The sequence below is a fragment of the Xiphophorus maculatus genome, chromosome 11, assembly GCF_002775205.1.
Source record: "Xiphophorus maculatus strain JP 163 A chromosome 11, X_maculatus-5.0-male, whole genome shotgun sequence".
In the NCBI taxonomy this organism is placed as follows: Eukaryota; Metazoa; Chordata; class Actinopteri; order Cyprinodontiformes; family Poeciliidae; genus Xiphophorus; species Xiphophorus maculatus.
The window spans coordinates 23560025-23848382 of NC_036453.1; the positions used below are offsets into that span (position 1 = coordinate 23560025).

The 288358-nt window shown below is 39.5% G+C and overlaps 9 protein-coding genes across 12 annotated transcripts; 4 read left to right on the top strand and 5 right to left on the bottom strand.

The window, feature by feature from the left end:
• The first annotated feature begins 16266 nt into the window (after window positions 1-16266).
• Window positions 16267-98691, top strand: LOC102237693 (neuroligin-2-like). Of its 3 annotated transcripts, none has more exons than XM_023342492.1 (9): window positions 16267-17277; window positions 43892-44634; window positions 58787-58840; window positions 68073-68222; window positions 82811-82996; window positions 87735-88000; window positions 88118-88271; window positions 89710-90070; window positions 92177-98691. In XM_023342492.1, the coding sequence occupies exons 2-9, from the start codon at window positions 44145-44147 to the stop codon at window positions 93105-93107; spliced, it is 2592 nt and encodes an 863-aa protein (XP_023198260.1). In that variant the 5' UTR covers window positions 16267-17277; window positions 43892-44144; the 3' UTR covers window positions 93108-98691. The 3 variants fall into 3 exon arrangements, with proteins under 3 accessions (XP_023198260.1, XP_005803655.1, XP_023198261.1); XM_005803598.2 differs by having other exon boundaries at window positions 16268-17277; window positions 89704-90070; XM_023342493.1 differs by lacking the exons at window positions 16267-17277; window positions 43892-44634 and adding an exon at window positions 54486-54489 and having other exon boundaries at window positions 89704-90070.
• A 1983-nt stretch (window positions 98692-100674) lies between these two features.
• LOC102220798 (endonuclease domain-containing 1 protein-like) lies at window positions 100675-102543 on the bottom strand. The gene is made up of 2 exons (XM_005803619.2): window positions 102223-102543; window positions 100675-102107 (listed from the first exon to the last, which is right to left on the bottom strand). Exons 1-2 carry the CDS (start codon window positions 102517-102519, stop codon window positions 101499-101501), a joined length of 906 nt encoding a protein of 301 aa, XP_005803676.1. The 5' UTR covers window positions 102520-102543; the 3' UTR covers window positions 100675-101498.
• Window positions 102544-106997: 4454 nt separating this feature from the next.
• Window positions 106998-134146, top strand: LOC102237438 (lysine-specific demethylase 6B-like). Of its 2 annotated transcripts, none has more exons than XM_023342705.1 (22): window positions 106998-107190; window positions 111369-111485; window positions 113980-114036; window positions 115576-115699; window positions 118369-118425; window positions 118650-118848; window positions 118928-119173; window positions 119304-119441; window positions 119530-119808; window positions 119906-122445; window positions 122538-122664; window positions 123033-123138; window positions 123329-123534; window positions 124588-124766; window positions 124866-124934; window positions 125033-125181; window positions 125936-126050; window positions 126130-126317; window positions 126439-126580; window positions 126658-126784; window positions 128326-128496; window positions 130718-134146. In XM_023342705.1, the coding sequence occupies exons 4-22, from the start codon at window positions 115581-115583 to the stop codon at window positions 130739-130741; spliced, it is 5181 nt and encodes a 1726-aa protein (XP_023198473.1). In that variant the 5' UTR covers window positions 106998-107190; window positions 111369-111485; window positions 113980-114036; window positions 115576-115580; the 3' UTR covers window positions 130742-134146. The 2 variants fall into 2 exon arrangements, with proteins under 2 accessions (XP_023198473.1, XP_023198474.1); XM_023342706.1 differs by lacking the exon at window positions 106998-107190 and adding an exon at window positions 107528-107838.
• Window positions 134147-136735: 2589 nt separating this feature from the next.
• On the top strand, window positions 136736-140695 carry LOC102220533 (transmembrane protein 88-like). The gene is made up of 3 exons (XM_005803618.2): window positions 136736-137103; window positions 138920-139230; window positions 139549-140695. The coding sequence occupies exons 2-3, from the start codon at window positions 138937-138939 to the stop codon at window positions 139825-139827; spliced, it is 573 nt and encodes a 190-aa protein (XP_005803675.1). The 5' UTR covers window positions 136736-137103; window positions 138920-138936; the 3' UTR covers window positions 139828-140695.
• A 1123-nt stretch (window positions 140696-141818) lies between these two features.
• LOC102220267 (procollagen C-endopeptidase enhancer 2-like) lies at window positions 141819-149436 on the bottom strand. Its single transcript, XM_005803617.3, has 9 exons — window positions 149081-149436; window positions 145234-145342; window positions 144901-145159; window positions 144344-144468; window positions 143091-143227; window positions 142709-143004; window positions 142543-142620; window positions 142237-142407; window positions 141819-142131 (listed from the first exon to the last, which is right to left on the bottom strand). The coding sequence occupies exons 1-9, from the start codon at window positions 149167-149169 to the stop codon at window positions 142001-142003; spliced, it is 1395 nt and encodes a 464-aa protein (XP_005803674.1). The 5' UTR covers window positions 149170-149436; the 3' UTR covers window positions 141819-142000.
• Window positions 149437-152570: 3134 nt separating this feature from the next.
• Window positions 152571-162970, bottom strand: LOC102237179 (vesicle-associated membrane protein 2). Its single transcript, XM_005803596.3, has 5 exons — window positions 162459-162970; window positions 158106-158211; window positions 157364-157522; window positions 157170-157221; window positions 152571-157084 (listed from the first exon to the last, which is right to left on the bottom strand). Coding segments are annotated over exons 1-5 (336 nt in total). The 5' UTR covers window positions 162461-162970; the 3' UTR covers window positions 152571-157067.
• A 2988-nt stretch (window positions 162971-165958) lies between these two features.
• mpp1 (membrane palmitoylated protein 1) lies at window positions 165959-176282 on the bottom strand. The gene is made up of 12 exons (XM_023342215.1): window positions 175933-176282; window positions 172328-172456; window positions 172165-172243; window positions 171886-171971; window positions 171741-171809; window positions 170183-170379; window positions 169958-170061; window positions 169799-169879; window positions 169537-169617; window positions 169216-169418; window positions 168637-168711; window positions 165959-166642 (listed from the first exon to the last, which is right to left on the bottom strand). The coding sequence occupies exons 1-12, from the start codon at window positions 176053-176055 to the stop codon at window positions 166466-166468; spliced, it is 1404 nt and encodes a 467-aa protein (XP_023197983.1). The 5' UTR covers window positions 176056-176282; the 3' UTR covers window positions 165959-166465.
• A 3970-nt stretch (window positions 176283-180252) lies between these two features.
• On the top strand, window positions 180253-184159 carry tmlhe (trimethyllysine hydroxylase, epsilon). Its single transcript, XM_005800752.3, has 7 exons — window positions 180253-180667; window positions 180751-180927; window positions 182489-182768; window positions 182894-183013; window positions 183176-183412; window positions 183497-183635; window positions 183728-184159. The coding sequence occupies exons 1-7, from the start codon at window positions 180529-180531 to the stop codon at window positions 183857-183859; spliced, it is 1224 nt and encodes a 407-aa protein (XP_005800809.2). The 5' UTR covers window positions 180253-180528; the 3' UTR covers window positions 183860-184159.
• A 15193-nt stretch (window positions 184160-199352) lies between these two features.
• On the bottom strand, window positions 199353-259977 carry LOC102235897 (gamma-aminobutyric acid receptor subunit beta-4-like). The gene is made up of 10 exons (XM_005800753.3): window positions 259183-259977; window positions 256641-256735; window positions 224710-224777; window positions 223264-223484; window positions 211441-211523; window positions 208229-208366; window positions 207446-207598; window positions 205849-206105; window positions 205075-205164; window positions 199353-204740 (listed from the first exon to the last, which is right to left on the bottom strand). The coding sequence occupies exons 1-10, from the start codon at window positions 259260-259262 to the stop codon at window positions 204387-204389; spliced, it is 1539 nt and encodes a 512-aa protein (XP_005800810.2). The 5' UTR covers window positions 259263-259977; the 3' UTR covers window positions 199353-204386.
• Between the last annotated feature and the right edge of the window lie 28381 nt (window positions 259978-288358).

Sequence of the window (288358 nt, forward strand, 5' to 3'; positions counted from 1 at the left end):
GACATACCCAAAATGACTTATAGGTGCAGCATTAAGTATTTCCCAGCCACATAAAATCACTTCGTAGTGCAACCAAGTGTCTATGTTACCTTCAGTTATAATACAAATGCTGTACATATCAAATATCACTTAAAAGAAATATGACTTTGTAATTTTATGTCTTGAAATTGGGCCTCTGTTTCTTTAAGAAAAATTTGCTCTTTCTGACACTTAAAACGTTGCTCCTCTGTTAACACTTTAACAACCTTGCACTGAGATGTAGCTTGTACAATGCGCACTTCCAGCAGGTGTTTGCTAATTGCTGCTGGCTAGTCTGAAGGAGCTGAGTGGGGGATTTACAGACGAGGGCTGCTCTGTAAAGCGGAAACTTTTCCTTGGAGGCGGTGCTCAGTCCCACCACGTGTTTTGCACAGTGGTGGGACTTATTTCTTTGATTACATCCAAGAAATAATCAAAGCAACACTGCAGGTATGGTTTTTGATGAGAGAAAAACATTAGCAAGAAGATGTAAAACTAAAAAAAAAAAATCAATTTTGCATAATACCCCTTTAACTCATTTCTCTACTTTGTCTATCATAAAATCCTTACAAAATTATTTAAACTTTGTGGTTGTAATGTGGCACAATGTGGGAAAAAAAAGTTATTTAGGAGTAGATATGTTTTTGTAAGTGGCTATATTTGCATTTTAAATAATCCCCCTTTTCTCTAGACTGTCTTTCTGGCTGACGCCATCGGTCTTGCGTCTCTGCTTTGAAAAGTGAAAATATGGAACTGACTCTGAATGAAAAAGCACAATTTTGCTGCCATATGACAATTAGCCTCCTGCTGAGATATAAACACAAGCCATCCGCTGACCCACACACACACACCCTCCTATCTACACACATACAAATCTCATCTCTTACAAAAACAGTTATTTATTTGCTGTGGAAGATGCACCCGCCTGGTGAAAACTCACTGTCCCATCTGTAGGGTCCATTGTGCAACGTTTCTAGTTTTGTTTCTAATGTGAAAATAACTGTCAGCTCCTAAAAGCCAGGCCTGGCTCTACCTGCTGTCTTGGGAGCCACAGTGCATTGAAGTGAGGTGTGCTGTGTTTAATCTAGCGGTCAAAAGCTGCTGTTTTTGTCATGTGAGCCAACTTTAAATCCGGCACGCCAGGTCCAAGCTTGTATTTTTACACACCGCACACATATCCAGTAAAAGCTTGTGCCAATCGCTTATACGTAATTTAATTCCAACTTAGAAATTGGAGGATTCTGTCCAGGGTCAGCAAAGATCAAAGCATGATAAAGATTATGTAACAGAGTAGTCTTTTTTTTTTTTTTTTTTTTTAGAGATGTGTGTCCTTGTTAAACGCATTGTGTGACTAAAATAAGACAATGACATGCTTTATACTTACCTCGCAGAGGGCAGGAGCTTATCCCAGCATGTACTTGGCAGGCTAGCAGTCAATTACAAGGCTGGAACCGGTTAACGCCATCACGGTCATAGTCTCACCTCTGAGGAAACAGCATCTTCACGCTGCGAGGCAACAGAGCGAATCAGTGACCCACTAGAGTCTGTCACCACAGCTTAATTAGCACCTGTATATTGCCTGAAGATGGCAAAAAGAAAAAACCTGTGAAGTGACAGGATTTCCCTTCACTTGTCCTGAAATCAGGACACATTATGTTCAGTTGTCGCCGTTTTATCAAGTAGGTTCCAATCAGTCTTTTAATATTTGCAGGCAAAGGTACCACAGAGCCAAAACTGTTTAAATCCACCAACTGTGTCCTCTCAATTCCTATGGAGGACAGCCAAATCCCTGTTTACCCCTAACCCTCATCTGTCACTGCAATAAGCTCGTCTCACACAGAAGCGCCAGAACAGTGGGTGATTAAAATATTAATATGATACCTTTTACTCCCACCATTAGACACGTCCCCACAGATGGGTCTCGCTGACATTGATATGAGCGGATTGTTTGATGGCAGCGTTCAATGTGCAGATGTTGCTGAATACCCACAGAAACTGATGCAGACCGAGTGGACGCTTGTTAGAGAGAAAGAGGAGGCTGATTTCTTTGTAAGAGGAGGAAAATTTCATATTTTTTTAATGGAATTCACAAATATATAGATTTATGACAGAGGGATATATTTCAGTCGTTTATTTTTCTTAATTTTGATAATTAGAGGTAACTAAAGCCAACAGCAGTCATTGGAACCATCAGCAAAAGAAGGGTAAGAGAAACGATCGTTGCTGAAGAGATAGTGGCCGCATGAGTTTTTGTTACATAAATACTGGAAACCAAATGGCTCGCTCATAATAAACTAAAAAATTCAATACACGTTGTCTCAACGCTATTTCAGTCAACTGACTAAATGCAATTTTACCATCATTTATTCAAGTTAAACTGTAATGACTGGGACATCATATGCAACGTTTAGTCTTCATAGTCCTTGGAAATCATACTGATTAGAACTGACAAAGGTGTAGTAACATTACTTCCTATTGCTCTCAGCAAAAAAAGTATACTGTAATTAGGTTTCACATTGCATTGCAAAAGTGGTGGAAACATGTTTGAGAATGGGGATGTGTTGTTTTGTTTTGGTTTTTTTTTCAGGGCCAGGTGCAGAGTTAGTTATCAATCATGTCTCATGTTGTATTTGACATCTGCTACAGGCACCTTCTCCTAGGATATAAATGTCTATATTCTTGGAAAAACGCATTTTAATAGCAAGGAGATTAAAACTGTCACAATCTTTATAAAGCAACAGAGTTGCCAATAGCCATGCTTATTATCCATGTGTCTGGCAAAATACAATATTTGTGGTCATATAAGAACGATTTCACATGTTTTCTGTGTTATAAGTGCTTCCATATCTTTTATTTAATTTTAAAAGGTAGGTTAGTAAAGGGTGAATCCACAGAAATTCTTCATCAAGTCATCCATCCATCCGTTTATCTTTGAGCTACTTTATTTTGACAAGTTTTCTAGGGTGATCCAGGCAGCGCTAGAGAAAGCATAGAAGCAGAACATACTGGTTTAGTATGACATACATAATCTGAGTTGATTCTTTACCTATCCAGTCTGATATTTTGTATATCATGCCGTCAGCTACTAATTCATATGTCTGTGATTTATGTCCAGCACATTCAGAAATTATTCACAAATATGGCAAAAACATCTGACAGTTGTTTGCATTCAAATAACTGTATTTTTTATTTTTTCAGTAAAATAATCTTACACAAGTTAAGAGACGTATAACATTTGGTAGGGAAAAATAATTCCACGATAAGAAATAATAAATTTAACAAATTCATGGCTCCCACACAGACTCCCAACTCTTATAAAATTAATGTAACTGAATCAGCTTTTAAATGTCATCCAAAATTTCTTGTAGTAAGAACATAGCGTTATCTTCCTAAAATAATGGTCTATGTCATTTTTTGCCAAAAGTGATATTTTTTGCCTATAACATCTTTTGAGAAGAAAGAGGTGGTGATTTTAGGCCAATTATTTTATTGTAGCAAAAATAAAATTTAACATTGTTTTTTTCCCCCCTCTTCTGAATAAATGTTATCAAAATAAAAGTTTATTTTATTTCAAATGTTTAGTGTTGTTAAGGAATCATGGCTATTTTTGATGGTTTAATATAGTTAAGCTAATGCCATGTGCGTTTAAGTAGACCAACATTCCTTTGGACAAAAGCAGATGCAAGCAGGAGTTCACAGATAAACATTTTTCTGGCAAGGCTGTAACTTAGATCAGCCATAAAACACAAAGCTCTTGAAAGGTTTTAAATTAGGAGGCCATAAAGAATATCTTCCCCGGCTCGCAGGTCAGAGGTCGGGGGTTTCTCAGGAGCTCAGAGTTGCATCTGGAGTTGATCACAACTTAGGAATCTTGGAAACACTGAGGTTTAATTTCTGATACACCTTCTTAATATTAATAGCAATAGTGTGTTAGATTAAAATATATTACCCAAGTTACAAGTACTAATCTAGTTAAATGGAATGTATTTGAAAATGTACTAACTATGACAATATCGGAAACCAAAAGGGAATGGTTTGAATGTTATGTTTTACAGGATGAAAAAGACTTCTATCTCATTATTGTTTGTGATAAGGTAAAGATTCAAATCTTTGGAGAAGCTGACTGCAGAGGAGCAAGATAGGTTTTGTGAAAATAACTTATAATTTTAATAACTAAAATGACTCTTGATATTTGTTATTAAAACTCAGGGGAAGGTCTAAGTTTTTTCCAAGGTAGCTCTTGGTTGGTCAAAACAGAGGTACGCCCTATTTGCATATATTAACAAAGAGAAACGCCTTCACTAGAAAAGGGAATGCTCAATAATAAGAATTCAGACAGCTGCCCTGTTTTGCTTTTAAGCATCAGCTGTCTCCAAAGGTGCCTTTGTTCTTTTTTCTTTTAATTCTTTTGTCTCAGGTAAAGAATGTACTTCTGTGTACTCTGAAGTTTTCTTGTTAAATTCATACGGTGTTTTCTATTGAATTAAACTCTGCATTTCTGTGACGTCATTGTGCCTCGCCGTCTCCTTGCCAGCCGTGACGACATCCGCTCGCGACCCGGCGAACAGGAGGGAAAGCAGAGCCATGCTGTTTCCAAAACTTAAGCTAACCAAATAACTTTCCTTCCTTAATAGTGTAAAGTTAGACTATTATAATAATACAAGATGAATTTATTTTAAGGCTTTTTTTTAACACATCTAATTCAATGCTGTCAATAAGTGATGCTGTGTCCCTTGGCAGGGATACGACATCATAATGTAAACTGTGACTGCCTATTGCCATAATATGGCTATTGAATATCTAAAATACAGAAAACAAAGCAGAGACTAAAGAGCACTGGTAAGACAGCTCTACAGAGTGAAATAGATGACGCAAACAGAGAGAAAGTAAGAAAGAAGTCGAAAAAGTCTGAGAGCAAAAGTTGATATAGAAAGAAAAACTGATTACTTATTACCCCCTTGACTCTTAATCCAGTTTACAATGGTCGACTTCACCCAAGTAATTTTACTTCAAAGGTTCTGAGCCATGGCCAATTATGTTGCATCCAAAACTTCCTTTTTGAACTGAAAAAAAAAAAAAAAATCACAGTCAAAGAGAATACTAATTAATCGAGCCAGAGCCAGAACACTATTTATTTCAGCTTGTTAGCAAACTTGAAAATATTCAACATTGGCCTTCAAAACAAGACTAGGAGATAAAGGCTGCCGGAGAGCTGCACACTTCATAGTATTGCTCTTTTAGAGGTTCATACTCTGGCTTTGTTCTACAGGGAGAAATGTATCACTACTGTCCTCTTTTGCTCCATTTACTATGGACTATGTTTACAACATTTTTTTTTTAAATTCTGCCTTATATTAGAAAAGTTGAATGTTTTCATCACCAATTTGTGTTTTGTCTGCCCCTTAATTGGCATCTTTGAGTCAATACAGCCTACCTTCTCGTCACGGTTTTAAGTGTCATTCAGTTAGAAGCAAAAAATAGTCTCCGTAAATGTCACAGTCTACTCTTGCCAGAGAATCTATCTAGCATACTCAAACCCTGTTTGTTAGGTAAATCCTTCTCAGTCATTTCTGATTAGTTGGCATTAGCAATTCCAGTTTGATATGCCTAATGTTAACTCATCAAGAATGACAGATAAGTTAAACATGGTGGCTTTTTTGCTTCAGTTATTGCTGTACTCAAAAATATGCATCAGGTTTTTTCTCATCCTATTTGATAAATACACAAAACTGTACTAATAAAACAAACATATGATAAACTATGAGTTTTATTCAACATCACTAGAAGGGAGGTTTGAAATGGCATGATTAGGCAAAAATCCAAATTCGTAAAGGAGTGATCTGAAACAAAGTCCGTTGATTTAGGTGGAATAAGTGCAACAAGATGTGGCTGAAAAGAAATGTGGGCAGGTGGAGTGAATGACAAATGTTCTTTCATCCATTTTCTCCATTCCTTAGTGTCCTTTGGGGAAGCTGATGCCTATCTCAATGGTCAAGGGTCACTGAGCAAGAGGAATGGTACATTTTGGAGAGGTTGCCAGTTCAACATAAAGGCAAAAAAGAAACACAACACAGACAGGAGAATCTAGTGACCAACTAACCTAACAAGGATGTTTTTGGACCCTGAAAAGAAGGCAGTGTATCTTGAGAAACACTTGCACAGAGGCACAATGGAAACTCTACACAGAAACGGCCTAGTTGGGTTTTGATCCCGAGACCTTTTTTGGGACAAGGAAGTGCTGCCAGTGAATATTCCCTATGAGCAAAATTCAAGTCATCACAAAATGTGAGCTTTTTGGATGACCTTGTCTCTGTGGAGGAGCTGAAATCCAGTCCAAGGCTAGTTGTGTGGGCTGGTTAAGCAAATGGGACTTTTTGAGACCATTTGTGGCTGCGTTTGAATAAAAAAGGGCCCGTAATCTTGTACTGAGTGGGCATCGTAGGGTACACACGAAAGGGTGGGGCCATGCTTATGTAAGTTATAGAAGATCAGAGCTTCCCTGCCTGATTCCAAGGACTGCAGAAGAGACACATAGAGAGACAGACAGTGTTTTGTGTAAGTGGGGGTGGATGGGTGGTGCCAGTGAGGGGGTACAGCAGAGAACGTTCCAGGAAACTCAGAAGCATAATCTTCTTATCCATGGCAGATTGGTTCAATGTGTGATGATGCACATTTATGTGTGTGCATCCATGTAGGGTTTATGTTTAAGAGCTTTGATTTCCCTCCTTTATGTCAATGCCACTCCTTTATTTCCCCATCTTTCTTGTTTGTGTCACTCTTTTATGCGGTCTTCCCACTTCTTTGCATCACACACATCACCTAGCATCTAAGCATTCGCTGGTTTGTCCTACTCCTGCAACTGCTTCTCTTTAAAGTGACCCCAAACAGAGAGGAGATTTCTCACTGAAACCGCTGGGTTTTCCTCTAGCCCAGGCCAGCCAGCGGGGGTTTGAGGAATCGCGTGAGCGGCGGGACACGGGAGGAGGTCATGGAGTTAAAGACCATATTCTGCTGATTGTGGGAAATTATACCCCTTCCCCCCCAAAATTTCACCTGCAACTCCAAGAGACAGAGGGCTGAGGGAGAGAAAGGGATAAGGAGGTATTTCACAGGGTGATGAGGGGAAAACAGAGAACAGAGAGAGGGGGGAAGGAGGGAGAGGACAGAGATGGAGGGAGGGATGTAACAGTAGAGCAAGGTTTGGTCTGTAGCCAGCGAGGGAAGACAAGAAAAGAGAACAGAAAGAAGAGAGGCTGCCACTGAGAAGAAAAGTGGCTCAACTAAAGCAAACCATGTCCTTCAGGATCATTCATCCAACTTGAGAACACATACTCACACTTAAACAGGCCTGCACACACATCTGTGCACCCCCACAACACTTTTACACTCCATCACCCCATTCCCTCCTTCATTTTAACACCTTGGTAAAGCACCATTTGCCTTGCCCGGTGCCCGTGTATCCTCCCATCTTCCTCGTCGATCCCGGTTTCCCTCTCCTCCTTGATAGTCTTACCCACAGACCGTGACTATCTCCTGCTTACAGAACTGCCATGGATTAGAGCGAGATGATGAGAGCGAAGCGCAGTCAGCCAGCACCGCCTGCTGCACAGGAAGTGCCAGTGACTCTCAGTGCCGCCTGCTGCACCCTTGAAGAGCGCAACAAGGGCATTCCTCCAATCAATAATTGGCTCGTTTGTTCATCAGTTTTTTGCAATTCACTACACGTGTCTCTCTGGCATCATGGCACAGAGAGGGTGAAACAAACGTGAGAAAATTGGAATATTATTTCAAGGATCTCATTGTTAATTGTTATTTACAATTTGCGAGTAGAAAGCTTAATTACCAAGTGTATGGAAGTATTTTGTGAAATTCAATGTGGAAAGATATGAAGGGTGTCTTAAAGTCACAAGCAGGTGGACGGAAGCAAGTAAATTCATCCAAAAATTAGCGTAGTTTGTAAAATACACATGAATGACCCACATTGATAGCCACTCAAATATAACCCAAAACCTCAGGAGGGGTTTTTTGCTTCCGCAGAACGGCACTTGTAACCCTTTTTATTGCCGTCTGACTGGATGCGAACTGATTCAAAAGGTCTTCTGCAAATGTGGACACAATGATGAAACTGGGACACGCCGGCACGCTTTGTTCCCTCTCTGTTTCACACTTCTGATTGCTCGGGATTGGCTTCTCAGAAGCAGGCAGTCGTTGCATTTTTTATTTCCTCCAAAGACCGATCCGTCAGAGTTTATGATTCTGTCTGAGACTGGTTAATTCGCTCGCTAGAGACCCTCATCATTGTATCTGTGGGTAAAAGACACACTGATACAAGGTTTGTAGTTGCTCTTTAGTTTAGCTGCAGTGTTTTTTTTGTTTTTTGTTTTTTTTAGTCTGGATCAGTGGATTTGAACAGAGCTAGCCAATGCTAAGTAGTTCAGGGAGGAGAGAGACTGTTTCAGAGGTGGAGGGGGTTTAACGGGGGAATCACGAAATGAATGAGAGACTGAACGACACAGAGACATCTTGGCAAAGCTGCAGCTTCTCACTGCAGAGGTTTTAAATCCTTTAACATGATTTTCCCTCATCCTGTTAAAGACATAGCTATGGATGAGGAGAGAGTAAAGTGTTCCTTCAGAGGAAGGAGGGGGTTGTATGAGGAGAGGAAGAAAAAGAAGAGGAAAAAAACAGGAGGGGGAGAAAAAAATAACCGAGTGTTAAATGTAAGGAAGCATATTATCATTCCACTCACACCGCTCTGCTATCTCAGTTCTAAATGTTATCATATCATAGCGACCGGGTGGAAGGAACTTCAATTATTTGACTTTTTATTGCACAGACATGAATACAGTCCCAAAGTTAATGTTTTAACAGACCAAAACATTCATAAACATCTAATTTATAACAACATTGGGAGCATTTTTTTTTCCAAAAGACTTGGCACATCTTGCTTAAATAGGTCAGGTCACTTCTGTTTTAAAGTAAATGATTTGATTTGTATGTCAGTGATCTGATACTTTTTGTGACAGAAAAGCAAAGGGACTGTGACTGCATGTTGACAGATTTAAGATTTCTCACATGGCAGCCCATTCTCTGTTTAATCTGATGCGACTGCTTGTCTGAGCCTTAGTCAGACAGATGGCCTCACAGTGGTCTCAAAACTTTGTTTGACCCATTGAATATAAAATGCCCACGTTCTGTCGCTACGAATGAAGCCCAAGCAGCAGCTCCCTCTGTCACTTTTACTCCACAGTTGCGCAGAGTTGTGCAGAACATGGCAAATAAAACCCAAACAGGTCTAATCAGCCTAAGTAATATTTTTCTTTTCGCCTTGTGATTTGTTCAACATAGATGTATGTTGTTTTTTTTTTTACAAGGAAATGAGACAGGAATCTCTCAAAAATAGTAAAACGAGTAAACAACAAATTAAGAATGAATGGAAAAATATACATTGCAGAAATCAAACCCTTATCGCTTACAGGATTTATGCATGTTTCCACTGGTGATGTGACGATTTATCCTTGATAATTACTGGTCACTGAGCTTTTTAATTATATTGCCTTTAATTTAGAATTTTATTTATTTATTTATTTTGAATAAATAATAAGAAAGCAGTCAAGACAAAACCAAATAACTTGCATTGAACAGCAGTCTGGAACTAAACATAATGCAATTAATTTTTACGTTGGATTGTACTATCCATATTTCACACAGTAATAAAATTGGGGTGTTTTGCTGTGCACCTACTATAGTACCAAAATATTCTTTCTGCACATTTACATTGTTTACATTAACATACACTGCTTATTTAAAGCACTAATGTTGGATCTTTTTGTGGGATGAGGCTGGAAATGAATCAATTCATATTTCCCATTACCACAGAGGGAAGCAGGAATCAATTTAAATCGCACCTACGGTGAGAAAAAAAGTCAATTTTGAACCATTATCTAGAACTGATAGTTTTGATCAAGTAACATTTGGGATCGTTTTATCTGAAGAGGCTGATTTTTAACAGCTTTTGTTTGTGGAAAACAAACAAAACTTGAGCAAATTCATAATTAAACAACCACAATGTTTGGAGGAAAAAATGATAATAATAATAACAACATAAGGCTATGCTGTGTGTTTGTCCCAAAGTGACGTTTCTTTGCTAAATGAGTGAGACTGTTTCTCCATGCAACAATTTTTTTGAAGCAGAGCCAAATTCAGGAAGCTTTGAGAGTGCTGTTGTCAAGGCAACAAATCTGCATTTCATATGAAGAAAGAGTCGTTCTGCCTCAGCTTGTATTATGACTGCCATTTGAGATTTTCTGATTTTCCTTTTTTTTCACTGTCAGATGTCACAGACTAGAAAGACAACAACCATCAAATGTATAATTTATCCAGTCTGGTTTGGATCGCGGTAACATCATCTTCCCCTGATTCATTTTCTCTTTCAGACATAAAAAAAACAAAACAAAAAAATTAATAATTTCACTGGGGTTTTTTTCTGCCTCGTGTACTTTGCATTGATTTGGCATGACTTTCCATGATTGTCACCTTGCCTTGGAATCCGTAGCAATGCAACATCAGCTTTGATCCACCAGAGTGAGCTATTCTCCAACACTTAGACCGTATTTCTCCCCTCAGCTCCGAGCTGGGAAATGTTGCCTCCTCTGTGTTTCCTTGATGCACGTAAAGACTATCGGTTACAATAGCAACCCTCTCTTTGAACCCTAAGTGGTCTAATGGAAATAGAGACTGTATAACTGCTTCAGCTTGGTATTTTTATTTCAGGTATGGCTTTATATACTGGAAAAATAATATGTTAACCAATGTAGGTCAAAGTATTAGTACCTGATAAGAACCATATGAAATTGTCATTGATTTAAAGTTAAATTTCACAATTTAAAGGCATGAATTCAAAGCAAAGGTCTAAACTATTTGATAAATGCGACAATATTTGGAGGGAAAGAATATGTCAAAGATTTAATTACGAATGTCTTTGAAATAAGATATTTACCTATAGAGGGAAATATAGGTAAATATAAACCTTTAAATATTTACCAGATATTTAGAGGTAAATATCTGATACTGATATTCAAATACCTATGTATGATTAATGTCTCTTTAAACAGTGAGGGAAAGCCCGGCTGATGATGTCATTGCTTTGGAAACTTCAGGTGCAAGGACAGACTTGATGGGAATCTCCAGCCATCATAACACACAGGAAAGGAGACAGGCTCTGTGTCCCAGAGATGAACGTGTTGTGGTCTGAAATCCAAATCCACCGCAGAGTAAAAGCCAGACGCCTCGTCAAAATGCTGCCAGAAGCCGGTATGAAGAACAGTATGCGAAAGTTTCGAAGAACTGTCTAAATAGATCAGCCAGGAAGTTAAAGGTAAGGCACAAATGAGTTTTCCAAATGGACAGTGACCAATAAAACAGATGAAGCCAGTGTTTTAGCCTGGCCATCACAAAGTCCTGATCTCAGTCTGAGAGATCCAAAACGCTGTGTGTGAGCAAACCTTATTCAGTTAACCCAGTCCTGTCAGGAGGAAAGAGCCAGAACTCCAGCAAACTATCATCAGAAGCAAACCAAAAAATATTTGACCCAAGTCGTATAGTTGAAGGGCAAAAACCAACCAAATACTACTCCTTTACCTACTTCTTTTCGAGCATGTTAAAATTATTGTGGGACATAAAATGTGTCTTTTGCATTCCTTGTTCATGTGTGTTTATTTTATACTGCCATCATGTTCGAAATAAATAAATAAAAATGAATTATTTTCTAGGTCACTCTTGTTTGTGGCATAACCTTGCTGACCCCTCTGATCCAAAAACACAACCTCAACCCAACGACCTACACTCCCCACAGGGAACATCAAGCTGATTTCCAGGTACTCCATCATAAATGTTTTTTTGGTTTTTTTTTCACTCTTCCTCCATTTAAAACATGCTCTTGTGACTTATAGAGGAGAAGAAAAAACACACACACACACACACACACTCTCCCATTCAGTGACGGTTTACCTCCAGGCTGCTCAGATTCTCCTGAGCTGTTGTGCTCCAAGCCGACTAAAAAGAAGACGCTTTTGAAATCCGGGGCTCCTTTTAACCTCTCCGTGACCTCTGCTAAGTGGTCAGTTGCTTGGTGACCTTGCCCTGGTTTCCTGTACAGCCTCTTCCATCCCACTCTAACAGGACACATGAGATCTGCCCTCTGCACAAGGACCATTGAGACAATGTTCATCTTCCAGCTGAACTACCACGAGTTACGTGTCATTGAACAAATTTTGTGGAACATGAAAGCTTTTTAGCAGCTACATGACGAGGGCCTTTTTACATTTAGTTAACATACGAGTAATAATTCAAAGCAAAATTAACAAGATTGACTTCCGAATAACTGACTGAACTTGTTGTAATCTGACTTTCTCTATAGGGAAGCAATTAAAAAGTTAAAGAGCTCATGATGAGTCAGCTTACAGACTCTTAAAGCTGCTCATCAGGGATGAGAAAACATTATTATTCATCTTAGCAGAGTTTTAAAATGGAATATAATAATTAAAAAAAGATTTAGATTTCTGCAATAAGAAACATTAAAGCAGTTGGGTTATAATTAATGGTATAATTTTTTTTGTAAAACGAGGCAGAATTAAAGTTTCATAAAAACAGTTTCTAGGGTCGCAGTTTGAAATGGAACTGGTTCATGTTCATAGATCACCAGCTAAACATTATGAGTTAAATTCACAACCCTAATATGATATTGTTTGGGGTTTTTTTTTTCTAATAATGGTAATGGCTTCCTGTGCCAGTTTGTACATTGCTTAAGTAATTACATAGGATGTGCAAACTGGGATTTCCAAGCTTATTTAAATCAGTTCAATTCTCTCCTGTCCTCTTTGCCCAAATGCTGCAATTTAGTTGTGCGCTTAGAAAACTGTTAAAATTAACAAATGCTTGACTCTCAGAAAGAACAAAAATTACTGTAATTTTGGCTGAAAATGGAACTTTGTAACACTTGCGCCGCTTTCAATGGACATTACCGATTTGCATCTTTATAAAAATCCTGACGGAGTCTCACGTCAGGTGATGAAATTCCATCTATCCATCCATTTTCTCACACCCTTGTCCCTGGTGGGGTCAGGAGGGGTTCTGGTGTCTATCTCCAGCTAAAGTTCCGGGCGAGAGGCGGGGTTCATCCTGGACAGGTCTCCAGTCTGTCGCACTGACAAAATGTCCACTTTGATAAAACATCAGGGCTATGATTTATGAGATTCTTCTTCTGCTTTTGCTTATTTGTCCCACCTACAAGCGTCAGATGAAACATAAAAATAACTTAAGTAAACACAAAAGGCAGTTTGCAAAGAAGCATTTAATTTGTAAAAGAAAACTGGTTACCCAAACCAACCTGGTCACATTCGAAGACATAATTGTCCAATAAATCATTTAATTAACTATTCCTATCCTCATGGCTGAATAAGCTGAATTCAATTTCAATTCCCAAACCCATGACTGTTTATTGCAAGACTGGTATTATTCTTAAATCACATTAATATGACCTGTTTGATAACAAGAAGAGGTCTCAAAAAGCAACACATCATGTCCTGACTTAAAAGGTCAGTGTTCAGCATTCAGTATGAGAAAGAGACTGAGTAAAAATGGCTTCCACGGATGAGTTCCTAGAATCTGGAGGACTTGCTGTTATTGATGAAGCCATGAATTCTTCTCTCTAGAAGAACAAGTCCCAAAAGAGAATGTTTGTGACCTTAAGCTCAAAGTACACGCTTGAGCTTAAGGTCACAAAAAACAGAAGAAAACCTGTATTTAATTTCAGATGGTTGGAGAGACAAGTTGGAAGTGACTGAATGCTGTCGTTTCTTTCCCTTGCTCATCTCTGCTGTGCTGTACCTGCAGCGGAAAAAAAAAACCCTAAAAAAAACTGCATAATATATCAATTTCATAATTTTATATTTCTGCGGTTTAATAAAAAGAATGCCTTTTATTTCTAAATTTATCCATCCATCCATCCATCCATCCATCCATCATGGTAAAAAGCCTTCAGTTTTTTTCTCCTCGGTCATATATATTTTTTTTATTGATTCAACCAGCACTGCTCTCAGATCAAATGGGAAATCTGATTTCCCTCTTGAGTGCTCTCTGTTTTTTTTGTTGTTGTTTTTTGGTCCAGTTCTCCTTCCTGCTAAAACCAGAGGAACACAGAGACTCCAGTGGCCAGCATCATTAGCTCGCTAATTTGGCTGCACAGACTTTATTAAAGTTTATTATCTATATTGTACGTCTCTAATGAGTCAGTCATTCTTGGAACGGAGATTTTTTTTATTTTTTTTTATCTATCTGCCCTGTTCATTTTCTAGTGGCCAAAAGAGCTCAGAAGTAGGTGTGTAACATTCAAAACAAAAGAAAAATACTACTTCTACGAAAAAGAAATATATACACCATCCAGTAGGTGTGCAAACAGGCATAGCAAGAATATTCATGCACTTTGAACCTTGTAATGTTTTGTCATATTAACCTCTATGTATTTTATTTGGATTTTAGATGCAAATAATAAGATGAAGGGAAAATGATCCAAACTTTTCATTTTTCTTTTTTTTTATACAAATGAAAATCTGAAAATGTATTGCTTAAAATCCACCTCTTTGTACTTGTATCTGCATACAAGTACATACACAAGTGTTTTGCCAGAGATTTGTCTTAGAAGAATATTGAACAGAGTTAAGTACCACACCAGAAAAGTCAGTGGTAGCGTTTTGAAGAAGCTTAAACCAGGGTCAAAGTGGAAGACAATATTAGAAAATGGACAAAAAATAAATAAATCTGCAAATCTGCGGAGACATGGCAAATTGTCAGGCCAGACATAGAGAACAGAAGCTGGTTACTCTGGATGAGCAGCAGAGATTCACGCCTGAAGAGGTAGAATCTGTTGACAATAATAAAAAAAACATGCCATTGATACATGTAGGTAACACTGCAGACATCTAGCCAAGTCAGATGAAGCCTCAGCTGAACTTTACATGCAGAACACAAAGTGTTGCTAAAACCCAACGGTGCATAGCACCCTGAACACACCACCGCTAAGAAAAAAAATTTTTTTTGGAAGTATTTTGCAACAGGGATTTGTTTTCTCTTTAGAAGGTTCAAGAATACTGAAGACAGTTGACGGAGCTACAAACAGAGCAATCCTTGAAGAAAACAGTTGCTGGAGTTTCACAGCAACCGAGAGCTCTGTCCACATTCAGATTAAACTACATACAGGCAGAGATCAAAAGCTTAACCGGATGATAAAATTGCCCAGTCAAAGTCCAGAACAAAGTCCAATTGAGAATCTATGGCCCATGAATGTTCACATGCTTTCCATTAGGCCTGACTGAGTCTGACCTCTTTTGTAAAAATAAGTAAATAAATAAATAGGTTAAAATTTCAGTGTGTGGCTACTCAAAGCAAACAGAGACCTCTACCCCCCCGCCCCAAAAAAGACTTGCAGCTGTACCTGTTGTGAAAGGTGGTTCTGAAGTACGGGTTCAGAGTTCAGAGTATCTGGATACAAATGGATACCTGATTTTTCCTGATTTCTAGCATAAAAAGATGGTTTAAAACGTTGTAAATTAGACGCCACCTTGAGCTGTCTCATCTGTATATTCCAAAATAAAACACACTGAAAGTTGTGGCTGTAACAGGACAAAAGGTTAGCCAACATAGCCGCTTTCTTCAAATCTACTGATAAAAAGAGCAGCAGCGTTTGGCAGCCCTAAAAGCACCGAGATTTCCCGCAGGAGCCCGCGGAGCACAAACGGAATGTAATCGAGAGCAATTATCGGCCTCGGGGGTCATCAAAGAATCAATTGATAAGATGGCTGATGGCTCGGCCGTCGACTTGATTTTGCTGCCCTCAAGCGGCCAAATAGTTGAAAGTGAGCATTAGATTTATCTCAGGAAATGTTTATAATTATGAATATAGCTACAGCTGATGCAGCAGAGACATGCTGTAATCATTTCTAATAATAACAATACAAATATTGTGCAGTTTGAGGTCGATAATAATAATAATAGTGAGCAGGTTGACACATGACGACCCAAAGCAACCAAATATAAATAAGAATAATGATTTATATATATATTCAAATATGGTAAAAGCAGCAGCGTCTATGGCGTTATGCGTCGCACCTCGTCGTCACGAAGCCCACAGTAAGCCGTGAGGCTGAGATATTACACGCGTGTGTCCTATAAGCGAAGGGAGTCGATGAGACCGCACTGACGGAAGGGGGAGAGGTGGGCTCTTCAGAACGACGAGCCGTGGAGATCTGCGCCGGTGCGGGCATCGACGGACTTCACATCACTTTCCTGCCCGATTCCCCCCGAAACGTTTGATCGCGCCTCCTCTCTCTCTCTCTCTCTCTCTCTCTCTCTCTCTCTCTCTCTCTCTCTCTCTCTCTCTCTCTCTCTCTCTCTCTCTCTCTCGCGTTTTCTCTCTCACACACCATGAGGTCCAAGCGGAGGATGCCCGCTCTGTTTGTTGTTCGAGCCGAGAGAGAGCATCACGCAAGCTCGTAAAAGAAGAAGAAGATCGAACACCTTTTGGAGCGCTCTTTCATATTTCAGGACAAAACCCTCCGGTGTTTCTTTTATTTTTCTTTCTCTTTCTGTCTCTCTCCAAGGGCCGCAGCGAGTGCGCGCATCCCACCTTGGATTATCATCAGCGTGGACATATGGGGGAAAAGAGGACACATCAGTGCGTTCACTTTTGAAGCAAAGCACAGGGTCTTGACGCTATTGCGTTACGCATCTGTTTCCCTGCGAGTCTCTTTTTTTTCTCTCTCTCTCTCTCTACCCCTCAAGAGATCCCCGTTGAAATTGGGTTCTCTGCAGCATTTCTTTTTAGCCACAGAAAAGTCAAATATCGGTGGTTAAATAGGGAGGTCGGGGGGGGGGGAAACAGACCGAGGTGTGTGTTTAGTCTGAGAGGACCGACAGGAGCAGGAGCAAGAGGAGGAGGCGGCGGTGGTGGTGGAGGAGGAGGACGGAGGGGGTGCAGAATGAGGTGTGTTTTCTCTCTTTTTTGGGAAAAGCCGGAGAAAGACGGGAGAAGGTGTATAAGCCAGTTGCTCTCTTGAGAAATAACGGCGATCTGAGGAGGAAATGGCCTAGCTAAAGCAACAAAAAATAATAAAGAGCAGAGGACAGAAGAATCGTGCTGTGGATGGACGGGCCAGCGTCATCGACATCATCCTAAATCCCCGGCGCTCGCATCGCCTCTTTAAGGTAAACCCATATGTTGACCAGCGCATCCTAAACCCTCTCCCCTCGCCCTCCCCCTCCTAGATCTTCCTCCTCCTCTTCCTCCTTCTTCTTCCCCTTCTGTCTGTCATCGTTCTAATATGTGCGCAATATTGGTGACTTTGCACATTGCGCACCTTACTCATCTTGACGCACTGAGATGATGAGGTTTCACTGGAAGTGGTTGCTACAGCACACATTTTCTTCCTTACAGGAGTGTAAAGGGGAGGTTGGGGTGGTGGTGGTGGTGGTGGTGGAGGGGTGCCTTGGATTGGCCTTGCCTGTTGATAAGTTGTCACATCCCAACATGATCAGCTTACTTTGTATAAGCAGCGTGCGGCCGCCAACAAGAAGACATCAGAGTGATTTAATTGGAATCAGCTCATCATCAGTCAGACCGGTTGCTCTTCTCAGCAGGACCCTCATTTCCCTCAGATGTGAGGGTATAGATCATTCTGATAGGGATTTTTATTGCGCCGAATGATGACAGCTTAATTAGACTCGCAATGCTCCTGAGCTGCAACATAACTAATCTTTAGCAGGGGTGTGTGTGTGTGTGTGTGTGTGTGTGTGTGTGTGTGTTTGTTGATTCAGAAGATACACCTCTGAAACCCACAGAAGCGTCCCCTTCCTTCTCCTCCACCTCCCCTAAGACTAGAAGATGCAGATCGGGGTTTGTGAATTAAATGCACACACTCCCATTAATATTCAGCTGTGGTTGGGCAGCGCTCGGTTAATGGCAGACAACAGGACCTCTGTTCTGACAGGTCACGGATGAGAAATGGTGTCTTAGATTTGGTGGAAGGGCACTTTTAAAATATATATCTATATATATATATATATTATTATCGTTATCATGGTTATTTTTCATAGCTTCACTAAAAAGTAGCAGTAGAAAGTGGATTTTTTTTTCTCTTTTTTTGTAGGACGGAATAAGACTGAGGGGTCTGGAATACAAACAGACAAACAAACAATACATTCCAGAATGATTGCTTTTCCTTTTCCGAAAAAACGGGGTGCCTTTAGCTTTACATGGAAGTGACATTTAAAATCCATCAAACAAAAAAAAGCTATAATAAAGTACCTTTGTAGACTTTGTGGAGGATTTCTCCTGGCGCTCTCGGTGAAGTGTTGAAAGAGCTGTGATTGCGCTCCGTAGGCCGTCATCATGTCAGGCTGGTGGATGGCGTTTGGCCTCTTACTCAGTTGCAAAGCGAGGATTGGTTTTTTATATGTTAGAAAGAAAGATGAAGTAGAGTTTTAGTTCTTAATTGGGGTCCAAACAATTGCCATTAATGTACTTTCATTGGTATTTTGTTGTGACAGACTGACACATATTTTCAGAACAAATCATAAATATCTTTTAGATGTTCTTTTATGGAAATGGAACAAGGGTGGCATGTGTTGGGATTCAGCCCCCTCTACTCAATTCAATTCAGTTTATTTATATGATACCAGTTCATAGCAAATGTCTCGAGGCACTTTACCAAAAAAAAAACTATTTCAATTCACACATACATTCTAAGTATCCCTTGATTTGCAGCATTCTTTTCTTTAGCATTAGCATTTAGAGACAGTAGACAATGGCTTGCATTGTGTAGTTGACTTTATATAGCAATCCTTCATACAACGCATGCATGTAGCGATAGTGGAGAGGAAAATTCACCTTTAAAAGAAACCAACAGCAGAACCTGGTTCAGTACAAGCGTCCATTCGCCACAATGCTCCCAAATGAAAGCCAGTGCAAACTACTGCATCTAATTGTCACCCAATTGATAAAAAGGATACTTTTTGTGTGAAATTTAATATAATTATAAATCAAGGCATGGAGGTTTGCAGGAGAACATTAGTGAACAAACAGGATCATGAGAACCAAGGAGCTCAGCAGATCAGGGATTAGGTTGTAGGGATGTTTTAATTAGGGCTATAAAGCCATTTCTAGAGCTGTGGATGATTGAGGGAAGTACTGTTCAATAAATCACCCAAAACAGGAAAGAATGTGGAAAGAAAAAAACCATTAAAAGTTTGCAATGAGCAGAATAGCAGACAGGACATTGTAGAAGAAGGTGCTCCGGTGAGGTCAAGAAACTGTAAGTATTTTTTTAATGTTAACTCCCAAACTAATGTTGATCATGACCCTGGACACAACATCTCTACATAGATTCATTCGGGTTGTTGTATTGTAGTTTTTGGGATGCTCATGTTTATGGGAAGATAAAAACATGGAGGAGTCTTCTTGGAAGAAAACCTGTTGACTGCAGAGGACTTTGAGAGCTGAGCAGAAAGTCAGATCAGAGCGTTATTCAAGTGTAAGAGGTACCTAATTTTTTTTTTTTTTACAAGTTTTTACCTCCTTCTAAAGAAGGAACTGGTAGCAAAAGAAAAAATCAACATCTGAGATTCTCTCCATCCAATCTGATGGAGTTTTTTTTTTGAGTTATTTTGCAAAGAATGGAAAAATGTAAGTCTCTAGGTGTTCAGAGATGGTAGAGACATAAAAAAATCAATAACTTTGAAGGACAGAATACAACTACAGGCCACACTTTAGCAGGTTTAGAATTATAAAACAATTTCAAAACCATGTATTGTTTCTTCTTTTTTGGTTTATTACATACAATCTCAACAAAATACTCTGTAGGTTTTTGGTTTTAATGTTCAATTCTTCAATTTCCTGAGGGAGTCTTCCCAAAGGATCAAAAAAGTACAAGTCTAAGTCTAAGTCTCAAAATGCAAGCAACTCCAAGGGGCACGGAAACTTGTGCAAAGGGGATGCAAACACATGACACCATATATATATATATATATATATATATATATATATATATATATATATATATATATATATATATATATATATATATATATATATATATATATATATATATATATATGTGTGTGAAAAACAGCAATATTCGGAAACCGGTGTCATCCACCGTGCCTCGGGGAACATGTGCAAGTCCAGTGTTAGAACATAAAACCCTGTTCTTAGCCATTTTCCACTCACCCAGAAGAGAACACGGCGATCAGCATCGTTCTCAGACCACAGCAAAAACCCGGCAGAGCCACTATTGTGGCACGCACAGTGTCAGCCGGTTTCCAGAGAGCATACGGAGGTTAAGTGAAGATAGATGGAGAGAAAAAGAAAGAATGACTGTTTAATGGATTGGATGACAACATTAGGGGGAGACTTACAACCCAGAACAAAATGTGTCAACTTAATGAGGTATGTTTGGCTGATATGGCTGTGAGTAAGGTGAAGTGTTCAAAAGGGTAGTTTGCTCGCAAATGCAAAAGGGAGTTGATGCTTATTTGTTGGGCTGTTTGTGTAGTTTCTTTTCTTTTAATAGTCAGTTCCTTTGTAATACCTTTAATTTGTAGACAGGAATTCTGTTGACTTTTTATAAATATAAATTGCACTGTGCTATTTCTAAGTTTAGTTGAAAAGAAATATTTTCCCCACATATACAGTATTTTATGCTTAGCTAAAGAGAGGAATATCGAGATAAATAGGTAGGTAAGATGTATAACAGATGTCAGGTTAGCTTCCTGAGCCTGTAGACCTGCACACTGTAATTGAGAGGCTGCCAGCAGTAAAGCACCACATCCACGAGTTGTAAATCCTAAAAGTTTATGTAACACGTGGTTGTAAATTTGACTGATTGACTGAAAATGTATCTGTTGGACACAAAACAAACTGAAAGAAAAAATCACATTTGAGCGAGTGTGTTCGAAAGTCATAAAATGTTTGGATAACTAACAGCACCACATTCTGCACCTATGCTGCTCAGGGTAGGATTGTTTCTTCGACAGTATTTTCGTAACTTGATTCTCAGGATGTTTTGGGTATTTTTCTATAACCTTCTCAAAGTAGTTTGTGAGAATTTTGGCCCATTCCTCCTCACAAAACTGCTGTAACTGAGTCCAGTTTGTAGGGGTTCTTGTTCACATCCAACTTTTCAGCTCATCCCACAAATTTTCTTTGGGGCTGAAATTTGAGGCTTTGTAATGGCCAAAACTTGGATTTTGTTGTCCTTAAAGCTGCAGTATGTAACTTTTATAAAAATGTTTTTTTTCAACACCAAAGTAATCTCCTTCCAGAAGAGTATGATGGCTGGTGTAAATATTCGAAGTGATGAACGTGGCCTTCAAACATCTAAGTAATTGCACCCCCGGATGAACAGTACTTGTAGAGGTTCACTATTCTTTTTTTCATTATTTCTCGGCTGGTTTGATTTAGGCTTCCCATGATGCCGCACAAGTACCGGGTGTGTTTGGGTTTCCCTCATCCTTTCTGTTTGTATTTTATGTCACAATACAGTGAAATGTGAGCCGGTCCCAGAAGGACCGTCAGCATGATTGTGTCAGGAGTTGCTTCCGTGGTTTTTATGTTTGCATTGTCCGGCCTCTGGTGTCATGTTTTGTTTTTTTTTCCATATATATATATATATATATATATATATATATATATATATATATATATATATATATATATATATATATATATATATATATATATATATATATATATAAGTTTACTTACGTCTGTCTTAGTGTTGTTGGTGGTGTTTGCAATTTACCACTCCTCTGCGGTAGTTCTATCCTATTTCCATGAAACCCAGTTACTTCCCTTTAAGTGCCAGTTTATGTGCTTCTTGTAAAACCTCACACCTTAGCACTGTTCTGTTGCCTATCGCCAGCTGTGTGCGGTATTCTTTGTTTTCTATCTTTTTGTTTCTGGACGTCTGTGTTTGCCTTTTGCCTCTGTTCCTCTTCTGTTTTTTTTTGTTTTTGTTTTTTTGGGGGTGGGGGATTTATGTTTGTTTTCTGGGTTCCCTGCCCTGCGGCGTCTTTAGTTATTAAAGTTTCTGTGGTTATTTAATTTGCCAGGCTCCTGCTCTGCTACTCTGTGTTTGGGTCCTTCACTTCAATAAGGCTGCTTGACAGATTTCGAACTCACATGTATACGTGTCAATCCCATGCCTCTGAAAACCCACGAGAAACCACTCGTGAATAGAAGAAGGCTGTTGTGCGTGTCTTGAGCTGTCACCAGATCATCTGAATAATTTTTGATTTGGATGTTGAATATTTGGATTGAACTTTAACTGTTTTTTTTTTTTTTTTTTGCTTTTTTTTAATTTTTTTTACCCAAAACAATGCATCTGAATGTTTTTAGGTAGCCATTTATATTTATACATTCTCTTACATGACTGGCCTGGTTTCCACACAGAGCTTCCAGATCTTTAAATGATTTATTTACTTCATACTGGGATGTAGTAGTCGTGCCAGCCAGGGCTCTGAGATTTTAATTTCAACGTGGAGATGTCAAAAGGCAAGTTAAAGTGACCCAGCTCTCAGTCACGTCGCCATGGAGGAAAGGCGCAGGAGAATAGCTTGACCTGACCCATTATCCTTGAGCAAAGCAGAACCACAGAAACGCCCATTCAGACGCCATGGTAACTGCCTCGTGTAACCTCCTCCGTGCAGCGTCACATTTACAGTCGTCCATAAGAGAAACCAGGATAAGTGCCGTCCTGTCCTCTTCATACTGGGAAGACTCACACCCAACCCCATTAAAGTATCACTAAATTTAATGTGCCTTTTGTTAGCACCGCAAGCGAAAGCTCATTAAACGTGGCACCAAGACAGAGTTCTCCTCTTCAGTTCTTTAAGCATGATCCATTAAGCGTGCCGTGCCATTTTATTCTGGGGATATTTTCGGCCAGTTATACAGGAGCTGGAGCCGGTGTTCAGTCCTGGCATGGGTTCTTGGAAAAAATATTTATTCCTTACAAGCTGTGGTGGTGTGTCATTGAACTACACTTCCAAGGCAGCTGGTCCTCTTGTGAAAGGTGTGGGACGTTCTGCTGCTTTTACACCTCTCATCTCTATGCAAACTGTGCTTTTGCTGAGAAAAGGAGAGAGTTTTAGAAATCCCCTTCAAAATGGAAGTTTTTTTTTTTTTTTAAAGTCTGTTGTTGGTTGACGTGTCCTTGGCACACAAAGGTTTAGAAGGAATCTAGGTCATCTTAGCCTAGTTACTGCATCGCTTGCTATGTTGCACAGGTACATCTTTAAAAAATCAGAGTATTAAGAAAAAGTTCAATATTTTTCATTACAAATAGAGTTACACATCTTGGAAACTCGTGGTGGCACAATAGACTGCGGAAAAACTCAAAACACCTGCAACGGATTTCCCCTGGGCTTTTATCATGGAAAATCATATTTGTTTAGCCCTTAAACATTTTTTGTATACAGTTAGTACTTTTGGGGTCATATTTTTTAGTCTGTTCATTTTTCTCTATCCCCTGCTATGTTTTCTTGTCTATTATGTCACCACATTTGCTGTGGAACTGCTAAACAAGCTCTTGGACTTCCGACTAATCAGTTTTGTGAATCCAAATTTGTTTTTTCCTCGCTGCAGTGTTGTAGTCCAAGTTGAGATATGCCGAAGTTGCAAGTAGACAGGTCAAAATGTTTGGTTCGTGGGTGTACTAACCCACACGATTCCTTACGTCATCAGAACTCCTTTGAAGTGTCTGGTTAAATTTTGTTTTCCTTGGGAATGTAACCAGATCAGAGGGGAAAGCCAGTTGACGCGGTGCACTTATGGATGAGTGCTTCAGCAACCTCCACCAGTCTCAGGAGGAATTTTCCAAAATGCTTCGTCCAATTGAGGGTCAGCTCCTTCACTCTACAGAAACGAGGGACACAGCAAAGCAGTGAGAAGCTAGTAATGCTAAAATGACCTCAAAGCTTATTTTAGGCATGGATTTTGTGTGTTGATAATGACGTCCCGACCATTGGTTTGATGGCATTGAGCCTTCTGCTTCTGTTAGCGTTGTGTGCTAGCTTTTAGTTGAATTCAGTTGAATTCAGACCAAAGCATTGCAGTTCTATTTTATATAGACACTAGTTGAATGATTTACATGTGAAAAGATAGGATTTAAATGCATGATACGTCCACTTTAAAGTGTTCTTCCAATCTCCGACAATAGACTTCACAATCATGGGGAAAACTGCTGAGTTTACAGATGTCCAGAAGACAGTTATTGACACCCTCCACAGAAGGGTAGGCCGCAAAGGTCATCGCTGAAGAAGCTGGTTGTTCACAGGGTAACACTTTAATGGAACGTTGAGTGGAAGGCAAAAGGACTTTACACCTGCCTGCACTGCCAAAGTTGCCAAAAGCTGATTCAGTGAACATGGCATTACTGTGCTTGACTGCACATCAAACTTACTTGAATTGTCAAGAGGAAGATAAGAGATACCAGACCTAACAATGCAAGATGAGCTGAAGCTATCGAAGCAATTTGAGCTTTTACTACATCTTAGCAAAACCACGAGCTGATCACCTCCCTGCCATGCCAGTAATTTATCTAAAAGCGCACCCAACCAAGTTTTGAATGCATAAAAATGAATATGATTCTCAGAAACGTTCATTTCCCCCTGACCTTATATAATCTGCAAATTTTTTGAGACACTGCATTTTTCATTTTAATCAGTCGTCTGTTGGCCATAGTCATGAAAATTACAAGAAATTGAAGCTTGAAAGATTTACTCTATGGATAATAAATTCATGGAATATATGAGTTTCACTTCCTGAAAGTGACATTTTTGTTTTAACTTTTTCACAATATTCTAATTCTTTTAAATGTAGCTGTGTGGAGGATATGCAGGAAAACAAATCTGCATTTGTTCTGTTATTGCTGTTTTATTGCAGACCTTCCTAGATTTATCTAGACCTTGTTGTGGTTAAACTTTGGCCATGTACCTACAGGCACAGTCCTGCTGTTTTATGATGTTCTCTTAACATCTGAAAGCAGCTGACTCTTGGTCAAGTTGTTGAAGTTGTTTGGATCTATCTTAACCTGAATGCCCACATTCGATAATATTTTTAGGTTTGCTTTAGTCCAGTGTTTCACTCAGAAGTATGACGACTTTTTTTCTGCAGCATCACAGAGGGCAAGAAGGAGAAGGTTTTTTGGCTGTCTTAGAGAAGAAAAAGAAAAAAAAAACATGCCAAAAATACCAAATTCCTCCGTTCTTAATGAAGTGGAGTCCAACCAAAAAGCCAAAACCTCTTATTAGTCGCAACCCGCATTGCTTAGCGTCCTCCAACCTCTTTGTTCATGACCTAAAGTGTCATTTAATGATCCAGCCAAAGAGTCACTCATCTAATTTATCAAGAACCTGGTCATGACCTCTTAAATTTGCGCATTTCCTAAAATATCTTTTATTGCACTCATGTTTTTCAGTCACATGTAACCTCCACATGGTCTCTTGAGCCATTTTTAAATGTCATTGAGAAAAGGTGCTTCCCTGTAGCTTTTCCCTCATTTTTGTGGTTAGTCTGTCTTCCTTCAACTCGTTTTTTTTTGTGTGTGTGTAAGTTTTCCAATATTGTTGATTTTGGTATGGTTAGGTATTTAACACTTTTCACATATTATGAAAATGAAATATTGAATGAATGAATAAAATTTATTAATCCCAGAGGGAAATTCACGGTAAGTGACTTGTTGGAAAAAAACTGTTAGTTTCTTTATTTAAATATAAAACAAAGATGGCATTAAATGGGATCAACATTAATATACTTCCCTCCTGGTAGCCCTGTAGTTCCACCTGGTATTACTTTTTTTTTTTGTATTTCTGTCTGCTGTTTTGTACTTACATCTGCTGTTGAAAACAGAGCAATGTAAGCCTAGGTAACAGTTATAAATACTGTGCGTTAACAAGCTGAGCGTCGCCAAAGTGTCAAATTTTGAAACAGCTATTTTAAAAGCAGATTAGAATTGATTGACCAGAACAACAACAGGATGGAGTGCATCTAATATCTCCCCTACACTTCATCACAGTGACAGCGCAAATATCTTATATATACTGGCAGCCACGTGGAAACCGTGATGTCCGGATGAGGGACACTACAAGTCAATAAGAGTTACGGGGTGCTTAGAGAAACAATCTATATAAAGATGTCATGTGAAGGCTGTGTGACCCTCAATTTCGTTTGGCTGGAAATTGATAGATTTTGATCCAGTTTTGAAGCATTTTATAATTTAAGGCACAGCAAGCAAAGAGATTAATCTCACCAAGACAGTGTGTGAAAAACACACAGAGAAAATATACAGTTTCATTATTCTGTTTTTTTATTATTATTATTATTATTGGATTGTGATGAAAAAAAAGAAAGCATATAAATAATGAAGAATGACATTAAGATGTACATCAGGAGAAAAAAACCCAACAACAATCCAACTGTGAGCGAACGAAGCAGGACTAATATCCATCCTGGTGAACTCTTACAATACAAAGAGGGCGCGCATGCTGTGTTAGGTTTAGCAAAGTCTTCTTGAAGTGAAAATGGCTGCCCAATATTATAAATGTCTGTGCCAAAAAATAGTATGCATGCTCTCCTGTATTTTCAAAATCATCCCTTCTTAGGATGTTGTCAAGGTTCGTATTCCCACATAAAAGTGTCAGCTCCTTCCTCACTCCAGCTGGGCTCTGACTTCAGCTATACTGTCGGAGATAAAAAGGGCTTTCTTTATTGCTGTGGGCCACAGCTATAATGTTGACTTGCTGTGTGTATTGACTGGTTTTCGTCAGAGTCGAACAGCTCTTCATCCGCAGTGCTGTATGTATTTCGTCTCCAGCAGTAAAGCCGATCCTATAGGCTGCTCGAGTTTATGAATTATAAATGTAAAAGCATATGACCGTGCGCTGTTGATGCGGGCAGAAGCATCGTCACTGTAAAACTCTGCTAAATCCTGAATCAGCTCCTGTTACTATGTGCTTCATAGTCCTGTGGGAAGGACTTCTGATGCTGCATTTAAACATGGAGACAGAGCTGTGCTAAGTAAAAGCATTATTGTTAACTTAGCAGGGATGGCACGTATTTTTAAAAACAGCATTTTTGAAAATAATAAACTGTCATATTGTTTTTTTTGTTTTACTTTCCATCACATCACTTTTAATTTTAGCAGAGAACACGGAGAGCCAGTTAGCCGTTAGATGAAGAGCTGATTATGACAGATTGCATATTTGTAACTCCTCGCTGAGGTAACCTCCCGCTGCTGTGTAAAGACCTACTTGCACCGTGTGCGCCATTAAATCAGATCATGATTTTGCATTATTTTAAAAGGCAGCTTATTGTCTGGCATTTTTGATTAAAACAGCAGGGGTCCATTGAGCCCGCTCTGTTAACACATTCGTCATTTTCTTTCCAGTTGCCTTAGGAAGTCTAAAACCACAAACGACGTTTATAAAGTAAGCACATTTGTTTGCTAATTAGGCGGTCCTGAATCTTAATAATTACAGCATTGATCTTAGACCGGGACTTTTGCTGCAGCATTCTGTTATACCACTGGAGAATGTTTGCTTCAGTGGCTCTGATCTGTCAAATCAAGTGCTAACAACACAGCTAACTTTCCAGCCTAAAGTTTTAGTGTTTCAAATGAAGCCAGTTGAAACACAAAAGCTGTAAGGAGCTTGTAGAATGCAAACTGTTTTCTACAGAGGCTGTTTATTGAGAATGCTACAACAGGGAGTTAACAGGAAGCTAACAGTTTAGCAAAGTTGCTCAGTTTTAGCCCTTTGTTGAATCCAATTCTATCTGTCATTGAAGACACTGGATTTGGAAATGTTGTCAGACCCTTTTGGACATGCCACAGTTAAAATAAGGGTCTGAGTAATATAAAAAGAATACACTGTGTAATGTTAACTGTATTAAACTGGCTAATCCTAATCCTTAATGAATGACAACCTAAGATCTCAAAAATGTAATCGTTTTGTTTCTCAAAATAACAGTAACATTTTATTTAACTGCAGAGCTGTGCAACATCGACAGTTCTCCCCCTCTCTCTCATAGATTACTATTTATAGTGACGTTGATAGAAAGCATTGACAGGGGATAAAATACATTTTTTAATCCAAATAGACCATGTCAGCACACCGTGAGTGATGATTATTTACAGATAAATTGAGGGGCTGTCATGGAAAATTATTAACTTGTGAATATGGTCAGCTGTTCTGCTAGTTCAGATCGTCCAAACGGTCCACCATCTTCAATGCTGGCAGATGGAGTTTTATCCAGAAAGATTGCTTCTGTTACTAAATAATTCATCGAAATTTCTTCTTCTGAAATATTAGATGTTCAAAATAAGAGAAGAATGAAGCTAGTAAACTACAATCTTTCTTGTAAAGGAGTCTTGTATTTGTAGATTTTAACAAACACTTCAAGGCGGGATTAATGCATCTTGTGAAAGGACATACTTGGAGGTCAGTTGTGTCTTTTACTCTCCTTACTCGGCGTGCAAGTTAGTCACCGACCCACATCGGCTGACTTGTACTGAGCCAAACCAGCTTTGCATGTCAAAAGAGTGATGCAGTGATGATGTATAGTCTGTGTGACCAGCCAGCTGTACGATCTAAATATGAGTTCGTCTACCATTATTGTCGTGGAGAGAAGGGACCGGAGCGACTTCCAAAGCAGATCCTCTGGATGGAGCCGACACCGAAAGAGCCGAAAACATCCAGTCATCCAACATTTCCGGCTTTATTTTGGAAATCTAACAGCTGTGTGGGATATTGTTGTATTCATTAGTGATTTCTGAATGGTAAGAGGCATCCTAGAGGTGGCTTGTTAGTGGAAAAAGGATAGCAATTCATGGGGAAATAGCTCTTGTCACTTCTGGTGGTTTTTGAGAAATCCATATTTTTTCAATTGTAGACATTTCATTGTTAATGTAGTTAAATGTTTTAATCGTATAAAAGATAAAAAGGGTATTTTCTTCATAGTTCATTAAAAAACTAGCTGAAATTGGAACTGGGAAGCCAGAGCTTCGCGCAATTGCAATTGGCCACAGAATCTCTGATTGGTTCATCCACATTTAACCACATTTTTTTTTCTCTATTGTGTTAAAGTCAATCAATATATGAAGAACAATTTTAGCCACAATTCAGTTCCATGTGTTTTTGCTCATGCAGTCTACAAAATGCAACAACTTTTAGTTAGATTAGTACAGATAATATCCCAACTCTTATATATAAACAGATGCATTGTATTTTTTTTTTCTTCTTTTTTACGAGACTGGTTTTGGAAGTGGGTCTCCCTTTATGAATAAGCAATGTTCGAAAAACAAACACACAAACAGCTTGTTTAGTTATTCTTAGGTTCCCCTGCCAATATTGCAAGGGTAACTGCATTTATACATGTAAAGCACTACTTCTACTTTTTATTTCCATCAGAAAATGGTTATGTGCTCCCAAGACAGACTACCAACTGTACGTGGGTTATTCCAGTCTTCTTGAACACTTGTGAATTATTAATTTGTTTGGATGCTCAGAACATAACTGGACCACAGTGCATTACCACAGTGGATGGAGAGCCCCGTTTCATCAGTAGCGAAGGACACAAGCCTAACCAACAAAATCTTGCACGCCAAATGGATCCTATAAAGAAAGAACATATTCTGTCACAAAATGGGAGGCAGTGGGAGACCATGTGGTCAAAAGCAACCATCACTATCTGGGAATATATAAAAAAAAAATCAAGTTCATTGTATTTCCTCTAAAACTTGACCTAATACACTTATGCAAGCAAAATATTTGATTCAAATTATTTTGGCTTGTGTGGTGCTTCCCAAAAAAAGATGCTGTAATGCTCTGCTTTTTGTTAAGACGCTAGTGTTCTCATGTATTTTTTTTAAACAATGCGAAGTAAGCACCATCAATAGGCATGTTATCTTCTTATTTCTTTTTGAGACAATGTTTGAGTTTTAATGAGGTAGTAGAAGCAAAGGTTATGTCTTTAATAGTCATTGTATTTGCAAAGATGTTTCCTCTCTAATATATAAAAGCTTGTTTGGATTGCTGGCTAAGTTTAGCTTTCGATCCAGTTTAACAAACCCTAATCATTGTGATTTCAAACAAATTGAAGATAGGCTAAAAAAAAAAGACTAAAACAGCCCCGTTTCTCAATTTAATGCCAGTTTAATCATTTGACAGGCCACTGTGAATGTAATGGGAAGTACTGCTCTGTGTTCTGTTAATTGGGTAAGCTCACAAAAAACACGGAAGCTCCGAAATTCGGTGAGATTTTAGCAGTCTGATGATGTGTGTTGTTGCGTGTGTTTGTTTGCGTGTCGCTCTGCACCCTCTCACCCGACCAGATGCAATGATCCAGCTGCAGTACAAGAGTCAGAGAGCCTGTTCTGTTACTAAGAAGGTTCCACCTTAACATAAATGAGTCGGTACATCTCTGCTGCTAATGTTTTCCAACCCTAAGTATGAGATTTAACCCACAATTTTCAACCTTAGATTTGAATTATGTAATTATTTATCTCTTCCTGTCTCCGGCTGAGGTGGAGAAGCGTGTTAAACATGCATTAGTATTTATACACTAGGCTACTACACCTTTCTGAGTTAGCAGCTATCATGCTAGTGCTAATAGCTCGCTCACCTAATGGTAGCTAAGTATCAGCAGAAGTAGCCGGTTCTTGCAGCATGTTACACCATTGACTGATAAAAATTAAGCAGTTTTGTGTTACTCATATTTGTGCTTATTTAGATAGAAGAAATATTTTGATAATTGTTTAGGAGCTGATATGTAATTTAGCCCCTAAAATACGCAAGGAAAATAGATTTGCTTTTAATTTGGTTACATCTGCTTTTTTTTTTAGGGGCTGCACAGTGGCGCAGTTGGTAGCACTGTTGCCTTGCAGCAAGAAGGTCCTGGGTTCGATTCCCGGCCAGGGTCTTTCTGCATGGAGTTTGCATGTTCTCCCTGTGCATGCGTGGGTTCTCTCCGGGTACTCCGGCTTCCTCCCACAGTCCAAAAACATGACTGTCAGGTTAATTGGTTTCTCTAAATTCTCCCTAGGTGTGAGTGTGTGTGTGCATGGTTGTTTGTCCTGTATGTCTCTGTGTTGCCCTGCGACAGACTGGCGACCTGTCCAGGGTGTACCCCGCCTCTCGCCTGGAACGTAGCTGGGGATGGGCACCAGCAACCCTCCCGACCCCATTAGGGACAAGGGTGAACAGAAAATGGATGGATGCTTTTTTTTTATTGCGATTAATGGGTTTAATTTACTTGCTGCAGCTTGTGGTACAGTTCTGCATGTGTTGATTAACTGGATGGGCATCACATATGAAACAAAAGAGAAACATGTTTATTTCGTCTGCAAGTAAATGACGTGGGAGCAAACTGTGTTTTTAGTGAGATTATTTCAGTTGTTTTTTTGACAGGAAGTCCAGAGATTTGATGATTATTTGATGCTTGTTATTGAAGGGGTTTTGCAGGAAGTCTCTGAGTTGTGGTAGCTTTCTGCTTTTTTAAATTAATGCCTCTAAACACTTTACCTAATTTACTTTTGCCTTTAAATGTTTTCTGTCTCACGCTGCACATATGCAAAGTTTACCTGTTGTTGGTGTGCCTCACATTGTCATAACTTTGTCTTGCTTAAGATTTTTTAAATAAAATAATTCATTCTGCATATTATGTCTGGGAAGCAGATGTGGGGCTGTTACATAGCAGTCTAGAATTTCTGTTGTGACTGAGCACAGACCTTTTTAATTGTTTACTAATTTTTGCCCAAAGTAAGTGGTTCTCTGTCTAACATATGTCATATTTGAGACACATTGGGCAAAATTAGCAGGATTAAGAGGGAGGATTTTACTCCTGAAAGAACTGTTTGCTAAATTTTAGGCTGTATACTACCAGAAACTAAATTGCTTAGTACTCTGGTGTCTAAAAATTAATCTACACATTTATATGTGTGTTGAAATGAGCTGCAGTTAATTCAATTAAAAGTAAAACATTACTTACTATCATCACATATATAAATAAATATATATTTTTCCTACTCTCTTCAGCAGGGGTGCTCGGTTAATTTTCCAAAGGGCCACATGTGTAACTATGATTGCTGCTGAGGCCTGGATCATTGACTTAACTAAATTGTTCCAATAAGATATTTAACAATAATCTTATTATGATTTTAGCATATTTAAAATTGCAACTGAACAATGAAGGCTATACTTTAAACTAATTTTTTTTGGTTTATTGGGTTTAGAAAAGGCTAATCACGCTTTTCCCTCCCAACTTACACCTGAAAGTTGAATAATTCTCTCTAAAAAACTTGTTACGTCTGGTTGATGTAGTACTTCACAATGCCACATTCCTGTCTGTGAAACCTCTGGATCCTTCATCTCCTCGACCTCCTGCATATATTTTCTGGCACATTTTGCAAGAAACCAAACTGATGGGGTTATATCATGCAGAGGACGTCTGTATTGTCTATCCACTGACAACTATAACGACAGGAACAGGGCTTTGTAACGCTTGTTCATGACAGTGCAGCCTTGGCTGCCTGCAGCGAGACCTCTGTCCCCCATTTCTTTTTTGTTTTATGTAGGGCTGCATGATATCAGGATGGTATTTATTTATAATGCTATTGCTGAAAATTGCGTTAACACAGGTTCATGACCCAATTCCCCTATAGCTTTTACTACAATGTTCCCACCACTCTCCATGAACTTCCGAATATCACCGTTATGATGGATCTTGAGGCTTTGTACGCTGATATAGTTCTTATTAACAGTACAGGCATCATGTTTTCAATTTAATTTTTCTACTTAACGAATATACTACATTTCAAAATGCGCATATATCATTTCATTAGGGCATCTCATTTGAATCCAATTTCACGTATTACACTCCACATGTGTTAAAAGAAACTTCTATAAAAGTTTTTGTGTTTGTTTCTCAGAGCTATAGTTATTTAGCGTAGATGTAAAAGTACATTTTATTATTGGAGTGAAATTTTATCAGATGGTAGCTAAGATGTATTTATAACGTGATATCAATCTTTTAAGAACATGCTTGTTACTGTGACAACAGAAACTGCTTTAAGTTCAGTTAACACATCAAATGAGGTTTTTTTTTTCAGTATTGGTACTCTTGATTAAAATGAAGGTTTTTGTAACATATAATAGTTTGTCACAAGAAAAAACTGCAATTTCTTTTGGATATTCAGTCTTTGGGTGAAGGTTTTTGCCACAACTCACTCCACCATCCGCCTTTAAAACTTAAGAAGTTCATTTAAATTTCTATTATAAGTCTTGGGTCGAAGTCCTAAAATTATAGCCTAATTAAGGCAGACAAAATATTAAGTTGACTTTTTACAGTCCCTAAAGTTCTGTGGTTGAAAATATCGCATTTTGAAAAGTCTCATTACTGACTGTCTCATAAATCAATATTACTGCCTCTTAGGGGCTTATAATCCTTTTTACTAAGCAATATAAGTCTTATTTGGTGCTGTCGCTTCTGAATCGGTCTGAAAAAAGACGAGAGTTTGCATTAGATTTGGGGAGTGCGTGGTATTAAATCATTTATACGATTTGGGATGTGGTCATTGATGATGAAATAATAACCAGCATAAAAAACATGATTTTGATGTTAATCTGTAACCTTGCTTTGGGGAACGCAAACAGGGAACATGAGTGCAGCTCGTATTCTGTACACTGAAAGGAAATGGAGTTGGAGACGAGCCACGTCTGCAGGCGGTGTAAAACTACAGTGTAGTACACGACTTCACCCGGAGGGGAACAAAAAAGAAAAAATGCTGTGGCAAGTATTTATTGAAGAGTGTAAATTTTTCCTAGTAGTACTAATATTTTTTGATGGTTCTAAATATCCTAAGTTTGTGATCAATTACCAGTCTCTGGACTTCCTACTGCGGACCTTTGATATTTTTTTAAATTAGGAGCTGAGGGGCCATCACACTGCATATGTCGGAGAAAAGAATATGTACACTGAAAGCAGCCCTTTAAACCATTCAGACTACAAACACAACAGACACAATCAAAACTGTCAGATGACTTATCCGCAATAATAACTCAGAAATAGTCCAAATAGTTTGGATGTATTTTTATTTCTTTCCTACTTATGGAAATTTCTGTTTATATCATAGGTTTGTGGTGCATTTCTATACTAAAGAAAAAGATATAAAATGTCAGATATTTCACAAGGAGATATTAGCATACATGGAAAAACCTTACATAACCTTGTATTAAGGCAGTATTATAGTATTCAATTATGCCTCAGTAGATTATTGCGAGGTAACGCAATAATTATTGAATTATTATTATTATGCTCTGTATTATTGAAATGTTTGTCACTGTCTGAAATGAGAAGCCTTTAGCTTGACGCCAGCTGACCTCATAAACACACAAGAAGGCTGGAGAAACATCGGTACAGACTCGCTGTATCTCCACTGTTGGGCCAACAAGTGTCACTGTGGTAGAACCTGTGACAGAAGCTTGAAATTTCAGTTCCACATGCCAAAGATTTGTAAACGTGACTCAAATGAGTGCTTTAAACGTGACACCTGCTTTAAACGTTTAACAAAACCGCTGGCTAGCAGTCGCACTGGCAAGCCGACAGCACGCTGCGCATTTACAAATCAAAATAAAAAATTTTTTGAAGGGCTTTCTCAAGCTATTACTTTCACATAATATTGGTGACCTAAATAACTGTCTATCCATTCCGCTTTGATGGCGTATTACTATGCAGACATTATTGAAATGAAGCGAGAGGCATTTGCTTGTCAGCTGGATGTGGTTGTCACAGACGGTAGTGAATCAGTCAGACAAAAATGTTCATAACCCACCCACATAGCCAACACGAGACGTGCATTGACAGCATGTTGCTGGGACTCCTCCATCATGGGGGGAAGGGGGTACTTTGAGAGATGCTACAGTAAAGAGGGCTGTCGTTAGCATTACTCCCACGGAGGAAACTAGGCGACAGTAGGTGCAAGGACTTCAATTTTCAGAACCGTGTTTTCCTCTTGTTTTTGCTCGATTTATTTGTTTAGGCAGAACGAAGACTTTAACGAGGCCGCGGTGCCCTCTTGATTTTAACTTTGTGGGCTATCTCCTTCCAAAATTAGCCTTCGGCACGAGGCAAATCGTGCTGTCAGACTGCTCCCTCAAACTGTGTACTTCACCCGCAGACACCTCTAAACACGCTAGAACAGCTAGCATTTCACCTAGATCACTGCTAATTAGTCTGTCACCAGACTGTGCACTCTATCTGGTGTCGTTATGACACATCCTTTTTGTGTATAATTACCAAACAGGGTGAAAAAAAAAGAAGAAGATGGAAAAAAAAAAAAAACCCACAGCAGATAAATAGCAGCGCCTAAAGGCAGAGACATTCAGCCATAGCTAATTTTTTAAGGGTCTAAGGCAGCAGCTGTCAAGATAACTTCATCTGTTTCTGTGTTGGTGTGGAGAGGGTCCAGATAAAGGGGAATTCCCCATTATCCACAAGTGCTACATAAATACATGTTTTTTATATATACAGTACAGACCAAAAGTTTGGACACACCTTTTAATTCAATGAGTTTCCTTTATTTTCATGACTATTGACATTGTGGATTCACACTGAAGGCATCAAAACTATGAATAACACATGTGGAAATATGCACTAAACAAAAAAGTGTAAAACAACTGAAAATACCCCTTATATTCTAGTTTCTTCAAAGTAGCAACCTTTTGCTGTGATTACTGCTTTGCACACACTCTGCATTTTCTTGATGAGCTTCAAGAGGTAGTCACCTGAAATGGTTTTCACTTCATAGGTCAACCTGCCCTGTCAGGTTAATAAGTGGGATTTCTTGCCTTATAAATAGTCATGAAAATAAAGAAAACCCATTGAATTAGACAGGTGTGTCCAAACTTTTGGTCTGTACTGTATATATACAGAGCAGCTCCAACCGGTAGCAACACTGATTTACTGGAAATACTGTGACTGAGGGTATTTTCTTTTAACATCTCCTATCTGCTACTATTGCCTGCTGCTTTATGATCCCTGCCGCCGTTTTAATAACCTCCACTGATGCTTCATTAAGATCCCCTTAATTAACCTCTGCTTTATCAATGGGGAACTTTTTTTTGTTTTTTGCCTTTCCTCACTCCTGGTATCTCGGGTGCCTATGCTCTTTTGTAGTGAGTGGGGAGGGGATGAAATAAGGACATTTAATTGGTTTTGACCTGATATTTAAATTGAGCTCAGCCTCTGCTGCGTGGTCACAATCTGTCCAGACGGATTTTATCCCCTTCGAACGAGGTGTGCACGGTCATTCGTTGCGTTAATTGCAAGTCTAATAACTTCTAAGAGACGCTTCCTCCTGAATATTGTTAGGGTCCTCCGGCTGCGGCGTGATGAAGGTGAAAACAGTGGCGTATTCAGTCCGACTGACTGAGCAACTCTTAAGAACTGGAGAGCTTCGAGTTTTATAGCTGTGCAGGTACCTCGTCAGCTAGAAAGAACATTAGCAGTGATAAATACTAGTTTAATATGTGGAAGAAATTATGGAGTAGCCTCTTTTAAAAGTACCTTGTCAAGAAAATATTCAGAGTCCATGAAGATCTATAATAATAATCCCAGGGGGAGAATAATGTGTTTTAAATGTCAAAGTCATTAGCCTCTGGCCTTAAGTATGTATGAGCAATATATCAATTTTCTGCATGGTGAGGAAATGTCTGTATCATGAAAACCAGCCAGAATATATAAAAAAGAATATTTTCAATTAAAAAAATTTCGAACTTTTCCAGTGAAAAGCAGGAGTACGCGTTCAAGCGGAAACTTCAGGAGTTCTGCTTGAGATCAAATACTGTCAAAAAGTATTCCACCCCTTACATTTCTGTTGTTTTTGAGCTCAGTTACACCAGGCACATACGGGCCTCATTTGTTTCTGTCATCTACAATCAGAAAGTATTTTAAGGAATTCCTGCCTGGTGATGCAAAGTAGGCTAAAAGGTCTCCGAAAGCAACCCATCAGGTCTTGATTTTAAGAAAATTGAAGAACAGATTAGAAAAATTATTATGTCATCTTTCAGTTTGGAATGGGTTGCGAAGCGCTGCAGGCCTCATTTGCTTTCAAAGCTCAGCATTCATTATTCAACCACACGAAAGAGACTGGGCAGAAATGGACCACAGAAGAGTGTTTCAACACCAAAACCACTGCTGACACAAAAAGTGCACAAAAGACCAGCTCAGTTCCCCCCAAAAAAACACATCTCAATGACCCCAAAGTCGTTTGGAAAAGCGTTCTGTCTTGAAGTAGGACATCCGTCTACCAGTATAAAACCTTACATTTAAACTCACTTGGGTTATGCAGCAGGATAATAATCCAAAACACCTCTCCAAGATCGTGTCTAAATGGCTAAAACAAGAGCTACAGGTTTTAGAGTGGCGCAGTAAAAGTCTGGATTTAAAGACAACGGAGATGCGGTGGCCTGACCTTCAAAAGGTCAAAATGTTAAAGCAGTGAGCAATATGAATACAATGTGCTATAAAACTGTCCCTTCCATTTATGGCAAACACAGTTGTCATAAATGGTGGAACAATTGGGCATTAGTTTTAGGTGACAAATGGTCAGATTGGTTTGGATTATATTCCAGAGGTAATGATAATTTTCTCTTACTAAATTAAATCATTATTTAAAAACTACATTTTGTTTTAGCTCAGTTTTTTTTTTTTTGATGATGTGAAACGTAAAGCAGAAAAATCAGAGGAAATCTGTAGGTGTAGGTTCATTGCTCGATAAAAAAACCCAACAACTCTTCCATTAAATACATTTCGAACTTTTTCAGTCATAGCCAGGGACGAGCAATTAAATGTCGGAAAAAATAAAATAAAAATCTTCAGCACTTCAGTCTTTATTTATGAGATAAATCACACAATCAAGCCCATTGTTCTGGCCAAGTTGTTTTATTTAATTACCCGTCTGATTCAAAATCAGTTTGGCAGTTATTGTTGTTATTCCTCAGAGCACATTCAGATTCTGTGAACTAAAATTACGTGTTGGCTGCAGAGAATTATTTTAATAAGACTTAGCGCTGGTCTCAAAGCAGATGAATCAGCCGTGATGGTAGCTGACAAGAACTGCCTCAGACGGCCTATTAGGACTGTATTTTAAAATGGACCAATGTGTTTGAGACATTTTTTACATCTCTCACCCACATCCCGGGGCCGACTGCACGCACTGTCAGTGCCTCATATGCCTGTTACAGGCCACAAAGCAGAGGGGCTCAGTTTTGTTGGTGGTAACTTTTGAGCAAATTAATTTTAATTCCCTGCTGTGCTTTCTAGGACTGGAATTTGTGTGTGCACTGTTCTTTTACTCTTAAATCAACCAGCGTACCTTAGCACTGGTTAGCAAGTCACATACACGCCCACACACACACACACACACGCACACGCACGCACACACACACACACACACACACACAGAGAAACTGAAGATTGTTTAGTGTGAAAAGATAAACTATGCCTTCAATCCAGGATAAATCATCTCTGTCCTCATATTAGAAGGAATTCAATCAGTTTTCTGCATTTTAAAAAGAATGCATTTGTAATTTTTCCACAAGACAACAAAACCTATTTGTTGTAGCGTTGTTGTAACCAGCTTGAATGACAAACGCATTATTGGCAGGATTACAACTTTAAAGATAACTAAGAACTTAATAATATTTAATAAAAAAAGCCACTAAAAAAAATGAAAGCAAAATCAGAACAGGCCTGTTATAAAATGCTCTGAGGCCGCCTTCATGCAAAATACCAGTGCAAATGCATTTAACTGATTGTTTAAAAAGCATGAAAATAAAGATTGATCTAACTTTGCAAGAGCAGTTGAAAACATTGCACCTTTTAATATTTTAGCTGAACTGATTTATTCACAAATGCTGACAAAGATTTTTTTTTTTAAAAACACAAACAAAAACAACAAGTTAGTTTTTTAAAAATGGCATCTTTACAAAAAAAGCACCAAGTGAACCTTTTAACGAACTACTCAGACCATGTTTTGTTTTTTTTTGGCGTCCCCCTGTCTTACCTTCCCCACACAGCCTCCTTTGATGTATGTATAATGCATTACATAAACCTGAAGAGGAACCAGCTTACATCAGACGGCTGATTTGTGTGCCAGTTTGTCCCGTTTTATGCGCATGGATGTGAGTTCAGTGCCGTTTCAGCTCATGGATGGTTGACAGGAACAGATGTTAGGGATGTTAAGGTACTACTATTCGCGAGGCACATGTTAGACGTTGAGAACAGACCCATTTGCGCTCACCGACGAGTCTCTACTGACGTGCAACATTTGATGCATCATTGGTCTTTGCGCATGTGCGTGTACATCATTGGATGTCCATGAGAGAAGGCGAGGCAAACGGAGAGCAATGTGACAGGCAGAAAACATTAAACCCAATATCAGCAGGAAGGACGTACCTCTGCAAAATGTCTCTCAGCTACTGCGCGTATTAAAGGTGCTCTGACCTTGGGCATGTGCCATATGTTCATTCAATTTTACCAGCAGAATACAAACACAGATGGCTCCTCTGAAATCCAAATGTGTACACAAATACACCCAATGCAGGCAATGAGCTGAAACAGCAGCTGTTGTGTGATTCAAGACTGACTATTTGATCTCCCAAACGCTACTGTATACAGTATGCTGCGTAAATGTTGCATTTCATTAGTATCTGAGGCTGTGTGTTCTTGTGCTTTGAGAATTTCTGCTCGTATTCACTAGGTCTACATTAATATCTCCAGCTTCACAACAAATTTGCGGGATTCTCTTTGAATTACATGCTTAACCAATTCTGCACCTGGTTGCCATGATCTGCTTTTTTCTGTCATTTGTTCAGTGTTCCTATTTAGGGAGTTTGTATCAAAGTCTAAAGCTTTAACAAAAAAGGACAAAACAAACAAAAATGTTTTAATAAGCTTAACCCCTAACAAGAGTTGGAATGGCTGTAGCTTTTATGCATTAAAGTCAGATTAGAAGCATACGTTAAGCATTTACTTAAGTCACTTAAGTAACTGGTTACTTCACTACAGCAGATGGAAGTCTTGGACCGGTTTGACATTTATTCACATAACCTTTATGTTGTTCTTAATGCAATTATTTCTCCACTATATATATATATTTTTACGTCAGCATCCACCCTTCTGGACAAACCCGAACTTCTTATCAAAGCATCTGGGTGGAAAAACACAAAAAATATAATGAGTTCATCAGGTCTACCGTGACGATTTTCTGCTCCTAACACACTCTGCAGTGCCTCCAGTAACTGCACAAACAACACTTCCCCCACCAAAAGAAAAATGAAATCAGTATTGCACTCTAACATCTGATTGTTCACAGTCGTCGTTGATCTCACTCTCCTCCTTCTTTGTTGGCTCTTCAACGACCTTAGCTCCATCATAACCACACAATGTAGGAACCATTGGACCTACAACTGAAGGTGTTCCAGGAATGGGGTGGTTGCTGCTTTTGCAATGAAAACTGACAGAATAATGTGTTGAACCATATCGACCCCTGAAATATTCATTTGAATCATTTTAAAGAGTTTATTAGTTGCTTTTAAGGTTTTGTTCGGGTTAGGCTCCTCCTACGTTTCTGATCTTTTGAATTGGTACTTTCCCTCTAGGTCATTGAAGTCTGTAAACTAAAAGTGAGTTGCTGACACTTTTAGTCTTTGACTTTTAACCAGATTGACTTCTGACTTTGTCACATCTGTCAAATCTCCATTGTTTGTATCTTATTGAATATTTAATTGTACATCACCTTGGAAAACAGCTGTTGTTCTTAAATGTGCTTCATAGATATTTGAGTTTGATCCATACTCCGTGAGGACGGTGTAGATATCTGTCTGCTGGTCAACTGTCTGCTCAGCAGTCTGCCTATGATTTTTCTAGGCCATAAAGTAAATAAACCAGAATTTTGGTATTTAAAAACACTTTTTATATAATCCTATGTAATGCTCTTTAACATCTGACAAACTGAAGTAAATTGAATTTACTTATAATCAAAATGGCCTGAAATGAGCGCCTATAATTTATCAGTGTTGCAGGAGTCTGTTTAATAAAATTAGCTGCACTCTACGTAAAGAGTGAGTAAAATAAATTAGCTTTCAAATAGCTTTTAATTTACTGAGATGTACCTGTACTAGCTAACTCCAATCACTGATCCATTATTGTGTTGTGGGCAAGGATCTCATTTCCTGCAAATTCTGTCGAGCCAAATAATGTGTCAGGATTCAGTCTTGTTTCACACATTTGTCAAAGAAAATGGAAAGTGCAACTAAAACTCATAATTTTTTTGATAGATTTCCTCAGAATGACTTATTAACTTCTAAGAAGAGGATTCAACATGTCTTGACACATATTTCATTCCCATGGAGTTACAGAGTCTCCTCTCTTGCTGGGTTCTTTCAAATGCCTTTCAATTAAACGCTTTTCGTAGAAAATCAGTCCTGGAGAAACCGAGAACCTCTGACATCACCAAACTTCACCGTTATCTGGCTGAAAATGGAGATGTTGGACACTACAGGGTCGAGGGACGATGGACCAACAGTTAGCACCACATAAAGCCTTTATCTCACCTAAACGGCTCCGACTCCCAAAGCCAGACTGCGATAAGCACAGTCCATTCATCTGTAATGACATGGAAGCAAGAGGCAGCTGAACTAACTTGAGCGAAAGGGTAACTCTGACAGTGTGGATGACTGGAAAAGATGCTGGGGCACTTGAAGGGGGTTTATTTATTCATTCTTTGGAGATTTATTATTTTGTTGTCAGTGTGCTGCTACAAATCTGATTTGACCTGATTGTGTTCTACTGCTAGAAAGAAAAAAAAGGAAATGCACTGGACAAAAACACAATACATTTTTTAAATTAGATATTTTATGGCTAGAAGCAGAAAAGATAAGCTGAAATTCCCAAACCAGCTGCACATTTAGAGCAAAAGTTGTTTGTTATTTTTTTGCTGGGTTTTTAAAAAAATTTTTTTAGGGTTTATGATTTTTGCTTTGCCACATGACTTTTAGCTTTTTATTTTTCAGGAAACCAATATTGTTTTAGATAGTAAAAATAAAATCCCTTTTGATTTCTTGGCCAATTTGTAGTCCCAAAACATATCCGTTGGGTATTACAAGCAGTATTTAAGTTGTTTAATTAATTATCTAAATAAAATAAGGTCTTGGTCATGTTACACTTTCACCATTATGCATGTTTGTAGATTTCATGCCAGAATTTGTTTGGTCTATTATGGAGACATCCACCCAGGAACATTCCTTTTCAACCATTCAATACTTCTGGATTGGGGATGTCCATTTTAACAACCAATGTACTTTTCTACACTCCTATACCTAAAAGGAAATACAATTAAATGACTCCAATAAATGTCTCTCAGCAGGAGGTTGCTTGAAGTAAACTTGGTTTGATCACAGGGTCCTATTTGTCATGTTTTATAAAAGTAAGCTGGTCCAAATATACCTAAGTATTGTGTAATTGAAAGTTTTCAGAAAGTAAGAATCAATAAACTAGCTACTAGTGAGATTTGAAAGTTTTTACGACCAACCTCCATAACATGTGTGGACCTCTATGTAGCTCCATAATTGATGAAAATATTTTTTCTAAGAAGAAATCCAATCTGATGCACAATGCTTAAGCACAGGTTATATGTGTTTGAATGCTGGTTCAAGTTGGAAGTATGAGGCAAAAAATTAAGAAATATTCAAATTAAATTTTGATACAGAAAGACAAAGAGATAGCCAGATGCAGATTTGTGAAAATAAAGATAAAAAATATTCAATATCTACTGAACTGCATGTTATTTTCTCCAGATTCTATGCTATTTTTTTTTTTTACTGATTATGGTTCTGATTGTTATTCCAACCCATTAGATCTTGTACATATAACTTTGATCAGCTCAAGCAGTTACATCTCTGAGTCACTACCTGCTTTTAGATATGATTTTAAGAAAAATGCAATGCACCATTTCCTTACACTAAATTTTGACAAGACTGTGGGAAATTACTTTTAATCACTCGCTGTTAAAGCAGGTAATAAAGATGTCAGAATTTGGTTGAGATTGATGTATGGACGTTTTTAAAAGATTCTTTTAAAAAGATTGTGGAAAGGACCAGTATTCCTTAAGACAGGGGTGTCCAAAGTCAGTCTTCAAGGGCCAGCCTCCTGCAGGTATTAGGTCTCCCTGGTGGTAGTTATTAGTTTCTCTGAATGTCAATGGTTTGCAGAGCTCTGCTGCTAATGAGCCATCGCTTCATCCAGGTGTGTTAAACTAAAGAGAGCGCTAAAACATGCAAGATACCGGCCCTGAAGGCCTGACATTGGACATCTCTGCCATAAGGTAGCATCTTATCAAAAAAAAGGGGCTTTTGTTGCATTTTCCGTTATTATGCACTAAACGTTTCCATCCAGTATTTCAGGCAGTGTCTGTTTGCCTGCATCAGTTGTTCCAAAAATCTGCAGAAATTATTACATCTCATGTATCTCATCATTTGGACTCAAAGTTGCACTGCCTCGTCTATTAGTTATAATAGCATATTTTACTATTAAACCATATGAAGATACAAATATCTTTGCGATGTTTAGACTGTGTCTCCATCTCTTTGGCCCTCTATGGTCTGGCTTATATAATCCTAACCGCAGCCTTTCAACATGATAAGATTTCTGAGAGCAGAATTTTTCAAGCCTGCTTACTGCAATCTGCAACTTGTCTGTGTCTTTCAGGTTTAATTGGTGTCCTTGACTGCAGCGCTGGACTTAGTCTGAAAGAGCAAGACGGATGAACCCTCAGAGTCTAACTGAGAATGTGTCCCGCCCCGTCACCTCACCATGTCTCCATAGAAACAGTATTAACTGCCCCCTTTCCACGATTCCTCCTTTTGCCTTTGTCATGTCCCGATAACCCCATGGGTCTCTGATCCTCCCTATGTCCTAACCACAGTCCCTGTGATCTGAGTCCAATAGTGTTACTTTGGAAATGTCCATTTTTCCGTTCAATGCTGCCAGCCACCACGGCTACGGTGGGAAGCGTCTGAATCCTTCTCAGCAGGCCCCCAAACCCTGTCTGATGTGGCTCCTGGGACTAGTGCTGCACCTGACTCTTTCTTCTTCTCAGCGTATTGACCTGAAACATCCCATAGTTTCTACTAGCTATGGAAAGGTGCGTGGTATCCGGAAGGAGCTGAACAATGAGATCTTAGGCCCAGTGGAACAGTTCCTAGGCGTGCCGTACGCCACCGCACCCATCGGCGAGCGCCGCTTCCAGCCCCCCGAAGCCCCGGGCTCCTGGCAGGAGATACGCAATGCCACCCAGTTTGCATCTGTGTGCCCCCAGAATGTGCACGGCGTTTTGCCCGAGATCATGCTGCCGGTGTGGTTCACCGACAACTTGGATGCAGCGGCGACCTATGTTCAGAACCAGAGCGAGGACTGCCTTTACCTCAACATTTACGTGCCCACTGAAGATGGTGAGTCTGACACGTAACACAAATCTCTCCAAGCAGGGGTGGGAAGGGTTGAATTGGATAAATCAGCCAGCTGAGAAAATAATCACCAAATTAATGAAAACAATAATGAGCCATGTTAGCTCCACCCATATTAATTAAAACTATAAAATCACTTTTTATTAGATTTGTATTGTCTTTTGCATAATTTAATGACATACGGGTTATTCTGTTATTAACAGGTGTTGTACAGAAACAATTATGTGCAAAAACTGTCTCTCTTTTTGCAAAATGCTCTTAGTTTTCTTACATTAAGATTAGTTCAGTCAGCAATCAAGTGGGTTTAAGGCGAAAGCTAGTTGTTGCTTCTGAAGTGGAACCTTATTAAAGCTTGTCCTGATATTTATTAAAGCGTTAGTTCAGAATTTCTGAAACAAGGTTAGCTTTCAATAGGGTTTTACACAGAAGCCAATGGTAAATATGTCAGTATATGTCCTGGTCAGAGTAACTAAAAGTAAAATATTGTAAAAATAAAAAAGATTCCAACTTTATATCAAGTAATTATGAACTACACTGAACATTTTAAATGCGTATACTCTATGAACAGACAATCACATACAAAAAAAGTTAAATAAAATGTGAGCTTCCCTTTCAAATTGTTATTCCAACATGTTTTAGGATGTTTAATTTTTTTTACCTTGTGGAGGAAACAAGGTAAAAATAAGTAATAAATCTTCAAGGGATTCAATAGTAAGTCGAAAACTGTGGTCCTGTCAGAAATCATGGTCCCTTTTGGCACACAGTTTTTAGCTGAGCTGTTGAAAAGTCCTCTAGATTTGGCCCTGTTAGCCTGAAACGTTTCTGGACCTTATGAGTAGCGTAAATCCCAGAGAACTAGCTCCCAGATCGAAAATGTGTAAAACACTGTTGTGTTTTTAAGTTCTGGTTGTTTTTTTTTTTACTTTTCTATCAAATAGTCAAAGGTGTTGGCCTAAATATGCTGTAATTTTTTCATCAACTAAAAATGTGATGTTTGTTATATGTAAAAACTTCTAATTACTCCAAAAATGTTATATCTTTCGTTATATGTGTCACCCATGGAAGTTGCCATTTTGTTCACCTGCGCAATATAGAATGTCTGCAAAAGTGTCCATCACCAAAACTCACAGCCAAAGCAAGTCAAACTCATCATGTTTAAAAAAGAAACAAAATATTTAATTTAATGTGTTTTTGTTCTAGATATTAAAAATTTGATTTTAATAATAGATAGAAATAATAAAAAATAAATGCAAAAAAAATAGAAATGAACAATTTGCCATTTTATTTTAGTAGATATGATTAGATCATATGGTACATTTTTATTTTAAATCTTTATCTAAAACTGAGATACTGTGAAACCGTTTTTTTTTTTTTTTATTCTGTGGGGAATCTTAACTGTGCATTACTGACTTATATTGGAGAAATAAACTTCTGATGGTGTAAATAAGAAACACTAATACTACTTCACCATAATTGCAAAACACTCAACAATTCATATGAATCTGTTCTTTTCTGCATTCATGATCCGCATTGAGACAAAGTCAGGTGTGCCGACTGAGTGGCAGCAAGTCCAACTTTTATTATTTTTGTGCTAGTTGGAGAAAATAACTTCCTTGTGGGGATCGATTAAGTAATCTTGAATCTTACTGAGAGCATTTGTGAAAGTAAATAGGCAGAAGAAAGGACAGAAGCATACGAAATGCAAATCGTAATGATGATTATAAGTAGCATCAGCGATAAAAATTTAATAAGCATGTGATTAATGGGCTCACCTGGGAGTTGCCCGGCGGTGTTCATGAAATCACATGTTTATGCATCACTTGCTGCTGGAAATGAAGAGCAACACAGAGAGGAGTCTGTAGCTGTGTACGGCACTGTGCTATTTCAACATAACATCTAAAATGATAAAACCTTGCAAAAGTAATCATGGCTTGTGAGCTCTTTTCCATCTTTTTACCACATTATAACCAAAAAAGTTAAATGTATTCTAGTTGGATTTTATTCGGTAGACCTACAAAAGAATATGTCACTTTGCAGTAGCAGAAACTGAGATATGTGGTTTAACTTTTTTGGAAAACAACAATTATGAAAGGGTGATATTATTTGTGTTCATGTCCTTCTATTTTGATACCCTTTAATCAGACTCAGGGCACTCAATTGGACCCAGTTAGTAAATTGAGTACACCTGTGTGTAATTTAACCAGAGGTTATACTATTTTTCATAATCTTCCCAAATAATAATAACTTGCTGTAAGTGGTTTATCAGAAATTATTCAACTTAATCCCCCACAAAATGAACATGAAACAAAACGTAGAAAAAATGTATATACTGCAAAAAAACCTGTTTGCTCACAACATGCACCAACGATATGCACTATTTCTCTTATAGCTGCCTCGGATGTTGTCAAACAGGGTCAATCATGAAATCCTAAGGGGCCTTTCCAAAGCGCCACATGTGGAACAACAGCTCGCGTGGATGTAATAAAAATCCCCTGAGATGGCACATACACCAACATCATATGTCAACACACACCAATGTACTAATAAAAAACAATATATTACGTTCAAGTGCAACGTGATTCGCACAATGAACAGCGTTTTGGCAAATAAATTAGAAATCCAGTCCAGTTTAACTGAACACATTTGGGGTGAAGGAGAAGGTTTATGCAATGAAAATGATTTGAGGGTGGAGTCAGACATCCAACCCCGCCCCATTCTGAGGTGTGCAGCTGGACCCTTCTCAGTTGTTTTAGATTACTTTGTGTCACAGATAAATGCTTAGATGTTTTCTGTTACCTCAATGAGATATTTTTAAATAGTTTTATTTTTAACCAATTAATTTTGGCACATTAAATGATAATACAATTTGTCACCTCTGGGAGTAGCTGGAATCTATTGTATGAGTCCATAAATTAGCACTGAGCAAAGGTTGCAAAACAAATCAGCTATGAATGTGCACCACACTTTTCAGATGTTCATTTGTGTAACAAAAGCGTAATCCTTAGATCACTAGAAAGACGAAAGCAGGATATGCATGGCCGCAAGTTCTTAAACGGCAATGCGCAAGAGTGGAGAGAGACAAACCCGACTTCCTGTAATCATATTAGAAAGTGAAGTTAATGAGCAGTTCTGGCTGTGCTGCGTGTAAACTGTGTGCTGCATATGTCCCACACCCAAGGACAAGATGATGTTTAGTCTCCGGGCTTATTCCCTTGGGAAAAGGTGTGCAAATGAGGGAGACAGATTTTACATGTAGCCCTGTCTGCTTGTCAGATACTGTCACTTATTGTCAGAGGTCACTGCTTACACAGGGCGGATGTTGTCTCCAGGGACATGTTTTACCTTGTGTGTGAGAGAATTTGAGAAGCAGGGTGAATAACTCCTGGAATAAAATAGATGTTGTACTTTGTATCGTAGTCACAGTCCCTGAAATTGTTTACAGTCGTTGGAGGTAGAGAGAGGTCAACAAGCTGTATTCCAAAGAAAGTCTGTGAAAACTCGGCTGAGTTAAGTTGTGATTCAGAATGAGTTATGTACTTTCTTTTTAGTGGGTTGAGAATTTGGAGAGTAAATCTCACATAAATGAGCAATTCGTGCTCATGAAACTATTTTAGACTCCGCTTAAACGGATTCCCTTTGTCATCCTCTCATCAGTCTACACATTGTAATTACAAAGGATGGGGACATTTCTTTCAGATTTCTAATGGAAAAACACTCAAATATTAACATTAAAAAAACCTTTTCAGAACAGCTTTTATGGCACTTGAAACAGAATGTCTGCACTTCCTGCCTCCCGCCCATCTCACATGTACGAAGGGCAAATTCTGCGTGTGAAAGTGAATATGCCTCTTTTTTTGTTGCTGTTGCTTTGAAAGCAGTGTCTTTAGTTTCTTATGTGAGATCCTTGCACCAGTAATTCAGCAGTGCAGCCTTTGATTGCAGGTTTGCCCTGGTTAAAAGAGAAATGTGAGCTAGAAATGTCAGATCAACCTAAAAAGATTTTTATTTATATTTCTTTGTGGAAATAAAAACTTTATTGGACTATAAAACATAAAAATAAATACTTTGGATCACTAAACAAGCATTTTTGGGATTACCAGTCCATTATAATTCATTACATTAACTAAAAATTAGCTGATGCAAAAAATAAAAGCTATAACTTCATAATGTCTAAAATACTTTTATTGTCAGCAATTTGGATTTGGATTATGAAATGAAGACTAGGCACATAACACTCTGTAAAACATTGCCTGGCTATATTGACCATTAGTGGAAAGTCCAGCTGTTTAACTTTCAGCTTGGTTTACTTGCAGTATCTACATAGCAGTGTGGGTACTATTACGGTAGTTGCAATAAGCATGTAGTCAAATATAACTACTAAACTAGATTGTTTTTGGAGTCTGTGTAAGTAAATCAAAAATATGTCAAATTAAATGTTTTAGAGCCGTGTATTATTAACAGTATAGAAGTGGCTCATGATGCACGATGCTGTTGTTTTTTAACCTTTATGTACATTTTTATGTGAAGCTCAACTTTACACAAAATAACTGTTCTCTACTCTTTGTAGTTCTTCTTCAGAGTACTAGGCAAGGTTAGACATTTAGAGTATTTCTTTAATATTACGTAATACAGAATGTTAGAAAAACACTGCAGCTTGGGTGACGCGCAATCATACATTGGTGCAATTGTATGAAATCCTCATGCAAGTGCAACCCCTTGGGACAACAAGTAAAATAGATTAGACAAAGGGGCCAAACCTCTTGATAATTTTGAAAGTTAACATTAGGGTTCTTGTGTTGTGTCTGTATGACATGCTTTCATGAGCCCCCAGTTGGTTCTGCAGAGAAAAGTTGCATTTCCAACAACATCAGTAATGAATTGGCAGAACACATTCGTACGTACCCTCCATAAGTGCTTTGGTGCCAGATCTGTTTGGCATTTCGTGACCTTCCTATTCTGGTTTGAGGCCTGCGTGTGTCTATTTCATGCCCAGAAAGATGCTTGCTGATCATGTTCTTGATGTTACTCTTTAGATGAAAAGAAATTCAAAGCCTCCTTTTCTTTCCGCATCTGTTCACCCCTCCTGTTCTGTCCTCGCTGGAAACGATTCCTGCCTCTTCTCCTTTCCACTCTCCTCGCTCCTCCATCTTTATGCGGATGGCAGTGGAAGGGGCCCCTGCTCTGAATGCAGATGAGCTCGGTGCCCTTCCCCAACCAGGCCAACACGAAGCCCACTTGACTAGAATGAAACTCAAACAAATTCTTCGCATAATGTAAATAACACAAATATTCTCTTGAACTGAAAAGTGAGCCCCCCCTCCTTCTCCCCTTTCCTTTCATCTCTCTTCCTCATTCCCTCATGTGTGGATGGGTTGTTAGGAGAGGGAAGCGTCTCACCGCTTTTCTATTTCCTCAAGACACTCCCCAGGCAAAGGCCTGAGATCCTTCATTTTTATTACCACTAGAGCAGCCATTTACCGTGCACTTTATTAAAAACCATATTTCAGGGGACATGACTGCAGGCGGAGTGTGCAAAGATGGAGGTGGGTGCACTAGAAGAGATGGAGAGCAAAAAGGATGGAGCCGCTAGTGCAGCATGTTCTGTGCATCTTATTGTATGTGTTTCTATATGTGCAGAAGAGGAGGAATATGAAGGGTGGCGGTGGGGGTGGGGGGTGGCGGGATTGTCGAAACCGCATCTGACACGTTGTCAAGAAGACAGGCCAACTACAGTCTTGACGTAGTGCAGCTTCATCCCATTTACTGGTCTGAAGAAATGGAGAGGGACGGGAGACAGCTTGCATTCCGGCCACTAGCTCAATGAAGCGAAAAGAAGTGCTGCTGACGGAGCGATGGAGCTGCGCTAGGTCAAACAGTACAGTCCTGGGACGGCCAGAGCTAAACGTCCCACCACAGGCCACTGACTTTTACTGACCGTTCACCCATTACATGATGCGGCAGTCAGCATAATAACAAGACTCTGTTCTGGGACTGATAGGAAAGACGCTTTTGACCCCAGATGAATATGTTTGTTTCTTAAACAACATAGAGAGGTTATAAAAACTGGCTGTGAGAGGATCTCGTGTGCACAGCCCTCTTGTGTAGCCCAGACATATTTTCAGTCTGGGTCTTCAGTCAGGCTGGCATTTTTTCTTCTTGATTTGGATTTATGCTTTGGGTCTTTATCATGCTTAAAGATAAAGTGTCTCTTTATCTTCACCCCTCTTGTAGAAGCCTGAAGAGTTTGTGCCAACAATGACTAGCGACTATCCATTACCTTGACAAAATACCCAGTTCCATCCGAAGAAAAGCAATACAATAACATAATACTGCCATCGCCATGCTTCGCTACTTTTGAAGTGTTCTATTCCGTTGCTATATGCAGTGTTGCTTTAGCACCATGTATTTCCCATAATAGCTACACCAGATAATAACTCAAATTTCCACACGTTTTAGAAGGACTTCAAATGTGTTTCACAAAATTCAGCTGGCCTTGTTCTTCTTTACAAAAGGCTTTCATCTTGCAGGCCTCCTTCATAGCCCAGACATATGAAGAACATTGGAGATTACTGTTAAATGTCCTACACAGAAATCCCTGCAAGTCATTTTCTAAATGCCACAGTAGGTCTCTTGGCAGCTGTAACAACTAGCTCTGATATCGGCTTTTACCCAGTTTCATAGGGAGCTCCAGTTCTTGGTACCGTCTTAGTTGTCATGCCTTCTTGCTGATAACCGTGTTCCATAGTCTATCAAATAAATTTTATTTTTTTATTTTTTTTTTGCATCTTCTTCATGAGTTCTCTCTACAGATGATGGCATTTGTGCAAGTTGTCCAAAACTTGAACATCTGACTTTATTTGGGATTAATTATGTATCATTCCAATGTAAGGATGTCAGTTGTCCACTTGTTATTTGGAAAATGTATATATCCGTATACTATTCAGCCATAAAACATCTACATCAACTCATATTTTGATTTTTCAAAGGTGGACTGGTACCTATCTCCAGTAATCATTCGGCAAAAGGGTATTCCCTGGATAAAGGACAAAACCACACACACACATGCATTCACACCCAGGGAAGTTTAGAATAACCAATTTATCATGTTTTTGGACCCTTAGAGGGAGCTGGAGTACCCAGAGGGAGCTCATGCATGCATGCGGAGACCATGCAAACTCCATACACAACAAGCACAGACTAAGATTTTTGCTTTTAGGCAACAGTTCCAACCACTGCTCCACTATGCAGTGATAATATGACGTGGCATTTTTTATTTTACTTTTGCTGTTACAGCATTTTTTTCATGGCAGTATTTAACAATGTATTTGAAAATATTAATAAATCAAATTATTGTGTGCTACTGTACAGTTGTGCTACTTAAAGTGATTGGTTTCCTCAGGCAGCCAATCTGATAATGGGCAATTTTATTGTTTATTGTTGTTGCAGTTTTTGTGGTCTCTGATTGTGTTCTGCTAACAACACTGCCGTTGCCACTTTTGTTGTTATACCAATTAATATTAATATTATCGGATTTTTTTCAATCAATATCAACCATCACTACTTTAAATGTAGTGAATACCTCTGCTAAGATACATGATCTTATCGGAGGTATTGGTTTTTTATGTGATCTCCAATGCACTGTAAATGTTATATATGGATAGTATATTGAGCCGATCCTTAAAGTCATAGTCAACAAATATATCTGAATTATAGCTTAACCTGAAAACAATTAGATGTTTTTTCCAGTTGCTTGAACAGTTTTTTTTAGAACATCTTTGAGCTTTTTGTGAAAGTTGTCAAGCTTCTGTTTGAAGCAAGAACGTGTTACCCTAGAAACCAAGGTAATGGAGGTGGAGGTTTACTTTCCACAGGAGAGCAAAGTAATTTCAACACATCATGTGGCTCCACCCGAATGATTAGAGATTGTGGTCAATTCATAAATTTCTGTGAGACCAGAGTGATATTGAAAAGGGTTATATACAACCTCGGGAACCTCAGTGGCAGCAAACCAGAGGAGAGAGAAAAGGAAAAAAAGCAAAAACTTGCTCAACCCTACCAGTCACATCTGGAAATAAATCCAAATTTTTTTTATATCTAAAAGTGAATAATGAATAGGAGTATCTAAAAGTGAATTCAAAAATGGTTTATTACCAATCTTTCATTGGCAATAAGTGTACATATTTGTTTTTGGAAAATATGTGCACGTATGTTTTATGTACCAGAAGACAGATCCACCTGATCTATTTTAGATAATCAGCTTCTGTTAATTATTACATTTCAACAGTTTAGATGACTTGTACAGGTCAAAGAAGTACTGATTAGTTTTTTCCCAGTTGGTCCAATTGGAGCAAAGATAATAGAGAATTTATATCATCTTAAAACTATACCAACCTCTAAAATTTATAGCTAATAATGCACATACTTTTTCACAACCCCTTATAGCAATACTATCTTTACATTATCATACCATTACTGATATAGTGATCTAGTTATTCACAATTTATTTACAGACCATGGTTCTCTATCCTTTATAATGATGCTAATGTGTTGAAGACAGACTAAAATTTAAAAAAAAATAAAATAACACATTCAGTGTTTTCAGTCAGAGTCACTTTCTGCCATCATAAAAAATATGATAAAGTGTTATCTGGTTGAGTTTTAGTTTTAGGTATTCACTCTGGGCACCAGGTCACAGATTTATGTGCATCTAACCACTCACCCAGAACAAATTTCCTGATGATGCTTACATGAAATGCTACTACATTTTTGTAAAACAGGAAGATCCTCCTCAGCGTAGTAGTTTGCTAAAGCCTTAGGGAAAATCTAGTCCTGTACTTGTTACAGAAAGAAGACCAAAAGAGAGTTATCGTTTGCAGTTAAAATATCAACTGCTTATACCCTCTGCAGACAGAACGTTATTTTAGAAAGTCCTAAACATGGCACGCGGGGTGGTAACCATTTCATCTGCTGTTTATATTCCAGGTTTACTCACTTGTAAAGGAAAAAAATATCAGATTTGTGTAGTAGTTTGATTTTATTGAGGATATACCCATTACATGGAAATTAAAAATTGATTTGCCTGTCATTTTGCAAAGAAATTAGTCATTGTCCTACAACCCAGTCAGTTTTGACTCCCACGGATTGGTTATCTTCACAAAAATCAATCACTCAATCTGTTACAGATACTTTTTACCTCAATCTGTTTTGTTTATTAAGCACAATTGTGCGGGAAATCAATGTCTTTCCTTACAACCTCTCCGATAACAGAGGCAAAACCCAAGAGCTGTCAAAGCTTGACAAGAGGGAGAAAGTGACAACTGTTGCTAATACTATTTAAAATTGGAGAAATGTTAAATGAAAACCAGGCAGTCTCACTCAGCCTGGAGCTTCACGTAAGATCCATCCTCGTGGGGTGAGGACGATGTGGAGGAAAGGAAGAGATCAGGCCACAACTAAGTAGGAGGAGCTTGTTAATGGTCTGAAGGCACCTTGGAGCGCATTAATCAAAGGCACAATTAGTAATACACTGAACTGTAGTGGATTGAAATAGAAGCTATTTCTACAGACTTGCCTTAGGTTTACCAGTGAACATTTAAATGATTCAAAGGATTGGGAGAATGTGATTGGCATCTAGTTAACCTGCTATTTCTGGAGGAATAGAAATGCTGATAGACTTGAAGGACACTATCCCAATACGCTCAGATGTGGGAACATTATGCTTTCCAACTGTTGTTTTCAGCTAAGTGTACGGGGTTAGGGTTAGCACAGCGATCATCCAATAGATGGGGGGGATTGAATATCTTGAGTGAGAATCTTCCCTCATCCAGAATACTGAAGATGGTCTGTGGATGGGTCTCGCAATGTGAATGTTACCTAAAACACCATGGCAACAAGGAAATGGGTAAAGAAGAGTCACATTAAGGTTGTGGAGTGGTTTAGGCATATGTTTTCAATATGGCGGCCAAGCAGCAGCTAAGAAACTTAAATTATTGAGAGAATTCTTGAAAAAGAGTTAGCCAAAAATCCATCATGAGATGTGTGACGAACTGCTCAATGGGTTTGCCAGTTTTAAGTCCCATTTCTCTTCAGTATCAAATGCTTATTTCACTCAGTAAATTGCTATTTTTGGTTTGGTTGCTATTTTGTCTCTTATAAAGAAGTGAACAGTATTAAGTTTAGTTTGATTTTTAATGTGGAGTGTGCAAACTTGCAAAACAGCAGGCAATCAAAAATTTTTGGGGGGAGCAAATCTGATATCATGTAATTACTTCAATTTAAGGGTGGTTTGCTACAAAAATATTCCCAAAACTCTGCGGAAAATCTTGGCTTGGGTCGCATCTCTACTTGCCCCATTCATGAAGTCCTACAATTTGATCTCATTCTCCGTTACAGGATGTGACTAGCTGAGTGGTGCTCCATCCTGAGATATAGTTTCCCTCCTTAAGAAGGAATGGGAACTGAACTGTAACCAGAGTCGTCTCCATTAAGCAGATAGGTGTGGTTTTAGAGTGGTGCTAAGTAGTGAGCGATCGCTGAGAATCCAGTGGACTAATGGGCCTTTCTATCCATTACCAGGCCGTCATAACAGTTTTTTCTTGCCCAGGACCTATGGCTGTACCATCTCCTGCTATGGCAGTAAGTGCTATCTGGTTCAGGCGCCTGCATGGTGGTGCTGAGAGGATGCAGCTAATCTGCTCAGCATTGATCCGTACCCATTATGAAGGAAGATAAACACTTTATATCAGGAAACCATATTCATACAGATGGATGAGTGAGAATCAGGGATACAGTGGCGGAAAGGGGTGAAGTCTCGCAACTCCCTTGTCAATAGATGCACAACACTGTGAAAAGGGTACATGCCAACGCCTCACTGTGAAGTTTCCTGCAATGGGGTAGAGGCAGAGATGTCAGAAGCTCATTGAAGGAATGATAAACCTCTTGGTAACCGAAATACAAAGTGTTATCTTTTTTAAGCAAAAGACTGCAAATCTCCCCCAGTGGAGAGAAGGTGACATGCTTTTTTTTGTGGGTTTGAGGATGGCATAAACACATGGTAGCACCTTGCAAAAGCTTTCATATCCCTTAAACTTTCCAAAATGAGACTTATTACAGTTACAAACCTAGATTGTGTGCTGGATATTTTACTTTCAGGTGACACTTCAGGAGTGACTGCACTACAATCTTGAAAGGCAAACTTAATGTAACCTTTTCAAAATTTTTGAATGTGCATGTCTAACTGTTCAATATTTCATCAGTACTTTTTGCACAACTTACTGCTTTCTAACAAGAAGCTTAAAGACAAAATTTACAAAAGAAAAAACAACCTTGAGTGGAACAAAGCAGAAATACAAAGAGCTTGGTGGAGCTTGTATTGTGCTCAGGTCAAAGTTGTAATTTGTTAAGCCTTTAACCGTGGTGCCCTGTGACGGATACTTGTTCAACCAATGGAGACAGGATATCTATCAAACTGCTCTAGAATAAGCCAAAGGCAGCTATTCAATGTGGAAGCAGAGCGCCTTGAAACATTTGATCTCATCAAAATTTCCACTCTGTTTTTTTTCCCGTTCCTCTCTGTCTCATATCAGACTTACTTCTGTTGTTGGTTTATAGTGCAAGAAAGAAATTGCAGGTTTGCAAATAAAACATAGCTGTCATCCACTTATTTAAAAAAAAAGAAAAACACTTTGTATTTCGGTTACCAAGAGGTTTATCATTTGCACTACTCAGCTGTGGATGATTAGAGTGTAGCGCCATCTGTATTGTTGTTTTTTTTGTTGTTGTTTTTTTTAGTTCATTTCCCCAGGGTGGTCAGCAAACTCCTACAGAAAGCTCAGTGAATGCTGTTTTTGGAGTGGAAGCCCTTTAAGTCTTTAGCCACACAGACCATTTCCATGTAGGTTTAAGAGCTCATCTGGCTTTTCTCTGTTCTCTTTGTGGCTCTTGGCAAATTGGAAACGGGACTTCATATGGTTTTCTTTCAACAATGGCTTTCTTCTTGCCACCCATCCATAAAAGTGAGATTTTAGACTTTATGGCGTTGTGGCGCCATACTCCCTGATCTGTCTGCCATGTTCCCTAGCATTCATGACGCTGCCTGTTCATGAATGTTCTCTAACACACCTCTTTATAGTTATGTACTACTTTGTGTTGATCTGTCGCATAAAATCCCAACAAAATACATTGAAGTTGTGCTTTCTTGAGTGATAAAAGTTCAAATGGTGTGAATACTTTTTGCCAGGTACTTTATTTATTCTGATCACATCCCCAGGTCCACCATATCGCGCATTCCCATTCGCTGTTGTGTCAACATTAGATGTGTATGAAGTATAGATGGGTTTAATGAGCTTTACATGTCATGTGGACAGTAGCTGAGCATGGCACAAAACACAGTGGCTTAATTGTTTGCTGATGGAAATCGCCTCTGACTGAAACCAACCAAAAAAACAAAAAAAAAAGAAACTAATAGGATCTTTATCACTTTGAGCTAACAGAGGTTGACACAGCAGGGCATTGGTTGGTCACTGCGATAAATGCTTGTTACTGGCTTTGCCCTATGGAGCAGTTAACTGTTGTTACCATTAAAGCTTAATTCGAGGCTCCTCTTTGACCTTGATGTGGGAAATCTTGTCAAAAGGCTTAGCCGGGTGTGTTCATATCAAAACCAGCCCACTGTTCAGCGGTTCCCTCGCAATTTCTCAAAGTTCCCTTCCAGGATAGCATTTGTCGCAGCACAAAATTAAGCTATCCAATATGTTCGGCATTTATTGACTTTAGTCAGAGGAGTGTTTTGGTTTAAGTCAGTGTGGAATGTGTAGCACCTTAGCAGGTGTTTGCTTCTTCCCAAGATGGCTTGCTTCTGCCAATTGTTTTGTTCCTTTTATTTGGAGGGGGTGGGTTATACAAAAAAGCAATGACTCTGGACTGATTGAGGAAAAAGGTTAACAAGAAGGAGCCTCATTTACTAAGCAGTTAAAGCAAATGAGAGCGAGTTCATGACAGGAATGGATGGTGTCATAAGTGAGACCCTTCTTATCCATCCCAATTCAGTCCACCACCCAACCAAGCAAAAATAAAGTAAAATAAAATGAAATAAAAATACTAACTAGACTAAAAACGACCATTCTGCAAAAATCAGAAACTACATACAGCAGAGTTTCATCAGAATAACCAAGCACAGGTTTGGTCAGCTTAACACTTAAAACAAGGGTATTTTGTAAAATTGACTCTTTTGAGCTTTCTGTCATGTTATTCCTGCATTAAAACATACCTGGAGTGTTTGAGTGCTTTCATTCTTTCCAGCATGTTTGAGAAAGTCTTGAATCTCCAGTGGCAGCCATATTGGGTTTGCTTTAACACTTGCTTTCACAAAGCGCTGCCTATTTCCACCAAGGCTTTTCTCTTTGGCGCTGCAGCCTCCAGCTGAACTTTCACGCACAATTCTTCCAGACTGGCAGAACAGCAATTAGCAAACACCTGATAGAACTGAGCATGTGTTGTAAGGAGAAGCATTGTGTAGTGAAAAAGAGTATGAGTTTCTTAAAGAGACAGAAGCCCAATTTCAATGCTTTAAATTACACATTCAAAGCATTGAAATTTAAAACACATGCCTTAAAGCTTTTTTTTAAGGGATATTTATATATACAGCATTTTTAATAACAGCTGAAGGCAACATAGTTACATGATTGTGCCATAAAAATATACTACTGGCCCTTTAAATTCTCAACTAGAACTCAAAACTAGTGATTTAGGTTCAGAGAAATGCTTATTAATTCTGCACCTGCAACAAATTTGTTAAGTTTATATTACCTAGCTGTAGTGAATGTGCAGAATCGTCTAAACGTACTTACAATATACACAACATAAAGGAGCATCCAATAAACTAAACATGAAATAAAAGAACTGAAAGCTGTTTTAGGGCAAATGATAATGTTTTTTTCCCTATTATTTGTGCCGCCCCTGAGGCAGTGCCACCCTGGCACAGTGTCGTACTGCCTATGTTAAGAAGCAACATTGGGTCTTGTTTTAGGGAAAAGTCATTCATGTTTGTACACAGCAACTGGGGTGAATTTAGATCACACTGCTTTTCCTGCTTGTCTTTTTGAAATTTTGTCTTTTGTCTCCTTTTTCCAAACCTCAGGTCCGCTCACAAAAAAAAATGATGAGTCCACCATGAACAGACCAAGGGATGAAGGTATTTTATTTGCATGTTTCCTTCTCCTTATGCTCTATTATTTATTTTTTTTAACAGGGCCATGGGAAATGTGGCGTTTGCATCTGTTTCATTAATCATCAGTCTATGTGCACATCACATTGTCCACCCTTAACTGCTTTGATTAGGACGCAAATCGGCCATTCTCTGTGACAAGCACGCATTCAGATAAATAAAAGCTACCCACAAAACACTTGTTCATCATTCCCTGCTCGTCACAACTGCTGCTTTTTGGGCACTTGCACAGGAAGCTAATTTACTCTCCTTTCTCGGTTGCTATGTGGCTGATCAGCCACACGCTGATGTTCTTGCTGCTGTGATGCATCTCTCAAAAATCTATATTCGCTCCTTTTTCACCTGCGCTTTTACTCTGCCACCAAAGTTTTCATGAAATGTTCGGCTCGATTATTGTCCTCTATGTTGTCTTCGTCCAAACCGACATTTACATGGGATAGTAAATCCATTTTTGTTTGCTGCTTTATGCTTTCAAGTCTAATGTTGTCTGCTTTTCATTGATGCAGCAAAAATCTCTCCATGTGTCACTGTTTCTATGCAACTGCATGGAAACAAAGGCCATCTACCTTTGTTGTTGTTTTCATTCCTCAGCAATAAAGTGCCTTGTTTTTTTTCTTAATCTTTTCCACTTTTTCCTTGTCGCAGTCATAAATTCCGGGATTTTGTTGGCAAAAACTAGCATAAATCAGTGGAAGTGTGAGCAAAGTTTACACCTAGATTTCAAAGTTTCTTAAAAAAAATACAAATCTTAAAATTCTGTGCATTCATATTCAACCAAACCAAATTCAATCTACGCTTTACTGATCCACCTTTCGGTGCAAAGACAGCTGCAAATCTTTTGGTGGTATGTCTGCATCAGGTCTGCATCTCAACACACTAAAATGTTCTCCATTACTTTTTGCTAAGTCGTTCAAGCCTGATCAGACTGAATGGAGCAAACAGTAATTTTATGGTCTTGCAACAGATTCAGGATGTGACTTGGACTTGGCCATTTTAGCACGTGGAAATGCTTTCAATTAAGTCGCGCCGCTTCAGCCACTGTCCAGCTTTAAGGTAAACCTCTGCCCCAATCTTAAAGCTTTTTTGGCATTTAATGTGTTTTCGTTCAGGATTTCTTCTTTATTTCTGTTTCATCTATCTTCCCATAAAGTGACTGGCTTCTCTGTAACTGCCGAAGAAAGGCGTCCCAACAGCACGATGCTGCCACCGCCATTTTTCATGTTGGGCATGGTGCTTGCACACATTTTTTTTCTGCACCTATGAAAACTTTATCACATTGCTTGTACTTCTCTAGACACGTTCTTTACTTTTCGTATCGTCGTCCGGTTTCATCTGTGCCGCGCTTCTTCTATTTGGGCGTCGAACTGTCTTTTTTCCAGGAATCGCTAACCGCCGTGCTTTGAAAAGAGACAAAAAGGAGCCAGCGCGAGCTAATCCAATTTTGCGATTCCGTAACGGCGAAAAAAAGAGAGGGAGGGATTCACGAAGAACTGTAGAGAAAAGGGATGGGATGATGAGAAAGAGGGGTTGGAAGAGAAAAAGGAAAAATCTGAACACTGGGGAGGGCAACAAAGAAGGGAGAGAGGTGAAAAAGCACTCATAATGAAGACAAGTGCATGATGAAATGACATTTATAGAGCTTTGAAAGTGAGAGGGATGTGGAGAAACAGAGAGTGAGAGGGTGGATGGAGAAGGACACCGGTGAAGCTTGACATTTATGCCCGCAGCTGACGGATCTTGACGGGATCACGAGGTGCCGGCCCGCAGTTGAGCTCTTACTTAATTGCCCGAGCTTTGGATGGCCCAAACATTGTTTTAAAGGCATCTTATTTGAAAGGGGTTTGTAGGAAGCCGCACTGCTTATGTGTGGGTTTGGGTGCTGAGAGAAAAGTGCTAATTCAGCCTTCAGTCTTTTACACCCGGATCAATGGAAATTACCATAAGGAAATGAATGAGAGAGGAGCCGCGGAATGGAAAAGAAGAAAGTGGGCACTTTGAGTAGGAAGGTAAGACATTACTATTAAGAATGGGAGTTAAGGAGGGTGGTGTCAGGCTAGGTGGTATGGACAGGAGGGAATAATCTGTCAGTGTTTTTTAAGCAGGCAGGAAAGACACTGAGCTCGTTGTTGGCTATAAAGGTCTCAGACTGTGCCCGCTTCTCCTTCCAGTTACCTCACATTTTCTGCCTTCAGTCATTCAACCACTTCCACGTCTGAAGCGCAAATAAAGATTAAAACTAACGAAGCCTTAAGCAAAGCATGTAATATCTTCTGTTTAGCATTATTGCCAGATGTTAATGGTTTGGGCTCGTCTGTGTGGCCTTGAATTAAAACCCCTCTACTGACAGATTTATGTAAATTTATAGGATAAAAAATACACTTTTGGTGAGAGTTAAAATTTCTCATTCTCAGCACCATTCAGCACCTTGATTGCTACCACCAAAGGAATAGTTCAAATATTTCTGTTGAGACTCCCTTGCAGATTTGTTTTTGTTTTTTAGGTAAGAGCACAGCTGGGACTCTTACTGCTCTTTCAAAAAAAAAAAAAGCCATAAATTTAATTCTGGTTTGTAGGCCTTTCTCCTGCTGCCATTTTGTTTCTGACTGTATGCTGTCGCGTTAGTTGGTGTAGCTAATAATGTGTTTTGCTGTGTAAATGGGAAGAAATTGAGCGCATTTTGTGAAACATCAAGCTAGACATTGCATTGCAAAAACATACAAGTAAGTCTAGTTTCTAGTTCAAATATCTTAGTACACTTGAAATAAGACCAAATTATCTCACAAGTAATATTTCAGCAAGACATAGGAGCTTGTTTTAAGTAAATAATTCCTTAATATTGATGAAAATTTTGTTTCTAGTTCTACTGGTTGATTATTTCACTTAAAGAAAAATATCTTGTTAAGTTTACTAAGATATTTTTTCATTAGAAACGAGACCCGTGTGTGTAGTACATGCAAGCACACATACAAGTACGTATAGACTTGGCAGAGAGATGGTGTTTTGCCTTTTAAACTATTATAACACAGTCACAAAACCGCCTGCAAAACTGAATAACTGCCAAATACTGAAAGTTTAAGCAGCCTATAACAAAGGCATTCACTCAATGCACATTTTGTTTGATCCTTTCTGGGCTGTCGACGTTAACGCACGCAATTAATCTGAAAAGTTTAAAGCGTTAATATTACATGATGCAGATTAATCACATTACCTATTTTGATCTTTAAGCCTCTCTCCCGTGAAGCGTTGCCTGGTTCACAGCAGTTACGGATTGACACACGGGGAACGGCGAAAGCGAAAGTTTTCCGCCACTCAGGATTAACCCAACAAATGGGACGTTAATAACTAATACCTTCCACTATGTGTTCTGTAATGTTTATTAAGGTTTGTGCAAAAAAAAAAAAAAAAAAACACTTATAGAAAGTCTTTATCTTTTCAAAACACATTTATGTCATGTACAAGAGAGTAGCATCAAAATGCAGACAAGAACTTAGAATAAGCATAGTAAAGTTTTATTCATGATAATAGAAACTTTACTGATCTGACATGAGGAGGCCAGAAAATGGTGCATGGGTAGAGTACCTAGTATGAGCAATGAAAACCAGTGGGCTTATAATGAAGAAAGACTGAAGATTTACATTGGATCCGGGTGAGCTGTATTAGGGGAATGTGGAACAGCTGTGCTGGAAAACAAACATGGAAACTGAGGGAAAGTGAATAATTAAGACAATAGAAACAACAAACCATTAAAAAAAGAGACTAATGCTAACATAAGAGAGCAAACCAAGAAATGGAAGAACACAAGAAATAAGTAAGCAAAAAAAAATTTATTAACCTATATGGCAAGATTTTTCTGAAAATAAACTGAGTACAGTAATACCATTAAAACATAAATAGACAACAAAGACATGATCAAAAACCAAAACCCAGACTTATTAAAATCCTTCCTCATTTAGAACATTTAAAAAATATGTCTTGAGAAAAACATTAAGACAAACTTTCATTTTCCAACAGCTTCTAAATGAGTCTCAGTACCGCTCAATAAAAGCGTGCTGTTACTCTTTAACTTGTCAACTGGCCTTAAGGGGAAAATTAGGAATATTTAACAGCAAAATGGATTTAAAACAATGAAAATACAACAAAAAATGTGGAAATAAGTTTGTTTCCAGAGTTTAAAGAGTTGAATAATGTCCTTTTTTTTATCATTTTGTGACGGTAGCGGCCTTTATTTGACCGTTTTTATACAGGAATTACGGCATAAGGAGAAAAGAAATGCATGCATGTACAGGACTGGGCGAGGAGAACTAGCACTTTCACAAAACCTCCTTAAATACCATTTAAATATGAAAATTTCAAGTTCAGAAATTCCTCCCCAGGTTTCTTTCAGAAGATGTGAGTTAATCAGACATTTCTAACCTGATCTTGTCCTTTGCTCGAGGCTTCTCAGGGCTGATGCAGTTTATGCATAACCAGCTCAGTTATTTAAGCTGACTGTGATCATTTTGATAGTCTTTTAGATCAAATGAAATGAATCATGTCCACCTTCAACTTTTCAACTGTTTCACTACTACACATTTCCCCTGCTTGATTACCTGCTTTTTGCCTCTGCACTGGAGCACCTTGATACTCTACAGGAGGAGCTCAAAAGCTGTAATATTTACAACAATGGAAGCTTTTCCTCCTCATGTCAGTGGAAATCTCAGGTCCAGCAGCACCTGACCCAACAAAGTTTTTTTTTGTTTGATTTTTTTCTAAAAGTTGCATTTTGCTTTTTAGGTGAAGCAGTGTTTTTTTTATTTTATAGATTTTGGCGCTTGCTTTGACTCACTGAATTGCTGAAAAAAATTTGACTTCCTCGTCAGATTTGAGTCAAAGCTGCCTGGTGTTCAGAACTCTTAATAGTTTCGTTAGCCGGGCACCAAAAAGCCCCACCAACACGTTTCTCAGTGGGCTCGGCGTTCTCTTTGCTGACACAAGGCGACTTTTCTGGGCCAAGCATAACTTTTTTGACTCAAGTTTGGTTTCGACACACGAGCACACATCCTTCCAGCAGCTTTTAGAATTTGCTAATCAGGGCTGGATGCTTGAGAAAAATTAAGAAATGGAAAGTGATTTAGGATATTTCAGCCAAGCAGTGGGGGAACAGCACCTGTTGTTCCCCCACTGGGTGCAGGGTGTCCTTACTTCTTCATTAGTTAATACACTGTAGAACTGTTTGGTTTAATGAGTAAAACAAGATGAGGACGGGTATGGCCACTTCTTGAAAAATGTTGTTCCCCTCCAGAGAATCAGGCATACAGAGGCATCTTCTTCAATGAGTGCATTAAATTAAAACCCAATACATAAATACTAAATAAATGGATGGATAAATAAAATCACATACTGCATGACAGCTACCACTTCTTAGCTAACAAAGAACATGAGTGAAGGAAGAAAACTGTATATGTGAGCTGCAACAGAAAGTTTCTGTTTCCTGTGGGAGAACAGTGGACACACGGCCTTGAAAGTTGGCATACCTTTGCGGAGACAAAAAAATAAATAAAAAAAATTATGCTCACTTGTCGGAAGCACAAACTGAATGGAAAAAGACAGCTGAAACATTCAGTGGAGTTACTTACAAAGATAGAAAAATAAAATAATTATTGCTAGTTTACAGTTTTGTCAAATCACATCTCCAAGCTTTATATAAGTTTCTTACTTCTTCCTTCTTTTCGAGCATGTTAAGATTACTGTGGCACAGATTACTGTCTTTTGCATTCCTTATTCTTGTGCATGATTTTATACTACTATCATGTTTGAAATAAAGTTTCATTTGATTTTATTATATATATATATATATATATATATATATATATATATATATATATATATATATATATATATATATATATATATATATATATATATATATATATATATATATTGTAAGCGTAAAGGGGTCTGTAAAAGCCTTCTTTTACAATTCTTATTGGACCGGAACGCGATTCGTTATTGAACCAGAAAGCTCAATGAATTATCCCTCATTTTTATTTATATATATATATATATATATATATATATATATATATATATATATATATATATATATATATATATATATATATATATATATATACATACAGTACAGACCAAACGTTTGGACACAACTGTGTGTCCAAACTTTTGGTCTGTACTCAGTTCAGACCAAAAGTTTGGACACACCTTCTCATTGAATTCAATGAGAAGAAATCCCACTTATTAACCTGACAGGGCACACCTATGAAGTGAAAACCATTTCAGGTGACTACCTCTTGAAGCTCACCAAGAAAATGCAGAGTGCGTGCAAAGCAGTAATCACAGCAAAATATTAATATAAGGGGTATTTTCAGTTGTTTTACACTTTTTTGTTTAGTGCATATTTCCACATGTGTTATTCATAGTTTTAATGCCTTCAGTGTGAATCTACAATGTCAATAGTCATGAAAATAAAGGAAACTCATTGAATTAGAAGGTGCGTCCAAACTTTTGGTCTGTACTGTACTGTATACCGGAAATATAGATACCGGAAAGCTCAATGAATTATTCCTCATTTTGAAATGAGGGATAATTCATTGAGCTTTCCGGTTCAATAACGAATTGCCAGAGAAGGCTTTTACAGACCCCTTTACGCTGACAAAAGCCTGACAGTCCAGCGGTCTTTAGGAGGCTGATCATTTGCTCTTTAAAGATGTAGAGGCACAGGCCACTGCTATGGTTCCCTTTCTCTCCGGGTTTGATTTACATTCTGAGCGTCTCTCTGAGTGAGGCTGATGACGGCCAGCTAATACGTCACTCCTCCATACTGTCTTAGTAACGTCAAGATAATTGAACTTGTTTACATATCCTCTGGGAAATCAGCCGACGCTCAGAATACACCAAAGAGAAGAAGAACACGAGCTGCACGCGCTGGGCTGTGTGACTTGAAATATTTTTGTGTGTGCGCAGGGGGCGGGGGGGGATGTGTGTGTGTATTTTATGTCCGGCCGGCTCGTGTCACACATATATGTTCTAACAGAAGACGCGCATTAATTTATGGGGGGAAAAAAAACTATGCATGTGCGTGTGTCCGTGCGTCGCCTCCCTCCACTTCCCTCAACACCGATACACACGCGCGTGCCCATCCGCCGCTGCGAGTGACGCGCCGCCGGTGCATGTGTAACCTGAGATTCAGGTGGTGATGCAGGCGGGTGTGCAAATACGTGAGTGGAATTTGTTACCACGGCAACAGTCGGTGCGATGGAATGGCTGGTGCAGTTCTATTAGCGAGAAGCAGTTTCCATAGCGACTCAACATCGCAGCTGCCTATGCAAGAGTGTGTGTGTGTGTGGCTTTGTATGAATACGGTGTGAACCCTGTGTGAATTTCGGCGTTCATTAGCGTACCTTGCCATGTGTGTCTTGATTTGTGCCTCTTTTTTTTTTTCATCCGTGATATCTTCAGGGTTTTTTTTTCCCCCCATGTTTGTGAATCTCCAATTCCATTTCTTTACCCATCACTTCTCTCATGCTGCCCTATTTTCATCTTTTCCTCTCTGTTTCTATCTTACGACCCTCCTCCCCCACCCCCTCTGTCTTCTTCCAACCCAGCTCTCTCTCTTTCTTTCTCTCCTGTTATCTTCCCGTCTCCCTCCCTTCTTTGAGCACTGAAGCTCATCAGGGTAAACAGATGCTGTGGCTGTTATTTATGTTTCCACTTGGTCTGCCTTTCATACAAATTATCCACAGGGCCTGCACAGTGCAGACGCTCAGCCTAACTGGGGTGCTCTGGCAGCTCTCTCAGCCTCGTCCACGCTCAGACGCTCTGAACATACCACAGACGCTCCGATGGGGTGGAGGTGGGGCTGGGATGGGGGGGCAGGAATGGAGGAGTAGTGGCAGGTGGGTTGGGGGAGGTGGAGGGGGTGCACACAGGCTGACTGAGTAAACCATAGCAACATACTGATGGCCGCAAAGACACCAATAACAGATAAGGCATCGGAACTGCCTGCACCATTCGCTCCACACGTGGAGGGGAATAAGAGTGCGGGAAGATACCATCGCTGCAGAGGACGGGATAAACAGGCAATCGCAGAAGGAGGCATAGTAGAATGGGACATACACTAAATAGTTTCATCCAGCCAATTAGAAAAGTGTTTACAACCCACTCACAGGTCAGACATTTGTAGTAAATTCAACCTTGTCCTGTAGCCGATTCCCTGTTTTTTTTTTTTCCTTTAAGACATAAAACATATCGGAACGATATTGAAAATAATGAATAATTTACACCAGGAGAGGAGGAGATGTCACGCCGCTGTCTGAAAAGGCAGACTGTGCTGTTATTTTAAAAGCAAAGCTAGATGGATTGCAGACTTTGCTTTCTGCACTGGGTTTAGCGTCTTTTATCAGCGATTAGCATTGGCAGGCAGCACAAAAACTGAAAAGACCCAAAAAGGATGAAGTGCAGCAATGTTGCTCTGCCTCATTCAGCCCTTATGTTTTCTGCACAGGGTCTGGTAAGGACTCCGGCAAAAATTATGAAAAAGCCGCCCAATTAGCAGACCAGTTCGTTTCGGCCTTGATGAAAGCCACAAGCTGAAACACGTTTGTCTACAAATAAAGTTGGTTTCTCGCTATTTCAAGTGTTTGCTGAAGTCTTCACCTCTTGTTACTTTCCTTTCGCCTTGGGAAGTGAGGTGAGGTTGTGCCAGAGCATTTTGGATATTGGTTTGAAAATCTAAATAAATCACAGTTTTGTCTCAACATAGCCTTGAATATTTTGGAAAAAGGAGAGAAAGAGCTTCTTATATGTCTGTTTTTCATCTGATTTCATTTTAAACACCTCAGGGATACAGATAATGACTAAACTTGACTCTTCTTCATTCTGTAACAAACATTAAAAAGTGTTGTAGACATTAACAAATAGCATTCGATCAATAAAAAAGGACAGATAATCGTCTGAATCTTGTCACCAATCAGTTTTTCCATATTGTTTTCTCCTTTCTTGATCTGATTGTGGCAGGAATGTTTTCGATTGTTTCTTTTTCCCTCATAAAGATCATAAAAATTCTTTACCACTCCTCTAGAGTTGGCTTAACTGTGTGGGGTAATTGCATACTTATGTGTCTGCATGTGAAAACTGTTGAATTTGAATCATGTTTCACAAGTAACGCATATCTTCTTATTTTGGAAAAATCCGTATTTTGCAGATATTCGGGATCGCCGAAAGAAGCCAGTCATGCTCTTTATCCACGGAGGCTCCTACATGGAGGGCTCAGGGAACATGTTTGATGGGAGCGTCCTTGCTGCCTACGGAAACGTCATCGTTGTAACCATGAACTATCGCCTTGGCGTGCTCGGTGAGTTTGAGGCATCACTTTATGGCATCACATCACATAACGCCGCTCTCTGATGTGAGCGGCGTTGAGTTAAAGTCGTTTAGAAACTGTGGTATATTTACGAAGGCGAAAATAAACATTTTAAAGGGTAATTTTCCCTTTAAATTATTGATTTCAAAGGAGAAAATATGAACTCATTTTTGTAGTCGAAAACTGCTCCAACAGTTTCTCTTTGAACTCTTACTGTAGGGTTTATGAACATATGTTTGTAGCCTTTGGTTTCACTTTTTAGAATATAGAAGCCGTCTTGTATTAATTTAAAAATTCTTTAATTATGCCAAAGAGAAACTACATATCATATCAGACAAGTATCTTCAGAGTTGCTGATGATAATGCAGTGAGCAGGAATGGGTCTGCAGCAGCAGTAGGTCTTGCAATGAATCTGAAGAGGCCTCTGACTGAAGACTATCGCTGTAATAAATGTAGTGTTATGACAGTCATATCATGCTTAAATCTCAATTTCCAGGCAGCAGATACAATGTTCCACTGCAACATGACCCGGAGGACAGCATCGGTCATTGGCAAGTGTTGCTAATCCACCTCACTTGCTTTTGCTGCTCCTCTTTAAATCTCTGTTTTAGTCGTCCATTATGTTATTTACTTGATAAACAATCTTTGTGCAATAACCTCCAGACATTTTACCGCATAAACAGAAGCAGAATAGGCTCAGAAAAGGGGCTTCTTTCTCGTCATCGGTGCCCATGTAAAATTTACGTGCCAACATATTACTGTGCATGTACAACTTGAGGCACTGTCACTCCTCATCATCATCATCATATCCACAAAGATCACTACTTAAGATATGACCTAAGTATTTCACTTTGCTAAATAGACGGAAGATTTAGTTTGTGGTCTTCCTTAGTCGTAGCCATCACACAAACTCTCTTTTGGGAGCAAACGACCTCTAACGCTGCAAACAAAAGCACTGTAAACAAGACGATCTCATTTCCAATTTCTACCGTGCCATGCAGCATGTATTTAATTTATTTAATTCTGAAGCTATCCAGGACTTTACAAACAGCACTGCCGACATGAGACATACGCTACTGCAATTGGAATTTATAAAGTCCACCTGAATTATGAAGCAGGATAAATGGCTTGTCAAGGTAACGTCTGGTTTAATGCGGGATTTTACGTCGCACAGAGTTGGTTGACTCCTTACCTGGGTCTATCGCCGTGGTAATTATCTGTGATGTGGAGGAGCGTCTCATTATGCGCATTCATCAGATTCTTTTATCTGTGTTCAGATTTCTTCCTGCCTTTTCAGGGGGATTGATCCACTTATTCCCACCTGTTATTTTTATTTATTTATTTTTTTTATGTGAGCTTGTGCATATCCTGAGTCGGTAACCTTGAATTGGAGATTTAGAAACCAAAATATTTCAGTTTGAATTCATGCGTGTGCTGAGTATTGAGTAGATATGCTGATTGGGCACCTTGGAACTACAGAGTGGCTCCAAAAATACCACTACGTCCCCCAACTTTTCACTTTTATTACTATGTGGAAAGCTAGGCGGACCTAAATACAGGACGATATGGGGGAAAAAAATAACTGCTTATGATTGTGTGATAGCTTGTGTTGGTATATAACACAAAACCCAGTAAGATAGATTAAAGTTTGCTGTTCTTATCTGATGAAATGATAAAAAAGGTGAATGGTCTTGCAAGGGAGTATTTCCTTCTAAAGAGAAAACCCAATAGGTTTGACAACAGAAAACTATTTCCTTTAATCGTTTCTAAACATTTTAAATACTTTTAGAATCTTTCATTCCACTGGATTTTTTTTTTTTTTTTTTTTGCTGTGTGAACACGGCCTGGGAGTGCGCGGCTGAGCGTGTGCACAGTCCTCCGTGCTGCTGGATATCAGGAAAGTCAAGTATTTACATTCGCCATCGTCTTCCGGAGGTGTTTGCACAAAGACTATTTGTGGTGGTCTTTGTTGTTGCCAGGTTGTGTAATCAGATCTTGTTTATTGCATCAGGCCTGTTTCAACATATCACAATAATGATAAACAGAGAAACCGGAGTAGTTTAGGAGAGAGTCCAAGAGATGCAGTGAGTATTAACAGAGGGCAACATAATCCACACTGTTATTGACAGTGCCGAAGGAGAGGCACGGGGACAAGGACAAACTGGGAGCCCTTGGAAAGGAGCTGCATATCAATGTGCTGATCGTTTTCAGTGGGTATTTGATTTTAAAGGAACATTTCAGGATTGTTAATTGTTTCAAATTAAACGTACACCAATACCATCTTGCCTTCGGAAATTCTTCACGACAATGCTGAGCTGCTGCAGATTTGTGTGTCAGAAGATGGGTAGACTATAGAAGGACATGGTCAGCAGAAATGTTCAGCTAAGATCAAGTTTATTTTTAATAACAATGTATATTAATGAACATTTACATGGAAATATATGACATTATAACCGGGTGGTTAATTTCTATCTCTCGTTCCATTGGCAGGTTGTTGTTACAGCAAAATAATACATTTAGGGATAAAACAATACCAAATAACACTAGGGAATAAACAAACTTAACGTCTGTATATCTTTATATATTCAATGTTGACATTTTTGGCTTTCCAAGAGCCAGTTGTTAGGATGCTTTTTCTTTTTCTTGTGAAAGGTTCCTCGTGTTTGTTGGAATTATGTTCAAGTGGGAGACACATTTCAGGAAAAAGCAGTTCCAAAGCAGTTTTCCTACTTGGAACTGAACAGTCACCCCAAGAACCTGCCCTTGTTGCCTCGCTGGTATTCCTTTGAATAAACTGTTGTAATAGCAATGGAGCATAATCATGAAACATTTTATAAACCAAGAAGGAATCTCGACATTTTACTATGTCGCCCCAACTTAGTCACTTGTATTTCTGGAGTATCTGGCAATAATGATACAATTTGCGTTTAACTATCCTCAGTCAGTACTAAGTGGCCAAGAAAATATCCCCCATACTACTACAACACTACCAGGCAATGTTTTTACAATCTGTAATTGTTCAATTTAGGTGAGTCAACATAAAGTAGACTCAGTTTCTTTGTTCTTAGCGACCTGGTGTAGTCTTCTGTAGCCCACCTTCATTAAGGTTCAACGTCTAAAAGAGTAAACATTTGAGACGCACTAGCCTTTTTAAGACATCACCTCTTCTGAATCCTGACGTCATCACGCTCACTTGCAACTTGCTGCATATTTCCGCTTTTTTTAGAGCAAACTTGAGAGCTCAGAGCTGGTCATCCACTTTCAAAGTCAACATTGCCTTTCTTAATCATTCCCAATCTTAGTTTGAACTTAGCAAGTCATCTCCAGATGCCTAAATGCATCGAGTTGCTGTCACGTGATTGAATTGGTTGATATTTCTTTCAACCAGCAATTGCCCAGGTGTACCTAATGAAGCACCTGGTAAGTGGAAAACTCTGAGGCGATCTCTTCGTTTGCTCCAGTCGCAAAGACCTTGACCTTGTGTCCAGGGTGTAAATGTGACAGACTTACTCTGACACCTGGGCTGTGATTCATTCCTGAGCTCTTTAAGGTGCACTCAGGCATTTTAAAGTTAGCAGCCCTGAAGTTCCTGGGAAGACCATCAAAATTGAGACAAGGCACAGGAATACAGAGGTGGATATAGATCCGGCTGAGTTATTATGAGGGATGATGCAGTGTCCTCAATTCTGTAAAGATTGTTAAAAATTTCGATATGTGGGCGACTGCGAGCTCTCCCCCTCTCACTCACACTCTCAGATATGCTTTAAATGGGTTACTGTACTAAGGCGATTATCCTAGTGAGTGTGTGTTGCATAGGCACGCATGTTGGCCTGTGTACATGTCAATTGCTAAATGTGCAACGCAGCAGCAGCATGTATGTGTGTGTGTGCATGTTCGTGCGCCGTAATTAGTTGCGTGCCGTGCGTAAAACACACACATGAATAATGCACCATCCATCTGAATTTTTAATATCCCTCCTCTCTGACACTGTGCATTTGAGTCAAAGTGAGAAACAGAGGTACACAAAATCTTAATGGTTTTATGTCCTAATCTTTAGTATTATCCTGTACTTACACTCGCAGGAGCTTACACATGCCAGCCTCGCTTCATGCGACGCCTGCGCCTTTAAGGGAGTGATAGAGAGTCAGGGGTAAAAGGGAAGAAGGGAGAGCGGGGAATAGAGACGGATGAGCGGGGGAGAATCATAGAGAGACAGTGAGGGAAGAGGAAACAGAAGGGGAGCGACGGGGGCAGGCTAAAAATAAACCTACAGAAATGCTTTTTAAATCTGCAGCAAAGCAAAGTATTCATTGGAATAAATGCTCCATGCGGTGGGACCGAGGCTCCCTACTATACAGCTTTAGTGCTTTGTGCTGTCACCCGCGACCCCCTCACACATATGTGTTTAACAAATGATCACCTCTAAAGGATTTTCTCATCAATTTATGATACACTGAGCGGTAAAGTGATGAAATGGGTGGAATGCAAAGAAAATGTCTGCTGCACACAGCCGAGGCCCCGGAGCTTTTGGAGACTGTTGTGGTTTAAGAAGCGCTTCTCGCCTCACCTTCTCCTACCTTCCTCCCGCTCCAGGCTCACGGAGAACCCTGATTTGTGCAGCACAGCCATCTGCTCAGACTAATTAACTAATTAACTAATTAATGAACTCTGGGGAAAGGCCCACCACCATCGTTTGGCTCCGGGAACATTTTCAACCTAGGGAAGAGAGATGAAAAGCATCTTCTGAAAACATTTCGCTTTACTTTTTTCTTTTTTTCAAAATTCTGCTTATTACTTGAAAGTAGACAAGTTCTCTATTTGAAGCTAATTTTCATGATGGTAAACAACAAAAACTTGCATGGCTCGCGTAATAACTAAAGCCATGGTTATTTGGTTATTGTTCTGACAACTGAATACTTTTCAGGAAATTTACTTTACGTTTAAAACCCCTAAACCTAACAAACCCACTGAAAAAAAATCTTTTAAAAGTCGGGACTTTTTAAAAGTCCCGAAAGTGTTTATAGTTATAGACTGTTAATTAGTCTCGGTTACAGAGATCTTAAACTTTCTGTTCAAAAGTCCAGATGTGATTTCCAGACATGCCCAAAAGTCTGGGACAATTTGCAAAGAAAAAAATCCCTTCTATTAAATGAGCTTAACCTTTTAAAAACAATTGTAGTATTATGCCTAAAACTGGTTGGTTGTGACCCTGAGTGCTCAAATTTTTTATTTTATGAAGAATGAGTATCAAAACTTTGCATTGAATTCTAACTTAAAGTTGATCAACGTTAGTGCTTTAACCAACAAAATCCATATTTCTTTGTACACAGGAATAGACAAAATACATAAAATGCACTGCAAAATGAAGAAAGGAGTTAAAACAGAGACAGGGATACTGTACATGATTTACTTCTTGGGAAAATTGTCACTGTTCACTTTCAAGGAGATTGGTAATTAGCTTCATTTGTTTGATTTTTATATTTTCCAAATTCATTTTTTTTCCTGAAATTTCATCTTTTTTATCCTCTTATTTTTCATTATTGTGTGCCATTAAAATAAACACATTCAATAATCAAAAACATATCTAAGTAAACGTCTCATTAGTAATTTAATGTTTTTGTAAAACTCTGTAAAAGAATCTACATGTTGGTTATGCATGTTTTCTTTTATTTTAGAAAAGCAAAACATTGCATTTATCATATGAAAATAAAAAACAACATTAAAAAAAAAATCTGCAATTTCACATTCTTTGCTCCAACTAACTCGCCAACCAGTTACCAGGATTCTTTGCTTTGTGTTGCATCATTCTTATATTATTGGACCCCCCCTGCTCCACCCTGTTAGCCTAATGAGCTTAGAAATATAAGCCAGTGAATAAAGTTGGATTTAAACAATTATAAAAATTTCATTTTTCATTTTTAATATTTTCTTTTAAATTGAGTTATATTTTAAACTGTTTATTAAGTACATAAATACTAACTAGTCTGACAATTCTAACTTGGATTCAGTTTGGGTCTTTCACTGATCAAAACTAGTGTTTGTAAAACAGTTGCCTTTTTTTCTCTGCTTTTGCTTACAGACAGACAGACAGACAGACAGACAGACAGACAGACAGACAGACAGACAGACATTACATCGAACAGCGTCTTTGCAAAGTTAAAGACTGATGCAATGATACAGACCTTCATTTGATTGACCTGGCTTTATATCCATTGTCTTTAATGATATCTTTATTGTATCCATGGGCACTTTTAGCCATCAGTCTATAAAGTTTAATGGTTGCCCACTCTGGCTCCAAGAATAGATTTGACTAAAATCCCTCTCGCTTCCTGTGTCCTGTTTCCGATGAGCCATAGTCTGTGAAACACCGTTGCAATAATGACTGCATCGGTGTTGCAGTCATTGACTTGATGCCAGTCAAGAAATTGACTGGCATCAAGAAATTAACATAATAATTATAAACAAAAAAACAAATTACTAGTATCTATTTGTTTTTATTTAAAGTAGACATATCTGACTATCAAATTCTTCGGAGGTTGTTGAAGCACTCCTCCCTGGATTGCTTTGCGCCAACTAAAGGGATTTTAGTCAAATCAATTCTTGGAGCCAGAGTGGGCAACCATTAAACTTTGTATGACTCAATGAAGTAAACTGGTTTTTACCTGATTTTCAGTCTAAAACTGACAATTATCAAAGTATCTTGCTGCAGTAGGAGTTTTGATAAGGCTGAAAAGTTGACTGCATTAGTTATCAGTGAATCAGAGACTTTTATGTTACCCTATAATGCCCATGAAATATCATTTAGCTGCTCTGACGCATAAATTCACAGGAACAGTTTGAGATCTTGCTTCCTGCTTTAGAAATGAAGCTAAATACAAGCTAGCTAACAGGATCAGAGTAGTTTATTTCCGTCAGTTCTATAACATGCCTACATTTGCTATAGATATGTGCGTATCTAAAAAAATAAATAAATATATGAAGTGGATAAAGTGTGAAACAATGTGTAAATCCATCGACTTTGCATAGAATAATTTAACAACACGTCTCCACGCACCCAAATATCACAAGAAAGAAAGTGGGTGATAAGAGTTAAAAAAAAAAAAAAGCATCGTTGTGGGTTGAAGGGTGAAATGTGCCACCAGGAGAAGGAATTTAATGGTATTCAATGAGCCAGTGAAGGCAAACGGTTTAATAGTGCATCAGCATGGCAGGAAGTTATATCTTTCTCCTTACCCACAGACGTCAGCCACAGTTAAGCATATTATTATATTATGATTCAAAGCTTTGAAAATGTGCAGCACATGTCCCTTAGGGGAGAAAAGGAGCTGTGAAGAGAGAAATATGTGGGTTAAATTAGAGAGAGAGAAGAAGAGAGAGAGGGAGAGAAAATCAAACCTAGTGGGATTCATAACAAAGGCAGGTCTTTACATGAAGACATGGAGCACTTGAGAATGATGTTGAGATTAAGAATGTTAGAATCATTTATTGTGGTTAGCATTTTCAGAAAAAAATATGGTTCTCATGAATATATTCAGTATTTAAAGCAAGTATGGAGCATAACATTAGAGATGTGTGGCAGGCATCAACCATAAGTACATCTTTACCTTGAAAGTTAACTAAATAGTGTATTATTAAAGCTAGATCCAAGGTTTGTAAAGCTGATTACAAACCTTGGATCTGCTTTTTTTTGTTGTTTGGTTGTTTTTCAAGTTTCTAGAATGCCACCAATCATTATTGAACTAGAGCTTTTGAAAGAACAGATAAAATTATGTGAAAACGTCTGAAAGTTTGACAAAAAAAATAAATAGAAAATCGGAATTTTATTGTGCCAGACAGACCGAGGCCTGAAGACATGTCGAGTTAAGAAATCACTTAAATGATTTGTCTGAAATCAAAAAGTAGGTTAAAAAAAATCTCAAAAAGCAGGAGCTCAATCTAAGGGAGCATAAGGTCAAGACTCACTGACTTCTGAGCCAGGTTTCTGCGCCATTTACACAGCTATTCTCCACAATAAATACGTAAGGGCCACAAAATTGTTCTCACTCCACTTAGTCATGTTCCCAATTTTCTACACATATGGCGTAGAGATACGTGGCAAAAGTAATCTTATTTCTCGGCATGCCTGGTCATAGTTTGTTATGCATAATTGAAATAAATCTGTCAGCTGGTCTTCTGACTGGACCTTAAGCTTCATTGAGACTTACAGTGGTAGATTTCCTCTATAACACTCCAACAATGCTACATGTAGATATCATGGATACTCCCTCAATTGTTTTTGCATGTGTTCTGGAGTCATGTATGTTTCTTCTTCTTTGACTTTTTACAAAATCTTCACCCGAGCTTGTGTTTAACTTCATGTGCACATTTTAATCACCTTTTCTCCCTGCATTAAAAAAAAAAAAGAAGAAGAAGAATTTTGAAGCCTCTGATCACACCTGTGATGTCATGGGGAAATTATATAACGTGTCCTTCATCATGTTCCTTTCACCTCTGTCAGTCAGTATCTGATAATAGCTCTAGGCAATATTCCCTTTAATACCTGTTTTATGTCCGTGGATTTTTTTTTTTTTTTTTAATCATTTCCCTGGAGTCCACACCAGCCCCTCCCCTCCACACTGTCCTGTGCAGACAGTTTTCAGTGACCAAAAGGCAGGTGCTCCGTTCAGATTACTCTGCAGATGTCTCTGAGAGCGGCTGAATGACAGTTCCGCATCTCCGAGGCTCACGATTAAGACTCCAGAATCACGGCGGCGCCACGAAAGAGAATAAATCTGTCACACAGAGAGAGAGAGAGAGAGAGAGAGGGGGGGGGCAGGAATAAATGTATGAATATGAAGAGGAATAAATGAAAGAATAAATAGTGCCGCCAAAGAGAATAAATATGTCAAAAGCCATCAAAATAAATGCGGGAAATATAAAAAAGATTATTCGTTTTTGAAAGAAGATAGAAGTCGGTGGGAAATGCGGCAGTGAAAACAGATCTTGGAATCATCGCAACTAAAAAATGTGCAGCAACGTAGGAATCATAAAAGAATAAGCATGTTTATTTCAGATAAATATACATTAAAGACAGAAGAAAAACTAAATAAACATATTATTGTACAGTGCTTGTCACTGTAATTTTTTTTAATTAATTTTCCCATTTAATTCCTCATTTCGTCTTTTTGTTTTATTCCTCAACAGATTTAATCCTCTCACTCCACTGCTCTACTCTGAGGATTTAGTGAATAAATCTGGTTATTATGGACCATTCAATGCGCCGAACCGTATCAAATATTGTAAGGAGTCATGTAAAGTAGAGCTGCATTGTTGAGACACGTCATATTTGGAGCAAAGATGACATTATGCCATGTTTTGGTAGTGAGCAGTCCATGTTACACAGCTCTGCAGTTTTTATATTAGCATTTAGCATGATAGGTTAGCATTGCTAACTGTAATTAGCCATCTCTGTTGCTTTCCCCAGTGAAATAAGAAAATCCATACCTTAACAAACGTCTGCCAAAGACATTTCCAAATCAAAAGTAGCCTGGAAAAGAATTGACCTGCTAACGTTGCTCTCCTGTTTAGGTTAAGTGTCTGAGAAAAAAAAAGAAAACTGATCATTTTTTCTGCTTTTGGAAATATTAGTTTGATTACGCTAGTTTTAATGGATCTGGGAGACGAGAACAACGAGCAACAGGTAGAAAATATCTCGTTTCTCAACACTATCCACAAGTTTATTTCCATCCACAGGTGAGTGCCAGTAAAACAGAAAATCATCTATGACTAGAATTTTAAAAAATCCAATTTAAATTTGGATTTAAATCCAGATTTAAATCCAATTTACCAAACTCAAAATAAGCATCTTCTAAACATTGTGTGTGTAATTATAAAGATTATGTCTTACACTACCCGCACTAGTAATAGTTGTTTTTACTACAAAAGAGTTTTAATGTCATAAAACTCTTTTGGCTCACAATTATCGCATCATTTTGGTAAACATCCCAGGTTTAAAACTCCCCCCTTCACATGCGCACTACTCCTGTGTTCCCTCGGAGATTCATCACTTTCCCCTCAACCTGTGTCTTTACTTAAAGGCTGATGACTCTTCTCACACGGTTCCTTTGCTCTTACCTAAAGCAAGAGTTGAATATGCATGAGCTCAGCCTCACAAACTGCTGCTCTCAGCGCTAAAGTCAGGAGGAAGACCAGCTCAGCAGAAGGGGGTGGTGTGGGTGCAGAAAGAAAACTTATTGTAACAGGAAAAAGGGAAGAAAACGGTGGTGGCGAGAGGAGTGTGTGTGTGTGTGTGTGTGTGTGTGGGTGTGTGTGTGTGTCCACTGAAGACAAACCAAACACGTAAAGCGAAGCAAGCGGCGTTAGCAACAGCTAACAAGCTAGCGTCCAGGCTCTGACATTACCCTCTGAGTTCATGCAGCTGCTGTGTACTTGATCGAGGAAGCGCTCGGATATGTGCATGCAAGTGCTTTTGTGAGTGTCTGTCCATATAATTTCGCCAGAAGCCCTGGACAGTTGCCAGGCAACTGTGGCATGCTGCGCAGCACTCGACTGGGCTGCAGACGCCCGTATGCTCGCGGTTTTGATAAGTAGCATGGGTCGGCGCTGATGCACGACCAGGTCAGAGTCGAGCCAGACAATCGCTGGGATCTGACAACGACTCGGTAAAGTAGGAGAGTGTAAACAATATCTTAATTGAGCGGATTGCTCCTTACGTTTCCGGCAGCAACAGTGATGTGATCGGAAGTAACGAGAGATTTCTATTTTTAACAGCCTATTCAACACTACAGTACGCAGGGCTTCGTGGAAGCTGGAAGCAGCTGTGGTTTTTCATGAATTAGGTAGTCCTATTATCTCCTCATCCCAATTTAATCATGCTTTGTTTGTTTTTGTTTTTTGTCCCCCCCCCCCCCCCCCCCCCCCCCCCCCGATCGCTGCCTCATTATCATTTTGGTTGAGGACATCGCTGAATCACTGCAGATTTTCTACTTAGCAAATTTGCAAGATATTAAAAGAACAGTCATTTTTTTCGTGAAAATGAAAACGTAAAGGACTTTGAAAAGAAAAAGGGATTTATTTGATTAATATGTGACCAAACTTGTTCAGGGTTAAAATGCAAAACTAAAATGGGGATATGGGAGAAAAAAAAGAAGAAATAAAATGTTTAGTCCACCAGGACTAAACATTATCATCACTTACAATAATCATTAATAATAAAACCCACTTCCTGCTGCTCTTCCTTTGTCATTCAAGCATGCTGATTGAACCATCTGTGCCTGTGTACTGTACTTTGCTGCTGTCCTACATTTTTTTTTCAACTGCCCTTTAGAACATACTGTTTAATTCAGTCACTTGAGCTATCTGTGTCATCCCTAATTCCCCAAACAAGAAAACTGCACTAGGAAAGAGGCATGTCATTTTTCTTTTTCTTTATGTTTTATTAAAGGTTTTAAACCGAGTCGTAACTGCCGTTACATTTAATAAAACACTCAGAGCGCAGATAGAAGTGTATATGCATCTTAGAAATGAGTTGTTTATTCTATTCTCTTTGCTAAATGCTAGAATAGTGAGGATATATATTTTGAAAAGCTTTCTTTGAAGTCAGAAGTTTGCATATGCTAAAAACGGTGTTCCATTAAACCAATTGGAAAACTCACCCGTCATCTTCGTCATCATCCACTTGTTGCCTGACATTCCACATCGTGAATGAGACTTGTGTTTGAGTAATTAGACATGAACGTTTTTCTTATTCCTATTGAGTTAGAGTTGAAGACGCCATCATACATATTTTTCAAAAACCAGCCATCCTCCGGACAAAGGAAGCATCATATTCTCTGATTTCTCCAGCGCGTTTAACACAAGTCAGCCTGATTTTCTTTGTCCGAAAATCCAGAACACATAGAGGGAGGCCTCAACAGTAATGTCCCCTAGATCGATTACCACCTAACAAACAAACCACAGTTTGTAAGACTGATGAGTTGCTTGTCTAACTAGGCGGCCAGCAGCACAAAAGCACCAACAGTTAGACTATTAAACATAAAGGAAATTTTAGGTGTAGTTTTGCCAGCGACAAATATTTCTGATTTGATTTAATTCATAAAATGGAACAAGCAAAAAAACTGACACCCCTAAGATGAGGCAGAGATCAAGCCAAAACCAGCTGGTCAGTGTCAAAGAAACACTGTATTTATATTTGTTGTCAGTTTTGCACACTCCCACACATGTGCATGCTCTTAGAGTTATATTTATACAGCTCTGACTCATGGGTCCTGTTTTTAGACTTTTTTTTACACATGTTAAGCAACTCTGTATTTTTGGCATCAGCACCAGAGTCTGCTGTTGGCTTATAAATCAATTATGTTTTCATCTCTTTAAAAATGGAAGCGATGATATCAGCCTTCTTCCTACAGCGTCAAGCGTCTGATAATCAATGTTCTTTCATTAAACTGCCTTAAATATACAGAAACAGTTTTTAAGACAATTATATGATTCATAAAAAGGAGCCTAAATTTACCCCTGAGTCCTGGAAACCATCAGAGGGCTTAGGTTAAATGCTGAGACCCCCAAAAATCAACTCAGGCAGGCTGTGAGAATAACATTTGTTCATATAATTGGAGTTTGCCAATAAATTTAAATGAGATTTTCATTTATTATATTTTTTAACTAAAGGAATCTTCCAAGACGATGAAATTCATCTGCAAATAAGTCATTGCGCTCCATGGATCACGGCATTTTCAGGTTTTAAACACTCTAAATGTTATGTAGCTGCCTTCAACAGGGATAAACACCTGACACACAGTATAATTCTGTTAGTAAAAATGCTAATGGTGCATAACTTGACTTTATTATGTCATTCTGATTTATAACAGGTTGTTGTTTTTGATTATTTCTTTCTTAATCAAGTGGAAAAAAATTGTCCAAACGGCCTAAGTAAGGTTTTGCCAGAGCATCTCAATCAGATTTAAGTCTGGGCTTTGACTAGACCTGTCCAAAACATGTTTTGGAGCCATTGAGAGGTGGAGTTGCTGTCATGCTTTTGGATCATTTTCCTGCTGCATATAACCCACTTCTTTTTAGGCGTGATCATCAAAAACTGATGACTGATGGGTATTCTGTTGTAGAGCATGTGATGAATTTGAACCTGTGGTAAGAGAGAAAAAAAATCCAGGTTCTGATGCTGATCTATCTGTTTTCTCTAAAATTCTGTTAAGTTTTTTTGCCAGACATAAAAGGATGGACACCTATGAAAAGATCCTCCAGATACAATTTTATACCAAATTTAGGATAGGCTGTTTGCTGTCAATTTCCTCATTTGTTTTTGAATTTCTTTTGATCATGTTCCTTTTTTTTATGTTTTGCCCCAATTTGTCTTGTTTGCCCATTCCTATTAGAGTGACTTCTTGACTCACAGTTGATCACGCTTTTATGAATAAGGAATGTTGATAAACTATATTTGTTATGTCCTCTGTGTTTTAACAATAACTAATGAATGCTAACAACAACAACAAAAAAAGACTTATATGTCTTCCGATTGATAATTCTGTTAACATTGTAGTGGAAGCGATGAGTAATGAGAGCTATCACAGTAAGCCGTTGGCAGGACGTAAACCGTTGGGACATCATTAGCCATTCACCCAAGGCCACTGACTGAATTGACATAAATTCATATTACCCCTTAAATTATGACCAGATTACTCTTGCCGCACATAATGAAGATCAGGACTCGCCGTGCTATTTGTGATGAGATATTAGATCCAAATCAAAGCTAAAATCTTGTGTCACTTCGCTTGCCCCTGGCATCAGTCATGGTCAATGCTGTGAGACCGAAGACCCTCACAGGAAGTGGCACAATTAATACAGCTCATCAGCAACTGCCAGGACAGGAAGCGGCCAAATCAAACATGGTATTTTCTCATTATTGCCGCTACCGCTCTGAGGAGAATTCCCATCCAGTTTGGAGAAATCATCTTCCATGTGTTATTGTCAGCGAATAGTAATAGGCTTTGGAAAAAAAACACACACAAAAAAAAAAACGGCACATTTGTCACTGCATGGGCAAAATAACTTTGAACCCATGCGAAGTACTGTAATGTACTCGGGAAAAGAACGAGGCATTCTGTTTGTGTGCTCGTCTCTCATTATGTTCGGTTTATTTTTCTCTTGTTGTGGGTGTGCACCTGCTGCGTAAATGTGTGCCCAGGAAGAAGGTGAAACACGCCTTCTGTTTCTCTCCTCCCCTCACTGCTAATATATATATATATATATATATATATATATATATATATATATATATATATATATATATATATATACTTTTTTTTTTTTTATTTCAAACTGTGTCGTGTTTTCAGAGAAATTTGGTAATTTTGCAAGGTTTTTCGTGTGAAGTCTCTTCAGAGAGGCAGGGGTGGTGTTGTCCGTGAAAATGACAGGCGCAGCCTCCTGTTTGTATGGGATCATTCAGAAAATGAATAAATAATAAAAAATTTGTCCAACTTGTGTGTGACTGAATTTCCAACACACTCCTCCATTCACACATAACCTGCGTCTTCTGTCTCTGTTTCTTCTTGTTTACCCTGCAGGATTTCTGAGCACGGGGGACCAATCTGCTAAGGGGAACTATGGTTTGTTGGACCAGATCCAAGCTCTGCGCTGGCTCAATGAAAACATTGAGCACTTTGGAGGAGACCCAGAGAGAATCACGATCTTTGGCTCCGGAGCCGGTGCTGCCTGTGTAAACCTTCTCATCCTGTCCCATCATTCTGAGGGTAAATTTCTTTTAGCATCACGGCCATGCTGCTTGTCAAAGGATGTTAGCGTTTTGGAAGAGGGTTTCGTTTCTGGGTGTCGTAATTGTTTTATTTAACGCCCGGCATACAACCGATCAACATATTTGTCAATGGTATAAAATGGATGTGATTTTGCCTGGATAGTGTTTTATTTTCCACTCCTGTATCAAATCTTTTTTTTTTTTCTTGCTGCAGTGACAGCTGGAGGTATTTTTGGGTGCATGTCTCTCCCAGCTTTGCACATTCACAAACTGAACGTTTCGTCAGCTCATCTTTTCGAGAAATAGCCCAAAGATCAGTCAGATTGCGCAGATGTCTGGTCAGTGTTCAAATCTCGCCACAGAATCTCAGATTAATTTAGGCCTAGACGTAGACCGGACCGCTTTGATGTGTTAATAATAACTCATTTTATTTTTAGACGCCTTTGTAGACACTCAAGGATGCCGAACAAGAACAAGAAGTTAAAGACAAGAAGTGCATAGAGAGAAAACAGGGAAGCTGAATAATGCAATAAAAATAAAATAAAACGCAGGGTGACGTGTAGCTAGTTTTCTGCCATGTACAGTTCTCTTTGGTCACATCCGAGAAGGGCACCTTTTAGCACATATTCGCCGTGTCCTTTTGACAGCCCGTGATAAACTGCAAATAGAACATTCTCTCACTCCTACTCTTCCATAAAAGCTAGCTTTGTGGAGTGTGTGTTGTGGAGTGTGTGATTGAAAGTTGTCCTTGCAACAGGCTTTCCCGCAGCTCTCCAAAGTTACCATGGGCCTCTTCGCTGCTTCCTCATCTACTTAGAGGAGCTAGTTAGCTTAGATCGATGACTACTGTATGTCTTTGTTGGTTTGCAGTTATGTGGCGCTCTTTAAATATTCCAGTGATTAAACAAAGCCCTGTGAGAAAGGCGGTGGCTCAGGAGGCAGCAATTTGTCCTGTAAGTTCAAACCTCGCTCGTTTCAGGTTTTGTTTTTTTTTATTTGCTCAACAATGTTGAAATTATGCATCATTCTGTATTGGTCTAGTCAGTGAAATCTGCACATGAAAAAGATCAACAGGTATAAACTTTAGTTGTTTTTTTTCTTATAAGCATCTAAGGTATCTAAAAATTATTTTCAAGTTTTGCTGGACAGCTAAGGTTCTCCCCTTTTTCAGATTCAACAGACTAATCTGCAGTTTAATCTCATCCGTTTGTTAGTGGGCGACATTTAGAAGGATGTGTTTTATTCCGTGGAGGGAAAGCTAGAGCTCTGCTCTCTTAGTGACGAAGTCACAAGCTCACACACAAACACACACACAGCTACCATATCTACATAGCATGAGAAGGAAACACAAGAGAGACGGATATCTAGTTGAGATTATCACTCTGATTACTTCCCGTAGAGCAAATAGGCAAAACAGCATTTACTTCCTTTAAATTCAATTTGCTGACACATATTCTGAATTAATCTATTCTTTGAAACACTTTGTTCATCCTGAACTCAAACAAGCTCTGAATGCAGTGACCCATGACATGACTCAGATGCCGTGCTTTAGCAGATTCTGCGCAGCCTGAAGATTCACTGGGAGTCGTTGTCATATATGCTGCCTGATAAATATTTATCTGAAAACATAATACAGCTGAATAAAGCGATTGCCATGTCGGCTCAACGTGACTAAGTTCGACTGTGGACCAAAACACCCTTAAGCCATCTCTGTTGCTCCCGAGTGCTTTGTGATGGGGCGTTTACACTCAGGAGTTCTGCTTTTATCTCTTCTACAACAAACAGACACACGAGGTTTTTGAAGCCAAAATCTGAAACTTTTATGAGTTTACTCAAAAGAATCAGTTAGTCCAAGTCGCATTCAGTTCATTTTTTTTGTTGTTGTTGCTTCAAAGTAGACAGGCTTTCCTATGATCATTTTAAAGGTAAGAAGTAATATCACATTTAATCTAAAACTCTTTGATTTTACATTTAAAGTTATGAGTTTGAGTAGGATGAACATTTTGTGGGTATTTTTATAAAGTACAACGTTTCCAATGGTTACTATAAACATGCAATTTTTAAGAAATTTTTGCAGTGGTCTTAATTTTAAATTTTTTTTTCAAAGCTGTTTATTACTCTGTACACTGAGAGTGCAGGACTCAAGTCAAATTCTTTAAAAGAGTGCACTTTATTGGCCAATAGAGCAGAAGTCTAGTAGATGTACAGTATATGATGGACTGAAATAAAGTTTCTCATTTCATAAACTGATGAAGCACAATCTTCCTTTGAGTTATTAGGTAATCAGATACCCAAGGAGGGGAGACGTGTCTGTAACAGCTGCAGGAAATTACTTGGTCAGCAATGTCTGTCCAACAAATTACGTTCAATCTTCTTGGTAACCCATAAAACATGTAACATCTAAACTTTTATTGTCAGATGAAAAGTCAGAGTATCCACTGGGTTTCAACCCATATTCAACACAGCATCCTTGTATCACTTAGGATGAAGGACGTTCAGCTTGGTTATTGGTAACTACTTCTCCTCCACAATATATTTTATTGTTATAGAAAGTTGTAGCTCAGACTGTCTAAAGCTATTTTTTTTTCCCAACCAAAAGTTGAAAAGTGAAAATAGCAACCCGTCATTTTTGCACTATGTGGTTCCCAGTTGAGGAATAAGTCCATTCAAAAAGACAAACTTTACGGAAAAAAAATAAGTAAAAAAAAATTACAAGGAATTTGAAGCAAAATATGAAGAAATCTTGTGTTATCAAGATGATAACACAAGATGTGTCATCGTCTTGTGTTAGGGATGACACAAGACAAACGTTCTTGCTAGCGCTCGGTCCACTTTGAGTTGTGTTATTCAGAAAAGTCCGCCACGTGAGCCGGCAATCGCAAATTAAACTCATCATTTTCTTCGCCATGCTATTACTTGTCTGTAAACTGACAATAAAATAAACTATAAAACTGGATTTTGTTGAGTAAATTTATACTCTTGAAGTGGATAAATGAAAATTATGGAATGAAACTGACAGCTTCTCGTCTCTAAAACACCCACCAGATGTTTGTCCACTAATCCTCTCATGTGACAGTGTTTGCTGGAGCTGAGAGGAGAGTCAGAGAGAGAGAGAGAATGATGCTCTAAACTTTCAGATTATTACTTTACTGTTAACCTTCACACTGACTCAGTGACCCAGGACAGATTAATAAAATTTATCTGCAAAAAGAAGCGAGTCCTCTGTGCGGTCAAGAGGGAAGAAATGCTCACAATAATAAACCTTAAAATAAAACCTTTTTTTTATGTTGCATTGGCTATCACACATGTAGTTAAAAAATGTTTTCACCCATGCTTTGATCTATACCATTCGATTGTAGCTCTGGTTCTTTAGGATTGCGAACATTGACTGCAATCTCAAGTCTTTAGCTGCTTCTGACTAGTTTTTTGGTTTGCCTTGTATTTAACTCCATTTATCTTCCCATCAACTTTGACCAGCCTCCTTTAAAAAAAGGCTTTCCTACAGCATGATGCTGCCACCATCTGGTCTTACAGTAAGAATGGCGTGTTCAAGACAGGGTTTGTTTTTTACCCCCCCCATAAAAGCCTTCCACATCTTTGCTGTCACATAAAATTTATAACTTTAGATCTGTGGTCTGTAACTTTACATCACCGTGCCTCTTAAAAACATTGATCAAAAGCAGTGAGTTTTTTTCCCTAATTTTATTGAGTGGAATCAGAGTAAAAGAGGGCTGAATATCAATGAATGTAGCATTTCTTTTAAAAAAGATTTTTAGTTTTGTCAAACTGACAGTTATATTTGCTTTTACTTTACAAGTATGGATTACTTTCTTCGCCTGTCACATAAAATCCTGATCAAATTCGGTAAAGATGAAAGCTGCTGCTTGAAAAACGTCTGTGAGCGTTCGCATAGACACACTTTTGCGAGCTCAAGTTTGTTTTTTCATGTCAAAATGCCAGTGATAATTTAACTTAAACCTGCGCAGCTTCGGAAAACGTCAGCGCTAGTTTTTACGGTTCTTGCTTTGCACCAACAAATGAAAGGAGTACCGCATGAATTTGCTCGTTTGAATGTCAGCCGTAACAGCGCAGAGTGCGGCAAAGAGTTTTTCTCTTCTTTATTTTTATTTTTTTTAAGAAGTACAGCATGTTACGTGTTTGCAGAGGAGAGACGAGATAAAGGAGCGGGGTTGGAGCTGCAGCTGAGAGGCTTTCTTAATTGATTTCACAGGGAGAGGAGCGGGGGTGGGGCACATGCAGAATATGAGGGTGGGGTGTGGGGGGCTTAATTATTAATGACAGAATCTGCAGATAAAACAGAGGGACAGCAAGTCTTTTTACATAACAGTGCATCGGTGCAACAGTGCGAGGAGTTCTCGCTTCCTTTCAGTCTTTCTCGCTTCATCCAACCAGCCCACAGCTGGGTTCGGAGTTTGTCACTGTTTTTGCCGCTGCCGACTCTCGCTGTATGTAATGGAAAACACTCCTTTTTTTTTTCCTCACTAATGTTCATAATGATCTTCTCCAGCTGTTAAAAGCAGCACGTTATGCGTCTCAGCCCGCTTTGTACATTATAGTCTTCGATTCCTTCTCCAGGATGTGCATTATTTAAAGCACTCACACTCAAAGGCCTTAAAGGCCTCCTTAGTTGCCGAACAAAAGGAAGGGGGAAAAAATGCTACTCAGAAGAGCATACATGTTGCATGTGTATTAATTTGTGGTTTTGCTTTGTGCAGGCCTGTTCCAGAGGGCCATCGCTCAGAGCGGCTCAGCCATTTCCAGCTGGTCAGTCAACTACCGACCTCTGACCTACACCAAGATTCTGGCCAAGAAGGTGGGCTGCACCCTGGGGGACATGGCAGAGCTAGTGGACTGTCTGCGGCGGAAGAGTTTCCGGGAGCTGGTGGACCAAGACATTCAGCCCGCCCGCTACCACATCGCTTTCGGGCCCGTGGTGGACGGGGACGTGGTGCCGGACGACCCGGAGATCCTCATGCAGCAGGTTGACGATGACTTGCGAATATCTGAAAAGATCCTGCAGAACTGTGGCAGATTCTTGTTGTTCCTTTAACAAGCGGTGTGTTTAGATTACTGTCCTCTCCTGACGTGTGTTCTTCAGGGCGAGTTCCTCAACTATGACATACTGCTGGGCGTCAACCAGGGAGAAGGCTTGAAGTTTGTGGATGACAGTGAAGGAGAAGATGGGATCTCTGCAGCTTCGTTCGACTACACGATTTCAAACTTCGTGGACAACCTGTATGGATACCCTGATGGTCAGATCACAATCTCTCTTACCTTATCATGACTAACTAGTTCCTCGCTGATATCTGTATCTTTTCCTCTTTTGCGGTTTTTTTGTAGTTTCCAGTTATAGCAACTATTGGAATCAAAATGCAGAGAAGGTCTATGAAAAACTTGTCATATTGTAGCAGAAATAATTTGAATGAATTTCCTTCGGCAGCATCTTATCAGTCTCTAGTAATCAGAGAAATGTTGACTCCAATAACAGTTCCTGAGTTCAGTTGTTTATGCTGACCTCCATATAGATCGCCATCATAGTATCCTGATCTCTGGTGTTGCTGTTCTTTTTCAGATATTCTGCAGGAGATTTGCTTTAGTCCTTGAGATAATTGTCTTTTTGTTAACCTTCTCCACCCCAGTGGTTCTAGGGCTGGTGCTTATTCTGCTGACTAAGTATCCAAGTGTTTTAATTCATCTCTACAATTTTTCTTCCTAAGAAGGCAGTTTCCTTGTTTAGTTTTGTCACAATGCACCTTTTTTTTTTATTTGTGCATACCACAATATTAACACGTCAACTTGAAGTGAAGGTTATGTATGTAAAATGCCAGCTCTTGCGAGACAAAATGAAATAAAACGATGGATGGATGGATGGATGGATGGATGGATGGATGGATGGATGGATGGATGGATGGATGGATGGATGGATGGATGGATGGATGGATCTGACTCTCAGTTACATGAGTCGTTTAACTGGCGCAGTGCCAATAAAAAATATTTTTGGGTTGAATTTGTTAGAGCAGCTTTAAACAACAACTGATGTTTGGAAACTTCAGAAAACTGATCAGATCAGCAACAGCAGCACCGTTAGACGGTTGTTACACACACTTGAAGCTGGACTTATTAACCCCATTGGACAATGTTAAAAGACTGATGCTGCTAAAGACCTGGGTCAATAATGGCATTTCTGAACTGAATCGCCCAATTTTGTTACTGAACGGACGGCCTGACATTTAATGTTAGGAAATACAGAGGAGTTATCTTTTGCAAAGTAAGCTCAAATCATCAACTATCCACCACCGTGTTTAATTTTTAATAGGCTGGATGGTTCCCAAATGTCTCGACTCTTTTCCTGTCACAGCAAAATACATTTTTTCATAAGTTTTGTGGTTTGTTTCAATCCAGCGCTGTACTGCCACCAACTTTTTAAAAAGAAAAGGCTTTCTCTTGCCTATTATTTCAACTTTCGAGAAACTTCACCATAATCTTTCAGTGTTTTGTTCACAATCCTTACCCTTTAACAAGCTAATTAAGATCAATACATTTACTGCATATTTGATACCTTTCCTTAGTATTATTTATTTGCCTCCATTTTACAATGAGGAACATGTTGTTACAGCTGTATTAAATTACCACACCCTCTGGTATTAAATGATTGCTTACATTGAATTTTGTTTTCTTTCCAAGGTAAAGATATTCTAAGGGAAACCATAAAGTTCATGTACACAGACTGGGCCGACAGGGACAACAGCGACATGCGCAGGAAGACCCTCCTGGCTTTGTTCACAGACCACCAGTGGGTGGCCCCGGCCGTCGCCACAGCCAAGCTTCACGCAGAGTTCCAGTCGCCCGTCTACTTCTACACGTTTCACCACCACTGTCAGACGGAGGCACGGCCGGACTGGGCGGACGCCGCTCATGGAGACGAGATCCCCTATGTGTTCGGGATTCCCATGGTGGGAGCCACTGATCTTTTCCCCTGTAACTTCTCCAAGAACGATGTAATGCTCAGCGCTGTGGTCATGACCTACTGGACCAACTTCGCAAAGACAGGGTAGGTAAAAGACCAAAATGTAGAAAGATTGAAGTACATAGTGCCACGTTTATAGCTTATTGACTCACCAGGTAAAGGTGTGTATAGAGTCAGGGCAATGAAATTACTGATTAGATGTTTAGGAATCATTTCTGTGACGATTTGGTCACATGTCACTGATTTTGGGGATTTTCTTTTTACCCGCAATATTAAACTCTTTGCAAGAGCAAGTTTTGGAGATGGTTTTATCATCGTCTTCATGAAGGCCCTTAACATGCTTAGTGATAGATTACACATCAACCTCCATTAGGCTTTTTGTTTGCAGTTCCACTTGTTTGAAACTTATTTGCTGCTCTCACTTTAAATATGGATATGTTTAGGTGCTAATATTAATGAATGGTGCTGCGTGTTACACCAGTGTGATGTTGGTGGAAGACGAGCTTAGCTGCAAAACTGATATTCTGTCTGATCTCATGAGGAAGAGAACCTCTTTATGATTAAACACTTTGCATTAACTCTGGCTTGCATGGATTTTATTAATGTTTCCCACTCACTTTTTTATAATCGACTTTTCCCATGGTGTTCGTTTCTTTCTAATCACTTTAGCAACACAAGCGAACATGAACAAGCATCAATGTACTTGATACCCTAAAAAGCGTGGAACAGCTGTTTCCTGGAATACTTCATAATTATGCAGATAACACTTTGCGGCACTTCCCTTTGAAGTCAAGTCTTGTTCAAATGCAGAGCATTTCATTTGTGTAACACTTTAATCAGTTAATCGTGTGGCAGGACTACAGCAGATGACATCATGAATGTACAGACACTTAATCAGGAGCTTCTGTTAAGATTCTTGTCAGAACGAGGCATGAATGATCAGATCTGCCACTGCTTACTGTGTTACTCAAAGATTTACAACATATTGATATCTAATTAGTTCTCAATCAGGTCTTAAACCCAAATAAAAAATATTAAAACAGATTTTTTTATATATTTAATCTAAAAGAGGACTTAATTAGCATACAACTTGCTGGATGTGCAGATCTGGCGAGACGTTTTCATCCAAAATCACTTTTGTGAACTTTTAAGAGGCTCGTTTTAACCATTCCTTTTCCACAGCAGAATAGCTACACCACTTGCATCCTTTTCTAAAATGATTTTCTAAATCAAAAATTGGTTGCCAACGTTTTAGTTCATTCTGACTGTTCTGGAAGTCACACTGGGTCAAAGCTATGCATACCACTCTGCAAGTTTTAACATTTGCTTAAATGTACCACAGCAACTTGTAAACCTCTGAAGCACATTTTGCCTCTTCATGAAATGTAAACGAAAATGGTGTGGCTTGAGATTTTAGCAGTTTGATTTCTCTTTTGTTCGTTCATCAAAGACTATGAACCATTTTATTGTTCATAGTCTATGAACTATGTGTGAGACTAGTGTGAGACTCGCACGTTTATCTTGGTTGCATTTAACCAGAAAACCCTTCACTACATTCAACCTGACGACCCATCTCGGGTCAATTAGCATTCACTTATGCATTTGAATTGCACCAGAGTTCACTTCAGCCTAACTGAGACCCATGTTTTTAGTTGGAACAGAGTTTGCATCAGAGTTCGATGGGTCATTCACACCTCCTGAATTCCTAGGCAAACAAACTAGAATGTGCTTAAACTGGACTAAACAGGGCTGGTGGGAATGTACCCTTATACATTTCTGTTTTAATCAGGCTAACATTGAGCTTATGGAAAAACCCAAATGTCAATGCTGTTAAAAATGTATTGACAAAGGTGAAAAGCCAGGCAAGTAGGTGAAGACCATGCAATTTGTATGAACTCTACCAATTCTGTCAAGGAGAGTTGTCAAATATCCAGCAAGAATAACACCAGAAGCTTGTTAACTGCTACAAAAGTGTGTGGTTTCTGCAGTCCGTCCATGTCTCAGGAAGCAACAAATTCCATAACAGCAAAACAAAATGTTCTCCAAAAAAAATCTGGCATGAATTTCAACTTCTTTGATAGAGCGCTGTGTTTTAACACCGGATGTTTATCTGTTTAGAAACAGTGAATGATAGCAACTGTCATCTAACAGAAAAAAACAACCCTTGAATCTCTCCTTTTTCTGTTCCAGGGATCCTAATCTGCCTGTTCCTCAGGACACAACATTCATTCACACTAAGCCTAACCGTTTCGAGGAGGTGATTTGGACCAAATTCAGCTCCAAAGATAAGCAGTACTTGCATATTGGCCTGAAGCCACGTGTCAGAGATAACTACCGTGCCAACAAGGTTGCTTTTTGGCTTGAGCTTGTGCCGCATCTCCACAGCCTGCACGAAGAACTCTTAAACGCAGTCACAACTCGACTGCCGACTGGAGGCACCGGCCGACGCAAGGTGCCTCCTCCCGTCAACTCTTCGCCCCAAAAACCACCGGTGTCCACCTACCCGTCGGAACCTGACCCCGACAGCTCAGAGAGACCCCGCCCCACTCCCTTCCCAAGTGAAACGAGGGACTACTCCACTGAGCTGAGCGTGACAGTGGCCGTGGGCGCGTCGCTTCTCTTCCTGAACGTGCTGGCTTTTGCCGCACTTTACTACAAACGGGATAAGCGCCACGAACTCATGCAGAGGCGTCACCGCCGGCTCTCCCCGCAACGTGGCACAACAATGGGCATGGGGGTCGGCATGGGAGTTGTGGGCGCCCCACCGCACAACGACCTAGCGCTCAGTCAGGAGGAGGAGCTGATGTCACTGCAGATGAAGCAGCAGAGGGTGGAGCTGGAGCACGGGACACCCCTCCCTTCCCGTGCCCTCCACGGTGACCTGGAACCTCTTCGTCCTCCCGTGTGTCCCCCTGACTACACGCTGGCGCTGAGGCGGGCACCGGAGGACGTGCCACTGATGACCGCCAACACCATCACCATGATCCCCAGTACCATCAGCAGCATCCAACCGCTCCACCCATTTAACACTTACCCTCCTGTCCCGGCCCCTTCGTCAACACCTGTTCCCAGCCACAGCAACAATGCCCTGCCTCACCAACACTCTACTACCCGCGTATAGGACCAGGCACAAGCTCCGCTACTCCTTTGGGCTCACCAAGATGCACCACACAAACTGCTCCATTCCAACTTCACCTGTTTTACCCCCAACCTTCTTTGCCGTCTTCACATCTTCGCCCTCATCAAGCCCTCAGATAAAGCTGCAGTTTGTAAGATTTGAAGCGGTGAAATACCTCTAAGCTATTATCACATCTTAACGGGGACCGGATGGAGAAAGCACCCTTGTCATCACGCTTATTCGTGTAATAGCTCAGTGAAAATTCGGTGCTTAGGAAAGGTTGCTCGGTCACGCCGCTTTAGACCCGTAGCTCCCTCGAAGAGGGGTCGTAATCAGTCAGACGTTTAACGTGGAGTTCGGTACACGCGTTTCCTTTCGTGTCAGTGTGGAGCAATGTTTAACAAAGAGTACAAACACACATTGTCATTCATTTAGGGAGAAGATCATACAGTAGCAAACAGCTTTGTGCGAGGCAGCATATGTCCCAGCAAGCTGTCTGTCATAAAGCGCTGGTTTCTTGAAGCTTACAAATTGCAGCTTTAAAAAGGCCCAATCTGGAAGGGGGATTTGGCACCCCATACAGAGCACAGTGCTCCAGCAGCTGTCTCTGCATTGTGATTTTAGAGATTACTGTATAGTGTGAAATATACTGCCGAGGCTTGGAATAGAACTGACGTTGGACAGCCACATATGACTAAATCTACTTTGGATTCATTTACAATATTCACCGTGGTTTGGAAAAGTGTCTTTACCCCTTGATCGTTTTCACGTTTTGTCACGACCACAAACTTTAACGGTTTCTATTAAGATTTCATTTGATAGACCAACATAAAGTAATACCTAATTGTGGGTGGAAGAAAAATAATGCACGGTTATAAAAATCTAAGAAGTGTGCTGAAAATTATTCTTTTTAAGTCTTGCCATGGATTGACAACTTGTGCCACATACCTTAATTTTGGAACAAGTACCACATTAGCATCATCATTTAGTATTATAATCTTATCAGATTTTTTTTACAGAACTTTAAAACAGTAGTACAATTGTATTTTTCATGTGTTTGTTGTGTTAGGTCATTGACATTGCATGATTTATAAATTTGTACGTTGAAATATTAACAAAAAGGAGTCAGTGAATTACAAGTGGAGTAGAGGAAAGTCCAGTCTTTCTCACCAGTCTTGATCTCAAAATCCGAAATGCCTGCGGTGCATAAAAAGATTATTCCTGTCAAAAAAATGTTTTGAAATAATAATAATTTGTACTTCTATATTGAATCTCTGCACTCAGTCACAGACACACAGCATGTTCCCTACAATCTCCTTTAGGGAACAAGTTGCTGCAGTGAAATATGACTTTAGCTTGTATTATTACTGCTATTATTAATAGCAGTTTTTGTGCTTAATTCCTGGGTTATTATTCGATTACCAAATAACTGGAAAAGCTGTAAAACGTTTTGACTTCAGCAGGTTAAACAGCACAAGTTGTGAGAAAGGTACCACCAGTGGTGGTTGTATTGTGCATTATTAGATATCCTCCACATGCAGCACTTTCAGACTTTTCTTCTTTTTTTAAAAAAAATAATGGAACACCATGTACAATTTGCCTTCCACTCTATAACAGAGGCTACTTTGTGTTGGTCCGTAAAACAAAAATCCCACAATGTGGAAATACTTCTGCCAAAAGTATATACGCTTTTTCTTGTTAGTTTTATTTTTTTTAAGATTTGGGGGTTTTATTGATAGTTAACAAAAGTAAAAGACTTACAGAGAGAAAAGGAGAAGATACATGTTCATGCCAGGTCTACCGCGGCGGCAGGCAAAGACCCACAATGCATTTTAAAATTCAGTTTAAAAACAGTGAAACCTTTCCATTTTGGGGGGGACAGGGGTGCACATGTCTACAGATTTCCAGATTGGGACTTGACCTGTCAGGCCTCGCAGAAAGTAGCTGAACCCCATTCAGCAGGACGCGGCCTGGAATCCAGGCTGCCCATAAGAACTCACCGCATCCACACCTCCCAGGCTCCACTCACGTCCATCACTTTCCTTGTTCCTCACTCATCATCTCTGTCTCTTTCCTCCACCTCAGATCAAGTGAGTCCTCCCCACGCTTTTGCCGCCGTTCCGTCCTCCTGCCCATGCATCCACTCTTGTAGCTCTTTTTTTTTTCTTTTTCGCGTCCTCCTTCTCTCAGTCACTTCTAGACTCTCTTTTCCTTTTAGAGTCTTTTATACAAAAAAAAATGAAAAACAGAAATGTAAATGATGTATTATTAATAAATTGTAAGGATATGAATGAAAAAAAAAAAAAAAGATATTCTGATATCTCGTTTTTACCAGCATTCTTGGTGCCAAGTACTGTGATGAAGTTCCTTTTTGGCCGGCGTCCGGTGGACCGCTTGCCGAGGTCCGTCCTGACTGTATCTCATGAAGAAAAAAAAACAAAAAACAAGGAGTCCCCATCAAAAGAAAGTGCCAACCCCTTTATCTTTCATTTCAAACCACACACACACACACACACACACCCACACACTTTGTGTTTTAATTTACACTCAATGTTGCACTGTGTGCTGGTCTCTTCTATAAAGGGAAATCAGATTCAATATATCCTCATTTAGAAGAAGAAAATATATGAAGTTTTATTAACTACTTTGCTGTGTGGGATAGTTGCATGATTTTTTTTTTTTGTGTGTGGGGCAGAGTTTTCATTTCAATAATTTCGATTGCCTTGTTTGGTTATTTTCCATTGAATTGTTTTGCTTTTGGAAATATTTCATTTTCTATTTTAATATCAGCTGCACTTTGTGGTACTTTGGAAAGTATTAAAGTATTAAAGAGATGAATATTGTGTAAAGCTATGATTATAACAAAGAGAGTAAATATTCCCTCTTTATTTTATTCTATTTCTTTTTTCCATTTACTAACACCGCGGCTGTGCCACAAGACTACCAGAGACTGATGAAAGCCTTGTTTTATTTTTATTCCCCCCATTTTTTTAATTTTTCTTTTAAAGCTGTCAAGTTTGCACAGTCACTGTCTCTCAGCCTCTTACGAGGAAAGCACTTTTTACGTTACAAAAAGAAAAACAGAGACATGACTTCTTCACATGAATAATCCAAGCAAGGGTCATGTATGTGACTGATATTAAGTTAATGCTTCAAGCATCTAAGGACGACTCAATTGTTCTTTTTGTTTTTTTTTTGCCGTCGTCTCATGGTTTTCGCTTCGGCACGGCGGGTGAAAAGAAAATATATATTTATGGTAAAACAAGAAACAAAACAAACAAAAACAAAACGATGAGAGCCTTGTATGATTGTGTCACTTGTTTCGCACAACTGATCACAAGGATGGGTCGTACCCCGGACAATATTTGGGGGGGATGGAGAAAAAAAAGGAGAAAAGACAAAAAGGAAAAACTGTGACATTAGAACAACACTGAAGCGGTGAGAAGCAGTGACTCACTGGCGACGACGACGAAACAGTCTGTGTGATCCGTCAAATGCGCAGAGGATGCGGTGGGGGCAGGGGGTTAGGTGGTGGGGAAAATCCTGATTAAACAAGACGTTACTCACACCTTGTACCAGAAAAAAGCGAGGCGACTGGGATTAGCATCTGTAACGTCCTGCGCCCCCCGCGTGCTTAGGATGCCGACGCTCCCGGATCCAGACTGCCATCCCTCACGCTGGGCTGGAGCGAGCTGGGAGGACGAAAAACCAACAAAGAGAACCAGACAAACTGAACTTTATTTTTTATTTTTAAGTGTACGAGAACAAACTGGAATTTGTAAATATTATGTTTTGTCGTTTGGTTTGGAGTGATTGGCCCGGAATTTTTTTCTTTGAGACAACAGGTGCAAGTTTAGATGTCTTAACATGATTTCAACGCTCACGCACACATAGCCGGTTTGATCAGCTGCTGTTTACAATGTCTTGCGAAACTATTTGTAGGGCTACCCCTCCTATCCCCCCCCCCCTGAACTTACTTGTCACATTGCAGCCACAAGTTTCCATGCAGGGATCTCGCTCAATACACCAACACAAACTAAAATTGTGAAGTGGAAAGAAAAATTATAAATGATTTACAATTTTTTTTTCACAATTGTGAATTTTGGCATGCGTTTGTATTCAGCCTCCATTGATTCAGGTTATTGTAGAACCAGGTTTTTTTTAGATATTCTCTACCAGTTTTACACAGATTTACAATAACATTCCGATCTGGGTTTTTTATTATTTTTTAATTCATTCTTTAAAACTAAGTAATGCCGACATAGTTCTTGGTTTTTATTGAACCTTCACCCCAGTTTCATGTCTTCTGCAGCCTCAAGCAGGTTCGACCAACTAACTATGTGCCTTCTGGGCACTGCTGGTTGGTCTGGATTTTATTTAGAGTAAGTTATTTAGAGCATCAGAGTAAAGGCTGGATACCACCATTTGGTCTATTTTTCGGATTCTTGTTGGTTAATACCATTAATCCTCTAGCTTGATGGTGTTCCATCGCAATAAATCCCAATCAGATGCATCGAAGTTTGTGACTGTAATGTAGCAAAAGGTGAGTATTTTTGCAAGGCGCTGTAACTGAGTTCATGATCAAATCTTATAAGGTGGGCACATGAGAATATCTATCAGCATACATGAATGATTTAAAAAAAAACAAAAAAAGCAAAAGCATGGTTGAGGTAAACAAACAGAAAAAGGAATGCTTTCTGGCTCCGAGCGGCCCAGGTCTCGTGATTATCTACGGTAGTCTAAAGCATTACACCGTGCACACTTGGCACCGTCCCATCAATCATACAAGGCAGCTTTTGAATGAAATGAGTTCTCTCATTGGTGAAGAAGCCAAAGAACAGCTGCAGAGAACAGATGAAGGAAGGGGAAACAGGAAGGATTTGAGTAATGAGACAGAAGAAAGAAAAAAAAAACAGATTTTGTTACAAATTGGCTCAAAGCAAGCCGTAAATCAAGAAATTCAATTTGTGACGCTGGTGTACTTGGTTGTTATTGTCTCACGTCGTCTTGAGCATACGGTATATACCCACGTAACTGGAAGGTTGTGAAATCCTTTGTGCTCTTTTGGTCTTATTTCGAACTATATTCATAGTGGTTGTTTTTGCTAACTTTTGCAGTTTCTGTCTGCACATCCTGTCAACGGGATTGTTGACCCAGCTGTTTGATGTGAGTTTCAGTTACCCTCGCTTCTGCAGTAATCATAGCGAAATGCTTTGTTTTTATCCCGTCCCCTTCTTTTGGAAACAAGGGTTGAAATCAGCCAACAGAAAACGGAAGCACACTCACCAAGTCTACATGTTTACACTACAGTTCTGACGTTGGCTGACAATTGGCATTACACAGACTCAAATATCCTATTCTTGAGACGTTTGATGCCAGATGGTACAGTGAAGGCTTGCACCTGTTTGTCTGTTTCATTTAGTCTGACTCAGTAACCTGCTTGAGGCGCAAAATACACAGAGGGAGCATATTTGACAACGAGGAGTTGAGAGAATTAAAGTTAATATTTCTATTTCAAATAGAGGCTATTACACACTGTCTGTTGTGTATCTGAACTGGAAAACATTAAAAGACATTCTTAAACAAATGCTTTGCCATCATTTTTATGGCCAAAGTCCTGTTGAAGCTGCAATGCTTCGTTTGGCCACTTGAGGGCAGAACGACAATTAAATAAAGAGTCTACAGCAGCTATTTTGCTTTCAGTCCCTGCATATTTAGACCTGTTATAAGTTCTTTGGTGCTTAATAAATCACTTGCTTTCAGGCTTTAATGTAGCACTAGCCCAGATGACCCAAAGTGATGTGAAAAAGTGTTTAACCCACCGACAGATTTATTTATGGTTTCAGACAAATTTAAAAAATATACAATTTAATAAGCAGCTATCACTAGACACCCCCAGGCAGGATTAATGTCAGACATTCAGAATCAAGACATCAACTCAACAGAGCCTGTTTGACAACATGAAGTGAACTAGAAATCATAGCAAAACATCATCCTGTGGTCTTCAGAAATTCAAAAACATGTGGAAATCGTCATCTGTAAGCATGTTATGAAACCATTCCTAAAACTTTTGTACTGCAGTAAAACGCAGAGAGACCTATCATTTGTCATAAACCAGGATTTTATTGCTAAAAAGGGTGGCACAACCAGTTATTAGATTTAAGAGGCAGTGATTTTTTTTCTCATAGTGCATTGAAAAATTGGTTCAATAGCTTTTTCCCTCATCATATGAAATCATCATATAAAATGTTTTTTTTTCTTTTACATAGGTTTGACATTGTTATCTATTGTTTATTGTTCCACCATGAAGCTCATGAGAAGCACATACATACAGTATGTATGTATGTATGCATGTATATACTGTATATACAGTATATATATATATATATATATATATATATATATATATATATATATATATATATATATATACTGTATATATGTACTGTATATATATGTGAGAGCTAGAAGTGGTGTTCAGTCCTAAAAGTGGAATTAAAAGTCTTCCTATTTTTGTTTAAAACATAGAAGGGCATCACATACTACCGTAACTAAATGCTAAATGTACAAAGTGGTTTGTGTTTTGCATAGAGTTGATCATTTTCACAAACACCAGTACTAATACTACAGAGAAAGTAAAATCACCCAGAAGTCCTCAAATCTGGGTCATCTGCCACTCTAAACATTTTAACACAAAATGCTAACATTAGAGCATTTATGATTTTACATTTGTAGATTTTTATTGGAGCATCCCAAACAATGAGTTAAATAAGATCCTTTCCTAATTTCATGTTTGAGGCGGTGTTTTTCCTCCACATTGCAGTGCACAAGCCAAGGATAAACCAATCTAACTCTCGTTTAGTATTGTGGAACATAATATGCTTTCAAGCTTCCACTGGTACATATACGACCGCGTATGAAAATTCCTCTTTTGGCCATAGATTACTTGGTAATTTACCATTTTAATAAATAACCACTCACGCAATTTCTGGGCCTACTGCCTCTTGTTCAGAGAAGGCTCTGCCATCCCACCAGTATCAGCCAGCACTGAGACATGCAAGACAAACAACTATGCACACTCACATCCTTTACTGTCTTTTCTATTTTGGAGTTGCTAATTAGCCTAATATGCCTGTGTTTTGGACTGTGGGAGGAAGGAGTACCTGGGGAAAACCCACACATGCACAGATGGAAGGAGAATTTTTACTGAATATTCATGAGACTATATATATATATATATATATATATATATATATGTGTGTGTGTGTCTGTGCATGTGTGTGTGTGTGTGTGAGATGATTTTTATTATTACTTTTGTTTTCCCCATCAAGAATCAGTAGCTTTATTGTACTATTTTCTTTTTCAAAACAATTCTTTGTAAGTCTGCCCTTTACTTTAAGAAGAAAAAATGTCCTCTCAGCTCCTTATGTGTCCACACAGACATTTACACAAACTGAAGTCTGACTTTAATTCCATTCATTCACGTTGAAATGACTTTCATTTCAAACTCCAAAATATCTTGGCAGCATCTGTTTCACAATGATGACCGTCCCATCCTCTGATCCATATTTATTCAACTATATATATTGGGCAAAATATATATTTTCAACATACACCACAATCACTACTGTTGCTCCCACACTAGATGGCAGTGTGACTAAACTAGCAGTGGAAAATTACTGCTGCAAACATAAAGGGGTTTTCTATTTGAGAGGTCTGACAGCTCACATTGTGTCTTGGAAAATAGAATATCTCTTTGTGTCTTTTTGACAATCAGGTTGAGAGATTGTATTTGTGAGTATATTTAATTTCCTCTGATAAGCTTGAATATTTATGACTTTCCTACCACATATAAAATCATTTTTTTGCTTGTAGTGGAAACAATGTGACAAACTCAAACTGAATATAGATCCATAGAAGTCTCCGGAAGAGTTTAATTAAGAAAAACTATTCCTATCCTTCCCAAAGTTTAACAGAAAGGGGTTGTGAATATTTTCTTCATGCTTTGTTAGAAGGTTGAAATTTTACCCCCAAACTCACTAATTCATATCTGTTGTCACTGCAAATACAACACCTCTGGATTTATTGAAAGTTTAATGTTCTAATTGGTCAAATATTTTGGTTTGAGAAACACAAACACCAAAAGGGTTTATTATTGTTGATTGTGATATTTTTATCAAATTAATTTCCGTCACCTCCCACACAACAGTGTAATCATGTCGATCTCAAGAAAGTACAGCAAAACAAATTCACCTTCAAATTTTGATACAATCAAAACATTATCTATTTTTTTACTGGAATATATTATTGACCTTTCTTATTAGGAGAAACTTTTGAAGCTAGCACGATCATACACATGTCTAACAGATCAACACGTGGTAAATGGGATATCCCTCAGATGGTATGCTGCAGGTACAGCGGGAGAGGTGAGGGAGAGACGCAGTTGTCATAGAAGATCTGAAGGTTCTGGTCAACATCCATGTGGTTTTTCAGAAATATCTCCAGCTCCTGCACCGTCATCTCATGAACACTGTTCCCCTCTTTGGCGTTCTTGGCCAAGGCCGCATGGGACGGGAAGAGGATGCGCACGTCGTGGGGAGAGTTGCGGTCGTAGTCGGTGCAACAGTACGCGGACCATATGTCTTCGGGGATGGCCACCCGGTCCTGGTTGTTGCGACGAATCATGTTCCCCCTGGTGGTCACTCCGGTGACGATGTAGGCAGTGCCACGGCAGAAGTTGTTGAGGCGCACTCGGATTCGCTCCTCATACTCACGCCACGGTCCGATGTTGAACTCCCGGATCTCTGGGACCACGTTAGTCAGTGTGTAGGTGGCAGCGCGGTCATGTGGAGTGGACTGGTGCTGGTCTGGGTTCAAGTGACCTCTTTCATAAAGCACAACGTCAGAGTAGTCGTTTAGTACTGCCTGGCTGTCCTCGAACTTCATGTGGAGGTAGCCATTGGGGAACGGCAACATGTTCCCATTTCCATCGATTTCTGCCAGCTGGGAGGACATGAAAAATAAATTATTCTCTTTCATGTCCTACCAAAGTATCATTTTTTTGTAAAAAAGAGAAACTTTTAATGAACATATGTATTTAAATCTAAAAGACTCTAACCTGTGGTTCGTACATCCAAGGGTAGTCCACACGCCTGTCTCCCTCTGTTTTCTTGAAGGTATAAGCCGAGTAAACCGGGATCCGTTTGTGAGGGTCGTACAGCGTCACATATCGAGGTTTGTCTGCGTAGCGTTGGCAGATCTTCTTCAGCCGGACATCGACAATCCCACGTGGCGGCGTCCCCATGTACAGCGAGTCCTTGCATCTCTCCACATGATTGAAGTCTTGCACAACAGTTGCTAAAGAAAGGTAAGGTAACGCTGTAAGAGCAAGAAACAAAGGAGTGAACATCCCCATGTTTGTGCCTGTCTCCTCAATGACTCGTTCCTTTGCCCTTGTGCAAAATGAGACTCTTGCCGTTATAATTTAAATGTCACACAGCTGATATGCAAAGTTGGACGTGTGCTTCCAGAGAGTAGGCCTTGAGTTAATGTAGGCGTTAAGGGCATGTCACTGCCCCGTGAATTCAACTGTTAAAAACTTCGAAGAAAAACCTGTAGTTTGCAACAAACTGACTTTTTTGGTAGCGTTATAGCTTCTTCATCTCTGAAGTGAATATTACCCTCTATCCCAGATACCAGTCTTATATGATTGATGTCATGAAACTTATGGCATTAAAATGCGTTGCTCAGAATATTTTTTATGCCCATCCACTGGTATTTGAAACCAGACGCAAGTTGTTCAGTTCTACTCGGTTTATAATTGCAGGGTCAGGGGGTGATATCTTTCTCTAGTGGTAATCGTGCAAAAAATAGGGTACGTCCTGGATTGGTCACCACAGTGACACAAGGCAAACAACCATGCATGTACTGTACATATCAAGGATAATTTAATTAGCCCATTTACCCTAACGTGCATGCTTTTGCACTCTGGGACAAAGTCCACACACTGGGAAAACAGGTAAACACCATGCAGAACAGCCCCAACTGGGATTAAAACCTTGGACCTTCTTGCTGCAGGGCAACAGTCCTATTCTGTGTCACTGTGCAGCCCAGTGTTTCTTGTGTAATTGTAAAATGCAAACCTGACTAATCTGACTCAGTGGTGAACAAAAGGCCCCAGGTTCCCAGCGTGACTCAAGATACTCTGCGTCTTGGTTTGAATGGTGGATAAGCCACTTGGTAAAGAGCGATAACGCATGAAAGTTTGAATACCAAGCGGCAAAGATTGTGAGCGAGTACAAGAGAGGTCTAGCAGTCCTTACACATTGCTAGGTCCAGTATCTAGTAGTTCAACTCAATAAACAATTAAATATTTTGACAAGTATTTATGATCATAGAGACTTTTCTTAGACTGGGAATAGAAATTGTCCAGTAGCAGAAGAAACATGACATTGAACTCTTAATGTTCACCTCTAAATGCATCTTCATGTATCCACTGCTTTTTGAAGTCTTTCATAACAACCTCCATATTGCAAATTTTAACAATCCCTGCTCATTAGCCTTGTCTTTGTGAGCAAAAGGCTGTTCCAAAGTGACCCGAACCAGACATTATTTTCATACTTTGAGGGGCTGGATAGCTAGAAGTCAATGGTAAAAATTGTGAAATATTTTTATATAACCACAACTGTATTTGAGTTTAGCTGATAAAAGTTGCAGAGGAACATTTGTCTTGATTGGTTTGACATGTTAAGCACACAAAAAGTAATGCAGTTCCAATGACTTGGAGTGTCTGCTGCTGCTGTGCTGCCCTCTGCTAAAGTCTGCTTTATGCAAATGTAAACTGTCAGATTAGCCCTGGATACAATCCTTCACTGCCCTAATAAGTCAATTTGAGTGACTGAGTGTTGTTAGGAGTAGCTTGCCTCTCTGATCTAATCTTGAGTTATGACAATCATAACTTATGCGACCGGGGCTGATGATGCAGTTATGTGGACAGACATTTTTCAACTGTCAGCATTTTTTACCAATTAGAATTATAAATTCGGACCAAGTATAGATCCGGCTCGGCTGCCCACTGCTGCTCCTCGGTGCAGGGAGGAAGACGGGCTGTGACGCAGCCACTGCTGCTATCGCTCAGTTCTTCATTAGCAAAAGGCAACAGCTGGTAGGTCTTAGTTGCCTCCATGTAGTAATTTTGAGTGTGAATGATGGAAGCAAGAGTCGATAATACAATTTTGAAATAGATGTTGAAATCACTTTAGCGATGACGTATCATGTGAACTTGATGATACATCAAGTTCAAAGCCTCGTCTGCTTTGAATGTGATCTGTAAGTAATCTAGTAGAGAAGTTGCTCCGACACATGGTCTGTCCATCTGCCTGACTACCGAGGAGCTTTACAAACCAAAAAGGTTACCTAAATGATAAGATGTTGAAACTGATTATTTTAAAGGCATATCAACAAAGCATTAATGCAGAAGCCCGAACTGTGCCAAGCCGTGGAATCATTTAAGGGAATATTTTCTTATGGTATTAGTAATAAAACAAATGCTTAACAAATGCTTAATGCTTAAATATTTAATTCTAGGATTAAATATTTCTTATTGTATCGCATTGTATTACTCTGTACCGCAGGTTTGAAAAACGTTTTCATAAAAATTGACATAGACGTAGTTACCAAGTAGTTTATCATGTTAAAGACAGAAAACAAAGAAAGCAACTGTTATCCAATTTTTTTTTTTTTAGCTCTGAGTTACAGTTCATTTCAGTGTGTGCCATCAAACACACACCTACTACCACCAGCTCCACAGTTTGAGAGCCACGGTGTTGAACATGTGCAACATTTCAATCATCTTCAGAGATCAATCTCCATCAATATGCAGTACCTGTCTTTGTCCACATAGAGGCAGTACATACTTTTAGCTGAACTAGATACTACTTCAAACTCATTAGTCTCCCCCTTCCAAATAACAAGGTTGATTCCTAATTATTATCGTTCTTGAATAAATAAAATTCATACATATATTATTATTAATGTGATTAATAAATAGAATAATCAAAAGCTTTACATCCGCCCCTAAATAATCATTTTTGGCAAAAGTTTTTCTTAGTTAATACAGCTATTTAGCTCTTGAGTAGACTATTTAGCAATTTGGCACATTTCCTTTTTAATTTAGGGCCAATAAGTGTATATTATTTTTAATTGTTCTTACTTTATTGCGATATTGTATCATATTTGATCAAATATCACATTTATCAGCATTAAAGAATATAAAAGTATAAAACCAACTAGGACATAATGGTTAGATGTAAACGTAGTGTTCGTTTAAATAGGAAAACTCAGTTTCTAATCATTCATTGCATTTGATTCCAAGGCGAACATGTATGGAGAGCCATTTCAGTGCCACTCACAATATGGCAGACAATTATGTGGGGCAGTGAAGGCAGCAAGGTTTTGTGTTTCTTTGCTTAAATACACATTGAAAGGAGTTTGTTCTAATTAGACTTTCTTGCTTTTTTTTCCAACCTTTCCTACTTCAGGTTGAAACAACGCATAAGATGCTGTTTTTTCTCAGTACCTTAAATTATTTATCAATTGAAATCAAATTTGTCTTTCTTTTCTTTTCATTTTTCATGATATTTGTTGCAGTATGAAAGTGAAGTGCTTTTTACTTAAACTTTGACTGTTAGAGTTGCCTAGAACAAATTTTGCAGATCCCAAAAAGTTGAAATAGTTGGACGAACGTTTCTGTTGAAAACTACCGTGTGCGGGTCATTCCAGGCTTCGTCTGAGTCCGCCAGGGGGGGTGATTTAGCAGCCTGTCTGACATATGAAGATGTAGGAGCCTGCTCATTGGTCTGAATACCCACATGGGGTTGAAGGCTAACCAATAAGAGTTCAGACTGAGCCGGGTGCTGTTGCTATGGCACTTCAGAGGTATAAAAATAAATAATAATAATAAAAGTCTAAGCTAACATAAAAATATATATATATATTCATATAAAAATCCAACACCGGTTTGCTTCTATCATTTCGCCAGCTCGTCTTCAGATCTCCATCTTTCTCGACCTCTCGCTGTGATTCCAGGGCTCCCTGAGAGCTCAACCTGCTTTTTATTGGCCAGTGAAGGGTGAAATGAGCAGAAGAGCGAGTGCTGGTCTCGTATTGTGTGCCATAAAGACTTTAGACCCTCCCTCACGAAGGGAGAACCGAGGCCCCTCCTCCGCCGGTTGTCCTGTCACTTGACATTTGAGCTGGCAGCCCATCTTGTCACCATTTTTACTCTGCAACACACACACACACACACACACACACACACACACACACACACACACACACACACACACACACGCACGCACACACACACACACACACACACACACACACACACACACACACAGATTTCACAAAGTTTGCATCATTTGGAATAAAATGCATGATGGATGATAATTTTAAAACACAATTGCTGCAACAAAAAAAAAGGAAAAGTCTCAGTTTTCAACAAACACAGAAAAAAAATGAGAAAACAACAGCGTATATTTCAAATCTAAGATAGTAGTATAATAATGACAGATGTAAAGATAAAAAGCATTTCAAATATCTCCTCTACTGTACTGGCTGGGTTCCAGCTCCCTCATATCCACATTCATACTGTACACAGACGCACGTAGGCACACAGGAAGAGAATTAAAGATCCCCCCTGCCTCCCCTTCCATCCACTCCAACCTCCCTCTTTATTGCTCTCTGTCTGCTCCTCTCCCCTCCTCCTGTGACAGATGAGAGGGGCCCCCGGCCTCCTGACTGGCTCCGGCCCTTCTGACTGGCAGCTCGTGGGCCCGCCCCACCATCCCTCTGTGCACGTGGATCAGTCTGTGCTGCTATGAGAGCCCCAGCATCAGAGAGTAGAGTGGAAACAGGAAGAGGAGGCGAGGGGGGAAAGAAAGGAGACAGAGAGGAGAGGATCGGGTGAGACAAGGTGGCGAGGAGTGAAAGAAAGGGAGGAAAAAGGGGAGAGAAGGGCTGCCTGGACCAAAGACCCTGAAGGAAAAAAAAAAAAAAAAACTACAGAAAAAAAAACCCAAGAGAGGTAAATGAGGAGGAGGAACTAGATGTGCTTATTTTATGGTGGTGAATGGAAATCTACTGCATGCATTGTGTGTTGGGGTAGAAGCGTGTGTGTGTGTGTGTGTGTGTGTCGGTCTGTCTGTGTGTGTTTTTCTATTGTTTCCATCTCAGTTCTCGGATCGTTCGGGGTGTTTTATGTTGTGCCCTGTCAATGATTTGTCTCTCGGTGACTGTACTGCAGTGTACGTCTGCAGACTGCTGCACATCCATGCATGAAGCTTAAACACACACACACACGCACGCACGCACACACACACACACACGCAAAAACACACCAATACGCTCACGTGCAGACCCACACTGAGAGGAGGAATGTGAAATGATGAATGTAGTGAAGGAAAACTGTTGCGGTTACACTTGTGGTTCGATTTTTTTTTCTCTTTTTTTTTTCTTCTTTTTTTGCAAACCGGAACATCGAGCTGTTGAATGCGAGTTTGTGTTTGTGTACAAACTGGAGTAGGAAGAGCAAGGATTAGATCCTAATTTAGAATAAGGAGGAAAGTGTCTCATGTTGCACAGGTCTACCAACAACGTTCTTCAAACGGATTTTGCTGCTTCCAGCAGAAATGTCACATTTAGATGGTTGCCATGCTCACCCAGGAGGTCAAAGGTAAGGCGACTGCCGCCAGGATCAACCTGTTTCATATATATTTATGCCTTCAGTTGATTACCGGCTTTGATAACCACCTGGACAGCCATTTCTAGGTTACCATTCACCACGCAGACCAGCTGTGCATCACACACACACACACACACACACACATACACACACACACACACACACACACACCATATCTCTCTCTCACGTGCACACACAGTCTTTCGTCACACCTGCCAGGATGCTTTACAGTCTTTGTTCCCCCCCAAAAAGCTGCACATTTTGTATTCTTTGCAACTACAACACAACACACGCACACACACACACACATGCAACAAACCCCTCTCTGGTGTTTCTGACCTTGCCTTGGTACATTCCAGCACCCCCTCGGAGGGGCTGAGCTTTATGGAGCGTATGCCGGCAGAAGCTGCTGTTAACTGGAAAAGGGAGAAGGGGAGGGGGATACAAGCAGGGGGCTGCAATGCAAGCAAGCAGAGATTTTATTTTTAGAAAAAAAAAAAAACAACTAAATGATTGATATTCGGCTCGTACTGTACGTTTGCTATGTGAGCATTTGAGCCTGGCTCATGTCTGCGTCTGGTTGGAACTGTGAATGTAGTCAGCGAGGCTATAGGGGAGGTGGCGCTGCTGGTGTTGGTGGAGGGGGTCCAGTCGGCGTCCAGTCTGTCTGTATACCTTGTTGCTTCCGCTCGGTCTGATCTCTGCCTGTCCTCTCCTTGCGTTGGCTAAGAAACCACCGGAGGCAAATATGGTGTGTTTGTGTTTGTGTGTGTGTGTGTGTGGCAGACCTTCCTTCCCTTTTATGGTATACGAGCATGATCCACTGCATAAAACACGCATGCACACGCTGCAAAAGATGCACATCTGCAGGGGTTTTGCTGCAGCTAGCTTAGATCATGCATGATTGTGGTGTTTCTAATGTCATACTGCTTAAAAATGACAGCTTAGCTCTCCACGTTCTTTGAATATTGCTGCTCACCTATCAGTCATCGCCTTGGGCAGGCTACAGGCATCAAAGCTAGACTCAGGGTTTTAAAAGTTATGATTTCATAAACACAAAGATTTCCCATCATATCTACTGTAAAGATCACAAAGAAACCCCTAGAGTGCCCTCGGTTTTCCCCAACTTCATGAAGAGTAGATGGCCTCCCCTCCCCCACGTCGTTGGATGCTGTTGGTCAGCTGGCTTCCATAAGAGTCCAGTACTTTTGATCGCTTGCAAGGAAACTTGGAAAAACTTGGCTCTGTCAGTAATAATGCAGTGCCAGTTAATAGTAAATAGTTCTAATTCAGTTGAAGTAGGTCGCATAGATAAATTCAAATTGACATTTAAATTCCAGCCTAGATATAATGCAGTACACTTAAATTCAGTTCATAATGTCAGCTGAGGAAACAGAACTAAGTCTATATGAGGGTACCCAGCACCGACTCAATGCTAACTGCATTGAGTTGGTGACTTTGCAGCAATCCCTCTTTCTGAACTTGCTGGTGAATGCTTCCAAACGCAGGCATCGTTGGGAAACGAAAGACGCTTAAAAACTAAAACATAACGCTTAAAAGCTACAGCTGTGCAACTAATGTGTATGTGTTTGCTGAAGTGTTTGTGTTTATATATTATAAAAATAACAATAAGCAAATCTGATTGATACAAGTATGGCAACAAGAGATGCAGAAATCAATCGACCAGACATCAGAATCGGCCAATTTTTCCTTGATCAGCTCTAATTGGCGATTCCATTGAATGGGTGCTTCGTAGCATTTTTACATCCTGCATGTGGTACATTACAGTACAGTACAGTGTAAATCAAAATATCATGCACGAGATGCAGGGCTGTAGATAGCTACATACTGAAAAATCAGGTTTTTCCTTTCCTGTCCATTAAATTGCTTATAAGAACTCCCTTTAGAACACCTTTAGAGGTCTGTCAATGAAGCAATGCAATGTCGTTGATTCAAGTCTACTCAAAGAACATGCGACACATTTTTCTCCTCTGCGTGGTAGAATCCTTATACTGATGTCACGCTGTCGTTCATCAGCCTTTCGTTTGAGTTGGAAGACATGATGCCCACATCACCTACCTTAAAATTTAACCCTGCAGCATATTCCAAGCAGTGCACTTCACTGCTCATGGACAGAATCAATGCAACTCCTGCACAGGTATCGCAGCAGTGAGCCGTAATATAATCCAAAATTACTTAATGTCATGCTATGTTATTTAGATAGTTTACTCACCTCCAGGCACCAGATGCTTGAAAATGAAAGTAAAACTTAATGCCTCCCAAACTTACTGTCTGATAGACTTGGGTAGTCAATACTTGGCCACTTGTCCCCAGGTGATCCGGAAATATGAAAAGTGAAATACTTATCAGAAAAGTAATGAACCGGGTCACGGTGTAGCAGAATACTGTGAATTCAACACCACTGATCTCCGCGTACATGCCCTGTTCAGAATGGGCATGACAGAACTTGCTGACCCATACAGTCCTATTAATTTCCTTCATTCGCCTCTTTGCAACCCATGTCATATGGGTTTGTTTTTAATGCAAGCACACATGGCAAGATAGGGAACAGTGTGACAGCTGCTTAGGAAGAAAAGGGAAATATGAGTCAGGTTAGACCGCAAAGAAAATCCAAATTGGTACTGATAAGGGAAAACTTGATCGGCACATCCGTTATTGTAACTACTTGAACTAACAGATTATTCTAGAAGCATTCTACAGATAAATGGGGGTTTCCTATTTAAAATAAAGCAATTGGATAATATTACATATCTTTCTTTGTGTTTTTGAGGGAATACTCTGAAACTGTGCTATGTTTATGCAAAGCACTTTCATATCAGCCTATCCCTTATAAGTACTGCTGTGCAAATGCGAGGAATAAAAAAAAAAAGCTGAAGCTGAAGTTTAAAAACCCCACAGACTGTCTCCTGCCCCCACCGCCGACACAACCTCTCCTTTCTCTGTCAAAAATCGCACACAAACGCAAACACTCCCCTCCTCGCTGGAGGCCTTCCTCCCAGCTCTGGACTAAATGATATCATCGGTTGCCAGGGATACAGGGGCATAGCGTGCCGAGAGAAGGGAGGGTGGAGACACAGGCAGAGCCGCTCGCGTTGCCAGAAAGAGAAAGCAGGAGGCTGGGGATATTGGGTATCAAGATAAAAAGAGGGAGCCTTGTTGAAACAAGTAGTAAAGCAGAAATGCGGTGCCATCAGGAGGAAAGGCAGGTAGTAAAAACAAAAAAAATTGCCTGGACGCCCTCCAAAGGTTGCTTATTTTTTTCTTTCTTTGCCCTGCAGGGTCACATATGTTAAAGTGTACATGTTGTTGGGATGACTTAGATAGGAATAAAACAGGAAGGGAGTTACAGGTGTACCCAAGGGACTCCCTTTGATTTGAAACAATAAAACCTTCCTGTAATGTACATCTGTGCACCAACTGTCTATAGTATTTCCTACAGCTTCTTACTATGTGTGTTTGTGTGCTTTTCTCTTTTTTTTCTCTTTCTCCCCCACTACCAGCTCGCAGCTATTTAAAGGGATCTGAAGCCGCACTGGTCTGGAGTCTTTCTAATCCTGTCCTGAAAGCAACATCAAAATTTGGACCTGAAAGTCTTGTCTCTCGGAGGTCACTGTAAGGTAGGACTGCCTCACGCAAGCACCCTGATGTTTAGAGTTCAAATAAATGCTTCCTATTTACACTCAGCAAACAGGAAGCGTGCGGCTAGCACGTGTTTGGTGACAACATGGGAGGGAGGAAGCCTAGGCCGAGTAGGCCTTTTGCGTGAAACAAAAGGTGTTTCTGCAGTGCACTCCTACGGGGTGAAACTGTTTGTCCTGCACATTCTTTCCTAAAGGTTGCCTCACCGTGAAGGAGAGCGTTTACCCAACAGCAACTTCACCCATTTTGCACATGAGATCATTTGGCCTGAAGGCTGGATTCCAGATGTCTTGAATTAACCCCGGCGCATATGGCTTTAATATTGGACGCACAGAGCCGCTGTTGTGCGGAGTCGAGCTTAAGCTGCCGACTGACGGCTCCACGGACGGCGCGGCAAATAAAAGTGTGTGTACCGGCGTGCGGCGACGGGGCGGGCTGGCGACAGATGGTCGGTCTGCTGCTGGTGCAGTTAAGCAGCTCCGAGTCCCAGGCTCGCAGTTGCTTGCGAGTCTTTGTCTCAAAGTGCCGCAAAACTGCGCACACAGTATTTGACTAGTTGGACGGGTGCCAAGTGTCCCTGAGCGCCACATTGTATGTACTGTATAGGTAAAGCAGCTCAAATGCTACAGGTTTGATAGGGTGAAGTGGGGATGTTATGTAAAGATAAAGAAAGAAAATTGTCCAGAGGATGTAGATTAATTGCAATCTAAATTGTAATTGCAGTTTTCAGCTCAGGAGAAGCTTCTGCACAGACATGACACTGTCACCACGCAAGGTCTGAACGTCTCACAGGACACTGTCCAGACCATTATTGTAAATATGCGGAAATCGTATGGTTCACCTGCAAACCTACAAAGACATGGCTGTCCGCCTTAACCAACATGCAAAAATGTTAATACTGCATGTCACTGTTCCCACTGCGGCGGCAGCATCATCCTCCATCGAACAAGAATGAACAATCTGATCAGTGTTGATGGGGAAAAATGTTATTGACCTAGTTACCAAGTTACCAACAAAGGTAACTGGACCCAAAACATCAAGCCAGGGAGACAATGGAATAATGTGTTAGAATGGTTCAATCAAAGTCCCGACCTAAATCCAATTGACCTCGAAGCGATTTAAAAACTTCATAATCCTATCTGAAGTCAGTTTGCGTTGCTAAGTGAAGAGGATTGGAAAAAGGGAGAGTCTCTTGATTTGCAAAGCCGGTGGAGACATACACCAGAAGTCTTGAGTGAGATTGGCTGAATGCAAGTGCATTTAACACTTATTAGAGTTTTCTGAATAAAAATGCTGAATATTGTACAATTTCCTTTCCACTTCTTAGTTGCGCGCTACTCGTGCATAAAAATGTGCAAAAGTTCTACAATTTGCTAACAGCCTTTTCGGAAGAGTATTTGTGGCCTCGTCTTCACAAAATAAGCTCTGCATGCAAATATTGACTCATTGTGTTTTCTCCTTCTTTCTGAACGTACATCTGAATCAAGCAATCGACCCCCAAAAAAGCCCGAAGCAACGGGCAAGAAGAAGCGTCTGGCTTTTGTTGCTCTGGCAACGGGTTGGGCTATTGCTTGCTTAATTTCATTCAGCGCTCACAGAAAGGTTAACACAGTGGAGCAGCTGCATCAGTCACACCACAAGCAAACCTGTGGAGCGAAAACATGTAGTACAACTGAACGCGCCGTGAGGGAAGTGGTGAAACGTTCTTCATGTGTGTTATAAATAGCCACGGGGGAGCATCTGCATACAGAGGTGCAGCCTTATCACAACATCAGCAGTGTGATTCTCAGCACAAGACTTCCTCATGGAAAAAAAACAAAAAACTGCCTGTCTCATTTAAACAACAATATTGAGTCCATTAAAGTGCAAAAAACGGGGTAAATTAAAATAAGGGACAGAAGCTGAAATAGCAGTCAGTCTTAACACCTGACGGCCTGTGTGTGTGTTAGTAGTTTCTAGGCAGCGAAAGAGCTCACTGTGTCACAGGAAATGGGTATACTTAAATCAGTTTGCGAGACAGGAAGTACAGATCCACAGAATTAGCAGCTGATTAAAAGTAGTGAAACTGAACGGCCTGGATGAACCCAAACATAGGTTGTCTCCCGCAGCATCTCCATTTTCCTCCTTTGCCCTTAAAGTGAGGTTGCCATGGAGCGTGTCTTGTTTTTTTTTTTTTTCTTTCTCTGAATGGCCACCGGCTGTGGTGACTGCCGGGCGCCGCTGATTAGAGAAAGCCCGAGTTCACAGCAGTGCTGCTGTTGCTCGCTGATGATATGACCGCTGCACAGATGCAGAGCAGCTGAAAATACAGCATGAGAGAGAGACGCAAGAACAAAAACCCCCGTTGGTGTGCATCGGTCACAGCAACACATGATGAGACTTGAAGCGTAAAGTTCTGTGTCTTTTAAATGACGGGCCCTGAGGAGATGTTTCCTGAGTGATTCTCTCTCGTGTGTGTGTTTTTGTTTGCAGACTGTCTCTTGCGCTCACGTGGGAAGTGGAGAGACCGCTACACACCGACCAAGACTGGTAACTGCGGAACATTTGCTCTTGTTTCAGCTGTCTCAAAAGTACATGCAGGGCAATATATATATATATATATATATATATATATATATATATATATATATATATATATATATATATATATATATATACACTGCTCAAAAAAATAAAAGGAACACTTAAACAGGTGTTTAACACTTAAAGTGTTCCCTTTACTTTTTTGAGCAGTATATATATATATATATATATATATATATATATATATATATATTTTCCTCACTGCAGCACCGTACATGTATTTCATGGTAATCCTGGTAAAAAAAAAAAAAAAGTGTCAAAAGTTATTAAATAAATGTTTCAATGCAGTTACATAATCTTGGATTAAAAAAGAAAACTTTATTATTATTTAGTGAGACAAAACTCCAGAATTAGAAACTAATTGTTTTTAGCAGAGTCACTGGTGATAAAATTCTTGACTCCCCAGCTGTTGATACTTTGTCCGTTCTCCTTCTGCCAATATGACAACATTTAGTTTTCCACTGTAAACACAAGGTCAGAGTTTACACAGAGAGACATAATTAACTATTCCTCTCTCAACAATGTGTCTAGATCATCCAGATAATGTTTGCAGCTTAACCCTCAGGGTTTTTTTTTAATAGGATAAAGGTCTGGAAACTGCCATAGAAGAAGGATATTTGCTATTTAAAATGCCCTCATATTTCAAAACATTTGTGACTATATGGTGCAATAAGGTTCCCATGACCTTTGGAAAAGAAACAAGGTAGTCAATAGGAAGAATAAGGTGCTTTCTCCTGAGTTTTTTTTTTTGTTTGTTTGTTTGTTTGATTGTTTTTTAACTTAGTATCATTGCCAAATAACAAGTTAGCACGGGTAAAATGGAGATTTGTCGACCTCCAAGATGCCACTCTTTGCTGCAGCTTTGAAGATTTTCTTTTACCACCCTGGCCACTGTGTGTTCTGCTGAGGTAAACTCGGTTCCTTGTTCAGCCTGGTGCACGGCAGTTAACAGAAATGTTATATTTACACCCCTGGGAAACAACAGAAATGTTACTGCAGTAGTATCTCACAGTGAAAATCTTGCTGCAGTTCTCTAGCAGCAAAGTTTAGAGGTTTTTTTTAAATCATCCTCTTATAGGAATAGATCAGTTTACCTTTTTTCACAGTCTCAGTTATTTAAAAATACTGTAAAGGCGAGTTTCCAGACGACTGAACACAATTTTGTGCAACTTGAATGGATCGTCCCGTTCATCACCAAGAAAAAATTAAGAAATTAGTTGCAATTAAATGTTTTTTGCACATCTTTAACAGTAGTGTTAGTATTTGTTCAGGCTGCTGTATCTCTCAACACTCAGTTCAATTCAAAAACACTTTGTTGATCCCAAAAGGAAATAAAATATTGTTGTAACTCTTATTAACTTAAGGCTCTTAAAAGACCTGTTGCAGATTGTGACCGCCGTGGGCAGGAAGAATCTCCTGTAGTGGTCGGTATTACAGTGAAGTTGAAGAAACCTCTGACTGAATTAGGCAACATCTGTCCTGCAGGCTGCATGTATCACCCGGCGGAGCTCTACTCTGGCCGCAACACATGGGACCCCTACCCAGCTGGAGGGCCTAACAGAGGACAATGGGCGCCTGTCAACGGTCGCCCCTGGAGCCACCCACAAAGGTCAGCTGCACAACACTTGCACAAAATGGTTATGTTTTAACATTTTATCCTTGAATCAATAAGTTTATAGATACAGTACGCAGAGTGCTAAAAGGTACCTAGCAAATGTGTGTATTTAAAGGTGTGACAGATCGGTCTCAGCAGACAAACCTACAGAAACTGATATCCACTCACGAGTGAAGAAGTGAGATTCTGTGCGTTGCATGTGAATTGCCATGCCAACAAGGTGTCCTTGTTGAGCTTATTCAGAATGTATTTACTATTGACACTTTGTCACTGCTGCATGAGCTGAATGATAGCGGTAGATTATTGTGGAAACATTTACTGTATTTAAAAAAGACTTCTGTCTCCAGTGTGTTTGAAATTGTCTTCTTCACACTTGATAAAGACCACACCATAACTTTCATATTCCTCCAAGATTAAGGGTTAAACAGGGCCTTCCTGTAGGGATAACACTCCTCATTATGTATAATAGTGCATGGCAATTTCCTGACTTTATTTGAGCATGCTTAACACTTCCAAAGCATCATTGTCTGTAATGTTTTTCACAATGTTAGTGGAGGTTACTCACCTGCTTAAACAAAGAGTCATGCAGCTGCAAAGAACAATCAATGATCTCCAAAAAAGAAAAACACACCTAAAAATACAGAAACCACCATGCTGTGTCCCTGGCACATAGAGATAAGTATATGCTTACTGTGGCTACTAGGGTGAAGAGACAGAGAGAAGTTCACTCATCTTCATCTTGTTGCTAGGAGTGGAGGAAATTATGAGGTGTTCAGGTGCAGTTGGAATGCAAAATATATTTAGCAAGCTATCAAAGGGAAGCCCTGCCATCATATTTAGCAATGAGAACGAGGACGATAGGGAATAAGCTCAAGGAGAAACTTGTGAAGTTGTCATGATTAAAAAAGGAGTCACAGCTATACTAATAAAAAAAAAAATGTTGAAGCTTGAAAGATTTTGTTGGACATCTAATTGGAAGAAAGCAGTAGGGGTTTCCAGTACTGAAAGCGCAGTAGCGTCATGCTTGCCTTCTCAATGAAGTTAGGTGTTCAGCATTCTCAACAATCCAGTGATCGCCTGAAGGTCTCGGAAATCCTGGAGGTCGTAGGTCAGTTTCGAGTGGGATCAAGCTCAAAATCAGAGAACACCTTTAATATTGGAGTCAAAATGAAACTAATTGAACCATAAATAAAATCAATATAATATAAGGAATATAAGTTCAGCGAAATCTTCAAGCTGGACCATCTGACAGAGGGACATTCAATGGAAATCAGTCTAGGGTGTACAAGGGTGCATTTATGTGTTGTTGTTCAAAATGTTCATTATTTCACAATGTTCCCTTTCAGTAAATACACAAAGAAAGGTAAAAGGTGAGGGAATTGTGAGAAAACCATTACTGTGCTGTACAACACCATGCTTTTAATGTGTTGTACTGCATGCTTATTTTGTATATTCGTATATAAATTATCTTCTTTTCTGTCTCACATGTCATCATGCAACATGAATCTTTAATTCAACACCTATCTGTTCTCCGTCTGTGTTTATGACTTTGTCTGCTACTTGCTCAGAAATATATCAACATGGAGACACCATTAAATGTTTGGATTTGCCTTTTGGATTGCATGGCAATACCCAGGCAAGGTTTGGATAGCTGTGCTGATTGAAAGAGAGCCAAGAGCAACCCTCATTGTCACAGTGTCACCGTTGCTTTAAAAAGTTCCAAAGTAAGAATTTAGAGTAAATGGAAGCTGATGATGGGATGCATTTTACCTGAACCAGCAGTCAAGGCCAATTTTAGATAAGTACCACTTCAACGTGGCTGACTCATTAACTGAAACTCTGATGAGCATATTCAGGGAAATCTCTTATTCCGGCAGCAGCTGTGATAATAAACTCGATGTCATGTTCAAAAGGCAGAATTGATGAAGGAGACGGTAGCATCGTCAACTGGCTGCTGCATCAGTAAAAAGAAGCTGAGGTGGAAACTGGCAAATATAGTGAGAGCTATGGAGTGTTTCTTTAAGATGTTCAGTGGGATCACTGTGTCAACGGAAGTATCCTTTGATGCATTCATTTAAGGTACTGTACCTTTAAAAACTGAACTTAAAGACTGTTGTTTTGATCTGACAAGCCAATTCAACAAACCAGAACTCTAATTTGTTGAATATGTCTATGTGCTTGTAAATTCATTGCAAAGCCACAAAAAATTACTACGTTTTTTTTGGTCTAGTTTCTAGTGCAAATGACTTGGTACATTTGCACAATAAAAAAAGAGAGTAAACAGAAGGCAGGAGTGGCCTGTGTAAAGATCTGTTTAAAAAGGAAGGTCTTCAGATGTTTTTTAAACTATATCCAGCGTCTAGACTCTAGACAGTAAGGACAGAGGAAGGGCATTTCACAGAAAGGGTCCTACACCGTAAAAGGGATCCCCCCCCCCCCCCCCCCCCACAAAACAAGTTTTTGGAACCACACAATACAACTGCAATGTATTTTGATTGACAGGGTGTAAAGCTGTAAAAGGTCATATTAGTCTTAAGAGGGGCATAACCATAAACGACTTTAATAGTCAATGTCAGAAATGCAAAAGAAGTTTTAAAATTCACCTTTTTTAAGTAAGCTATGTCGCTATATTATGATTGATTTTCTGTGTTTTCACTCCACAGATACCAAGAAGAACATAACCAGTCACATCATTCACTATCAAGTCATCTGTATAACAGGTGAGTGAAACAATGTATCAATAACACACTGATGAATATTGATGATAATGGAGTGGTGTGTATCTTACAAAAGCTTAATGATGAGGCAGCTTTTTCCTTTTTTGTAACCAACAGTTGAAAATGCAATGCCAACATCTGGTTTGAACTCACATTTATGTAGCAGAACTGTAAAATAACTATCTGCCACTTGTTGACTTCAGCTCTGTTTGGTTGTTTTTTCTTAGGGGGAACAGAACAGTCAACCATGTCCAGGATAAGGGCATCTCAAAGGGCCATAGACATCCGCAAAGAATTTGGGATGGTAAAGAGCAGCAATTTGAGGCCCAGAGCTGGCATCACAACTCTTCACGCTTATTCCCCAACCAAAGCGGTAACAGTTATCTAACTGGCCCTGGACAACGCTATGTCGACTGGCAGAACAATGTCAGCAACAATCTGGTGAGCACCGACGACTGGGGAAAGCCTTGTTTTGTATTTACGGTTCTTTTCCTGTTTCTGTTAGCAAGGGCATCCTCGCTTGAATCGCGGCAGCAGAGAGTTGCAGTCCCCGATTGATAGATGGGGTGCGTCAGACCACCACAGAGGCTTCACAGGCAGAATGGCCAACAACAGGCATGGACCTTGGAAACGTCCCACCCTTCACCAACGGAGAGAGCAGCTGCCTCATCACAGTCCACCCCCTCAGCACCATCTATCTTCGAGGAATGGATGTCCAGCTAAAAGGAAAAGGGACTCTGACCCAGATCAAGTAATTAGAACAAACTTTTTTTGTTGACTAATGTCTCCCATTCATGAGTTCCTTTATTTATGAGAAACATTACCCCCTGTTGGTGAAATCCAGTATTGTATGACAGGGGAAATTATATCTCTTTGTACAGTCATCTCATCTTGGATCGAGGCATTTATCTCCACCTCCTCATGCCCCATCATCGCCTAGCCACTACCGTTGCAACCAAGATGACAGAGCGGGTCCCTGCCATCGCTCTGAACACAGGACCTCAGCATCTCATCAACAGGTAAACCAGCTCAGTCAAGAAAAAAAAAAAACAACTAAACCTAGAACTAGTGCCACTAAAATCGAGTACCTTTTCTGAAACGCTCCAGGAAACCTCTGAACCACGAACGGGAGGCCATGGCGCTGGTGACTCGGAACCTCCCAACCAGAGTCTCATCAGCAGACCACCACATTATGGTAACAAAGGGAAGGTCGAAGGGAAAATCTCAGTTTCACCAGCAGACCACACCCGTGTGCCTTACAGCCAGCAAAATCATCACTACCATCATCAACGGCACACAAGCCACCAGAAAGTTCCACAGCACAACAAACCACCACGCCCCCTGGAGGAAAAGGACTTGCAGAGCCATCATCACAAGCAAAGCACAGTAAGAGATAAACATTTAAAATCCACCTTACAGTTCTGAGAATGTAGCGCATAATTTACTCAGTAATTAACATGGAATCTGAACTTTTACGTTTCAGGAACAGAAGCGGTCTCATTCAAGGTTCAATTCAAGGGATTCAACCCTGTGCAAAAATTCTGCTGCAGAGTTTTCCCCCAGTTCGACCCCTCTCTGCAGTCCTAAAGATGGTCGTTCCACTTCCAGCAGTCCTGGAGCTCCCTCCAGTCCCTCCTCATTCGCCGTGTCCAGTTGCAGGAGAGATTCAGCAGACATTCACCCACGCCTTCCGACTCTCAGTGAACAGCAGAAGTCTCTAGCAGGCCCCGGTCACGTCCAGAGACCTAGCCTGACATCCACATGCCATACGTCTGACTCTGGCTCAAAATCCAGGTTTTCAGACCCCAAACACAGGAAAACCTCAGTCTGTTCACGACAATCTCCTGTTGCCAGGCCGAGGATGAGCAAGCCCGAGAAGGGGCTGGAGGAGCTCAGAAAAACTGAGATCAAACGGAAGGATAAGCTTATTAAAAAACAGAAAATGAATGATTTTGCAAATGGAAATAACGAGGAAAGGAAAAGAAGGAAGAAAAAAGAAGAGAAAAGCGTAGATGAAAGGAATAGGAAGAGAGATAAAGCAATTAAGAAAGACAGAAAATTGCGCTTGAAATTAAAAAGAATGAAGAAGGAAAAGCTTTCTTCCGTCGATGCTTTCTCCTGTCCAGGAGAGGCCAAACTGGACGAAATGGAGACGCAATCTTTGTCAGGAATTAATCAAAGCCAGTCACTCCGAAAACACAAAACCTGGAAAAGAGGTGAACAAGTCAAAAGAACATTGGACAAGCCAACCACTTCCAATGCCAACGCTACTTCCCAGTCCCCAACTTCAAAGTCCAAGCAAATCCCTAAAGGGAGCAGCATTCCCACAGAGCTACCAGTAAATAAACACCCCATAGAATCCATAGCCGACCCTGAAAGTCTCCATCAGAGCAGCAGTGTTACATTGCATTCAGGAGATGGAACAAATATCAACTCTGGTAAAACATTCCTTTCAATCTTCCATAAAGCCTCAACACCTCTCAGTACCACGTGCTCGGCTGGGTCAGACCAGCTGGTCCATGGCAAAGACGAGAAGAAGGTGGGAGTTCTCAATGCGCCAGACCTTCAGCCTGAGGCTGTGCTGGGAAATCTCAGTGACACGGGAGAAAACAATGCAAACACTCCTCCTGTGCTCAGCTGGCAGGGCTCCCCCGTTTCGGATTTTGATGAAGATGAGGAAGAGCTGAAAAAGGGCGTAATCAGTAGACCGGTTCTCCAGCCCAGTCCCACTCAGTGCTTATCTCCTCTCCCTGCAGATAGTGAAAGCACTGGCGAACCGGATGGCTACTCTCTCAACAGCCCAACTGAGTTCTGCGAGCCACCTTGTGCAGTCGAAGAAGATATTGAGGAAGACAAAGAAGAGCAGGAGAATACAAGTAGGAAAGAAACGGGCTTGCTTCTTAATGACTTTGATCAACATAAAGCAGGTTTGGATGATGTCTTCAAGAGCCTGGCCACCTTCCTTGAAGGCCAGAGAGCATCATGTCGCGGGGGTCCTTTTGGTGGGGCCACTTCAAGAGGGGTAAAGCATTCATCATCTCTCACAGTGGCGCCCCAGATTCACTGTGATGAGAATCAGGATCTTTGCCATAAATCATCCCCCACAGCCTTCTTGGAGTCTAACAGTCAATCACCTCCTGATTCTACCTCAGACTCACTTTTGAAATCCCAAAGTCTGCCATTTCGAAAAGATTCAGCTCCTCATCCCAAGGCGCAGGAGAATCAGGAAGAAACTGAGAGTTGTTCAGATGATAACGGGGTGGGAAAGAATAAAGAGAACCTTCTGGAGCGAACGGATTCCTCACTTCTGGAGGGATCGTTGAGTGCGGAACTGAGAGTGACCACAACTCATACTGCCTCTTTCACTGGTGTCATTACCGTCTCCACCAAGGACAGGAGAGAAAACAGGAAAGAATCCAAGCGGACTGCTACAAAAAGGAAGAGAAAGCATAAAGATGGCGGGAGAGAGGACATCGTAAAGATAAAGGTCAATAAAAAAGATAGCAAGTGCAAAACTAAAGCTAATCCTTCAAAGGATGCGCACAAGAGGGGTATTTCATCCTCTGTATCCGTCATCTCCAAAAGCTCCACCAGACCTCTTGCAGACAGCATGAAGGGCCAGATTCCTCAGGAAAATCAAACGCCATATGGTAAAGACATCAAGAGAGTCAAACTGGACACTGGGGACGCTGATGTGAAGGTGGAGGTTGGTGTGTTAGGAAAGAAGATAACCCCAGATACCAACACCTCAAACACAGGAACCTCAGCTGCAAGAATCAAAACATCACGTCAGTCAGGTGCTATCACACCAGCAAGCAAATCTCCCTTCTCCAAAGGTCCAGTGGATCCCTTGAAACTGAAAGCATTGTCCATGGGCTTGTCCAAAGAGCTGAAGGTCGTGCTGATTAAAATGGACAGTGCCGGGAGACAAACGTTTAACATATCGGAGCTGGAGGAACCCAGGATCCCAATGTCGAAGCTCAGCATCGACAACACAGCAGCTGAAGTGGTCAGAGCATGCAGGTGAGTGGTTTCACAAAGATCTAAATGTGCTGTTGACAATTTCCCTTCGCTGTCGCTTGGGAATATCTGATGTTCTACTGTGCTTACTTTAGGGGAGATAGAGTGAAGGGGAAATTCAAGGAGTCATTCCTGCTTCCCTTGTTCTGTGTCAAACCCAAAATTGCCATTGACACCCCCATTCCACGGGAAAAGCTCAACCCACCCACACCAAGCATCTATGTGAGTGCTCAGTAATTATTATCCTTGTGGCATTGTCTTCTTACGACTCCAGAAATTGAAGGAAAAATGTAGGACCCACAAGCATGTTGTTTGAGTTAAACGCAGCCTTGGAATAGCTATGCTTTTTTGTTTCATGTTTTCTGTCACTCAGTGTTTGATTTTGAGTTGACTCATTCTTTGGTCAGGTTTAGGAATCACACAAATTGTTTTAGCGCTGCACTTTCTAGCTGTGATAAGGTACAAAAGTGTCCCGGTTAGGTCTAGAAAATAACTCTGTTGAAAACATGTCATGATGCACAAAAACACACTTTTAATTGTTTACATGTGTGGTTTCCAGCATTTATAGTTGTACTCTTTTGCTTCTGCAGTTGGAGAGCAAGAGGGATGCCTTCTCTCCAGTTCTGCTTCAGTTCTGTACAGATTCCAAAAATGCCGTAACGGTCATCCGGGGCTTGGCCGGCTCCCTCCGCCTTAGTAAGTTTCAGCTCATGCTCTGTTGCATTCCATTCTTTTTAAGTTGTAATTCAACAAGTACAGATTGATGGGAGATACTGCAGGCTTGAAACTCAGTAGTTTGAGGATTACTATTGCTTGAATATTTGTGTATCTTTGGTAATTAACCATGTTTCTCCCCCCCACCACCCCTTTATTTGTTTTCTGTAAGATCTCGGTCTGTTCTCCACCAAGTCGCTGGTGGAGGCCAATTCAGACCACGCCGTGGAAGTGAGAACTCAGGTTCAACAGCCTGCTGATGAGAACTGGAACCTAAACGGCTCTGCACAAACCTGGCCCTGTGAAAGCAGTCGATCGCACACCACCATTGCCAAATATGCCCAGTACCAGGCCTCCAGTTTCCAAGAGAGCCTGGAGGTAGATATTGTCTTCTGTAGTATTAAGCAGTTATTTCAATACAGTTAGAAAAACATGCTCAGCTACTGTGCTGAGCATGTAGGAGTTTAAAAAGTTACCAGTGAGTTTTCTTGATTTTAAAAGCCAGTCCTTGTCTTTCTGAGAGTGTGGCAACAGTTGCGACAAGTCTTCCTAAGCAAGCATATGCTGTTGCATATGATAAACAAGCCAGAAGGAGATTTCCCTCTTCTGTTATATATGTCATTTCTGTCCTTCCAAAGATATAACCCACACTGACACCAGAGGGCTTAATTTTGGTCTCTTCTGAACCAAAATTTCAGTCTTACGAAGTCTAAATTTTCACTCAAAAAGCCAAAATGGACATATGTCCTCTGTAGAAGAGGGGAGCAAGATTTAAATTGCTGTATGGTGTGGCCAATGGTTTCCTCGCGGACCGGTCCAGTTGCCTTCAGACCTTTAACAGGTAGTTGTGGGCTTGTTCCTTACCCTTGCATGAGCTCCAGGCTCAGGCTGATTGATGGTCATTTAACATTTTTCCATTGCAATTCTTGCCTTCACACCAAGATTCTTGGTGATGGTCTTTTAGCCCATTCCAACTTTGCTTACCTCTACAGAAAGACCAGGAGTTGTACTTTTAATAGCTCGTTGGTGTTATCCATGGTGAACGGACGTTTAGAGTGAAGGAAAGTTAACCGTAGCCCATAATATACAGAATGAGGAGAATGTAAGAGTGAATAAAATCTGTGTGTCACTTAAGCACATAAACAAACTGAGGAAGCCCCAGTTCTGCTGGGTTTTTAGTCGATCAAATAAGTTTTGGACTTTGTGACTGAATGTGAATCAATTGGTTGCTTTTCTGTTTTTTTTTTCAGGCTGATTTTCTGTTTCTACACGAAGCAACTATTAGATGTCGTTTGTTTAATTTAACATAGAAATAAGAAATGATGATCCTGATTTAGTTAGAAACGTTGTTCCTCTGCAAAACAAGCATTTTCAAGCTATTTGTGAAATCCTTTCCTACTCTCTAAGTCGTTTTTTGTTGATGTTATAAAGGAGGAGAAAGAAAGTGAGAATGAGGAGGAAGAAGAAGATAAGACATCAGACACATTAGCGACCACAAAAGCTGCCCTGACTTTACCCAATAGTAAAGTCAGTCCCACTTCAATGACAAATAAAGCCAACTCCACTTCTTCTAGTAAAGCCCAGTTGGCTAATTCCCCCAGCACTCCCAGGTAAGCAAACAGTTCTGGTCTGTCTGTATAAAGAAATCCCTGCTCAGCTGAGTAAACAGTCATCTCAGATTTCCCTATTCCTCCCCCCTCCACCCACAGCCCAGAGCAGAAAACAGTGGGAAAGATCATTAAATTCGGGACCAACATTGATCTCTCTGACCCTAAAAGGTGAGGAAGAGTTTTCAAATCTAGCCAATCTCCTGGTGGATTGGTGCTACATCAAACTATTAACCGTGATTACATATTTAAATCATTTCTAAACCAAGGTGGAAGCCCCAGCTGCAGGAGCTTCTGAAGCTCCCAGCGTTCATGCGAGTGGAATCCAGCAACAACATGCTCAGTCTCGTTGGTCACACCATCCTGGGGATGAACTCCGTGCAGCTGTACATGAAGGTTCCCGGCAGCCGAACTCCCGGTCAGTGTGTGTCAGACCTGAAAGTCAGTTCTGATTTGAACAGATGAATCAAGACATTCACTGATTGACTGGGACTTTTAATGCTTGACCTGCTCTAGCCGCTGTTTGGAAACTCAAAACAATGATCAGTGAATCCGATATACTGTATAACTCCACAAACAAACTGAAAGCAAAACTCCTCAGTGTGGAAGTTGTTGATGTGTGAAGAAGACTCAGCTGTTCAGTCTGTATCAACAGTACAGATCAATTTATAGAAAGAACAAACAATGAAGGAAGCTTCAAGAAAGGAAAACGACTTTGGCTTACAAATGAATAAATAATTTTACAACCTACATGGGAAATCTGTTTTTTTTTTAATATTAAAATGAACAGATCTCCTATTTATTTTGAGCAGAACTTGCAAAGAGACGGCAAGGAAACATTAATGAGCTGTAACCTGCCTTGTAAAGGAGAAAAATGTGTCATTTTTAGTTGGGTTTCATTGATGCAAAGATAGAGCTTGTCTGTTGTTTCACAAGTCTTTTACTTGTTTATTAAGACGGCTACGTTTTAATTTTGTTTGCAAACTAGACAAAAATTACCTGCGTCATGTTTGTATTCACAAACTTTAAAGAGAACTCATAATGTGCTTGAATCAAAATCACCAGGTCAGAACCTTACGAAGCTATTGATTGAAAATTGGCCTGATAAGTGCTGCATTTCCGGATTTTAGATATTATTACTGAGTCAATAAATGGCTTTTGCTTTTTGCCAGGGCATCAAGAGAACAACAACTTCTGCTCTGTCAACATTAATATCGGGCCTGGAGATTGTGAGTGGTTTGCAGTACACGAACACTACTGGGACGCCATAAACCAATTCTGCGACAAGTGAGTATAAAATTCAATCAGCAGATGCAGCAACACTATCAGAAGTCTAATTTTCTGTCTTGTTGACTTCTTCCCACAGGCACGGAGTAGACTATCTTACGGGGTCCTGGTGGCCAGTGCTGGAGGATCTCTACAGCTCCAACATCCCTGTGTACCGCTTCATCCAGAGACCAGGAGATCTGGTGTGGATCAACGCCGGGACCGTTCACTGGGTTCAAGCCGTTGGCTGGTGCAACAACATAGCCTGGAATGTGGGACCGCTCAATGGTAATTTTTATTTTTATTTTTTAAAGGAAGAATTTGCAAAACTTGAAGATGCGGTTCATTTTTACCATCTTCTGTCAGCTGCACAACGGTTAACTTTTTTTTTTTTTTTTGGTCTTTGCAGCATACCAATATCAGCTCGCTCTGGAGCGCTTTGAGTGGAACGAGGTGAAGAAAGTGAAGTCGATCGTGCCCATGATCCACGTTTCGTGGAACGTGGCTCGTACCCTCAAGATCACGGACAAGGACACCTACAAGATGATCAAGTAAAATGTTTGCCACTGTGGATCTATCTGGAGGTGGGTGAGCGTTTCTTCATCGTCCACTCCTTCTTTCTGCTCAGGCACTGCCTCATGCAGTCTATGAAGCACATCCAGATTCTAAGAGACCAGCTGGTGACTGCAGGAAAGAAAATCTTTTACCAGAGCCGCATGAAGGATGAGCCCGCCTACTACTGCAACGAGTGTGATGTGAGTCCCTGTTGTAGTTGTTTCTTGTAAAGGGAAATCTGAAGGTTTTTAAAGTAATGTTCTGCTAAAAAAATCATTTAAGTCTTACCTATGGTGTGGAACTTTCTTTGCATCTTTGGTTTGTATAAATTCATATTTTTTTAGTCTTTGAGGCTGACTGTCCATAACCAACAGTCCTAAAACAATGCTAATCTCAAAAATGTCATTGGATTGACGCAAATGCTTTTTAATGAGCGTTCAAACCGTCGTCATGTTTGCATTAGACAACTCAAACTACTCTGTAACTGCTGATTATGTGCATAGGAAAGGTTCCTGTGTGAAACTATCAACTTATGAGAATTAACAAAGCCCAAATTCAGAAAATCATGATATATGGAAGTACAATTAATGAAGCACTTACAGCAAACACAGGAGGAAAGTGATGTAAAGAAAGCAAGTCATGTAAGGGAATGGCAACAACCCGTGGCAATGAAATGAAGGATGGCAAGGGTTTAGCTGAACAGTGAAGCTTAAATTCGGGGGGAGGTTGATCACTGGAATGCAAAACAGGGGAGGATTTACTAACAGATTGCAGCTGTGGGAGAAAGTACGCAGTGAGGGGGGGTGAACTGAGGAGTTTGGCTCAGGAATGACACTAACTAAACATAAAACTCGAGACAGGCTGTAAGGAAACGCAAAAGCACTGGGAAAACAATGACCCAATACAAAAGAATAACACAAAAAAATAAAGGGACTGACTAGAGTCTATAAGGATCATGCCAGAAAGGTTGATCTGAAACCATAGCATGTCCCATGTTTCCGATCATCATATCTGTCTGATAAAAAAGTAGACTATGTAAAAAAAAAAATTAAATTATTATTATTAGTGAAAACTGTTTTACGAAATTTGACCACTTTTAGGTGGTGACCTTGAATAAAAAATATTTACAGTGTGTTCACAATGCATGTTCAACACATTGTTGACACGTTCCTTCCTAGCCCAGATTTCCAGATAGACAATCATTAGTTAGCATTAGCACAAACTGCAACGATGTTTTCAAGACTGGAGTTGTTTTAAGGTGGCACTGGTTTGGCGAGCTGATAGCTTTACAGAATACTGAACCACAAATATATCAACTGTTGTCTCCACTACCAACTAATTAGTCAGCTTATGCAAAAGAAAGTAGTCTTAAGCTGGTACAAGTCTGCTTTGGCTTTGAACTAGCAATTAGCTGAAGGAGCAACAAAACAACCAACCAATATTGGTTATTTAGTTGCTCCCAGCAGTAAACCTTCTGGTTTATTATTCACATAAACCACCAGGATATTTCAGAATAGCCTTTTTTATGGTAGAAGTCTGCATTTTACTTGGTTCTTCACTGACTAGCTTTTAGCTTTAGCATCTGGGACCACTAATCTGGATTCATACCTGAGATATTAATGCCTCACTTTAACTATTCCTTGAATATTGTGCACATATATATATATATATATATATATATATATATATATATATATATATATAAGAAACACACCTGAGTGCCACTCCCGTCCCTGTGTAGGTGGAGGTGTTTAATCTGCTGTTAGTAACCAGTGAGAACAGCACTAAGAAGACCTACGTGGTGCACTGTGAGGACTGCGCTCGAGCTAAGAGCTCCTCTCTGGCAGGGGTGGTGGTGCTGGAACAGTATCGGATGGAGGAGCTGATGAAGATCTACGACAGTTTCATGCTGGTCAGTATATAAGAAAAAAGGGAAATAACGGAATTCCTCGTGACATTGATACAATCGCAGATAAGTATCAGTGTCATGATATCAATACATTTCTGTGGTCATTTATAAATTTAATTACGACTGTCAAAAAAGTTGGCAAATGGAGATCGGACCACTTTGGAAGAATGTTGTTCTAAACATTTGGATATTATCAGAGTTTCTTTCATAAATGCAGCTACGGGTTATGGGTAAATTCTGACCCGCCTGCAAACTTCAAATATAAACACAACTCTCATTTACTCGTCTTCTGTTTTGGCAGCAGCGTTACGCAAAATCTCCAGTGTGATCTTTCAGATCAGTGTTTTCTTTGGCCAACTAACAATTTCAATGTCCAACTGGAGCCTTGTTCCTTGTCATTCTCCAATCTCTCTCCCATTGTTTCCTGTCATGTCTCAGGATGCATAATAAAAGCATTGAATACCAGCCTGAAACAGTCTCAGCTGACAGCGATGCCATGATTATCAAACTTTCATAAAGCGCCAGTTCACGCTAATTGTCCACAGTAGTGGAGTACTGACATTCTGGGGCAAATCTCAAGAGTCGGCACAATGATTTTCATTTTGCCACTTTGCAGTAAACTCCAGGGAAATTTACCAGCGGTTATGTAAAGATATTGTTGCAACTAGGCACACTGCCAAAAATGAGAAACAGGATTTTTAAAATCAAGATAAAAATATTCCTTAGAAGCTAGAAAAGGGAATTTGCATTATATTCTCTATCCATCCATTCACTGATTAGTTACAAATTCTCTCGATTTCTAGTCGTCTCCTACATTTTTAAATCCCACACAATTCTTCTCATCAAAGCTTTCCACCACCTCAGATAAGACCGAAGACCTTTGAAATCCAGTCTGAGACAAAACTGAGCTTGTTAATGACTTGAAGGCAGTTGGGACTGCAGACACCAAGATGACCACTGGTAACAGCCTATCCTGTAATGAAGTGAAATCTTGCAGAGCCTGCAAGCTCCCTCTGGTTAAAAAGGCACATGTACCAGCCTGTCTTATTATCTGTTGGTTTCTATAAAGGAATCAGAAAATACCTGGGAGTGAGGGCCGTGATTAGTGGAGATCAGATTGAGCTTTTTGCCATCAACTTGACCCGTTGTGCTTGTAAGAAGAGAAATGCACCATCTCTGTTGTTAAGGACAGAAGCTGAAACAAAATATTTCAGTTCTTTCCGTTTTCCTGATAAGAGTGAATACAGATTTGGATGCATTGAGGGCCCAGTGCGTGCATATTGTGATACGTTTGAGAATTTTCTTTCCTCAGCCAGATAAATAAGGACAGGTTAGGCCTCTGCACCAGGACGTTGACCCAAGACGTATCATCAATGCAAATGATCTATTCCTGAAGAAGACACAAGTTAAATTCATGAAGCGGCAATGTCTTCTTCTCAATACTTTGAGTAAATGTTAAGGATTGTGCCTCTTACCCAGTGGTCACTGGAGGTAGGCATCAACCCTTCAAGGATAAGCAGCTATCAACAGTGGCAGAGCTCATTAACAATCTGTAGGCAGCTGTGGCGACAGTAACTACAAACATAAACTGTAAATGGGTCTTCTAGCATCCCAAAACACACTGTCCAAGTAACAGAGGAGTGTGTAAAGAAGAGTCACATCAAAGTGCAGCGTTTTAGCTGGTCGTCAGAACTCGGTGATGGAGAAAAGTCAGTAGAAAAAGCTGAAATTTTACATCACCAAGAAGCAGCCAAGACAGCTAAAGGATTCACTAAGTTTCTGTAGAGAGAATTTGGTTAAAATTAGTTCTGAGATGTGTGCAAACCTGGTAATCAACTTTAAATACATGTTACTGATGTCCTGTCAACAAAGGTTTCTCCATCAAGTCATGTTTTACTTGGAAATCACAGGCTGACTTCGTTTGACGACATGCAAATCATTTTTGCAGCTTTAAAGCGACATCCTTTGTCTGAGTTGTTGCTTGATGTGGCATCTCTCTCCATATAAAGTGAGACAGAGACTCGTAATTTCACTGAAGTTAACCGACTTACGCAATTAGCAGTGGATCAAACTTCTTTTTTTTTTTCTTTTTTTTTTTTTACTCGCTAATGCTCAACAAACAAATGTGTACCATTGCAGTTTGAAACACAATTCATGCAGAACAGTCTCTCGTCTTGGTTCTTCCGTCTGACCTCTCGTCTTTCCTCTGTTCTCCCCCACTCAGACCCCTCCACCTCCGTCAAAGTGAGGCCTCCTCCGCGTCGCACGTCTCTCAGCCATAACCAAAACTCTAACAGCAGCACAAAAGTTGTCTCCAAGGTGGCCAGCTTCAGCGAACGCTCTCTCAATCAGCCAATCACGTTTACTCAGTATTGTTTACATTACACAATAAGGTATGGATATTCAGCCAATCCGTCTCGAGCTCACTGTCTTCCCCATACCAGCTGCAGATTGGACGTGTGTTTTGAAATAGAATGACTAGACTGGTTCTTCTCACAAAAAGCATTTAACATAAGTAAAAAAACTAACAAAAAAAAAAAAAGCAAACGGAAAAAAAAAAAACAATGTGAGCACTGATACCACTGAAAATCAGGTTATGTATGTTCAACGGACACTGCTGTGATTCAAAAGCGTCTAGTAGCCGGTTCTGTGTAATGATTCAGGTACTTTTATGCAAATTCAGTAGAACTTTTGTACACCAATCTAGTTATTCTATGTGTCCATGAATTTGCTGTGATTCTATTGTACCAGCAGGGGAAGTAGCTGATTGTCATGTTCGGCATGGTCTTGGTTTCTGTTTTTTTTTGTTTAATTGTTTTGTTCCGGTATTCAGGTAAACTGATATTTGTAATTCTTGTCTGTAAACTCTTTGAGGTGCTATACCAATCCTATTTATTCTCATTAGATACTTAACAAAGTGTTACCAGCCTAGAAGTACACCACATTGGCCTTGTGAACTGTATTTAGAGGTAATTAGCTTATAAAACACACACAAATTAGGTTTTTACGTAAGTACTAGCTCAAATTGAAATTTTTTTCTCAGTTTCTCTAAAATACGGGTTTACTGGAGGACTAATATGGTTTCATTCTTAGTTGGAAATCGACTGTGTTGAGGAGGGGAAAAAAATTACTTTTTATTGTGTCCACTTTTTAACAAGTCTAGCAAAGATGATGGTTAACGTGATTTGTACAAAACATGCAGAGAAAACCGACGTACAGTTGTCATTTTTACTTTTGGAATGGGGAATTTAAGAGTCCCGGTTTTATACCTCTTTTGTTGAAATCTTATTGTTTGTAGGTAACAGAGAAAATAAAGAATTGTAAATTGTGAATGAACTTATGGGAGACACAGTGGTGTGCATAGACAGAGACAAAGAGCGGGAGGAGGGATGGGTATTAAACACTGATGTTTACGTCAGCGAAATGCAACATAAAATAGCATGTGCAAAGATATAAATAATCATAGTCTTCTAATGCAAAAACCAGTGATGCCAAACAGATGAACAGATCCTGTGTCTCCGTCCTAGTGCAATTCAGCGCCACACACTGCCAAAGGCTAGAACTGCACCGATGTAATTATTTAATTAACAATAATTCACTGCTCTCTTTTGATCTAAAATTTCTGACCTCAAAATTATTGCCATGCCATCAGTATCGGTTCGGAAAAATAGATGCGGATTTTTCTCCTCGAGCATCAGCTAAATGAGATGCAGACGATGCCAAATTAGACCTGGTGGTCAACAAATTCAGGATTTTGACCAAAGGAAGATTCTCCACACTAAACGACATCTGTTGTTGGGAAATGTTAATCTTTTTCTAACTTTGACAACTATAGTGAATAGTAAAAACAATGTCGCATTTCTCTTACACAGAAACGTGACAATCTCCTATTGGTAATCTCTAGATTAAGATTTTTTTTTTGCTTAATAATATTAGGATTTTGCTGATACCATGAGTTCCAACTCAATATTGCAGTTTCTCTGGTCAGTTTGTCTTGGCAGTGACAGATTTTTTTGACCCAACTTGCGTTTCCACTGAGCGACTTCAATGCAAATCTCCAACATGGGTCAGCTAGCCAAAAGATACTACGGTGTTCTGAAAACATGTTCCCTAAAACTTGTATGGCTTCATCGTTTGTTTCTCAAGATATGACCTAACACGTTCACTTGCTGTCTTCAACAAACCTCCCCTGCTGACGATGTTCTTACGCGTCGCAGTTTGTTGACATGCTAAGCTAACGTTAGCATACTTGCTCTTGTGTTTTTAAATGGGCCATGCCCAGGACATCCCTGTCAAAACTAGCTTATAAATATCAAAATAGTGCAGCTCATTATGACTTCAAGATAAATCACTACTTGTTTTATGAAAATAAAATGTAAATGCAACATCAGCAATCCTTCAGAGATATTTAAGCAAAACAGTTTCCACAGGAAACTCAATTTGCTGGTGCTATCTGACAGTGTTTGTACATGCGCTCAAGTGGTCAGTATTTTTGCAAAGACCTAATTGTAGGATGATTGATTTACTCACGGAACTGGAACTATTCTATTGAAATGGAGGTGTGGTATCACTGGCGTAAAAACGATTATAATGACTTGCCCACAAATGGCAAGCTTCAGGGCTCGGCTCTGGTCTCACCGGTCTGTGCACACCATTTTCTGTACATACTGTATCCGCTTCAGGTTTATTAAAACGTGTAATTTTGTTCTCAATCAAAAAAAAAAAGGAGGCTTTTGTTGCTGTCATTTGTTTCAGTTTTCCTTTGTTGTCGTTGGTATATTCTAAATACACGCTGAAAGTATCCTGTTTCCTTCTAGTTTAAATTACTGCAATGGGAGAATTTGTCCCAACTTTTATACCTCTTTTTTGTTGTCAGTTATTCTGTTTATTTTTCTCTTTTTTTTCTTTTTTTTTTTGGATAATGGAGAAAATGATAAATTGTAAATGGTGACATTATTTATACTGTAAATGGTGGTTTGCTTATATATTTATTGCATATCAAAGGATACTTCACTTGATAAGGGGCTACAAGGTATTTTAAAAGCGTAGTATGGTCATAGTGTGTGGATAGGGGATGTGCAATCAGGGGGGCAGTTTAATATTCATGGTGCTAGACCCCTACTTGCCTCGGTGCCCCCTCATCAAACAACATATATTGATGTATGGACATAAGATTCAGCTCAATTCAACCATCTGGTGCTTAGAACCATTTCAACACAGTTTACTAGAAATGGAATGATGTCTTTGTACTGTAACTAAGAGAACAATACAAGATTTTTTTTTTCTTTTGTACCTTTCTTCCATTGTATGAAATGCATAATCTCGTGTGGCATTAGTGGTTTTATGATAAGCATTAACTGTAGTTGTTAACTCTTGACACTTTTGCAGAGACTCTTAGGGATGTGACTTTTTATTGGCGTCGAGGTTCCTGGTGTCTTGTCCTCATTAGTACTATTTGGAGGATGTAACGATGCTCTTCTTTTCCCCTAACCCCCTTCTATTTTCACTTGATTGATTTATGCTGCACTCACTGTTTCCAAAAGAAGTCACTTAGAAGAAAAGCTGAGCCAGACCTGTCTTAATTCCTCTGTGATTTTTCTGTGACATACTGTATTGTTGTTCAAGAAATTAAAATGTTTTGATAAACCATGCAGCAGCGACTCTATGCATTTTGTCGCCGGTTACGTTCTTCCACCGAGTCACTTCTTGCTTTTTTTAAAAAGTGATGATTATTTGAGGCCTTCCCTTTTGTTATCTTGGGATACAGTTTTCAGAAATTGTTATTGTTTTATTTGAATACCAACATTTAGTATGCATGTTTTTTTCTAATTTACATCACACAGGCAAAGGTTGAAGGTTCTCTCAGAAACCAAGTTTATATTCAAACCAACATATTCTTTCAAGTCTTGAACAAGCCTTTTTGTATTGTAACTCAAGACAAATGATTCTCATGGTTGGGTCATATTGTGGTTTTAGAAAAAACTTGAAATTGTACAATTTAAGGAACATGTAGTACCTCTGCGTACCTTAGACTTTATTTTTCTCTTTAGCTAAATCTGCATCTACATTGGCATAACATGGTAATAGCTGATGTGGCACCAGGTGGAGATAATGTCAACAACATCAAAATTCAGAAGAACTTTTTGAGCACTTGTGTATCTAGATCGGTGGTACTGCATGACACCCTAAAATAATGTATTGCCTCCCAAAGAAAATAAAAAAAGACATAGATTTATCTCACATTTTCAGGTTCACATTTCTTATGTCCCTCTGCACTGAATGCAACCCGACAATTTTGTCCCTCAACTTTAGTCAAGTCTCTCTGTATTTCAATATGCAAACCAGGCAAAGTGAAGAAACAGTCAGAACAGCTTAGAGTAGCCTGTTACTCTCAATAATTATGTGATGTGTAGTGAAGAGTATGGCAGCATTTTATTAGTATGAATGGCCCTATAAAGTTAATTAAAGCATGGACGTTTAGCGGAGCACATTTAGGTGGACAAATCAAACTAAAACATGTTCTTAGCTTCACATTTCTATGATCAAATTTCATCTCATAAGCAAATAATCTTAAACCATAAAATGCCAACCTAAAAAAATTCCCCACCCTCCCATCTCTCCCTCTTTCCATTGTTGTAGTTTCTAGTTCGGAAACTACAACACAGAATCATTTTGAAATTATCTCCTGACTCTGTGGTAGAATATTATCTAGAACCTGTTCTAAGGAGGTAAACTAATAAAGACATAAAAAACTAATGAATAGTTTTTCTTATCATTTATTCATTCATGTGCTTACAGTAATTATCTGCTACTGAAATCAAGCCAACTCATATTGCCACTGTTCAAAGGTTTAGAATCCAGGGATAATAGAAAACATCATCTTTGGATATTAAGTCTTATTTATTATTATTATATTCTAGATTAACATTTGAGCCGAATTTTCGCAAATAAATATTTTCATGTCTCTGTATTGTACTTCTGTCCTGTTCTGTTCTGTTCATCCAATGACCACTAGATGGCTCCACTGGAGCGGCCAGAAACTAACACAGTTCGAGAATTTTCCAATATTTTACAGTTCCAGATTATCCGTTTGGTTCAGGAATATTTTCCAAGTAAAACTGAGAATGTGATGAAAAATTCTAATCACTGACTCAAACGGTTTCCATATGCACAGCCTTAAAGTTGCTAATGAGTATAGGGCCGGCAACAAAAATAGCAACTGTTATGGGTTAGAAATCACCCATAATAACCTTTATAGGTGGGGGTCACTTCTTCCTGTCTCAAAATTCTACGTAAGAGGACGTGACTTTACCGAACCTGCAGACCCATCAGCATTGCAAAGTGGACATAACGTGAGGACAAAGCGGCGGATATCCCGACTCCAAGGACAGGAAGACTTCTCTTCCTCGACCAGCTCACTTAGAGACTGACATCCTCACACAAACAGCACACACTGTGGCATTGTTGACACCCAGTACACAGACAGTTGACTGCTCCCACATCCCGACCCTGGAGCCTTGGTCATGGTCACTTTTGATCATCGCTCTCTGTACCATTAAAGCACCTATACTCTTATTCTCTCCAGGGTCTTTACATAACTCTCCATGTGGTAAATAAATAAACTTAGATCTCTAAAATTAAGATGAAAAAAGAAACGTACCACTTTTACGCTTTGAATTGAGCCCATCTGATTTCTTATCAGTCACAAGACGGCTTTCTTCCCCCCTCCTGCCCCTCCGTAATTAGCCAGAGTACTCCCCCCATCCTCATTTCCTTATATTTGCTGAAAGCTGAGATCTGTTTTTCATCACAGGGTCAGGGGCCAAATCTCTGCCATGCCTGCCTGTGAAACACATCTGAAGCCAGTCTGGCATATAGCCTCTGCCCTCTTCTTTTTTTCCACAGAGCAGGATGTAGTTGCAAATCCTTTGATCATTGCATCTCTGCAATCAGAAATGTGCACTACTTAATGCCTTGACATGAAAGAGCAAAGTGAAAATCCTGCACAGTTGTTGCATTTCCACAGCAGCCTTATCAGTATCTGACAAGAGGAAAATGAGAAAGTGCTCAAGGAGAGTGTAAATGGTCATGTATTGGACAGCCTACTCTGGACTTCTCTAATCTATCCAAATAAACACTGTTACTCCCCAGGCCCCCTCCGGTACCAGGGGTTATCACAGACCCCCCCACTGCCAACCCACCCCACCTGAGCTCCTACTGCTGCCATTAGTTCAGCCCCAGCCTGGTCTCACGCTGCATTTGTACTGAAGGCAACACAGGATACAGGCTGCCCGACTCGTATCGTATCTTAAACTGGAGGCAGAGTGAGGAAACAGCATGTCAGGGAAGGAAGCGCTGAAGCTGCTGGGAAAGCACATTTTGCTCCGACTTTTCAGAGCTTGCTTCTGAGTCACTCTGTAGCAGGTCTGAGGCAGAATATAGACATTTTCTAACAACTGGTCAACATATGTGTAAGAAAAAAAACAAAAACAAAGAGTCAGGGATTAGAAACCCAACCTTTGTTTGTTGAACACCCTGGAGATCTGCAGAGAGAAGGTGTAGATCAGGAGGAAATTCTTGAAATTTCTCTTCGGCTGAGCTTCTCAAACGGTGAGTACAGAGGGGATGGGATACTTTCTGTGTTCTGAGTTTGTTATGGAGATGAACGATGGCACCAAAAGACAAGCGGGAAAGCTTCTCAGTGGAGAGAAATGTGGATGTTCAAGACAAACACTGGGATCTAATGCTTTTTAGGTTTGTGGATTGTCAGATTTGATGTCAGTACAAAGACTAAAACCCAAGTGTTCAATGACTGATTTAACTCTAAACCAAATGAAGAAAGCAGAGTTAGGCAGTTTATTAAACACAAGCTTGAAATTAATTATTAAACATAGTAAAATTATTAAAATTTGTTTCACTCTTATTTTATTATCTTTTTTGAGACATAAAATGTGTGCAAACTGTATCTGAACAGAGAAATACTAAAATATAAAGGTTGAATGTAACAGTTGTGGCCGTTAACACAGCTCTGGTCATGGGCGGCATGTTCCATTATTGTTGCTTGCGGCTCATTGTTCCTGGGTTGATGGTCATCCTGAAGTTTTGCGGTGGGTGGAGTCATCGAAGCCCATTTCCTTCCCACGAAGCGTCACGCGTTTATCTGTGTTAACGTTCCACGCGTTTCATCACGCTATTTAAGAAACCATTACTTAATGGCCCGGGCCCTTCATCAGCGCTTTGTACGTGTGTGCAGGAGATCAGCCAGAGAAGACTTTTTTTGATCAAAAGAAAATGGACACGATTATCTACTGAGACTTCATCGGGAAACACAAGAGGAAACCGTGCAGGGCCTAAAGTTTCCACTTTAACGGCAACAGCTTCAGTGTATTTCATTGGGATTTTTAAGTGGTAGACAAACACATGCTGGGACTCAATTATGATTGGAAGAAAAATAATACAGTGGAGGAATGTATTAGCTTAGGGACTCCCTGAATGGCTAAAATCAACAAAAAATTGAGAGCCCTTCTAAAAGGCCTTTTAACTGCCTATATTAATAGTTCAAACACCAAATATACCTTAATATGCATTAATGTGCATACTGGATACTGTTTTGGTACTCCAGCAGAAACTAACATCCACGGTCTTTCTTATTTCCCTCTTGGTGGTTCAGCCAATCAGACTCGAGGGTACAAAAAAAAAAAAAAGCAATCCTGGATTGGCTGCTTTGCTAAGCGCCTGCACATAGTGTTGTAAAGTAGATTTACATGTAATTGTTTCAGCTTAGCAAGATGTATTTTCTTTCTGGAGAGTGAAAAAAAATGCAACTAGCCAAATTTTCTGCCAATATTTGGAGTTACATTACACAGAAAAATCTGCAAATAGATGAATCTGCAAATAACTTAAGAGAAAAAGTAGAATCATTCCACATTTCTTACAATGACAATCTGAAAGGTGTGGTGTATATTTCCAGTCCCTTACTCTGATACCTCCAACTAACATCCAGTGCAACCAATTTCTTTTAGCAGTGACCTGTGTGTATATTAATCTCAAGATTAGCTCTCCTATGTGTCCTGCAATTTTTTATTTTATAGAGTCCAACTGATGATAATTTATACATCTAAAAGTCTGCAGTTTCAGACCCTCTGATCTGGAAGAAGGCACTTTGGTACGAAATGACATTGTTTGGGAAAACTAACACTGCACATCACCCTGAACACATCACCCCTGCTACAAAACATGGTACTTGCAGCATCATGCAATGGGCTTTTATTCAAATTTGATTGCAATTATTTGAAAAAAATCAAAGGGTGTAAATACTTTTTTGGCAGGGACTCACATTTTAAAAAAGGCTGATTTCCAACGGTGATACAATGTGGATCATTTTTTTACACTTCCGGGCTGATGTGGTGACACCGTTTCCCTGCAGGACACACAGCAGAGACGATGAGTCTGTCACGGAACGGGACGCTGGAAAAGACAATGTCTGAAGCCCGGCCCGCCTCCAGAGCGGGGTCGGCGCTCGTGGTGCCGCCCCCTTACTCCCTGGGTGGTGGCGAGGCCCCGGGTGGCCCCCTGGAGCTGAGGGGGTCTCTGGACTGTTGGGCCTGCTCTGTGCTGGTGACCGTGCAGAACCTCATCATCGCGCTCATCAACGGCGGACTGGCCAGCATCATTTTCGGCGTCATCCTGACCCCCGCTCTGGTCATGATCACATTCGGATTCCTCTGCCACTCCACAGTAAGGACTTGAACTTAAATCATGCAATGACTTGTTTTGATAGAAAAGAAGAAGATGTTTTCAGTTTTTCCAGGGATTTGATATTGTTTTCTCAGATCTCGCTGGAACTTTCTGGAGCTGAACTTTTACCGTCTTGCAGCTGTGACATGCAGCTCAAGCTTCTTTGCTCAGTGCATTATGGAGTGTCAAATTACACTAAAAACAAAGAAGAAATTCCAGCGGATTCCCTTGCATGTTGTATTGACAGAGTGGAAGATTTTTCATCTACTTTTCTTCTTGTACCTTCATCTACTCCTCATCTCTCCCCCCGTTCTCCAGGTGCAGCCCCATGGAACGTCCTTGTACTGCTCAGACCTGCTGGACGACACCAGCTGCGTGGCTCTCCTGGTGGTGGGCTTCCTGTTGCTGACCCCTCTGCTGGTGTTGGCGCTCGCCGCCTACTGCCGCCTGGCTCGGCACCTCCAGCTTGGCATGTGCTTCATTCCCTACAGCCGCGCCGTCTACAAGAACCTGCCCACCTCACGCCAACAAGCAGGAGGCTGCTGTGGCCAAAAGGAAGGAAAGGAAAGGGATAGAAAAGGCAGCGTTTGGGTTTAGGAGTAGAAGATGGATGGGCAGTGTAGTTGTGAGCAAAAGCCTAATTAAATACCCCCCAAATATCTCATCTTTTTTTGCTTTTGTATTGTATTTTTATTGTCATTGTTGCGTTAGTATACTGTTTATGGAAAGTGTTTTATACCTGTTTTACAATAAAATGAGCATTTATCTGCAGAGCTTAGAGTTTGTACAGAAGTGTGAGCAGATTGAATGAGAATGCTTAGTGGGGTCAGGAGGATTGCTGGTGCCTACCTCTAGCTAACGTTGCGGGCAAGAGGCAGGGTTCACCCTGGACAGGTCGCCTGTCTGTCGCAGGGCAAGACAGAGACAGACAGGACAAACAACCATGCACACACACACGCAATTTAGAGAGACCAATTAACCTGAAAGTCATGTTTTGGGACTGTGGGATGAAGCCGGAGCACACGGAGAAAACATGCAAACTCCATGCAGAAAGACCCCGGGCCGGGAATCGAACCCAGGACCTTCTTGTGCAAGGCAGCAGCTCTACCAACTGCTCCACTGCTCCTCGTGAATTTCAACCATTTTGGTGAAGTTAGTGCTGGGCAATAAAACGATTTCATCAATTAATTTAATTTTTGATTCATGAAGATTCAACTTTAGGAAGGTATGGATTTCTTTATACAGCTGTTGGGTCTCCATAGCCACTCAAAGTGGCGTCATCAAGCCCAAGATATATCATCTTTTTTGACAAGCACATTTTACAGCTTCTATTTATTTTTACTTTGAATTCTGGTCAACTTTATGACTGGACATTATGGAAAGGCTACAATTTTGAAAATATTTTCTGTCATTTATAATTTCTTCTTTAGAAGTAGGGGGGGATCAATTAAAAAATGGACTGAACTTAAATAGGTCTTTTCCAATTATTTTCACAACTCAAAGCACTTTCCACTACAGTCACATCCACAAACACACACTGAAATCAAACCTTTCACAGGGCGTGTCGTGGTGGCGTAGGGGTTAGCGCGACCCGTATTTGGAGGCCTTGAGTCCTCGACGCGGCCGTCGCGGGTTCGACTCCCGGACTCGACGACATTTGCTGCATGTCTTCCCCCCTCTCCTTCCCCGTTTCCTGTCAGCCTACTATCATATAAGGGACACTAGAGCCCACAAAAAGACCCCCTGGAGGGGTAAAAAAAAAAAACCTTTCACAAGACGACTACTCTACCAAAAGAGTCACGTTATGAAGAATTTTGAGTCGTATCGAGCAGCCCTAGGTGAAATACATATTCAGATTTCAGCAACATAATCAGGGTCATGAGTAAATTTCATATTTTGTCAAGACACAACCCCAAAATTTGAATGTAACACCAATACTGGTGGAAAGCTGAATTTGTCAATGTATTTCTGGTTTGCAGTAAAATATATGCATTACCTCCATTAAAAAAAAAAAAAAAATTGTCATAACCTTTCTGCTAATACCGCATAACTTTTTTATAGAAGTAGTGTGATAACATAGGAAAACAATCTGGGTTTCAACCCATATACTCAACTACTCATCACAAAAATGCATTTTTTCTGTAAAGGATTTTTGCCAGGAATTATTGTTACACCACAGAAAAAAATGACCAAACAAACATTTTCTCACTTTTGTTGCAATGTTAGCATCTGGTGGTGTCCAAGAAAGTTTAGTCCTGGGTTATTTAGGTCTCCATGGAATGTTTTCTTTTTCTTATGAATTTTCACCACATTATTACTATTTTTGATCTAAATTTAAACTTCTTGACATCATTAGCCAAGGCTGATCACAGACTACCATTAACAGGTTACATTAGCAATTATAGGATGCAACATAAGGACAAATTATTTTGAAGCAATACTGTTCCCTCCCACCCACTTGTTTCACGTTGAGTACGATGAAAAATATTCTAGTATGACTAAAACAATTATATTACACCGGATGTCCACAAGGTGGAGACAAAGTAAACACCTAAGCAAACACATTACGGACACGGAGCACTCAGAAGTGTTAAACGTGATTTAAAACCTTTATTTATAAATATATGCATATGCATTACAAATACAAGGTTCAGTAGGTGTTTTTACAAAATAATATATATATTTTAAGGTTGTATATAAAATAAAGTTCGACTGTTTTGTTATATTGTGTCTTTATAGTTCACTCTGAACTGTCGGAACATTTTTGGTCTTAACATGGCTGGTTGTTGATATTCATCAGTAGTTTGTGGTGAGCAACTTTGTATGGAGCAGTGAATGCACCAGGCGCCAAGGTGCCACGTCCCTCTTCATCCACCTGACCCATGAGGATGTAGTTGGCGCCTAACAGAACAGGTGAGACAAAATATCCAGATTCATGATTTCTCATCATTTTCAGGCAAAAAACGCAGAGGAATGTTCATGTAAATGAATTTGAGTGGTTCGTACCTCGGCGAACCAAAGGACACCTCTTGCACTGTGACACCAGCTTCACCGACATGGTCTCTCCAGCCTGCGTGATGGTCAGTCTCCCTGATTTGTAGGCCTTAATGAGGGAGATGTTCATTGAAACGCTCCCTCGGGGTCCAGGGCCCATAGAGGTGATGGTTCCAGTTATCACTGAAAAACAACAGCGTTCAATTAAAACACATCATCTTAGAAAAAAAATGAAACTTTTAATTCAAGTAAATGTATTCAATCATGAATATGTTTACCAGGAGTGGAAATAACTTATGACACCGACAGGAAACATACCAAATTCACTAGAGCAGAAACTGTTCTTGATGGTTCCAGCTCTCTTACAGACTCTGGGACACAGTGGCTTCTGAGGACCTAGAAATTCAAAAAATACACATGAAAAAAATTGAATTAGATCTAGTACTGGGAGCCTTCTGAAATGTGTGCACACATCTTCACCCACCTGGCCTATTCCGATTTGGCACTCGCCTTGTGGGTGAGACAGGGGGAGGTGGCACATATTTGGGGGCGGCGGTGGTGGTGGGGATGGGGACCCGTGCAGTGATGGCTGGTCGCTCAGGTCGGGCAGGTTTGACTGGACGCCTTGAGGGGGCAGAACCGACACGGGGCCTTGACTTGTCGATCGGGGGCTCAGAACCTCGGGGGATGCTTGTATAGTAGGCGAAGAATCCATCGGATGTCACGCTGAGGTCAGACACGAACTGGACCAGCAGCTCATTGCCATTGGTGATGATGGGTCTGAATAGGAGACGAAGCAAAGATTTTGAATAAAGGAGCAAAGTTTTACAGCGTCGTAGTCCAGGCTTTGAAGTACTTCGCCTTACTGAGGTGTCTGATCGCCACAGTATTTTCCAATCAGGCGAGAATCATCTCTCTCTCCACCGTTAAAAAAGGCCACATAGTCAAACCGGCAGTAGGTGTCAGCCTCCAGAACGAATTTGTCAAACTTCACCTGGATCACCTGTAGCCACAAAACAAACATAAACATGGAGGTGATCTGTGTATCTGGGGGTGAACATGTGTGTGTTTGTGAGAGGGAATGTGATTCTAGTATAAAGTGCTTTCATGGTTTAGTCCAGTGCTTCTCAATTCCGGTCCTCAGGCCCCCCTGCCCTGCATGTTTTAGGTGTTTCCCTGCTGCCACACACCTGGATTGAATCTATGAGTGATTAACAGGCTTCTGCAGTACTTGATGGCTGCAGAACAGGTAATGCAATCATTTGGATCAGCTGTTCTGAAATAGGGGTACAGCTAAAACATGCAGAGCAGGGGGGCCTGAGGACTGGAATTGAGAAGCACTGGTTTAGTCTAACAAGAAAAGCCCAAAAATAAATTCAGTCAATTTACCGTGAAACTTATAGCTTGAATTATCACACAATACGTGTATATGCTGGGTTCAATATACTACAGAACTAGGATCTATGCCTGAACTTGCATCCTCGACTCAACTGTGTCAGAAAAGTTGTGCGATGTGCCAGTTGTTGCCCTGGAACGCTAACCGGCAAGGCCAAATGAAGAGGATGCTAATAGCAATACCAGCTAATGCAATCATACAGTATTTCTCAATGTTTTAGCATTTCAACATGAAAGTCACATTTTCACAGATGTTCTACCATGTGTTGTGTTTTGCCAATTTCACTGCAGAAATACTTAATCTTACAAAGGACTTTTTCTCCAGTTTCTAGTGCAAAAAACTTGGTACACATGAAATAATGCAAAACTAACTTAGAAAGTAACTTTTCAGCAAGATAAGTTACTTATAAGGGTAAAACAAATTCCAGTTCCACTGGCAGACCTTTTCACTTCTAACATGGGTCATGTTGTACTACAAACTAGAAAACAAAACTAAAAAATTCGCAAGATTTTCTGTTTTTGCTGTGTTAATGATGCAGAAATATTCAGAATATACAAAATTAGACCAAATTAGAATTTTAGGTTGCAGTTGGTGGAAAACTGGCTAATATCACAAGTTGATAACATTTTCTTCTCCATCACCATGGGTAGCTGCCCCCAGCCTCTCTTATATGTATGCTCGCTCAAACAGTAATTACATGCGGTGAATGAGTGTGCCACTAACTCTGTCGGGTTCCACAGTGATGAGCCAGGAGCAGGTGGTTCCTGGTGGGTACTTCCCGTCTGGCCAGTTGGGTGTTTTGATCTCTCCCTGGGATTTTGTCATCTTCCCCCCACAGGACTGCTCCCCTGAGACGATGAGTTGCAGGTTAGGCCTGGAACCAGGCTGACTGCGTGTCATGTGCTAATTAAAATCATGTCTGCCTTAAAGATAAGTATCTGTTATGCAACTGGGTTAAAACACAACTTTTCTGGAGGAATTTTGGAGCTTTCTCCCAAACTAGCTTATTTCATGTGAGTAAAGTTTGCAGTCAGTTGTTGATGCATCTCCTTCCATCATCATGCTAAACCTTTAGCAGAAGGTGTTTAGTAAAATTCAGAAGTCTTTCAGTTTTCTCAAGAGCTACTCTTCATTTTTGCTTGGTGTGTCTTTGCTAAGGTCCTAAAAATTGTGTCTTTATCTTGACTTTCATTTTCCGCAATAACCCTATCCCTAAAGAAATATGTTTTTAAGTGGAAAAAAAAGAATCCTCATTCCTTCCAAAAAATGTGACTACATACCATTTACGTAAGGTTTAGTTCCAATGAAATGAGCCAAAAACCCTCTGGCCTGGTTCCCCTCATCAGTCACCATCTCCAGCATCATGGTGTTTGTGGTCGATACCTGAGTGCCGGGCCGGAAGGTTCCACAGAACCGACCTAGTTTTTGCACCAAGTTGGAGTGGCCGTTGTAAATATCCAGATAGTCGTAGCGACACTGAGAGTCAGCCTCCAGGTCAAAGATGCGGAAGGAGAGCGAGACCACGTTTCCCTCTGGGACCTGGAAACCAGATGAAGCATTTGTGAGTAAGAGGAGCTGGCTGTGAGAGAGCCAGTATTCAGAGACTGACTCACAGTGATGCGCCAGGTGCATTTGCTGTTGGGTTTGTAGAAGCTGGGGAAGCCCTCGCTGCCAACAAAGCCTGAATCAGCAACCAGGTCTCCTCCACAGTAGAACACAGGCCTGCAATAAGGGAGTCGGTGAGACTTTATTTTATTTAAGCTTTTTATTCCCCCCAATAAAATCTGAATTGGCTTGATAAGACAAAGAAGCATCCAAGTTTAAGAGAAGATAAGTTCTGTTAACACTGATTTACTCACACTTCTACATCTAGTTTTTGTTTTTAAAATTCTTTTAGAAACAGGTCAGCGCCTTCTGTCATTGAGGAATTGCTGATTCTGTAACTTATGATGTTTGGAGGGAATTTTCCCATAACTGACGTAGAACTAAAAGAGATTGATTTTGATTGATTTGCATGGATGAGGAAGCCCACAACACTTACATTCCTAAACACATACTAACATTTATTTTATTGGAGACTCAAAAACAATTTTAGCAGTCTGTCCAACATGTGTTACCTAAAAAGAATCCTTTATTCTTGTTGAGTTTTACTTTATTTTTCTGCAGCTGTCAAGGAATGTAAAGAAGTGACATGTGAAACAGTTGCAGATTTTATGTTTATTGCGTCTCTATACATACTTCTATATAAAGCGACTTTTGAATTTGTACACATTCTGTCACAATTTCCAATATATTCTATTGGGATTTTATATGGTAGACCAAGAAAAAGAAGCAAACAACTGTGAAGCAATAGGAAGTTTAAACATTTTTAATTAATCAAATTCTGAAAAGTGTGGTGTGCAAAAGGAGGGTCAGGATAGACGGACGTAAATATAAGACGATCTTGAAGAAAAACTCCTAGTAGAGGCAATGAAAGACTTGAGATTGGGGCAGTCCAGTCAATTTGAATAAACTTTAGGTATTTATCTCAATTAAATACCTAAAGTTGCAAAGTAACACTTTATAGTTAGTCTGCAAAGTGTCACTATAGTTACTCTACAAAGTGCTGAGTACAAAAGGAAGCCATACTTCTCAGATTAAACATTTTGGAAACCATGTATCTTTTCCTTTCATTTTACGATTAGAAGCTATTGTGTGTTACTTTGCTGATTCAGATTTTCCAGTATTATTTGTATATTATGTGCTAGCATATTTCCCTGTGTTCCAAAGTGTGTTTTCTGCTAATAATTGTTCGAAGTGACACTGTAAGAACATTTGTTGTTCTTTTATTCAGCAGCAAAAATAAAGTCACAGATATTGCATAAAAAAAACATTTTATTTAACAGCTGAACATTCTACCTTTGACAAATATAGCTTGAAAAAAACACAATAGGAAGATATCATTTAAAATTTTGTCCAAGTAAAAACAAAAACAGAATTAATACAGTGATCCAAGGCATTATTTCAGGATGATAACACATCTGTTACTACTGATCTTCAAGACTTTTCTTCTTGATACATATACATATATATATATATATATATATATATATATATATATATATATATATATATATATATATATATATATATATATATATATATATATATATATATATATATATATATATAGCAGTCTGTCTGTCTGTCTGTATATAATATATATATATATTATAATATATATATATATATATATATATTATATATATATATATATATATATAGATAGATAGATAGATATATATATATATATATATATATATATATATATATATATATATATATATATATATATATAGATAGATAGATAGATAGATAGATATATATGTGGTGGAAATTGCTACAGGATTCATTCTGGAAAATCTGATGAGTAGAATGTTGGAACCTGACTGGTGCAGAAATGTTTTCCTAAAAAGCAAGAGAATGTGGAACAAGGTAATGTTAATAAGTGTTTTTTTTTGTTTGTGTGTTTTGGCAGAGGGGTTAATGCATTTTTTCTTCTTCAGTAATAAGCAATTTGCATTTGAATTTTTCCCCACTATAAAACTATCAATTTTTGGCATTAATCAGGACTACGGAATAACATTTTTGAAGCCATTTTTCACCGAACCAGAAATTTCCATTGCTAAATAAAACTGTTTTATTTCGTCTATCTTCTTTATGCGATCAAAACAAACAACTGACTGATCATCCGCCAAGAGTCGGGATGGCTTATCTTTTGCCTCGGATTGTTGGGCGTCTCTGTTTAAAAAGCTAGCTGTGTGTGGGAAATGGGGCAGAGAGGAATCACACAGAGCAAACTAAACAAGTCTGGACTTGAATTCGGACTCACTGCAGCAGCAGGGCTTTCATCCTCTGTTGGGGGTGTTACTCACAACATCCTATTGAAAAACCTTGCATAGACATTGGTTAAATTAAGCACTCTGTGCATTAAACTGTAGAAAATCAAAAAGATTTACAAAAATGTTAATAAACTCTTGCTTACAATTTACGTCTGCAATAAATCTTTTATTAAATGGTAAATGGACTGAACTTATATAGCGCTTTTCCAGTCATTTTGACCACTCAAAGCGCTTTACACTAGAGTCACATTCACCCAGTCGCACTCACAAACACACACACATTTATACACCGATACGCAGATCGGTAGTCGTAAACTTTATTTGTCCCCTTCTGCATTGTTAAGGGATTTTATGGAATTGTGCAACACCAATGCATTATGCAAAATATTTACAAAGTTTTTAACAGCTTTGTGGAGTCTAAACATTTTGTCCATTCTTCTTAGCAAATTAGCTCCAGCTTCTTCAGATTGGATAGACAGCAGCATCAAGTCTTGACTGGGGCCATTCTAACATGTGCTCTGCTTTAGCTTTGTAACTTTGGCTGTATGTTTAGGGTCTCTGTCCTGCTTAGAGACGACCCTCTTTCAGCAGTTTCAAGTCTTTTGCAGCGTCCAGCAGGTTTTCTTCCAGGATTGCCCTGTTTTAAGAATCACCCATCTCACCATCAGCTCTGACCAGTTTCTCTGTTTCTCTGTTTCTCCTGAAAGAGATCCCCCATATCGTTTTACGTCCTAAACCAGCTTTTTCATGACTTTATCCCTGTCCCATCTGCTGTGTTCTTTAGTATTTGTGATGTTTTTGTTGGCCAGATTCCACTGAGAACCTCTGAGACTTGATTCAGTGATTTGATCTTCAGTTATGTGTATGGAGTCCTTAGTAAACTTTCTTGCAACTCTTAATTAGAAGCTCATCGGAATGATGCCATGGAAAATATGTGTTGCAATCAAAGCTAGACAGTGATTCATTAGTTTTTTGTTGTTTTTTTATGGCCAGCTGGCATGGTCTGGTGACACAGAAACAGCAGTCACTACATCTTGAGAAGCAGGAGTCTTTAGAGTGAGCACACAAGGAAGTAATTGGCATCTACTTTAAAACTGACGATCCACTTTTACAGCCGACTGACAATTCACAACATCTAGAGCTGATCTTGTTAATTAGCTGCATTCCACACAGACAGAGCTCCAAGGAGGTCAAGAGAATGTTTCTGCGTAGATGAAGTCATGTTGCATAGCAGCATGTCTCTGCTCAGTTCTGGCTCGAACTTTGGACCCCCAGTGAAGTACTCTGGCTGCTGAGTAAATCCCTATTTTCCAAAGCAAGTGCCAAGTTTATTTGATTTGACCCCCTCCGACAAAGGCATAAGCATTAGCATCCGAGCTAGTCCGAACTCTACTTATCTCCCGATGTGCCTCAAAATCCATCAATGAAACCCCTAAAAATACTTGAAAAAGCAAATCCGAGATCACTTATTTTATCTTTTCTCTCATATGATTCCTCAAATGAACACACAATCGTTCAAATAATTACACATGACTGCAGATCTTTTTCAGTGCCTTTCAGACCAGATGCCAAGCCTTACCTGGTGTAATTGGTCTCCTGAGCCTTTGTCCATCCCAAACTAAGAGACAGGAGCAAGAGGAGCCCCCAGATGCAGTGCACACGCATCATGATACACAGCTTGTACAGAAAGCAGAGCAGACTGTAGCAGCAACGAAAGAGGGGAACGGGACACGGGAGGTGAGGAAAGAGGGGAGGAGGTAGAAGGAAGCTGTTTGGTCGGAGTAGGCGGAGAGAATGAGCGGAGTGGACTCAGAAAAAGGTGGGTGGGGGATTCAAGAAAGGATAGAGATATAAGCAAAGATTCTGAAAGGAAACTTAATAGTAGAGGGGGGATGATGTTAGCAGCTTGTGGAGGAGGAGGTTTTAATGGGAGCCAGATGTGTCTCTTAGAAAAACCCTGGGCTCTGTGTCTGGAGTGGACATCTAAGAAAAGACTTTCTCTTCCCTGCAGATAATGTCTAGTTCTACTACTACTTTTAACGAAGGTTTATAACCAAATTGAAGAGTAGTGTAGCCACTCACTTAAGAAGGGTGGGACGTCATTAGAAGGGTGGAAAAAGTATAGATGGAGCCAGAGGCTGAGCGCGGGTTCTTAACAAGTAGGGCCGTAAATCTTTGCATTCCACAGCAGACCAGGGGTGGGATCTTCCATCTATGAACCAGGGTGCTACTTATCCATAAAATCAATCGCTGCAACCATTGGCAAAACATAACTCCCACACAAAATCTAAAGAAATGGTCTAAATGAGCAGTTAGCTGTGTTTCCTGAACTCCGTGGGGTCCTTTGGCTCCACAATCCACCAAGACAAAAAGTAACACCGAAGAGGGGTGGGATATTCTTTTTTTTTCTGTTTGGGAATGGGCCAAACCTCTGACCTAAATTACTGAGGCCAGTACAAGGGATATTATTTTTAAGGATTCTTAATAAAAGTCCCTTTTACAGACTGGATCAAGCACCACAGTGGATCAGATGGGATAAAATGGAAACACAAAGCAGCATCAAACCAAGCAAATTCTTTGCAAATTACTGCCAACTGGAAAAACTTGGAAGTCTTTTTCAGATTTTTTTTGGGGGGGGGGGTTTGCTGAAAATTAGAATTTCCTTATCCAGCTGTGTTTGTGTTGACCCCAAAATCTTGACAGGCATCAACAGGAGCAGGAATGCAGGAGGTTGCTCAGCTGCTGCTATGATATGGGGGAGCAGTGATGGCAGCCAATACTGTAGGTTTCCCACACAAACTCTGAATGAACCCTTCAAGTGGGACTAGCATTCCTTCAGGAGAATCCAAAGGGAATGGATGTGGGAGTGCAAGACCAGTGTGGGAGCAGATGATTGTGGTGAAGGCATGGGTAAGGGAGGAGAGGCAGGAGGGGACTGGTAATCAGACAAATGGAAAACAAGCCTAAAGCGATCTGACAGAAAGACAGATTAACGAGGAGAGGGGCTGCTTTCGACTGAACCCTGGGGTGAGGTCATGTTAAATGTCTCTGTGAAGTAACAAGCAACTGTTTTTACTTGACACATTTTCAAGTCAATGAAGCTTCTCTGTCATAACCCATCCTTGTTAGCAAAAACTACATTGGATAAAGGAAAATGGTTGAGTGGAACTCGTGGTATACGAGGGTTAAAAAAAAAATCCGAACAACTCATGGGGTTCTGCGAAACCATCAGAGACACCGACAGACTGGTGGTTTCACAGAGGTCATTTATTACAGTTGTTTTTGCTTCTGCTTTCTCCAGATGTGGTTTGTCTTACATCTACTGTCTACAGTTCCAGAAAGAGAAACTATCCAATTATGGTTTGTGGCAGAGCAGGACAAGTCTCACCAGTGAGAGCAAATAGAAGCATTGTTTGAAGAGAATCAATTAAAGGCTGAACTTTTATTTAGGCTTTGGTTGTGTTCTTCTCCCAGACTCGAAGGATGGTCTAGCCTACAACTTAACAACTTCAATCATTAGATGCATATTTGAATTTATTGAGGATTTTTACTAATCTTATTAATAGAGGTTCAGCTTTATGCATACACATTCGGTAATATTTTGGTTGGCAAGTTTCTGAGAAATCACACACTTCTTGCCGCTATTGATGAAGTTCTGGCATAATAAAGATTTACTTGCTCCAAATTCAACATTGTTGGTTTTGGAACAAACAAAGCGAGTTAACATGAAAACCTTCTCTTTGTGGCCTCAACCCACTTGAAAATGTGTAAAAATACAAGTAGAATATGTTGCCAGAAATTTACCGGGACCTTATCGAGGGCTACAAAATCTGTATGGCTTATGCAACCTCTTAAGATATCTTAAGTTAAATACATGTCTTTGGTGTTCCTCCGTACTGTCCGTCTCAACAATAGGTTGAAATGTAAAGCATGTTTATCCACATTAAACCCACCTACGGCCACATTATGTCAGCGGATCCACAATCCATGTCATGCTTAGTAGACAGGGTGACACCTGGTGGTGAAGATTTAAAACTGCACCTCACGAAGTGGTTACGTGCTTGCGTTCAAATCGGTCCGTTTGTATTAACAGGGACGTTATTGTAATAAGGGGCTCTTAACCTATGTAACGCTCTCCATTCGTCTTGTGCTTAAATCTGGCTCTGACTAGAAGAAGTCATAGCAGCTCAGCTTAAGAAAGAAAATAAACGCAAAAAAAAAAAACTAAGCTTGATAGTACTTATTCTGTATCTGAAGTGCCTATTGGCATCTCCACAGTCTCTTCGTACATATTTTCATCGAATGACTCAAGTACAAAATGTAGAGACGAGGAGACGCGGAAGTCTGAATGTCAGCGGCCTACGTCACGTGGGTTTCAAAATAAAAGCCTCACACTGCACTATTTAACAGTACACTGTACTACATACTGCATTACATTGGTGCGTACTGCTGTAGAGAGCAACTTATATTGTTTGCTCTCCATTATAAATCACGAACAAATAAAGTTTATCTGCCACCTGTTTGAGCAAATACAGCGTTTGGCTTTAACTAGACGACATATTTTAAACTCCTACGCACTAAAGCTACATGAGTGATATGACTCTCACGTGGAATAAAAAAGAAACAAGCTAATGAGAGTTGGTAATAAAAATAAGTGTTCAATAATCATAAAAATTGTATGTCTTCCTCATATGCCGTTCTGATGGCTCCAATCAAGGTATATCTAAATGATCTCTTTGCCATTTTACTCAGCCAGTTTTTAAGTGCACGGCTTCCAAAACAATTTAAGGCAGTTTTTTTTTGTTTTTTTTTTTTATATATATAACTAAGCTAATGAATGTGTTTTCCCTCAACATCTTTTCCAGTGACATCCAGTGTGAAAGAAACTGTCTCATTTGACCTGTTCTAAGTCAGTGTGTTAAAAAATTAATTATAGGAAATATTGTATGACAGTAGATAGTACAATATTTCTTTTTGTTTGTTATCATTTGCTTATCTGGTCCTAAGTCTTGTGTGTGCATGTGTGCTGTGTGATGGTAACACAAGGACTCTGGGCGAATGCAGAAACGTGCAGTTTATGGCTCCAGGTCTCCATGTATTTGTTTTGGCACACTTAACACATAATAGGAATCAATTAGAGAAAAGTTCCATCTCTGTATTGGTAGTAAATTTATGCTTATTCACACAGGTCCCAGAATGGCAGACCAAATGACATTATCCCCCTGCTGCACACCCACAAAAGCACATGAAACACACACAAAAGTACAATATGTCATAGATACTGTCTTTTTTCCAATATACATATATTTCATGATGTTCATCAATATAATAAGACATTGATAGATTTACACTACAATTATTTCATGTACTTTTTCCCAACTAAGCCTCCTCTCCTTTTGCGTTGAATCGACCTTGTTTAAACTCTAATCCCAAACCAAAGGACGGCACAATAAATCTAAACAAGAGCGTAAAGAGTAACGAAAAGAAAATCACACCGAGCACATTGCCCGTGATCCTCCGGTCCTGTCCCTCCAGTAAGGCCAGACGAGCAAGGGCAATGTGTGCTTTCATCCCTGTGGTCCTGCCTCTTAAGGAGGTAAAAGGAAAGAATCCATCCCTTACAAATGAACTGATTTAAACAGAAAAATCATATATCTCGTCGATACAAACAGCGATCTGATGTAAACTGTAGAATCCTTCACACAAAAATACTTCTTCTCTCATCTACTTGCCATTTTCTTTAGCTTGACCCATCAGTGCTGACAAACAAACAATTCAGTGACATCTGGAGTTGTTACTTAACAGACTCAAAACAAACAATCAGAAAAAAAAGAGCATTTGGTTCAGAAAAAAAAAAAACAACCCATATATATCTAAAGCCACCCAGGAAACATTCAGTGACTCAATAAGGTTCCCTCCTGTTGCTGCGTTCAGCTCGTTCTGGGATTCAGTTTTTTTTTTTCTTTCCTATGGCTTTCCGACAACATTCACCGAACGCTCCGCAAACGGCCTGTACGCAGCATTGAGATCACTGAACTTTCCCGGTGGCTGGCGAAAGATCGTGTTCTCCACTCCCGCCAAAACCAGGGAATTACACACACACACGCACACACACACACACAAAAAGAGAAAAAAGTGCCACGGATAAAAGCATTTGCACACATTGGTTTTCATATAGACAATAAAGCAATAAAAACAAACAGAAGAAAAGAGATAGAGAGAGAGAGCACTCACTTCATTTTCACCATTGTGACCAAACCGGTTGAGCACTGACTGGACGCAACTGGACAGTTTGATTTATGGAAAACACACAAATCCTACCCCAATCAGTAGTGTTATTTCACCTCGGAGCCCACTGTGTGTTTATGTCCTGTACAAATGGCTAAAAGGACAACATTGTAACCCTTAAATCACTTAATATTGCCAAAGGAATCCAATTTTACAGTTTGCTAGGTTGTTTTTTTTGTCCTCTTATGTATTTTGGTAAATTGCAAACAACTTAAACCTGAGGATATAGGACCCCCTACCCCCCATAACAACCCCCCAATATTACAACACTAAACAATGCAGGTTTTTCTTCTTTTGTTTTTTGGGAAAACATTTCTCAGTTTTCTGTTATCTATAGTTAGTTTACACATTTTCAAACCTGGCAGCACTATGCAGACAGAAAAAAAAGAAAGAAAAAAGAAGACTTGTGCTATAATTAGTTACAAGATTGTGTGTCTACTAACTTTGTACAGATTAAAAGAAGCTCCTCGGACCTGGATCCACACGGCAGAGGGCGGGGTCGGGTGGGAGTTTCTGTTCGACATTTAAGTTGCATATTATGTCAGGGTGGCACACTCACAAAGCCAAACTTGACTCCATAGATAGTGTATGATAAGCTAATATGTCCCTAAAACAGTAGGAATTTAAATCTGAGCCGGACAGCTCGGGTAGTAACCTGTTTGTGATGAGTATTGGCAGCGTTAGCTCGGAAATTTGGTCTTTGGTTTTTTAACTTTTGAAGGAGCATCGAGAAGTGGGACTTTCTTCTGCTGAGGCTGACAGATCTGCAGCCTCGTGTTGCTCGTGTACTTCAGAGGCGAAGGAAAACTGACATGTCCTCACTCTGAGAGTTAAGCGGCCTAAATCCGTCGGGATAAACGGAAGGAGAGATGGAGGTGGGAGGGATTGGGGGATATTCCAAAGGCGGAGCTATTCTAATACATACATGCACACACACACACACACACACACACACCAAATACACAGTAGGAGTTAGAGAAGGTGGCAGGTTTCTTTGTGTAGCTGGCTGGAGAGTAAAAGAGGCAGAGTCACAAAGGCTGTCTTTGGAATAAGCTCCGAATGCAGAACAGCACTTAAAAAACAAAAAATTTTAACAAATTTAACCAGCAACTGTTTCATCTTTGATTTCACTCCAAACCACATGGAAATTCTTGGAAGCGACATTCTACTGTGGTTGGATGTTTTTTGTTGTTTTTCTAAGCCCCCCACCCCCACAAATAGTTGGCTTCACGAAGTTCTGATGCATTGCCTCTGAGGAACATGTGCAACTCTTTATCTCGGAGAGTGCTTTGTACCCTGCTCGTTTACTGACCAAGTAGCAACAATCATGCACACATGAATAATAATAATAGTAATAATAATAATTTAAAAAAAAGGTGGTTTGAAAGTACTTCAAGACCAAACCAGTGAGTGCACAAATGAAAGAAATAACCGCAATAAGGAAAATAACTGTTTTCCTTTAATGCTTGGCAGTGTGTAACGCGGAGCTGAACTACAAAAACACACCAGACAGAAACAAAGAGGACGCTTAGCGTCCTCTTTGTTTCTTCTGCTTCACACAAAAATATACTATGATTAAAAAATAGAGTCTATTATATTTTAAAAAAAGAAAAAGAAAGGCATTAACTAGAAGAAGAAACACGAAGACAGAACCACGGAGCTAGCAAAACACTCGTCTTAGGAATGCTACGATTATATATATTTTTTGAGTTACTGCTTCTTTTCTTCTTAGGCGTTACTCGCTTCATTTGTCTGGCGATCCAGCTAATTTTACTTTTTTTTTTAAATGTGCTCTTAATGTGAAGAGGTTCTGCTGCACTGGCAGTCCGTTTAAACAGCCGGGCGGCACTGTCAAAAACACGGACGTCTGTGCAGGTTTTGAACAGATTCAAAATCTGCACAAACCATTGCAGCAGAAGCATTTACCCCCCCCCCCCCCCTCCTCACTCCCCCGATGCTAGAATCAATTTCTAACCCAAAATCACCCATTTTATCATAAGTGTAATGTTAAAGCAAAATTGTAGTAAAAAAAATCATCAGGTCAATCCAGTCTATGCAAAAAAAATAGGTAACTTTATACCTAGTCACTATTCCTCCTATCGTTATTCCTGACACAAGGTTCATCGCTTGTATTTTTTTTTAAGGTACTCACACTTACATGTGCTACAGTAAGAGCATCTGCACTAGACTGCAATGAAGGAATGTTTTCGAAATAAGACACTAAGTAATGTTTAAATAATAATAATAATAATAATAATAATAATAATAATAATAATAATAATAATAATAATAAAAAAACAAAGACACCTACAGACATTGGTCCGACCGTACTATGGCAGTTTAAAGTTGTCCGAGGGAAGCATGCTGCTAAGAAACAAGACGGTGCCAGAAGACACGTAAGACGGTTGTTGTTTAAGAATCCCTCTCAGAAAACAGGAAGGAGAGTTGGATAGGGTCGGAGGTGATGAACGCTAAGGATTTGTTGCACAATTCATGCATTATTTCACTAACATCAGTGGGTGAGCATTAGCTGTAGAAAAAAAAAAAAAAAGAGAAGCAAAAACTTTTTTTGGGGGCGAAAAAGGAAAAAGTGTCAGTAAGATGGTGAATTTCAGTCTGCCTTCAAGAGAAACACGGGTGGATTTTTTTTACGGAGGCTAATTGGACAACAAAATAATCAGAGGGGGATGTAGAGCACATGCAAGATGCACACTCTCATTAATAGGCAGTAGTCAACGCTAAAGCATACATCAAATTAATACAAAAAATAAAAAGTACAAAATGCACACACGCACGCACGCGCCTGCACACACACCTACAAAACAGTATATTAGATATATATCAGAATAAAACTCTACAAAGAACTCTATATATCAGCTGTGTAACGATTACCGCCAATTGTTGTACCGGTTTCTGTTGTTGCATCGCCACGGGGGGAGGGGGAGGTCAAAGGTAGAGGGAAGGGGTTTGGTTCCCAGTATGGCAGGGTTCGAAAAGCCAAGAGTACTCAGAAAGAAGACAGGCTCACACACTCACAGAACAAATATCGACAGGGATCCAGAGGCGAGGCTGTGGAAGTAAGGAGCAGGGGGCTGAGGAGAGCCACGGGGGCCCTGAAGGGTTTAGGGGTGTTATATCGAGGCTAGCTGGGGGCGGAGATATACGTACATACAATAAATTAATTCATCTGTGGTTAATTTTGTCATCAATTAGAGGTTTGTTTTTTTTTCTTCTGTAGTAAGGAAGCTTGGATCAGACTGGGGTAGGAGCGACTCTTCTTAGGTGCTGAAGTACACTGTGGAAAGACAGAGCGGTACAAAGTGTTACAAGATTTTAAAAAGACTCTACAAGTGCACAGAAGGAACAAAAAGGCTTCTTACCAATAATGACAATGAGGACAATCACACATATCACACCCAGGATAATCATCATCTGCAGTCAGCAAATTTTGGGGGAAAGAAACATATTAGAAAAGCAGAACAATTTTCAACACACCATAATCTAATCTTGTTAATATTACTTGACATCATCAATACTGCATTCTAACTGAGCAAGCACACCGCCGTTTCCTCACCTTGGCATTCTTCCACCAGTATTTATTCTTCAGTTTTGCAGCGCTAGTCTCAAACTGAGAGGCTCCAGCCTGCAGGGCATCGGCCCGGTCGTCCAGCTCTGACAGCTTCTGATCACGCTCCAGAACCTTGTCCACGTTTACGCGCATGATATCCACCACCTGAGGAAAGAGACGTGGCACAGCTTTACTCAGAGATCCAGACTGGACCTCTGACGACGATACATGTCGTCAAACTGATCCACAGGTGGGAAGGGTACTTAAAAAGGGCACTAAAGTAAGAAACCAAGAAATCACCCAAGTAAGGGTAAAAAAAAATGTTTGGTAAAAACGCAACTGAAGTAGTAGAGCAAAACATCAATCATTAAAAATGTAAAAATTACATCATCAAATGAACAAAAATACATTTTGTGGACATTTTGGTATTTTAAAGACCAAAATGAAAATAATTGACGTAAAGAATGTAATTTTAAAATGAAAATCACATTTTGCAAATAAATATAAAATCTTAACAAAAACTACAAGCGTCTGTGTCTAGTAACTTTCTGGTTAGAGAATCCAGAAATTTGACTCAAGTAAGAGTAGTGACACTTCATCTTTAAGTTACTCAGGTGAACGTAAAAAGTACAGCTTAGTAAACATACTACCAAAAGTATTTTTTCCCCCAAAAGGTAACTAACCAACTCTGACCTGATCTGACTATTCTTGTTGTGTGTTTGTGTGTGTGGTTTTTATTTTCACTTACCTCATCCACCTGTGCCTGAGTCTGCTGCAGACGGCGGTTGCTGGTGAGGTTGGGAGGTTGCTGACTTCCTCCCTCTGGCGCAGGGGCTCCAGCTGCTGGGGCAGACCTGATGGTTGAAAAACACAAACGTCGAGAAATACGTCAAGTACATCTTTTAAGTTCAAAGTCAACTTGCTGTGATTTATTACAGCTGGAGCACAAATACTGGTATTTATGCTCTGTAGAAAAATGCTAAAATGAGAACAAATCTCATTTTTGAGTGCTTAAGTCATTTAATTAAAAGTTACTATAAGTTATTGGCAGTTCCATCCATTACAGAAGATCCGACGTGATCGGGATCTGAGAGCACAATTGCAGGCTTTTGTAAAAGTGAAGCTCGTTTGGCCAATTCTGTTGAACGTCCACAGATGATGGCTGCAGTGACTGACAGAAAGTTAAAGCGAAAGTGTCATTTTATCACCGAAAAGTGAGAGCGTCAAGGGAAATGCCTCCCATGGTAACATGTAACAGCTAGTTTGCACCCTGTTCTGTACAGCAAAGTGATTGGGACTGCAAATGCTTTTTTTTTAAAAGCATCCACTGCTGTGCTTATTTAGGTGTCATATGTTACGCTCTTTCATTGCGCGTTTGGTACAATGATGAAGAATGGAAGACTCTGGAGCTCAATGATGTAAAACAAAATAAAGCAAAGTAAACCATAAACTGACACTTCACAGGTAGCGATTTTTCTCAATTGGCACTGGAAGGTAATTAACAAGTCAAACAAGAAAAATGTTCCTTTTCTTTCCCTTTCATTGAATTCATGCAACTGAAAATGTTTTTCAGTCTGCCTATTCTTTCATGCAGTCTGTTTTGATCTTACTAAAAAGCTGACAAATGTGCTTTGACGTATAAATTGGGATAGAGTAGACCTTTTATCAAGGAATGTGGAGCATGTTTATCTTTCACGGTTTATAAATTAGTTTCAAACATTGACATTTGACCTAAAATCATATCAAAACTTGGCATTGCCCAGTAAAGCCATATCAGAGCACTTTTGCTCATAGGCTTTGTTTTTATTCATTTGCACAGGTTGGAGTTTTAAAGAGTTGACTTTGTACAACCCTGTCTAAAGGTCAACCCTTTATGTTCATACATTACTAATCCGTTAACAACAAACAAATCCTTCAGAACAGTTGGCCTATTGGTGCTTGAGGTCAACGCCATCCCAAGCAGTCAGAGACACAGTACTCTAAGGTACGTTTATTTTTAGAATTGTCCCATTAGAACTGAAATTTGTCCAAATCAAAAAATACATTTGAGCTAATTTACTGCTTAAAAATCATGTTTAACATGTGTTGTTGCTGTGTGTGTGTGTGTTTTTTTTTTTATCTCTCCTATGAGCACCATGACAAAGGCACAATGTGTGTAGAGGTTCACGCTGTCATCACCTCCCAACTAACGCCGGGAAGACTTGCCAGTGCAGCGGCGAGGTTTCTCGTCAGCTTCCGCATCCTGTGAAAAACCGCCAGCTGTGTTTCAATCCAGCCGGCTGGATTGACTGTACCCGATCTGTGCCACTCTAGTGTTCTGTCTGAACATGCTAAGTGCAGGGGAGTCTTCTTATATTTCTAAAACTAAAGCTTAGTTAGAATATAGATGCAGCTTGACAAGCAAATGATTGTTGTGTCTGTTATAACATGGCTCTGAAAACAAACAAAAAAACAGGATGATGAAGGAAATGTGATCTGGCAAAGGCAGCTGAAATGACAAACGGGGAAGGCGAGGGTTCGCATGACTCTACAGGCTACTGCTGATGTGAGATTTGCTGTGAAAGCTAAATATATTCAACCCTGTTTTGAGACAGTGCTTATTAATATAGTTTTTCCCTGTGGCTTAAAAAGCAGGCTTCTGAAACACTGATGGATTATTAAAGTAGGTAGGTAGGTAGGTAGGTAGGTAGGTAGGTAGGTAGGTAGGTAGGTAGGTAGATAGATAGATAGATAGATAGATAGATAGATAGATAGATAGATAGATAGATAGATAGATAGATAGATAGATAGATAGACAGACAGACAGACAGACAGACAGACAGACAGACAGACAGACAGACAGACAGACAGACAGACAGACAGACAGACAGACAGACAGACAGACAGACAGACAGACAGACAGACAGACAGACAGACAGACAGACAGACAGACAGACAGACAGACAGACAGACAGACAGACAGACAGACAGACAGACAGACAGATAGATAGATAGATAGATAGATAGATAGATAGATAGATAGATAGATAGATAGATAGATAGATAGATAGATAGATAGATAGATAGATAGATAGATAGATAGATAGATAGAATATTTCCAATTTCAAGTAACTAGTAACTATTAAGTTATTACTAGCAAAACTCCTTAAAACACTTGTTTTAATGAAAAACTTTTCAAAATCTTTTTCAAAATGTTTTTCCTTTGTTTGAATATTGTGTACTATTTTATCATTTAGTTTGATTATGTAAATATCCCATTCCCTTTTTTATATATATATTTTTGGTTCTTTATTTTCTTCAATTACATCTTTAGATTTATTGCTTATCCAGTAGTTTATTTCAATCGGAAAACATGTAACATTTACAGCCTAAGCTCATTTTCAATACCAGCAACCATATAGGCTTTTGGTTACATATAAGCAAAATCAATCTTATGCAAGGTTTCAAATGCAAATGCAATTCAAAGTGAGACCATATCACTCCTTAAGACCCAACTATATTGCCAAATAATTCTTAGAACAAAACACAATTAGTTTAAATAAACTATGGTTTGTGATCATCACATGAACCTTAAGACATTCTCCTAGTTCACAAACATTTTTTGTGGTTTAGAATTCTCCGCTACTTCAGTTTTATCGAAGTTGTTTGTGACTATGCTTTATAAATAATTTCTTAAATAAAATGTGGTGACTGGAAATGCATGCTGTTTGATTTTCAGTACTGGACAGTGACATTTCAGCACTGGACAGCGCCTCAGCATCCCACATCAGCAGCCGTCTGATCTAAGCCTCTCTGTCTCTTTCTGTTTGATGTTACATGACTTTGCTCATACATTAAGGTCCACCATTACGTCCTATGGAGCTACAATAAGGCCATGTGTGACTATTACAACTGTTAAATCTTATAACACTAACGAGGTTGTGGTTCGTTCTTATGGGTGCATTCTCAGTGCCTTTATGTAGATGTTTTCTATTCTGGTCACAAATGTAAGCGAAAGCTCACAGAGAAAAAATAACTTATACAGCGTGATGCCACGGGTGGGTGATATGTTGCTGGCACGAGGCAATTTAAACGTCATATAAAGACCGGCAGACTGAACTATAATGCTGCCTTTTTCTTAGCTTTTAAAAACAAAATCCATCGAAATGATACAGCAGATAACAAAATGCATCAGTAAATATATTTAGTTTGAATTATTTAACCGAGATATCACGACCAAGAAGAAATGTGGACAGATATGTAGCCGACCGCCCTCGCATGACAATCGACGACATACAGTAGGAGGCTAGGCTATCCCCACCCCCCGCTGTAGGTTACAAATATCACGGGAACTAGGCCTAAACCAAATTCAAGCCTAATATTTCTGCCAAAAAATAATAACATATTGGAATATTCGGCAATTACTGTCGACGCATTGAAGCCTCAAAAGACTGACGCGGCTGAAACAGTCGGGGTTTGTTGAGCTTTGTGTCCTTTGCTGTTTCTGGAATTAGCTTAATTCGTCACCTGCTGTTCGGTGACACCAAAACGAAGCCCGGAGTGTGTTCACTAAAAAAAAAATGTCCCATGTTAGGCAACACGTTATTATATACTTTTAATTGACGCGGTGTATGGTTTCATAGAGTGGTGTCCTTTTCATTTCAAACCAGTACAAACTGGAAAATATATATATATATGCGTGCGTGAGAACAGGCGCGAGCGAGAATTCACCGGACGACCAACTGAAAGCAAGAAAGAAAGAAAAAAAAGGATAAAAACAGCCAGCCTCGTTTGTTTAAACAGAGAACATTATACGGCTAATAATGTCCCTAATAGAGAGATAAACCCGATGCCTCCATCTGCTCCAAGGTTAGGCCGATTCGTTAGCGTCTGTGTTCACGTTCGGCTCACGTTATCAGACGGAGAGACGGCTCCTAAAATTAAATTCATCCGACAATCCTGGACTATTAATATCGTGACAGTTGAGAAAAGCTGCGTGATACGGCGGAGAAGACGCTGCAAATCCCCCCAAAACAGCTGATCAATTTCCGTCGTCAGTGCGAAATTGTATCAACCCGGGATTTTATTTTCAAATTAGCATTACAAGGGGTGTTGTACTTACATTTTCCTGGTTGTATTAGCTCGACAGCTGCGCTGAAATCCGCACCGGAGATGTTAGCGCGCACTAAGTGGCTGGCAGATGGATGTGAATTGCCTTCTGCGCTCCTCTCTACCCTCTGGCAGCCTTTGGTTGGTTATTGTGGCGTTTCCCTGCTTATATATTCTACGAGGAGCACTGAATTGTCTCCCTACACTACAAAGCGGTTCTCTTTCTGTTTTCCTCCTTGTTTGTGACGATGAGGCACCTGCAGGCTGTCCGAAGAGCCCGGGTCTGTGTGGTAATGAAGGTGTAATAAACAGCCGCCTGGATTAGGTGCACAAAGATGGCTCGGTGACGTCAGCAGCGGCGAGTTTCATGTTGAAAATGGGTGGCTCACACTTCAGACACACCGCTTTACCTCCCCGGAGAGGGCTGTTTTTATCCTCGGATACAGTAACTGGATGTCTCCTTGGGCGCTCTTCAAAGACCATACATGTGCTGTGCAGAACAGAGTTTTAAGCTCCTTAAACAGAGCTAATATTGATTTCAAGACTGTATGTCAACAAAATGGCGTTCTTGGAAAGGGGGTGTGGCGAGGCTCACACTGGGTGCCTGTTATCATTCATAGTGAACATGAATGTTGGATATGCTGGGGCATAAGACTACCTGAGACTAAATTGTCTAACATGTCCCTTATAGTTTTAGGTAGCTTACATTTTTAGACTGATGCTTTACATTTAACACTTTATTTTGGATATGTTTAATTCATGTAATGACAGATGTTTCAAGTTTGGTTCCTTCCTCGTCCTTCGGTGTTTTGATACAATTGTCGTAAAATATGAATTAATGAATATTAAGTAAAAAGATATAATGTATGTTAATTTTAACAGCACTTTTCTCAAATAGTTTCTTCTTTCAGAGTTGGACTACTATGAAAATTACACAAACATACACTGTTGAACTCTCTCTTAATAGGTGCTCAATGTGTTGGCTTCAGAAATAACTGAAGAGATAATCGGAGGAAAATCAGGAGACAGAATTTGAATTTTGATATTCACATAAAACAAAAAAAATCCTTTTGTTGCCTGCAACAAAGCTATGGCATAATTTTGTCCACATTTACTACTCGTCTTATTGGGAATAGTAAGGTTCATCAAAATTATTTGGCTTTAAGCCTGATTCAAAAACATCAGCTTTGTGTATTTTTCTACAAAAATTCACACATTTTTGAATTTGTGAATTTGTGAGTTGCTGCTCATGGTAGTAGCATCTATAGCAACTCTACGGTAGTTATGTGTTTCTTTTATATTTTCATTCAAAATGTTTTTGGTTAGTTCAGGTTTTGAATCTCTCGAGATTCTAGCCATACGTTCAGAAATTTTGTGGAGAGCAGCAAAAGCAAATGAGGTGGATTAGCTGTGCTTACCAGCAACTGATGGGGCCATTAAGGACATAATACTGTGAAATATCATCTTTTTTGCCTGAGTTGTTAGAATGTGATGACAGTCATGAGAAGGTCACAGCAGCCGTCTTCAGTCGTAGGTCTCTCCAGATTTGTTGCAACACTGACTGCTACTGGAAGATCTTTCCGCCCAAAAAGTCACCATTCAAAATGGTGCTTTGAAGACACTTGGATGATATGAGTTGCGTCATATTGACGTAACTCATATCATGGACTGAACGACACAGAGACTGATATAAAAACTCTGAATACCAGAATGTACTGTATTAAGCCACCTTCAGTTTCTAGGAGTAGTGTCACAGCATGATCATGTCACAAGGTCAAAAAAACTTTGGAACAGAAGAAGTTCTTGTCTCTTTGTTCGCCTTCAAGGACTCTATCGGCGAGGAAAATCACATGACATCCTTCTTTGCTGGCAAGAAGAGGTACATTTTCAACAACAACAACAAAAAAAAAACTAGATCCAAAGTTGATCATTTTCCAGTTTACTAGCTGGCAACGGTATGGTTCTGGAAGAAGGATGATCTTTTTATTTGTTCGTATTGGTTTTCTAACACCTTCTGTATCAAAATGTTGGTTCTTTGCACCAAGACGTTTTATCAAATATCCAGCCAGGATACAGAATAAAAAAAGGAAAGAAAAAAATGTTACAGGAATTTGAATGTGTGTCTTCAGTTTTCTAAAACGACTTTAAAAAAAAAAACAGCCGTTTCCTATAACCATAAATGTCTTATCCTTTAATCTGTGCTAACTGCTCCAGAAATATCAAGTTGCTTAAAATAAAATATGGTTTCATTTCCACTTAGATGTTTATTCACCATTCATTTGGCTCATTATGATATTATGTTATATATATAATTTGGCTTTTATTTCACACTCAACACCGACATTTCCTGTTATCGATTTTGTATGACCATACACTGAATAGCTTTACTTCCTGAGAGGAAGGACAACGTTGATAACTAAAAACTATTTGATTTGTAACGTAAAGCAATCTTTTAGGTACGCGTCGTACCTGCAGTATTTGGTTTCACCACATGGTGGTACCAGAGGACAGCTTTGCGACACTAAGTGTAACTCGAAAAGATAGTGAATGTGTTGCCTTAGTAACTATCTCTGTCACAATGTCATGGTCATTTGGCACAATACTCCAACATGAGATGCTCTCCCAACTTTAACCCAGAAGATTAGCAAACGGAATGCAGCAGGAACAGAAGAAGTTTCTCTCTCTTTGGCTACAGACAAAATGTAAATAAATTGGACAAGTCTTTGTAAATGTCCCATCAATTTACAAAAATAGAACATAAAAAAAGGTACATCTATTTTTTTAAACAACCTAAAATGCCTTTTCTTCACTTTTTATAGACTGTCAGTGTATAAAAAGTGATTTGATCAATTGTTCTTAAATGGGTTTATTTTTTGTTTATGTTGAAACGTTGCATGTTTGGACATTTATTCGCTCTGGTTTTGGATGCTGTGCTGCTGGAAGGATTTTTGCTCTTACTTTTGGACATTTATGATACACAAGTGTGGCAACAAGGCACTATTTTTACATCTCAAAAGCAGAAGTAATACCTGAACTACAACTCCAAATTCCAGAGAAGTGGGCAAGGATCATATCCTCAACATCTCTCTGCTCCGCTTTGATTTTTAACCATAAAGCCAGAAAGTAACAGTCTTCAGTCAGAGGCCTCTTGAGAATTTTTTGCTACCAGAGATCCTTCCTGTCCACAACATCACCATCCACAATGACTCGTTGAAGATACTTAGATATTAAATGTTACAGCATTTAATTCCCATTTGGGATAAAGCAAGCATTTTTGAACGTTTTATTTTAGAATAGAATGTGAAGACTTGCCAATGCATTTGCATATATCGGCAGTAGCAGTTATTCTGAGGAATTTTAACTTTAAATTATTTTATGAAACGCACCATTATTATTCAACACGGTGAGCTGAGATGTAAATCAAAGTGTGTATATTTTTTTCTTCACTTCAGTATATCTAAATTTATTTACAGCAGGTTTTGAGAGAGAAAAAAAATATGACAAACAACATTGCAACAGAGCTAGGAGTTATTTATTTTTTATTTTGCTGAAAAGTGTGTTTACTTCCAAAAGGAATGCAGTTTGGAGAAAATCCAGCGTAAAACCATGCGAGGTTGTCAGTGGTTGACTAGAAGGTTTTGTGCTGAGGGTGTTGTACAGAGTTACACAGACAGAACAAGCAGTCTGAGAATTTTCATTTCATGGCTCGATCTAATGGGGTCAGAAAAGAGGATCATTCAAGGTGACGTGTCAATTTCGGTTTTATTTTAAAGCATTTATATCTTTCACAGTTGAGGTCCTGTTTTGCATTTGATAATCTGTCAGCAATCATAAAAGGCGTGCAGCACCTAAAGCCGAACACCCTTTCGAGATTATCCTTTCTACATATTGCTTTATTGTGCAAACAACAGCGCAGAGAAATCAATCGCGCCGCTAACTCAGAGGTTTAGTGGAAGGAGTGATGTATTGCACCACGTTTGGAAACGCGGCTCTGAATCAAACGGGCGCCAGACGGCCCTTTCAGTAGACCCACGATATAGGCACCCACTGCGGGGTGGAGGTGGCCTGCTCCATGGCCTCCTCCACGCCTTTCACGCTTTCATCTACGTCGTTGTTGACGAGAACCACGTCAAAGTAGTGTCCATATGTGCTCAAAATGGCGTCCGACTCTTTCTGGATCATCTGAAGGTTTTCAGTCTGCAAAAAAAAAGAATAAAATAAAATATCAGATCATTGTTTTGGGGTTTTTTTTACATAATGTTCCAAATTATTATGAGAGTGATATTTTCTTAAATGGTCAACGCAAATGATGGTCAGTATAATTTTCAAGTCATGAACTATTACAGTATAAATCGAATTTTACTGAACAAAGCTCCCCATGAGAACAGTATTTTGTTCAAAAAGTAAAAAGCTCAAAATGCACTGTTCCAAATTATTATGCAGAGCAGATTTTCTAAACATTTTATGGATTATAAAGAACTGCAAACGGTCATTCTTAGAATGTGCAGCATTAAGTGGTCATATGTACTAAAATCAAAAGCTATTTCAATCAAAAACATCTTAACAGACCAAGTTACGTACATGTTAACAGAGAACCTTCTTTGATATCACCTGCACAATTATTGCATCCATTGAACTTGTGAGTTTCTGCTTGAATTTCTTTGCCTTCCCAGAGCTGCTGTTTTGATATGAACTGCATTCCACCCTCAAATCTTCTGCTTGAGGAAACTCCAAAGGTTCTCAATGGGGCTGAGGTCAGAGGAGGATGGTGACCACACCATGAGTTTCTCCCCTTTCATTCCCATAGCAGCCAATGACACAGTGGTATTCCTTGCAGCATGAGATGGTGCATTGTCATGCATGAAGATGATTTTGCTACTGAAGGTACGGCTCTTCTTTTTGAACCATGAAAGAAAGTGATCAGTCAGAAAGTCCATATACTTTGCTGAGGTCATTTTCACACCTTCAGGGTCTCTGAAGGGGCCGACCAATGATTCTGTCCCCATGATTTCAGCCCAAAAAATGACTCCACCACCTCCTTGCTGATGTCACAGCCGCGTTGTGGGGGCGTGGTGGCCATCCACCACCAATCCACTACTGTGTCCATCTGGACCATCCAGGGTTGCACAGCAGTCATCAGTGAACAAGTCTGTTTGAAAATTAATCTTCATGTTCAGCTGGGCCCACTGCGACCGTTTCTGCTTGTGAGCTCTGGTTAGTGGTGGCCGAATAGTAGGTTCATGCACCGCAAGCCTCTGGAGGATCCTCCACCTTGAGGTTCCAGAGGCACCAGCAGCTTCAAATAACGGTTTGCTGCTTTTAAGGGCATTTTAACAGCTGCTCTCTTTATCCGATGAATTTGTCTAACAGAAACCTTCCTCATTATGTCTTTATCTGTACAAACCCATCTTTGTTCTGAATCAGCCACAAATCTCTTCACAGTACGATGATAACGCTTCAGTTTTCGTTAAATATTTTATGTTTTCATACCTTGTCAGACGGCACTACACTATCTGATAATTTTCGTCAGCAGAGAGATCCTTCCTCTTTCCCATATTGCTTGAAACCTGTGGCCTGCTTAATAATGTGGAACATCCTTCTGAAGTAGATTTCCTTTAATTGAGCTCACCAGACAAACTAATCAACCCAGCTCTCTGAAATTAATTATAGTGATTCAAAGAGCCCTGACACACAATACCATCTATAAATTTAATAGTACAAAAAAAATTTAATCTTTATGGCACTTAAATTCAATTTGCATAATAATTTGGAACACGGTGTATTATTATTACTTTGTTCAGTTTTCCAAACAATTCTAAGGTGCTTTGCAAAAGTATTCATAGTTATAGGATTTGGCCAGGACTCTCATGCAAAAGAGATCTTTGAACACAATGGGATTTTCCTGGTCAAATAATATAAAATATAGTAAAAAAAATATTAAAATAAAAATATTTTCTAAATCAGAGGTCCCCTACACTCCGATACCCGAAAGCAAAATACATCAAAAAACAAGTACTTTACAACTGTGAACAGGTTTATGATGGTCTACCAAATAAAAGTCCAATAAAACATTGGCCTTTGTGGTTGTAATAAAACAAAAAGTGGAAAAAAAAGCACATAAAAAAAATTACTTAATTATTTTTAGAGGCACTGTTTTGTATTATTATTGTTCTTTTTTTTGCATGTAGCACCTGTGCAGCTGTGTTGGTAGGAGCGATGAACACCACCAGCGGAGCAAAATCCGCAGTCCGAACAAGTTTCAGGGTCTGGAAGAGGAATGATCATTCAATAAACTGGTAGTTTGAAACAATATTATTAGTTTTATTAAATAAAAATCACCATTTAGTGTAGAAATCAAAACACAGTTTCTCTTCTACCTTTTAAATTTCCTTAAATGAGGTTCTTTTGAAATGTGAGGATGTTTTCAAAATGCTTCAGATGGAAATGTGCTAATGTAAAGTGTAAATGTTGGAATTATTACAACAGTGTGACACAAGGTCATCCAAAATGTACAGGCAGCCCTGACTGAGATTTAAAATGAATTTTAATATAACCTCAACCTTGAAATATGATATAACCTTGAAAATCCAATATTCAGATCCAACTGCTCAAAGCACATAATTCCTACAGTTTTTTTTATTTTTTAAGTTATAGCTATGCAATGAGATGAATGTTTCTAGGAGCTTAACAATTTACCTTGAGACATTTGTGAGTATCTTTAGAAGGTATATCTGTCAGATCTAAAAAAGTTAGGAGTCCAAAACGCTGACCTGTGGTTCTATGTCCAGCACAGCAATTTTGCCTTGATCGTGGATCTTGTGGATGGTCTCGAACTTGGTTCCAAACATGAATCCCTGAAAGCTGCCGTACTCCAGAAGCTCGTTTTTAGAGATGCACTTGGTCATGTCTTCGTTTGAGATGAAGTAATACTCCTGTCCGTTCTCCTCGTCCTTTCGCTGGGGTCTGGTGGTGTCTGTGCACATTCAACGTTAAAGAGTAAACTGAAACTGCTCTACGAGATGAGCAAAAAAAACCCCAAACCAAAACAAACAAACAAACAAACAAAAAAAGTAACCAGTCTTTCTACTCACGTGGTGCAGGGTAAGTGAATTTCTCAGGGTATTTTGTTAAAAGAGAATTTTTGATGTGGCTTCTCCCAACACCAGGCGCCCCTAGAAAGGAGCAAAATTCTCTAAATATCACCTTTAGAAAGACATTGTAGCTCAAAATGTACTTAAATATATCACATTTTTTAGAAGAAGTGCAGTTCTAGGTACAAATATGTGTTTGATATTTCAAAATTTGGAATGAAGTTCTTGCAAATTGCCCCTTTATTCTAACAACAAAGCTTACCAATGAGCACAAGAGTTTTCCTTTTGAAAGCAGGGAGCCTCACAACCTCCTCATAAGAGATCACGTCCAGCTGGTCGAAAACTGCAGGAGGACAGTTTAGTTTGTTTAGACAAACTCGCAGCACGGAGTTGGTGGCAACATGTGCAAAACTACACTCACTGGAGCTGTGTTTGGCTAGGTACTTGTCTTTGCACTTCTTTTTCTTTCCGAACGGGCTGCAGGACTGCCTGCCCTGTTTGCCCTTGCTTTTGCTGGCCACCCTCCTGCAAAGAAAAACACACACAGATCGAGCCGGGAATCTGTGGAATGTGGCGGCGCGCGTCCGTCACGCCGCAGGGTTTTGCTTCAGGCTGCGTTGGAGAATGGCAAACGTCAATCTTTTACCACTCTTGGAGTTCTGGAGAGGGTATCAGTCCGGCGAAGTCGATGGCGCTGCTCTCCACTCGGCCCTGCCACCAGTTTGGGTCCTGCTTGTTGATGATGTGGATGATGTCGCCCGTCTGGAACTTCAAACCGGCCTCTTTGCAAGGAATGAGGTCGTCCGTGGAAGGGTCGTAGTCGAACTGAGCCCTCATGTACATCTGCAGATTACACAGCAAATTTTGCAGGGTTAAATCAACACTATGCCGAGTCCATTGGGTCCTTATCAGAATTGGTGTCAATTTAACTCTTTACAGAGTTATTTAAGCAAGAAATTGAGTCATTTTAACACTTGAAAAAGTTATAACTACTCAAATTATTTTTGAAATAACTCCGTAAGAGTTAAATTAACACCAATTCTGAAAAGGACCAAATGGACTCGGCATAGTGTTGATTTAACTCTGCAGAATTATATATACATATTCAATAACTCTAGAGCTTTTGCAAATAATCTTTAAAAAGGTATTAAACATCCTATTAATAAGTCCAGATTTTTGTATATGCAAGTGAATGTTCCAGATGTCTGTTTAATTTGGCCATTTAAACCTTAAATAAATCTGAGTAAGTATGTAAAAAAGAAAACGACATATATTTTTATATAAATTAATGATTTTCATTTTGCCTTGTTTTTTTCTTTTAAGTGTCCAACAGTATTTTTAAAACGCATGTCTTCCTTACTTTTTGACACCCCAGAAACAGATGTGTAAAATGACAAAAAAACAAATGTCATCTTTCATTTTTAATCGCAAAATCTACCAACAATAGATTTAGAAAAAGATAACTTTTAATGAGGGTATATTTACTTAAATGGGGGAAAAATACATATTAAAGAAATAATAGAAGTGTGTTTGCTTTACATTCTTTGCCAAGGGTGTCAATAAGTTTGGATGGGACTGGAGATTTGTAGTATTCCAAAACACTCCACTGGTAACTTTCCCGGCACACAGACACTTTTTTTTCCACTGATCTGCATAAAAGTGCAGTGGAGTGTGCTGGATCACTAAATTGATGTTCTTAATAGATAAAGTAAGCAGAGAATGTTCATCTACACCAACTAATAATGGTCTACAAACTGGAAGCTAGGTTTGCCATCACTGATCACAGCAAATATAAAGTCTTAAACATTGGGAAACAAAAATCACTTTTACAGTTTAGTCATTAAAAATCATTAAATTCCTCTTCTAGTTAGATTTGTCTGCAGCATGTCACAAGCTGCGGGTTCGGTGTATTTTGAATCAAGAGCAGCCATTTTCCCGGCATGAAAATGGATGCCTGAATGAGCACGCTGTGTCCAGTAGATGGCAGTATGAAACCCACTAATAGTGCGTTTCATGCTAAAAAAAAAAAAAAATCTACTGCTAACGGTTGGGAATATCCTTCAACGTAAACTAATTTCATAGTCACCTGATTAAGAGAAGAGTCACCTAAACAAAATCATTTCAAACGGGAAAAGGTGATGAAAACATGATTACGGCAGTAATAATCACGCTAAGGCTAGTGGGCAGCGTGACGGCGGTGTTACCTCACACACTCTGGGTCGACCCTGCATCTTGGGGATGATCTTCATCGTTACTATGCCAGTGGTCTCTTTCTGTGGGACAAGTTTTTAATTTGAGGAATCGGGCGAAACAAAAGATGAATTTAAAAGCTTAAGACTTCCAACTCACTAGAATTTTTTGTAGCTGATCCACAGTGTGGTTTGTCACACTTTTTCCATTGATTTCTGCTATTTCATCCCCTTCATGTATGGAGCCTGAAAAGAAGAATCCAAATGGGTTTTTTTTTTTTAGGACTTCTGCCTAGTTTTTGGGCTGTACATAAAATTAAATATTTAACAGACCTGAAAGATGTTTGAAAAAAATCTTCTTAGCCCTCTTCCGGCTTTTAAGCACACGTCATACATTCCAAAGTCTGAATCGTATACCAAAGAAAAGATAAAAAGTCACCTTGTCTGTGGATCATTCCCCCGTGCAATATCCTGGCCACCGCGCAGCGCTGCTTTTCGTTTAATTTCAGCGTGACGCCCTGCAGGCGAGCAACACAAAACAACAGTTAGCAACTCATATCCAGACGCGAAGCAACTGGCGGCCTGCGCGGCGGAGAGCATACCATCGGCTCGGAGGGATTCTTCTCAAACTCGACTTCTTTCATCCTGGTCGGCTCTGATCCGTTCATGTGTCCGGCGCAACCGTTGGCGTAGGACTCAGCTCCTCTGTCCTCCAAGGTCTGCATAGCCAACTGGGGGGATAAAGACAAGAAAATGAGGCACTCGCATAAAGACGGATCAAAATATGAACTTTCACACTCTAATCCAACGGTTTTAATAATAATATTTACACTCGCGTGCATCCATAAAAAGAAAACTGTGTGTCATTTGCAGCTTCGTTGTGTGTTCAAGGTTGAATATTAACCTGGTGTTTTAACACCCGATTAAGCACCTCCTGTCATCTGCTCCCCCAGCTTCATGTAGTCATGGATACAACGACCCACATCAGGTGATGAAAAGATTTTTTTATTTTTTTTAAATTGTCTTCTGACTTTTTAATTGAAATTTAACACTGAAATAAAGCTGCTTCATGCTATAGCTAATCCACAACATTCTTCCAGGAAAGGCTGAGGGATCGCATTAAATGTCAAGATCAGATGGTTTGCAGTATCAAACACTTTTCTAAGTGAATCACTGAGCTATGACCCGAGAGGCCTGCATCATCAGCACAAAGTTCCTGCATTAAAAACGACGCATCAGCGCCACCTCAGCAGAACGGGATGTTATCTGTATCCATCTTCAGCGCAACAATAAACCAATAAATATCATCATCGCTCTGCTGCGCCTCCTCCGGATGCGCCGCATTTCTCCCCAGTCTCACTTCTGGTTTCTGTATTGTGGAGTAAACAGCGGCCAGGGACGGTGGCAGTTATTTATACCGGCCTGGTGCCGTCGCCACTGAGCATGAAGAGATCCGACGCTTAGCTGATGAAGTTACATCCTCTGTGTTGCCGTAAACATCCTGAGGGGGCTAAACTCCAAAGTCCTCCCTGCTCACTTTGTTTAGCCTCAAAGAGCTAAAACAATTGGCGCTAAACAAGCTGCACAACCCGAGTCCGTTCTCACTCACATATCGGCTTGATTGGTGCACCAGGACTTTTTAATGACCTCAAATTAGACAGGATGCGTTCAAAACGCTACCTTAACGTCCGCATTCTTTAAAGGCTTTTCATGAGAGAGCGTTGGAGCAATTCAAATTTCCACTGATTGTGCGGAGGAGAGTAACGTGACGCTGTCCCTCCCCGACCTGTTGCTGTGAACTGTTGCTCAGCTCATTATAAACACCCACACTTTTCCCTCGCTTTCAAAAACAAAAATCTAGTTCTGCTTTTAGGTCATGGTGTGGAAACTCAAAGTCAAAAGGTTTTAAAACTGTAGTTGGTAAGCTACGAGCGACTGTTAAGCAGCTGACTGCTGTCTAGCTGGCTAAGCAGAGAGTCTGATTAATTATCCTAATAATATTAGCAAAAAAAACAATAATATTCATGGCAACAAGCATTTTGCGGGGTGTTTATTTTGTACTTTTGCTTAAGTCCATGTGTCAGAATTCAAATTTGACATAGTTTTGTTTTAAATGGAACATTTGGTTCATGTTCTAGATTTTTTGATTCAAAGGTTCCTATATGTTTTGTGGAAGCATTAGCTTTTACGGAAGCATTTAACTGCCAGAGCTTGGAAATAAATTCAGGAGCAACATTTCATTTAAACGAGAATATTTTCTTATTATAACGAAAAGCAAAACTCATTAACCTTTTGAGGTCGACGCCCGCGGGCATGACGTCATGTTTCTGTGTGTGTTTTTTGCTCCAATGTGATAATAAATTTTGTCAAAATGAAACAAACACTGTAAAATCACAAAGTTTAGGATGTTCTGAAAATAATGATACCAAACAAGGTAAGGTAAATAGTTTTTATGGTGAAAATATAAGGGTAAATTCAAAATTAGACCAAAACGGCCATTTAGACCCAAGACTCCAAAGGGTTAAAACGAGAAAACATTAAAGAGTTTGTTATAACAGGATTTATAACTCAGCTAAACCAAAATATCTTCTCTTAATGAGAAAGGTCATAACAGAGAAACAGCAACACATCTTGGGATTTTTCAATGTCATCTAGAAGACATAGGGTGAGGAGGAGAGTCATAGTGACAAGTTGCAATCAGTCAGAGGAGTGTATTTTTATCACAGATAACAGAAACAACCTTCCTGTTATCTGCTATAAGTCTTGCTCTCTCTTGCTCTTTGGCAGCTAAACTGACATCTCTGTGCCCCCTCATAATTCAATTTAAAAAGCTCACTGATGCGGTTTCATCAGGATGTGGTAGTAGGTTAGATCAGATTTTTCATTTTCCGACTAGACAGTCAGGACTGAAAAGTTTCGATCTAGAAACTGCTTTACTCTGGATCTATTTACCTCATTTGCTGCCAAGAGTGGAACCGTTTCCCACTGATTCCTTGAAGTGTCACTTTAGGGTCACTAAAGTTTAAACTGTTATGACACCAATAACAGTTTAAACAAAAGCACCAAAATTATAGTTCCTTGGAACAAACACTGGGGGGATTCAGCAGCGGCCTCAAGGGTTATTGATGTTCAAACAGGGCGTTCAGTTCTCACTTTGTTCTGCTTGACGGCCATCTTTCCTTTAACCAGATTTAAAGGATTTGTGATAGAGCTGAAAGCAAACACCACCGGTGGACATACTGACAAAATCACAGAAAAAAAGAGCAAGACAGGACATGTCCTCAACAAGAAACGCAAGATATAGACAGTTCCCCTTTTTATTAAACAGGCATCTCCAGTGTTAAGATAATGTGACCTCAATGGGAGACAGTGATTTAACAAATCTGCACTGGGCCCAAGGACAAAATGGTGTGACTGGAGTGGCAAACTGCTGATACTAGGAAAGAAGTTTCCTCCTTTCCCCTCACTATCTCACTAGTGCTGACCTTTCAAATTTTTAGGAGATATTCTGCGACAATGACCTGTTCAGTATATGTCCAAATCCCCTCCATTTTGCTCTCTGGATATTTGATTTAAGTTAAAATTCTTGTTTTTACAACAGAAAAACGGACTGGAGCAGCTTGATGGAGTAAACAACCGGACAGCCTGGTTTCAGCTGACTGCTGACGCTAATTCCTGATCCAAGGCTGTGGGAACGTTTACGCAACACACTGAGCAAAACAAAGAGCAACTGGGCAGAAAAATGTAAAATGTAAACAACTAATAAAATACAAGAGGCCTGTTGGTGATCATTTGAAATGTTCAGCATGCAACAGTTTATTATAACCTCAACTGCGTACTTAGTGTCCTATGATCACAGCCAGAAATACACACTTGTCAGCTGTATTTGGACGTAGTTTGGCGTAAAATGCAGAAGTGAAATTGCCAATCAAGCGTCTTCTGGAGTCTAAAATAAGGTTGACAGACTGGAAAAGTGCAGCGGTTGCTGACAAAGACCTGCTGATTTGACAAAAAGACACTTGAAGAGCTTATTTCAAAAATGACGGTGTTTGTAACCAACCCCGAGGTTATAAACACAGCTAGAAAGACCATGTTGTGATTTTACAAAGTTACAGGCAACAATGAGCACCCCGTAATCTGCTACCCGGAAGTAAACACTTAAAAAAAAATAGAGGGGGAGACGCAATAAATAAGGCAGACGTCTTACCTTGTCAGACTTTGGTTTGTTTTGCAGGAGCTGCTCCAGGTACAGATCAGAAAGGGCTGTCCGGACGCTGTTCACCGGCTCTAGAGTGAGGGCAGGTTCATTTTTATTGGATTCTAGCGTCATCTTCTTCTGTTAGCTTAAAAAAAAAACCTGTGAACCCGACTTGCCCCCAGACCAAGGTCCACGGGAGGCTTGATGAAACTGCTGATAAGGACTCTTGACTACAGGATAAGTTGCCGTCTGAGGTAAAAGTCCGAGGTTTTAATCAGCAGCAGGTGATGACCAGGAGATAACTATAGCGGGGACACCGCTGACGAAGCAAGTAAACACACAACTGCTGCTGCTGCTGCTGCGCTCAGAGTCAGGCTCGTGCTGCGTTCAAGTGCCACTTCTTAGCTCCGAACATACACTACTTTAGTCTATTACTGTGATTTGAGGGGGAAATAAACTAACCAGTCGCGTGAAAACGTTTCAAAACAGCTTGCACTACTTTAAATACTGGCTTTGCATGTACCGTTAAACTTTCAAAACTGGTATTTCAAACCCATTTGTTAGGCTAAGTAGAAAAAACAAACAAACAAACAAGAATAGCTGTTTTTACCATTTTAAAATTAAAACAAAAATCAATGAGGATTACAACCCATTTTCACCCGGAAGTTGGAATTTCCAAGTTTTAAGTTAGAAGTCTGAGGTTTGTTCCGCAAAATGTATAATCTTGAGTATAAAACTTCCCAGATAACATTTATGTATGGGGCCCACTTGAGTAAGGAATTTAAATGTTACTGCACGTAGATTATTATTTTTTTGTTTGTTTTTGCATAATGACCCCAATATTAATTGTCTACCTACACCTGATCCAGGGATGGTCTTGGCATGGCACACCCAAACCAAAATACAAAATACATTTTTAGGAGTTTTATTATATTGGTGTTATACGAGGGGATGGATGCAGAACCTGGGTTGAGTGACAGATAAAGAAACTTAATGTGCATATGAGAATTTGTTTTAATAGGCTTGGATTAAACTGGTAAAGTAACAACCAAGCACACTAAGTCCTTGAACGCTTTGGATAGGTCTTCATTGAGATAAGCACATTTCCAACGGTTTTGAATGCGCCACCACCGCAGCGTTTTCAGAAAGACTGCGCTAACGGAGCAAGAGGAAGCAAAACAACGCCGTCCTTAAGAACACGGTGATCCCACAAAGCGCACCCAGCTGCAATGGGGAGCTTACACAACACTCTCACAGCTGTCATCGGGACGTACAGCGTCCCTGCAACGCTTACAAATAAAAGTAGCAGGGCCGAGTTTAAAAACCCGACTGTCCTTGAATGAGCATTATTTCCTTTGCTAAGGTTCACGAAGTTGCAAAACTGGACTGAAGAGAGTTTGTACACCACGCCCATTTAATGTGACATTACACTCTGGGGGACAATAAAATATGGACAACTACGTATGAACTCGTTGACTTTATCTTAACAAGACCCAAATACAAGACCACTACAGTAGACTGCTTACATCTTTCAAGTTTTTAATATTTTTACTCATTACAACCACACACTTCCGATGTTATACTGTTACAGACCAACAAACTGTATGATTGGGAAATGAAAAGTAAAGAATACGACGTTTTACAACGAAACCCCATTTATGCTGCCGATGCACTTAAAATGGAGTTGGGAATGTCTGTGTCGGCTGAAGATTCTTTGATTTGTCTTCAATGATTCTTGGAAACGGTTCGAGTTCAGTCAGAATGGATGGATAGAGAAAACCTTCACTTCTCGGCACAGCTTGCCTGTTGAAGTTAAGTCTAAACTTTGACTGAGCCATTCTAAAACAAAAGATAAACCATTCCATTAACTCTGAATTGCTCTAAATTTAGAGCTGGTGTCCTTTTGGATCACTTATGCTGAAGTCTCCAGTCTTTTACAGCCTCCTAGAAGCTTCATCCATCTTTGTATCAACACAGTCTTACTTCCCTGTCCCACTTAATAATGTTGCCACCACCATGTTTCAGCATTGGAACGGTTTTCCACAGCAGTTTACTTGGAGATTAAAATATTAATGATTGCCCTACAACTTGGTCATCTTTTCAAATCATTAAGCGTATATGTTTAATAACATTTGGTGAAAAGCAATGCCTGAGAAGAGATGGACAGAAAACCGATTAGCTGTAACGTTCTTTTTTTTATTATTATTATTTCCAAACCGTTTGTCCAGCTGAGAGGTCAGTTTGTCAACCTCTACAACGAACTCCAGAGGGAGCCACTGAGTACGTGGGGCGTATAGCCACAAGCCTGCTGATTTATTGATTGACAAATCAAATTATCTGCTGTGACTCCATCTATATATGCACATCATGAAATCACCTGAGCTGATAGCTATAACCTAACCTCACATTCCTCCCTCATGAGCCACTTTACATCTCCAGCCTCGACTTAAGTGGTTCGTTTTTGCTGCTTGCGTATGAAATTGAGTTCACACGCAAGTTATGAACTCAATTTCGTAGCCTGAAACTACAGAGCTCATAATCCTGACAGAAGGTAATTGTGAGGAATCTATCTCTAATGTTGAATTGCATAAATGTAATAAGGAAAAAAAACATAACGACATAACGTCATAATTAGAAAAATAAAGGTTTTATGTGACATTTCCTTGCCTCGGGGAGTTTTCCTGCCAAAGCTTCAAAGCTTATTTCCATTCTTATTATTTTTTGTAACTTTTGTCCGGCGACACGGTCCCCTGGCATGCTTGAAAAATCATGTCCAAATTAAGTTTCAATTGATGGCAGAAGTTTTTCATGGAAGATACACTGATCCAGCTCTCAGATTATATCATTGGACAGAACTGTGACGAAGCTCCATCTGCTTTTACCTCCATGGTATTTTCAAATGCAGTCATGAAAGCATTTACATTTCAAACATAAACTCGTTCTACACTGTGACAGCTGTCCCTACTGTCACACAGTGACAGAATTGGTAATGGTTTTCTGTTCTTCCTTAATATTACTTTGCATATTGATTAGTGAGTAGTTTAGATTTGTATCTTTAAAATTGTTTTCATTAGTCTGACTCTTTAGTTAACTATTTGCTGTGCACCCATTTAGTTAACTTTATGTGTCAGTTCTTAAATGCAACAAATTAATTTCTTTCTTTTGAGTTACCAGTTTCCTCTGGACCTGTTGCTGAAAATCATAGAGATGAGCTCCAGCTCATTGATGTCCATACATGGCTGTCAAACTTCCTCAGCGGGCCGTTCCATTTGTTCACCAGGGGAAGGGGAAATTTGGTCTTTAGTTTAATTTTACCATTTATTTAATGTTTCTTCTGTTTGAAAGTTAGTTCAATTCTAATATTTATTTAATTTACAGATTTAGTAATATGCTTACCAGTATTTGTTTAGGTTCTTGTGTGTTTAATTACCCCCTAGTGTGTGTTAATGGTCTGATCAGCCACTATTTAAGTTCCCCTTATGTCTTGTTTGTGAGGTCAGTTGGTGCTTGAGTTTGTTGTGTTACTACCTGAGTTGTACTTTGTTATGTTGACCTCAGTTTGGGCCCAATTTATCATTTTTGAATTAATTTTGGTGTTTTTTGTAATAAATTAAGATTATATTTTGAAATTTCTTTAACGTCTCTCTGGCTGGTCTATGCAAAACCTTCACATACACTTATGTCCATTCTTTTTAATAAACTACAATAAAGATGTGCGATACTGCACATATTTTGGTATCAATCCAATACCAAGTACATACAGTGTATCGCCGATACAAATGCTGATACCGATACTTTTCATTTAGCCTAAGTTTTATCATCAAACTTCTGACCTTCAAATGTTTTTGTGTCCTTACTTTTGAATTATTTTGTTCAAACCTTGGACAGAATTTGGACAAAGTGAAAAAGTGTCTACATAGTTTATTATTTTGATGTTTTTCCTAAATAAACAAAATGGGGGGGGGGGGGGGGGGATAGCATTTGAGAGCAAATCAAAAGAAAATTCTTCTTGAGGTCGAGTTGTGAAACTAAAAAACAAACATTTCAAGAGGAACTCGCAGACAGTGATACTAATCTGTTGTGCTATTATCAATATTTTTGGATTGATTCCGGCCACCACTAACATACAATAGTTTTTTTGGTCAAGTAAGAAGTGGAATTTCCTTGGAAATCACAATGTTTATTTACTGTACAGTATGTCATAATTCAGATGTAACTTGGTAAAACATAAATCTGTGCTCAGTTTCAGTGATGTCACCAACAACAGTTTGTGAGGTTCTAATTTGTGTTCGTAAATATCTCCCTTTCTAATATGGCGGCGGCGTTGACGTAGTCACACATCCCGGCTGGGCGAAATACGCATGCCTGAACTGAATAAGCGGTTTTTTTGTGTGTGAAAGCGACCAATTTAAATCCGACATCTGTTTAATGATTAAGCTTTTATTGCCTTTTTACGTCAGTCTGAGATGTTTTAGGAGATTAACGATTTATCTGCGAGGACGGGATTAACCAGGCAGTTCAGTCCGTCAGGAAACTGCAAGGTGTCGGATTAACAGTGTTTTGCAGATTTATATATAGGCATACTCAGTTGTGCTTTCAGCCGGGATGTTCAGTGTGCTTCCCAGAGCAGCTGGCTCTGCCCTGAGGCAGACTCGGCTGCTGTTTGCCCGCACAGAACCCCGCATGGCGCTGCAGCTCCGCTGTGCAGCCTCTGCGACTCTCCGCTTGCTCGAAGACTGCCTCGGTGAGTTTAACAACAGCCCCGCTCCTTTTAGTGCACGTCAACTTCCATAATGAACTCGTGCAACCTGCATGTGGAACCGCCAGAGGTCAGCTGCGGAGGGACGCCGATGCGTTTCAACTACGTGTGGCTGCGGGACCACTGCCGCTCAGCGTCCTCTTACAACTCCGCAACCCACCAGAGGAGCCTGGACACCGGGAGCATAGAGCTCACTCTGCGCCCTGAGAGCTCCGCGGTGGAAGACGGTCAGCTCGTCCTCACCTGTGAGTCAGCTAGCTGAGCAACCTGAGTGAGGTTAAACACAGTACAATCCCCTTTGATTGTACTGCAAATTCAATTTTCCCCATTGAATTTGCTCTCATGCCCATCTAGTACAGCCGTACCTAGAAATAATCTGCTTTAACACTGTGATGCTTCACAGTATAGCAGAACAATTTACTATAATTTAAAGCATATCTGCTGTTTTATAAAATAGGGAACATGCATTTGGAGTATAAAATAACAACAACTCTTTATTTCAGCAGGATAAACTGGGGTTAAGATCGGATCCTATGGGAAGATACACCAGTACTTACAGTATATGACGATCTTTACCCTTTGTCTCCATAAAGTGACAGACAATATATTGCTTTATTGTCAGGTGACACCAAGAATCCTTTAGCTTTTACGATTTTTTAAATAAAACAATTGGTTTTCATGTGTTGATTTTTTTTTTCAACAATAACTTGGATGCAAAACAGGCCCAAAAAATGTTGCAAAAGAAACTAAGAGAAATTAGCTGCATGGAATTTAGAAAGAACACGCTTCCCTCATTCTATAATAAAATGTTTCATTGGTAAGAAGTTAGCAGGTCAAGAATGAATATGTTTTAGATAGGCTAAACATTTATTTTGCGTCCAGATGATCTGATACCGTATTGAGACGAACGAGTAATAGTCTGGTCACCATAACTGGCATCTCAGAAAGACGTTTTTCTTCTTCTTCGGCCGTTGAAACCTACTATAATAAACAGCTTAATTGTTCTAATGATGACTTCTATCTAATTAAACCTCTGTGTGTGAGTAGCATGTTTATTTTAATATCTAAATTAATAAAATGCAAAGTGAAAATATTGTCATTATTAACATGTAATTCTCACAGTATTTAGCCTGGTCATTCCTCATTAACCCCTCACATTAGTTAATGTGTGGAGTTTGAATGTTCTCCCTGTGCTTCCTCCCACATTTAATTGGTGTCTGAAATAAATTGCCCCTTGGTTTGTTTGTCTTGTGTGTCTCTGTGCTTGATTTTTAGGCCTTGACTGAGGTAGATAAAACTGGCTTCACATGTCAGTACAGTAAGTATCGGCCGGTCACCGATCTCCCTAAATGATGGGCATTGTTAAATCCTGGCCGACATGATTTTTATTTCCAGACCTTTATTTTTTTAAAAACACATGTTTAGACAAATACATTCCCTGGAATCATCTTAAGACCAAACGATGGGATTGGATCTGCCGTAGTGTTAGTATGCATCAAAACTTACGTGAAGTGACAAATGAGGAGGTGGTCGCCTCAAGACAGACGATGTTGATGTACATGCTCTTATAAAGGCGTACAGAATAATGTGGCGCTTCATGTTAGCTGTTCAAGGTCAGCTGCGCGTGTTGATTCACGAGCGCCGCTTCTGACACCTTCATTTCAGTAAAAGCTCAATCTTCTAAACCCATGTAGGTAGGGCTTGAGAAAAGGGACGATCACAAAAGAAAGTCCTTCAAATACAAACCAAATAAGAAACAAACTTCAGTTTAGTTCAGAAGTGATTGTAATGTCGCTCTGCTTTTAGGGCCTGGTGGCCACGTGTCAAAGTTCAGCCTCAGTTGGTTGGCTGAGAACAGCTATGAAGGAAGGAAGACGGTCATGGAGCAGCCGTGCGTCCTGTGGAACGCTAACATCTACCAAAACGCTTGCATATCAGCAGCCAAATGGGACAAGTTCATGAGCTGCGACAGCGAGTTGAAGAAGTTCCTTCAGAACTACCTCTGGTATGGAATTGCCTTTGTGGACGACGTTCCGGCGACAGTGGAAGCCACTGAGGAAGTCATCAGGAGAGTCAGTCTGATCAGGTAGCACTTTTTTTTTGTTTCGGATTGTTTTGTTTCTAGTGCAGCTACATTCGTCATAGATTGCATTACCACGTGAGCAACATTAACTGACCACTTGATCTCTTTTTTTGTGTGATTCTTCAAAGAGAGACTATTTATGGGAGAATGTGGAGTTTTACATCCGATTTTTCCAGAGGCGACACTGCTTACAGTCAGCTGGCCCTGGACCGTCACACTGACACTTCTTACTTTCAGGAGCCATGTGGGTAGGTACAGTAGAATATGCCAATCGTTTTCAAGCTTTTCCAGACTCTGGGAACTTTGTACGCAAGACTCTGACTCATATCAGGTAGATCCCTTGCCCCATTGGGCCTTTATGTAGAATAAGCTGTTGCTTTATATCTAAGAAGTGTTGGCCGCTGTTGCAGAATCCAGGTGTTTCATTGTCTCCGACACGAGGGTACTGGAGGGAAGACGCTGCTGGTGGATGGATTCTATGCTGCGGAGAAGCTCCGCCAGCACTTCCCAGAGAACTTCGAGCTGCTGTGCTGCGTCCCCATCAGGCACGAGTACATTGAAAACACAGAAAATCACCAAAACCACATGATGGGCATTGGCCCCGTGCTCAACGTCTACCCTTGGAACAATGAACTCTACATGATCCGGTAGGCTGATGTTGAAATCCGATAGATTTTGGGCCATAGATATTGATCAGTAATGCTAACTGTTTGCTGTCCTAACGACTCCAGATATAACAACTATGACCGGTCAGTGATGAACACGATCCCCCACGACACCATCCGACGATGGTATGTAGCACATCGAGAGCTCACCACAGAGCTACGGCGGCCGGAGAACGAGCTGTGGGTGAAACTCACTCCAGGGAAGGTAAGTAAGTTTAATCAAGAATGTGAAAGCTGCGTGACTGAAGTTCAAAGCTTAAATGTAACATAGATATCCTCTTTCTCTTGTCCCCTAAGGTGATTTTTATTGACAACTGGAGGGTCCTACATGGGAGGGAATCTTTCACCGGCTTGAGGCAGCTTTGTGGATGTTATCTGACCCGAGACGACGTCCTCAGTGCTGCACGTCGCTTTGGACTACAAGCCTAAACATACAGATTCTGTCATTTCAGTGCCTTAATCGTCTGCCTCTGTCACACAGATTTCATCACGTTGGACTTGGAGTCCAGTCCAGGAGGATGTTCTGCTTTGCTCATATACATTTTGTAATATTGCTTGTTTTTAAAGATTTTTTTTTAGAATTTTATTTCACCTGAAAAATATTCTCAGGTGATAATTTGAGCAGTGCCGTGTGAGAAGCTCAACGTTTTTGGGATATTGTCTTAGAACCTAATCCTTAAGATCAGGGGTGGGCACTCCTGGTCCTCGAGGGCCGGTGTCCTGCAACTCTTAGATGTCTCCCTGGTCCAACACACCTGAATCCAACAGCTGAATCTCCTCCTAAGTGCAGTCAAGTTCTCCAGAGTCCTGTTAACGACCTCATTATTTGACTCAGGTGTGTTGAAGTAGAGATGCATCTAAAAGTTGCAGGACACCGGCCCTCGAGGACCAGGAGTGCCCACCCCTGCCTTAAGATTCTCCATTACCTGACCTGTGTTGTTCTAGCTGACCTCTGAGGCCTTCAGAAAACTTATAGATTCACACTGAGATTAAATAAAAAAACACACAAATGGACTTTTGGTGACCTCTGAAGGCAATTGACTGCGCTGAATTCTGTGTATCAGAGTAAATATGAAGTATAACATTCTTCATATTTTTCCTATTTCTGAAAGAACTTTATTAAATAAAAAAACAAATGAAATGTGTTGTAGTAATATCATAAAATGTGGAAAAGTTGAAAGGATATAAATATTTTATTCTTGATTGAGCAGTAGTGATTGACCTATAGCCTAACCCCTGCAGTAAATACAGTGAGCATACTACATGGGCAAGCTTGACATAATTAAGTGGATCAGTAAGTCATTTTACAGTAATCATGTTAGTGAAGTTTATTTATTCTAATTAAACCAGACACTTTTCTATTAGTAGAAAAATGCAGAGATTTTTCTAAATGTTTAGAAACTGAATGAAAGAAAATCTGATGCGGTGTACTTACAGTGTCTTGCTAAAGTATTCATACCCCTTACACTTGTTCCAGTTTGGTTTTGTGGCAGGCAAAAGCTTCAGTGTAGTTTATTGGGATTCTCTCAGATAGACCAAAACAAAGCTGTGCATATTTGTGAGACTGAGGAAAAATATATGGATGATTTTCAATATTTCTTCAACAAATTAAAATCACAAAACTGCGGCATGCATTTGTATTTAGCCTCCTTTACTCTGTTACCTGCAGAAATCACCAAATCAGTCATTTTATTAGTACTTTTGGGTTCTCAATATGGCTCCCTGATGATAAATATAAGTGCCGGTATATATCTAAAAGGAGTTGCAGGAATTTCAAGATGTCCTGCAACATGAAGTCTTAGGAGAATATTAGAGATTCAAATGAATCAGGGCCTGGGACATTTGTGTCTACGTCAGTATGAGTTGGATGGAAAAGTAGTAAATGTAATAGAAAGCTAATAGAAAATGAAGATGATGAGTTTCATCATTTGAAGTGAAATCTGATCGTGATTCATGTTAAACAGTCATTCCAAATGGTCCGTCATTTAACCGGTGCCGTCCTTCCAGTTGTTCTCAGTCGACTCTTTCTCTTCAGCAAGGAGGTTGCTGAATGTAGTTGCTACAGAAACCTTACCCAAGGAATCCGTGGCTCCCTCTAGTGGAAAAAGAAAGTGTTTATCTTCCACTTTTTAGGCTAAAGTCTTAATAATAAAATGACATAGGATATGTATGTCTATAGTCTGATCCTGTGCACACACTCTAAAGAAACAAGAGTGACTGTGCCAGGAAAACAATGTTGCGTGTGAAGAATCTGGTTGCCAGTGAAAGTCACCAAACACAAACGGCTGACCTTAGTCATTGTAATATAAATACGCACACATACAATTCTAATCAGAACTCTCTGTACACTCATCCTGACCATGACTAGTCTGTTCATTTTGGACAACTCTCTTTTACAGGTGAAATTATTATTCAACTATAATAAGCTTTAAAAACAACAACAAACTAATCACATTTTAATTAATTTACTCTGGATTCTATCCTGTTTTTTGTTGTTTTGTTTTCTGCTTTTGCAGCCATCAGCAAGTTTCTGGTGTAATTCCGGTTGGAAATTTCACTCTAACTCTTAACTAAATGAATTTGTATGATTCGTTTGAATTTGTTGGCCTCTACATGATTAGCAGCCTTTAAGCATAATCCGTGCATTTTCAGTTTCTACAGTTTAGCTGTTGCTCTAAGCTGAGGGGGAGAGTTTGAAGGCGGCTGCATTTCTTTTTCGCTCCATCCACTTTTGAAATGAACCGGTACAACTGGCAGACCTTCAGCATGACACAGCCACCACCATGCTTGACTGTTGGTACAGTGTTCTAAGGCTTGAAAGCCTCCATGTAGTTAGAATGTGTATGTGGGCAAACGTCAGCTGTGCTTAATGTTCACCATATTCCAGATCCTGGAGGGCAGGATTAAGACTGCGGGAGTTGCTGGGTTGTCTGTTGACCATCCAAACCGATATCCTTAAAACGCTGAGAAATTTATTGTCGAACAGAAAAATGATCCCTTAATATACATGAAATATGATTTTAAAGTTGATAAAGTGGGCCAGCACTATATATATATATATATATATTTAATTATTGACCTCAGATAAAAGCCTTAAAGCCAGTGCTGTGCCAGAAAGCAGTCATTTTAAAGGAGCTATTCTGCCAGCTGCTTTTTAATTGGCCACATAAGCTCATGCTGAAAATCGAAATCGCTATAAAAAATGTCATCAAATGATACTTGCCGTGCAAATACATATTAGACAGCACATTTTGTTGTTGTTGAAGTTCAGTTGCATAACTGACAATGGTTCAAATGCATCAAAGTGTAGTTCAACAGCCAAACAGTAATAAGCGATGAATTTCTCTGACAGACCGTAAGTCTAATGTAATGTAATGCAAAGGCTTAAAACGTGCAGATTCAGAAATAATTTATCAATATCTGTGAATGTATTTATCTTCTTCTTCTTGTGTGTCCTTTTCACTTCAGGTGCCTTCGATACAGCGAGTGTCGGCCCCACACCTCACTGGCTGATTTTGACCTGAGTGAACAAATCACGAAGCAGAGGTGTGTACAAAAAAAAAAAACCCACAAAAAAAACAAATGTGTAAGGATCCCCTGTTCTGTCTGTGTGAGTTGCTGAGACAAAACCTGTGAGGTGGGTTCAAACGCAGGATGTTTTAATCAAGCAAACCCCTTATGAATGACTAATTTATGTGCATTTCATGTGTAAATCAGTCATTATTAGTCTCAAAATGTAACCTTACAACTCTGCCAGTGAACTGAAAGCAACTGTACACTCCCACCAAAATTTTTATTAAAGCCTATCTTACTTTACTTTCACCTGCTTTTCATTTTCAGATAACAGATTGATGATTTTGCCAGAAATGGATATCCACGTTTGTTATTCATGATATGCCGCTCATTATCTGACATATCATCATAATTGCATGCAAGAGTACGTGGGTGAAACCATGTAAATCAGCACTATGCATATTTACAGCGTGCACGCTTGAACTGGCCCCCTCCGAATGGGCCGTCGCTCGGCGTCGTTTACATGCAGCAGACATGGATGTGTATTCTGTATGCGGTACAAAGATGCAGTCACAGTCCTCTTCTAATTTCCACTGACAATGAGGAGACTGCTGCGGTATCCATGGAAACTACAGAGGATACGGAGGCCTGCCCACCAAGTTGTCCTGGTTACTGGGTGAATGAGACGATTCTGGCTGAATGTAATTCCCGGTATTCAGGGCCAGTAGTTTTGATAAGTTTGGTAATGTGACAAACACAGAAAGGAGAATACAAATCACTGAAACAGTTGTGTAAGGGTGTGTGGGCGTGTGTGTGGGGGTTTGTGTGGGTGTGTGTTTATGTATTTCAATAACAGCTAAATCATTAGCAAATTGCTTACAAGCCGTTGTCTGCAGTCATTCTCTGAATGAATGTGGTCCAGTAGCAAAAATCACATCTTTTTTTCTTGTCCCCGATGTGACTGTGTATAACATTCACTGGCAAAACTGCAAATGAATGTGATAAATTTTTCAACATGTTTATTATATTCCATCATTGTTTTTAAATTACCTAGCTTCTTGCAAGTGGAGAAGTGTACAAACAGCAACGAGACATCGATGAAACACAGAGCACAGATAAACAGAAAAATAAAAACTTGCCATGCTGGATTTAGCTCATCAAGGACATTGGTCATGATATTGGTCTGGGGTCGTCCAGTCAAAAAAAGCTCTCATGGATGTAGTCTCCATCGTCACCTGCTTAAATGTTCCTTTTGAAAGTGACTCACAAAGTGTTCCAGCTGCAATCTGGGACGTACAGTGTCAATCTTTTCTGAGAAATAGCAATGGATCCAGGAATGATTGAGTTTCTTCAGACAAGTATCATCATTTCTGGCTAGTTGGCAAATAATATGCCTTTAAAAAAAAAAAAAAAGACTGTAGGGCATTAAAGAGTGGAATTGTTGCAGGCAGGGATAAGGAAGGACAATGTCATGAATTTACTTTGTGTTTTAGATAAACTTTCTTGACCTGTCCAGGGTGAACCCCGCCTCTCGCCTGGAACGTTAGCTGGAGATAGGGTGTTAGAAAATGGATGGATGGATAAACTTTCTTTTCCAATAGTGCACTTTTGCTCAGAATACACACATTATGAGTTTTGGAAACAGAATCATCTAGGGATAAAACACTATAAATTCTTTAAAAAGGGATGAGGAGGATAGGTGGGATGAAATTTATCATGAAAATTGAGTGGGATAAGAATGGGTCATAAACACAGATGAGGAGGAGGATGAGGGAAGAAGGAAAGTTGTAAAGAGATGTGGAGGAAATAAGGGGGATGAAAAGGAGCCATTAAAAGTTGTAACAAGGATGGGTGGAGTGAGAAAGTATAAAGAGAGGAGGAGATGAAAATGTCAATAAAGACAAGTAAGGAATTTGGGTTGATTGAAAAAGATAAAGGAAACCAATGACGATCCCAAAGTAAAAAAGGATGAAGAAAAAGAAATGAGTGGTAGAGATTATCTGATGAGCAGAATAACGTAAAGGTTTTTAAAAATGAATAGGGCCGATGAGTGGGATAAAGAAAATGTCTTCAAAGTGAAGAAAAGGATGAAATGAGATGAGACAAAAGGTGGAAGAGAAAATATCGCGGATGTGTGAGGAACCTCATTGCCTTTCACGTAGTCATTAAAATTATAGCATTCTGTCATAATAAAAAGTAGACTTTTAATCATAATTTGTGAAGGGAATAAATCTGTCCTAAAAATCTTTTCTTTTCTTTTTTTAATCTGACAGTCGAAAACATGAAGTGGCATTCCCATTATTTTACTTTTCCTTTACATTCAGAGTCATGATAAGATTTCATCGTTCTGGGATTTATTCTGACATAAAACCTCCCGGCCTCACAATGAGAAACTATAATATAAGACATTATATCATAGTAACGCTTCTGCAGGGAGTTGATGTTTTCTGAAAGTAGAAGAAACTTCTACTTAACTATCTTCCTGCCTCCCCAGTGAACAGAGCAGAGAAAATTCTTTTGAAAAGTGTCATTTCCCGTTTGCTACGTCTGGTGTCCACCTTTCTTGAAAAACAACATTGAGTACTTTTTAAACATTTTTAAAAATAATTTCCCTCTGTCAGTGTCTGCCCGTACGCTGACAGAGGGAGAGAGACGATGAATCATACATGATTAATTGTCTGTAATTACCAGAAGCTGACAAAAGTGATTAAGGATGTGAAGAATGTTGATCAGGGGTGACTGGAAGGGCGAGGGAGGAGAAGAGGGAGGTGACAGGATCTTGTAGTAAAGGGGAGGGAAGTGTGTGGAGCTCATTATCCAGAAGACACTTGTAGGTTGGGAAGAGAAGACGACCTTGGTGTCTTCAGACTCTGATCAAAACAACATGTGTTGGCAGCTGTGTGTTTGGGTACACTGATGTGACTGAGGGTGGTGGTGTGTGTGTGTGGAGGGGATCTACTGTACAAATAAACGTAACAGCATAACTCATGACAGTTCAGGAGGTTTTTCCCACGATGACAGACGTGAAAACCACATTCAGGATGAAGATATTTATGTGAAAGCAATAGTTTTGTTCTTTTACTCCAATATAAACTGAGATGAAAAATAGCCTGTAGACCACAAATTGTTCATCCTCCAGACAATTCAAGGGAAATGACTCAAGCTGTGTAGAAAATGTACGTTTGGAGCGCAACTTTCATAGCTGCGTTTTGAAAATTACAAGCTTCATTTCAATGCGTGGCTTGGTTTCCTATTTTTGTGCAACCTTTTTTATTTATCTCTCGCTATTAAGAAATGAGGGTTAAAACACAACTGATTGGCCTCTCAGCAAAGACTGAACCATTTTTCATTATGTGTGTATATATATATATATATATATATATATATATATATATATATATATATATATATATATACACACATAATGAAAATTATATATATATATATATATATATATATAAACACCACACTAAAGCCAAAGACCATAAATATGTGCAACTTTAAAATCTTCTTTCTTACCACTAAAGCACTATATAAGTAATAAATTAAAAATTATGATTAAATGGGTAAATTATGTTATTGTTATTACAAAGTCATGCATTTGTGTCTTATTTGGGCCAGACTTATGCACAGAGATGGCCACTTTGGAGTGTGTTACATCCCCAAGGCAGTCCAGGGGTATTGGAGGGGGGGCTGTAACAATAGATAAACGAGGGAAAATGAAGAGACAAAACCAGGAGGGTAAAGTTAAAGTTCTATTCTTCAAGAATAATCTGAAGAAATCTTAAAGGCGAAAATGAGAACTTAAAAGGAAAGAAAGGGGAGAGTAACAACAAAAACCAGGGTTTCTGGCAAACAACAAATCCTCCATCACAGAACCACAAAGCTGCAGCACACATGCTGCCCAATTGGCCAAGAGGCCCTGAAATCACTTTCCCAGCTAGCTTTATATTCTGCTAATCAAGAGGCAGAGTGAACCAGCTGGGCCTGCTTAACCTGCCAGAGCTCAGCAGCAACCTGAAATAGGGTGGCAGCCACCACTGCATGTAACAGGGTACATGATTACACAAACACGTTAGCATTCATATTATTAATGTCAACATTTTTCTTTCTTTTTGCAGTTAAGTAACTGAAACAAGTTGAAATGCTAAAATTGACTTCAACAATTTTTACTGTGTTGTGAAGAAAACGTGTGATTTTATGGCTGCAGATATCAGAACAGAAATGAAATGTTAGCTAAATGATAAGATTAGCAAATAATCATTGATCTGCTCAACACCGTTTGTTCTTCTTTTGTCTTTTATGAAAACTTAAAATAAGTCAGCCTTTGCCTTTATCTCATGAAATATAAGCAATTAAACGCTTTAATAAAGCACTTCAATGCTTTAAAGTGCTTTTATAAGTAACATTTTTAGAAAGGGGTCAAATTTGTGAACCGGTGCAGCACAGAAATTAATTTAGCTACATGCTAATGCTAGCATTTCTTCAGACAACACCATCATTTGTCTTTTTATCCTATCAAAGCTTTACGATCATTCCACAGTGTAAGCTGTCCTTCTCGGCAATGTCTGGAATCTTTGATTTTTGCTCAAATTTCCAGAGAGGAATGCTCTATGACCAACATGAGCATTTGCTGCCTTCAACCTCAAATAAGTGTCAAAAACACAAAGGACTCCTTCGATGAACATTCCCGACATTTAATAAAAAAATTAATTTACAAAGAATCAGTTGCATAAGCGTTGTATATGTTGTATCCGTTGGTTACCCGCCATGCAGAATTATACCTTATGCCAAAAACAGTGATTTATCTGGCTAGTGTTGTGCTGCTATCACAGCTGTAGAGTTTCTGGGAAGACTGAGGTGTAGTTGAGACAAAAGCCACAAGATGGCAGGACAGGCTGTCACATGCTTGGGATTTATTTTGTATGTAGGCGGGGGTGAGAATGTGTGTGTTATAGAGCGTTCAATGCTGCTGATGGCAATAGAGCCACGGGCAGCACAGTTCGGATTCAGCTCTGCCCTCCTCCCCAACTTGGGAAAAATAAATATAGGGCAGGCATTTAGAATGACTTCACATAATGTCCCTACAGCTACCAAGCAAAGCACAGCACTCATAAGAGAGGGGCGGGAATCAAATCCAAATCGTATGCAGAAACAAGAACACACAGCGGCAAAACACTGTGGTGTAAAACATCGTCTGACTCGCTCTGAGGAAAAGGTCTCATCCGCATTCCGTTTGCTTCTCTACTCCAAAAGCCAAACCCAGTGACACCGAACAATCATTTCACGTCGGCGTCAAATCCAAGTGTGACACAGTGTGCCTGCACAAAGATTGACTCGATTGCACAAGCAAACCGAGAGAAAATGGGACACTGGCACTCGGACGCCGCGTTTCCTTTTAATTTTGTCTTTGAATTTCAAAGTGTAATGCTTGAAAAGGTGACCTATCGCGAATTGACAGAGGAAGAGGGAGGAAAAAAAGGGGGCGGGGGGAAATAGAGGATGGAAGTGCATCAGGTTGCAGCTTCATCGACAGCCTGTCAGTGTTGCACTTAGGCTATAACTTCCACAAAGTGCAGACAGTTAAAAAAAAAAAAGGAGCAATCACACAGATGACCCGGACAGGCTCAAGGAAACGTTTTGCTTTTCCACACGTTTGGTTTTATACCCATCGGGACTAAGGATGTTTTGCTCCCTAAAATCGGATCTTTCTCAGCACAGAAACGCCAAAATATGATGAAAAACAGGCTGCTAAAAAACCTTGACCTGATATTGTTTCAGGAAAAGATCGTACCTTAATGTTTTAGAGCTCTTTCCATGTGTTAAGCATAAAATACCAGACTGCAGTGTTTTGAGGTTCGCTTGCGATCATAGTACCTGCAGCAAAAAACTCTCTAAGCATTGTCATTAATCCAAAATAGTCTGAAAATAGCAGCTATTCTGAGAGGGCCCCAACAACCAATGGTGACTTCTATGTTGTTAAAACAATTTCAATTTGAAATGGTCATGTTTTATGAATTTATTATAACTGACCTAAAATGTTCATAAAAATCCTAGCTTAAACAATTGACATTTTTAGGGTCGGAGTGGAATTCTGAGACTCTTTGCCCTTTTCCCCCTCTCTTAATGCTGGTTAGCTAAAGTCTCTAGAACGAACTAATCTTGAATTATGCAAAACAAAGATGCCAATAAAGATATCTACTACAGGTAAAATATTGCCTGCTTATGAACTTTGAGCAGAACTTCACTTGGAAAATTCCAATCAAAGCCCAGTTTACTACTGCTATTCCTGGCAGGTGATGACAGGCTGAAGCCTAGCTGGTGTTAGCCACATGATATCAGATATACTTTCCACTCCTCCATGTTTACATATCCTGCCCCTGCTGTGCAAACTGTACACCTCAGGTCTTACAGGAGCTTCCTTTTGTTTTCTTATTCCCTCGGATTTTAGAGGACTTTGAGTTTGCGCTTCAGTTGTGGCCACACTACATAAAAGCTCTGAATATTTTATTGGACACATGCTGCGGATTTTCTTTTAAAGCCCAAAGCAAGCGGTCTAGAACAACGGCAATGAAAATTCTGAAACAGTAAAAAAAAAAATTTGATCATAGTCTGTTTGATGTTATTTGGGATAATCCCCGCCAATAAATGTTTATTAACTGAATAATGCATTGTTTTAGATTATGTAAGTGAACACAGTATGCATCCTGCTATTTAAGCAAGAAATGACAGTGAGTACCTTATTTTCTTCTTCAACTGGATGTTCTAAAGAATCCATAATACCCAATTTGCACTCTGGAACATAGCCTAATAAAATGCAGAGTACAGAAAGTGAGCAGTCCCGGTTATAGACAAGACTTATTGATGGGGTTTAGGTGCCACAGTTGTTGTCTACTGTAAGTTTTTACTGTGACAACCAGGTTGATTTTAATAAAAATAGTAAAATAGTTAGTTGGTATTCCCAAACTGATTAGTAAATGCTGATATCCAGAATAGCAACGTTGATCTTTAAACTATATGGCTTTGGTGAAATGTATTTTGTATGGCCCATGACCATGACAAATATAGATTTCTGAACTCTTCCTGAGTTAAAACATCAGTATTGTTGTTTCTAAATGAATATGAACTTGTTTTCTTTGCATTATTTGAGGTCTGAAAGCACTGCGTCTTTGACCATTTCTCATTTTCTGCAAATAAATACTAAATTTTTGCTTGGAATTTCAGAGATATGTCAGTATTTCATCAAATTAAAGAGCAATGTTCATTTTACTCAAACTTATACCTAGAAAAAGTAAAATCAGAGAAACAGATCATTTTAAGGGGTCTCTTAATTTTACCCATAGCCGTAAAGTAGCCTCTACTTCTTCATATAGATGTTTCATTTGACTGTTCCAGTTGAGGTTGGTGTGAAACAAGGAGCTAATATATCCAAAAACGCATCTGCAAGTTATTAATAACTCCACTCCACTGTTAGCCATGGTGGAGGAAGTGTAGTGATATGGAAGCTCTTTAGTTATAAAGATGTTTGAAGCAAAAATAGTTTCGCTTTTCTTTCTTTTAACAGAACTGTGGTGCAAAATTATATGGACAAATCAACACAAAACTAGTTCCCCATACACAAAACAAACCTTTTTTTTCATGGTTTTCTCAGTCCACAGACCAAAACCCAACAGAAAACAGTTAGAGTGAACTAAAACTAAGACAGCATAAGGCTATGTTACTCATCCCGATAACTCTGCCCTGTCAATCTGCTCCAACCTTGTAAAATATTATAGGAAAAGACTAAATGTTGCTCTGGATTGACTCATATTGGTGGCGCAGCTGCTTGTATGAAAATGTTTATCATCATTTCTTAACATGGGATTGTTTCTATGAATGTGAAGAATGCTTGACGGTTAATAAAATACCATTCTACAAGCTTGTTGGACTTTAACTCGAAATCAGTTCTAATTAAAGTCACTTCAATCAGTTTAATGATTTTTTTTCCTTCTACTTTTATTGTTTCATGATATATCGCCTTACATCCTGCAAAACAAAACCAAGCAATTCAGCTCACTTTTTGTCCCTTCCACCATGCAACATTCCTCCCCGCATGCACGCACACACACACACACACCCACACACACACACACACACGCACACACACACACACACACACGCGCGCACCCCAACAAGCATACTGGAAAAGCCATCAATTCCTGACCCATGTTAATGCACCCTTTCAATATTTTATGTTTTTATATGGAGTGCTGACAATAGACCATGGAAATGGAGGGAACATTTTGCTGAGCTGCTCCACCTGCTCTGAATCTGTCCTCTCAGCGTAGCCGTGCACTTCAGCGCATACGGAGGCCGTGTGTCGAAAAGTAAACAAAAAATAAAAAGAACAGAAAATGTTCGCAAGCACAAAATGCATCATTCCTTTAAAGGGTTCATTTAATACCTTCCTTCCGCCAAACAGTGTTGTTGTTTTCCCAAGGACTTAAGTATGCTCTGATGAGCTCGATGAGGTCATATGTTAATCTTGGCTTCATAGAGGTGAACTCTCTACATCATCGCATATTGGACATTATTTATAAACCTCCCCACTGCCCCTCTCTCAAGGTGAGCTCAACGCAATTAGCGGCTGGAGTGGCTGTGGAGTCGACTGAAAGTAAATTAAAAGAAATCAATTAGAAAAGACCAGTGCATTAAATCTGCGTCGTGTCTGAGGGGGGGACAGGTCAGCGTAAGGTCGCCGTGACTGGTGGAGGCCAAGCATGACGGAGATGGATGCACACGGCGGCCACAGCGAACCGTCCGAGACAAACCGCATGTGACGGTTACACAGTCAGATCACAACTGAGAATGTGAAAGATGAAGGTCATTTGCTTTTCTGTGCCTAAGCAACAAGTGGTAAACAATAGAGAGAGCGGTGAGATTTGACTAAACCCCCTGCATGTGTGTTCAATCATGTTTTCTTGTTTATTTCTGGTAAAAAAAAAAAAATAATAATAATTTAATGAACTTAAGCAACAATATTTAAATCAGTTTGAACAATTAAGAGAATGAGGTTGCCCTTGTCAGTCTAATAACTGACTGATATGAGATGAGTTGTAGTCAAAGTTGCAAAGGTTTTAAGCCAGTTTTCATTTTCAGCTGTTTCTTCCGCGTAGAGCCCATTTCAAGTCACTCAACAGCGTTTCAATAAGTTTAAGATCTGAGCTTCGGCTTGTCTTTTTCTTAACTCTCAGCAGGTAACTGTATTAACTTATTAGTTTTTATTGGGTCATTCTCATATAGTAAGCTCCTATACTACTTTCACTCTTTTTATAGATGATCTGTCATTTTCCTGCTATAGGATTCGTAGTGGATTCTGTGATGGTGAGCTGCCCAAGTCCTACTGCAGAAAAACATTCTGAAACCATGACACTTCCACTTCTACACTATGATTTGAATGAAGTTGTTTTTCTGGAATGCCAAAATAATTCAATTTTAGACTCATCTGTTGTAGCAAACACAGGATGGGCCTTGAAACCATATACATTTCACGTGTCAGTTTATGACTGTGATCATAACTATGGTTCGTAACGTAAAGGAAGTAGCCCACAGCTGGTCATGTGATTTTCTGAACCTGAGCCCTCGACTGACTTTAGTAACTTGGACACAAGTCGCATTGTGTAATAATTGATATGGGTTACTAGTTTAAACATTACTGCAGTTACTGTTAAAAAAGAAAGAAAGAAAGAAAGAAAGAAAGAAAGATGTTATGAGCTGATTAATCATGTCCGTTTCTTAGTAATCTGAATATTGTGTCTGCCATTTCTGAAAAACTCTTGACATCTGCTGTGGCTGAGGCTGCCACTTGCCTCAGTGATCCAGGTTGAGTGTCAAACAAGTAAGGCTGATCAGTCTTGTCTTGGTTCTGTTGTTGAGGCCCGTGGGGTCCAAATTAAGTCCACCTCCAAATTTAAATAGCGTAACCCTAACCGTAAAAATATACTTCTTTATTATCTCTCCTTCAGTCGTCCCTCCCCTTAATAAATTGCCTTTCTTCAGGGGTAATTTGTGTTACCATGTCATTTAGAAACATGTATTACAATGTTTTTATCCTTGCTTATGTAGTCAATGAGATTTCATTTTAAATTAAGAAGCTATTAGGGTATCGATATTGTATTTTTGCAGATAATCAAATACAGCATGTATAAAAAATTGTGGGTTCAGTTGTTTTTGTTGTTTTTCTTCAGAATGAGATTCTAATCATGTTGGCACTTCAAATCAGACAAAAACTGTGAAGCGCCCAAATAACCTCAGTTTCTTTACTCTGAGGCAAACTGCGCAATAAAATCTTTAAATGTAGTTTTTCATGTAGAAAGGGTCATATATAGCACATAATCTTGTTATTAATGCTTTGCTGCTGAGGGCGCTTGAGTTAGAGGTTGTTAGAGCCACCTTTAGCTTCTAAACATAATCGACATCGGAAAGATAGAAATAAAGGTCCAAATGTACAACCATTTACAGCGGTGCACGTCCTGAATCGGCGGACAACGAGTCCTGGCAAAGAGTTTTAGTGGCCTGACCAAACAGATGAATAATCGAGTCGTTTGAAGATTAAAATAAATAAAATTGCCCCGAGCCTGCCTTTCTGGACTAAAAAAAAAAAAAAAAAAAAAAAAAAATACAGTTTTCTATCCTAACAGCAAAAAAATGTTCCAAATGAAAAAGTTCCCAAGCTGAAAAAGGGGCAAACGTCAGCAGGAGTCACTTTTTTTTATTCAGAAAATAGGTATATTTTCATAAACGTGCAAAGTTTCATCCATCCATCCATTCATTTTCTAACACCCTTGTCCCTAAGTGGGGTCAGGAGATGCTGGTGCCTATTTACAGCTAATGTTCCTGGCGAGAGGCGGGGTTCACCCTGGACAGGTAGGGCCAGTCTGTCGTAGCAAAGTTTCATAATTAAATTAAAAGAAGACACCCTTTAGTCTAACTAACTTGTCTTTCGGACTTGCTTTGTATCTAGAAGTCGTTATCAAAACCGTGACACCAACTAAGAGGCGAAAGCTCTGACAAACAACTAAAGAGAATAGCAGCGTGATTACATCATCTGTAACAGAATTATGCAGTTTACCTTTTGGGAACTAATATATGAGACCTAATAGTCTCATATATTAGAGTTAAAATGAGAAAGTGAAAAGAAAATGCTATACATTAGTCCACAAAAGGCAAATCAAACGGCCATAGCTTTCTTTACAGTATAAGCCTTTATTTGTAAAAAGTTGGTTGTTTGAATGATAACCCTTTTTATACCACATACTTGAACACTTTGTATTTGTAAAAAACACATTTTGTTCAAACACCTAAAAAAGCTGATTGACACCATAACATTAAATTGCACTGACAAAAAAAATACAACTTCATACCACACAAATGTTGATTCCATGAGTACTGTTACCCCAAATGAAATCAAACACCGTATTAAACAAATGAATCAAAAAAGCGCCCAATGTGAACAAAACAATTACAGTACGTAAACCAAATGCTTTTTTTGTTGTTTTTTTTAAACTTCCAGTGCCGTATCGTATATCGGATGAATTACATTTCCTTCTTATGAAAATAAAACAACAACAACAGTAAGAATAACAATCCATAACAAATGCTACAAATACAATAAATCAGAAATGAACACAGAAATTAACCAAATGGTTTACTGATTCTTACTGAAAAAGAAACAAGGTGTTGATCTTGTGGGCTTCTTTCTTTTCATTGCCAAATACTTGCAACTGCTGAAAAAGCTTCTATTTTTTTTTCTTTTTACCTACTGGTTAAATATGAGACAGTCCTTCTGGAAGGATCTTAAAAAGAGGAAGGTACAGTATACTGACATGTGGGAAACTGGGAATCGGCACAGTGTCTTGCAAGTCACCCTCATACAGTAATCGACAGCAGGCCGTAACCAGAGGCAACTTATCAAAGAGAAAATACAGGGAACACCCACTCAGTGTGCAATCACATGGCTTATATGTTAAGATGCTGCAGGAGAGCACCCTTTACATCCTTTGTAGTTGAAGGGCGTTTGATGGGATGCTTAAGCTGAATTGGATAAAACTCTAGCATGCACTTGGTGCATCTATCTCAAACTGATTTACAATATATTTTTTGTAGAAGTGCACAACAGTGATTCATCAAATTAAAAAGAAATAAAAAAGAAGAAGAAGAAGAAGATGAAATCACATAATGTGCGCTCCACTGTGATGTTTGTCCTTCAGCTTTATGAACAGTTTGTTCCACAAGATTTATAGAGCTGGCTATAAAACAAGTGCAATTTGAGCATGTAAACACTGAATCAAACTTTTTTTTTTTTTTTTTTTACTTCCTGGATGTGGATATGAATCGGATGGTGTAGAGTAAAAATATACGAAAATAAACCTTTTTTTTTTTTTTTTTTAACTCAGGTCATGCAAAACAAAACCTACAAGGTGAGGACAAAATAATGAATCCACCAGCGACAATTCGTCCGACAGTATGGAGACTCCTAGCTTTGTTCTGGTGATTTGACGTATGTAATACGGTGTTAGCGCACTTCAGGTAAGTGAAAAGGCGTATTCCAACTGTCCATATTGAGACTTACAGTATGTGCTGTTACAGAAGAAAGGGACACTTCTTCATTTATTTCTCCAGGCTACAGTTTGCTAACCATGATCTAAATTGGCTAAAGTGTTTGCTACAGTCCAGCACAGATTTGCTAGCCTTGCTCTCGGATAGCTAAAGATGTTTGCTACAATGCACCACAGACTCCAACCATTTGCACTTGGGCAATTAGTAAAGTGCCTTGCTCAAGGGCACTCTAGACCTTCTTGGTGAGGAACAGGAAAAAAAAAAAGCAAAAAACATCCCACTCGCCCTCTTAAGGCCACCCTGCTCCTCTAGCCATAGCAAGCTAGCTAGCTGATCATATTTTTTGGGAGAACTTGTGGACTAAGTGGTTTGTGAATGGCTGAGGTAAGTGCAGCGGGTAGACTGTGTTGAAAACTCCTGAAAGACTTCAGGTCACATTAAACGGACAAACGCAAAAAGCTTAACCGCCAGAACGTCACTTTCCTATTAGCTTTTAGAATTAGCGCTCCCTTTGAACTGCCAGAAACTCCATCACCGCGAGAGAACTTTGTCATGATTTCTCCATTATTTTGTTCACACCATGTGTTCTTTTGTGTTTTCAGATTTGTTTTTTCTCGTTTTTCTTTTTTGTTAAGGTTTCGTTTGCAGAAGTATGCCAATGCTAGAAAAGCTGTCCATGCCATTAGCAGTGAGGCTAGCTGGTATTAAGAACTGCCATGTTTTTGTTCATGCATTAAGAACTATTAAGTGAAAGATATCATATTTACAGTACAATTCACATGTAATTACACATTTACACTAGAGGCAAGAAAATTCACATTGAAATCAGTTCAACACTTTTTTTTCCTCCTCCTTCTCTACTTATTGAACTTAAGTGTTCAAAGGAAAAGAAAACAGCTCTCTAGATAAGCAAATATCTGAAAGAAGACGTTTCAGAACAGAATGTCCTCACAGCCTTTTGGGATGGAGGTGCTAATTTCATGTCCAGAAAGCTGGTAGTACATGTGGTGTTTGAAATGAACAGTGAATATATTTAGAGTGGGAATGTTTTTTTTTTTCTTCTTCTTTTTTTCTCCCCTCCATATGCGTTTAGTATACTATCTAAAAAGTACAATACCTGAACAGGCTTTCATTTCTGGGAATAACACCAACCTGAATAAGAGTTTAATACTTGAGTCAGCTTACATTAGAAAAACGCATTACTGCAAGTGCATCTCATTAAGACCACATAGCAGGCAGTTAAACACAGAAACATCTGCCTGGTTTGCAGTGGAACAAATAAAATCCTCTGGCCACATAGTCTGAATCTAAGCGCAATTTCATAAAGATCCGTCGTATTTTAATTTAAACAATTTAACATTGAAATATGCAAAATAATAATAAAAAAAACAGTTGACATAGTTACTACTGTAACAAAAATGTACCCATCTGAAACACCCTCAAGTCAAAATTACTACCGACATCTAACAATTTATAAAGTGTACCAATTATGACATGATCAACACTCTGGCAACGCAGTCACTTTTCACTCGTTGATCTGATTGCAACAAACAGCTGGCTAAAAGAGAGCCACATCTAGTCGTGATGCCAGCGGAGCATCTCCCATAAGACAACTTCTGTAAGGCAGAAGTTAAGAATTGCAGCATACATGTCACAGGGATGTCAGCAATGAGTTAAAGGGGGAAGCTTACAGGTGTCGGGGACTACTACTGCATATGTGGGAAGAGGCCAAGTAAAGCTTTTATGCCCCCACGCGATGTCGGCGGGTCGCGTTTTACTGCTGGAGAGGGGCAAAGATTTAACAAGCGAGAGGAATGGAGGGAATAAATAAACGATGGCTCTGGTTTGTTGTGGCTGTAAATTTCTCGGTGAGAAGTTTACGGCTAAGCACGGGATATTAGATTGTTGTGTAAAATCCGTAAAGTGCTCGCAAATCTTCCATTGGGCTAAAACAGTCTGTTTTCAAGTTCATTTAATTTCAGCGGGACACATTTGGATCTAACCTTCAGTGTTACCCATCTATTGCTTGGAGAAAGCATTGTATCATTATTATTTTTTCTTTATCTTGCCACCCGCTTTTGAAAAGTTTGACCTCAATTTCCTAACTGCAGACACAAAGGTGGAAATTTCAACAATTAAAGACGCTGCTTGAAAATATGACAATGCTGCATAAAATTCATCCAAAAAATAAATAAATACTAAAAGTTGTATTACACCGCTGGTCACAGCACTGTACAAACTTCACTATTACTTAGGTAGACACATTGGTTTCTGATCAGTTTTCCTTTTTGAAGAAATCTTTTGGATACCCACCGCTCCAGAGAAGAAAGCATATATCTGATGACAAACTGATATGTTTGCAGCTCTTCCATCTTTATGTTGCTCTCCCAGGAAGGAATTCATCTAATTCTTTATTTATAACTGTGGCAAAATGCTCAACACCACTGCAATTTCTTTTGTAGCTTTTCAACTGAAGTAAGTGACATGTGAAAAAAGTGTTGTTTTGTAAAAATATTAATAAGAAATGTCACACAGTAAAGTCTGATTTGGCACACGATAATATCCTGCAGTAATTCTGTCCTCGAGTCAGCAGCGTCAGTTCACCCTTTCACCAACTGAAACCCCCATTTTGTCCCGTCTTACCTAAATTTTGTCACAGTAAACAAACTATTTTGTACCACTATTCTTGAACCTTGGCAACATCAGTTTTCTTTTTATTGTAGCTGCAATTATTTAAGCAGCTACAATAAAATATAGTTTTATTTTTCAAACAGGTTTTTTTCTGACTGGAAGTAGTTTAAATGTTTCACAAGGGCTCAGATTTTTTTTTTTTTTTACTGATCATGCATAAGTGTATGACTGATATATAGGTGGGGAGAAAAAGCCAGGTTTCATAGATCTGATGTTTGAGAACCTGGCTACGGTTCTAATCTTAGACAGCATGTGACCACAAATACTCTATGTTATCTCCTTTGGCTAGTTATTTGTATCACATTTTTCCTTTAATAGTCCATGAGTAAAATACAGACAATTATTTTAAGTTGCTAAAGTAGGTGTGAAAGATCCCACTGGAAAGAGTAAACTGATGCACACCCGGTAGGAGACATTCTGAGGTAAATGGCAATGTTTAATAATCAAAAATCTGGAATACTGCAAAACCAAAACTGCAAAGGTCGGAAATGTTGAACATAACCAGCACCCCTCCTGGTCGGTACATCAGCACTAGAAATGCAATGTGTGTGTTTTCAAGGGGAAAACATGAAATACAGGCCTTTTGGTCATCATTTCATTCAATTCATGGCTATTTTTCTGACATAATAAATCCCTCCTGATCTTGCAGCAGCAGTTCTGGAGAGGCTGTTGAATAAGGCTACAACGACAAAACCCTCTCCTCCGTACGCCTCTTTCCCGGTACAATACGAATCCGAAATATTCTTCCCTTCACACACCGACTGGAAAACCAAAAAGAGGCTGAGCAAACAAAGATATACCATTGTTCTGAATGAGGATTTGGTCGATCTTTTTGAATATACATGATCTCACATCTTCACCTAGGAATAATTTCACACAAACAACAAAGGCAGCCCATCTCACTCCCCTTCCCGTTCCTGCATAGCAAACACAAAGCAGGATTCGATGTCAATGAACTCTGCATCTAAAGAGAATGTGAGCTAATCATTAGGAGGAAAGAAAAAAAAAAACCACAAGCATACCTTTGCGAGAATATTGAATGATTTAAATGTACAGAATGTCTTCCCCCCTCCACCCCCAAACAATCAGAACCAGCAATGCACGCCTCTTACTCTTTTATCTCATAATGCCCAACCCCTAGAACATGGTCTGACTCTCTGAAATCACAGTTTTTGTTAAGATGAAATCATATCTACAATAAGCAGTGTTTGTTTTTACCTAGAATGAAAAACACTTTTAAAAATCCCCACCTCTTTCTCCACCGGCAACCTCAACACGATCCCACCTACATCCCACCACTCCGAGGATGTGTTTCTAATAAAATAGAAAAAGACAACAACAACAACAAAAAAAAGAGAATGTAAAAGTAATACAAGTTGACTCTGGGTGGAAATGCAGCAGTCAAATATCCTATCCATACGCCAACCGAATGGGGACCATTTGGCCGGAGTTGATGTCTAATAAGGTGAACAATATTCACTCTAAAAACAGGAAAAAAAAGCCAAAGAACAACACATAATCCAAACAAGGTTGCTGTACATAGCAGAAACTGAGAGGTTTCCGTGCATGTCGTCCTCCTGTGGGGTAACGGCAGAGGGTGTGGGGGTGGCAGCGGCGGGGACCAAAGGTGTCGCCAAGGACTTCAGTGAGTCGATGCCCGGACGCGCGAGCCACCGCTGATTTCTCGAGCTGCAGAAGAGGATTTCTGAGTACGATAAGTATCAATAAAAAGTCAGTGGGACTTCGAGACATCTTTTCTCTCTCTCCAAAACTTTCACTTCCCCTCTTTCTTTTTGCTTTTTTTCACTTTTCTTTTTGTTTTGTTTTTTTTTTTAGCAAAAATATCATGCAGTCTTTAGTTCTGAAAAACCCCTGGTGGGGAGGATCTCATGTTTGTTTCAGGAAGAAAAAACAAACAAAAAAAGCGTTGAAATTCTTCTCGCACAAGTATTCTTAAACATTCAAGTCATCCTAGTAATACTTTGTACAGCAGAAAGGTTCCTCGGATTTCACATGTGTATATATAAATATAATATATGGAAATATGCATATACATATGTTCAACTTGTATATGTGTATACATATTTTGGAACTGTATCAAAGCCAATTTAATGTGCTCTCAAAATATGGCCCATGATTCCTAGTGGGATGCACATCAATTCACATAGTACAACCAGTAGATTAGGTTGAAAAATCCAAAGGTGATGGGGAAAATGACCCGGGACCACTTGTCGATGGTGCTAACATCTGACAGGTTTGGGATTTTCAACTTGAGCTTGGAGGAGCGTCGCCGTAGCCGACAGTTGGCGCGGCTCCGCATGGCGCTCCGGTCCAGCGAGTGGTGGCCGTAGCCATCCCGGGGCGCCATGGGCTTCCTAAACTGGACGCCGGAGCTGTCGAAGGACATGACGGAATTCCGAGAGTCACTGACGCTGCTCCCCACGTCGGAAGGCATCACCTCGTTGTTCATGTCCAGCGTGGTGAGGAGGATGTTCCCGTAAGCGTCCACCTGCGCGGAGACCAGAAAAGACGCCCAAAATCAGAGAGGGGTGGAAAAATGCTAAGTAGCATTCCCCAAAAATCCCCTTAGACATCTAACATGGCATCCTAAAATAAAACCCCCCTCCCACCCTTTTAGCTGTCAAGCTTCAGCAAAATGCAGGGATGATATGGGATGTATTTTTCTCGCATGCAACAGAAATAGTTAGCTTCTTCAGATAAACATTTAGTGGTTGATTCTTTTCACTTGCTAAACAGTGACAAGTCATCTGAAAAATGCTGACAAGAAGACTCTTTATGGCATGGGCTGGCCTACAGCTGATATGATTGCTAAATACATGTACCCCAACTTTTCTTTGTTCCTCGAGATACAGATTTCTTCGCTGTGTAAATGACCTGAAGGTGTTGGTTTGAAACGGCACGGAAATGGAGTCCTTGCAATGCGAAAGAAAAAAAAATGGAAAGAACATTAAAACGACTCAAATACAGGCAGATATAGTCATAGTTTCTCAGAAATTGCAAAACGTGTAAGACAGCGATCAACAGGAAGAACGTTTGTGAAATTCTGAAAAGGCATAGCATTTAGTGCTTCAGAACGGTAGGAGGGTTTGTTCAGTCTCGCCCTTTTAGCAGCTGGCTTGGGGAAAAAGATGTAGCTGTCAACGCTACCTTTGTTTGTGTTGTTATGCTTTTTCTCCCCCCCCATTTGTTCTTAAAAAGTCTTTAAATACAAGGTAGCAGAGGGAGAGTGAATAAAGCCTACAGGATCGACATAGACAACAATCTAAATAAGAAATGAGAATGTTTACACCACCGTTGAGTTAGATGAATAGGTATCTCAATGAGAAAGTTTGTGCTCAATAAAAAGCAGTCAGTGCTTGAGGGAGAAGCAATGGATGATGGTGGGTGAATGCATATTAGGCTGTGGTGACATCGGTATGCATGTGGAGGATTGCTTCGGGGTCTTGCGTACTGTACGAGTGGCTTCATGTAAAACGACTATGGTCAGAAGTCTTTTTGTGTGGAACAGTCTTGTTTTCTACTTGAACTCTGACCGACGCGGAAGAGGTAAGGAAATAAAGCGAAGAAGAGAGTCGGAAAAGAAGGAAGATGCAAACCTGTTCCCTCAGGCGCTTCTCTTCATATCTCGTACGCTCGTTGTTGACTTTGCCCAGCCTCTCATTGATTTTCTTCTGTTGTGCAGGGCCCCGGCCAAAGAACACGTAATTTACAAAGGCATATTCAAGCAGGGCCAGAAACACGAACACAAAACAGCCCATGAGGTAGACGTCGATGGCTTTCACGTAAGGAATCTTTGGGAGGGTCTCCCTAAGGTGGGTGTTAATCGTGGTCATGGTAAGCACCGTTGTCACACCTTATATCACACAGAGAGAGAGAAACCAAGGAATCTTTGTTAGACAGATCTCAGAGATTGTTGTCCCGCCATATTTCTGGTGCTTTTAGATATTTCTCTAAATGGACCCATTCTGTCCAGGGAAGGTCTATTGACATTTTTAACAAGAATTTTCCCAAATTATTAAGACCTCACAAAGTACTTCAGAAAGACAGAGCATAAAAATTAAAACAGCAATGACAAAAAAATATTACATTATATAGACAACAAGCAAATACAATAATATCCTAAAAAGAATCAGGGAAAAGCCTTCATTTTTCGCTTTTTCATTAAAAATTAGTTTTTTTAAATTAGACTAGTGCTGTCAATTGACTGAAAAATGTCATCAAATTAATCACGATTAATTGCTATGCTTAACGTTGTAAGCTTGAAACGTAAAAATGTACGTTTTGTAAAGAATGCTTAAGAAAATGATTTATTGTCTCAAACCAAACATATCGGGTTTCCAAGATTTCATATTTATGAAGGTTTAAAAAGTCTTTTTTTTCCCCAAACATAATTTAGAGATGGTAACTATAAACTAGCTGTGCTTCAGTGGAAGGATAAGCCACTGTTGCAATAAGTAAACTACATACTACCTTGGTTTTATCCAAATGTCTCTCGTAGTGTTTTTTTTTTCCCTTTAAGAATGTTTTTTTTTTCTTTTAGCACTAGTGGACTTTATTTGACAGTAATCTGACAAATAATATGCACCAATGTTATTTGCTTTAGTTCTAGGAAAGTGAAGAGGCTGCAAGATGTAGCTCTGTATTGTTTTGCTTTGCCAGGATCAGCAATAAACAGTACAATAAAACATGCCGGAGTCTTTCAAGCTTTTGCTTCTGACAAATGACAGATTAAAATTTTAGCAGTTTTTAATATTAAGAGCGGCAACTGGAGACGCCATTATACATTTGGGCAATTGAAATCACTAATAGTAGTAGTGCCAGCCTCACTGGGTGTAGTCCCTTTCAGTGTTATTAATCAGTCCACATTATGTACAATATTAGTGTGGATTACACTGTATCCCTGCTGTTCCTATTTTCTTTTTTTACTCTCACAACACAAGCCAATTTGTGGCAACATCAAACAGAGGCAGGGGAAATTCAAAATGAGAAACATGGCGAAATGAAATTAACGGGAGTCGCTCGTAACCTGCGGCTACATGTTTGCTTTCTTATTCCGTGCCCATAAATGTGGAAGATTTGTGTAGGAACATTTACACATGTGTGACAGATGTGTGTTATTTGTTTCTGTGATAAGTTGTGGATTCTTACGGGAGCAGTAAGAAGTTTAATAACGTAGCGGTGGCTGTGTCTTACCGAGGGCCACGCGAGCTGCAGAGGCATCATAATTGATCCAGAAGGAGACCCAGGAGAGGATGGTGATCAAGATGGAGGGCATATACGTCTGCAAGATGAAATAGCCTATGTTCCTCTTAATCCTGAAACTCAATGAGAGCCTTGGATATGAACCTGTGTGGAAGCAGAATGGAGTGAAGTCAAGGGCAAAAGGAAAACAAAAACCAAATCAGAGAAAACCAAAGGAAGAAGTAGGGGGAAAACGTCGACACAAGTCAAGAGTTCCAAAGTCTGCACTTTGACAACGCACAGGGTAGTCATTTCTCCATTTGTTCAGATGGAGCACTTAATTTCCCCAAAGCGATAGATTCCTTTCCAGGGACAAGTTCGATTCCAATTAAACATGGCAGAAAGTCGCAAACACGGCACATTTTTCTGCAAGCCCCTATCTCAGCAGGCAGCTTCAGCGTCCCTGTGAGAATTGTCACAGTGAGCTGCTTCTGCTTTTTTTTTTGCACTTTCTCTGTCCTCTAAACATTACCAAATGAGCATTTTAAAATTGGAGAAGCCCCACGCGTTTACACTGGAGCAATATGTGGTATGTACGCAGTGAGTGAATGTGGGGAAACTCTGCAGTAAAACCAACGCTCCTTGTGCCAATTAAAAGCACAGAGTTTTAAGTCGTGCAATGCTAGTGCTGCCAGAACTCACTGCATTGTATACTGTACCTATAAAACAGTTGTTTATGGACTGCTACACTGCCATTTTAGAGGTACTTGGACAGAAAGTCAAATAATATCTTACCTGTAGTAAACCTGACCTCCCTGGACACCAGGCGGACGTCCACAATGGAGAACTGAGGTAATTCCAACTCTTTAACCCCGGTCACAGCTTTGTCATCTCCTTCCCAAAAAAATACGATGTCATCTGTTGTATATCCATCTGTGTCACAGTCAGAGCACATTAGAGGAGAAAGAAGATGGGGGGCATTACTTTTTGATGAAGATGCAGCAGTCTCTGAATGGAGAGCCTCTATTGGTAGGTATAACTCACTACCTTGATTGAATCAGACATTGGTACACAACTGGTTCTTTTATGTTTACAGTTTTCTGGTCTTTGCACTAGTGGTTTTGTACAACACTGTAGGTTCATCAAAGAATTTTAACAGGGCAAAACTTTAAAAAAGTGACAGTAAGTGATCTCAGTTTAAGATACAGACTGGAATCCCATGCACTTCCAAGGCGGGGCAAGAAAACTTCCAAGTTTTTCAGCACTCTGGATCCAGATGTCTTCATCAACACCGTCTCTCTTAAATTACCTTAGACTGTCTTGATCCATTGTTGCCAATATTATGCTAATTGTGTCACTCTAATTTGATCAGAATTCTATTATATGCAGATGATATGTTCCTGTTTATCATATCCAAAGTGAACCTTCAGAAGGCTTCAGAGTAGTCAGCACTTTGAAAATGTCCTGCTGTCATATCAGAGGATGAAAGCAAGTATATCAGGGTCAAGATAAAGTCGACAAAAAAAAACAGATGGGGCAACTACTATGCTGTGTAGCAGCATAGTGTGTCAGTCTCTCGTAGTAATAAAAGGTCACCCTTTTAATCTACAGTCCAACATTCATCTTTGGTTATAAACTTTGTATAACAAGCAAGCTACCTCATAAGAGGTTCTGGCTTGCCCTCGGGAACAAGGTTTTATGGCTATTTTAAAAAAAACTCAGGGTACAGTCGCCATTCCTATACATCAACAGACATGAGTGGAGATGGTTTGTTCCAGTGCCTTTCTATGGACGTTCTTGGCCATATGCCACATGGATCAGACCCCCAGGACAGAGCCAGGACTTGCTGAAATATATTTCATGACTGGCTTGGCAATGCCTAGGAGTCTTTTTAGCTAATCTGGAAGAGGCAGTTGGGAAGTAAGTCTGCGTGTGACTACTTTAGCTCTGACCCAGCTCCATGCAAGTGAAACACAATAGAGTTGTACAAAAATAACCATCGATGGTGTTATACAAAAGTATCACAAAAAATATGCTACTGCAGTTTCCAAAAAGATTGGAGTAGAATTATTGCTTCATCTATAACATACTGTATGTTTAATAATGTCTAAACATTATGTCACATCACTATCAGAGTAATTGTCGTGTATTTTTTGTATAAAATGTTTATAGTTGTCGGAAAGTTGGCTTTAGGGGAAATACGGACCATCCGACACAAACACATTTCTATAACATGTCAAGCTCAGACCTAAATCTGTCAGCCAACAATTACGTGCTGCGCTCTCTCCAGACTCCCATGAAGCCATATCACTGCATGTATTACGACTAGCATGAATATTCATTAACATGTGTCACATGCAATGACGCTGCCACACATTTCCTCCTGGCAAAGCAATTGAAAGTGACTACAGGAACAGATTTATTGGAATAGGCTAGCCTGCACTTACTGCAGAGCTATTTCTCAATCGGGGTAAGTGTTACCACATTTCACATTCCTCAGCCCTACATACGGACCTGGATGGTATTAAACTTACTACAGGACCAGGATTCATTACCATTAAATCTCTCCAAGAGGTTACAGGGTAAGAAAATGTGACATTGTCCATGAAATTGAAGCAACTGACTGCCTAATCCATCAAACTGATGGTTAATGCGCCTGAGTCAATAGTGCAAAGCACTCCATGAGCATAAACAGCAGATATTTTTGCAACTTTTTAATTCATGGCCTGTCTATATTTCATTGCTTACTCCAGCGCCCCGGAGGCAACACTCGGCAGTTCTTATTTTGAACAACTTGTACCAAAAAAAAAAAAAATCTGATGTATTGAGCAGGATCTGCATGACTGATGGCGTGATTAGTGAAAATGATCACACAAATGCAATTTTTAATTACATGACAAGCTTTTTCTTCTTCAGAATAACGATTTGTCCAACTTATCCTAAAAGTGTCTGGAGGCATGATTTGTTTATGGTTTTCTTATGTGTGTGTTTATGTGTGTGTGTGTGTGGAACACCAGGTGTCTTTACAGAAACTCTTGACTGTGTTTATTTTGAGAGAGGATTAATTCATGATCACTTCAAATTCAAATTCAATGATGAGTCAGCGAAAATGAAGGCGAAAATGTTACCCATACAATGCTTTACATTTTGGTGTCATTTTTTAAAGCAGCACAACTATGGAGGTTAACTATGAGATCAAGAGCAGAGATCAAGAGCCAAGTAATGGAAAATCTGTTAACTACAAATATTAGAGCCACAAATTTGGCCTTTATGGAAAGTTAGCAAATAGAAAGCAACTGGTTGAAAAAAGCAAGAAGAAGTTTTGTTTCCAGTTAGATACAAGCCATGCAGGAGGATGTGGCAACAGTTGGAGCAGGATGTATGCGAAACTGTATTTGTTGTGCAAAAATTAGCACCGTACAGCTCTAAAATATGTTTACTCAGAAGGGTCACGGAAGCTCAGAGTTAATTGGACTCTTACCATATCTTTTCTTTCCACATAACAATCCTCCACTACTTTGTGTTGGATTCACATCAAGCACATTTGAGCTCATGTTTATAACATGACAATGTCAAAAGTTAGGTTGCATGAATACAGTAGCATTTTTTCATTTGATTAACTAGTAGAAAAAACACATATTGATCAAAAATGACCAGCAAAGTTAATTTGTGATGATTACGTCTTTCCAAAAACTCACAGATGCATAGCATCAGTTGCTATTTACAATCAAAGTTGTGCACATTTTTCAAAGCATGTTTCACGTGAAATTTGCACATTTGTAAATAGCAGTCATAGCAGCAAGTCCTTCTTTAAATTTCCCCACATATGTGACCAAACACTGATGCCCTGATACTCTGAAACTGAGAATGACTTCAAGGTATTCATCCACCAGTAAATGCTTCGTACTAATCGTGGCATATGCTTTCAAGGGTTAATGAAAGCAGAAATCGATTTGGTCATAGCGACTGAATATTCATCGTGATATGGATTTATTTGCAGGACTTACAGCTTTCAATTTCGAGAGTGCAGTTCTGTTCATCCAGAGGGTATCTCCTCAAGTCCATCATGCAGGCAGCAGTAGTTGTTATTCTAAGGACAGAGTGGAAAGACGTGAAGACACGGGTTAATACACAGAGTGATTATAACAGCTTTTGGTGCAGACAGAGACCCACAGCTCACGAACCCACAACAACATTGGTATATACGCGCCTCAAAAGTGACTCTAATGTTCGTTGAAAAAATATGAAGAATCTATTGCTGCTCAATAGGTCAATCGATGCCTATGGAAATACGATCATAGAGCCTTGAGTTGATTCGAGTTGGTGGGAAACCTTTTCATTATATTAAAGACCGCTAAATCCGAGGGATATCGCAACAATTAAAATTTCAGCAGAGATCGTACCTTACATCTTTTACGATAAAAATACATTACCAAATTCTCCTTAGCATGACGAATATTTAGCGTTCTACAAAACGTATGGAAATGTACCGTTTTCTTACATACATACCGTTTTCTCTAAAGTTGGACTCAATCAAGCGATGTGTAAATCTCACATCGCTTTATGTTATTTATTTTATTTTTTTCCCAGACAGCTGTTATTTATTGCCACTGTCGAGAAGCGGCTTTCTGCAAGGTAGCTTTAGAAAAGATGTATGCATAGTAGTTTATTAGTGTCGGTCCTAATTTCCAGCAGCCCATGAAAAAAAAAAAAAAAAAACTGCTTTTTGCTACAAATTACACATATAGGGGTCCTTTGCATTTAGCTGAGACATTCACCCATACAGCAAATTTTAGCAATTACATTTTTGCTGTTGGTGCCAGCTGCTATGTGTTCATCATTCTGGATTTCATTAACTTCCTGCCCTCCTTTGCAATTGCTATAAGAATGAATAATAAAAAAAGAAAAACACAACTTATATTTTACTCGTGTCAAAAGCCCAAATGTTGATGTGCACGACATGCATCTTTTTCATGCGTGTGACTGATTAAAAAGAGTGCGACCACAAATACAACGTCGTAAGGTTTTACACTGCTGCAGTGGGCAAATGTATACAGCCCTATACAATACCTGGAATTACTAATGCAGGAGATAATAAGCTGTTTGCCTTGAAAATATATTGCTCGAATACGGAGTCGGTAAATTGGTCACGGTGGTTTGCCCAGAGTTCTGTCGGCAGGTAATTGGAAAACAAAATATGTTCCCGCCGAAACTGATTCGGGCAGATTTACGCAGAGGCATGTACGCCTTCTGTGGACCACGATGAAAAAAAAGGCTCTATAAAGACAAAAGACAATAATGCACGAACAAAAAAAAAAAAAAAAAAAAAAAAAAGTGTGACAGGTATGAGCTGCATTCTGCTGCACAAGCACAAAGCTGCTCAAACTGCATTCTGTTCTGCTCTACTGCACTGCTCTCTCCTGCTGCCTCTCAATGTTTCGCTGCTAAGAGCTACTACTGTTATACACTGTGACCAGATAAAGACCTAATTACACTAATCAGAAAGGTTACTTGGCAATCATGATTTCAGACCAATAGTTGGAATGAAACATTTTATCTTGATAGCTTATTAGTGTTGGTAGGTGTTTCACTCTGACAACACGAGGGGCCGAATAGATTTGTAAATGAATCATACTTAATTGTGGTTTTAAAAAAAAACTGGAATAAGAAAAACATCTAAGTTTAAGCTAAATGTTCTTTGTTATACTTCCAGATATGTATTTTTAAAGATTTTTGTGGCACAAGTCGCCTTTATTTAACAGTAGCTACAGGGAGTAGGGGAAATTATACAGCACATGGCCCAGGGATGCGGGAGATTCAAGGATTTTGAATGTAACCCATCCTAAAAATATACATTTATATGTAGATGAAAAAAAGGAAAATCAAACTAGAACAGATTTATGTTCTCTAAAGTTGGACTCAATCAAATGAACTGAAACGGAAATAGACTGCATGGGATTTTGGTAGGAATTGGACCTTTTGGTTCTGGAAAGTGCTTTGAAATAACGCCGAAAAAAAAAATAAAAGAGCAACATTACTGGGGCAACCAATAAAAATATTTACGTTCAAGAGGTTTGCCAACTTAAAGCTAACATAAAAATCTGCAGGATAAGCTTGATTTGAACCACGTTTATTTAACCAAAGATGAGAAAGAAGCCAGTGTATTGTATTTAGAAATTCTCAAAAGAGTAAGGATTGCAGATACGGTCAAAAACGTTGCACTTTCAAATGCTGTCTGAGTCAAAGTACCGCTCTGTGCCTGCTACTGATCCAGCCACAGGTCCATCAATCAGGTCTGCCCAGAGTGATTTCAACAGTCCATAAAACCAGTCGTCAGATATTTCTTGGCCCAGTTTTCACATTTCAACTTATGTGTCTTGTTCAGTGGTTGCCGGGTTTTCGGGCCTCCCTACTTCAAACTGAACACCTCATCTACTCCAGCTACAGGTTCCAGTTCTGGAATGCGACGGCCCTGGAGGAGAACATAGAGTCGTCTTAGATTCTCCTCAGCTCTTGGGTTGTTCGTTTGCATCTTTTGTTCTCAACACGTTTTGTGCAACTCTGTTGACAATTTGCAACAAAACGTTCGATGGCTGTGATGACATCTAAATGTCGTGCTGTGTCCCCTAAATAACTTGTACAATTTTTGGAATTTTTAGAGTCAGTTACGTCTCATTTCTTTGGCCTGTTTTGCCCCAGGAACAGAACCTGCCAAATCATTATGAACACTTTAATACAGGGTGTCTTCTTAGGTCCACATTTCCCTTATAATAATGTTGCTTGGTGTCTGTGACGAAAAAAATCCATAAAATGTCCTTATAATTCATAATTGTGTTGTCTATATTTGCTTCTTTAAAAAAGCACTGGTGCAGCTAATATTTCTGTTCAAAGGTTTCATGGATATTAGATCAGCAATCAGATTTTATTGACAGACAACAATAACCTGAGTAAATATGCAAAATGCGTTTTTACGATCTCATTTCTTTCAAATTTCTCTGCCTCGCCTTGTCGACTGAGGCACCAACTGTGATTTACCACAATTTCTGGTTGAATTCCACGAACCACCTTTAGGATAAAGAAATCATTTCAGTAGAAGTCACCTTCCAACAAGTAGGCTTAAAGACTACAGAAAACAACACATCATGTGCAGTTCTAATGAAATTGAAGAGCAGAAGAAAAATTAAGTTTTTTGGCTTCCATTAGTCTAGAAAAGACACACACTCTGCAGTTTTCAAAATCTTACTGGACTTCAGTGTGTCATACTGTGCCAACTTGACATAAAACTTTAATGGTAACCCCTGTTACATTTACTAATGTTTGTTGCTGCAGCATAATCATCTCAAACATCTCTTTGCTGCCAAGGGTGCCTCAGCTGATCTTTAGGGTTAGGGGAGAATAAATGTTTCACATAATAAAAAGACTTTTCCCTAAAAAAAAATTTTAAAAATCGAGACCACCATTAAAAAACAGAAGTTTGTTTTAAGTCAGGTTGTCTTTGGTTTTGTTTAGTGATCTGATCATTTAATGATCAATCATTTAAAATTCATTAAAGGGACACAACACTCTCTATGGTGCTGTTCTTAAAGCTAACACCAGAAAGCCACTGTGAAAGTTACAAAAGTACCATGCGGTAAAAAAATATTTTACAGCTCTTAGTTTTAGTGTCTCCATCACTCTCCATAACTGCATTGATGTTTTTCAATCGTACTGTTACCGGTAGTGGTGCCACATCAGGTCGTTCTCACAGATTTAGTGACCGTGCAAGAAGGAGATTAGTGAGAGAGGCCACCAGGACATGTGTGATTATGCTGAAGGAGCTGCAGCAGCTGAAATGGGAGAATCTGCATACAACTGTTGCCCAGGTTTCCTTCTTCAAGAAAACTGCGTCTTCACAAGACATATGCTTCCCAGCACGACAATAACCTGAAGCATCCAGCTAAAGCTACGCATAAATTGTTTGAAGACAGCAAGATGGTTGGTCTGTACTGGCGTAATAGTAAGGCAGGAAAAGGGGTGAATACTTTTTATAGACACTATAAACTATTGAGGATATTATCATGAATTAAAGCTGGAATATGTAACTTCCATCCCTCCATTTTCTAACACCCTTGTTCCTAGTGGGGTTGGGAGGGGTGCTGGTGTCTATCTCCAGCTAACGTTCCGGGTGAGAGGCGTGGTTCACCTTGGACAGGTCGCCAGTCTGTCGCAGGGCAACACAGAGACAGACAGGACAGACAACCATGCACACACACACTCACAGCTAGGGAGAATTTAGAGAGACAGTCATGTTTTTGGACTGCGGGAGGAAGCACACACACACACACACATATATATATATATACAGTACAGGCCAAAAGTTTGGACACACCTTTTAATTCAATGAGTTTCCTCTATTTTCATGACTATTGACATTGTAGATTCACACTGAAGGCATCAAAATGATGAATAACACATGTGGAAATATGCACTAAACAAAAAAGTGTAAAACAACTGAAAATACCCCTTATATTCTAGTTTCTTCAAAGTAGCAACCTTTTGCTGTGATTACTGCTTTGCACACACTCTGCATTTTCTTGATGAGCTTCAAGAGGTAGTCACCTGAAATGGTTTTCACTTCATAGGTCAACCTGCCCTGTCAGGTTAATAAGTGGGATTTCTTGCCTTATAAATAGTCATGAAAATAAAGAAAACCCATTGAATTAGAAAGGTGTGTCCAAACTTTTGGTTTGTACTGTATATTATAAAAGTTACATGCTACAGCTTTAAATCAAACACCATTTTCCTGTTGTTCAAAGTCAAAAATCCTATATATTCTGATAGAGAAAGGCAGGGGAAAGAGCCAGCTGCCTGAAGCAACAGACAGGGATGAATTCTCGATCCCTTGGCAAAAGCACACCAGAAATAAAACTGATTTTATATGTGGCAGCTAACAAGTCAGGAGAGAGTCATCACTTGAGCAGACACGGGTCGGGACGGCCCGCCGCGAGGGTTTGGGATTTGGGCTTGTCAGCAGATGTAGGTCAGCAAATTACAGTCCCATCAGAGATGATCAGCTGCCTCAGACCTGAGCAGGCACTGCAGTGTGATGCTCAGCACACTTTATTCTTAGCATATTTCAAGATGATCGAGGCGCTTTAAAGCCAACTTTAAAGCCAGTTCCATAAAAAACAACAGGCAAACAAAAGTATTAACGCAAATTAAGGCCATCTTTGTGGGAAATCAATAAGTTCCGATCCCACACAGGCTAACCCTGTAGTCGTCTCTGTGTGCTTTGCTTCCCTACCAAAGAAGATCATTGTACTATCACAGCACTTGGCTTCATAAAAGGAAGAACAAGAGAGAACAGAGTCTGGAATGGAAAGAAAGAAAACACAATCTGGTGAGAGCTTAGCTCAACAAAGCCCCCAATGCTCAGAGGACCCAGTACACTATCAAACAGCCTCCGTAAGTCAGCTAATGATGATTCAGTCTCTCATTTCACAGGCAAGGTAGGACTACCAGCTCTATGCCGTTTTAATATTTAGACTTCTTTAGCTCATGTTCAACAACATTCTCACGCTTAGATGTAGTCTCAGAACACAACAAAGATTTTTAAAAATGCTTTCAAAAACAAAAGCAAAAAGATTTTTAGATGACGTGATGATTATATTCACAGTACATGTGCATCGTTGTTCTTCCTTCTATCTTGGAAGATTGTAGGAACACATCAGAAATGTGTGCTCTTGCACATTCTTCGTGTGAATACGACAACTCTTTTCAGACTTAACTTCCCAGATTAGAGTGTCCTTCATGCTCAAAAAAATGCAAATTTCACAAAGAATTCATGACAGATATTTCTGCAGTGGCCAGGCTTGAAGAGTTAAGTCTAGAAGAACCCCATTTTCTCAAACCCCCAGTCGGTCGTGGCAGATTGGCTTCTCGTACTGAGCCAGGTTCTACTGGAGATTTCTTCCAGTTAAATTGTGGTTTTTCATGAGGCATTGCTGTAAAGTCAACGAAACAAAGCAAGCAGTTATCCACTGTCACTGCATGCCCATTATGAGGAGTGACTTCAATCTGCTGGGTTTTCTTTGAAACTTTTCAAACTAATTTGAATAGAAAACTGAGCTTAACACGGTGTTTGATAACTTGGAATACATGTGCGATTGACTCGAAATAACTTTTTATTTGTCAAATGTCTCAAGGCAACATTTGTTGTGAATTGGCGCTAAATGAATGAATGAACTGGATTGAATTAAAAGAACTGTATTGCTGTTTGTTTACGTATGGCTGTGTGACCGATTGGACATTTTTCACTAAGTCTTTCTGACTATAAAACTTTTTTTTTTTTTCCGTTTTTGACACAAACACGTTTTTTTTGTTCTGCCAAGAAAAGCCAGTAGTAAAAAAAAAAATAATAATAATAATAATTGGCTCAAGTTGGTAAAGTTTTTGTTCCTGTAAAACTTGATTCTGCCACTAGAGGCACTGGAGTGCCTCTTAAACATACTGACAAAGTATGTTTGTCAGTATGAACCAAGAATCATTGATCCTTGATCATTGATCAATGATCAAGATTTGAATAAGATTGTTTAAAAATATAATAAAAGGAAATAAAAGACACATAAACTAGTGGCCATTGGTCACTTTTGATCCAAAGTGTATAATAACCACAGCAGAAGTTGCTGCTTTACCCAAATGTATGCCATGAGTTTGTAATGCCTCATGACAATGTGCATATATAAAAAAGAAAAGAAAAAAACTTTAAAGAAAGTTTACTCAAATCTTTTTAAACTTGCACAACGTAAAAGTAGGGAGGGAGGTAATTTTATTTATACAGCACATTTTCAGCAACAAGGCAGTTCAAAGTGCTTAGGTTCAAAGTAGTTCTGTTGAAATGTAAGCAAGTATTATCTTTCTGTATTATATTACTACTCTCTTGTCATCTGAATTTAGCATAATTCAAGAAAACTTCACTTAAATAATTTGGGGTTTATAAGATTATAAAACTTATATATTCTATCTACATATCCAAAATGAAAGGTTTTTGGCTTTAGCTGTCAGTTTACATAATAAAAGTAAATCTGTTCTTTCTGTGCCAGTTAGAGAAACTTGAATACACATCGAATGAAGAAGAAAAAAAGGAATACTATTACCATTCAGTGCTACATCAGTTAGACATATTAAAAAATGTAGAGCAGAGTTATGAAAAAGAGTTTATGTCAGCTTGCACTGGGAATAAGTGCAAAAATAGAACTGGTTGATCAAGGCAACTCATGTTAAAATCAAAATAAAGAGTCTGTCTTAAGAGGCTAAAAATATGGATAAACAAAAGAACTAGCACATTTCACAGTGACTGAATAAAGGACCACACAAAGGGGTTTATTGTGGGCGTGATTGTCTTCGGTTCGCATTCTGACTGTGCGCAGACACATCGGCGCAGGGGACAGGGAGGGGACTTATTCAACCAGCCGGCCTTAAAATGTGCCACACACAGTGTGTAACAGTCAAAGTTGAGTGCCACGAAATGCAAATGAACCGGAGTAAAAACTATAAACATCTATTGCTGGATGCGTCTTTTGTTCTGTAAAATAAGAAAAAGAGAATCTCTCCATACAACCCGCGAGCAAAGTCAAACATTTCAACAAAGCGCTTTAATTATATGCTTGCAGGAGCCTCGTAACAGGTCGTGGATACAACACCGGATGTAGATTATGAGCTGCCGCTAATTACAGAACGGTGCAAACAGAAAAAGGAAAAAAAAAAGGTCTTGGGGACAGATCCAAAGCCTTGATGTCATCTGCTATACGTCATTACTGCTGAGAGAAGTGATCACTGGAAATGAGTTCTATTTATACTTCAGACTATTTACCCATCATTATAAAACTTGTTTTTTTTCCCCCCTTGAGGACTAATTTTCTAAAATAAAATTTTAAGAAAGAGAAAAAAAAAATTCGTTTGAGGAAGGATGGATTTTTCCATCAACAGAAACTCGTCGGCATAATTGTATCTTACATTGGGATTCTGCTACAACTATGGAAGCAATATTTAGAAAGCCGATTACTTCTATTTTATAACATGCAATTAGAGAAAAAAAGGTCATTTTAGGTAATATATTTTAATGATTGTGGCAGACCGCCAACGCACGAACACTGTGGTTAAAGGAGAATCGCCGCTAATAGACATTTTGTCGACCAAAAACATCAATGCTTTTATGTGGCGGGTCAGCATAAAGTAGTGCACAGTTGCAAAGCGGAAGGAAAAGGATAAAATTTCATAATAAAAATTTGAAAAGTGCAGTGTGCATGTGTTTTGGGGTTATCTCTCTACTAGCTGCACTTATTTAGAGGTGGCCAGATGTTGTCGCCTCTTCTCCAAAGTAGCTCGAGCTCACTCAGACAGGCTGGAGAGCATCTGTCAAGATGAGCTGGATGAGATGACTACACTTCACTCAGCGGTTTCAGAGTAATAGGGGCTGAGTACAAATGTGCCTCTCATTTTTCAGATGTTTGAAGGTTGAAAATTACAAAATTTTTAAGGCACTACTTTGTGTTACTCTATCACATACAATCCAACTAAAAGCCATGGAAACATTTGGCAATGCACTATATGTAGTTGAAAGTGCTATCCAAGTTTTAGTTGTGCTCTAATGTCATTTGCAAATGTTGGTCAGGTGTGGATGCTCTGATCTGCTAACAGGGGAGGGGAAATTTAAATGATTCCACACATGCAAAAGCAGTGCCGGGTGTAAATCCCACCCGGAGCCCTGATGTTATTTTGTCTTGTTTGTACTTCTCCGGTTCCAGCGGAGCCTTCGGGAGCGCTGAGCGGAGCAGCTGGGAATGTTTATTCAGATCAGATGGCGCACTGTAATTTAGCACAATTCTGCCACTGAATTCTCCCGAGTCCCTGTACCTGCTTTGATTAACGGTGGTCCAAAGGTTTTTTTTTTTTTTTTTTTATGTCAAGCACATCTGAAACACACATTAACATACATGCTTCATTTAAATATTACAGAACTGTTTATCCAATATATGCAGAGCTAGCCTATTGCACTTTTTGTTTTTTGCAAATTGAAAAACTTTGGGTACATGAGGAATAAAGTGTTTACAAAATGTAGCTGTGGTTTTTAACTCTCACTGTTGTTCACTGTACACCAAGGTTGGGGCAAAATGTGTTAATATTATATTTATTATAAGAAAAAATATATATTTTTTCTCTAGCGTATGAAATCTGTAGTTTCTGTTGTACATTCACCCGCTGAAATACGGCATGTTTACCTCTTTTGAACTTCGAGACCAGTGCGGCGACCTTTCAAACATTGTTAGCTTGCGTAAAGAAAGCTAACATTGTCAGCTTATACACGTGTGTGTTAGTTTGCACACACACAAAAAGTAAAGTTAGTAAACTAACTACACTTTTTGTAAAGTTAGCTAACTTTACAGAAAGTAAAGTTATCTTACTTTATGTTAGCTAACATTGTTAACTGCCATACAGTAAGCTAGCACTGTCATTCCATTTTATATCCTAGAATGGCATTACACACCTAAAAGTAATCTGAACTTTGCCACAGCTCTTTATACTTAAAGAGTATAAAGAGCTGAAGCAAAACACATCACCAGCTTATTTGCATTAATCACAGTACCATGTGATTAATGGTAGTCAGCTTTTGTCAAAGCTGACTTTGACAAAAAAAAAAAAACAATCACTCCTGATTTCCAGCGAAAGTGATCTAACTTTTTTAACACCCCGTGGGAATTTCGACAGGTGCCGCTGTTCACATTTGCTGTTGACCTAAGTGTCTGCTTTGTCAGAATGATCTGAGAGGCGCTGACGATTTTACTCCTTTTTTTAGGCTTTCAGGGTCAGCGGATGTGTGCACGGAGTGTGCCTTTCGTTCTTCTAGAAACACTGAGTATATATCTAGAGTCACGTTAGCGGACACTTTGCTTTAAAAATAACACTTTAAAGACTGCTTGCTAGTGCCAAATATATATCTGTCATTTTTCATCCTGTCCTGGGGCCAAACATGCATACAAACAGGGATGATGATTTTTTTTTCTTTCCACAGCCACAGGTGATGTCAATGTGTTCTTCTTACTCTCATTCTGCACTATCTATAGCTTTTATTAGATAAAATTCTTACATTTTTTGCACTATTAATTGAAATGTACCCTTTCTAAATTCTGGCGATACAGTACAACCACTTACTTAGGGTCAGAGGAAGGTGAAGTGTATCTTAGCATGCATGAAACATTTTTCCTGTATCCATACTTTTTTTTCTCAGACACTTCAACTTCCTGAATTATTAAAGCTTTGTGAGCTTCTCTGAGACATAGACTGCATCGTAGAATAAGATTGCCCCGTGGTTGATATTGAAATGATGAGGTCAAATCAAAATTTCATGTAAGAAATCATTAAGTTTTTGTGCAAATTTCTCCATTCATCATGTAAAATTGTTCTTTTAATTTATTTCCAGCAAAAAAATTGTTAATCTTCCTCAGTGATCTTTATCGATAGCAGCAGGGTGTAACGTTATGTTTTTTTTGTTTCTTTTCTATGCATTTTGGCTGCTATTTGATTTATTTTTAGTGGAATTTTACGTTTGATTTTATGTAGAACACTTATCATAGATATATTATTCATTTAAGCATTAAATAAGGCTCCAAAACTCAAGGAATGATTTAGTGTCTTGTCAATTTAAGGCACAGATCCAAATTTAAATGCTACTTCCCAGCACTTTCTAGCAAGAATCAGTCACAAAGACATAATTCACTTAGTCAAAAGAAATTCATTGGTCAGTAATTTGAATCTGACCATTTTCCCTTGATCAGCTCTGGTATAATATTTATAAAATATTTTTTAAAATCCTGCTCATTTGATACATTAAAAATGAATATTTTGTCTGTAAAAACTAAAATATAGGTTCATTACGAGTTGATGCAAATATAGGAATAATTTCACAATCGCTTCATTTAAAAGTTGGATTCTAAACTATTGTCAATGAACCTGTCACAGTTTTTTTTGCTTTATGGCCAATATTTATATGAATTTTAGGACTTAGTTTATCTGAGTGTGCTATTGTCCTTGGAATGAAAATTGGAATCAAACTAAGAAGTGGTAGGTCAGAGGTCAAACAAAACAAAAAGTATGACAGGCAAACTCTGACCATCACCTTTTTCTAAGTTTCTTCCCATTTATTAGTTGAATCGATAACAAAAAAAAAAAAGACAAAATAAACATAATTTGGATGCTAAAACACTTTAGCACAAAAAAGTATGAACAAGTAGCTGAAACTGAAGGACGATGCATCTTTCATGTATCAAGCCTGGAGTGTTTTTTTTCCCTGCTTCTTAAATACATGATTTTAAGAGACTCTTTGTCTAATCGGTATAGTTTTCTTTGCCTTTTTTTCTATACTGTATTGTCCTGCACATGTCCTTTCAATGTTGAATGTTGCAAAAAGTAATGCAAGAAGCTTATCAAAAATGCAAATTCTGACAAACACCAGGGAAATCCCATCAGTTCTTAAAGGAGCGGTAATATGCGTTTTTCAGACACGTGGTGCCATTTTATAGCACAATCAAGTATGCATGTTACCTTCAGTTATTATAAAAATGTTGTACAGCTCTAACATGACCTAAAAGGAATCTGACTTTGTAGTTTAAGCCTTGAAATTGGCCTCTGACTCTTTAAGAAGCTCCTATTCTTTCCGACTCTCCGCCTTCAGCGCCTCATCACAACAACGCTTCTCATTGTTGCTGTTTACAGCCGTTCTTAGAAGTGTTGGACAGAGATATAGTTTGTATGATTAACTGAGTAAGAAACCCAAACAATTCTCCTGCTCTTACCTTAGTCCGTATAGGACGGTGCCATCAGGGTGCAGTCGGATCATTCGGTTTTTCACCGTCACTCCATGAAGAAAGGATTTCTTGTCATTAAGGAAGTAAGTATCAGGGAGCCACAGCTGGTCTGCTACACGGTTGTCCAAAGTCAGGTTTAGTTTCAGCTCTCCGTAGGCCAAACGCTTGTCTCTCCAGCTTTGCTGGAAATACATTGTGATGGTGTAGTCCTGTGAAATATAAACACAAAAAATGAAAATGTGCATCCTCTGTTTTGCAGTGCCGGGGCGTCCCCATCCATTTACAAACCTCTGTTCATTTATTTCCTTCAGAAGGAGCAGATTAACAGAGAGATTAACAGTTACCGCCAAGATAGTGTATATAATTTACAGATCATCCTCAGGTTTAAAATCCCACATTTACAACTGAGTAGGGCCAGGCTAAGATTTTATTTTTCATTTCGAGAATAATGTCATTATTAGAAAAAAAAAAGTTGTTAAAGATTAGAATCATAATTAAGAGAATAAAGTCATAGTTATGAGAATGAAGCCGCAATATTTTGAGAATAAGGTCATAATTATACAAGAATAAAGTTATATTACCAGAATAAGTTAATATTCTGAAGAATGAAGTAATTTTATTACAATTTCTCTTAAGTCTTTTAACTCCAGATTAGTAGCAGGAGTGGAAACGACAAACGTCTATTTCAAAGACGAGTCACAAGCCTGAGCTCTTCATAACTCAAACGAAGTTCTGCTCTCATTAAAGTAACTTTTTTCTTGTAATTTTACAACTTCTGGAAATATTTATTCTATTGATATTAGGACTTTATTGTCATATTTTTTTAAAAAATCTCTTAGTCTTAGACCCTAATACTCCTTCATACAAATTAATACTTTCTGAATAAAAAAAAAGACCCTTTAGAAATTGCTGCGACACAAAATGAAATGAAAATGGTTAAAAGGAGACATTTGGAAGCTTCAATAAAAACAGGACAATAATAAAAAGATCTAAAGTGATTAATAGGTAGGTAAGCTGCTTTACGCTTAAATTTAATGGATAATTCAGCAAAAAATATGACTGAAAAGGAAGGAAAAAAGGAGAAAATGGAAGAAAGGAAGGAATGAACTCTGCCTCATCAGAGAAGAGCTGTCAGACAGAGTGACGTCACTTCTTAGACATCAGCCATATTGTATTTTTCTCTGCTCAGCCTGCCTTTCTAGTTGCCAGCTAATTAACTGTTTACCCCGAAAGGAAATGTTTTCAGTTTTTTTCGCAGACTCACGGCGTGATCAAGTATTTGCTTAGTTTCCGTCTTTGGTTAGTTTCACAACTGGGCAGCAGGGCTGTGGATAAGGCCCTCCCAGTAACACAGATAATGTCAACAGTGACCTGTGGTGGGTGGGGAGTGGGCAAACACAAGGTTGACCTAAGACCAAGGAGAACGTAACTCACCATGTTTACTTCTGAGATGGAGTCGATACTGGCTATGTTGATGCTCATCCCTACGATGACTGGAGGACCTGAAGGAGCAAAGGAACAAGGATAATTAAGCAAAGAATGAACCTTGACATGTTGATATTTTTTTTTAAGTAGCGTTTTCAGCTGATTATTACTGTTAACTGTGAAAAAGAGACACACTTGTATGCATGGTTTTCAAAACTTGTATTGTGGAAAAAAAAAAACTTGACAATTCCAGCAGCAACAGCTGCAAATCTTTTTCGAAGACAAAGAGCAACAAGAGTAATAGGAAGAAGAGGACGAAGAATAAGCAGATAAGGAAAAAGTAAAGTTTGTTGATTTTTTCCTTTCCTCCACTGTCCTGTGGATCTTTTCCTTTGTCCACCTTTACCTCCTCCTTTATTTCTTCTCCTTTTAGGTCAAGTTCTGTGCTGACTATCACCTGATTGGTGATTGTGGACACTTGGGCTGATTGGTGGAAAATCCAGCCAATCAGATCAGTCAGAAGAGTTCCCACCCCCAACTCACAAATACGCACACTAAACACAATTTTCTTGTGAGAACTTTGTGCTCTCTCCATTTATACGTGCTCTGTTGTAATTGCTTAATAAGCTCCTTTGGATTTTTGGCAGGAATGCACCACCATACATGATGACTTGAGCAGTATTAAACAGTATTCTTTAACTTAATTCTCATTTCGACTCCCTGACTTTTGAAGAGAAAAACTGATTTTTCTTTTCTTTCTTTTTGTTTTTAACACAGAATATGTTTACAATTACATACATAATCTTAAACTAATCAAAAAGCAAAAACAACAATATGGGCTTATTCCCAACTTTTGGACGATTTGTTGTGCTAATTTACTTTGACACGAGGCTCTCTGCCACATATGTTGCAATTTGTACAATTAAGAGTATTTTGACAGTCATTTTCTTGTCATTATGTTTTAATTCATGCTTCCCTTGGCAAATTTTGTGATATGTGCACAGTTATGTGTTGTTGTTATTTACTGAAACAAATAAAGTAAAAAAAAAAAAACAACTAAAAAAAAACTTCATCCCTGACCTGCCTGTGACAAAATATGACAAAGTTCCTGGGATGTAAATACTTTTACACCATAACTCAGTCCAGATATTTTATGAAAGAACAATCATCTTCCCTGTGAGTTCTAGTAAAGTGTTGGTATAAGACCACCTCTGTCCAACCACACTCCAACAGCTGCTTCGTCTGTTATAAGACCCAGGCAACATGAACAAAGCGCCGTATGAGAAATGCATCACCCTCAGAAGCTCACCAAATTACCCAGGGAGAACGCGCTCATCCGTACTAATTTCTATGTTAGGAACCCATGTTAGGGAACAGGACGAGCAACCATTGCTCATCTTCATAATTACAGTATGTGTTGCGAGATATGTAAGCAGTTATGCACAATTACTCTCCAAAGTATACAACAACACTCAGTCCACTTCAGTATTCAGACAACTCGCTGTTCACAAGTATAATCCATTCACAGTGTCCGTGTACCCAACAGCCAGCGAGCGCAGGCGTTGTGCGGCTGTGTTCTGTATTAACATTAACAGGAAAAACAATGAGTGAATGCAAGTTTATGAGTTTATAGGATGTGAGAAAGCCTATTGTGTTCAATAGTGCGATGACTAGTAATAGTTAGTTTACCTCATCCTACCACAAGTAGATTTAGTTGTTTAAAGTAAGTAACTTTGACTAAAGGACAAGTCCAGGAAAATATATAATGTTTTTTTAATGCCTGACATTCCGTTTAAAAAGAAGTCAGAACGAGAGTATTTGGATGTCTGTCACTCTCTGCGACTTCTCTGTGCGAATCATTAATTTTTTCTTTTCTGTGCATATGCCTGAGCACCTTTCCTCCGCTCCTCCCTTCCTCTTCGCTTCCACTGTCACCTTCACTTTGCCTGATCAGGCCGCAAAACACAAAGCGCTGACACCCAAAACAGAAAGTACACAAGTGCATAGCAAGTGTGGCAGAGCTGAATCAGGATTTTCCCATAATGTAACTTGTCTTTATAGTAGAAAATGGCATTTTTATGGGAATCATAAACAACACAGGAGCGGCTCTCATGCAAGAGGAGTTAGCGCATATGCAGTATACGGCAACTCCGAGAGGACTGGAGCTTTGAATGATGAATTTAATCAAGATGCGAGTTTGTGAAACAGATATATTGCGGCTGTTTTTCTGGTTTGCTACGCTTTTCACATTATTGACTAATGACCTGACCTGTCCTGTAGGAGATGTTTGACACTTGGGATATTGTTTTATAACCTAAACATCTCTACAACTTTCTCCCTGACTTCTCAGCTGTGTTCCTCTGTCTTCAAGATGCTGAATAATCATTAATCATCTTTATAACTGTCGTGAAGGCAGTTGGTTAAAATTGCTTTTATGTAGTATTATCAGAATAAGTGGAGTTGAAAGCAAAAGCACGCCACACTTTTCAGATTGTGTGTGTAAAAAAACCCCTGGAAAACAGCATACCCTTCTCCTTCACAAATACAGTCTGCTTTGTGTTGGTCTAGCCCATAAAATCAATATAAAACATATCGATGTTTCTGATTGTAACAAAACAAAATGGAGAAAAGCTACTGGTGACAAATACTTCTGCAAGGCACCGTAATTTGTAAATCAGTACACGGCAAAGACGGTCATGAACTGTCATGAATCAAATCTAATCAGTTGATGCTCATGTCAATGAGCACGCCATTAAAGTTCAGAATTATTTTCTCTCAGATTACAACATATTGATCTTTTCTCCTTTGAATTGTCTTAATATCCAAAGCTTTGGGAGAAGCAAAAGAAAACAAACAAAAAGTAGCTTATGGTGGGGGAAAAAAACACTGTTAAAGAGATACAGGAATTTAAAGCTAATGCATTAAAAAAATCACCAACATTACCCTTATCAGCTCAGCTATCCTCCCTAGAGATGCATTATCAGTCTGCAGGACTGTATTCTGAATATAGGACATGACTACAAATGAAGTCCAAGCTGCTTTTCACCCTCACTAGCTATATTGTCTGAAGCTGTTATAACAACACACAGCCATATTTAGGATGTCTGGATAGAATTAGCAGCAGAATGGAGCTCTAAGCACAATTCCCTGTGGAAAATAGGACCTGAATGAGCACTACTGTTGGTAAATTTCTAGTATTATTTGGTTTGATGACTAATTAGCTTATTTAAATTATGCATTAAATTGCGGAGCCTCATCAGTCATGCTCAGATAACAATGAAATGTGCTCACAAACTAAATTATATGCTGTCTTTTAAATACGGGTTCAACATCTAATATCAATACAACCAAATAGTCACAGTCTCAGTGTATATTCTCCTGGTTTTGAATAGAGAGTGCAGGGGTTCAAACACCTCATGCAATTAAAACGCTCACTGATCCATGGCCATCAAGAAGCTGAATGTGGCTTAGAGAAATGGCTCAGCATGCAGTAGTTTCCATGCTTGAAACGGCTTGAAACGGAAGCTTAGAACATCTGAAAAAAAGACTATTACACAATCACAAACCTACCAACACAATGACAGGATGTAGAAAAAAACATTATCTGAAAAGTAGCCAAAAGACCCACAGATATTCTGGAAGGGGTTCTGAGGATTGACAGATTTAAGAGCGTGAATACTTTTTTACCATTGCTTTAGTGGGTTTGCTGGAACACTGGCGCTCAGTGACATCTTGATCCTCTTGATGTTTATGACCATAAGGTTTTGGATCAATAAAATAATTCGGATTGCGCTGTAACCAATAACTCCCTAATTACTACAGTAAACACTTTTGTTATTATTATAAAGTATTCAATTGACCGGAGTGTCTCAGAAGTAATTTAATTGCTTTGTTTATCCTGATCAAACTTTCATCGCCAATGAAAACTGCAATCCCCCTCCCTCTCTGGCCCAGTTCTACTCTAACTTTTTTTGTTTTCACTAAATGTTCTAAAGCTTTGTCTTAAGTAGCGCTGTGGACCATCACACTTTGTAAAGGCAACAATAGCAGTTTTTCCCTGAGATGTCAAAGTGCGTACACAGAGCCTCGAATCTCACCGCTGGTGCTTTGGCATATTTCAGCTCCACTTCTGTAAAACAGAGGCAATTCCAAAATAAAACCATTACCAGAGTTTGCATCTGCAAGTTGAAAAAAAAAGGAATATTTCAAAACTCCATGTTTGATGTGCCCATTTTCCTGGAGTTAGAATCCCTACGGCAGATAAATGTCGCCAAATTAAAGAGGATGCAACGTCCCGAGGCAAAGAGCATTTTTGGTGAACAATAGCTAAAATAGGGTGTAAACGCTCTCAGCGACGTTTCTTTTTTTCCCCAGGAAGACACCAAATGTGTCAACATGCCCCGGTTTTTCTGACGGACGCCGGCCAACGTCTCAGCAGGAGGAGCTGCAAGCAGATTTCAGACTGAGCTTTGGAAATAGATGTGGTAGACTGCAGCACAACAGACACAGTGAGAAAACACAATGAGCAATTCTTTCATTGTCTACCAGCGTTTGCCGTATGTGGCTCTTGGTTAGCTGGGCACGGTGACAACAATCGAGGGGAATTTTCCATTAATCAAATTAAAGTTTGCACTGTGAGGACTTTGATGCCTACAAGGAGTGGCGCTATAGGCTGGTCACTCCAATTCTCACATGCCTGCTGTGAGCAAAAACTGGCCGCAGTTAGTTTTTTTTTAGCAGAAATGAATCACAGCAGTAATAATGCTGAGGATGTATGTTGATAACTAAATTTAATCTAACTGGTGTTAAAATTGGTTTATTAGAGGATTCTGCTGAAGAATATTAGACCCCTTAACAAAATGCATTCTATGTGCTCACCCTAATTATATTTTGTAGCAACTATTATTAAGAGAGAATAGAAGTAAAACCAGCTGTTTACATAAAAAGAGACATACTGCAGGTTTGTGTGACGTAATTGAACATATCAAGAAGATAAATGTGGACCTCCACATGTCTGGGTTGACTTTGGCGATAATTTAAAAAAAAATAAATAAAAACTCAGTTTGCCACTGGAGAGTCTATTCATCATACTATTGAGCAGGGAGAGAGACTCTGTGTCCCAGAAATTAATGCTGTTTAGCATTAATGCTGTTTAGCATTAATTTCACCACAAGATGAACAAAATACCTTAAAACATGCTGGCCAAAGCTGGGGAGAGATGTTAACTGTGAGTTCTGTACTGACATGGGCTGAAAAGCCATTAATCAAGAAGCAAGGGAAAACATTTATTTTGATAATCCACACAGGAATAAAGATTCTCTTTGGAGACATGTCCTGTGGTCCAATGAAAATTAAAAACAATTACATTTTTTAAGAAAAACTGTAAGGAATTCTAATGGTGAAGTACAGAAGCGGGGGAGGTTTTTAGCTACACGAGGGACTCTTGTAACTCTTTCTATTTTCTTTAACAGAGCCTAACTCCAGCAAACATTTCGGGCGAGAGGTGGGTTCACCCTGGACAGGTCGCCAGTCCAGGGTGAACACAGAGACAGACAGGACAAACAACCATGCACACACACACACACTCACACTTAGGGATCATTTAGAGAGACCAATTAACCTGACAGTCATGTTTTTGTACTGTGGGAGGAAGCCGGAGTACCCGGAGAGAACCCACGCATGCACAAGGAGAACATGCAGATAGACCCCAGGCCAGGAATCGAACCCAGGACCTTCTTGCTGCAAGGCAACAGTGCAGCCCAGGAGTGGAGTGTATGTAAATAAATTTGAATATGTTTATACGATTGGACTGAACATACATCTACAGCAGGATGTTTCTGTCCAATATGCATCAGTTCTTGCTGCTTGAGGACATTTCGTACTGACTTTGATTTACAGTAAATTTCTCAAACCTAGTCAAAGCCTAAAGAAAATGTACTACTGTGACTCCATTAAATAATATCTACCAGAAGTTTGCCTGTTGTTGTTTTGGTCATATTCTCTTGTATGTGAAAACAGTGGTTCAAATGGTGATCAGAACCACAATCTTGTAATTTAAGTGAGTAATCCTAAATTACAGACAAGACTTTAGTCTTTTCATGATTAAATAAACTGATACACAAAGGTGAAGTTTGTAGATATAAAAAAATTGTTGGTTTTACAAGTACGTACCAGAAGTTGATTGGGATGAAATGGCCACACTAACACCCAAGCATGCTCTACAAAGCGGTAATAAAAAAAAAGGCTGCCTTTTATTCTGTAATGGCCTTCAACAACATAAAGTCTAGCTAACCCAGTGCAACTTTATGAATTATTTTTTACCTCCCATGGTTACAGCAGTATGAAAACAGCTTGATAAGACTGGTGTATGCTGACAATCTAGATAGCTTTTCTAGCTGGAGTTAAAATTTTAAGTATTTTACATCCTAGAACACCTTACAACATGAAACAAAGAAGCTAAAATTAGTCAACTGACTTTTTAAAAAAGTTGGATGCAAGAATACAGTGACTGGGTACCTAATAGTTATAATAACAGAGTTCAGCTAAAAGAAAAAAAAGGAAAGGTTGGTCGTTTATCCTGTCATAATGTTTTCACTCCTGGTTGACAGTTTGGATTTGTTCAGCCCTGCTGTCCTCTCCTTCTTTGCCAGTGTCTGTGCATGCTGTCTCCTCCACTACAACAATGTGTCGCCACATTTAGCTTTCAGCCTGACAGTCTTATGCTGCTCCGGGGCAGACAACCACAACTGATGTATATACTGGACAGTCAGACTGCCCTATTTAATGTTTTTCCGCTGTAACGGCAGTTCACATCAAGCACCATATATGCTTAATGCTGGGAAGTGATTGTTAAAAAAAACATAACATAAAAAAAAACAGCCTTAAGTGGAGCATTTTATTATCATCTGTAAAGAGAAGAGAGCAGGTCTCGACAATCAGACTGCATGAACGTCATCCAGAACACAAACACTTCTCACTGTATATTTTCTATGTGTGTGTGCACGCATACTTGAAATATAGGCTGTTAATTACAATCAAGAGGATATTGTTTGCACTACATGTGGCAACGGTGTTGTTTTTGGCTAAAAGAACAGAATCCCTTCTGCCACCCAACTCCATCCATTGTGTGTGAAATTAATCACAACACACAAGACATGACATACTGTAGATATTTAGATAAAACTCATCAGCTATGATAACAGTCAGACAAAAGGGTCTTAATGACCTCTCTGGACAAAGAGGCAATTTTCTCTAAAACTGCCGTTTGTCATTGAAAACCGTCATGGTAACTGTTTGTGCATTCAAGTTTGGTGCATTTGAATAATCAGTAAGGAGTAAAGGTCCATTTCTCTTTAAATGACAAAAGTGACACATATCTTGCCAATTGTAAAAACCTTTCTGAAAACAACTTTTCTAGGCAGCAAAGAAAATGCCACCTCTTACGTGGGGAAAAAAAAAAAAAAACAAAAAAAAAAACCTGATAATCAAGCCATTGCTTAGCAACAGAGGGCTCCATAGCAACTGTGCAGCATTTTCTCGACGCTGTTGCGGGAGAAGCATGATGATTTATCCAGTCGAATCAGTGTTTGCTTTTCTTTTCAATGGCTACCGCTCTCACAAAGCCCTCTTCACGGGAAAATTAACAAACGCAACAATACGGTGCCCCTGCATGAGCAGGGCTGCTCCTGCATGCGGTGCAGCAGCCTGGAGTATTCCCATCACAACGAAGATCAACCTGCACTGCAGAGCTGGCACCTTCAGCTCAGAAAAGCCTAAGGGTCTCTTAAAAGAAGCAACAAAAAAAAAAAAAAATGCTAGCACTGAACAACAAAAGGAAATGATCAAATTAAGAAAGGAAACATTTCAAGGTTGCTGATGTGTTGACTTGCTCATATGCTGACTTCAGATTAATAGCTGTGCTGCTGTGTTTTGTTATTTCATTATCCTGCATCAGAAAGAAATATTTGATTAATGTACAAAAAACCCACTCTCTTCATTTAGGTACACACTAAACACACTTCGAAACGAATATTTAGCTCCAAACTTAGAACTAAATAGCTAGTGTTGAGCTGAATATTTATGTTGCTAACTAAATATTTTGTTTGAAACTGTGGCAATTCATAAATCAATGAACAACATTGTGAAAATATGGCTTTGAAAAATGAACCCCGGTTTTCTCTCTTTCTCTCTCCCTCGGATGACAGATTAAATAAATTGCGGCTTTTCATTTTTCACTGCGTGACTTTACAAACGGCGCCTCGTAAACCTCAACCTAAAATTTCCTGATTGGAATCACCGTCTCTTCCCTTTACGTCAAGGCATTCACAGTTGCTTCCAAACTCAGATGCTTTAAATTAACCAATCAGAGGCTTGCAAAGCCATGACATCATCTGGGTTTTTCCCAGATTAGAGCAGAGATGAGTAATCTACTTGATCCCTGGGGGTACAGGCAAATAGAACCACAAAGATACTTGCAGAAAAAAAATAATAAGCAGTAATAATAATAATAATAATAATGAAATTGTTTAAGGGTTTAATAACTTTAATGTGTGTAAAGGTTTGAATTTGAAGGTTGCATGAAATAAATCTTACATTATCCTGGCAACTGACAGTTTGAAACAGGGAACGTTTTGCTTGTTTGTGTATTTAAGCATTTAATATTAATGGTAACATTAATTTGTATTACCATATAAATAAATATGTAAATAATAAATATACTATATATACTAATACTGATATTGTATTAACAGCAGTAGCTACAGTGGTAAATAAAAACTCAACGCTGATTTTATATGAAATTGTTATCATTGTGCAAGGTTCTCATCCAATCCAAACTCCTTAATGACTTACTACAATTACAAGTTATCATGTAAACTCAATTTGAACTCAAAGATCTTTTTTATGAGAGCACAGAATAGGATTTGGTACAAGCTGCAATTCCATTCAGCAGCTCTCCACCAGCACGATTTATTGTTAGATAAATCCATTTTCTGAAGCAGCTTGAGGGTTGCGGCGGAGCTGAAGTCTGCATCCAAGCATGTGGGGGCGCGAGAGAGAAGCCTCAGACAGGACATCAGTCTGTCACAGAGCCAACGCACACACATCCTGACGTTACACATTCACACCTACGGGCAACTCGGAGTTTCCAACTGACCTCTCCGGGGCCGTGGGAGGAAAGCGGTGCACACGTTTGGAAATCAGCACAGAGCCAGTTTAACTCAGAACAGAGAAGAAGAAAAAATAAATAAATCCCACACAGATTGGCAAACGTGATTCCAGGACCTTCTAGTAAAAAGACAAGCACCACCGCAAAATCCTTTACAAACACAACCTGAGCAACAGAATCCTGTCTGACAAGAAATCTACAAATTCGGTTTTGAAATAACATCCACTTTTTATACAGTATCACCATAAAAAGTAGGCAAAAAGGACATTTACTAAGCGACATGTTTTTTTGTTTTTTTTTACTATAATGAAATGTGTGTCTGTGGTAGAGTATAAGCACAGAGGGGCTGATTAATCGAGTGATATTTTAGTCAGACCTGCAGATGGCGTGTCTTAATTTAAACCTGTCAAATTAAGGCCGATGGCTGTATGAGAGATGGCTCTGATACGGTGAAATACTCAAAGACAAAGGTGACCAGACCAAGATGGAAGAATCACAAGAGATAAAGTGCTTACGGAAATGTTCGCAGGGTCGTAACCCCCCCCCCCAAAAAAAACAGATTATGCTGTTTTCAGACTTGTCTTTAAAAGAAAAGGAGAACAAAGTCAAATTGAGTATGCCGGTTATGTTCTTCTCTTGACATTTTTCTAATTAATAGTCAGAAAGGCACCAGATAGTTCAGCAATCCTTTTTAATGGGATGGTTTAGATTTTTTCAAAGTGTGGTTTTGTGGAGTATTTGTTAGCAGTCAGTATCTCCTCTCTAAAACATAATATATTTTGTAGAGTCCTTAACACCTCTCGCCAGCCCCCTCCCCCGCACCTCACTCCTCCCTTCCCCCTGCTTATGGGACTCAGCAATCGACAGTATTTGACTCCCGTGAGTGACTGTCCTGCTAACTGTCGGTTGCTGTCGATAGCCGTCGCTCACGAGCTGCGCTCGCATCAGTATGCAGGGTCAAAAACACCACCTTTCTTGCAGCGATACCTAACATGTTAGTATTTTGTTTCACCTAAAAATGTGGGACGTTTGTAAAGCAGTGACAGTCAGAAGCTGCAGACTGCCAGAGTGTTTGTTAATAATAATCCACATTTTTATGTTAATCAGAATCTAATGCAAAAACCAGAGCAATGTTGGGCTTAAAAAACATTATATTAACGTTTACATAAACTGAGTTTGAGTTGCTTTTTTGTTGTTTTTTTTAACCTGTCTGTTTATCAAACCAACATTTCTCAAAGAGTCATTACTATTGTCGATTATACTAATATAATCGAGAATGTAGATTTTAAAGAATTGACGAGATAATTCTTGGTGATACGTTTACTGATTCTTATTGGCTGGTGTTAGAAAGGTGTTAGAGTGCACAGTGAATCACAGTAAACACTCAGAGGCATCCAGGTAAATTTCACTTGTAGATCTGCAGTAAACAATGTACCAGTTCTGGGAACAGAAGCTCCTTCCACAGAAACATAGATGGATTAACAATCCATCTATTGTTTTGGATTGTTTTAATCCAAACAATCCAAAACAATTGGATTAATAAAGCAATTGGGAAAAATATGGCCATTGAGATTCCCAAATGATATTTATTTGTAGCTGCAGTAGAGAAAATACTGACATTTTAGAGTCTCTCGACAAAATCCCACTTTGAACAATCTGAATAATCCCCTACTTTAAAATGCACTTTCAAAACCTCCGTATATTTCAGAACAGAAACATAATGATTATGGCTATAATGTAAAACAGGACCTGATTGCGGTCGTTTAAATTCTCGTTTGTCTCACAGCCAATGAGATTATTGCTCACATTCATCACATCAAACTAAACTATATCAAAATAAAATACAGATTGGTTTCAAAACACAAAGTTATATGCCATTACCTCATTGCTTTCCGTTCCAACATATAGAAATCTCTCCAGTGATCAGCCTTGGCTATGTGGTTTACGTCTAGATAAACTACAGAAGGACAATCTGGAGTCGAATATGTGGCGATTGGTGGCGATTTAAAGGAAAGCAACTCGAACATGAGGAGCGAAAAGGACGGAGCGCAAGACAAATGAAAATGATGAGGTGAAGCAGGAGAGCAGAGGCACTACATCACCAGAAGCCAGCCAGACAGAGGATAAGTAAAGGTGGCCTCTTCTTATCGTCCTATCCTGTCACAGACCTCGCACCTGATATATGAAACCTACTTACATCCGATGTTAAGAAGGAGAGCGAACAGCGCCTCCTACTTACATACACGGATTTTTGTCACAGAATTATGGTCCGCTTGATGTATCACCGGCTGGAAGCTCCAGCGCATAAATTACAATTCAATGAGGAACATTATGAAAGTCCTCTAAAGGAATGAAAAGTTAATTTACACTCAAGCACCTTTCTTTCAGTGATTTTCCTTTGCTTAGTTGTAACTTCAAAGCTGTTTGTGACGCCCACTATTTAGTCTGCAACTGTCTTTACTGCAGTAAAAGGTTTACTGGTTGATTTAAATACATTTGTTCTATTTGTAAGTGCTCACATTTAGTTTACTTATGCATTTATATAAACATACAGTTCATTTTTGTTTGTGCTTATGATTGATTATTGTTTCTTTTACCTGCCGTGATCCCTGACAAAAGATGGCGGCAGCATTGGATCCAACTTAAATGCTGATTGAACTGTACCACTAGTTCAAGGGGGAACTTGTATTTTCTTTGTTTAGATAAATCTTTGTATTTAAGTGAATATTGGTATTCAGAGCTTAAAGGTTTTGATTTTCACTTTTAGTATGTAGTTTATTTTCTTAGCTGTGCTGTTATTTGTTGTAGTTAGTGATTGTATTCAGTTTAGTTACCTCTACTGTGTCTTAATAGTCTCATCAGCAAGAATATATGTGTAATTTTGTTGTTAGGTTAGCTGTGTTTGTTTGTGCAGTCATTTTGTTTTGTTTTATAAGCTCAGCAGACATCTTTTTCTAAAACATAATATTTTGGGTTAAAATAAAAAAGCCCTATTTTTTACAATCTCCTGTGATTCCGCTTGCTTTTCAGGTCAGTCCAGCACACTGTTTCTGTATTAATATAAATCTAATATTCAATATATGAAGCTTAGAAATTGCCTCTCCATCCTTTATATGGAACATAAAAAACCAAAGTTATTTGGCAAAAAACTATTTGAGTTTGTATACAGATATACAGAAAGTGCATTTGTTTTCCATCATTAACATTGATGCACAGTCATAGAGGAAGTATGTCAGCACATTGTCGCCTAAAGACAATGTGTATTATTCATTTAAAAGCTCACTGTTGTCCAGCTTATCATTTATTTACTCGTAGCCTGATTTTATTTGGCCAGGCCTACAACAAATGCTTTAATCAGTGCCATTATTTCAGTGTTTCTTTCAAATTTCTGCTGAACATTATGGATGAGCCACTTATGTGAGACAAAGTGCCATGTATAGCATAGCATAGTGTAGGTTTTCACAACTTTTAGACTTTTTAACATATTGCGGCCAGAAATCTTAAGATATTTTGATTGCACTTTATGCAATAGGCCAGCGATCTGCAACGTCAGTCCTCAGGGACCGATGTCCTGCAACATTTAGACATCTTTCTGCTTCAACACACCAAGATACAATAATTAGGTCATTAGCAGGACTCTAGAGAAATTGACTTCACACTCAGAAGGTAAATCAGCCATTTGATTCAGGTGTGCTGTTTAGGGAAACATCTAAAAGTTTCAAGACAGAGGAGTTCCTGACCTCTACAACGCGGCAATACAAAGGAGAATATTATTAGTGTGGAAGAAGGATGATAAAAGGTTTTGCTCCATCTTCTTTGAAGAGTACCTAAAACTCAGTGAGAATCACATTTACCTAACAGATTCTCAATTGGATTTGGATCTGGACTTTGACTGGGACATTCTAACACACCAATGTGCTTTGATCTAAGCCATTCTATATATACCAGACAATATCTTTAGGCATTGTTGTTCTGCTAGAAGGTGAACCTCTACACTGGTCTTATGTCAGGCCAATAAGTTCTCTTTAGCTTTTCTGGTGAAGATGAGCACCACTACCTGCATGATACTGCCACTACCATGCTTCACCATTGACATGGTGTTGCTGGGGTAAAATGCGGGGTTAGCTTTTTGTTGTTGTTTATGTTTGCAAAGTCCACAAACAAATGTCTGAGGCTTTTTTTTTTTTTAAAGGCGGCTTTATACTGAGATGAAATTACACTCAAATCAATTCTGTTTAATGATTAGGTGACTCCTGAAGGCATTTAGTTCCATAGAGTTTTATTTAAAGAAATACTCCCACCTCATTTTTCTGTCTTTTATTTGCAAATCATTTTAAAACCATAGATTATGTTGTCTCTCCCTTGACACTCACATGTTGCTCCATCGCAAATATTACACTCGAAATTCCTGAAGTTTGTGGTTGTGATGCAGCAAGATGCAAAAAAGTTATTTTGCAAGGAAGTGTTTGCACATTTTTAAGCATTAATTTCTAAGGAGACATCTGTCCTTGTATGTTTCAAATGGTGCAGCGCCTCCAAGCTAATCTTATGAGCCGACCTCCATGTGCAGTGAATCCCATTACTTCAGGGGAATGCTGCGTGTCGCCGCGTCCGGCTGAAGTTCTCTACGTAATTACATTAACCTGCCGTAATTACGTGGCTAATATGTCTCAGGGGGAATAAGATTAATGCTTTAGAGCTTTGCTGATATATTCAGAAGCATTCTAAGTCACACTCTGACTATGGGAATGCATGAGAGTTTTATCTAAACTGCTTTAAAGGTGAATTCTTGAGGAGTTCAGCCAATCAGACACCCTGCATTTGACAGGCTGCGCTGGAAGTGATGGTAGAAATGAAAACTTTCATCTTAAGGTGTTGTTTGCTCTATGAAGGATGAGTAGAAGTCAGAAATGCGAGAGTTGCTCTTACAAGACACGTATTTCTGCCATGTGAAACTTGACAACCTCTAACCTCTCCTGCACTGCCACCTGGAGTTCAGGGTTCGTTTATTTTTTTGCATCAAATGACACTTTGCCAAAGAGAAATGCAAAGATGACACTGTTAAAATGAAAACAAGTTTAAAGATGGTGACCAATTGACTAGAGTGCGAGACTAGAAATCAAAGGTAACCACACACTGAGCAAGCTACATCACACATGGCGATGTGAGCTCTACAGTGCTTTTTTGTTGTTTTTTTTTAAGATGCAACAAAAGAAGAATTCAATTTAAGAAGAAAATAGCTATGTTGAAAAATATGACGTGTCATGTTGAATAGCTGCTTTTACAGAAATAGCTGGAATTCAGAAAAATCAGCCCTTAGATTGTAGGTGAGAATCTTAAACCTTAATCCAAACAACCCTAACAAGCACTGGATCATGAAAAAAGCACCTCAAAGTACCAGAATGTCTACAACTAGAACATTTAGCAAAAGAACAAGAAAGAAAACCAACGAAAAATACTCTGTTCCCTGCACACTGTCAACTGTGAGCTCCCAGGGTTTGGCTTGGTTACCACAGCCGACAGCAGATCCCATTCAAACGGTACTCAGGGACTTTAGAGGCCAGGTGTTCACGTCAAGACTTTTTTTTTTCTTCTTCTGCTTCTTCTTTTATTTCTCCGTTGTATTTTTTGAGTCATTATTAAGCACTTTCTGCGAGGCTCGCTGTCCTGCTGGGAATTGGCTGCTTCTGTAGGGAAGAGCTGCTTCCAAAAGAACAGCCTCGATTGGTCTGTGCAAAGTGTGCAGGTAGGTGGCAAGTGTCATGCTGACATCTATAGGAATGCTGGGGAGCGGGTTTTCCCTGCAGAACGCCGCGGCGGAACCAAACACGTAAGCAATGTCACTTACTTGTCGGGGATCATTTGCATGGCTGATCAGCGTCTGCTGTTTTTAGAAATTCAAACAGAGCCGTTTTGGTTGCCAGGCACGTTGGCCAGGTATGAGGCATGAAGAGATGTGAATTATTTGGAAAGATTTGTAAAATAAAATAAAACACATTAACATCCAGACAATTATTACCAACGCAACACTTTTAACAGTGCTGTTGCAGTTTGAATTCATTGTTTGAGATTGCGCAACATGAATTGGAAGCCAAAGATTTTTTGTATGTAGTATGAAGAGGCTCGGTCAGAAGCAAACCAGGCAATGAACCCTATAAGTTAGGTTTTTCTAGAGAGGAGACCTTCAAATCTTAGGGTGTGTTTACACTTGATACTTTTGGGCTACTTTACACGGACCAGAGTCTGTCCACTCTCTTGGTCCGGACCTTTTATGGAGGGTATTTTCACACCTGATAGTCCAATAGACCCGGTCTGATTGAGGACCAGAATACCACTGAATATCTGCCAATGCAGTAACTGATAAATACAATTCTCCAAAGGTTATTGATTCATAATTCAGTCAAACATATATTATTGCTCTCCTAAAATAATGTATGTATGCAAATTTGTATCCTTACAGCTTTAGTTTAATCATGATTTGTTCTTGTTCTTGAGAATTAACTACTTGTATCTTTACTCAATAACCCTGAGGTAGTAATTTTGATCTAAAATACTAAGTTATTACTAATTGTCCTGAACAATTACTTTAGCTTTCAAAACTAAACAACTCACTGTTGACAGCATAAAACGATCTTCATTAAAATTCAGTGTTTTTTCTCCAACCCTACCCAACCATCATTTTTAAAGTGGAAACCTCTTTTATACGGCTGGTTGTATTAGTTCAATTATGGGCTACGCTTTTAACCAAGCTTCTCGGTAGCGTGTCCCCCAGTTGCTGTAAATGACATTTCTTCCCTTTTTTTTTTTTTTTTTTATCAGTGTGAAACAATTGTAAAACTGTGTCCTTTCCTCGACCAGTCTATCCTGTCTTTGTCAAGGGCGCATCTCGCATCATTTACTGCTGGTTCAAAAAGTGAGCCACAGGGGACCTCAAGGGGAGATTTAAAAAAAAAAAAAAAAGGCGGGGAAAAGTGCCCTGCGTGCAGGATGCCTCCCCGAAGCCTGACCCGGTGTTTTCGTATTTTGCAGTCCACCGTGATGCATTCTGGTGCAATTCCATCAGCATTTTTCGCCTTCATTTTCGAAGTTGCTGAAAACAACACTTTGAATGGGAAGATGAAGTATATTCCCTTTCACCGGCGAGCTATCTCCCCCGCACCCGTGCTCCCACTGCCTACCTACATACACACCTCATTTAATTCAAATGGAAAATATAAGCAAAGGAAGGAAGGGGCGGGGGAAAACACCCAGCATGAGCATTTTTCCTGTTTCTTCTGCAATAAATCACTGGCAATTCTCCCTCATAAGGATAGATATCACTTGTACATGTCTCTACATCCATCCCAACACATCCCCCTGTTTCGTGCTGAACATTCAATACTTTGAAACTGAATCCCGATCGCTTCTGCTGCAAAGCAGCAAGCTATTCGACGTGAGGCGATACGCAGATCAACAGATTGTCTTCGGCACTGCAGAAGCGTCCGCTTACATTGACAGAATTGCCTCCGCGTATCATTTAATGGTTTCACTTGCCAAAATGCAACGGCTGCTGCTGCTGATGTCCGGCACACATCAATTAGCGGTCATGTTTACAGAGGGCAAAAATAATGGAGTGGGAAGCGATCTCTGTACATAGCTACACACATACGTGTACAGCAGTTACGCAGTTATCTCCCTGGCACATGGCGGATTGCCTCCGATCAATCACACTTACCTTCCACAAACTACTGCACAAAGTGAACCTGCAGGCCCTGCGGTTGCCTGCGTGTCCCGGCTCTCTTTCATACTTAGTCAATTAACGCTCTGCTCCATACAAGAGCCTTGTTATAACTGATCTGGTGTTCCGTGGCTGCATTAACTGTTTCTCCATTACAAACAAGATAAAGCTGTAGCTGGGACATGTTCTGGTCAGTGGGAAATGAGCTCGCTTTGCATGGAGCTGACAGGGACAGGTGACCAAGCTTTGATAACATGACCACAGGCTGAACTGAAAATCTCTGTGTGTCTAACATTGTGCTTTACAGTAACTCTGTTTTTCTTCCTGGCTCGTTAAAACCCTCTAATACTGGTATAGATGTCTCGTGTTCTGTCCTATGTGAAAATGCACAAATACATCTCATCCTATATGTAATTCAATATTCAGCTAAGTCATGATGTCATGTTTTTGCTTTGTTTTTTGCCAAAGGTTATGTGATATAAGATTTTTGCAAAAGCTACATTGATGCAGTAGCAATGAGCAAATAAATAATGCTACTTAATTTCATGCTAAGTTATGCAGACACCCAGTCTACACTAATGAAGGTTTACTCTCTCACTGTCTCTTAAATGCTTCACAACTTCCATTACATTTTAATATTAGGCAAAGTTAACTTGAACAAATCATGAATTAACTGTAGATAACTTCATCGTTTTGGTTCATTTTCACCAGATGAGGAATGCAATCACTGATACATGTCAGTGTGGGAAGGATTTTGATGCAATTTGACTCAACAAAACAACAGATAGACCCATTATGCACAATCAGAGGAAATATGTAACAGTATGAAGCTTCCCAGGAGTGGTGGACTCCACAAGAGGATCGAAAGTCATCCAGGATAAGAGACTGGGTAAAAATGGCAGCAACGAAGATCTCTAATGCCACTGGAGATGAAAAGCAAACACAAAGGACTGTCTCACCTTTGCAAATCAAAAATTTAAAAAAATGTCTTGATGATCAACATAGAAGCAGTTTAGAAAAATGTTTGTTTTTTTTAAATGATGAGACAAAAGCGTGCCTATAGGTACGACAAGAAGCTATTAATATTTCAGAAAAAGGACGTCGTATTAAACATGATGGTGGCACTATGACTTTCTGAACTTTGCAAAATTGGTAGAACGATGACTTCTGTTTACATCTAGAAACTCCTGAAGGAGAATGTACAGCTATCATTTTGTGACCTTAAGCTAAAGCCTAGTTGGATAATGGAACCGGGCAATGATCCAAAGAACAACCACAAGTACACCCCTGCATGGCTGAAACACAAAACCCCAAAATGAAGACGGTGGCCAAAGTCCAGACTTAAATCTGCTTGGGATGCTGTGGCACAACCTTAAGCGGGCTGTTTATCCTCAAAAGCCCTCCAAAGAGACTGAATTAAAACAGTTATATGAGGAAGAGTGGGCCAAAATTCCTTCACAGTGATGTAAAAGACTCATTGTCCGGTATTACAAATGGTTGGGAGCAGTTGTTGCCCCCAAGAGCAGCACATCCAATCATTAGGTTTAAGGTACATATTCACTTAGAATGAGATTTTTCCCTTAATCAGCTGGAAGATTATTTGAAAAATGCATGTTGTATTTACTCAGGTTATTGTTATCTGAAAAACTGAAGTGAAAGAAAATAGCAGGAATATCTAACAGGCAAAATCCTTTTCCCCTGCACTGTAGTTTTTAATATTTTATGCATAGCAGCTAATAAAACACAAGATGCTATTCAAGTAGTACTGACTTAATTATAATAGTTTCTTCTTCCCTCTGATGAGCAACATATGCTCATTTCAGCACAAAGAACATGAAGAGCGAACGGTAATCAACACATTGACTTAAAAATAACAGTGCAAAAAGACACGTTCACATTGAAAGACAGTTTTGTTTTTATGCCAGCGCAACTTTTTTTGTCTTTTGTAGACAATGTGGGGCACCCTCACCAAGCGAGACAGAGACAACAAATTTATCACCAGCCAGAATTTTGAGAGGTCTATTTTAGGACGTACTACCTTGACCTTTATTTGTTTTACTTCCCAAACAAAAGTTTTAATGTCCTCACTGACTTCTCCTCTCTTTTGTACATTCAGACCAAAAATAATTTGGATATTTTGATATATGCTCTCTGTAAATAGTCACCGCAACGTACTGTAAATGGCCAAAGGAGAGGTCAACTACAGCAGATGAATGTTGAGTTTCAACAAGACATCACTAATTTGTGCAAAAGAAATATATATATAATTTTCACTTAATTTGATTTTCTTATTCTCATTAGATTAATTATTTAATCGAATTTTGTGGCACTGCATGTTTTAGTTCATTTAGTTTCACTAATTAAATCACAAACTTAAGAAAATTTGACTGTGTATAAATTTGCAAGATAAAAAAAAAATCCCCTGCTGTCAGAGAAAACATTGGACAACGTCAGAGAGTTTTAACAGTGTGATTTTACTACTAAACTGTTTATTGGGTGAACCTTCTTCCACGCTCTCATTTTGAATTAAACTAGTTTTTCCATCCAGCTCTTCTTAGGACAAAATAAAAATCAAATAAAAGATTAAGTAGGAAGACATTTACTGACCGCTTTTATTTAAAGAAAAATCATAATGCCTTTGTTTTTTTTCATAATATATGAAATAAAGAGCTATTAAACTTGCGATACGCAATGAACTGTGAGGTTAGAATGAGGTTTCAGAACCCCAGATGTTCTTCTTTTATAGCAGTGATAACCTCTGCAAAGCATAAAATGCTCCACGACGCCAGAGAATCCCTCTGAGAATCTCACAGTTTAAGGTTTTCTGTTTTAGAGAGAATGTGTTGGCGTGACAGTGCAGTCCAAGGACAGAGTTTTGGACCTTTTGTCCGTGCTTCCTGACAGATATCAATGTTTGCGAATGCAGTAAGAGTGGAAACTTTCTCCCCCCCCCCAACATGAACTACTGAAGTATGTTTAGCAATGTGATGTAAATAGTCACTAAGAAGATGTTTAATTGAATATTTCACTGGTCAAATGGCTTTCCACGCTACCCAAATGGGACTTAATAAATTACCTGTGCAGGTCGCGAGACATTTGCAGGGCTTCCAGGTTCTTTGTCACGCCGTTTATGGACATCTACGGTATGCTCAGCGAAATCCATTTTCTCCCTGCTGCACAACTGGCAAAACACCGTTAAAGGCAAACTAAGCAAGTATCACTGTTTATTACAGCGGACAAGGACACAATGTAGAAGAAGAGTAGCTTAGGAAAGCATCACAGGATTGGATTTGTGCTGATAATCTCAATTATTTTTCATGTTCAGGATACAAAGAGCTGAAAGGCAGAGCGAAACGCTGACCTCATCACTAACCAGGGCAAAGAAGCTGAATTGCATGAAACTGACTCAGAACGGACCGCCATACGTATACAGAACAGATATGTCTCTTGAGTGCAGAATTCACATTGCTGCCCAAAAGAATATGTCCTCCTCCTGATTGTTCATACAGGCGAAATATTCCCATTATGTGGAAGTATTGACTTTTTCCAGATATTGCCCACAATATGCATGCTTACTTCTCTGCAGATGTGCAAACAGAGCAAATATGTAAAGGGACCTAATGAAAGTTTGTTGGAAACTACTGTGAATGACTTTGTAGATGCTAAGTTAATCAAGTGGTTCAGCATGTTTAAGCGAAATTAAGTCACTGGAAAATCCATATAATCACTGACCATGTTAGGTTTACCAGGTGTCTGAAGAACATCTAATCGATCGATGGTTGCCAGCTCTTCAAGCAGGTGAATGTTTGTAAAAGTGAAAGTTTAGTCTAGGATCTGATTCAGGCATGGAATACAACAAGCATGTGGCACAAAAGAGTTTCCAAGGGTAATTAAATGGCGTAGAGAGTAAAAACCAAGATGTATTCTTAAAATAGATTCATAAATCTCATTGACCTAGTTAGTTACAGTAGCAGTTCTACAATATAGATCCTTAAAGAATTTGTCTATGTAGTAACTGCAACTTATTTTAAAGTGAATGCAACATTTTTACAGCAACTCTATATTCACAGTGCCCCAAAAACGTCTTCTTGTCAGTGCATAGCCTGTTTAGTTGGTTCTTGGCAATAACATTTTGGCTATAATGTTAGTATTATGATGTGATTTTCAAGTGAAACCATCCAACTAAATAATGTGGTGTTTTGTTTTGTTTTGTTTTGTATTTTTTTACACAATGATATTATGAGTACAACATTGGTTCAGTGAATAAATGGCACTCCTGGAAAGAATACAAACACCAGCCAATACATGTCAAATATTTTGTGTCAGGTGTCTCAGCTTCCCATGCCACATTTTCTTTGGAATATTTTAGGTATGCTCAACAGAAAAATCTCCAAATAGTCAGATTTTCCACAAATCATTTGAACTTAAGTTACACAGCAAATTCCGGTGTATCTGTAAATGCAGAAGCATTAACAAGCATCACACACCAAAAGACTGTGATTCAGATTTCTAATTGGTGCAAAATAAAATTTACAGTCTTTCCAGTTTTTTTTTTTTTTTTAAGGAATCTGGTCTGCATTCAGTAAAAAAAAAAAAAAAAACTAAAATCTTTGGTAAAAAAAGGTCGGCTAATCATCAACTTGATCGTGTAGAGATTTTAAAAACCTTTTCTCAGCTTCTGAAAACAACAAAAAGAATCTAAAGAAAACGATTTATAATGATTTTCATCAAGACAAACTGCAACATCAAACATAGCCATAGTGTTATATCTTGATTATTTATATATATATATATATATATATATATATATATATATATACAGTATATATAATATTATATAATTACAAACAAGCTGTGTTTGTTATTTACAAAAACAAACACAGCTTTGTGCTTTCCTTGCCCAGGGCGGCAAAAAAAAATATTTTTACATGTACATAGGGTTGACATTGCTGAACAATGACTATAAGATGGATGCCAATGTTTTTTCGTTTTTTTTTTAATAGCTTTTCTCAAAGTCATTGTGTTAAAAATGTTTGAGTCAGTGCACCCTCCAGATACCAACTTAGTATTATTAGTGGGTGGACCTTCAACATCATTAAAGGGACTTTACTGCACAGTCAGCAGGACTATTTTAACATGTGTCCGTGTGTATTAAATTAACCATACAGATCCTACTGTGTATAAATGAGAAATATCCCCTCACACCAAATCGCCGGCTTTTGGTAAAGAGCACAGTTAGAAGAATGGCATGTTCAAAGCATCCGTGATATGACGCCCTTTGTGCTTTGTTAATGGTGCGCCCTGAGATCATAAAACTCATTCCGGTGATGACAGGTTCATTTGAAATATGTCCTGGGGAAGGACAAACGTGTGAACGAGGCCAGAGAGCCGAGAGCGGGGCGCTCATAGAGTATCTCTTCCCACCGACAGGACATTCACTTGTTTTCGGATCTTTCTTGTTGACATATCATATTGGTACCGGCAAAGTGAAATAAATCCTGAGCAAGCCTGCACACTGGTGGCCCATTTTTCAACATGCTTCCCCGTGCCCCCACGCACAAATCAATGGCGGTTATGGACACGGTGTCAGATCATCCGACTCTTTTTCTGACCGATAATTACACAGTCCCTGACACCTGCGAGGAGAGGCACCCGAGAAGCAGATTAACACGAAAAGGCGTATCGATGTGCTTCTGTGTGTCTTCATCTGGCCGATCAAGAGAAGATAACAGCAGCTATTGTTGCAAATAAACTATTCAGTGTTTGGTGCCTGCTTCAGGGCCATATGCGTCCTTTTTTTCTTTTTTTTCAGTTCTGGCAACAAGGCCACCTACATATGCCGGGCATCCATCTATCCTTTTCTAGCACATGAACTAATAAGAGCAAAGAGGAAAATGGCCGAATACAGCAAATGGAATATTGCAGTTAATCACACAAAACTCATAATGTGAGGTAGTACAAGTTCATGTTGCATGCTGAAGAATCAGTAAAATCAGTTTTGTTCTTCAGATTGGTAATTAAAGATGGAATATCTGGCAACTACTACTTAAAGACTGATTTGTAAATGGATGGAAAGACTCTTTGACTATCAATATTCCCATAAAGTAGGTCATGTAATATGTTACTCAACTTCAAAATAAACTTATTCAGGTATGTTTTATGGATCATTGCTTTTATGCTTCATTATAGAGCAGAATGAGATAATCTAGGTCAAAAATGATCCGTGCTTTTGGTAGACTTGTACACAACAAGTTCATATGTTTGAGATAAGGTCACTGAAAGGTCATAAAATAAAAAAAATCACTGAATGGAGAAATGTGTAGGTCATCAAGACTGTAAAACAGGAAACAGAAGAGACAGAAGAACACAGTCAACAAGAACCAGAGCAGAGTTCCATTCTTTAGTTTGGAAACTCCTATTTGGAGTTCATGAGATGTGGCAGCCTCCCCAGCCTTCACCTCATATAACAGGTGATTCAAAACATGCTGGTTCCACCAGTTTTAGCATTGAAGGTGATACTAAGCACTCTTGTGGAGGTAGAGATTTTGAGTTGTACTGCGTTGTGTGTTTCAATTTCTCTAGAATTTATGAGGATTTATGTCTCACATACGTATATGTCTGAAACCCATTGCAAAAAAGGCTCCTAAAAACTTGCCACTGTACTTTACTATGAGTGAATGTGACCTGAGCTCAAATGGGGTATAAGGTACAAACACTTTCTCTAATGGCTGCAATTCTCAGCAGTGGTCCTTCACTGGGTACAAGCACACTGCTATGATTGTGTTTCCCCCACAGTCACAGTGGGTGCTTGATATATTTCAGTTTTTCTAAGCCACAGTGCAGCATCTGAATGACTTCTCAGCGCCCGCGCTGTACTCTGCTAACCCTGGTAATCAAAATGGTGTACAGGTGGACAAGCACATAGCGATCAGAGCAGAGTCAAATGTTCATGGGGAAACAGTTCATACGTTTGGATGATGATGTCAAACGATACGCCGCAGAGAATCAGTAAGATTTTGTCTGTGACAGATGATAAAGATTTTTTTATATTTTATTTTACAAGTGTTGTATGCTAACCTCTGAAGGATCTATCTAAAAGGAAATCTTAAGATGGTATCCCGATTGCAGTGCATTGATTTTATTGCATCCAGATTGCATCCAGCATCAAAATAGACAGGCCACAATAGTAACCTGTGTTTGTACCATTTTGTTTACATGTACATCATTGTGTGTGTGTGAGTTGCTTTGTATTTGATACATTGTAAGAACCATTTTCCTAACACATAATACATTGTAGAGACCCATGGCAGAAAGTCAACCCCTAATCGTCGATCCTTTGCCATGATTGCTGTGTTCACTGTACTGTTGTAAACCTCACGTATTCCAAAAAACCTTGAAGTGGGAGGAGTTTCATACTGTGGAGGGTTTGTGCAAAATGAACAATTGTACCAAACCTAAACTTAACCTAAACTCAATTCATACTTTAGTCCTAAACCTAGTCCCAAACCCTAAGTTAGGCATTGACTTGTAGAGGTTAGAAGTATGGAAAGCCTTTGTAAATATAGAGAAATATACCATGTGTGTATCTGTGAGTGAGAGAGAGTGTGTAAGCAGAAATAATTGGGTTTGTGTTGAGTACAGGTGTATGTGAATGAATTTGTCACCTGGAGGTGAACAGTTTTTAGAGTCGTGAGACAGGTGGAAGGCCTGCAAACCACAGCACCCACGGGCAACAAGGGACAGATGGAGATGACTCTGGAAGGACGCAACAGCCCCAGGCAGACACAAAGCACCACCCCAGGCAGGTCATCAGTGAAGCAAAGGAGCAGCAGCCCCAAGGCCAAAGAGGCACAGCCCCTAGTGACCTAGGGCCCAGAGCTCCCAACACACAGGCACACACCAGAACTCAGAAGGACCAAGGCAGGGAAGGCACCTGATGAGAGAGCTCTGAGGGGACTGTAGGGATGGACGCCCAGTTGAGCCCAGCCCAGCTCCAATAGCCCACCTGACACATCCCAGGGAGCCATACAAACAGCATCCTACCAAAGGGGGATGACTCTTACCAAACACCCCCAACACCATCATCAAAGACCTCCAAGCCATCCTCACTTCCTGGCCAACACTGAACCAGTATAGGCACTGGAGTAGAAGAGGACTACACCAATCTTACAGATCGGTACATATACGGGTCCTAAAGTGACAGCTTGGTATGTTTTTGAAACACTTCGATCAAGAAAAATAACAAAACTATGTTCATCCGCCGGCTACACTTTTCTAAAATATATCCCTATGTTTCTCCCACTTGTGACAAATGTAAACCAGATGATAGGACTCTGGGCCAGTTGCTCTGCTCCTGCCCTAAACGTATGGACTTCTTGCACAAGATGTTTCAGTGTACAGTAATGTTGATAGAATAGAATAGAATAGAATAGAATAGAATTACTTTATTCATCCCAGCAGGGAAATTATTTCGCAGTTACAGCAGCATAGAGACAAGACACACAACAACCACCACTGAGTAGCAATTGTAGACAAAATAAAAATAAAAATAAAATATAACATGCTGTCAATATGAAAAGCAGCTTAGAGTAGTCCTTGCAAAGATTCGTATCTGATGGCAGATATCCGACACCTGATAGCCATTTGATAATATTGGGCTCCAGCAGGGTCTTATGTTATGTTTGGTGGTAGCATAGCGAGTTATTCTGAGGGAATGGAAATCCACTACCTCCTTGTTTCAAAATGCCATATTGATAAGATCTCCTGTATTTATCCTGAAGACATTCGATAGTCTTTGCCAGGCAATCATCACAAGTTCCTTGATGTGTGGGGTCCTTTAAACAGTAATGAATAAAAGAGGACGTCCTGACCAATTGGATTTTTTTTTGTCATCATTATTATCATTATTTCACCCTTTTATTTTTTATTGATGCTGTGTTTGGTTTTACCGTTGATGCAGTCTGTGATAGGACAGTTGCAAACTACTTGATCTCCCGTGTTTGGGGTCAGTAATCAGTTCATACTGGATCTAGCTTCAACTCAGATAATTATAACATGTTTGACTGAATGCAGCTGAGGTCAGGTCACATTACTTCCCCTCTCACACTGACAGATTTTTGTAAAAACTTGCCATGCTGACTGTCCGACGCTAGCAATGGAGACTTTACTCAACTTGAAATCATGTGTAGAATATGGTTAAGAACATTGTAGTTTACTCTAAAGTTTAAATGGAGAGACTACAAAGTGGAGTTGTTTTTTTTTTTTTTTTACCTCAAATGAAAAAAAAAAACAAAAGCCAAATATTGAGCCCCAATCAGTCCGGGTAGTTTCATTTCAAGCTTGCATGTGCATTATCCATGCTTTCAGGAAATCTAAAGTCCGTGTCCAGCATTGTGCCAATTTAAAACCGTCTGAGTTGAATCTTGAGTGCTCAGGGTCGTCAGCAGTGTGCCGTGGCACAAAAAAAAAAAAAAAAAAAAAAAAGAAGCTGACTGATGTTGCAAATGTCAAGAGATGATGGACTACAGCTCTCTGGCCAGGGAGCAAACCGCGGCTACTCTCTGTGTGATTCGCACTCTTAAAACCTCCTTCTGTCCACTTCCAACACTTTCATCTTCATTGCATCATAACCAGAGAAACCTTTAAATCAGAACTTACACAAATACGTAAACCGCAAAAAGTACGATGAAAAAAAAAATCATTATCACATCATTTCGCCCCCTGCTAAGCCGTCCTAACGGGTCACGATACAGTCTGAGAACGTTTCCTGAAGTTCCTAAAACAATACATCCTTAGTGCCCTGTGGCTTCTGAAGTTGGTTCTGTGTGTTCTCAAAGACGCCACCATATCCCGTCGGATCAGCGTCCGAGAGTGTGAGGTGGTGGGCGACACCACCACACACTCTTTGTCACGCTCTTTGAGCGAGAGAAAGCAGGATGTCCCAGAATAACCTACTGTACCGTTTTGACAGGATGAGTGTGTACCTGTAGGACTGATTACCTGATGCAGGCGATGTTAAAAGTATTAAATCAAGCCTGGCAGCGATCTGTTGAAATGTAGTTTTAGCAATAGCATTCTTTATATTTTCCTGCAAAAAAAAAATAGTTTCTCAAAAAAACAAAAAACAAACAAGAACAAAACAAACAAAAAGGCACCGACATTTGTATTTGTCAATATATCTTTTATCAGCTTTTTGATTTTAGACCCGGGTTTGCAAACCACATTGTGGCAAAGTCGAGACTTTTCTATCTTCTAGTTGTACTGTTTCAACCATTGGCTATCATAATAAAACAGTGCTGAAAGTATTTATTTCAGATATGCAAGTCTTTTTTTCTGCATTGACTTATAGAGAGAAGTACAAAGTTCTGCTGAAATTGCGTTCGTATGAAAAACATAATCAGATTGCGAGACGACGACATCTCTCATTGCAGAAGTAACTGAGTCATGATATTTACATCCGCTCATAAATAAAAACTGTGGGCTTTTCTCTTGTTCTTTTTCCATAAGGACACAACAAATAGTTTTGATCATTTCCAAATATATTACATTTTCTCAAATCCAGAGTCAAAATTATATAATCAGGCCCAAACATTTACACAAATTCCTACTTATGTTAAAATAAATGTCATGAGTAACGGCACATTACTCAAGAACCTTCTAACATAAATCTGGGAGGATTTTTGCCCACTCTTTATTACCCTGTCTTGGATGAGGCTTTTGGACACAGTCTATAAATAATTAGTATGGCACGAAGGCCTATGCAGAAGTCTCATTCTTTGCTACCCTAACTGAACACCCATCTGTGTCCAAGTTTTCAATTGGTTAAATGTAGTTTTTCTTTTTTATCTTCTAGTTCTATCCAAATTTGTGCAATCTCTCAGGACCGCAGGTATTGAAGCAAAAACCTTATCATGATGCTTCTACCACCTTCCTTGACAGTTGATATAAAAGTCTTGGGTTTGAAAGCCTCATCTCAACTCCTCCAAACATAATTCTTTTTTTTTTCTTTCTTTTTTTGCACAAGTGGTCTTTATGGAACTGTAGCTTGATGGTGAAATGAGCAGGGGAAGACATGTGGCGAATGTCTTGAGAATCAGATTCAAGACAACAATATTGAGGATCTTAACCTTTGCACATGGTGCGCTCACTCTCACTTTGCAGTTCAGCAATATTATTTAGCAGGAAACAAACTCCAATTATGAAATGGACAGTAAACCACTGAAAACTACTATCAATCATTCCCAGATGTTTTTCTTTTTAAATTTTTTTTAGCAAAGTGAAAGAGACCTTTACTCAAAGAAAAAGCTCGGTTCCTTTCAGTGTGTGTGAAACGGCTCTGAGATCGCAGCACTCCAAAACGCAGACTTTAACGGAAGACATAACCTCAACTATAACATTTTATTTTATTTTTTTTAATGGCTAACATCAGGCTAACACATCTTGGCACACAAGGCTTCATCAGAGCATCTGCTTTTGGCACAGCACCCAACCAGTGGAAGGTTATATGAGGAGGCGCACCTGCTATATGTTTTTCACTGCTTGATCTCATTATCATCAAGTGTGTTATAGCGGCAGGGCTGACAAGCTGCTGCCTCCAGCTGATTTACAAAATACCAGTAAAACATGTGTAATTAGCGAGCACAATCCAAAAGGCACCAGTGGTAAAAACAATAGTACACCATATATGTTACTGTAAGTTAGCTTATGCTTTCAATTTATGTAAAAGTCTATTACAGCCTATGAAACCAAACTACAACATTGATTCTACAAGAGTGAATTTCAGGAGAAATCTCGTCATGTTGCCTTGTGTTGTCAACAATAACATACTTTTACACGTGAAGTTCCTGACCGTATTTCTGTGTAAATCCTTGCATTTTTGTAGTTGGAAACAAATATTCATATTCACCCAGAGTAAAAGTGATTTCCAGGAAAACATGTTCACTGCATTTCATGTCAGTTTCGACAATAAGGTAACTCTTCGTGAGGAAAATTTACATTTCAAGTCTTTTGACACCTGAGTGGAAAGGAAGCGTGCTGCTGCTAGCAACGAGTGCTGTCCATGGTGCTGAATGGGCAGCCAGTTCTGAACCGTTTAATGGTGTGACTTGTACAAAAAGCTGTGTTCCAGTACTCACACAAAGATTTTAGTTTATTTGTACAAAGATATGCTGTCTCTACTGAAGTGTTTCCACAAATGTGATGCTTTAGTGAATCTAATTTTGTTTCCAGCAAAGCCAGGCTAATGAAGAGTTTTCGAAACACTCTGTGGCATGAGTGTCGCAATCTAAACGCGACATCGCACAAAATTAGGCAAGTGCTAATTAAATGCCACTGTAACTCTTTAGTCATGCTACACTATGCCAACACTCTGTCTACACTAATGAAGATTTACTTTTTGTGGCCTGCTGATACTCCAACAGCATGACAGTTTGAGCCATTGTCTGATAAATTTACTTTTCTTTTCTTTTTTTGCTTTCACTTTGCTCTGTGTACGTCATGCAAATTTAATCGTCTAGAGGCAAAGAATATCTCAAAGATGTAATACAACTTGCTATTTTAATTAAATACTTTACATTTCCTTGCATTTAGAGCTACGTACAGCACATTTCTAGATACAATTACGTATGGCAAAAATAAACAGCAGGTTGATTAAATACTCACATAAACATTTGCTGGGGTTTAGCAAATGTTTTCTAATTTTTCTCACTAAAATTTTGTTACCGTATTTGCATACAAATCTAAACACTGTACCTAAAAACTGTAATCATGCTTGAAAGTAAAGAATAATGAAAGGCATGCCCTAACAGTCCTGGTAAAAACAGGAATCTGAGAAGTCGTGACATGTTGTTTTTTTTTTTTTTTTGCATGTCTTTTCTTCCAATTGTAAAATTCAATCCAGCCAAAACACTTGCAAAATTAATTGACGCCACACATTCTGGATGTGTCATTTGCTCTTGTTAATTTGATAGCCGATGCTGTTACTACGTCCTGAGAGCTCGCTAAGATTTTTTTGTCCTTTTGACAGTATCAAGCAGCAACAGCCGTCCTCACAGAAAGCAGAGCTCGGCGAATATGAGCACATAAAGCTGCTGCTAAACTCAATGAGCACAATTCGAATTCTGGAGCAAATTAGACTCTTAACCGCTAATAAGGACCGAGTCAAAACTTCATTCACTAGGGGCGATACGGTGACGAAACCCCAAATGTTCATGTTTCTTTTAAAAATCTTTGCCGGACTCTTCCTTATGTTGTGCAAATACCCGGCGGAACATGTAGAAAGATGAATTAAACCAGGTTTAATCTGAAAACGCAACCTCAACTTCAAAGGTCCGTATGCTACTTGACAAGCACAGTGGTGGAATTGATTCGGCCAAAACAATCAGTCCCAGTGGCATTTACAAGAAACTGGTCTCCACACTGTTCATTTTCAGCAGGAGCCATAGAAAGCCGCATTATTTATGCAAGTAGTTTCATAGTATTTTAAAAATGTTAAAAGCATAAATATGTGGACATAATATCATCTAAAGAGGATGTACTTCATCTCTGCCTACTGATTGTGTTAGAGTTTCTTTGTAAAAGTATTTACGCCTCATCATATATATATATATTTTTTTTTTTTTTCTCATTTTGTTAGGTTACAATCATACATTATAGAAGAAGAAGAAAAATAATATATGACTTCCAGGTGAAACAGGGGAAGGGGAAGTTTGCCAATAGAAATCAACATCATTTGAATTTTTGCACTCATTTGGAAGCCTAAACAGTTCCTTATATATTCATCCTCTTAAATATGAATTAGTGAAATCAGCTGCCTCCAGAAGTCATTTTAATAATTAACAAAGTCCACCTGTGAGCAATTTGATCTCAGCACAAATCCAGCTGTGCTGTGGAGGCTTCAGAGGTTTTGTCAGAGAACATTAGAGAACAAACAGCCATTCAGATCCAGGAACAGATCAGAAATGTCAGGGAGAAGGACGTGGGGAACACCGGTGTCCTCGCGGACCCACGGACTAACATTTCAACGTTGGGCTTCCTGTTTAAGGTTTGCCACAAACCTCATTTTCAGGTCTGCTGCTGAGAACAAACATTGTGGAGACCAGTTTCTTGTAAATGCCACCGGGGCTGATTGTTCTGGCGAGTCGATTCCACCACTGCAGTTGTCGAGTAGAATGCCCTGTTCAGATGAGACCAAAACTACATGCAACACAAAACCAAAACCGCACATAACCTTATACAAAAGAGTCTTCACAGTGGAACATGACGTCATTATCCTGTGGGGATGCTTTTCTACAAAAGTGACAGGAAGGCATGTCAGAGCGGACGGGAAGAGAAATGAAGAGAAATTCAAGGCAATACTAAGAGAGAGCCTGTTTTCTATTGAGCCCTGAGTGCAGATGTTCACCCAAACAGGCAACCAGAGTTATTGTTTAGATTTAGATCAAACACATTCATGTGTTGAGATGGTTCAAAGTCTGGACCTTGAATCGGCTCAGATATTGGGCAAGGCTTGATCATATATGGTCTCCATCATGGCTGACCGTGGATTGAGACGTTTTGTAAATAAAAATGTGCAAAGTTGGTTAAACAAAAATATACACCAAAAGACTTGTAGCTGCAATCGCACTTAAAGGTGGTTAACAAAGTGTTGACGTAGTGGGTTTGAATACAAATGCACACCACACTTTTCAGATTTTTAGTAGTTAAAATAATTAAAAGCTTTTACCATTTTCCTTCCGTGTCACAGTTTTACGCTACCGCCTCAATGAGACCTCAACAAATGCACAGAAGAGTAGAAATATGGTAAAAGATGAAAAAGTGTTCAAAGCAAATTAAATGCTTTGTCAGATAGATTGTTTTATTTCCCCCGTTAATGCTTGACTCTCAAGGAACAGCAATCTTCTGTAAGTGCCTGGATAAAGTCACAACTCAACCCATCCCTATAAGTTTTCACTGCAGGCCAAACCTTTGCCAGATTTCAGGCTGACGACTTCAAATATCAGGATATCCAAAAAGCTTGATCCAATAAAACAACCACACCCACATGATTACACCACCTACCTCCAAAATCAGGCCTCAGACGGATATCATATCCCTTCAGCAACTTGTCCACGGTAGTCTTGGCCACAGACATTCCGGTGCTTTCGTTGGAGGAGCTGAGGGCAGAAACCACAAGCTTAAGTGCTTTTTTCCCTCCCAATCAGCACCAACAGGGTTGTGTGTTTTTCAGAACTTGTGTCCACATTTAGTTAGAAGTTGGAAAAATTCTTTTAATGAACACCTTGTTCGCAACATTAATGGGTGGAGGGTTTATTGTGTCTAAAAGGGGCTTTTTTACCACCTGACATAGTAAAAAACACGTCTTCCTTTTTTGTTAGTAGTTCTGATGTACCATGCAGTTAATAGGATAAATACAAACTACAGTAGTTGGACCCAGAGCCTGATACGAACAGCTTGTCCAGGAGGGTCCAAGGCCAACTTATACTTACAACAGTTTAAGCAAACGCTATGCTATCGACCTTTAACCGTTGTTTGTACCATGTGATTATTTACACAGGAGATTGATTCTGGAGGCGGTGCAACCAACCAAACCTCCTATGAGAAACAAATAACGACAAAAGGACAGGTGCAGATGGTTAATAATCAGATGGTTAATAATCAAATGTGTCCTAACATTTCTGGTTACAGAAAAGTGAGGCAGTGCATAAATCAACACCATAGCGTTCGCTTAGTTTTCATATGCACATTTTCTCTTCTCTATGTTTCACACGGGAAGATCGTTGGTGGCGCACTGCCTCCACTCCCTGTGTAAATAACCATCAGGTTCAGTGTAAATAATCAGTCCGTGTAAATGTGATGTCGATTTGCAGGTTTATAAATCTGTGTGCGCCAGAGCCGCCGTGACGTTGTTTTGAGATCGGAGTCGTTTGACGGATCTTTGAAGTCCGCTTTGGACCCCGGCCCCTTCTTGAACCAAAATTTACCTTCAGATGTCCACATCCGTCTGCTCTGGGTTTGTTCAAAAATGAAGTCGCAAAGACCCTACTCATTTAAGAAAGTAACAGAACACTGCATCAAAAAAAAACCAACCTGAGCTACACCCTTGAAATCACATAGTAACCATTTAGAGATGTGTCATAAAAACGAATCAGTGCTGCAAAAACTAAAAAACAAAAAAAGGCTAAATCTGGGGTATGGTTGAAAATTGTGTCTTATGCATTGGACTCACATATCATGCACATCCATCAAGTCAATTGTAGGAGTGTTCTGACGACAATAAATCAGTCAAGCATTTCATTTATGCAAAACTTTCAAGAAGCTGAGAATTAACTTAGATTTAACGTATTCATTTTTCTTACAAGCTCCATCCTATTCACACAGGGTTTTTTTTTTTTTTAGTTTTATTTTTAGAAAAAACAGAAAAAATAAAGCCTCCAATTTTCCTGTCAGTTTGAGCCAGGATGTGGACTATTTTATTCCCCACTCGCTCAGGTCTGACTAACACTAATAATACGGGGTGACATGACCTGCAACCCTCTCAGCTGGTCCAGTTCTTTGTACTGTGAAGGTGCAAGCTGAGTGTTGAGGGAAAATTTAAAAAAATAAAATAAATAAAAAAAGGAAGGAAGGAAGGAAAAAAAAGGGTTGCCTGAGTCATGGAAGCAGCCTTTTATTAACTCACTGTGCAGTTGTTCATCACGCTGGGCGCTTTCAAAAATCTCTATAAGCTTCAACACCTGGCAGCGTCAGCGTTGGGGTTATATATGAGAAACCGTCTTTCATTACTGTGATCGGGTGTATAACGGAAGCAAAATGTCAAAAAAAAAAAAAAAAAAAGTGCAGCCTCAGTCTCAGTGAGCACCTTAAATCTTTTAACTGACACCATGGACCGCTGCAGAAAAGGAAACGGAGTAGGCCACAAGGGATGTACATCAGTGTCTTCAACATCAAAACAATGAGAGAGCTGAGCAGCAGATTCTGGCTGCTGTGATGTTTGGAGAGGGCTTGTGCACAAAATGTGTGCTGTAAACATTAAAAGGCCCTGACATGAGCTGATTTATTAAAAGGCTCAAAAGCTTTCCCAGCTTTCTATCTGGAGAGCTACAAGCAGAGGGAACCTGCAGGGATTTTTTTTCTTCTTCTTCTTCTTTTATCCCCAGTTCTGATTGATTTGATTCACTTCCACGAGGTGGCCAAATAGAATAATTAAATATGTAACGATATTACTGACCCCAACTCATAAATCCAGCTGTTTATCTTATAAAAAATATTATCTAATCGCTACCATAACGCGTAAAAGTCTTTTTATTATTATTATTATTATTGTGGACTGTGCACCAAACACATCTCCATTTAGACATGAGGAAAAGGTTACATTTCCCAGTTGGCTTGCTATGGTGCACGCGCGTGTTTTTACGCTCGCGCGCGACGCATCTCTGTCTAATAGAGCATATATCGGCAGCGATGCCCCCTATAATGAGCAGGCCTGGGTACCCCCTTAATGCGATTTGCCACATTTCGGGTTGTTATTGATCCCTAATTAAATATGTTGGTGGATATTTTTTTTTCTCTTTCCAATCAGTTTAAATGAAAATTATCTTACCTTTGAACAAAGCATAGGAAGGACAAAGCCACCAAACCAGAGAAAATTCCACATATTTTTTCTTCTTGACGACCCAACATCTCCACGAATCCTTATAGTTCCTATAATCCAACCAGTCCAGTGGTCCTCCCGAAAACGCACAAACTAAAAAATAAAACAGGCAATTAAAAAAAAAAAACAACAACAAACAAACCAAAAAAAAAAAAATTGCCTTCTTTAAAAAAAATATCAGTCGAATTACTCGCCTACATCTATGCAGGCGATTTTTTTAAAAGTGTTATTATAATGGACAAACAAAAACAAAAAAAAAGAAAAGAAAAAAAGGAAGGGGGGGCGGGGGGGAAATCTGCTGTTTGGACCCCGCTGTTTTCCTTTAGCTATGGAAATCCGTGCAGGTCACAGAGCCCCTCGACCAACACCAGAAGATCAGACATCTTTGCTCGAATAAAAAAAGAACAGCATATAGGATACTTTTAAAAGTGATGACAAGTCCAGTTGAGGGGGCTGGGGGAGAGGTGGTTGGGGGGAAGGAGGGGGAGAAAAAGGAAGAGAAACAAAAAAACAGCAAAGACTGGCATGAATGGCTGAAGCAGCAGCCTCCTGACAATCAAATCGGCGGATGAAATTTCCCTGTCCAAATCTGCAGAAGAGGCATGGTTCCAGCGTTGCTCCGGCGCCAGTCTTCACCCACAACGTGATGCTGTTAAAAGATATTTGACTGAGCTGAAAACGGTGGTCGGCTGATGTGTGTGCGCGCGCGCGCGTGTGTGTGTGTGTGTGTGTATGTGTGCGGAGTGGGGTGGGGGGTGCTGGGGGTGTAGGAGGGGGGCGGGGGGAGCGGTGGGTTCAAAAAGAAAGGAAAAATGAAATCTCCATTCCTTTTTCTTCTTCTTCTTCTTCTTCTTCTTCTTCTTCTTCTTCTTCCTTCCCCCCGTTGCTGCTGCTGCCGCTGATGATGATGATGTAGATCAGCGCAAAGTCACTGAGGGGAAAATGCACATTGAAATAGCACTGGGTAATATCTGATGCAGACGTCAGAGCAGGCTATATCACCCCTCTGATGAAGAAATTTAAAAAAAAAAAAAAAAAAGTACATGCCGAGAAATATGGATTTCCCCCTCTCTTTTTTTTAAATGCCAAAACATGCGTGCACAGCGAAGAGACGCATTCGAAAAGTACTCCTTTCTCCGCTGGCCGCTGATAAATGGCGTATGGACACGTTAGCATGCTCCGCTCGTCCAGAATGACATGACGGAGGAACCTTGTGTGCTTCCTTAGTTTAATTTAAAACAATGTCCGACAGGGGGGGAGGGCTCGAGAAGGGGAAGGGGGGACACCTAAGGTGAATTCCTTGGCGACAGGCAGTTCATGCGCTGGATTTTTTCCCTGCCTAATAGCCATTAAAATGCTCGTAGTGTGCGTTTATTTCACTTTGCCACATTCTTACAGCACGGCACGCACACGCAGGCACGCGCCCACTTTCACACACAAACATAAAGCACACCCGCGCGCGCGCGCTCAGGCACAGAAATACAGACAGGATTGATGTTATTATCACGCGCTTCTTTCACTTTCCTTTTTTTTCTTTTTGTCGTCCGGTTGGACCAGAAACACTCTTACAGCAGGCTGCACACCGACAACCCGAGAACTTGAGTTTTAAGCAGAGGAAGGAGGTTTTCTTCAGGGATCTCTGTGCTGTCCAGTTGCTAAGCAACCCACCCCAGCACTGATGCAGTTGTGGTGATTCGGATGCTCTGCGCAAAGGCTCATTTAAAGGAGCAGACCCGGTGTGCAGTCAGAGCCGCGGTGTCAGTGGGACAAAAGGAGACATCCGCTGATGAACCGGGGAGCCGCTGCTGTTAGAATAAAAGGGGGGTGCATGTACAAAAAGGCATGTAAAGGAAATGTGGCGCGTCGTGGGGATCGTACTAATTCTGCTTCATCATCACTCTGCTCCCTCTAATCATCCCTGTCATGCCCACAAGGAGTGTGTTGATGCAGACCACTTAAGCTAAAAATAAAAAAATAAAAAAAATGCTCATGATCTGTGTTGCTGCTTAAGATATGTGTCAGAAAAACCAGAATGAACGAACCACCAGGTAGGTATGGAAACAGTGGCTGTTCATGCTCGGGTTGAGCCCCTCCTCTTCAGCACATACCTCTGTTTTAAAAGTCTGGACCTTTCAAGTGAAATAAGCAATGTATTTCTTCACTTATAATGGACAAACATTTGTAAAATAGTAAGATTGTATTTTTGTTTTAGAACCTAGTGAAGAACTGACTGGACACATGGTCTGATGACACTGCTACAAATATATATACAGTTTATACAGTATATATATATTTTTTTTTTTTAAAGGGGGGGGGGTGTCTGTTTTCTGAGGAATGTTAATTCATTTTTGTGACATTATCAGTTCATTTCCATTAATATTTCTCAATCAAAAAAGGTTTTAGGAGAAAGAAAAATTGCTTTCTAACAGAGTGTATTAAACAAACATTTACAGTATGTATTCTTGTACATTTATATCCTCACTAAATATAATCTACGTCATACTTATAAATATACATGACTTCACTTATTTTCATGTGAAAATAAGTGAATTTATTCACATTTTCATTTCTGAAATGAAAATGTCACATTTTCACTGAAGAAATTGGGTTACACAGTGAAGGTCTTCATTCTGCGATCATTTATTGGGCTGCAGCATGGCAACAAGGGGTGTGGCTATGCATGTCTTTCTTCTCAATATCACTTTTATCACCTCTGCTTAAATGTCACCGAGAGCTTGATTATTTATGGATATATATTCTGGCTTTATCTGAGTGGGGAGGCAGGACCTGTCCATCACATAAGTGACGTTCGGTGCTGAGCTCAAACAGGCTGCCATTGCAATTACATAGTTTATGTCAAAGGATAACACCATGACTGACCGTGACCCGGTGGTGAAGGCTGAACAATTATCTTAACATGATCTGCGACACAGTCAGACTGACTTTCACACTTGTTGGGTACTTGTTGCACCACATGGAGTCAGTGGTCATACAAAGTCTCCATTGTAAAGAGATATTTTCAAATGTATCTAAATGATCAGTGGACATAGGCTGGATGCTATAAATGAACAAAAAACATTATTACATAATTACATAATTATTCTACAAAAATTTTCTGTATCTTCGCTGCTATTTGTTTAGACCACAGGTGTCAAACTCCAGTAATCAAGGGCCACTGGCCTGCAGTTTTTAGATGCGCCACAGGTACAAAACACTGGAATGAAATGGCTTAATTACCTCCACCTTGTGTAGATAAGTTCTCCAGATCCTTGCTAATGACCTAATTATTCTATTCAGGTGTGGTGCAGCACAGGCACATCTAAAAGTTGCCAGGCAGTGGCCGTCCAGGACTGGAGTTTGACATCTGTGGTTTAGACCACTGAAGGTGCTTAAAGACAAGTATTTAAAGCTTGCCACCCACAATTTATTGGCTACAGTAAAATCTAAAATGAAAAGAAAGTAACACAGAACTCAAGTGTCGGTGTTTGATAAGGATAATTCACACATCTTCATCCTTGAACCCTAAAGTTCACCCTTGGTTATATTTTCATATTTCAATGATTTACAAGACAAAGCCTGAATTCAGATTATTCAGAATTTAACGTTAAATGTTATTTTAAAAATCAGTATTACTTGCAGATTTCTTTTGATGTGGTCTGTTGCACTACTATTATGATTTATAACTTTCAGTCATGCTTTATTAGCATTAACTCCTACTGCTGACCTTATGCACGTACTAAAATTTCTGATATTTGCCAATTCTTCTCTGTTGCATTATTAGTTATATAACTATGGTAATATCCCAATCCAATCTGTCAGTTTCCATACCGTTTTCACAATGCAAGGACCATAACTTTTGTCATTCAATTGATCAACAAAATCTAAATATAATCAAAGTGTCTTTGTATTAAATGAACGACACTATTCACTGGCTTCCTTTTCTTTTTCTGGTGAAATTTAAGGTTTTATTTATAGTTTTTTAGTCTAAACTCAATGGACTGGGCCCATCTTACTTAAGTGAGCACTTTCAGCCCAACTTTCCACTCAGAGACCTGAGGTCAGCTGACCAGCTTTTATTGCCTGTCCCTAGAGAGAGGCTAAAAATTAGAGGGGACAGAGACTTCTCTGTGGCAGCACCCAGACTGTGGAACAGTCTCCCTCCGTCTGTTACGAATCTCTCAGTCAGTAGGTCAGTTTAAGTACAGACTGAAAACGCATCTATTTTTCTAGCCTTCAACACCAGCTAAAACTGAAAATTTAATAAAAATTAACAGGAAAAAATTGTATTTAATTGAGCTGTGTTTCTGGGAAATCACTACAGCTAAAATTAAGTTTGTCTTGTTTTTTTTTTTTCCATAATATTATTTTTTTTTTGGTATTTTCTTCCAACGTTACAATTGTCTTTATGAGCATTTTTAACAAACTTAATTATATTTCTTGGTGATGTTTTGATTGTTGCGAAGTACTTTGGTCAGGTGAGGTTCTAAAAGTCCTGAGGCGAGAGGTCCAGGGTTCAACTCCCGGACGAGCCCCCAATTTGTTAAGACTGGCTCACGGTCATATCACAAAGGGGAGACCATGCTTGTGAGTAAGGTGCAGAAAAAGGAATATTTATTAACAAAAACTGCAATGGATTGTGAATGTCAACATTAGTGGCATAATGCAAATGCTTGAATGTGTTGTATGTGTGCATATGGAAGTGTTGAGGTGTAAAAACAAACTCAAATGTGGATGAGGAGGGGAGCTGAGACCTGGCAGCAGAGAAACAAATGCATCAGGAGGCAGAGTGAACGCCAAAGGTGACCCTGAAGGTGGAGACGGCAAGGTTTAAATATTCTGTGCTCCAAATTAACAGAAGAGCCACACCTGTAAAGAAGAGGGCCAATTCTGCCAATCTCTGGTCATGCTCAGCCTCTCCCACAAAAGCAACTTCTCTTACTCACAACAGTGCTCTCAGTTGCAGCTTTCCCTCTTTAACACATTAACTTGTTGGCATCCATAAGCCCCTGCAATGTGGTTCTCTTTTCTTTTAGTTCACATGTTGCATAAGACATGCGAGTTACTGTGTCACCCCCCTTGCCCCTCTGATATAAATAGTATCACATGGTTAATGCATCGGTGCCTTCCAGTCACTGGCTTTCCCCTTCCCCCCCACTGTGTATATCCGTCAAAAAGGCGTAATCGGCTCTAAGTAGCAGATGATGTATTTAACTGATGTGTTTAGCAGTGTCTCAAGATGCTTCATCTTCTCTCTCTTCTGTGACATGAGTGAAAATGTGTCTTAATGAGAGTTCGTTTGACATTAATGTGACATGGGATTTTGTCGGTTTACCCTCATAGGACGCGATCAAAGCTTCTCCTGAAGGAGTTAAGTTGCAGTTAAAGCAATCTTGCAACATATTTGGTCAGTCCCGCAGTGAGGAGGGGGCGGGGGGGTCTTGATAAACGCTTCAATGTTCGGCCTCAACTTGGAAGAGCTTTGCGTCTGGTTTTGCAATTACCAGACACAGCGCTTCAAGATGGACAGGTGAGTTTAGGTCCCTGGATACTATCAGATTCACGCAAGTCATACACAATTTAGATGACCTCATGAGTCATGACCTAATTAAGGAGGACTTAGGCCGCCCCGAAGCGTCTGAGTCAAGCTGGAGGATGTGGCCTACATGCAAGCAGTGGTCATGTTTATTTTATATGACTGTGCTGTAAATCTCTGTTGCTTAACCGCGATATTTTACATTTTCATCACACAGACAGGGTCAAAGCAGCACTTTGAGAGCTCGCCTCCACAGACCGCCTCTGGAGCTTTGAGAAAAAAATGAAAGTTTTGACTTCGGCGTGCATCACGGCGCTTATTGACTGCGGTGATGAGCACAGAGGCTTTGAAAGTACACAGCGCTGGAGCACTACCTTGAAGCGGGCTGCCAGGCAATTGTTGCTATGCTACAGCAGAACGCCTGGTGAAAGTGTAGTGTGGTACCCATTGAGGCTGAACTGCGCCACGATGCTTCAAATGCTGGTGTGGAGCCTCTGTATGCATGCGAGAGCTCTGGGGTGCATGTGTGTCTCAAATAGTACACAAGATAGAAATCCTCGGCGATGCTCAACAAAACATTATATATAGCTTGAAAGATGCTGATGTAATGTCTTTAAAAATATTCACACCAGCACAGGTTTCTGTTACATTTAGACTCATTACATCTACCAATTTCAAAGATTTTTGAATGTTTTGATGTGATAGACCAAAGCAACGTAGCTTTGTAGTTTTTACAAATAAACTGTTAATAAGTTGCGCAATCTGCCATTTGTTTTGCACAGAGCTGCTTTTTTGCTGCAATATTACCTAGTTATATCTCGACCAGCTTTGCACATTAAGAATCTGAACATTTTTCATGTAATAAAAAAAAATAGTCTATCTCTGACTCAGAGTCAAACTCATACTCTATGGAGAGCCTTTGTGAACAGAACTTTTCAAGTCTTGTCATAGGTTCCCATTTGGATTTCGCTCTGGACTTTGACTGGGCCATTCTAAACTACTCTATTGTAACTCTGGTTATATGTTTTTGGTTGCTGCTCCTTCAGGAAGGTGAACCTCTGTCTGTCTCAAGCAGTGAATTCTTTCTTCTTTAGGATTGCCCTAGCTCCATCAACCAAGTCCCATCATTTCTGACTAGCTTCACAGCACTGCTATGCTTAATTGAGCATTATTGATCTCAGAATGCTTTAAAAAAATGTTGTAACATAGCAGGGCACATTCTGACTTACAGGTTATAAAATTTAAATAGTCGTCATTGTCCTGATTTTTGTAAAGGTGAAGGTAACTGTGACTTGGGACCTCTGATCGACAAAAGTGAAATTAATCAAAGGTTATTGTGTCAAGCAGTCTACTGTAAAGTCATTCTTATTAGGTGTTTTTTGTGTATTACAACATTTCCTCTTGCAGCTTCACCACCTGTTCTTTCTCCAGATGAAGCAAAAATTTTACTTTTGTTGTCACAGGACCAATACTGAAGCACTGCCTATTTGTGCTTCAGTATTCACGGATTCACTTGTTCGCAGGTTCTTCTGTGGAACATGACACCAAATTATTTGCAGTAATTAACCTAGTCGTGGATTTATTTGTTACTTACTTATATTTGCTGGTGTTTGCGATGCAGCCAATGCAGGAACGCCATTCATTATCATTGCCGCTAGATTTTCTGTGATTCTTTTATAATTGTAGTCTGCCTGTAGTATCTGTGGTAGTGCTAAGACAATTTCCATTGTATACATACACTGTAAATACATGTTAAGGTGTTTTCCTGCTTGTGATATTAAAATACACAGTTCTCAGAGTTTTTTGAGGTTTTAAGTAGTAATGAAGTTTAGCTAGTGGCTATGACCCGTTGCTCGGCCTGCCCACTGCAGCTTCTTTCACATGAAGCTGCTCATTTATGCATTATTTTCACTTTGGTCTTCAGTTACATCATCGTCCACTAAAACACACTGGAGCTTTTGGTTGTAATCACAACATATGCAAAATTTCTCACAGTACAAATACTTCTACAGGGGACTGAAGGAGGAACAAGGAGCTAACTGGAAGTCAGGCAATTCAACACCTCAAATCTGTATAAATAATAGCTATTCATGATGACCAAAGGTACAGAAATGATGTCCAGTCTGTTGATTGCACATGACTGACATGATCTCAAGAGTGCTTCAGAACTGAGCATAACAGAGCCAATTCTGACTAACAGGTGATAAAATCTTATCTTAGCTGACCTGATATTTGTAAAGATAAAGCTAATAGTGACTTCAGTCCCCTCGGGGGCCTCAGACTAACAAAAAGTGAAATTAATCAAAGGTTACGTTGTCAAGCAGTCTGCTGTAAAGTCATTATCACTAGGGGGCTTTCTTGTATTACAGCATTTCCTCAGAGACCTCAGAGCCTCTCCACCTGTTCTTTCTCCAGCTGAGGAAGCCGAAGTCTTGCCGCCCCGCAGGCGGCAGCCAGCTAACTGACCTGAAACGCTCATGTCCAGACCGAACAGCTCAAGGAGTCACATGACTCACCGGCTTCAAAATTAGCATGGGCGAGGTGCAGCTCTTCATGCTAAATAGCTATTGATGGAGGACAAACGCTAATAAGAATCTGTAATTTCGTCCCCTGCCTCGCCTGTGTCCCCTTTGCGACTCTCGGAGCATTTCATTTACAGAAGGTGGCGCATTTTTAACCAGACCTTTATGGCCCTTTATTGATAGAAGCAAAAATGAATAATTAAGTGTTTGTAAAGGTCTGGCATCAGGTTAATCATCTCAATGGTTTATCAATATGAAAGCAGCATGTCTGTGGCTCATGCCTCCTCATCCAACAACATGCTTTAGTCAGTAATAGGCCTTTTTACCTGTGTAACGTGAATGCATGTTTGTCTTTACAGCAGGTACTGTACCTACTGCCAGGTTTTTCCTTTGTTGCACACTCTTTCCGCTTTAGATTCATGTTTTCTCAAACCCAGCAGGAATTCTTCTCCCTGTGAGGATAGCTTAAAAAATCATGTCATTCCTCCCAACCCCCTCTTTCTTTTCCACTACATTCAGGCAAGAGTCAAGCTCACTCAAGGTTCTAATTTCTATTCAAATTACCCTCACTTCCATTTTTTCTTCAATTCAAATGTCAGAGCTCGATGCAACAGCCCACAGTCGCCTTTGTGACACAGAAACAATGGTTGCCAACACCAACGCAAACTCCGCTTTCGACGGCATGCTCCAAAAATACTCCAGCTCTTCAGAAATAGTTGCATTTTGTCAAAAAATAGCGCTGTAGTATCTCCTCGCTCTGCTCCTATCTGTATTCGATGTGGGATTTCTGCATGGAAACTCCTGTGAGAAAGGGTTAATGAATTCCTCACACAGATAGATATTGCCATGGAAACAGCTGCGTGACTGCTTGTAGCTTGTATACACACAGGAGGGAAAAACGGGGGAAAAAGAAACAACAATGCTGCCAAAACGTATTTGAAAATTCTGAGAGCCGAGGCTTTCCAGTGTACACAACCTCGTTTAAAGTTTTTTTGTTTTTTCTTTGTGTACCCACAATATGCCCTCTGTTTGCCTTTTTAAGATGATTGACACTGACAATGAATTTCCAGTAGCCATGAAGTTAATGCATTCAGAAATATGGGGTCTGGATGTGGTCAATGGCAACAAAATGCACTACTCTGGCATTTTTTTTATTGTTTTTGGTTTTTGTTTGTTTTGTTGTTTTTTTTTTTTTCCAACATTCAGACTCTTAAACAGACACACGACAGCGCAGTTCCAGCTAAGAATAATTAATTTGCATTATGACACAGACCTCCGGCAGTGAGCCTGTCAGTTCAGTTGGAAAAGAAGGAAAAGATTGAAAATTGATCGGGGCCATGCATGGCTGTACGCACGCAGATCGTGCAAACGCCTAAAACCAAACAAAAAAAACAACAAAAAAAGGGGGGGGGGGGGTAGGGGGGGAAGCGATTTGTCCCTTAAAATAATAGATTCCTGCTCACTCTTTCAAAGTAGGTGGCAGAGCACAGTGTGTGCTGGTGGGGTAACCTAATCCATCTCTGCACAAAAACATGTTCTTCCACTGCTTTTAGCCAGCCTCCCAATAGGAAGTCAATAGTCACTGTCCAAATGGACTTTTTATGCTTGAGTCTGCAACTCTATAGGAAGGGTTCCTGCAGCGATTTGCAGCTAGCACTCAAGTTTCCGAATGCAAAACAACTGTATTTAGAATCATAAATATTTTTGCAATGAAGAGCTCTCAGCCTCTCGGAGAAGAATCGGAGAAGTGATGCGGGGTCCACTTGGAGCAACGGTGAAAACAGAACTGGGCTTCATCACTCGCAGACGCTTTTGGTATTTGACTCTCTTGACTCTTTTTCAGACTCAAATGTTCTCTTTATGTTAGGTTTTTCTTCTTCTTTTTCTTGTTCTCCTTTCCCTCCTCCAATCAGAAAGAAGAACAGGGAATCCTCACAGGAACTGAACCACATTCCATCAGCGTGTGTCCTGTCCGTTTCTCTGGGTGTTCAGAGCGTAGCATGCTCCAATTCCTGTGTCTGCTCTCGTCAAAACAGAAAAACAAAAAAACAAAAAACACTCAGTGCGGTCTTTCGACATTAATTTCACTTTCAAATGGCGGCAGAAATAACTTTTTTCCCCCCTGCAAAAGAACGAAGTAAAGAAACATTAGGACAACTTCATAACCTGTTCTCTCTGACCTGAAATCAAATGAAGGGCATTTAAAGACACAGGTCAAGGGATCAGAGTGTATCAATCCATTCAGTTGGGTTTTTAAAGCCACGTTAATTAAAATGAGATGGACTTCAGTTATCCCCCTCGTCACAGAGCAGAAACGGGAGCGGCAACTGTGGTCAAGTATAATTACACGGCTGTAAGCAGATCGTAATTGTGTAACAGTTTTCCAGTGATTCCTTTCGGGCTCCGAAACTCCGCTGGGAGCTTTTTTAATTGATGAGATAGCTCACAGCTGCCACAGGTTACAAGATTAGGCGACAATCATAGCTTATTTCACCGAGGCAGAGAAGTAAGTCATAAAGCACATTAGTGGGAGGTTCTATGAGTTTGTAGGGCAGGTACACCAGGAGAGCTCATCTTATTTGCTAAATGAGCCGTGGACAGAAGCCCTATTCTTTAACTGCCTGACACTACGCACGGTAGCTGTAAAAAATCCACAAAAAAACCACATAGTGCAACTTGTTAGCTTTGATATTTCTCAAAAATCTGAATTCAGTCAGAGGACAGAATAAGAAATGTTGCTAAGCACAGGGGAAAAAACCCTAATAATGATGGTAAGAACAGAACAAGTGATACTGCCTTTCATTGGAGAATTGTGCTTTTTAAGCACAAACGCGCAGAATATTTTACCCAAAAAATTGCGACAGTTGAAATCGGATATTTACATTTACACTCTTTCAATAGACACACAAGCCCTTTTCCCCCCTCACTGTGATATTTAAAGTCCATCCTCAGCTAAATTATTTTAGTTTTCTTAAATGTCAGAACAGAATAATAATGCTGAAGTTTACATACACTTCAATCATTATGTACTTAATCGATTTGGGGGAAACTCAGATGATAATGTTATTGCTTTGTAAACCCCCAACAGGTGACATTCAACATTACCCTCTAAAAAGTGTATTTGGGCTGTAGTTCATGTTATGGACTTTTTTCTTTTTTTTAACTTTAATCTCATTTAATATGTCATTCATTAAGTGGTATTTAAAATTACACAAACAAACAAACCCAAGGTGTGATTATGCAAGTGGGGTGTATTTGTTGTCAAAAGGCCTCAACTGCGTCCTGTCATTACTGAGGTGCCAGAAGTTTTATCTGCTTATTCTTATTCTTATGTTATGATTATGGAGATGAAATACAGAAATAGTTCAAACATATTTGACAGATATTACATGTTTTCTGAATCCAGTTCCCTATCACTACCCCATACTCTTTCAATCTAGATTTTTCACTGTCCGCGTGGCTCTCCATTTGAAGTAGCAAATCTTTTTCAACATCACTTTTCCTCTGACAGCTTGACAAATACATCCTGCGATCAAGCCTTTTTTTAAGTCCTTTTTTTTTTGTCCAGCAAGCCTTGCAAAAGAAGCAGGTGAAAAGAGAAAAGGCCGCTGGTTTTGATGCCCGGCTTTCTATCGTCTTAGCTTTGCACAGAATCAATAAAGAGCATCCACCGGCGGCAGTGCAGCAACTAATGCAACTTCCGTTCTTCTCAGAGGAGTTTCATTCTCTGTGAAGTTGCCTCTTGCTCTCCCGAAAGTTCAGTCACGATGTTTCTTATTCTTGTTGGAGGAAACGTGTTTTTTCCATTCATTCCTATTTCATAATTGACAAAATAAGTTGTGGGTTGGAAGGGTTGGCAGAACAATTTCCATTTCTTGGACTGTTTGACAGGCTGTCACATCACCGCCACAAAACTTAAGGATTTTATGTAAATAGAGAAACACAAAGTATAAAATAATTGTGAGGTAGAAAGAAAAAGCAGTACATTGTTTCCTTTTTTTTTTTACATAAAGTGTGATTGCACACACTTTAAGGTGACAGACTTAATTTAACAAAAGTCTAGCCAATCTGCGCTAGTAGTCTCAAAATGAGTTGAATTGAGATAATTTGTTAAGAATTGTCATTTTGTTGGAGTTGGTTGTTTGGCTTTACTTTTTTGTTTTTTGATTTAAAATACAGATACATTTTATATTCACATCCAAAGGAGTGAATACTTTTTACAGAGCCCGTATGTATTTGCATCATAAAGTTTTATCCATTCTTCTTTGCAAAACAGATAAATATTTCTTAAAATAGCAAATTACGTATGTGTCTGTTAAAATGTAGCTCTAAAAAAGGCAAAACTGAGAAGTCCACCTGCATCAACTGCCAGCACTGAAAGGCCAGATTTTGGTCCTTTCCAGAATAACTAATTTAACCACATAAAGTAATTCAGAGTGCAACCAGTTGTCTCCAGGCCACTTTGGACAATCCTTGTCTAAAACCTTCCAATGTAGCTCTGGCTGTATGTTTAGTGTTGTTGCTCAAAAATTAAGCTCTTCCCAAAGCACCCTCACTTTTTTTAGCTTCATTTTTTACAGAAAATCTGATCAGCTTCTGTCTCCCTGTTAAAGAAAAAAAAACAAAAAAACATCTTCTACGTATTTACTGTGGCCCCTAAATGACATTTGGCAAAATGCAAATGAGAAGTAAAAGAAGTGCATCCACAAAATAGCACCGGAGAATTAAAGAAATGAAATAATACATCATACATGTATAATAATACGATGATTAATGTTGCCATGTGCAAGCAGCATTTGCATAACCCGCACATTAAATGGACTTCACATATCACCTATCGATAAAGAAAGGCAGATGGCAGCACAAAATATTTTATAAGATGGGAACCGTAGAACTGAAGGTGACAAAGTGCCACCACCTCTAAACTATCATTAAATGGGCTTCAAACCTAGAAGCTCTTTGAAATCTATGCATAGTTAACATAATGTCGAATGGCAACACATTGCTGACCTCAGTTCTTTCACTGCAGTGCCATCATCCAATTATGCCGTGATAGATTTAGTGGTTGAGTCGGATGCTTTGATTGTGATTTGATGAGCCAGATAATGTCCTTTAGGCTCGTGCCGAGATCTTGTTCTTATGGGTGTCATCCAGGCACACAGTGCTTATGCCTGCTTGAGCAATGTAACATAATAAATGCCTGGAGGAAGGTTTCTACGCCGTGACTCCAGTGCTTCATGGTGCCAATTTTTTTGCAACAATGGCAAATTTGAATGCCCCTACTCTGTTGTCCCAACAATTGGGAGGTCATTTTGGGTTTTCGAATAAGTGAAACTTTGATTTAAAAAGTTTACCAATGGGACTAATGCACATATAAATATTAAGGATTTATTGAATGAAATATAAAGAGGTGTTTTTGTTGATGTGTACAATGTCCATATACACCACTGCTTAGAAGGCAGACGCTGGTCCATCTGGATTAAAACCATGGTTTCCTCCAGGGGCAGCCCATGCTTACCGTCTCCTCACTGCTGGGTGTTTCTCCGTAAGAGAGTGCATCTGGTTGTAAATAATTTACATCTGCAAATATGAATGGTCTTCTCTTGGTTAAGAGTTTGGATGGTGGTTGAAAAAACACATGCACATGTTGTCATTCTTCATCTTATACATCTATATCTAATTCGTGGTAATCTGCATCAGAGGACTTAAGATATTGTTCTCACAATACGACACAACTACCATGGGGTTACTCTGAAATTCTGGAGAGTACTGGGATTGGTATAATGCACAGATACTTATTGGATCATTGTTTTCAGTTCATGACTAGTGACTCATTATTCAGTGTTCTTTAGATCCCAGAGTGCTGCACTTCAAAAATATGGATAATTGCAAATATCCTTCCACTCACTGTACGTTCTCAAACTTTGTCACTTTCTGTCTACTGGTCATGGTATAATGTGTGTGCTGAGTCTCGAGCAGCACTTGGAAAATTTTTGGAGTGCACTCAGTTGAGCCCGGAGCAAAAGTCTCACCAAATAGACTTGCAATATAACTTTGCCTATTTTTGTTTGGAGAGTGGTACCCGTAATTCCATTTAACCTTTCTCTTTCGGAAAGACGAGTCTATTTTGAAATTAACCTTCCGATGTAAAATTTTTGCAAACATAAATTTGAACATAAACCATGCGCAGTGACTCGTAAAGCACATTACTTGTATAACAGTAGGGACTGGTTGTGCTGGGATAACATTTGGGGCTTTAGTGGTGTAATACTATTTGTGTGGAGGCTTTGCTTCACAGAATAGTGAGTACCTGGCTGGAAACCTACTGTTCTCAGGAATTTGACATGCTGACTGTGGGTAGTGGGTGTTGGACTGGCTCACTCCTCTTGTCTTCCTTGGATGGTACTGTGCCCTGCTCCCCCCTGTCCTTTCGAATGCACTTGTGGCAGAATGATCCTTGTACGGCTCTGAGATAGGAGACACTGTAGGGTTCTCCTCATGGCCTAGCAGTTGCTTCTGGCTTGGCATGCACTGTGGCCACAGTACTGGATCATGTGGTTGAGTGGCCTGTGCCTAGTTCACCTGTGAGCTGCTGCACACGTGCTTTGATACGGACCTTCAGTCTTGGGCTATCCTGTGCCTGTTGTCTTTTAGCAAACAATGCATTGTAATTCAATTGACTGGCAAACATTTTTCCATTGTTTTCTGCTTATGGAAGATGGGATAAGTGCAATAAAGCTTCCTCCTCCCAGGACGTGCCTGAAGAACCTCCAAAGGGAGGGTTCCTCCCTTTGCTGCTATATCAATAAGGGTGAGCCCCAGGCCGCATTTTTTCGCAATGATTCATATTCAATGAGATAAGGAGAGTGTTGGAATGTAAAAAGAGCGATAAATTGAGAGCTTAGCTATTTGGCTCAGCTCTTTCTTCAACATACCAGAGAAGTGCCTATGTTTTTAACAATGACTCACAAATTTTGTCTGTTAATCTCCTGCTCTATTCTAACATCACTCTTGAAGAAGTTACCAATGTAGATACCATGAAATCCCTTCTACAGGAAGGGATAAGTGACAAAGTCAAATCCGGGATGGAAATGAGCTTTGCTTGTGAAAAGAAGGCAGACAAAACTCTAGTAATTGGTTGGAGAAGCACAACCCTGGAAAAGTCCTACATTGCCTTGCAAAAGTATTCCTACCCCTGACAGATGATCTATTGCATAAAATAGATTGAAGCAAATGGTTTTAGTGCAACAAAGTGTGATAGATTTTCAGAGAGATAACTGCTACTCACAGAGACCATTTATGAATGTCTTCCTCAGAACTGGGTATTTCATTGCCACCAGACTATCAGCAACCTGTGCAGTTTCTGTAAAAGCCTAAAAGTCTTCATCTCAGCCATAACCTCACCTAAAATGATTCTCACTTCTATTATCCTTAGCAGTCTTTGCCCATGCTTTAAAATCTTAGTAACACTAGTAATTTTAACTGATAAGCGCAAATGTTCTTGAGTTAAAAAAACCCCATCTGTTTAGGTGAACCAAGCAGCCGACTTCTCTACTCAGATGCCTTCGGAGGCCGGATGTCTGACGTACAGTGGAAGGATGTGTAACCAATGAGATCATCGCCGATCAGCACGGAGAAGATGAAACATGCAACACAATCTGAAGCAATTTATTTACAGTTCTGCAATATTTAGCACCCCCGAATGATCCTAAAAAACACTGATTTACCATGGTAGTTAAGTAATTTGTGTTGCTAGTTTCGGAATTCTAAAAATCTGACACTTTTTATGTATCTGCATTTTTGTTGTCTTTAAATTTAACTTTGACGTTTTCAGTAACCTGATTTTCAAAAGTGCATGCTTTACAAATTAGCATAAAAATGTAATTGTTCAAATTTGTCTGCCCACACAGACCAGTGGGCTACAGTGTAGTTCACCACCATCAGTGTGTGAACATATGGGTGAATGACTGATGGTGGTGTGAAGAGCTTTAGAGCCCTCTGACTTGACAAATTCAATCCAGCTGCTAATCACTAGCCATCATTTGTTTGTCTTTTTTCTCTTTTGAAATGTTTTTTTTCCGATCCTGGAAAAGCTAGAATGTAATCATCACTAGTTGTGATTTTTCTGAGTAGTTTTTGCCAACATCAGTAATAATATTACCTACACCACTGACACAGCAGCTTTCTTGATACGGTGTGGATGGTCTGCACAGGTTCCCCTTAATGGTGAAACCATTTAAAAAATATCACCCTGCCCTTCACATATCCGACTCATCAGTTTTCGTAATGTGTCCCTGTGCTGTAAAATGGATGGTTACATTTTTGCCTTCCTGCATTTTACTTCAAACATCATTTTATGATGATAAATCTAATGAAAAAGGATCATTTACATACTACTGTATAGTAGATATTCAAAGTTTTGTTGTGTATGTAAGTTTAAGCAAAGCGTACAACTAAGAGGTAATTCAAAAGCCAAGATTGGAAATATAATGTGTGCCATAAATAACAGATCCACATTACCGTAAAGGGGTAATAAGTAATATTTTACTACCCGGTTGCACAAAATGATCATAATATATCTGGGCTGGGTTGATAGAATTATTGATCAATTTCAGAGAGTCAACACAACTCATCGGATGCAGAGATTTCCACTCTGTTCTGGAGCTGACGCTTTCTCTTCTCTGGAATTAAGTTTTCTTTCATCTGTTTTCTTGAGTTCTTCCGAGTCCAATGTCAAAAAAAAAAAAAACAGTCATGAGATCAAATGAAGAGGTTGTTAGAAGCAGGTTTAAAGTGTTTAAAGTACTGGTTTTTACAACTGCGAAAGTGGAAACAGTCTTAGAACGACTCTAGACAAGCTGTGTCCACGTTTCCGGTGCTGAAGCAGTCTTTAGTTAGCACAAAGACATAAAAATATATCTGAAACAAAATTTTAAAGCAGTTGTTTATTGCCAACCAGGTCTTGGTAGAGAAGGAATTTTACTGAATATATGAGTTATGGTCGACTGGTTTGTGGGAGACCTGTTCACAGTGTTCTCTGTGGACTAGTAGAGATAAATACTGACCTTCCCTTGACCTTCAGCTGGACTTAGAGGGCATAGTAAATTATTTGATTGTAGGATATGTAGACTGTAAAATCTGAGCTGAAACATTAAATGACCCGGCATCAAATCAGATCAAACCTTTCGTATTTTGGATTGCTTAGGTTTTACAAAAGTCTCTTTGATTCACTAAATGCCAGAATAATAGCATTTAAAACATTTTTCAGTTCTATTAGCCTCCAAAGTTGTAGTTCAGATTTTCTAATTAGCTACTATTAGCAAAAGTCGTTAGCTCTGTATCAACTAACATAAGCACAAATTGAGGTTGTACAGGCCTACACTTGTTCCAATTATTCAATATAAAACTGTGAACAGTGTCAATAAGTAATCAATACCAGTCACTTTCCTTAAGTATCAGATTCACAGCAGCCATGTTCAATATGTTGAATATGTAGACAAACAAAAACCAACAAAAAAACATTCTCTTCAATTGAATTAGAAACAGGTTGCACTGTTTACCCAGACACACTGTCTATCAAACACATCCATACAATAATAGTCACTGAACAGAACTCATTCTGATTTCTTGGTCATTTAGAATAAACAGCAGCAGGAAGTTAGGTTGGCCGAGCAGGTATTTTCCTTTGTGATACCGTAACATGCGCTCACAGCCGGGAGCAGCCTTGTATATCCGGAACGTAATTCACTTACCACCGGGGAGCTCGTCGGAGCAGCCCAAGGTTAAAAGCATTTCTTAAGCACTCTTTGTTTAGTGGCTTGTAAGAACATTTTCATGGGCTCCGACGTGGCCGCACGAGTGCGCACCCATGTTTCTCTGCTGTGTGGAATTTGTTAACTTTCTGGCCCTGGCGATCTCATTCATACCCAATCTGCCACAAGGAGGGTATTTTTGGCTTGGGCCACACTGATCCGAACTCCCAGCAACAGCTGCAGAGCCCACTCTGGGGGGAACGGAGGTGTGGGCATGTATGCTGACGTGTGCGTGTCTATACGTCTGTGTGCATGTGTTTGTTTTTGTGGTGGGCTGCAGCCAGGGGACTTGGGCCATCTCAAAGCAGCTGCGCTACTCTTTCGGAGAAGTGGCCTTGCATAGAGGTGAAGGAATTAATCAGGTATAAGGAACGTGCTCTGTTCAAATCTGGGCTTACTCCTGTTTGTGAAACAGAAATAAGGAGGACATCTTCTTAGCGTTTAAATATGTTGCACAACTAACCTCACGCAATGCATACAGTAATAATTCATCGAGCTCAATCGACTATTAAGAGATTTATGCCATAATTAGGCCCATGATGCATACACTATAATCAGACATTAGTAATAAGCCCATGACTGGCTGGCTTGTTTTCTCCCTCTCTGAGATGGTCAGTGCTGAATTAGGCGCACTTGAAGCCTGATTATGCATTCTTCCGTAATGCAGCCTTCAGTGGTCACTAATTTAGAAACAGAATCCTCCCCAGGGCTTCTTTCTGCTTTGCTTGGTATATACAGACTGCCGTACAGATGATTCACCTTGCGTTCCAAAAACACGCGAGGGGAGAAGAGGGCCCGCGAACCCACAGGCAGATCCTTCCACGGTGGGCTCCGGGGCTCCATATTTTCTCCTGGCAAGCCACGCTTTCGCACTGGGCGGCAGCGACGTGCCGCCCAGAACGCAGCAGCACATCGCCGCAGGCGAGCCGAGGCCTTCTCTCACGGTGTCAACCCAAATGTAAACTAATCTGTCAACCTAAATGTGCATGGCTTGGTTTTCTGCATGTCTCAGAAAACCGGAGGGCGGGGGAAAAAAACTCGTATACTGTACAGTACCAAGCAACTGCAAGAGTAGAGCTGGGCTGAAGGGTCTGGGAAGCAAAACAAAAATGTGCAGCACAGGAGATTGCTGAGCAATGATGTAGAGGAGTTTCTACAGAACAGGTGTCAGATAGCTTGATGTTCCATTCCAAACGTGGGTGTTTATTTATGCTTTGTAGCTTTGGGTCCGACCAGTAATGAATCCAAACCACGTTTGAGGATGACTGTGGCCCACTTTTATCTGTGTTGATGTTTCTGAGATGTGTGAAGTATGGTCAGCATCACCTTTCCCTTGAGTACCCTGTGGTTATTTGTGTGTGAAGATCGGTACTGGGTGCGTAAAATGTGGCACATTTGTGCCTTCCGATCTCATCTGACAGAGCTGAGAAAAAACGCTGGTGAGAAAAACTGTGCCGAGTTGTGCAGATGTGCAACTCTCCCCGGGGGGGGAGTCGTTTTGCACGCGCACCTCATTGATTTCCCAACCGACAGCGACTTTGGGACCAGAGGGTCTGACCCGAGCGTCCTCACGCAGATCTTCTCCCTTTTTGGGAGAATGGGATGGACACTATACAGTAAGAGTGTCCAACCTGTCAGGTGGACACTCTTACCACCCGACAGGGTGGTATTACTAAAACAGAGTATTTCAGTACTACTGATATGTGCCAGCAGGCACTGAGTTTTTCTGTGGGGCTGCTCAGAAAAACTCATTGGTAGTGCATCACTGTGAGGTGGAAAGTAAAGAACACATGTAGAGTTTATTTTTGCGAATAAAAACCTGAGAACAGCGGCATTATCAAACACTTTCCCTTTCATATCTCTAAATAAACTCCAGTATTAAGTGAATATTAGTTCTTCCCTTTGTAATTCTACCCAAGTTTAAATCCAGTTGTGCTTTAAAGCTCCCAGAGATTTGTTGAAGAATACGAGTCAACAAACGACACCTTGAAGAGAGGTTTAACGTAGAGTTGGGTTATAAAGCAAATCCAAACAGACATAACTCTCAACAAACCATTCATGTGGTGAAATGTTTTGGTGGCAGAAAGATGCAATTTTAAAACCTAAAATAAGATTTTTTATTATTATTATTATTTAACTTTAAAAACAAACCATTTATACGGAAGGTCTTAAGAATAAAGACAAAAAAATGGCTTTCTGGATTGTGTAGGTTTCTGACCACCAGTTTAGATCATCCATTTTCTGTTTACCCTTGTACCTAATGGGGTCGGGAGGGTTGCTAGTGCCTTTCTCCAGCTACGTTACGGGCGAGAGGCGGGTTTCACCCTGGACAGGTCACAGACATACAGGACACACACTCACACCTAGGAAGAATTTAGAGAGACCAATTAACCTGACAGTCATGTTTTTGGACTGTGGGAGGAAGCCGGAGTACCCACACGCACAGAGAGAACATGCAAACTCCATGCAGAAAGACCCCAGGCTGGGAATCGAACCCAGGACCTTCTTTCTGCAAGGCAACAGTGCTACCAACTGCGCCACTGTACAGCCTCAGTTTAGATCATTCATGTGTAAAATAGCCTATTCAAAGTAAAGACCTAAATCTAACTGGTGATCTGTTGCGGGACTTGAAATGACCGTGCATACACTCTCTACCTAGTCCAATTAAACTATTTTGTAAAGAAAAATCAGACGAAAATGTTTGTCCCAAGATTTGCAAATGTACTAGAGACATAACCTAGAATAATGCGGACAGTGTGCCACACTTTTATGATTTTTGTTTTATTTGGAAAAATGTTTGCATCATTTTTCTTTCACTTTACATGCACTGCTTTTGTGGTAGTCTATCTAGCACAAAAAAATATATTGCAATATGTGCAACTGTCTGCACATCTTTGGTTTGATAACGGCCAGAGAAGTTAAAAGGAATACAAGAAAAACTTGTAATTGACTTAGCAACAGCGCAGCTTACCGGACCGACAGCAATAATATCACTGCATTGCTTTTTATTGCCCGTCACTCGTCCGTTCCGAATACAACATCAGTTTGTCAACTTGTGTAAAAGTCAAACAGAGGGAAGCTGCGTTTCCTGGAATAAGTCGTATGCAGCGGGGAGAGTATACGAAGCATAACCAGTTTAAAAAGATTGTCCACACAGTGCAGAAGTTAATAACTGAAGAAACTTTTGCCAATCCTTTTTGCTTGGAGGGTCTGTTTTTGTTTGAAGAAAGAAATTAAACTGCTGACATGCCCTTTTGTCCCGCCACTGTATGAGCTCTTGTGCAATCAGAACCTCACAGACAGGATTGATTTATGAAACAACCTCCTTCTGCCAGGAGGTATTGATAGACCGCTCGTCAGGCCGCATCTCACTGGCAGTATCGACTGCACTGTATTTCAGTGTGGGGAGGCAGGGCTGTGACCTCAGACACTGCTGTGGATTGCTTGACTGTCACTTGCTTTACATCAACAGTCCATCACACCTCCTGTCATGGAGCGCTGTCATCAACATAAGATCACTCCTTCTGCAGTTTTTTTTTTGTTGTTAATTGTAACCAATGCTTTCCAACTAAATGATCCTTAAGCATTTGCATAAATATGCATAACAGTGAGATTTATGTGCAGTGCTTCATCTACAGGCTTGTGAAGGTGCAAATAATTCTTGCCACAAAGTAACCGTTGCAGAATCATTATGTAGAGACCCTTAACGCGCCGTTTTCCTCATTTCCCCAAGACCTACAGATACACCGAGTGTTCACTTTGGTGGTAAGAGCAATTTTGTTCAGTAAAATATTAAAGCAAACATTTTTATAAACACTATAAACACTTGAGCAAGAGACAACCCGCCCCCCCCAAAAAAACAAAAACAAAACAAAGCCAGTTGTTAGAAACTGCATTTCAGCTCAAACAGGTTGTGGATCATTTGATCAAAGTTCTGAAAAGTCCAAATCTCCACAGAAATACTCACATTGTTTTCTGTTAGACATTTAGTCTCTCATAATCCCACGATTTCAAAGGCAAGAAGTCGTTCTGCTTTTGAACATGACAGGATTGTAGAGGCTCATAACCGAGTCCACTCCCCGATGATCCATCACTGCAGAAGTTAAATGTTATAAGGCAGTTATGTCTCAAAAGACCCTTTGGGCTATGGAACAAAAACAATTAAGAAATACTTTATAACTAGATTTTCAACTGCACTGAACCACTTTTTTATGGGGGAAGAAAAAAACCTAGAGGATAGAGCGTTAATAGGAGCAATATCTCTATCAATAACTTTGTCCTTGAAAGAGGGAACGTGAAGACGCATCAAGTTGGGAATGTATTTTTAGGGATACGAAGCACAGAAACTGTACAAAGTGTTATTAGCAGCAATAGCTTCGTTAATGTGTCCTCTCAGGAATGAGATGAAGAAACCAAGAGAGGTTACGAAAACAGTAGTAGCAATGGTTGTAAATAATGCATAGATGAAGGTAGATAGGAGAAATAATGAACTTTGGAAATGTAGATGCCATAAAAAGCCTTCTACACCTACAGCAGCACAGATCATAAACATAGATCAGATTTGTATGCTTTTACTTTTGGAAGAAAATAAACAATAATCCTTAAAGAAAAGGTAAATATTTGAGCATTTACCTGTTAATTCTACAACTACTGGAGCCACATCTTATGCTGAAAGATAAATAGCAGATTTTCAGCAGAAACCTTGTTGGTGTTTGTCAGCACTGCAATATGGTGGTCGCAGCTTGGGAAAACAGGTGGATAAAATGCTCCTGTGTTTTTAAAATGTATAATTCAGTTTGTCGTTATCATTTGTAGTCCCCCATATATCACAAACATTACTGAACTCGACTGCAGGGTGTGAAATATGTCTAACTCGACAGCAGTCGCATCCACAAGAGCCCCCCTCGTGATGCCAGCTGATAAACTCACAGCATAACAGCTTTTGGCAAAGTCTTGGAATAAGATGTGACAGCTGATTAACACATCCACATTCCAGCCAGAGCTTCACACTTTGTGGTAAGACAGCAGAAACACAGAAATATGGAATTGAAAGACAAACAATCGGAGATTTACATTAACCAAACTGGTCTAAAGTGAGCCAACATTAGGTGTCCATGCATTCCGCTGTTATCGCAGGGACCCTCATTTCAAACTAAAGGTCAGTACAGCAGGGCCACAGTGTTCTGAATCGGAGGAAGTTTACAGAATGTTTTCTGACTGCGCAAACTTGATGATAAAATTGTTTGAAATTCATTTTGTAAAGAAAGCATACCAATAAGGCAATGTGTCAAACCACCTAAGAAGAAACAAAAGCAACTTTAAAGATTGAAAAAACTTGGACAATTACTAACTCCGGGCTAGAAGTTTAAGAAAAACATCTCACTCCGTCTCTTATTTCTCCCTCTTTCAAACAGTCGAAAACCAGGTTAGAGAGTAAAGCGGTGGATGGTTGCCAAACCAAGAAAATCTGTTCAAATAAGCCTGCTCACATTTTCATACTTTTGTATTTGAAGACAACAATCATGTTGAAGCACTAAAAGGACAGTTCTTGTTTTAAGAAGGTGAAGTACCATTTTCTGTCATGTTACAAACAGTAGTAGTTACCTTACTGTGAATTTATAGAAGCTTGTTAGGTCTGATCCATTAGCTGATTGAAAACTCTTATATCTGTTGCATACAGAGAAATGTTAGTGGATATTAAACCTGTTAGGATAAGTTTCAAATAAATGCATGATCTGGAAAAAAACACAATAACATAATGGCATGGCACCATTGTCCCCTCTAGACGTCAACTCATGCACCTTCACCTGAAAAAATGGCAACAAACTTCATAATGGTTTCTAAGGAAATACAGTAAAATATCTAAAACAAAAAAACAAACTTTGTAATCAGTAACTGTCTGATTGTAAGCCATCCATAGCTCTTAAAAGTTATACGCCTTCCTAAAACAAATTGCTGGAAATTGACCTTTGCAAGGAAAACATCAACGATTTTAGGACATCATCAAATCCATCCATCATTTTCTGTTCACCCTTTGTCCCTAATGGGGTCAGGAGGTGCTGGTGCCTTTCTCCAGCTAAGTTCCGGGCTGGAGGCGGGGTTCACAGACATACAGGACAAACAACCATGCACACACACACTTACACCTAGGGAGAATTTAGAGAGACCAATTAACCTGACAGTCATGTTTGTGGACTGTGGGAGGAAGCCGGAGTACCCGGAGAGAACCCACGCATGCACAGGGAGAACATGCAAACTCCATGCAGAAAGACCCTGGGCCGGGAATCGAACCCAGGACCTTCTTGTTGCAAGGCAACAGTGCTACCAACTGCACCACTGTGCAGCCTTCCATCATCAAATCATCTACTTAAAACTAAGCAGAACACACAGTAATGACAAATTCCTTATTGTGATTAACACAGAGATTACAGTACAGTATATACCTTCCAAAGTGTTAAAAGTAAATACCTATGGTATTTTCAGATACGATGAAATATTGGTGTCCCTTTGAAATCAATATCTGTAAACTGTTCCTTTGTGCATTCTAATCACATCCTGACATCCCTGTGTGTTTAAACGTGCTAGCATGTGCGCAGCTGCTCCCATGTATTTTGCACGATGCAGTCTGCATGAAGGATTGCAGGGTTTGGCGACTGGTGACTCTATTACCGTTTGTTTTGGCGCCGCTCTGCAAGCGTGACAAGCAGAGCCTCCACCTGGCTCAGTCGGTGGAGCCAGGTACACCTGCTCCATCACTGGCAGTTGACATGCAGGATTCCGACTGTTGCCATAGGGAACGGGGCGGATGAGCGAAAGAGTTTCTGTTAAGGGCAGTCTGGAGGACCACGGGTGAGCACTTAGCTCCTCGGGGTTACCGGCATCTGTCGACGTCGGTCCGCGGCACAAAACCCCCCATGTAATTAACGTTGATACTTCACACGGCGTTGTTAGTCTCGCGGCCTGCTTATTCTTTTTATTCTTTAATGGTGTGTATTAAATATGAGGCTGTGCATCAGTCTGCCATTCGCCTCCTTGGTATATTTCTGTCTCCTGTTCATGTTTCATGTGAGCGCCTCCTCAGGATCCCCGCCTCCCAGCTTCATGTTGGTACCATTATAGCTCCTATGACTGTCTCCACTGCTGTGTTTTTGTGCACATAATGCCAGGGAACACAGACGCTTCCACTGACAGCATATGTTTGCACTGCCTGGCTGTGTGACAGGAAGGAATCCCTAAAGTGGAATTGAAGGCAGGTCTTTTTTTTTTTTTCTTATTCTCAAGACAGAATGTTACTGCAGTTGGAACAATTTTGATGAAGAGATGGCTAACTGCTTAGGCACTCGGTGACTCACGGCGATACTGGCTGATTGATTTAGTGAAGACAGTCAAATGAATGTCGTTGTATACAAGACTTTACTGACTTAAGACCTTCACAAACATCATCTAACTTATATAAAGGGGGTAAATATATTCAGAGCTACATTTTGTTGGATAAAACCATAGTGGTGAAGTCATAAACTAAGTTGGTAGTACAGCTTGTGTTTCATAAGAGGGTGCCAGACTGCAGTTATAGAGTACGGAAGGTACCCATAAATTTGCATTTCTCAGCAGGATCCAGTAAAGAGGGGATGAGGTTGGGGGTGGTGGTGGTGGTGGTGGTGGGGAAACGGGGAACCCCCCATGAACCTAACAAAGCCCACAGAGACTTTCAGGCTCGTGAAAGTGGGCCTCACAGTGGCGGCGAGTCGAACGGCATTCAGACTGTGTCTGACGAGTGAGGCGTGGGTTAGAGCAGAATTACTCTCCAACAGCACGCTCATTGGTTCAGAGAGGAAAAGATGGCTCAATCCACTTCTGGCGGGGTGGGGGGGAGCGGGGAGGAAGACAGAAATGGGGTAGGCGAGAGTGGACGAGAGTGGAGAGAGGAGAGGATCCAAGAGAGGAAGCAGGCGAGAACGGAGACCTCCACAGAGCAGCTGGAGAGGAAGTGATGTGAAAAATAAGAAAAAAAAAAAAATCAGAAAATTGGACATGAACAACTGCGATGATGAGATGAGAGCTCCAAAGGTGTACGAGACGGAAGAAAAGGCGACATTAGACAATGAAGGCTTGAAACATAGTTGCCATGGAGATGAGCAAGTCCTCCAAGCCTCGTCATTTTTTTGACTCCTCCCCTCAATGCTCGGGATAAAAATAGACATGAGCAGAGAACAAAGAGCTATTTCAAACAAAATTAAACAGAAAGAAAGTAAAGAAGAGTGGTTGTAAGGAAAGTATGTTTAGAAGTGCAAGTGTAATGTAATTTCTGCATCAGTGTTTGATTAAGAAGTCAGACAATGTGACATGAACAGTGGAGCTGAGAGTCAAAAACATGTTGACTGCTTGTTTGAGTAAAAAAAAGCATTTTTATATTAAAGCTGCGTGAGCAGAGATGCTTATTGGCATTGTCTGTGCTCAATTTTGTAATTTTATTTATGTTTTCTTCGCTTTTCCCCCTACAAGTGTCACGCTCCACTAGCAATCTTTGTATTAGATGTGACATTCTGAGGGCGATCTCATCCCGCCACATCAGCATTTTGTGAATTTATGGCGTGTTCTCACTGGTGTCACAAAGTACAAGACGCTCCAACAAGACATCATACATTTTAAATAAACTCCGTTACCCCACATGGAAATGGAGAAAGTGCCTGCAGCTGTACAGAAAAGGAAAAAAAAAAAAACTTTGTGGAGTTTTGTTGCATAAAATTAAACGTCGGTGGAAGTATATTTTAAATGTGCCTCTGCATGTCATGCGCTGCATCATGCTGTCCGTTTGTTGCCTCCACGATTGGGCTTTAGGATGGACACCCAAGTGTCGGTGATGTGGCTCGACGCAATCATTGCAGGGACAGGTGCACCCGTGTGGCATGCTAGCAAGAACCGAACCAGCAATCAGTTGTAAAATGCTGAACGCGAATTCAGGAAGCAATCAATTACCAAAGAAGTGACTGCTTCATGTAATTATACATGAAATGTAAGCAATTTTAAATATGTATCGTCATAATTCACTAAAATACTTAACTACAAAAACAAATTTGTTTAAGTACATAAGTAAAATATGACAATCAAAGATGAAATGGTGTCGTACATGTACAAAACAGGTAAAAGCTTGCACAAACGGGAAATAAACCAGGACCAAACAAACAAAGCGTCACCTGCTACCTGATCACTATTACACAGTCTGATAAGTAGTAAGAATAAATTGTAATAATGCACAGCTGTTATCAGTACAATATTAATTTTAAATGACACCAAAAGCTTTACATAAGCCTTTATGTCATATTGCTGTGAAATCCTTAATCACAGCACAAAGAAAGTTTCTTCTACACAGAGCTTTGATCTGACCCGGATGGTAAAGAGAAATGAAAGGCAGTACTTATGATTCCTAATGAGAGGGTAAGCTGATGACTTGAGAAGATCAGAGTTTCTGACCTGAACTTAATGGGACGATGTTTGAGAAGAGAACAGGTGGGTAACGCTTCCCTTTAAAGTCACTTCACCAATTTCCTCTCTCAACTTTGGAAATGTTTAGAGTCCGACATAGGCCCCCCAACTTAATGTTGGGGGTTGAGGCAACATTTTACCAATAGCACTAAAAGTGAACTTCTGCCACACTGAACCATGTCAACCATCTCTTTTCGATAAGGAGACACAGCTGCTCTTCATCCCCTTTTGGATGTCAGACAGAGAAAGTTTTTTTTTTCTTTTTTAGAGTTTCTTGCATTTGAGATCGTCTCCATTCCGTCACGATCCATCCATGGCTGACATGAGTTTCATTTAATAAATCTGGTCTCAGTAATTTGCTTCTCAAAATATAGGGGGATGTAAAAAATATATATTAAATCGATTTTAATGTTTTATGCAATTCTACGTCTCAGTCTTGGTACTACCACAGATGATAAAGAGGATGAGAGGTAAATCTACATCTTTTTGGTTTCTTTGGATCAACCTTATGTCTGATGACCAAGTGCGCTGGTTTGTGCACATTTTATGCTCGTAGTTCGCCATCAAAACAACAAACCCAAAACGAAACTGGGTTTACTTTGATGACTCAGGGGAGCTGACAGGCCCATAGAGAGACCCAGAGAGTGGCAGCTGGCCCATGCAAACAGGACAACTGCTAATGCTCCATCTGCTGTTCCTGTTTTTTTTTTTCTTTTCTTTTCTTTCTGTTCCCCTGCCTACCGCCCACTCTAATGCAAACCTCTGGGCCTCTGGAAAAGTCCCAAGTTCTCATGCTGCTGGGAATCTCATCAGATCATGGCACTATTTACACCAGAATCCACAACGCAGCACATGTTTGACACAGTAGTTTTGTAGTGCAAAAAATTCCTTAATGAACACATGTGGGAATCAGCAGCGTTTCTGCACTTAAATCCGAGTCTTTGGTGCATCCTATTTAATAGGAAATGATCACAAAAACAAACTTAACCTGAGGTATAGCTATACCAGGATGTTAGTAGTGTCTCGCAAAAGCATTCATAGCCCTTATATCTGTTAAATACAGACTTCAATGTATTTTATTTGGATTTTATATGATAAACTAACACATTGCAGCACACATACATTTAGGGTAAAGCAATAGTAATCGGTCTTTCAATATGTTAGACTAAAGATAAACTTTGAAAAAGTGTCGTAGGCAATGGATTTCAGTCCACTTTAAAAAAAACAACTCCTAAATCAAATTAGCCAGATTCTCATCTCCTTTCTGTGCTCCATGTAGGATTTCTACCATTGAGCTGTATTTCTCTGGTTGAATTGAAGCCTTTATGACCTAAGTTCCTGGATATTTTTGTTTATTTTAATTGTATGCAGTTCTTTAAATGTTCTGCAAGTAAATATATTTGCCCATTTATCCATAACAACTGGGACTTTCAATATCTAGCAAGTTATTTTTGCGATTTATCGTCTATTAAAAGAGTGCCTCTCAGATTAATCTCACTCCCGGCTGCCGTGGGGGTGAAATTACCATAATAACCCTGTGTCGGCTGGAAAGCACAGCGTCTCCTCTTTCAGAAATCGTTGCAAAATTTCAGATAGCGTAAAGTGTGGCGGAATTACGGTACTGCAAGTTTGGCTGGATCGTCGGCGCTACGTTCGGTCTTGAAGGGTTAAACTGGGCCAATAAATGAAGATGAGGTGGAGTTACGGACTATGGCATTGATTTTCTGCACCATTTTAGAACTGTATTCTGCCCAGGTTGTAGCTTTAACATTTGT

Excerpts from the sequence above, each read along its gene's own strand:
- LOC102220533 (XM_005803618.2), top strand. The coding sequence starts at position 138,937 with ATGAGTCTGTCACGGAACGGGACGCTGGAAAAGACAATGTCTGAAGCC. Across the intron at positions 139,231-139,548 it reads GATTCCTCTGCCACTCCACA|GTGCAGCCCCATGGAACGTC; the intron begins GTAAGGACTTGA and ends CCCGTTCTCCAG.
- LOC102237693 (XM_005803598.2), top strand. The coding sequence starts at position 44,145 with ATGTCCATTTTTCCGTTCAATGCTGCCAGCCACCACGGCTACGGTGGG. Across the intron at positions 88,001-88,117 it reads CGGAGATCCTCATGCAGCAG|GGCGAGTTCCTCAACTATGA; the intron begins GTTGACGATGAC and ends TGTGTTCTTCAG. Across the intron at positions 90,071-92,176 it reads ACCAACTTCGCAAAGACAGG|GGATCCTAATCTGCCTGTTC; the intron begins GTAGGTAAAAGA and ends TTTCTGTTCCAG.
- LOC102235897 (XM_005800753.3), bottom strand. The coding sequence starts at position 259,262 with ATGTTGGGTCGTCAAGAAGAAAAAATATGTGGAATTTTCTCTGGTTTG. Across the intron at positions 207,599-208,228 it reads GGAGGTCAGGTTTACTACAG|GTTCATATCCAAGGCTCTCA; the intron begins GTAAGATATTAT and ends GCTTCCACACAG. Across the intron at positions 205,165-205,848 it reads AGAAGCGCCTGAGGGAACAG|GACTCCATTTCCGTGCCGTT; the intron begins GTTTGCATCTTC and ends TCGCATTGCAAG.
- tmlhe (XM_005800752.3), top strand. The coding sequence starts at position 180,529 with ATGTTCAGTGTGCTTCCCAGAGCAGCTGGCTCTGCCCTGAGGCAGACT. Across the intron at positions 180,668-180,750 it reads CTTGCTCGAAGACTGCCTCG|AGGTCAGCTGCGGAGGGACG; the intron begins GTGAGTTTAACA and ends TGGAACCGCCAG. Across the intron at positions 180,928-182,488 it reads CGGTCAGCTCGTCCTCACCT|GGCCTGGTGGCCACGTGTCA; the intron begins GTGAGTCAGCTA and ends CTCTGCTTTTAG.
- LOC102237179 (XM_005803596.3), bottom strand. Across the intron at positions 157,523-158,105 it reads CTCAGGCACAGGTGGATGAG|GTGGTGGATATCATGCGCGT; the intron begins GTAAGTGAAAAT and ends CTCTTTCCTCAG. Across the intron at positions 157,222-157,363 it reads ACTGGTGGAAGAATGCCAAG|ATGATGATTATCCTGGGTGT; the intron begins GTGAGGAAACGG and ends TGCTGACTGCAG.
- LOC102237438 (XM_023342705.1), top strand. The coding sequence starts at position 115,581 with ATGTATCACCCGGCGGAGCTCTACTCTGGCCGCAACACATGGGACCCC. Across the intron at positions 124,767-124,865 it reads AATTCCCCCAGCACTCCCAG|CCCAGAGCAGAAAACAGTGG; the intron begins GTAAGCAAACAG and ends CTCCACCCACAG. Across the intron at positions 126,318-126,438 it reads GAATGTGGGACCGCTCAATG|CATACCAATATCAGCTCGCT; the intron begins GTAATTTTTATT and ends TGGTCTTTGCAG.
- mpp1 (XM_023342215.1), bottom strand. The coding sequence starts at position 176,055 with ATGACGCTAGAATCCAATAAAAATGAACCTGCCCTCACTCTAGAGCCG. Across the intron at positions 171,972-172,164 it reads GGGAATGATCCACAGACAAG|GCTCCATACATGAAGGGGAT; the intron begins GTGACTTTTTAT and ends TCTTCTTTTCAG. Across the intron at positions 168,712-169,215 it reads TGCTGGACATAGAACCACAG|ACCCTGAAACTTGTTCGGAC; the intron begins GTCAGCGTTTTG and ends TTCCTCTTCCAG.
- LOC102220798 (XM_005803619.2), bottom strand. The coding sequence starts at position 102,519 with ATGGGGATGTTCACTCCTTTGTTTCTTGCTCTTACAGCGTTACCTTAC. Across the intron at positions 102,108-102,222 it reads CTTGGATGTACGAACCACAG|CTGGCAGAAATCGATGGAAA; the intron begins GTTAGAGTCTTT and ends ATGTCCTCCCAG.
- LOC102220267 (XM_005803617.3), bottom strand. The coding sequence starts at position 149,169 with ATGATGCGTGTGCACTGCATCTGGGGGCTCCTCTTGCTCCTGTCTCTT. Across the intron at positions 143,228-144,343 it reads TCACTGTGGAACCCGACAGA|GTGATCCAGGTGAAGTTTGA; the intron begins GTTAGTGGCACA and ends TTGTGGCTACAG. Across the intron at positions 142,621-142,708 it reads GCCAAATCGGAATAGGCCAG|GTCCTCAGAAGCCACTGTGT; the intron begins GTGGGTGAAGAT and ends TTGAATTTCTAG.